Consider the following 288,358-nt stretch of genomic DNA (forward strand, 5'->3'; position numbering starts at 1 on the left):
CGCCCACCGCTGCTGGCTCGGGCACGCCAGCGCTCTCCGCTGCTGGCTCGGGCACGCTCACCGCTGCTGGCTCGGGCACGCCAGCGCTCTCCGCTGCTGGCTCGGGCACGCTCACCGCTGCTGGCTCGGGCATGCCAACGCTCACCGCTGCTGGCTCGGGCATGCCAGCGCTCACCGCTGCTGGCTCGGGCATGCCAGCGCTCACCGCTGCTGGCTCGGGCATGCCAGCGCTCACCGCTGCTGGCTCGGGCATGCCAGCGCTCACCGCTGCTGGCTCGGACACGCTCACCGCTGCTGGCTCGGGCACGCCAGCTCTCTCCGCTGCTGGCACAGGCACGCCAGCGCTCACCGCTGCTGGCACGGGAGGAGACAGGGTCACAGGACCGGCAGGCCCCTTCTTCCTCCTCTTCCTCCTCGGGCGCGGTGCAGAGGCTACAGCTGGGTCAGAGGCAGGTTGGGGGAGTTTGGTCTCGGGCAGGGCAGCCTCGGACGCCGAAGACTCTGAAGCTGACTCCCATGAAAGCCGTCTCCCTCGCTTGTTGGGGAGACTTAAGGTAGTGGGAGGTACCTCAGGATCTTGGGAGGGACCTAACTGATCCCCCAGGGTTGCCACGGCCAGGACACGACCCTCCGGGATCGCCGGCAGCTGGGTAGGTGGGGACCTCTGGGGCTCCTCCTCTCGCCCGCTCGCTCCGGAACGACCTCCCCTGGTCCCCCGGAACACCACAAGGCGAGAGCCCTCAAAACAATCTCGCTGGCTGGCTGATGCCATCCAGCATTGCCTCCTGTCTGCTGAGTTCCTTCGTGGTCGGTTCATTCTGTCAGGGTTTTGGCAGGGAGGAACTCAGGTGCAGACAGGATTTACAACACAAACAGGTTTATTTACAAAAAGGGGAAAATAAAAACCCACGAGGGGGAAAACGAGGACTAGGGCAGATACAAAAATAACTAAACAGGACTGATGAGGCAAGATAAACAAAGACTCAAAACTAGAGAACACTGACTACAAATAAACACTCACGGTATACAGGACACAGTATCTTAAAGGGGTTACCAGGGTATTATCAGGAATCACAATCCTTAGGGAACAAATCTCAATCACAGGTGAGGAACACAATGAACCGACGCAAGACAGAGCACACTAGGAGATCTAAATAGGGGGAACAATCAAGACACGACAGGTGGCACAGATGGGACAATCAAGACACGACTAGGTTAACAAGGGGGGCGGGGCAAGGGAACGAGACAACACAAACACGGGTCTGTCATGATCCTGCCTCAAGACTAGGAAAAATCAAGGACACGAGGGCAGAATCATGACAGCAATATTGTTTAATATGAGCAAATTAATTAAGCTCTGCATCTAACCCAAGAGGCAATTTTTTCTACTACATTTACTGTAATTTTATTTAGACAACAGAGAAAAAATGCAGCCTTTAGACTGATGAAAGTAATCTTTCATTTATTTCACCCGCTTGTATTCTTTCTCTTTCTCTGTCTCACACACTTAATCTAAATCAGACAGTTACTTAAAAGGATGACCTGTGTGTGGGTGGGCTGTTGTTAATTCTGATAGAGCTGTGCCCTGCTGGAGCACTTATGGAATTAATGAAACAAGATGTTCGCGTTTGTGTGTGTGTGTGTGTGTGTGTGTGTGTTTTGGGGCACTCAAAATGATTTTCTGTTATACCTTCATATTATCCGGTGATATGGTAACAAAGGCGAACAATAAGTATGTTGAAGCTACCTGTATTACCTTGCATGCTCTTTGATGAAATGTGTTTATGTGGTTTAAAGGGGGGGTGAAATGCTATTTCATGCATACTGAGTTTTTTACACTGTTAAAGAGTTGGATTCCCATGCTAAACATGGACAAAGTTTCAAAAATTAAGTTGTACGTTTGAAGGAGTATTTCTGTTCCAAAAATACCTCTTCCGGTTTGTCAAAAGTTTCGGAAAGTTTTTTTCGAGTATGGCTCTGTGTGACGTTAGATGGAGCGGAATTTCCTTATATGGGTCTTAAGGGCACTTCTGCCGGAAGAGCGCGCGCTCCCGTATAGCAGAGCAGAGAGAGGCTGTGCACAGACAATCACTGATCAGAGCGAGAGCATCACGAAATGTTACAAATGGAGTGTTTTTGGTTGCCAGGGCAAGACAACCCTGCACAGATTACCAAAGAAAAAACAGCATTAAGGGACCAGTGGATGGAGTTTATTTTTACAGAGCATCAACGGAGTTGTGCAATTATTTGTGTTTGTTCCCTGCATTTCGAAGATGCTTGTTTTACAAACAAGGCCCAGTTTGACGACGGATTTGCGTATCGTTTATTTCTTAAGGATGATGCAATCCCAACGAAAAAGGGTCACGATCGTGTGTTGGAACCGCAGGCGGTGAGTAAAACTGCTTCAAATATCTCTGCCTCCTTGTTAGAGCGTCCGCCTCCCATCGGAGACCCGGGTTCGAGCCCCGCTCGGAGCGAGTCGTTGCTGCTGCTGCTCTCATTCAGTTTCAGCCTCGGGATCTGATTCTGGATCATAAATAAACGGCTGAATCTGACTGTTAGCCATGGTTTATTTTGGATGATGGTTCAAACAAAGTAGTTCCACTTTCACAGTGAAACACACAGCGTCTATATGACATTGCGGCGACGGCAACAACAATATTTCGAGAGAAAAAGGTACGCCTTCTTTCTTTGCGTCTGGGCGGCGTTATGCAAATCTTCCCACATAGTAACGTAGAGATGTGGGGTCATGTTGGAACAAGCCATTTTAGGGGGGTGTGGACGAGTCTTAAATTAATATAGAATATCTCTTTGGATTTGAGACTTTAGTCTTTGCAACTTCACAGATCTTCATTATGCACCAAGAGCTTGTAACATTCCAAAGAGAAAGGAAAAATTAAAAATCGCATCATATGACCCCTTTAAATGTAAAAATTTAAGTGTGCTTTTTTTGAACCCCTTGTCAGCAAACAGGCCAGAGACATAGAGGTAAGTTCTCACAACAACAGGTTTATTGACAAACAGGCAGCGGGATGAGAAGCCACAGTCTGAAGGTGAATATTTAGAGGAAGTAAAGGTATGCAAGTTCCTTAGCTGTGAGTAATTGAAGATTGTCTCTTGCAGGCGATCAGATGGAGTGGTGGAGAACAGGTACGATGGAGCGAAGGAGCATCTATGGGTAAGTAAACACAGGTAAGTAGTCAGTTTAGTTGCAATGCAAACTGTAGACCAGACAATGAGGCAGTGAGGTTAGTGCAGTGATATAGGGCTGCTTAATCGTGTACTTTATATGCATATTACCTGCAAGATCACAACTTTTTCACAAGGGTTGTGAGAACATCAGATAGTGTTTTAAAAAATCACCTTGAACTCAACATCAGGAAGAAGATATTCCATCACTAGATACGAAGAGAAGAATGCCATTGTGCAGATAAATACTGGCAAACAGACAAAAAGGTTGACAGGATATTGTCAATCACACTGAATTTCATCTCATACGGTTAAGGTTTCTTCATTAGTGGTGCAAGCATCACTGTTAGTCTACTATTGCACATAGTTAAGGTTAGTGATTTAAACACAACTTTAGCCTTGAGCTTTAAACATTGCCACATAAATCGTTTGTGCTGTGGACATGAATGAGACTGAATACTATGGCTTGTTGAGGAGAGGTGTGCTACTAAGTTGCTGGACTTAGAATTCTTAGCTGGGATAAAAGCAGAGGGGAAAAAATAGCAAAATATATGAATAAATGACAATAATTGAAGGAGGGACATGAGCCTGATCTTTTTTTTTATCCAACAAACACACATTTAGGCTCTAGGCTGAAAGCAGATCAAAGCGTTTCAGATTTTTTAAAGTAATTAAAGTAGAGCATATTTCTCATCATTCAAATTCAATCATCTCACACAAAAAGGAAACACAATACAGATATTATTATAATACCTTAGTCTGATTCAGTGATGGCAGCCTTGACACGATGACCTGAGTATAGAGTAAACAGCATAGTAAAGCAGTGTCTATACTGCTGAAATGTTCCATGTTCAGTACTATGGCATCATGATATCAGTCACCATAGATAATTATTTCAATTACTTTGTGTGTGTGTGTGTGTGTGTGTGTGTGCTCTTGTTTTTGTAACATATCAGGACACAACTCTGTATAATGACATGGGTATGACACAGGTATTACAAGGAGAGGGTGACTTATGAGGACATCACCCATGTCCCCATTTTCCAAAATGCTTATAAATCATACAGAATGAGTTTTTTTGAGAAAGTACAAATGCACAAAGCTTCCTGTGAGGGTTAGGGTTAGGTGTAGGGTTGGTGAAGGGAGATAGAATACAGTTTGTGCAGTAACCATTACGCCTATGGGATGTCCCCACTTTCCACAAAAACAAATGTGTGTGTGTGTGTGTGTGTGTGTGTGTGTGTAAAAACAAATAAAAAAATGTATTCACATGATCAGAAAAATAAAGTAAAATTAAAAAAATAAATAAAATTTTGTAGTTGCCAGCTAGTGTCTGCCTTACTATTTGGTGTCAAATTAAAACTGTGAGAGGTAAGGAGTGTTTAAAAAGATGAGACGAGACATAGAATAACAGACAGAATAAGAATATTCACAAGGAACCTAAAAAAACACAATAAAACTAGAAAATAATCCAAAGTACTGGAACATTAACTATGATTTTCTAAAATGCTGGTGATCGCTATATGGTCGCAGTGTGAGCAACAACCTCCATTGATTGTCATTCTGCCTCCTTTATACTGTATATTTTGTTTAAAGACATACACCCATTTAAAGCCGATAAGAGGAATAAAATGCATCCATAAAACTCAAATATGTATGAAACCATCATAATACACATTGAGTGGATTAAAACATGTCCTGTTAACTTTTAAACAAACAAAGCATTCACAAAAAGAAACATCACTTTTAACTTCTTTTATTTATGGCATGTAGTATAAAGGCACCTAGCCATGCAGACTGGATTTACAAACATCTGATGGGGAAAAAAGTTTCAGTGAATTCGAGTGTGGTACTGTGATAGAATACCACCTCTGCAATAACCTCTCAGTTTTTGTAATTTCATCCCTGCTACATTTTCCACATTAAAGGTGCAATAGGTGATTGTCTTCAGAAACATTTTTTGTTATGCTGGTTGAAGCCTCTTCACATCCCGATAGCAATTATTAAGTTAAGTGGTTTAAATCTATTTATCTGTATTTATATATTCTGTGGAAGGCGTAGGGCCAAGGAATGTACATCCAATCAAAATGCTTGGAGCATTTTAAATGGCTTTCTTACCTGCCTGTCAACGTATGTATCTGGATACCTCTGCGCACCCTGTTCACGCAGAGAGTATATGTCATCAGCGCGTTCACACATGCTGTGCAGCCACAGAAAGAATGGCAGACATACATCAACAATCATGAATGACACATGATGTAGCCCGGCGTTTCCCAATTCCAGTCCTCGTGCACATATTTTGCATGTCTCGCTTAGATAACACACCTGATTCAGATGAACAACTCGTCAGAAGTGAGCTATGTGAATGAATGGTGTTCTTTTAGGTCAAATGATTGGCAAATGCAATCAGTATCAACAAAATTGATCTTTGCAATGCAGAGAAAACAGAAGCTGCATCTGAAGTGCCAATTTAGATATTTTTACTCACTGTTTAATGCAGCTCTGCCTCTGTGGAACATGGAATACTTTAACCTGCAGTTACAAATGGATAAATTATGTTTTGATATTTATAGATAAAATATTGAAAACTGATGTTTGAAATTATTTTAAAAATGAAAAGGTACCTAAAATGTGAAATTTAAACCACCAATAGGTGGCAGCGAGTCACTGTTATTAAGTGAGTCATTGCGATTGAACCGAATCATTTAAACGGTTGATTCATTCAGGAGCGAAACACTTTAATGTTGCTCAGAGATGCAAAACTATGCTGAGCGTTTTGTTCACTTCTTAAACTATTGTGAATTTACATTCTGTATTTAAATTAATAGTACTCACTGCAAATCATCCTAGGTGTGGCCAGAGTTTGGCGCCCCTGCCTACAACAATATATATATATATATATATATATATATATATATATATATATATATATATATATATATATATATATATATATAAGAGATTCGATTTTTAGAAACTTTATTTTACCAAACAAATCACTGATTCACATTTACAAACAACTTCAAATTATTAACTTATAAAAAATAATTCTAACCAATGTATTTGTAGTAAAACAGTGATTATTCAAATGTTATATTAAAATGTTGCTACACTTTTACTACAGTAAAATCATGGTTAATGCTTAAAGGAAATTAGAGATTCCACATAACTGTGAAAGGGTCATATAACGTTGCTAAAAATAACAACATTTGGTGTAATGAAATGTGTTTGTGTGGTATATGGTAAAAAAAAAAAAAAGAAACATTATTTTCCACATAGCTACTGTACATTATAGTTTCTCCTCTATGCTCCACCTTTCTGAAACACATAGATTTTTACGAAACTCATCCTTCTGAAAAGCGAAATGTGCTCTGATTGGCCAGTGCATTGTGATTGACCGAATACCTCAAGTTTGTGATGGAAATGTTACGCCCCTAACCATACTGTGATGCCGTGTCCCGGTGTGACAAGACAAAAACAATAAAACACATTAAAAATGAGGCATTTGTGGCATTTGTGGCATTTGTGACATAAACTGACTATAATGACTTTTACTGTCTTTTTGTGTATCACACCGCGTAAACATAAAACATGAAATTGCATCACATGACCCCTTTAACTTCAGTGAACTACAGATCATTTGTTCATTGTTCATTCACAGTGTTGCCATGACACTTTATTCTGATATTTTCCATGTGACAAACTGTAAATGTAATTCTGTCATAATTTGTACAAATCCCAGGAGGACTGTAATTATTAATTAATTAATACAAGTAATTATTAAATTAGAATCCAAGAATCAAATAAGGTCCTGAACTGAAAATCAAACAAGTGGATGCACTGAAAATCTCATTAAACAACAGAATAACTGGTTGCAAATTATTATAATTCTATAAGCTTGAATTTGTAACATTATTATCTGTCCAGTTTAAAGGTAAATCTATGAAAAACCTAATATCTCCCCCATGCTAAAACAAAACTTGTTGCGTAAATAATAGCTGCCACGTGCTGGCTTGACAGGCATATTGCAATATTGTTTAATATGAGCAAATTAATTAAGCTCTGCATCTAACCCAAGAGGCAATTTTTTCTACTACATTTACTGTAATTTTATTTAGACAACAGAGAAAAAATGCAGCCTTTAGACTGATGAAAGTAATCTTTCATTTATTTCACCCGCTTGTATTCTTTCTCTTTCTCTGTCTCACACACTTAATCTAAATCAGACAGTTACTTAAAAGGATGACCTGTGTGTGGGTGGGCTGTTGTTAATTCTGATAGAGCTGTGCCCTGCTGGAGCACTTATGGAATTAATGAAACAGGATGTTCGTGTTTGTGTGTGTGTGTGTGTGTGTGTTTTGGGGCACTCAAAATGATTTTCTGTTATACCTTCATATTATCCGGTGATATGGTAACAAAGATGAACAATAAGTATGTTGAAGCTACCTGTATTACCTTGCATGCTCTTTGATGAAATGTGTTTATGTGGTTTAAAGGGGGGGTGAAATGCTATTTCATGCATACTGAGTTTTTTACACTGTTAAAGAGTTGGATTCCCATGCTAAACATGGACAAAGTTTCAAAAATTAAGTTGTACGTTTGAAGGAGTATTTCTGTTCCAAAAATACCTCTTCCGGTTTGTCACAAGTTTCGGAAAGTTTTTTTCGAGTATGGCTCTGTCTGACGTTAGATGGAGCGGAATTTCCTTATATGGGTGCTAAGGGCACGTCTGCCGGAAGAGCGCGCGCTCCCGTATAGCAGAGCAGAGAGAGGCTGTGCACAGACAATCACTGATCAGAGCGAGAGCATCACGAAATGTTACAAATGGAGTGTTTTTGGTTGCCAGGGCAAGACAACCCTGCACAGATTACCAAAGAAAAAACAGCATTAAGGGACCAGTGGATGGAGTTTACTTTTACAGAGCATCAACGGAGTTGTGCAAGTGTTTGTGTTTGTTCCCTGCATTTCGAAGATGCTTGTTTTACAAACAAGGCCCAGTTTGACGACGGATTTGCGTATCGTTTATTTCTTAAGGATGATGCAATCCCAACGAAAAAGGGTCACGATCGTGTGTTGGAACCGCGGGCGGTGAGTAAAACTGCTTCAAATATCTCTGCCTCCTTGTTAGTGCGTCCGCCTCCCATCGGAGACCCGGGTTCGAGCCCCGCTCGGAGCGAGTCGTTGCTGCTGCTGCTTTCGTTCAGTTTCAGCCTCGGGATCTGATTCTGGATCATAAATAAACGGCTGAATCTGACTGTTAGCCATGGTTTATTTTGGATGATGGTTCAAACAAAGTAGTTCCACTTTCACAGTGAAACACACAGCGTCTATATGACATTGCGGCGACGGCAACAACAATATTCCGAGAGAAAAAGGTACGCCTTCTTTCTTTGCGTCTGGGCGGCGTTATGCAAATCTTCCCACATAGTAACGTAGAGATGTGGGGGCATGTTGGAACAAGCCATTTTAGGGGGGTGTGGACAAGTCTTAAATTAATATAGAATATCTCTTTGGATTTGAGACTTTAGTCTTTGCAACTTCACAGATCTTCATTATGCACCAAGAGCTTGTAACACTCCAAAAAGAAAGGAAAAATTTAAAATCACATCATATGACCCCTTTAAATGGTCATATGATAAATTTTATGAAGATATGATCTTTTTTTTTATCCAACAAACACACATTTAGGCTCTAGGCTGAAAGCAGATCAAAGCGTTTCAGATTTTTTAAAGTAATTAAAGTAGAGCATATTTCTCATCATTCAAATTCAATCATCTCACACAAAAAGGAAACACAATACAGATATTATTATAATACCTTAGTCTGATTCAGTGATGGCAGCCTTGACACGATGACCTGAGTATAGAGTAAACAGCATAGTAAAGCAGTGTCTATACTGCTGAAATGTTCCATGTTCAGTACTATGGCATCATGATATCAGTCACCATAGATAATTATTTCAATTACTTTGTGTGTGTGTGTGTGTGTGTGTGTGTGCTCTTGTTTTTGTAACATATCAGGACACAACTCTGTATAATGACATGGGTATGACACAGGTATTACAAGGAGAGGGTGACTTATGAGGACATCACCCATGTCCCCATTTTCCAAAATGCTTATAAATCATACAGAATTAGTTTTTTTGAGAAAGTAAAAATGCACAAAGTTTCCTGTGAGGGTTAGTCAAGTTTTTTTGAGAAAGTACAAATGCACAAAGCTTCCTGTGAGGGTTAGGGTTAGGTGTAGGGTTGGTGAAGGGAGATAGAATACAGTTTGTGCAGTAACCATTACGCCTATGGGATGTCCCCACTTTCCACAAAAACAAATGTGTGTGTGTGTGTGTGTGTGTGTGTGTGTGTGTGTGTGTGTGTGTGTGTGTGTGTGTGTGTGTGTGTAAAAACAAATAAAAAAATGTATTCACATGATCAGAAAAATAAAGTAAAATTAAAAAAATAAATAAAATTTTGTAGTTGCCAGCTAGTGTCTGCCTTACTATTTGGTGTCAAATTAAAACTGTGAGAGGTAAGGAGTGTTTAAAAAGATGAGACGAGACATAGAATAACAGACAGAATAAGAATATTCACAAGGAACCTAAAAAAACACAATAAAACTAGAAAATAATCCAAAGTACTGGAACATTAACTATGATTTTCTAAAATGCTGGTGATCGCTATATGGTCGCAGTGTGAGCAACAACCTCCATTGATTGTCATTCTGCCTCCTTTATACTGTATATTTTGTTTAAAGACATACACCCATTTAAAGCCGATAAGAGGAATAAAATGCATCCATAAAACTCAAATATGTATGAAACCATCATAATACATATTGAGTGGATTAAAACATGTCCTGTTAACTTTTAAACAAACAAAGCATTCACAAAAAGAAACATCACTTTTAACTTCTTTTATTTATGGCATGTAGTATAAAGGCACCTAGCCATGCAGACTGGATTTACAAACATCTGATGGGGAAAAAAGTTTCAGTGAATTCGAGTGTGGTACTGTGATAGAATACCACCTCTGCAATAACCTCTCAGTTTTTGTAATTTCATCCCTGCTACATTTTCCACATTAAAGGTGCAATAGGTGATTGTCTTCAGAAACATTTTTTGTTATGCTGGTTGAAGCCTCTTCACATCCCGATAGCAATTATTAAGTTAAGTGGTTTAAATCTATTTATCTGTATTTATATATTCTGTGGAAGGCGTAGGGCCAAGGAATGTACATCCAATCAAAATGCTTGGAGCATTTTAAATGGCTTTCTTACCTGCCTGTCAACGTATGTATCTGGATACCTCTGCGCACCCTGTTCACGCAGAGAGTATATGTCATCAGCGCGTTCACACATGCTGTGCAGCCACAGAAAGAATGGCAGACATACATCAACAATCATGAATGACACATGATGTAGCCCGGCGTTTCCCAATTCCAGTCCTCGTGCACATATTTTGCATGTCTCGCTTAGATAACACACCTGATTCAGATGAACAACTCGTCAGAAGTGAGCTATGTGAATGAATGGTGTTCCGATCAATATGATCCCTACATCTGTAATGGTCAAAACCACTTCATTATTGATTTTCTGGAGGTCAGCTATATTACACTATATTGTCAAAACACTATCAGTAGGTTATTTTTTTTTTTAAAGTCTATAAATTAAAAAATTTGAACTTTAATAAAATGTATTTGTTTTTGTACATAAAATTACCAAGTCACAACAAAAACATTTTATCACATTTTTCTTTTAAGACTCTGAATGGCTTACATACTGTCAATTTTTGCTAGTTTTACCCTACATAAACAATTGTTTTTACATTAACAACTGGAAGAGACCTGTCGTAACTCTAAATTCAGTTGCACAGCCTCATCAACTGCAGAGAGAAACAACCATTCAATTACACCAAAATATACACATATATTAATGGACTTTAATGGACATCATAGAGGATTGTGAGGATATTTCACTGAAACTGGGTTATAATTACATCTACATCTTACTTTTTTATGTATTCTTTCATCATCAATGTCAATTGGTATTTATTAATGCGTTCTAATAACTGTTCTTAAAGCACTTAAATTTTTTGACAATTTCACAAAATAAAAGGGCAATAAAAAAAAAAAAATAGAGGCTACAATATATTATAAGACCGTGCAGATAGAGGGGTTTAAACATATTAATAAATAGTAAATACCTTTTATTGGCTAGCTTGCTAAGACAAAAAGTCTAAAAAGCGGATGATCATTATTTATCAGTTTGTTATTATTATTATTAATTATGTGAATCTGTGTGAGTATATGCAGGATCTTGACACTGCAGATCCACTTCATGAGTCCTACTGCACAGTTTATATGTCAAAACAGTTTAACTACAGCAGTGCCAGGCCAGCAGTGTTAGACCCAAAGTCAGTTTTTCCTTTGCTGAAGGATGGATCTGTTAAATGAAAGACAGATAATTGCAGATCATAATATAAGATAATCACTTGTTAACATGTGATCCTTAAAGCAATGTGTCATCTGTTTTATGCGTGCTTTATTCAAAAATCATTGTGCAAAGGCAGTATGAAGTCTAATTTAATATATGCTAAAGAGAAATAAACATGCGCATTGCTGGTAGACAGTTCATATTATAATACATAGATAGTATTGGTTACATTTTGTAAAACAGTAGTCTATATAATCCTTCTTTCTGCTCCTGGTTTTCAAAAATAATATAAATCCTTTTAAAATGCAGAAATGAACAGACATTGAGTACATTAAAGTTTTGCCTTTTAAAATGATTATTATCTAAAAGGACTCATGACTCAAAAGGTCATATCAATTTTATTGCTGGAAACTATACACTTAAATTCCAGAACATAATAAGGCCTTCAAATGAAGTTTTTCACATACAATGTTATGTTTAAAACATTTGGGTAAAACATTTATATCTCACTTTTACAATCATACTTCCACTGTACATTTAATCTGCTAGAATGTAAAAAGTAAGTAGCTAAACAATGTTTTATCCTGTTGCCCTTTCAGCATGAGGGTAACACTTTCCCATGATAGTTTCAGAAAGGCAAACAAAGAACTGGGCAGGGTGGCACACAGGTTCCTAAAGGTTACTGAGACGCCCCATGCATGCTTTAAAAATACTTAGGTGATTAGCAATTTAAAAATACATTTATGAACATGTACTAGGCTGTAATGGAAATGAGTGTGTGTGTGTGTGTGTGTGGGGGCATGTTTTTGTGACATATCAGGACACAACTCTGTATAATGACATGGGTATGACACAGGTATTACAAGGAGAGGGTGACTTATGAGGACATAAGCCATGTCCCCATTTTTCAAAACGCTTATAAATCATACAGAATTAGTTTTTTTGAGAAAGTAAAAATGCACAAAGTTTCCTGTGAGGGTTAGGTTTAGGGGTGGGGTTGGTGAATGGCGATAGAATATACAGTTTCTACAGTATAAAAACCGTTACGGATGTCCCCACTTTTCACAAAAACAAACATGTGTGTGTGTGTGTGTGTGTGTGTGGGCTGTGCACGGGGGGTGGCCCGTCTTTGCCCTCATCGGCTCAGTTGCCCCTCTCACCAGCTCAAAGCGGTCTGTTACCGCCATAGACAGTAAAAGAAATGGACACAGCGACCCCATTGGAACTCAATTGAGACAAGTGAAGCCCATTTTTAGCATTTTTTAGCACTTCCGTTTCTGACGCGCAGACTCAAACGAAGCTTGACGACGTCAGCAACCTGTCTGCCAGATGTAAATCTTCTAGTGGCTGTGCGTGCAAACTGCCATCGTTAATCTTGCAGACACGGCGAGCTTGAGCGGGGAGTTCTTTGGCGTGAGTGAGCAGGAGTAAGTATTCTGATTAATTATTTTGTATAGTATTTTAAAATGTAACGCCAGTACGCCATATTAAGTTAATTGCCTGCGAGCTTCTCCTCCTGTCTGTACGGTAATGCGACAGAGAGCCGAGTGGTTATGACGCAATCGTTAGCCTATTTTTTACAAAAACTGTTTATACGGGGCCATAATGTAACATAGAAGGTAATGGAGCCCTTTATACATTGTCGTGTATCTTTAGAAATAAATAATGGACAAACGGAGTCTTTAAACGCCTCAGATGTAAAGTTATTCGCTGTCAAAGTGACGCCAAAATGAATGGGAGTCAATGGGAATGCTAACGCAAGTGAAGTTCTGCTAAAAGATGGCAGCCCCCACCCGACTTCAACTTCCGGTCGAGTTCCTTGCCCCCTGGTTACCGCTCCACTAAAGTTCCACGGATTCCGCTAATCCGCTTCGTGCTTTCCTGCCCGCTCAAGACTGCAGCATCATTCACGATCTGTTTGCTGCTTTCTGGAGAGTGGAGACCACAGTTCCCAATGTCGTTCCATTAACAGGTTTACAATCCACATTACAGTCACTGGATGATTCACTCAATTAGTAATTTGGTAGTTTGTTTTTGTATTTCTGTCGGTAATTATTTACAACAGACAAAAGAGACAAAGAGAAGGCAGTTGAACATTGCAAAACATGATGTAGAATATTTAGCAGTTAAAAACTTATGTTGAACACCAAATTTGTAGCCTTTCTAAAAACAGACTTAATTTCTTGGCCATTAGGGACTACAAAGATATGTCTGATTATAATATGATGAAAAGCATTTTCTTATCAGAGAAAGATTTTGTGCACTACACTGTCCCTATCAAATAAACTACAAATAATATGTATATATGATAAACTAAACAAGTAATATCACATTAAAATACCAGTTTATAGTTCAGATATTTAACTTAACTACAGTGCCTTATGATGTGACAAGTTAAAAAACTGACTCAATTTACCCCACAACATATGGCTCACTTTGCCCTATAGCTTCCATTTTGGATAAAAATAGCTACTGTTGCTTACCAGTTCAGGCTAATATTTAGCTTAATGATTTGCATGGTTTTATATGTTACTAAATCACCTATATGTATCATAAATATTTTTAAATCTGGATAAATCTGCTTAGATGTAACCAAATCATCAGTTTCCAAAATAAATGGGTGCCTTCCACTCCTCTCATTTGTTTCTCTTTTCACATTCTGGCAGAAATTATTGGTGGTTCCAAAATACATGGTCACATTACAGTTAAAATGTACAGTTTCTAAGATACAGGGGGTGGGTCAACTTACCCACTGGCTCAACTTACCCCACTCTCCCCTACTTCCATTGAATATAAGGCAGAAGGAGGCTCAGAGACCCCACTCTTATCCAAACATCTACAATAATGTCTGAAATTATTACAGGGTGTGCTGTCGGCTCTGTATGCAAGCACACACGAAAATCTGGAGACTTTGCAAACAAATGTTCTGTTGTTATTTCTGTTTTTGAGGTTTACACACTGCACATTGTAATCTATCATTATTGAATGGTCATCCACTTGTTTAGAATAACATGCAGCATAAATTCATAAATCTCGGCATGTTCAAGAACATGCACACAACTATATATCCACATATGCAACAAGCTTGGGGCTCCCTCTCTTGGTCATGAATAATATTTACAGTAACACACAGTGTTCAAAACGGTTTGCCTAAAAACCCCAAAGATTATGGCAAATGCAGATATGCTATAATATCATCAAATTACAAATAATAATAAAAATTATAATAATAATATTAAAATAACTGACAGAAGCTTAATTGGATCTTTTGTTGATCGAAGGAAAATATCTTACTTTGACATAACACTGAATGAAAAAAGAATGGAAAAGACCCCTCGGCAATGCTACCCTGACGGCCGTCCTTTCGTTGGCCCTTTTCTGCCCTATTTCTCATTTTCTTTTTTAGGACGTTTAGTTGTGCACTATATGGTTTTTGCGCTTCAAGCTACCATGCATTAGTTTGCCCTCAATGCTGTTGCATTGAGATGAAAAAAATAAGTGGAAGAGCTCACATGTTTCGGAGTATTTCTTATAGGAAGCTATAACAGTGAGCAGGCATTTTTTACCCTCTCTCTCATTACCTTCTGTGGTGTACTAATGCAGACATGTTCATTTAATTTAGCCCTTATGCTTCCAACTGTTGATCGTGTACTGTTTTTGGTGCAGACTCTGAGGAGTCCTGCAGCAGATGTTTATTATGCACAATGATTTGGCGCTCCATGCTACCAATCATTAGTTGTCCAACTACACCCTCGGCTCTGCTGCTGCGTCGAGCTGAAACAAGTGGAAAAGCTCATGTGTTTTAGAGTATTCTTATAGCAAGTTATAACAGTGAGCTGGTGGATTTTCCCCTCTCTCTCTAACATTACCTGCCGCACTGCACTGATGCAGACATGTTCAGTTGATTTGGGGGTTATGCTTCCTACTCGTTCATGTACTGTTTTTAGACACAGACTCTTAGAAGTCCGGCAGCAGATATTTTGTCGTGCACCATGGTGGACTTCAGTAGAAATTCTGTTGAAAAGCCCCAGGATCGCTCCTTCTCCACCAGACACCGCCGCCGAGCTCCAAGCTTCATCCCATCCGCTTTTCTCTGCTTGACCACGACGCCGAGGCTTAACCTCAACTCTATTGGCATCGTTTCCAATTTTGCCTGGGATCCTCTTATCAATCGGCTGTGCCCACAATTCCTCCAATCATAAAGTTAACCGTATTTAAGCCTGAGGCTAACGCTTATTAATTCCGATGCTCTGTCCTCGTGAAGGGTAAACAAGCAGATCTGTATGATCAAAGTTATTCTCCCAGCAATCAGCCAAACCTCAGTCCTAAATCCACTCCAGCAGGGCGGCCAATATTTTGTGCAAAGCTCGCAAGGCCCAGAACTTGCCTCACTCAACACCACCATTGCCCCGATGCCCGGAGTATTGAGCTCCTGTTGGACGTCAGTGAGACAACCTTTCTTTTTCCATTTCTACAGTCAGTGAGGCTTACCTGTTCGATGCTGTGTGCTCCTGTCGGACATCAGCGAGAGCCTCCTGGCCAAACAATCTTTACTGTTTCCATGCTACGGTCGGCGAGGCTTACCTGTTCGATGCTGTGTGCTCCCATCAGATGTCAGTGAGAGTCTCCCGGCCACACAACTTAACCTTTCTGTTCAACGGTTAGCGAGGCTTAGCCATCTGACGCCATGAGTCTCGACCTCCCGCCGAACGCTGTCCAAGCTCTCTCAGCTATCCTCATGTCTTTTCCCCCCACCTGGTGAGGCTTACCCATTCGATGTTCTGAGTATGATACCCCATCGGATGCCGCGAGAGCCCTCCCAGTCAGGTTTTCCTCTTCTCTTTCCCCACCCAGCGAGGGTTACCCGTCTGATGCATGTTCTCCCGTCAGACGTCAGAGAGATTTCTCCTGGTTGAGCTTCTATACTTGCCACCATACAATCACGCTGCTCCTCCCCATCGGCCGGTAGGGCTCACATATAATTCAGCTAATTATTTGTAAGCGTGAACTCCTGAAATGATGTTTTATTAACAAGGTTCGGGAGGAGCCCGTAAGATACTTAGCCTAATCAAACACCGGTGAATCACAATCAAGTTAATCAACACCATAGTATAAATACAGCTGACTTACCTCTATCCACTGACGATTTATCAGCATACTTCAGCTAATTATTTGTAAGCGGGAACTCGTGAAATGATGTTTTATTAACAAGGTTCGGGAGGAGCCCGTAAGATACTTAGCCTAATCAAACACAGGTGAATCACAATCAAGTTAATCAACACCATAGTATAAACACAGCTGACTTACCTCTATCCACTGACGATTTATCAGCATACTTCAGCTAATTATATGTAAGCGTGAACTCGTGAAGTTCGAGTGCACATAACCTGGACCACCGACACTACATTACTCTCAAGAAGGCACAACAGCGGCTAGGCGTGTAAGAAAATATAAATACACGTGAGTATTGCGATATTTTGTTTGGCTATACTGTATCGATTATCAAAAACGGAATATCGATATTAAAAATAAATAATTCATACAAGATTGATGGCAGTTGTTTCATTTTGAGTTTGCATCCCGACCGCTAGATGACAGTCTTCATCGCTGAATGACAGTGAGAGTAACAGGAAATACTAGCGTTAGGGTTTGCCGCTAATAGTGTGAAAAAAATTTCCCTGTTCCTGATTCGGTGTGCAAAGCTGAAGTGTGCCATCATTTGGGCTTTTGTGGTAATGTGCACCACTGGACCTTGTGAAGAAGAGCTTGCATGGGGCGGGGCAGGTCGAGGTGTGCGGTAGGGTCGCAGATCGTTGCGCCTGCAGCTTTCTCTCATTTTGGGACCATTTTGTGCAGTTGGGGTGGTGCTTGCGTTGCGGTTTTGGAGATTCCACGGAGAACATTTTAAATACAAAATAAAAACCTGTGAAATCCAAGTGGAAAGGCTCGACATCAGTATTTATTTAATTGTTTTGTATTTGTTTTGTTTTCTTTAGGAATCCTGTAAGCACTTTTTTATTGATATTAAGCAGATATATATATATATATATGTGTGTGTATATATATGTGTGTATATATATATATGTGTGTGTGTGTATATGTGTATGTATATATATGTATTAAATTCAAGTGTGAATTTTATAAACCAGTGTAATTGAATGTAACTAAAAATATGAATTAATTCAAATATAACTAAATATTGTCACTACAGCGTATAAACAAGTATTAAAAGTGAAATTATTGGATACAATTATGTTGACATAAAAGACCAGAATTCAGCCCTCAATCCAATAATCTCAACCCCCACTGAAACCTCATCCACAACCCTGGCTCCTGAAACCAGGACCCTTTCCAGCAATCCCAACCCACAACACCACATGCACCACATGAACACACATGAACTTCATGAAAACCTCAAGAACATTGTGCAATTCGAAGTGTGCTACATATGGGTGAGTAAGCTGGAAAAACCACCTGCAGAAAAAAAAAACAATGTTGTCACCTGATCTGGATTTTAGGGAACCAGGTAAGTGTTAACAGAATTTTGGAGGAGCTGGAGACCCAGCGCCAGAATAGCCAACATGACTGCACAACAGCAGTGTACTGTAGAGAGCGCTATACATTTAGACTGTTATGCGCCAAAAAAAAAAAAAACTAAAGAAGAAGAAGATGGCGTCACAGACAGAGGACATATTACAACTTCCTGTTTCGGGAAGCGCTGAGTTGGGTTGTTGTTCGCTAGCTAACGTTAACTAGTAAGCTTGAACGTCCAAAAGGACTGCGTATTAACCTTCGTGTCCGAATGTGCGTACATTTTTAAGGACCAAAAGGTGCGACTTACTGCATTCAGTGAAACAATGTCGGACAGTCCCGGTGGGTGTTGTCGTATATTCAGTCGAAGTAACTGTTAGTTAGCCAACTATTTACAGACCTACCATGTTAGCGGCTCAAATCGACATATACACATTAATTGCATACATTTTGTTTATTTGTCTTAGTTGTGTTATATGTGTGTTTTGAAAAAAGAATGGTTAAAGGTTTTAGTGAATATGTATGCCATTATGTTACTGCTGTTTTAACATTTAAAACAAGGTCACCAGAATCTGTCACGACAGCAAATTTTACTTTGTATTTTGCCAATGCCAGGAGGAATGCAATGTTATTTTGCTGTTTTACTGAAACTTTAATCTTGAATCTTAATTTAGCTGTATTCTTTTCTTTTTCTTAGCGAGGTTTAGGTCTAACAAAATGTATATAACACCATAACTTGTCTTCATTTTTGCTTCGTAGTGTTGGCACTTTAATATGTTAATAAAACAACAACATCGTGTGCATCTACTCTATTTTTAACTGTTTTTGACAGATTTTCCACCAAGCGTTGAGCAGAATTTAGAGATAGAAGGCTCTGTTGTGATGATGGAGGGACAGGAGGATAGCATGTTTAATGACCAACATTTCTGTGAGTAATTAACATGTACAAACCTAAATATGCAGATCGTTACTCATAATTTTAACGTCTTGTATCTTTTACACTTTCTCTGTCTGCAATATCCTCTCTTTGTCTTACTCTTCGCTTTTTTTGGCAGATTGTGAGATGTGTCACCATCACTTCATTGACCAGTGTAAGGTTCATGGTCCACCATTATTCACATGTGACTCGCCAGCAGCTATGGGCGTTCCTCAGAGAGCTCTGCTGACGCTGCCACAAGGCTTGGTTATCGGTCGATCGGGCATCTCTAATGCAGGACTTGGAGTTTTCAACCAAGGCAAGACTGTGCCTTTGGGGATGCATTTTGGACCTTTTGATGGAGAGGTGACCTCTCAGGAAAAGGCAATGGATAGTGCCTTCTCTTGGGTAGTGAGTGTCAATCTTACCGTTTTATTATTTGTTAAGAGTTGTAACAGCAATATCAATATAAGCATTTGGCTAAACAAATATTAATGCCATTTTCTCTCTAGGTTTACAGAGGCAGTAATCAGTATACCTACATAGATGCAGAAAGGGACACTCACTCTAACTGGATGAAGTAAGCACTTCGGTTTGCTTTTGTTGTGGATTGTAGTTTACCCATTTGTTTATTTTTCTTAATCTTTTGTCTTTTCAGGTTTGTGGTGTGCTCAAGGAGTGAGACGGAGCAGAATCTTGTTGCATTCCAGCAAAATGGACGTATTCTGTTCCGTTGTTGTCGCCCTATTGGCCCAGGGCAGGAATTTAGAGTTTGGTATGCAGAGGAATATGCTCAAGGACTTGGCATCATCTGGGATAAGATCTGGGATAAAAAATGCATTTCTCTAGGTAACTACATCTTGGATTTTTTTTTTACCTCTGTTACATTTCTGTTTCTTTTATATGAATGCTTCTTTAAATAATGTCACATAATGTGCAGATAATCCAGATATTATTTAATAATTCCTGATGTAATCCAATTGCTTTCCACTGTCTGATAGTAGCTAAAATGACACTACTAGGAAAACATGAGAGTGTTTAAAACAGTAACTGAGGAAGGCAGGTTTAGGGACAGGCAGTAGCTTTCTTTCCCCATCTCAGTTCAGATTTTTGTTGCGTGTCAGCTTTTCCAGACTTGTATGCATTTCTTTCTTCTGTGGAAAACCAAAGAAGGTATTTTTAAAAAAAATGCTTAGGATCCGATGGTTTAACACATCTGTATTTATTTTTTTTGGCGTTGTGATTTGCGATTTAAAATGCCATTAAAAAAAAAAAAAATGCTAGCTGGAAATGCTGACATCATCAGCACAATTCAGTTTTATTTTGTTGGGATAGCGTCTGTACATGCAGAGAATGTTATGCATTTTCTGTTTATCAGTCATGTCCTATTGGCTTTACAGTAAATTGATTTCTTTTTTCAGGAACAACTGAAGAACAGGCAAGTCAGGACTGTCTGTGTCCTTATTGCCATTACTCCTTCCCAGCCATTTTTTATCTGCATGCTCATGTGAAGCGCTCTCATCCCGATGAGTATGCACACTTCATGCAGACACAGCCGCTTGAGTCTGTGGACATCGACCAGTGCCTTCCGCCATCTGATGAGGCTCCTTCAACCCATACGGAGCCAATAATAGAAAGCTGTCAGGATCAAATTTCAACCCTAAATGGACAACCCATCCATCACTCAGAAAAGTCAGATTGCGCTGATTTGTCTGACACGTGCAGTAATGGTGTGAGTGGTCAGACAGGTCTCGATGAAATGAATAAATGTGGTGAATGTGGCCGTAACTTTTTGAGATCTTGTCATCTGAAGAGACATCAGCGTACTATTCACTCCAAAGAGAAGCCTTATTGCTGCAGCCATTGTAGGAAGTGCTTTAGTCAGGCAACAGGGCTGAAAAGACACCAACAAATCCACCAGGGGGAGGAAAAGAGAGAGAAAGATGCTGACAGACCTTCTGATATATACCCTTGCACAAAGTGCTCCTTCTCTTTTGTGGCCAAAGTCAATTTGTATCAGCATCTGAAACGGCATCACCATGGAGAGTATCTTCGTTTAGTTGAGAGTGGCTCAATAGCAGTAGGGACTGGAGGTGATGCTGAGAAAAATACTGACAAGCATGACCCAACCTATGAACCTCCTGCTCGAGGGAGGAGGCCTGTGAAGAACACTTTAAGAGGCAGGAGTCACACTAAAAAAGTACCTCTTGGCCGACCGAGGGGGCGACCACCTAAACCCAAGAATGCAGCTGTGGATGAAGTGCAGAAGACTTTATCTATCTGCACCGAGTGTGAACAAGCGTTCTCTGATGTGGAGACACTGGAAACTCACCAATGTGGAGTACAAGATCATAATAAGCCAAAGGAACCACATGAAGCACCAGCTTCTCAGCATGTCTGTGGTGAGTGCCTGAGAGCTTTCAATAATTTAGATCTTCTTGAAGCCCATGAGTGCATTCAGCAGGGAGACGGATCTTACTGTTGCTCCCACTGCAACCTTTACTTCAACCGTATGTGTAACCTTCGTCGCCATGAGCGCACCATCCACTCCAAGGAGAAGCCCTACTGCTGCACGCTGTGCCTCAAGTCCTTCACCCAGTCTTCTGGCTTGAAGCGCCACCAGCAGAGCCACTCACGTTGCAAGGCCCACCGCCAGAGCTCAGCCCTTGTTGATGCCACCATCTTTCCCTGTACATACTGCCCCTTCTCTTTCACCGATGAACGCTATCTTTACAAACACATCCGCCGTCACCATCCAGAAATGAGCGTCAAGTATCTGAGTTTCCAAGAAGGGGGTGTTTTGTCTGTTGAAAAGCCTCACAGCTGCAGCCAATGCTGCAAGAGCTTTAGCACAATCAAGGGCTTCAAGAACCACAGCTGCTTCAAGCAAGGAGAGAGGGTGTATCTGTGCCCAGATTGCGGAAAGGCATTCATTTGGTTTAATAGCCTCAAGCAACACCAGCGCATCCACACCGGAGAAAAGCCTTACACGTGTCAGCAGTGTGGCAAAAGTTTTGTCCACGCCGGACAACTGAATGTGCACCTCCGCACACACACGGGTGAAAAACCTTTCCTGTGTTCACAGTGTGGCGAAAGCTTCAGGCAGTCGGGAGATTTGAGGAGGCATGAGCAGAAGCATTCAGGCATTCGCCCCTGCACGTGTCCCGATTGTGGGAAAAGCTTTAGTCGGCCACAAAGTCTCAAAGCTCACCAACAGATCCATAATGGCACCAAACTCTTCCCCTGCACTCAGTGTGGAAAAAGCTTTACTCGTAGATACCATCTCACCCGGCATCATCAGAAAATGCACTCCTGACTAAAGTAGTAATAAGACAATGAGGAATTTATTAAAATCTTTAATGCAGATTTAAGTTCCTTTAAGACCAAGTTACCTTGCTATTGAAAAGATCCTGTTCTTGTCTAGTCCGTTAGACAGGTCTGAACTAGGCATTTTTGAGTATGTAACGTAATGGGGCACAAAATGTCTGAATGTAGTTGTTCCCCAAAACACGGAGTCATTAGGCTGGTTGTAATCAATTTAATGAGACAACTTGGCTGAAGACAACTTTATTTTATTAATGACAAAATGTGTTATTGTTCAACAATGTTCTTACGATCGTAGTAAAATCATTTTGTAAATGTATGTGTGGCAAGATGTTTTCTTTTAGTCAAGAACTTCAGAGATGGGGAAACTTGGGGTTTGAGGATGAGAACTCCTGGGTTTGCATAGATGCATAAATGTTCAGTTTTTTTTTTTTAAAGGTGTCATGTCCCTCTGCAGCATAAAATGCTTACAATCATCTTTTGTTGTGCTTGTTTTGTTTTTTGACCATACAACTGATCTTAGGTCCATTTAGTAAAGTTTATCTCCCATTAAATAGTGGGTATCAAGTAATACCCTTGCACAGATAACTACTTTTCACCATGATTTACTGTGATTATATGATGTTGCAAAACTTGCAACCTGAGAGTTATCATCACTCTGCTTTGTCACTATTACTCTTTTAATTTTGCTTTGGTTAAAAATGGGCCTCTTAAAAGAAAAATATTCTGATGCTCATTGGTTTCTGTCATGTTTGTCTTCGTGTTTTTGTTCTTGTGTAGATAATGTAAAATCACACAAATGAGGTGATTACTATCTTAATGTACTGTATGTAAGATTTATACATAATGAAATCTGTGTCACTGCTGCAAAATCTCTCCAAAAACCCTTGGAACTTCGAGATAAGTAACCATTTCAGAGAACTAGAAGATGCTCATACATTGGTGCTATGCAAATTTCTTGTCTTGGAAAATTTAATCTTCAAGCACATTAAAATAAAAAAAGTAATTGAACAAGCTTTTTCTTTCTCTCTGCTCATTGCACATTGTTTGACTAACAAAGAGTTCTCTAATGCAGAGTATGTATTGCAAATATGTTTTTTCCTTCTGTATTTGTACCTCAGATGCATTCATATTAAACGCTATGATGAATCGTTTGGGTTATTTGCTCCGTTTAATACTCAAGATTTTACTGAAAAACTGAGCAAAGAAAAACGCTACATAAGATTGAGGTTGAAGAAGAGGAAAAATCCTCTGGGATCTGATCTTTGAGGGCTACGGTTTTTCATTTACTTTATTTGAGATAAATAATTATATCCTTGATAATTTTGAATGGTCTGACATCTTTTTCAGCAGAAAGAATCATTTAATTAGTCACTTCAGAGTTTAAAGCTGTCCCATACTTTTTAATGTAGGTTATTGTAAGCTACGTATGTATCAGTTCACTCTCTGTAGTGTTAGGTAATGTGAATGTTCCCAGTTTTGGTTACCTTTGAACTGAAAAGCAGTCTCAGATAGATCTGAGTTTATATAGTCATATCAGCTGCTCCCTTGACACATTTAAATACAAAGTGTTGGACTACCAATATATGTCCATATAAGTTATTTTGAGCATAACAGAGCATATTCCACTTGAAGAAAACAAAGCCACTTCGGTTACAAATCCACAGCTGACTGTTTATTTCATAAAAGCACATTAACGAACCACGAGTGTGTTTTCCATACAAGCCTTGCACTAAAATAAAGTTGTTTACATGCCTCATTGATTTAATGTAGTCCTGTGTAAAGACTAATGAAGACGTACTAAATACTACAATCACAATCATTTATAATTCTTGGTTCCTTCATATATTTCACATGATTATGTTAGCAGATGTAAATTTCACTGCTGTCGTATCTAAGACATCCTCCTTCGACATCTAGTTTAAGAAATGTGTGCTGTATTAAGTCAAATCATACTGAGCAATTCATGACGCAGATTCTTTCCAGGCAGTAAAATCAAGATTGTGTCCTCTTTTATAAATGTATCCAGATTTCATTAAACTATTGTGGCTCCATACAGATCAATCTCTTAACTGCATTTAAATGTAAACCACATTCATTAAAAACACACGCAAAACTATACACATGTGGAGGCCAGTCCCATAATCATACATAATCATTCCCATCTTTTTTGCCTCTTTAAAGAAGTTTAAAATGAACACTGGAGAGTGACTGTGAACAGGAGTAATACTGAGAAAAAGGCAACAGTTGGTTTTCACGGTTCAAGTCACCAAAACCTTGCACAAGAGGTAAAGTGTGGACTGCTTTAGGTAGGACAGAGGTGTTTAAATTAACCCCTTACAAATCTGGCTGTATAGTAAGGCTAAGCTAAGTATATCGTTTGATGTTTTTTAAGGTAACAAAATATGAGCTGAAATACTGCATCCTTCATTGGTTCTTAAAAAGACAGTTTTTATACTTTATATTAACTTTCCCCTCCATTCCACCATGAATGATGTGCTTCCCATTTTAAATTAATATGCACTTTTAAAGAATCTAGACCAATCATACGTAACGTTTTATCACATAGAACAGTGCCTAAGGAATGTCCTAGGAAGGACATTAGGACAAACATGAAATAAAAGAGTAACAAGCTTTTTAAAGTGGCAGTTCATTAGTTTAAAAAACATCTTCAAATACAAGATATTGTTTTGGAACACTTCTGGTGGAATAATTGTTTCTGTTTCATTCGTTTCAGGACTGAAACCCAGAAAAATGTTCCACTGTAGTATTTTGATCATGAAATGCATACTGTATGCCAATTGTTAACGTAACTTAAAAAAGAACATTAGAATATTACAAGAACAACTTTGGCGAAACTATCAGTGACAGCCGAATCATTACCTAGAGTTAAATATGAGGAAAATACAAAGGGGTTTAAAGAGCAAACACTGCTGGGTAAAACAATTATTCACAATACTAAGAACGAGATTAATTCATCTCCAAAAGCATAAAAAGCCTGAAATCAAGGGATGGAGGAATGAAACTCTTGGGCTTACTGGGAATAACAATATTGACAAAAGTACAGATTCTCTGTTTCCCCAGTTGTAATACATTTATATTGAAGTAGTTAAAATTTTTTACGATGGATCCAGTGACTTCAACTCCTCGACCTGTGGCTCAAGACTTGTTACCTGTATCAGAAGATATTTTATATGACTTGAATTGTTTAATTGCCATATTTATAAACTATACAATAGGTTTTAAAATGTATATGTTAGTGGGAACTAAAAGGACTTGATTACATTACTAAATATTACAGGAATACTCTACCTCGTCTTGAAGTTGTTCTGTTTCGTCCTTATGTGAAGCTTCACTCTCCTCTAGAGTTTTCTGCTGAGCTGTTTTCTTCTTCAGTAACTCGATCTCCCTGTATGAAAAACAGAAGGCAAAAGACATTCATATATTTCTGAAATCATACTGAATACTTTAATTAGTCTCTTGGCTGTGTATAGTGCGATCTTGGCCCAGTGACTAAAAGAAAAACATCTTTGACAAAAAAAAAATCCTAGTTTAAAATACATGTGCCTAGTCCTTAGAAATGTGATATTTCTATTCATGTTTGTTTAGTTTATAGGATTTCAAAAAAACATTTTTTTTTAATTATTATTAAAAAAAAAAGAAAAAAAAAAAAAAAAAAAAAAAAAAAATATATATATATATATATATATATATATATATATATATATATATATATATATATATTTATATATATATATATATCAAACTTGTCTGTATGAATTGCTTTTTATTTAATTTGGAATTTCTATCTTTATATAAATTTGAAATATTTGTGTGTGTGTGTGTGTGTGTGTGTGTGTCTAGTATTTAGTTTGCATGTCTTTTAGAATGTTGTAATGTTATTCTAATTGAATTTATTTACTTTCTAAGTATATTAATTAGCCTTGGACACAATAAACACAACATTATAATAAAAAAATAACAAAGGTGTATAAATGTGCATATCTTCATCTTTAAATTAAGGGTTAAAGCTAAACAGGACCTTCAGTAAGAATGTGGATGTGGATCTGTATCTGTGTGTTTTCTCTCACTTTTGCTGATATTCCTTTATAAGGCGTTTGGCCTTGCTGTATTTGCGTTCTAGAGCCTGGTACTGAGCCTGCGTTTCTTTCAGGTGCTCATCCACAGCCTGGCAAAGACTCTGTGCCTCCATCCAATATCCCTCCAGCTTCTCCATGCGCTCCCGGTTCTCCTGCATGTTCCGCTCCATCTGGGCCTTTTCAGCACGCCAGCGCTGCTTCTCCTGATCTGCATGATTTAGCTTCACACATGAATGCAAACAGGTGATTCCGTTTTTTAGTCTTGTCGTGCAAATAGTAACATAGGTTTACAACTGTGGAAAACCAGAACTCTTTGTCAGAGGAAAAACTCCCATATGTGTTCTTTTGAAAAATGTAAAGGCCTATAAATGGCAATTCTGCCATCATTTACTCACACTAATAGCATTATAAATCTTTATGACTATTACCAAAATGAAGAATGTAATTAATAATTAATAAGCAATTAACAAACTCCAATTTCCAGTCAAATGGTCTACTATTATGGTGCTTTTTTGGAGTTTGACCGTTTGAATCACTGTTCACATTTGTTGTAAAAGAGCAGCATGAACAATTTGAAGTTAATATAATCTCATGTAAATGGTGACCATTTTTATTTTCATTCTCTTAATCCTAAGAAATTCCAACATTCTATCAGTGATCCGATGACCAGTTAGCATGATTGAAGTTATCATACCTTCCTCTTGAGCTGTTGGATTTCAGCCTGAGTCACAGCATGTTTGATCTGCAACTGTGCCACAGTAGAAAACAGGTTAAAGAATGTAAGTAAATCTACATCCCCCCCCCCCCAATTAATTAGCATTTTAATGGAAAATAAACCAAGCACAACTGATTCGTCAGAATGCATTTTTCAAAGACAATCTAAAGTAACAGTTTGAAAATACTTTTGTATGACTTTCATTGAGTGGCTTCTTATAAAATGTAACTACTGCAGCTCCAGAAAAAAAGAGGTCTTTACAGAAAGCCATAAATATTAATGAATCTTTGCCATTAGCCATGAATCTCAGCCATCTTTGCCATTTGCCATGAATCTCAGCACTTTCATTAATGTTTTAGTTTGTTATTGTAGTAAACTGGCTTTTTGAGATGGAACTATGACTTTTTAGGTTAAGGTATTCTAGTTATATAATTCATGTGGGTGGAGTTTTGTTGCATGTAATATTTTATGAATAGTTACACCCTATCCTGACCTGGCCCTTCTGTGCATCTTCGCTGAGAGAAAAAGCAAAAGCATTTGAAATTAATATACTTAAAATACTGGATGCACCCTAATTTGAATCCTACTAAGGGTCTTTGATATTGTCACAGTTATGGACAGTTATGTGTTCTTTCTGAGTTTCCTTATTTGGTCATGTTCCTTTTCTTGTTTAGTTAATTAATTAGCCCCACACCTGTTTCTGTTTCCCACTGATTTCATTCCCAGGATTTAAAAAGCTGTGTTCTCCATTTTTTACTTTGTCCACTATTGATGTTAGATTATTTGGATTTGTGTTTGGATGTGCCCTTTTTTTTGTCCCGTGGATCTTTAAAAACTATTTTTTGATATCTCCTTTGTCGTGTGATTGCTTACACACCAACACGTGTGACAGATATCAGCAGAGACCTCCGCAATTTACTGTTGTTGAGTTTGTCTGTTCAAACTGTCTGTCTACATACATAAATGTATGCACTTTTCCATCAAGCGCCATAGTATAGTAGTTAAAACATTTCAGGTATAAGATTTGGTTTCAGTTCAGTTATGCCCTACATAATTTAAGCACTAAACTGAAAATTCAGACTGAACAGGTTGCTTTAAAATTTTACTTTTACAGTTTAATGAAAAAAAATGTCCTGTCACTTGACATTATCCATCTACTTCAAAAGAGAAAAAAATCATTTTTTGCTTGCAAGTACAATTAAATGTGGATACTTTCATCTTTTAAGCAAGTAATTTTTTGTTAGATACTCGTCAGTATCATTTTTTTAAATCCTTACTGTCCAGCATAATTTGTGTCTTACTTCTTTATATTTGTGGGCAAGCTTCTCAGGGTCCACTTCTACTGGTGACAGCATGTCCTCATTCTCGGCCAAGTCAAACACCTCTATGGCACTAGGGTACGTAGGGCTCATCTCGTCTTCATCTTCATCAGTGCCGTAATCACCCGGCTAGAAGGAAAAGACAAGGGAACAGCCTTCTGTCACAAGTTTTAAACACATAAACACACACACACGCACACACACACACATACATACATATATAGTATATATATTTATATGTATGTATGTGTGTCTGTTTTAATGTCCTTATATACTAGAGAAGTATACAGACTTTCACATCTGTTAACTAAATACACTTCCTTTCTAAAATCAGGGTACGGATATGATGTCATGGCATTTATTATGTATGTAAGTTTTATACTTAATGTTATTGTTCGTTAACACATAGCATGTTCTGCGTTTTAAAAACACAGGATGAAGCCATCGGAAAAGGATCACAGTATTTTAGGGTGATTTTTAATTAAATGCAATCTTTAAATGTACTTTAATACAATGTCTAGTGTCAATCAAAAATATTTATTGACGTGATATTGCATTAACCTGTCAATGCCAAGTGTGGCTCACGTGCCTTTTGTTATAATCACACTGACCTCTAGGAAGAACAAATGTAATGTATGCAGATTTGATATATTTATATATATATATATATATATATATATATATATATATATATATATATATATATATGTATATACCACAACAGTCTTAAGTTGCTGGGGTATATTTGTAGCAATAGCCAAAATGCACTGTATGGGTAAAAATGTATGCCAAAAATCATTACGATATTAAGTAAATGATCATGTTCCATGAAGATATTTTGTAAATTTCCTACCATAAATATATATAAAAACATAATTCTTGATTTGTAATATGCATTGCTAAGGACTTCATTTTGATAACTTTAGGCTATTTTCTCATTATTTAAAATGTATTTGCACCCTCAGATTCCAGGTGTTCAAATAGTTGTATCACTACCAAATATTGTCCTTTCCTAACAAACATCAATGCAAAGCTAAAGCTTTATTCAGCTTTCAGATGATTGACAAAAATTGACACTTAAGACAAAAGGTTTTGTGGTCCAGGGTCACATGTATGATATATGAATGTGTGGGGGGGGGGACTTTTATGAATAGTTTAACTTATCTCTTTTCCCCACCCTACACATAAATTAATTATTATGAATTTTACCCCAAAGTATGGTTAAGTAAGTACACACACAGGAAAGCACCACAGACCTCTTCTTCATCTCCCGTGTAGTTGCCATATCGTTGTTCCATCATCTCTCGTTGCCAGCGCTCCTGTTCAAGGGTCTGCTGGATGAGCTGGGCCACTTCACTTTGCTCTCCTGGCTTCTCTCGACCAATAATAAACCTAGAAACAGAGGTGTTTATTACACTGTGGTAATCTGAAGTCTTTTTCCTATTCATGCTGGAGTATACACTACGCTATAATAAAAAATGGTTCTATTTTTCTTTATACTGTAAAATTTTTCCTTTAAAGGAGTCATTTTCATACTTTTTTAATCATTTTACTTTTTCCTTATCATTTTAGTTTTTCCTGAGGTCCACGTATTATGACCTTTAGAACTAAAAGGGCTGTGTTTTGCTGTTTGACTTTAGTGAAAATGCCTATTTGGATCATGCATGATCAGTAACTGTCTATAATTCAACAATCATTGCAATACAATAAGACAGTCTGCATTGAAATGTGTTGCTCAGCTGGTTAACAACCAAAATGATCAGGGATATTTTTTAATATAAACCACAGAAGATTTGACTTTAGAAATTACATAAATAATAATGTACTGATACATACATTAATACTTAATTCATCATATCGAAAGCATAAACTAATCATGAAGTAATGAAGTTACCATGACTAGAGTCTTATGGATTCATGCATGAATAACGGCAGCTTTAATGTTAATAAATGTTTGATAATTAATGCATTAATTAACTTTTATGGGTCTTTTAAAAAAAAAACACAAGAAGTACTTTGACTTTAATAATAATAATCATTAGTATATGAAAAATGAAGTAGTGGTCAAACAAAATGTGTTTTTTGACAGCCGATGCCGATATCTTGAAAAGCAGGGGGGGGCCGATAGCTGATATAAAGCCGATATTATTTTTACAAATGATTATTATTAATATTTAAGAAATGTGAAATTATTTGACAATGGATTAAAAAAAATAAATGTGTAAAAGAAACATACTTATACTTTAGATGACAGTATTTTTCACAAATAAATACATATTTAAGAAAATTAATTATAAAGGAAGTAAACACTGTAACCAACTGGCACTCAGTATTCTGAGAAGCTTGTGTGCATTGGAAATCATATTTTTCAAATAAAGCCAATGTAACCCTTATTTTACATACAGCACACTGAGAAAATGACATATGACTGTGGGCAAATGCATAAAGTGCAGTATAATTTGAAATCACGAATTTAAAGTTTAAAACATTCAATTCACACGGACAGACAGTCACACAGAGAACACGTGATCATGCTGGATAAAAATGCATACTTCACAAGATGTGAGATCTTGTTGATTTCATGTTCATTGGTCATTCAAAGATTTGTTTAAATTATATAAATGCGTATTTGCTTAATGCTGACGCCAAACGAGAAAGTATTATAATGTTTGCCTTTCTATTTCTAATAGGCCTAATATAAAATAAATCATTATAATACTTTATGTATACATTAATTCCTTTGTTTAACCGTTCTATCTGATTATTAGACAGACTTCTATCCGTATTAGACACAGCTGTTAACAACGACGACAAATGAGCACTGTGTGCGCTTAGGCTCTGTCGCTCTCAGCGCTGTCAAAATAAAAGTCCCGGCTCGAACACATCGGCTAAGCAGAAAAACATATCGGCCAATGCCGATATTTTAAAAAACAATGCCAAATATCGGCAGATATATCAGCGATATCGGTTGACCACCAAAATTAAGTATTAATTTAGGTATTAGAACATGATTATTAATTTTCCTTCATTGTAAAATGTTACCAATTATTGTATATAAATGCTCTTTTAGAATCTGCACCATTTTAAAGAGATCTTATAAACATCTTCTTGTAAGGCCAGTCATAAATTATGAAATTTACAATGATGTATAACAGGTGTGCTCCTGGAAGGCCACTGTCCTGTTTAACACCAAACCCAATTAAACACACCTGAACCAGCTAATCAAGGTCTTACTAGCATATAAAAAACTTCCAAGCAGGTGTGCTGAGGCAAGCTGGAGCTAAATTTGGACAATTTGGACACCCATGATGTACGATGACAACAAGATTTATCCTGTTGTTTACTTTTGATAAAGCTCTTACAGATCCTTCTTTGCTTGTCTTTCTCCCTTCTATATTTATCCATCCTCAATTTTCTCCCTTTTCTTTGCTCCTACACAGTGCGTGTCTCCTCCACCCAGTGTCTGGTTTCATATAACCCTCTCCTTGTTCTGGCCTCCCCCTGTTAACGCTCATCTATCATAATGAAATATTATTCTCTTCTAAATGCAGTCTTTGTAACACATCATAATTACAACTGCCACAATGACCCCCTCATTGGCTGAATGCTGAATAAACTGAATGCTGGAAAAAAAAAAAGACTAGGGAAAGATAATGTCAGTGATGATGTCAATGAACCTAAATCATTCTTTAAACATTTAAAAAGCATATTTTTGAGCAAGTTTTAAATGATTAAAAAATTTCATTTCACAATGCTATTGAGATAGAACTGGCTACAGTGCTCCTTTAACAAAGAGAGCATGCAAACATTACAAACAATACAGCTGCACGCAATTGTAATATATTACACGACTGTAATGTCTGTTTATATCCTGCCATGAATTTATACAATATGTGTATACAAAGTAAGAGAGCTTGAAACAAATAAGCAAAATGTTATAAAATTCAAACTGTCATGTAGTCAAAAGTACAGTCTCTAATTACTTTGTATTTATTGCTGGATTCAGTTCCTTCTGGGAAGTTCCTACTTATGACTTCAGAAGGTGTAATTATGATCTAATATCTTTGATAATTCTTGAGCTGCTATCTGAATCAAGGGAAATTAAGTTTTGGCAAACAAATCTGCTGTCTGATGAACACATTTTGAGGCTATTCTCAGTATTCTCATACTATTTACACAGTAAACTTTCATAATCAGAACTTAATTGTGACCAATACCCAATTAGTTTACACCCCAAATTTTCCGCACTGATGTTTACAACATTGTGGTGGTGTTCATGTGTGCTCCATTCATAAATGGATAAATTTCTGACATTAATCGAAGGTAGCATATAATTAATTCATCATTACGTGTGCCAACAGCAATAGGTGCATTTCAGTTTCACATATCTGTAGACAGATATATAAGATAAGAAAAATGGGAAAGATGGGACTTCAAAGAAATTAGATCAGCAGGGACATTGTGTGAGTTGTGTACCACAGTGTTCTGCATCCTGCTGGTCTTACCGAACTGTGCCAGATGTGTTTCTCAGAACAGAGGCAGCAAAACTTTGAGTTACACCAACCAGGCTTGTTCCATCCACCTCCACTATCAAATCATTCACCTGGATCCTGAAAGAGAAAAAAGTGGGCAGTGTTAAAGGTGTGAAATGAGTTTCAGTAATTAAAGGGACAGTTCACTCAAAAATGAAAACTCTGTCTTTAATTACTCACCATCATGTTGTTCCAAACCCGTAATACTTACGTTCATCTTTGGAACACAAATTAAGTTATTTTTGATGAAATACAAGAACTTTCTGACCCTGCATAGACAGCCACAGAACTACATTGTTAAAGTTGCATTGGTGGTTCAAGCGGTCGTTCTGATGTAGAAACCAGATGCACTGTGCCTTGTTTGCAAGCAGAGGAATGCATGTGTCGTGGTACTGTCATAAACGTGCGCCAAAGACTGACACGGTTAGTTTCTTAGCTTAGTAAGATTAAGGTTGAACCACTGATGCCACGTGGACTGTTTTAACAATGTCCTTGCTATCTTTCTGGGCCTTAAACATGGTAGTTCTGTTGCTGTTTATGCAGGATCAGGAAGCTCACGGATTTCATCAAAAATATGATAATTTGTGTTCTGAAGATGAACAAAGGTCTTCTAGGTTTGGAACAACATAAGAATGAGTAATAATGATAGAATTTTCATTTTTGGGTGAACCATCCCTTTAAGTTGAGATATTAACTATGATGCTGTGGAATATGCATAACGTCTACCTGCCATCCCGATGGGCCGCCCCTCCCTCGGTGACCGTCTTTACGAAAATGCCAAGCTTTTCCAGACCCATGTCAGCACCAGCACCCATCCCAATAATGCTGATACCCAAACCCTCATTGTCTGTTGATGGACAACAAAAACCGAGAATTCAATACTATTTTAGCATTTTCTATTCAATCTATAGGTTCCTTTTACCTGGGGATTAGAATAACCCAGGGTTAACTATTTCAAGTGTGAGAAAGAGTACTTTGAAGCACACCTTCATTTCCTCACTGACATTCCCTCTGTTGAGTATTACTCTTTGAATACAATAGTTGTTCATTAATAAACAGTTTTATTTGCAGTGGATATAGTTGTAGCTAAAGGGTGTTATTAATCTCAAAATGTCAAACTGTTTTTATATAACTTTTTTATTTCTACTACATTGCTTAAAATATTGAGATTGCATTTTGATTAAAGCACATTGAAGACACTGTCTCTATTATGTAAAGTTTAACATTAACAGTGGCCTCTATGTGTGTTCTGCGGTATATAATCATTTAGTTCTTTTATACACTCATTACTTCTGTCCACTGGAGTCCTTCCAGCTACATAATCACCTTCATCAATTTAACAGTCTTTAAATAAATAAATAAGCTACCAAGCAGTGAATATGTCCATCTGGTGAGTTCAATAGAAGTGAGCTTCACTATGGCATATTCGCAAAGCACTTGAAATTAGTAGTCAGAAGGGTGCAGGTTGGCGGTTGGGTATGTCTTCAACCATTTATATACGGTATCCATCAATACATCAACCCACTTATTGACTCTTCAGTGCATCAATCATTTCAAGCGTCTTTTCCCAAATACCTTTCTCCAGTTCAACGGGGAACAGGTCCAGCCTTTCCACACGTTTCTCCAGCTCGTACTCAGCAGAAGCAGCCATGGGGTCCACATCATCATTCCTCCTGTCATAGTCCTCATTAGAATAGGTTGTGAACACCTGAAGATTTGATCATATATAAATAACCACGTTTGCTTCAAAGAGACAAGCTTTCCAATCAGGTAGTTACATTAAAAACAATAATAATATCAATAATTCATTCACTTTTCAGGACAAGTAAATTCTCCCCTGCTTATTAGATTAACTCCCACTTTCAACAAGTATAGTCTAACTTTGTTTCAGCATCAGACCTTGAACCAAACCTGGAATTAGGATGGCATTGCTTGTGATTATACACTGATTTCTATTGTCTCGTTCAATAATATTAAGCAATAAATATCAATAGTATTAACCAGTTTGCCACCTCTAAATTATTGAAGTTGATTGATGCTGTTCACCTACTATATTAAGCATTGAGCAACTGATGAAGATTCAAGTAAGTGCTTACATTTTCTTCACAGTGATTTGGACCAGACACAAGACATCTGTACACTACCCTCTATGATGTTTTACTATTTTGTGTTGTAGTGTCATCACTTTTGAAAAGTAATAGCACACTTCTACTGTAGAATTGCATTGACTGTTGAATTAAAGTGTCTCTTTATTGAAAGCAAAGTTGTGTGGGCAGAGTAGGTGTGACTGTGCAAACTTCACAGCAGCTCTTGAGGCTTTACTTCTAGTTTTATATAATCTTTTTAATGTGGGTGCAGGTGCCAACTTTACCTGGCCTGAACACAAATGCATGTTTTAAATTTATACTGTTAATGTGAAATCCTCTAGGTGACATTCACAGCATGTAAATGTTCGTTTTACATTTGTCTTGCAGCCTTCTCAGGTATCTTCTTTTGGCCAGACACGTACTGTAATTGTCCTTCATAGAGAAGGTAACACCAGAATGCATTGCAAGAAGCTCAGTGAAAACAATCTCAGCAAGATGTTAGACAAACCCAAATAGATTTTCTAGCCATTATAAATATACTAGTTAATTAAAAAACGGAATGTATTAGAGCTGTACTAGAGTTTGTACCATACCAACTGTCCTAGAGATTGCGCCATATTTGTGTGTGCTATGCATTTTTATGAAGAGTTTTCTGTTTGGTTGACATCACCAAGCCCAGTTTTTTTAGCCACCTGTCAAATTGAGATTACCTTTACAATCCAATCAATTCCCAATGGATAAACTAAAGTCCTGGCCTGCTTTTGCCTGTTTCATTTAGAAATAAGTTACATTACCGAAATAAAATTAAGGTAACACTTTAGAATAAGGTTCCATTAGTTAATGTTAGTTAACTATTTTCGTTAACATGAACTAAGCAAGAACAATCCTTCTACAGCATTTATAAGTCTTAATTCATGTTAATTTCAACATTTACTAATGCATTATTTAAATCAAAAGTTGTGCTTGTTAACATTAGTTAATGCACTGTGAATTACCATGAACTAACAATGAATAACTGTATTTTCATTAACTAACATTAACGAAGGTGAATAAATACAGTAATAAATGTATTATTCATTGTTTGTTCATGTTAATTAATACATTAAATAACATTAACTAATGGAACCTTATTCTAAAGTGTTACCAAAATTAACTGTGAATGCTGTTTCCTGTTATGTAATAAAAAATAATAATACCAGACCATCTTTATTCCCCAATGCCAGACAACCACCAGCATCCTAAATCCTCATGCCTCAATTCTACCTACTTGTGTCCTTCCACAAGCATCCCACATTAAACACAACCCCAGAGAGAAAAATTGTGCTTTACTACCATCTGTGCTTTAATTCCACCTGCACATACTCCCCAATAGCAAAATACACAAGAAAAGCATCACACACACCAGCTGAGACCAACTGTTATGGACACATAGATTGTGTGGCTGGGATTTTTGGTGGTGCCCGGAGGACACAAACATTGGATTAAAGAGGGTGAAGACAGAATGAGAGAGAGAGAGAGAGAGAGAGAGTGACAGACAGTGGTGTTCTGGTTGTGTAAGAGTGCCAGTGAGTCACATCTCTTAACAGATGGCCAGGAATACCCCTCCTCTACTACACAAACAATCCCATCTAGGCTCTGCTACCCTACAAAATGTATGAATGACAATAAATAATAAGTGCGTGCGTGCGTGTGTGTGTGTGTGCACTTAAATGCAGAGCACCAATTCCGGGTATGAGCTACAAATTTCACATTTCACTTTCACTAATATTTCTATTGAAATTGCTGTTTTCTTGCTCAGGTGTTGGATGAATCTCATGAAACCTGTCAACATGCCTTGGTCGAATAAAAAAGAAGCCTATTTTAGGACCATTAAGTTTATTTTCTTAATTACTGCAATTTTAAAGTCTCAATCTCATTACAGTTAAGTGTAGAAGTTTAATTCAGTTTTGTATCACAATAATAAAAATTTTAAGGGGAATAGTGCTTATGACAACAATAATGCAACAAAAAAAAATGTCTGCTGAAGCGCTCCAAGACTTGAGAACACACGACACTTGTAACATTGAACAAAACAAAATATGAGGAGACGTTCTGACAGGAAACCCCATTTAAGGAATACTGTTAATAGGCTGTTGGAATGGAATAAATCCAAATAACATGGTTATTGCCCACAACCACTAACATTTTCTGCTCTGCTTGAGGTCGGGAGCAAGAGAGAGTTGCAGTAAGATTGGTTCTGTTCCAGGTGACAGAAATAGATTTCTGAACGCCTGAAGGCTTTCTGTGACTCTAACACATGAGGCAGAGGTTTTCCAGTCTTTTCCCCTCTTTTCTTCAAACAATATATTTATGTATTTATAAAAAATGTAATTTTGTTGCAGGTAATATAGCTCACATGCACATTTGTATGTTTGTATTTTTGTTTCCTGAAATTATTTCCTGTAGCTTAATCAGTAGAGCATGGTGCTAATAACGCCAAGGTCATGGATTCAAACATCTATGTAAATATGTACCTTGAATGCGTATAAGTTGCTTTGGATGAAACTGTCTGTCAAATGTGTAAATGTAAATAAAAACTTGGGATAACTCAGTCTTTGATGAAATGCAATATTTTGCACCACACTTCTCTCTGGGTAATGCTGGTTTTGAGGTTTGTGTTTATTCAGTGTTTTGCAAAAGTAAACTCATCAAGTCTATGCAGTGGGTCAGATCCACTTCTATTAGGAACACACTGTACAGTGACAAACAACAGAAACAGGAGAGAGATGTAACAATGAGACAGTAGTAGGATCATTAGCCTAGGTTGATTGCGATTTCACTTTTTTAACATTAGAGTGTAATGTTGCTGTTTGAGCATAAACAATACCTGCAAAGTTGCAGTGCTGAAAGATCAATGCAAACTTTTACAATTCTGGCAGTTTAATACCCACAAAAATGGCTGGTAAGGGACTACAACGAGTTACTTCCTGTATAAACCCCGGCCCCAGGAACATGCAACTATAGCCCCTTTGACACTGCGATTTCGGCAATTGTTCCCGGGTTGCTAGATTTTTGCACTTTCACACTGCCAGTGATTATCCGGAATATGTGCACGCATTCACACACAACCCGTAAAGGTCCCGTAAAGACACGTGACATCAGGACGTGATGTGTAATGTACAAGCTGAAAACGCTGGGCCTGTTGTTAACTTTCACTTAAACTAGCGAATGATCTCAGCTTCAGCACTGGATAGTGAGGAACTGATCTCTGCTTCATTACAGTTTGAACTTATTTGTTTCGTCACGAACGTTGATCTGTCTTCAAAACAGCCGGTAAAAGAGTCACGCAAAAACGTGTGTCATCACTACGACACCTTTTATGGCATTAGATCTGGCTTTTGTTCACACATCGCTCGTTCCGGGACAGAACCCGGCAATGTTAGTGTCAGTGACTATGTTTACATGCTGTTAAAATTCGGGTTATGGTCGGGTTAAGGTCACTATTTGGGTTTCTGAAACAGTCGGGATAACCCGTTTACATGCGTGAGCAGAGAGAGTTACTCCTGTATACATGGAATGTGTAATCAGTCGCCAATATCCCGATGTAAACAGCGACGCACGGTTAGCGTCTGGACGTAAAACGCAATATGCGTCATTTCCGATTCTTCTTCCTGTATCCAAAGACTCAAAAGACGAAGATTTCTTGCAAATAGAACATGCGCAGAACACACATTTTGATGGGGATATGCCGAAACGCGTTTACAGGACCAAATATTCGGGTTAGAAAAGGGGTACCCCAGGTATAATATCCCGGTTTTTAAAAACCGGAATATGAGCATATCCGGGTTTTTGCCGGTGTTTACATGGCCGTGCGCGACCGGGTTATTGCTAATATCCCGGTTTTGAACGGGTTATTGGCTGCATGTAAACATAGTCAGTGTGAAAGGGGCTTAAGGGGTCAAGGCTGCATTGCTTTAAAGAAGACAAATAAAATGGGGAGCATGTAAAAAATTATATTCATTTATGAATCGCACTTATGTCTTCTAATGATTCTAATAAATTCACAAGATTTAAAATCAATGTTATAAAGCAGTGGTTCTCAATCCTGTTCCTCGTGTCACCCTGCTCTGCATCTCTCTCTCTCTCGATCTCTCTTTCAGATCACCAGCTCAGCTCAAACTATGAACTGTTCCATTTATACCCTTATTTTCACATAGCTATGGGAAGCGTTATACATTATCGCACGTGCGGTTGCAGTACTTTATTGAAGTTTTAATCAGCATAAAACCGTATATTAAAAGCTAACAGAAGAAGTAGCATTTACAAATAACAGCATATCTAAAAGTATGAGACTGACAACAACAAACATAAAACAGACCATTAAGAGCCTTGCTTGATTCTGCTCGATCTTCTTCAATAATATACTCTGCGTCTCAATCAGGCTTAAATTGATAAGCAATATATACGTCACCATTGTTTACAATACAACCGCAGTATATGTCATTTAGGTGAGGGGCGGGACTTTTAGACACGCACTAGAGGCAGTTTAGCCAATCGCAACAGACTGGACTAGCTAACCAATCAGAACCTATCGCGTATTTCTGAGGGAGGGCTTCATAAAACCAGGAAATTATCTGCACGTTTATGGGAGAAGGGACAGAGTGGTGTGGAATAAAGGTTAATTGTGTGAAAAATAATGTGTGTCTGTGTGTGTGTGTGTTTTTTTTTTTTTTTTTATAAAGCATAAAACACAATCAAGCCTAGAAAAAAACAGTCTACCACCCCAAAATTGTAAATATAGGTTAACATCAGATATGATCTAAAATGTAAATTGGACATACAAACAAAGAATTCCCAGTACAAGTATGTTAAATACATGCCAGGCAGGCAAAAATAACATATTGTAGAATTTAGGCAGTCATTCCTGAACATCATCTATATCTTGCTGTTCTGAGGCTTTGTTCAATAATGTAGCATATGGTGAGATACTCTGAAGTGAGCTGTATTTTATCCTAATGATGTGCTGGGACTGAGTAAAGAATGAAGGATGGATGAATGAACCCCTCCTGCTGTTAAAATGCGATTTATTTGTGTGCCCTTCATATAAATACACTCTCTGTTCTAATTATATAGGAATACAATTTTTCTACCATAATGCATTAATAAACAGCCTTTTTTCTTAAACAAGCATCTTTTATTTAGCATTATTTAGGCTTAAATGTGCATGAGGCGGGAATGTGAATTGATGTGAGTACAGTCAAACTTTCTGTAATGTCCCTCGGGCGCAGAGGTGTGAAAATTCACTCACAGACAGTTCTGGGCTGTCTGTATGATCCTGATATATTTGTCAGTTGTCTACAGATGTGGCTCAAAATTTCAAGCTAAATCCAATGCTACACATTAATTCCTCTCGTACCCAAACCAACAAAAATCAAAGCAAATATGCACTTCCACTGCTTTATCCCTTGTATTATACACAAAAGAAAATTCTAAAGAGTACTCTTTTCCATGCATTAACAATAAATGGCTTCAAAAAGCTTTAAAAGCATGCAATTACAGAAAAATTATTAGCAGTCCATAGGACAGACATGCACAGATTAATAGAGTATAACGACTTAAATTTTGGTCTGATCGTGTCAGAAAGCTTTTTAATTTCATAGTCTTGATTCTAAAAGTACACTGTAAAAAAATAAAATTATTGACATTTACAGTAAAATACCAGCAACTGTGGTTGCCAGAACTTCACCGTTAAAAATATGGTAATAACATTTTAGGTTTTACAGACTTAACTTTAATTCACAATAAAATGCAGTATTTCATTAACTGATATAATGTTCTAATGTTAATAAACCAACATACTGAAGTACTAATATCTGTTTTGAACCATTGTAATGCACTAATAGCTACCAAAAACTGGTGGTGATGAGAAAGTAGCATGATGAATCAAAGCTCATCACTAACACAGTCACTAAAAACCATCATGGTAACACACGATACTGAAATGATGCAATAAACATTAATTTAACAACTTTAGATGAAAGATAAAACCCTAATGTACACAAATGATAAAAAAAAACTAAGCATAGTTAACAGTTATTTCAATAAAAATAAAAAAAATAAATATGAAGTGTCATGCAGGGAATTCTGGGAGTGTCAATTTACAGTTTTTCACTGTAAATGCAACAATGACTTTTTCTTTTTAAATTCCCAAAACTGTAATTTTAATGTTATTTTAATGTAAAATCACATTAAATGTAATTACAGTTATTCACCGTATATATAGAAACTTACTGATACCAATTAACAGGTTTTTACTGTAGCATTTTTACAGTCTTTTTACTGTTAAGATCACTAACATATTTTACACTTTCATGTTTAATTTTTCTTCTGATTTTGGGAACAAACCAACTTAGAGCTAATAAAAATGCTGAATAACTGCATTCTGTGTGTAAAACAGTGTGTGAAACATAAAGCAATATTCCATATTGTTTTTTCACAAGTGTTCACGGACTGTGACTATGGACTATAAACACAGACAATGGGAGATTTTTATTTTCCTGGCAGAAAATTACAAATACCTTTAAAAAAAATGTCTCCGTTTATTTATTTTTCTTACAGTGTAGAGATACATAACTGTACAAATCATTTCACAAATTTTAATGACAATTCTCCAGATACATATTAAATGACTGATATTCAGGTCTATATGTGAGCTATATAGATAAAGAGAGAGAAACAGAGAGAGGCTAATGAAAAGATGTAGTAAGTTTGAGTGTTTGGTGTGCACAACGCCTTCAAGGGAGGACTGACAGCGACAATACTGCTATTTATAAGCACTACCAAGCCAGGGAAAGAAAGAGAGACATGAGTGAAAGAAAAAAAAGACAGGAAGAAAAATGGATTCAAATGGGAATGAGTAAAAAATTAAAGGAAGATGAAAATAAAAAAGAATACTAGTAGGACTTGAATGAATATGTTCATCTCAAATGAATCTGGGTTGAAGAAGGACACATAGAGGAGAAGAAGTGAGCAACTGAAAAAGGGGCAGAGAGAGAGAGAGTGAAAAAATGAGAACAAAGCGGTTAGTGTGAGATCTGCCTCTTAGGTCAGCCTCAACTCTCCAGCCTAAAGAGAGAAGGAGAGAGAGAGGTTTAATAAAGACCCAACACCCTAGCCAGCACAACCGGCCTTGTGTTTAATGGAGAGCTGTTCAATTCATTTAGGGAGAAAACTTTGTCCCAAATTCTGTCCACAGAGAGAGAGAGAGAGACAGAGAGAGTGACACGGCCACTTACTGACCAACACAAAGGCAGCCACAGCTTGGCAGCAACTGAATGCTGTCTCCTCGGCCTGCGGATCTACATGATCTCACACACCAGTGAAAAACACAGTACGAAGACTCCAGATTGAGAACAGGGATGGCTTAAAAACTGTTTTTACTCAATTTAAAGGTAGCACAGAAATGCTGGTGCAATGTATATGCTAAATTTAACTTTTTTGTGACAGAGCCATAGACAGTGACATATCCACAAAAGGCCCTATAAAAAAAAAAATCTCCATTGCAAATGTTTTTTTAAACAGCCTTGTGAGTGAAAAAAACTGAACAAAAAAAAAAAAAAGTTATATTGTGCTGCTTGCATCATGTTTCATGGCAGTTTCAAAGTCAAATGTCTAGTGACCGGCACAAAAAAACACCTACAATTTTCTCAGAAACAGTTAAACATGACTGTGGCGATATTTTATTTACAAGTGTTTTGAGGTCATAATATATTACTGTGCAAGGAACACTGTTAATTGATAATCTTCTTCTGTAATCATAATTTGTGTGAAAAGGAACAAAATGTTGGTGTTTCTTGACTCGAGAACAAGTCAATCTTTTGTTCATTATCTTGCTCGGCTCTGTGTTCATATTCAGTTATGAATATGACTGATCTTCACAGCAGTTCAGTCAGTGTACTGTTTGAGTAGGGGAGAACCGGGGCGAAAGTAACACGGGACGAAAGTAACAAAGCGATTTTCTCCGAGCCTCTTTCTGCATTTGCATTCATGTTCATGTTCAGCATGCAATCCTTGACGGAGCTGAGAAATATCATGTGATTTCCTCATCGTTTCCCGAAGTTAGGTCCATAAAACTGTTTTCGAGTACAAAAAGTAAATTATTGAAGCGGTAATTTTTTTTTTATTAGTCGTGTTGTTTTTCTTGTTTCATGTGTCAAAGTAATGATCAATCTACAGGTTATTTAGTGCTTTAACACATCCCAAAGTTTGCATTTTCAATTTTTTTTTATATAAAATTAAATCGAGTTTAAATGTCAGGAGTTCCTGTCGGGACAAAAGTAACAGTTGTTCCTTTTGTCCCGCTAAAGTCACAGAAAGTATTTATTTTGTTCCAGTGCAAGCTTTATTGTGAATTTCTGTGTCTTGCATCATTTCTTACAAATGTTAATGTCATATTATACCAAAAGAATATGTCTTAGTGAGGGTCAGAAAGACAGACAGAGGTCTGGTTTTATCCAGATGTTTTTGAGAGGGTGTTTCTGGACATAGAGGAACATCTCTCTCTGGGCAGCTGCTACGTCACATTTATATTTAGATTTTAGCCGTATCTTTGCCTTTACACCTCCACCTGTGAATTTGCAGTGTTTCCAGATGTTTTAATGCACATTTTCAATTCATGCATAAAAACAACTGGATGGAAACATAAATAGGCCTACTGTTACATTATGTTTAGAGTTTTTTTATTATGCTAATGTGATTACATTTTATATTGTGCATTCTGTATAATTTTTTTATTATTATTATATAAAAATACATTGAAATTTCCACAAAACAAAAATACAGTCAGGTTTTAAGACATCTGATGAAACTTTAACTTAAATTTAAAATGAAAATATGAAAATGTAATTTAATAATTGTTTTGAAAAGATAAAGGACAAAATATGTTTGCAGTTATCAGGTATACTTAAGAAAAATAAGACTAACAGAAAAAAATCTAGCTTATATTGTTGTGTTACTTTTGACCCACCTGTGTGTTACTTTCGTCCCAACCGATGGGGTCGAAAGTAACAATTTGCAACTTATCTTCAAAGTGAAATTATACTGAAGTCTTTCTACATTTCTACAAAATACCACCTGGTATTGTTAGACAACACTTCTGAGTTACTGGCCACAGCAGAAATATATCTCTGTATACAACATTATCTTTTAAAATGAAGTTTTTCTGAAAAATGGTACTTTCGCCCCTGCTCTCCCCTACATGAATTACTCCGGAATATTGGTTTGTTTTAACTCCGAGGGAGTGTCAGCCACATTAAAAAAGTTGAGCTGAGCCAGATAACGAACAAAAGACTGACTCGTTCTCGAGTCAAGAACCGGTTCTGTCAGAAGCGTCCGTTTCAAGAAGCCGAAGAGCTGATGATACTGCGTGTGTGTTGTGTGATTCAGCGTGAAGCAGACTGACACACAGAGCGTCTGAACCGAACTGTTTCTTTTGGTGATTGATTCTGAACTGATTCTGTGCTAATGTTATGAGCCCAGGTAAACCAAAGGCTTGAGTGAAGGGAAATCTTCGCCAATGATGCCATTACGTCAAGGGCAAAAGAACCGGTGAACCGTTTTCTTCAACCAGTTTATTGAATCGAACTGTCCGAAAGAACTACTGGTGATCCGAACACCGATGCGACCGATTCTTGACTCGTGAAAGAGTCAATCTTTAGTTCATTACCTGGCTCGGCTCTGTGTTCATCTTCAGTTCTCTCTTCAAAGCAGTTCAGTCAGTGTACTGTTTGAGTAAATGAATTACTCTGGGATGTTGGTTTGTTTTAAGCCACATTAAAAAAGTTAACAGCTTAAGTCATTTGTGGATTCATGCGTATTGGAGACGCGAACCATTTCAAACGATTCAGTTTGATTTGGTGAACTGGTTCAAGAAGATCCAGTTACATCGAGTGATTAGTTCGCGAACTGGATATCACAAACTCCTTTGTTTTGAACTCTCTCTCACAACAGACACAGAAGAGAAGACAATGCTGAATAAAGTTGTAGTTTTTGCTATTTTTGAACCAAAATGTATTTTCGATGCTTCAAAAAATTCTAACTGAACCTCTGATGTCACATGAACTACTTTGATGATGTTTTTATTACCTTTCTGAACATGGTTAGTATACAGTACACACAGCTTCAATGGAGGGACTGAGAGCTCTCCGACTAAATCTAAAATATCTTAAACTGTGTTCCAAAGATGAACGGAGGTCTCACGGGTTTGGAACGACATGAGGGTGAGTTATTAATGACATCATTTTTCGGTGAACTAACCCCTTTAATGCTAATACATTAATAATTACATATAATTAAAAAAGATTTCTGAAGTGGGTATTTGCATGATTTTTCTGAAATGCAGCTTTACATTTACGTTAAAACCTTTTTTGACTTTTAACCCGTTTTATCTAAATGGTGATTGATGGGTGAGTTGGTATGTATCAGGACAGATACAGTGTTTTTAAAATTCCTTATGCAATGTGATCACATTGGTTTCTGTCTACCTCCAAATGTAATCCGAAATATTAAATCGCAAAATATCCTGGACCACATTTTTACATTTGTAATAAGCACTCGCCACTTGTGATCAGATCGCCTCTCTGAAATAGATGTTAATGCCAGATGTGAACATGGTAATATATGTAAATCTTGAAAATGTAAATCTTGAATGTGCTTTTGAACTGTACTTCAAATCTTAAATGTATATTTAAAAAACTCTTAATTTGATGACAATATAATAATAAAGTAATAAAATGCCACTTAAAGAGAGTCCACTTTCATGACCGTTTCTCAACACACTTAAGTACACTTTTAAAAAGTGTAGTCTTTTAATAAAGTCCAATTAAAAGTTTTACTTCAAATTAGTATTCATTGTAAATCATTGTTTTAATAATCTTTTGTCATGATTTAAAGAAAAACATTTGTGTTTGTGTTGTTAGTGTTAGTATGTGTCAATGTTTCCGATTGTATTTCCAGTTTAAAGGGAGGGACATTTTATTTCTAGAGACAATTTTATTGGATATGGTGTCCAAATGTTGGTTCGGTTCATGTCTACACAGATCTACAGAGCAGAAATAGCTACATCCTGATCGCAAGCAGGCCAGCTGAGCTTATCAGACACATTGTCTGAGGTATGTTTGTTACCTCATCCACTGATGTCAGGTCAGCATTTGTCCTGGATAAATGTCACACCCAATCAAAGAGAGGAAGAGCTTGGGAGGGAAAAGATGCCAAAACAAACCAACTGACAGTCTGGATTTTGTTATATTCTATTCAGCTCTTTCATTCTGTGCCAGACTGCAGCCTCCAATGGTAACTGTGACTGAGGCTTTTACAGGAACCAATAAATAAGGAACCAATAAATGAATGATATGATGCATGAAGTTAATTCATTCACTCCTCCCAATATGCCAGTCCCCGGGCGACCATTTTAAGTGGACGGACCCCTCTCATTCATTTGAATGAACATTAAAATAAAACAAAAGCCAAACATACAAGGAATAAAAATAAGAACACAAAGCACAGTAATTCTTACGGAGCCCCGCACATGACATGCAAGAAAAAGTAAATAAATTGTGCGCACAATTTACTAATTCGTTCCCTAAATGTACTAAAACGTGCACACGATTAGTATTGTGTTCCCTCGATTTGCTAAATTGTGCGCACGATTTAGCAAATCGAGGGAACGAGTAAGTAAAGCGTGTGCACTATTTATAAATCGAGTGAACAAAATAGTAAATCATCATGAGCACTGTTTATAAATTGAATGAATGAAATAGTAAATTGAAAGAACGCGATAGTAATCATGGGCACGTTTTAGTACATTGAGGGAACGAATTAGTAAATCGTACACACGATTTAGCCTACTATTATTTTCATGCATGTCATATGCGGTGCTCCATAAAATCTAAATACAGAGTAATCAAATTCTTTTAATGCGAATAAATATCCTCCTACCTGAAAAACATGGTTAGTGTCCTTATTTTGTTTAATATTCCTAATTTCTAATACATGACACATTCACACATTGAAAATCATACCCTCCATCATAACTCTCAAATCTCGTTCATCATAATTTCATGTTTGATTGTGAGACTTGTGAGATCCAGTGGTGTTTGGTGTCAATGATGCAAAACTACAGCAGAAGATCTTCAGTATATCATTTCAGTTTTAGTCTTTTATTCATATAAAGCTATCATATTACTCCATAAGACTTTATATATAGCGCACAATCATACCTTTATGAAACTGATATGTATCATTAAAGTATTTTTTGTCCTTTCTGTAGCTTGATAAAGCTTAGATTGGTGGTTCTCAACATTTTTGACTTGAAAGGCCCCAGGTTGTCCAACACTACATTTTGGATTATTATAGATATGCTGTAATGACAAAGTTGTTTTTTATTGACAGAAACTGGAAGTATTAAAACCATAATTCATTGTATGATTTCAGAATTTCATGAACTGATGTTCTTCAATACAAACAACAGTAACTGAGAGATAAGAATGAAACATGATTTCAGTTCAAAGCTTGACTTATGATTACAGTTAAATTATTGTACCTATAAATAGTCATTTATTAATTTAAATCATTTAACAATCAAGTTATCCTGAGGCCCCCCTGGAGGTTTGCAGATGCACACTGGTTGAGAAACACTGCCCTAGATGGACAAGTCAGGTGAAATGTACAGAAAAATAACTTATTTTGTGTTACGAGGAAGAAAGCACATCATACAGGTTTTGAGTGAGTGAATGATGACAGAATTCTAATTTGTGGTGAAACATCCCTTTGAGGTATAAACTCACCTTAATGGGTGCAGTGCTGAATTTAATTTTCCGGCTTGGGGGCAGATCCTCCTCCACAGGTAATCCAACAATCTCAGAGCAGCTCGACTGTGGCTCATATACATCATCTTCATCATCCTCATCCTCAAGCTGACTACCACCAGAGTCTTCTCCTACTGCACTGTAGGCACTGATATCCACCAAATCAGCCTTAGAGTAATCCTCCTTCAGAGTACCATCATCATCCTCCTTCTTACTGACCCCCACTGATGGACGAGCATGTCCATCCTCGCCCTTCCTTCCAGTGCTGGTGATGCCAGACTCCGTAGTGTCTCTCTCTAGGGCCTCTCCATTGGAAGTCACTCCCCCATTTTCCAAATGACGGACATCATCAGAAATAAGAGTACCTTTTGCCTCTGTGGCATTGGCCTGTCCTGGCTTACACTTATCTCGAGTCTTAGATTCATTGGCACTACAGTCATCCTTTTCCCCTGTCTCTTTCTCATCCAAAGACTGTGTATCCTCAGCAGTGATAATGTCCTGGAGCTCAGACGCTCCATTGAGACTGCTACACCTTCCATCTTGCTCATCCAGGTGCTGGTTTACTCCATCCTCCTTGTTTGCCCCTAAAGGAAAAGCGCGTGCCCGTTTGGTGATGATTTTTGAGTTGAGCGCACCGACCCGGCCGGTGACCCCGCGCAGGGGCAGCGGGGGCGTGTTGGATAGCCGGTGCAGGTTGTTCCGCAGCTCGGCGGCCCGCTCGAAAACGGCACTGAGCTGGCTGACGGTGGGCGACACGGCCTCGACGGTCCCACCGATCGCGTCCAGGCTATCCAACGACTCCGTGCTGCCGTTAAAACGCGCGACCACATCCAAACGCGACGCATCCTGAAAGCCCGCGGCGCGCTCTTTCTTCAGCAGCACGCGATTAGAAGCCGCCTGCTTCTCCTGCTGCTGCTGCTCGAAGATCTTCCTCGTCTCCTGCAGCTTCGAGTACCTGGGCGACGCGTCCGTTTTGCCATCGAAGCGGTTGACGCGCTCGGAGACGCTAGACCCCAGTTTGAGCAGCGCGCTGTGATCCACGTTCTCGTTCAGGCTGCCAGCCCGCGGGAGCGTGAGACGCACCGCTTTGCCGTCGCCGTTTGCCTTTTGCGCGTCTTCAGCCTCGGTGGGTGAGGATGCGCCCATCTGCATGAACATGTTTTTGATGCGGTGCACGTTCGAGCCGTACGCGCGACCGCGGCTGGTGGGCTTCGGCTTGCCATCCTGAGCGTCGCCGTTATTTAAGACATCTTTCACCGGCTTCAGCGCCTGGATCCCCGCCGCCTCGTACGCGTTGCGGTGAGGAGAGGGGCTGCGGAGCGCGGTGGTGCTCGCTGGCTTGGAGGAGGATGAGGATTCGGTCTTCATCATGGTCTGTTAGGCTTCTCCGAGGCGATGCGATAACAGCATCTCTAAGTCGTTGTCCCAGACGTTTCTGTCAGGACAAATCTGTCGCTGGTGAACAATAATGTGCCCTGGATTATGATAACGTTGAATTGATGCCCATGAATTCATGTAGAGTGTCTGTCAGCGGCATGGCACAAGCAACGCACCATCTTCCCGTGTGTGAGAAGAAGAAAAAACACGCTGATTAATGTGAAAATCACCCATGCATTGATGGAAGACTAAACAAAAAAACTAGAACAGCGACGCGCCCTGGATTTTCACGACAGATTGTGCGTTTATAATCCGGATCGTTTTGATCTCTTGATTTAGTCCGCTGCAGATTTGTGCCTTTTCCCTCTGATGCGGCAGCAGAGATACAGGGTCATAGAGAGCGTCTCATTTCACACCCTCTCAGCACATTGATTTTTATGGGGTCACACATTTGATCCCTCATACCAGCGCAGAGCTCCATAAAATATTCCACCAATAAATGAGTTTTTAACATTTTTACGTCAGTAGTAGCGCTTAGTGCACTATATATATATATAAGTGCACTTTTTATTTAATATGATCAAATCAGTCCTGGTTTCTGATTGATTACAGCATTCTACAGCTGTGGAAATATGATCTGAAAAACGTTCATCAAATGACTGCACAGCACTCATAGCTGATCTTATTGATATTATTTTTCTTATAAAATATTTTCTTCTTCTGTTATGTCAAGGACTATAGGGGAGTCCGGGGATGGTTGTAAAATTTTTTTTAATTTCTGTCTGTACGGTATCTTTCTTTTATGCCAGTGCATTCAAAGTTTAATACAAACAAGTTTCTGCTATTACATTATATTTGCAACACAAACTGAAAATTTATAGTTTCGTTTCATACCCTGGGGCAAGATGTGACATTGTGAAAAAGGATTATGAGTGGAGAGAATAGCGACTCACGTCCAGATGGCAGTAAATAATTGTTTTCATTGTGTATTTGGCTTAAAAGCACAAGTGTTTTATAATGAATGTCGGCTGAAGGTGTTTTAGATTATGCGCTGGTCAGTGGTTTAGTTATTCTGAATGGATCCATATAGCATGTACAGTCAGGTTAAGGCAGCAGATTTAGTGGACTTTTGGCATCTCTCTGCAGTCCTGTTTGGTATTGCAGCTTAAAGGGGGGGTGAAATGCTATGCATACTGAGTTTTTTACACTGTTGAAGAGTTGGATTCCCATGCTAAACATGGACAAAGTTTCAAAAATTAAGTTGTACGTTTGAAGGGGTATTTTTGTTCCTAAAATACTCCTTCCGGTTTGTCACAAGTTTCGGAAAGTTTTTTTCGAGTATGGCTCTGTGTGACGTAAGATGCCGTGTTGATGGCGGAGACCCGGGTTCGAGCCCCGCTCGGAGCGAGTCGTTGCTGCTGCTGCTCTCGTTCAGTTTCAGCCTCTGGATCATAAATAAACGGCTGAATCTGACTGTAAGCCATGGTTTGTTTTGGATAATGGGTTTTCCCTCATGGTAATGTCACAGCTTCCACATGCTCTCAACGCAAAAGCCTATTCGCGCTCGTGATTCTTTAGCTCCGCCCACACGTCACGCCTCCAGCCGGTCGTGTTTTTCCGGGAAAAATCGGTACAGACTATCTTTCTCTTATGAATATAATAAAGACTTTTTGGATTTATGAAGGATGCAGTACTACTCTATATGTACTCAAGATTAACAGGATATTGAGTGAAAACGAGCATTTCACTCCCCCCCCCTTTAAGTGCTTTATATATCTAAATATAGATATATATATATATTATATATATATATATATACATATATATATATATATATATATATATATATATATATATATACATATATATATATATATATATATATATATATATACATATATATATATATATATATATATATATATATATATAACACACACAACCTTGAGGCGGATGGGCTACAACAGCAGAAGACCCCACCGGGTACCACTCATCTCCACTACAAATAGGAAAAAGAGGCTACCATTTGCACAAGCTCACCAAAATTGGACAGTTGAAAACTGGAAAAATGTTGCCTGTTCTGATGAGTCTCGATTGTTGTTGAGACATTCAGATGGTAGAGTCAGAATTTGGCGTAAACAGAATGAGAACATGGATCCATCATGACTTGTTACCACTGTGCAGTCTGGTGGTGGTGGTGTAATGGTGTGGGGGATGTTTTTTGGCACACTTTAGGCCTCTTAGTGCCAATTGGGCATCGTTTACGTCTACCTGAGCATTGTTTCTGACCATGTCCATCCCTTTATGACCACCATGTACCCATCCTCTGATGGCTACTTCCAGCAGGATAATGCACCATGTCACAAAGCTCGAATCATTTCAAATTGGTTTCTTGAACATGACAATGAGTTCACTGTAATAAAATGGCCCCCACAGTCACCAGATCTCAACCCAATAGACCATCTTTGGGATGTGGTGGAACGGGAACTTCATGCCCTGGATGTGCATCCCACAAATCTCCATCAACTGCAAGATGCTATCATATCAATATGGGCCAACATTACTAAAGAATGCTTTCAGCACCTTGTTGAATCAATGCCACGTAGAATTAAGGCAGTTCTGAAGGCGAAAGGGGGTCAAACACAGTATTACGGTGTTCCTGATAATCCTTTAGGTGAGTGTACATTTGGAATTATCAAACGCTGGTTACAACTAAACCAGAGTCTTGTAGCCATGAACTAGCTCACAATATAGCTACCAATATAGCTAACAACCAAAACATTAGCACTAACAACTTGCATTAAAAAAAATCTCCATACACAGAAAATACAATTTAACTTTAATGAGTTTAACTAAGCATGAATTGCCATCACAAAAGTAAATAAAGTCAAGTGTTTTTTTTTTTTTTTTTTTTGAAGTTACATCGAAATGAGTTTTCCCCCTCTATAGTCTGCTGTGTCTGCCTCAGGGATCTTCTTTTTCACATGTGGAATAACGACTAAAGTGAAGGGAATCAGGTTATTTGAAACGTTTCCCTTATTGGAGAAATTGGAAGTGTTATTACTGACCCATTTTACAACCATTTCCCCCATGAATAAAATAAATAATTATTTATAAATAAGGAAATAATGAAAACAATGACTACAAAATAAATGAACTGTAAATGAACTGATTGCCTGGTGTACTGAATCCTCACCTCTCTCTCAGCACTACATGAATGTATTTTTAGGATCAGGTTAGGTATTGACTGCATGAGAAGATGGGCCAACAACATTTACCACATTTTATGAAACACTGATGAGATGGGCTACTGGTGTTATTTTAAAGATGACAGTTTAAACTTCTGGTCGATTATCTTGGGCAGGTATAGGTTAGATTGTCACAGCTCCAAAATAATAGCAAAATAAATGTAACATAGCCTATGACAATCTATATTTTTTTTGGGCTCTTTATATTTAAACACTATTCAGTATAATGAAGCTCTTTGTTTGTAAGTGCAATTCAAAGATGAACGACAATTCTGTACAAAGAAAATATTATGTGGTTTGCTTGCATGACACGCTCTGAAACTGTTTGTGGGTGTCTGTTCGCGTACTATTTAGCACAAACCATCCGGTGCACTAGGTGGCAGTATACCATCAATTGAATTCTCTGTTACCGAAAGCAAAACAGAGAAGAAAATCACGCTAGCAGACTCACACACGTGGAAACTGGTGCGATAACTTCAATCAAAGGTATGGGAATATATTTACTCTTTTACGGATGATAGACGTATAGACGAAATCAAAACTTGAATCCATTATGCGAAGAACTTTAGTCTTTGGTGCCTGTGACATGGTATAAAGTTACATATAAGGTGTTTTGGCAATCCAAGAGAATTCCGATAACATAGCTTAACAGTATAGGCATAATTTTAACCAAATTTGTCTTTTTTGCTGTACTAAGGCAGCATAAATATTCTAGTATCAACATAATGTGGTCCACCACGTATAGACCGTGTGCATCTCCTCAAGTCTGTCAAGTCATGTTTCACTTAAAAGAAGTCAAATATATTCAGACAAGTTGGTTGTTACTCATTGTTGTATTAGTAATGAAATCGAATGAGAATCACATTGGCAATAAAGAAAGTTTCTAAAAAACAAAAACTTATTAATTATTTTCAGTAATCATTTTCGAAGAAGTGAAATATGGTTGATGATTGTCTTGAAAATATTATCATAATGCAACAATTACAACAAAAAATCTTTTAAGCTAGTCTTCTTTATGTAAAATGTAACTTATTTTGTGTTCAAATCTGACCTTTGACGAAAACTGAAATTCTCATATTATCCTCATATGTCTGTAGATGACATCATTAGCACATCAGTTGAAGCGGCTGGCTCTGCCACAGAATGACTCCAATCTGCTCAGCCGGAGAGTGGTGGCCTCTGTGCTCTTTGACCCTAAAGATGCTGCCAGCATGGACCGCAGCACCTTCTATGCCCTGGGTAAGTCACATGTCCTGCTAGAGCTTTTGCTTCTTTTTCCTCCAGTGTACACTGCTCCTTTGAGCTTGTATACTATGCTCATTGATGTGATTTTACAAAATATGAGACATTTATATACTTCTGCAGAGCATCTACTCCTCTGTTATCTAGATGGAAGAGGAGATCAGTACATTGAAAATGCCAAACAAGTCCAGTCCATAAATGACTTATTTTGTGCAATTGTATTTGCTTTCTAATAACCAAATATGCTACCAGTGAAGTGGGTGAACTATGATTAAATACATTTTTATACAAGAACCATCAGTTTGCATACTATCATTTCTGCAGTGTGGAGTATTTTTTATTTGTCGTGTGACTACTTGCTTGAATATACAAATATTTAAATAGTTTTAGGATCTAGGCAGAGTGGCTCATTTATGTTATTCACAATACTTTATGGAAGCGGATGGTTGCTTTGTTTTGAGCACTTTTGTCTCAATTTTTATTCCCGTGGTAACAGAGACGTCTCTGGTGGAGTGACGAGTTGGGGAGAAAAAGTCCATTCATTCTCTGATTTATGATTTATAACAATAAATATGATTTAAAAAAATAACACAAATACTTTTAAAGACAGACCTACTGTGAGTTCGGAGGTTGATGGTATTTGCTTTTGATGAAGTCATCTGTTTGCATTAATTCAACTTATTTTTACTTAGTTTGTTGTTGAAAGAAGAAAAAAAAAACATTACCCATAATGCTGTACAGGAAAAACTACCAGTTAGGGATTGGCAGCAAGCAAATCACTAAATGAGCTTGCAGGGACTGCTCAGTACCATGAAACAATATATGAAGAAACAATCTTGTGCCTTTTTCTGATTTTCAAATAATATTTTGCTTTGAATAAAAGTTTGTAGTTTTGTGATTCACCTTGTAGCTGGTTGGTTTGTTTTATTGTTTAAAATGCTTTAACAAAGACTTTTTTTTAATGGATGAATAGATATATAAATACATGAAATAAATCTTTTTGATGATATTCTAATTATATGACCAGCACCTGTATATAGACGCATATATAGATATATAGAGAAAGATAGATAGGTAGATTATATATATAATGTTGAGCTGCTCATGGTTTAGGGTCATCTAATTGTTTACTGTAATCAATTACCTGTAAATAATCATTTATTGCAAGGAGTAGTAATATTCATCTCATCTAAATGTCTGCTGTTATTGATCGTTCTGAACAGGCTGCACAGGACTTGAAGAGCTGATGGGTATTGATCCAGCATTCAATGAGTTTCAGGAGACTCTGTTTAGTCAAGCCTCTTTGACTTTAGAGCGCAGCGTTCAGAGCAAAGAGGTGAACAAGAAACTGGACAAGAGCATCTCACTCTTTCTCACTCGACTGTCACCTTACTTTCTGCTCAAGCCCGCTCTGAAATGCATTGAATGGCTAATACACAGGTAACTTTAGTAGATTTGCTGTTGTCTCACATTGTCTGTGTGAGTCTCACTGTGTCCGTTTTCAGACAGAAAATTGTGCTGTATGTTCTTAATTTAAAGCTGATGTGTTTAAATTATTTGATGTTGATATGTGCAGAGACAGCTGTAAGTAATCCATTTGTATGTAGAACTCCAGAAAAACACTGATTTGGTCATAATTTTTGCAATTCAATTTGGAAATCATACACCCTTTCTATATTGTAGCATTAAAAAAAGTCTTCACGGATGCAAATTGCACTTGATTTCAGATTCCACATTCAGCTGTACAACCAGGACAGCCTGATTGCTTGTGTTTTACCGTATCATGAGACTAAAGTGTTTGTACGAGTGATCCAGCTTTTAAATATTGAAGATCCAACCCACAAATGGCACTGGCTGCATGGATTACAGGTAAACCAAATCATTTCTGATTCTGTCATACAGTATATGCAGTCGATGGAAAGAAAGCTTTAGCTTAATTTTTTACCCTTCTAATTGCCCTGTGCTTTATCTGTAGAAACCTGGTGTTCCCCTGGCTCGAGGAACTCTGCTCACACACTGCTATAAGGATTTAGGCTTCATGGATTTCATTTGTTCTATGGTCACAGATTCAGTAAAGGTAAAACACCCAGGCTGGGTTCTGTGCAGGTTGAAGTCTTCCAGTCCAGTAATGCTGCATTCTTTAAAGCTTTATTGAATCATGTTGTAGGCATACTCTGGATTCGTCAGGGATGGGAACTGTCCGCAGCTGCGTGTGGTTTTCTCTTTCTATGCGTCCACCATTGTTTCTGCACTTGATGCAGTGGAGAAGATAACAAACTCTATTATTGCCAAACTGCTTCCATTTGTACAACTGGTAAGACTATAATTTATTTAGTTTATAAATATATATGTATACGGGTGTGTTTCAGAAGATTATATTAATAATTATTTTTCGTTACTCATCAAAGTTTAATTTTAATCAATATTAAATTACTACATTTACATTTAAGATCTATCAGTTTCAGTTCAGTTTGCAGCCATATTCCTTATATGATGTTTAAGGGCATCAAAATATTCTTGTATTTATTATTGTTGTAAGAATGCCAATCTATAAATGCGTGTTTCTTTTCTCACTGTTATTTCTCAGCAGATTGAAGATGCTGATTTACAGTATTCTTATTTATTAGTTTTATTATTACTTTTTTCGTGATAATTTAAAGTTTGATTACACTTATTAAATTTAAAAAATGCCAGACTCCAAATAGCAAGGGTTGGCATTTGTAAATGTTAATAATAATAACTTTGTAATATTAATATCTTTTAATAATCCTGTTCAAAAGAATAGTTTTACTCTATTTCTAATGTAACAAATTTACAGTTAAAACAGAGATATTCCAGGGTGAATACTGGAATTTGGGGAATCAGAATATTGTATGCTGTATTTACATTTTTAAATAAATATTCCCGATATCAAACTAATCGAATATTGACAAATTTAATTTAATTTTGGGATGTGCATGTAAACCTAGTCAGTGAGTGATTCCAGCATCTATATCTAGCAGTGATGTATTGCAGATATGTGGATATATATATATATGTAATTAACTTAATTATAATTTGCTGAAATATTTGTCTACCACATTTTACAACTGAATATTGGCACCAAGTGGAAGTGCATAAAACAATTATTTGATATGAATGATTTTCCAGGGCCAATAAAGGATGTATGCAACAGAACCTAAATACATTTTTGTTTTTTTTCTCTCTCCCATAACCAGGGACTGAAATCTAACCTTTTAGACTACGTGGCTGCCACTTACATGATTGTGTGTCAGATGGCAGTGAAGGTAGTGATGGAGGCTCAGCTGGTTGACTCTCTGACCGTGCAGTTGTGCAAGTCTCTACGCCGAATGCCTCAGTTATCCAGAGAGGCTTTGAGCTGCATTATCATCCTCCTGCAGAACCAGAAAGAAGGAATTGTTGGTCCAAAGTAAGTTTTAGTGATTTACCTACTCCATGTCACACTAAATTTATAGTTGTATAAGATGTGTTCAAGTCTAGTATAGTACTTTTTGTCACACTGCATCTAAAATACTTCATCTTTTTTGTCTTTTCCCCATAAGGGCATTTGGATACCTGTGTGCTATCCCCTCCCTGGTGTCCACTCTCCAGAGTATAGCAACAGTTCATGACATCAGTCCCCTGCTGCGTTATCTGCTGCCTCATCTCATACACTCTGTGATGACCCAGGATGGTTGGTTTCTATCTGTGCTCTGTAGAAACTTGCAATGCCACCTTTTCTCTGAACATGTATGCACTAGTTAGCAAATGACAACATTCAGATCAGTTACCCATGGACAAATTCAAGTCCCGGCTTCCGCCCAACATTTGTTTCTCAGTCAAGAGTTTATTTCAATAGCGAAGAAAAGCCAGTTGTTATTTCCTTTTCATGTTGACTTTATAACGTTAACCACTTATAAACTCGTCATTGTGTACTGTAAATGTTGGTGGATCTTATGATATATTGCTCCTGATGTTCCTTATTTGCACATTTCTTTGGATAAGGAATTTACAGGTTTGGATATATGTAACCCTAGTAAGAGCTGTGTAATATCAGACAACTAGTATAAAAGAGTACATTGTTAACAGTTTCCAGGCAACTTTCATAACGCTCAAATGAATCCATGTCACTCCATCGATTCTGCTGTGTAACAAAAACTATTTCTAAAGGCTGGAAAACACCACATGACTGATCTGAACAGATTTTTAAATGCTAAACATTATACTTTTGCATGTTTAGTAATGGATAATGATTATTGTAATGGTGAAACACTGAGCATCATACACTAAACGGCTGAAGACCACACGCTACCAGACTTTCAGTTTGTTCAGACCGCTACAAGCTCGTACAGAAACATGCGGCTCGATGATTGACAAATGAAAACAATGTGCTCTAATATCTGCTCGCAGTACACGGTTTTCTGAATTGGTGTTATCAAATGGATGATTTGCTTTATTTATTGTGTCCCTGCAGATGAGCAGCAGAATGAAAGTTTGTCAGACCGTACTGGACTATTACAGGCAGTGTTTCAGGATCTTCCACTGTCTGGCAACCTGGAGAGCACTGCAGCCAAGTAAGTGTGGTTTATGAGTGAATCTCTCTCTGTCCATGCATATAACAGTCTGAATTATTAGATATTTACGCTGCTACAATTGGCGTTTTGTGCAGGCTGCTTCTTGAGGAGTATGTTTCCTGCAGCACCGAGCTTCCCTCAGATAGGATTTCAGCTCTTAATCAAAGAATTCAATCTACTGTTCGCCAGTTTGAATCCAGGTATGCTTATAGACACTTCTGAACTTAATGGTATCGTACAGCTCATAAAATGTTATTTTCTAGAGTGTTTTGTTTCTGGTGTTTATCTTGGAGTGTTTTTTTTTTTTACTCGCAGGTATCCATGTGCACTGGATGTGGCACTGGAAAATCATGTCAAAAAAATTTCATCCGACCGTGAAAAAACTCTGCTTCATCAGTTCATCTCCTTAACAATGAGCTGTGGAAAATATCAAGTAGGTCTATCAGTTCTTTTATTGCTTTAACAGCTGATCCACGATATTGTAGTCTCAGCTGACCTTTATCGCATAATAAATTCTGACAGAATCATCCAAATATGATGTAAAACTATCAAGCGCAAGGTTGGGGGTTCGATTCCCCAGGAACACATGATAGGTAAAAACTGATAGCCTGAATGCACTGTAAGTCGCTTTGGATAAAAGCATCTACTAAATGCATACATTTTATTTAATTTTTATTTAAAACTGGAATGAAGGAACATATTAGACACATGAAGAATGTGCTATTAAAAAAAAAAAGATTTTGACAGCCCATGTGCAATGTAATTTAAGTCTTTGTTTTAGTTGTACTGCCATATTTTTCGGACTATAAGTCGCACCTGAGTATAAGTCGCATCAGTCCAAAAATACGTCATGATGAGGAAAAAAATTTATATAAGTTGCACTGGAATAGAAGTCGCATTTATTTAGCAGGACCATCCAAACTCTGAAAAAAAAAGTGCGACTTATAGTCCGGAAAATACGGTTATTGCCATTCACATTGTTCTGACCCCAAAAAAAGACTTGAAAATGTTGTTCTTCTATGCAGATCCTGCCAGATTCAGACACCTCTCTGATGCTCAGTCTCAATCATCCACTACCTTCTGTGAGAAATATGGCTGTAGACTACCTGAAGGAGATCCTCACCTCAGAACACGTGTGTATCTTTTGTATTCCCTTCAGTGTTAGCTTACTATTTTCCAGTTTTTTGTCATAACATCCCATTGGATATCCATGAGACCCACATTAAGGAAGTAATGATATTTCTGTTGTCCATTTGTGATCTGTTTTTATGGAGCAGAATGGCTTTGATGAGGCGTTTCTGAAGGATGCATTGCTGGAGAGAATAAAGGACGATATGCCAGAGATTGTGCTCTCTGCCCTTAAAGCATTGCAGGTAAAATGACAACATCATTAATTTGATGGTGTAAACTTTAGCCTAGTCTTATTTTTGATACAATCTAAATGTTATTTTCTGGATATCTGACAGCTTCACATGGATCTTATGGATGCAGAGGAGACTGTTTCCCGTTTGATTTCACTTCTTCATCGCATCAAACCGTCAGCGGAATGGTTAGTTAACCGATGTTATACCTTCTTTCACTCTAGAATGATACAAATGTATGTCTTCTTAAATGGGATGACATTTTCATTATGCATTTCATTATGAGTGAGTGCTACACGATTCAAAGTCAAAACTAGGTACATTTTTATTAACCCACAAATGCTGCCAAAATACAACATGAACTTTTAATTTAAATCACATGTCCCAAATGGGACATCCACAACAGCAACAAAAAACACTTAAAAAAAAAAACAATAATAATATTGTAGGAAGTAACATAAATAATTATTATTTTCTCTGCACTAAGGATACAGTAGCTTAGCTCTATCTGGGTTTTTTTCCTGCAGGTGTTCGGTGCTAAAAGAGGCTGTGGGGGTTCTTGATGACCCGCGTATTATTGAGGGTAACCCAGATCTTAAGGCTCAGATTATTTGGGAGATTCTGCCCTTCCTGGTGTTGACGAGCGCTGCGCCAAAGTGTGTGGAGTTGCAAATGGCATCTTATGTGGCTGAAACGACTTTGCTTTCCCAGCATCCCCTAACTCATGGTTGGGCGAAAGGTAAACACTCATGCGGTTTTACAGTTACGGTAAATCTATTTTACAGCGAGAAGAAAAAATATCTGTTCTTTTTAATATTAAAGCCTAATTTAAAATGTTTATAAGTTTATAAGGCCTCTAAATTATCAGCATGTCAAAAGATGAAATGAAAAACCTTTACACAATTCTTCAGGCCTTCTGTTATTTGAGAAGCATAATTTGATAATAATGTTTCAAGATTAACACTTTTGGACTCAAGCAACTTAGGTTTATTTGATTATCCATAATCTGTTTTTTTAATCATGTTTATGTATCAAATATGATACATCATGTTTATTTGTGCATCTCTTAATCATCCTTATATTGCATGGCATTATATGTGATGCGATATTGAACTTGTTTTTTTCTCTCTCTTGAGCTCCATATTCACCTATATCTTGCTATATGAGCCATAATATCCATAATATTTTGTCTAAAGTTTTGTCTAGATCTCTATAATGGTATTTTCTCAGTAGCAAATTCCTTACATGCACAGCATAATTACCCTGAATTATTTCTGAGTAAAAAAACCTCTCTCGCTATATATATATATTAGGGGTGTAACGATACACGTATTCGTATTGAACCGTTCGGTACGACGCTTTCGGTTCGGTACGCGGTACGCATTATGTATACCGAACGGTTCGTTGGAGTAATTAATTATATTTAAAAAAAAAAAAAAAAGAGAGAGATAGAAATATAATGATATGCGTTCAGCAAGGTAGCCCAATAACCCAAACAACGTAACAGGCAACGCCCCTGACACTCCCGAAGAAGAAAAAAACACCATCTTATATGTTTATGTTAGGCTACTCAGCAGGCGCTCGCTCACTCAGTACGCGATGAAGGCTCGTTGCAAAATAGCCAATGCGTTTAACAGACTAGAAATGAGAAGATCCTCCAATAACCAACAGGTCTGGTGTTTGGGTGCACTTTGGATTCCCTTTAAGCTATAATGGTGATGGCAAGAGAGTGGTGGATAAAAAAACAACGGTATGTCGCATCTGCAACATGACAGGGTACACCAGCGGGATTACAAAAAAAAAAAAAAAAAAAACACCAGCGGGAATATCTGGGATATATGCGTCAGTACTATCTGGGAAAAGACGAAAAAAAGGAGAAACATGCACGCAGCAAACTATCCCTGCAGCATTTAGACACTATAGCTTACAGGGAATCCAACCCAAACACCAGACCTGTTGGTTATTTTAGGATCTTATATTTCTGGTCTGTTAAAGGCATTCAACATTTTGCAACGAGCCTTCAGCGCGTGCTGAGTGAGCGAGCGCCTTAGGGGCCGTTCACATATCGCTCCTAAAAACGCGTGGAACACGCTAAGCACGTCTTTCTCCTCCTTTCCAAAGCGCTCGGGCAGAAGCGCTCATGAGGCGTCTGTCTTTGCTAAGCAACAATGACGTGCTCTCTCCATGAGACGCGGAAATTTCAGCGAAGGATAAATGGATTTGCAGCTCTAAAAATCGCTTGCAGTAGCTCTGCTACTAAATTTATTTCAAAATTGCAATCCATATACAACTATGATCAGCTGATCCTTCATCTTGGCTGAGCTCTCAACCTTGTTACGGGAAAGGATGAAGCTGATTGGTTGGTTCTTGTCACATGACCCGCGGTGCGCTTGCGGCATTCTGAAAAGTTGAGATGTTTTTACATTTTGCTGTATCTAAAACGTATCGAACTGAACCGAACCGAACCGTGACATCAGTGTATCGTATCGAACCGAACCGTGAATTTTGTGAACCGTTACACCCCTAATATATATATATATATATATATATATATATATATATATATATATATATATATATATATATATATATATGATGCAGGACTTGATTTAATCCATTGGTATATGATCGGATGGTAAACGCAGTCAGAGGTAGAGAAAGATGAATGATAATTTGATGAAATCAGTACTGATGGGTTTTCTTTATTTATAGTGCTGAAGGATGTTCTGGTCAAAACCTCTCCATCAGATGTGCTGGGTGTAGTCAACCAAATGCTTACAACGACTCTGATCAAGAACTTGGCCAATATGGATCATGCAACCAAACTCGACACTGTAAGTGTTCAACTTCCCGTCCAAGCTTAAAAGAATGGTTTACCCAAAAATGTGAACATTTTCTCATTTACTCACCCACATGTCATTCCAACCCTGTATGCATTTGTTACTTTGAATTTTTATTTTGTCCATACAATGAACTATTTAATGTAGGCTGTTTAATGAAACTATTGAATTAATCCAATTAAAAATGGCATCTCAATAACAAACCAGCATTATCGTTGCTTAGTTGAAGCTGTGTTTTCTCATGCGTGTCTCTTGCAGCTGCAGAATGTGTGTGATATCGTGAGCCGTCAGGGCAGCAGCGTGCGGGAGAGAGCAGCGTTTGTGGTGTTCAGTAATGCACTGCTGCAGAGTCTTCCGTCCATGACGGAGAGTCAACACCTCCACACTGCACAGAGTGTGTACAAACTGCTGGAGCCTTTACTGCTACAGGTCTACACGATTCAACCCGAACAGGTCAGAGCACCGATTCAGAAACCAATGGCTTCAAATCACTTTTTTAAATGCACTGACGCAGCAATTCTGGCCAAAACCAATTTCAAGAGAATTTTGGCATGATGTTCATATTGGTGTTGACCATAGTTTAAAAAAAATGATTGGAAGTGGATATTATACAGAATATTTACTCTAAAACACTTTTATGTTTAAACTGAATGTGTTTTAAAAAAAAAAGGCATTGCCAGAAACTTCTGTCAGCCAATATTTCCAAATCAGTGCTGTCTCTGTGCATCACAAAAAAAAAATATACAATTTCCAATAATACACATTTGTTGTATATTAATTAAAAATAAAAAATAAACTCTAAATCCCTAATTCAGAATGTTATATGCTGTGAATTTCGTTACTAGTATATTGTTCATTATATTATCTACACTGTTTAGTTAAAATCACACAATTGTATTTAGGTCTAATGTAAATTTTGACTTCTTTTAATGTATCTTAGGCTTCTTGTGAGGAGGTGAATGAGTGTCTGCCAGTCTGTGTGATATTGGGTGAGTTTCTGCAGAAGATGAGCGCTGGTCTCAGTGCAGAGAGAGAACAAGGCCTCCTCCTGCTGTCACTCCTGCGGCTTTTCATCACGGCACTCAAGTGTCCAGATTCCACATTTAAAGGTACAGGACTGCTTATTTAGAGGTGAACTGTGATGTAATTGTAATAAATATTACTCACATTTATTACTTAGTTTGTGGCATCTTAATTTTATGTAAGCTGATAGAATTACCTTGTAAATATTCACACTGTTTAAATATTTTTATATGTACCACCATTCAGAAGTTTTGGGTCGGTAAGAGATAGATATATATATATATATATATATATATATATATATATATATATATATATATATATATATATATATATATATATATATATATATATTTTTTTTTTTTTTTTTTAAGAAGTTTCTTATTCTGCCCCAAGACTGCATTTATTTAAACAGAAATACAGTAAAATTACTGTAATAGTGTGAAATACTATTACAATTTTAAATAACTGTTATAATATTAAGAATATTAATTATTATAAATATTTTTTTAAAAAAATTATTCCTGTGATTGCAAAGATGAATTTTCAGCAGCCATCTGGTGCTCATGGGACATTTCTTACTATTATCAATGATAAAAACCACTGCTTAATGATTTTGTGTCATTGTATTTATTTATTTATTTATTTTGGACGAATAGAAAGTTTTAAAAAACTGCATCTGTTTTAAATATTATTCTTTTTTTCTTTTTTTGTAACTATGTAAAAAATTTTACTGTCAATTTAATGCCTTCATGATGAAGAAAAGTATTAATATATTTTATAAAAAAATTATTGACCCCGAAACTATTGAACGGTAGTATTCATCTGCATAAATCTCCATGTTAAATGTAAAAGAAAGAAAAGTGTTTTTCAAACACTAAGACAGCAAAGCATTTCTTAGAATAGAGGCATTTACATAATTCACTACTAATATTTGATGTTCTCTAAATCCAAATAGCTTTACTGTGTATAATGTTGTGTTTTTCAGATGAGCCATGGTGGAACCCAGAGAAAATGGACGCCAATACCTGCGTTTATGTGCGTCTCCTGTGTCGTCTGTTTGACGTAGTGATATCAGGGGCCAGCCAAGGGCCTTTGGCCCCCTGCTTCAAGAGCCTAATGCAGCCTCTGTTACAGGTACTGTATTCTCTTCATGCCTCTCTAGGTGGAATAACATGCCGTTAATTTAGAATTTTAATTTTGAAGTAGCTGAGGCACATTAATAGTTTGTATAAATACTCTTGCCATGCTATAATTACGCCAGATTACTGCCATTGTGATTTAACATTACTCTTTATTTTCATTCAAATCAATGGCATTGGCTAGAAAGCTCATTTCTTTCTGGCTTTGTCATTTTGCAGGTTCACCTGAATGAGCCAACGACCCTCTTTAAGTTCCTCTCTCTTTTATGGGGCTACAACAGTAATTTGGGTGATCAGTTGGACTGTCAAGTTAGTGCCATACTGCAAACGCAGGCTCTTTATGTGGGAAAGGCTTTGCTTTGCAATCAGCCAATAAAAACCCGCAACGTGCTGGCATCAGGTTCCTCACCAGGTATGTCAATATGGTCTCTCCCGCATTTGGGTTAGTTACATACTATTGTTTTTGCTTGTTTTATTTTTGGAAGGGTCTTTACAGGATGTTCTGAGTAAGTATATGAAAGTGAGAGTGACGTGACATTCAGCCAAGTTTGGTGACCCAGTTGTGGGTTCGATGCCTTGCTCAAGGGCACCTAAGTCGTGGTATTGAAGGTGGAGATAGAACTGTACATGCATTCCCCCCACCCACAATTCCTGCCGGCCCGGGACTCGAACTCACAACCTTTCAATTGGGAGTCCAACTCTCTAACCATTAGGCCACGATTTCCCCTACACACACACACTGTGAACACACACCCGGAGCAGTGGCAGCCATTTATGCTGCAGCGCCCGGGGAGCAGTTGTGGGTTCGATGCCTTGCTCAAGGGCACCTAAATTGTGTTATTGCCGGCCCGAGATTCGAACCCACAACCCTAGGGTTAGGAGTCAAACTCTCTAACCACTAGGCCACTACTTCCCCATATTTGGAACAACTGTCAGTTTTCTAATAATATATATTCAATTTAGAATTTAATCATGAATAATCCTAACAACAAAATATATCTAAGCCCACTGAGATCCTTTTATTGCCTTAATCTGATTCTTGTTTTCATTTAGTAAAAATAAATTTAAATGTTTATTGTTTTAGAATAAAAAACATTTTTTTTAGAGAGAGAGCTTGTTGTTGGCCATGGCTAATGTGCAACTCGCTGTGTTCTTGTTTCTGCAGTGGTGCCGTCCTTGCTGGTGTGTTTGTGTTCAGGCGTGGGTGAAGTTCGGAGAGCTGCCATTGCTGTGCTCCATTCTCTTTCAGGGGTTGTTTCTTCCCCTTATTCTCTACTAGTGGAGAACCTTCTCAAATCATCAGAGGAGATCATCGCTGACCCCTCTTACCTCAGCCAGGTCAGTCAACACATAATACATGCTGTATTAACTTTGTATAGCTTTGGGAAACTGGATTTGTCATCTTGCTTGTGTTGCATAAGTTTTAGAACTCTTTAAGAAATAACGCTTCTGATTTTACCAAAGGCGCTGTCCAAGATATATGAGGAGGCACTGTTATTGAAAGATAAAAAGAAAAAGCTGGCATCGATTGAGCAGCTTCTGCAGTGTGTGCGGTTACCTTGCTGCCCTGCCTACACCTGTAAAACACTGCTGCGAGCGCTTCAGGATGTTCATGGAGAGGTACTGTCACCAAACTGATCATAGTGTGTGTCTTCTCGAGTAGTGTGTTTAGCATTTAAATCAGGTATCCTAGTTGTCACAAAAACAGCTCCACATTAACTGTGAAACATAGTAAAACAGTAGTTCTCAACAGACTACATTAAATATGGTTGCTGACCATAATGTCTTTGCGTATGAACTCAATGACAGTCAAAAGTCATAAAATTGTCTTGTCATTGTGTAAAAAAAAACAAAAAAAAAAAAAAAAAAACTGAAAATTGTCTTCATTTACTCACACTCATGTCATTCCAAACTTAAATGGCTTTCTTCTGTGAAGCACAAAATATTTTTTAAAGAATGTTTTTTTTAATTAATCACGAACTTTCAAACTTCTTTTAAGCTGAAGTGAAGCTTTTCCAGTTTTATTGGATTCATGATGACAGGATTCTTAAAAAAAATATATATATATTTTTAGACCAAACATTTGAACCTGTCAACCTGAGACATTGTTTTTGCTCAATTTTGAGTTGTGGGCTTTTTTGTTGGAGGACTTGCAATCCTAATTAGAAACATGTTGAAACACAGGCAATAATGTAGATGTTCCTTCTGATCAGCGATTGCCATTAACTTTCCCATTTGCCTTATAGATTGATTTTCACAGGCATTTTTTCATGTCAAGTTCTTAAATTATTATGTTTTTAAAAACAATTCAGTCAGAATAACATAGGCTGTTACCAATTATATGAAGTATCAGCAAAATCCATCTGCACTGCAAAGGTGACACTGTATCTGAAGTTCCATTTAAGAGTATTGAAAAAAACTGTTTAATGCTGCTCAGGTGACGACATGAATGCGTTTACACTGCAATAACGATTACATACATTAGATTTAGGTGTTCTTCAATATTTCTTCACAGTCCAACATAGTAATTTAAAGTCAGTTTTGTTAATTTGGTGTTTGATGCTAGTTTGTCCTGCTTTTCTTATAATAATGCCCTTTGTGCAGCCTATTTTGGCCATTCTTCTACCTGCTGTGGAGCGACTTCTCGAGCAATGTGCTTCAGACTCCTGCACCTTCCTGCCAGATGAAGCCCACCTCCTGCAGCTCCTGCTGAGCAAGTTCAGTGAGGCTTCTGCACCTCTTCTGGTCAAAGACCCTCGATGCCTGGAGGTCTTTATTAGGGCATTGGGCACCTCAGCCAAGCCGTACCCTTCTATGCCTGGTTTCCAGATTATTGCCCTGGAGCAGGTTGGTGGACGTTTAGAAAAAGCATTTTTCAATTGGTTTCAATCCTCATATTAGTTTTATCATCAAATACTGCATCGTTAATAAATCTGTAAACGTTTATCGTAGAATTGTGACTGTAATGTTGAGGTAAAATTTCAAAATTGTTCTATGATGATGCATGATGCGTGTTTGTCATTTGATTGCATGTTTCCTCAGATCACCAAGCCATTCTTCACTGCTCTTGGAGATGAAAAGATTCAACAGAAAATTCTTTCTGTTTTATTTGACTTGCTGGTGGGGAACAAAAACCCTGCCTGCGCCCAAGCTATCAACAGTGTCTTTAAAGCGGTATTGGAAATATACATTTTCTCATAATTTTAAAGGATATTATTTAGAAGTAACAGTTTTTTTTTTTTTTTTTGGAAATAACCGTTACATATGTTTTGCTGTGTCCGTGTTTCTAGATTGCGGTGGATGCGGAGCTAGTGGCCAATGAGCTGATGCCTGTAGATAAACAAAAAGTTACTGTAACAGTTCAACAAGCACGCAGGAGTAAAATGCAAACTAGGTGAGTAGCTGTCTTTTAGTTAATCAACTCCTAATTCCAGTTCTGGAAGATTTGAAGATCTAAAATGCAATCTTATTTTCTCAGAAAAACACAAGAATCCTCCCGGGCAGTGCCCGAGGAGAATGTTGTCTCTTGGCCAAGAGTTACCCTGATTTTAGAACTTCTCCAACACAAGAAAAAGCTAAGGAGAGCCCAGTGTCTTGTGCCCGCTCTGTTTAATCTGCTGTCAAGGTATTTTAAGTTTGCATCTACTGCTATGATTTGACACATCTTCATTTTTTCAACTTGAGTTTCCCATATCAAATTCTTTTCTGACTTCTGTGGCTGAATGCTCTGATGCAGTAGAATCCAGATGAATACATCAGATCTCGCTGATTGATTGAATATGCTCTGAAATGTCACGCAAAAATATAATGGATTGACAGTGCCATGTTATTTGGGTGCTGTAGATGTCTGGAGCCCGCCGCAGCTGAACAGGAGAATCTGGAGTACACAAAACAGCTCATCCTCAGCTGCCTGCTGAACGTGTGTCAGAAACTGTCTCCCGAAGGAGGGCCTATAAGCAAAGGTACTAGTAATCTGGCATGAAATGGCTAAAAATAATAATTAGGTCAAATGCTATCCAGGATTTATTGTCACTTTGCAGAGGATAAAAGCACAAGCTTTTTTAGTTACTTTTTTGAATCAGGAAACGTTGTTAGGAAATATTGCATTTGTGTGTGTGTGTGTGTAGATGTGCTGGAGGAGGATAAATTAAATGTGGAGCTGGTAGTGCAGTGTGTCAGGATGTCAGACACACCCCAGACTCACCATCATGCTCTCCTTTTGCTCGGTGCTTTGGCGGGTATCTTTCCTGTAAGTACAGTCATGAAACACTCACTCGCATACGTATTCAAACACATTGGGAAACGTCTTTCTCTCTGATTTTAGGAGAAGGTTCTTCACAACATCATGCCCATCTTCACATTCATGGGTTCTAACATCATGCGACTGGATGACACTTACAGCTTCCAGGTCATCAACAAGACTGTTCAGGCAGTCATCCCTGCTCTTATAAAGGTGCGTAAAAAATATGTTGCTCTGTATACAGTGAGATATATTTGAAGCATTTGAATGTCTGATTTCCATGAGAGCTTTAAAGATTTGAACATGATTTGATATCAGCACTATTGCAAATGTGATTGATTTTATGCAACAGTTAAAACTAAAGTTTGAATGAATTGGCTGAAGGACTCACTCATTCTGACACTGATTTGCTGTTACGTATTGGCAGTGCCTTTTTGTTTTTTTCCAATTGTCCATTTATCATTATCGAAAAAAAGAATGATACTTCTTTGTATAGGGCTTGTAAGTAGAGGTGTGCTATTACTGTTATAAGCAGGAGGACTTCTTTAGATTATTTTGCCTGGTGGATGATCAAATGGGTGACTTATAGTAAAGGAGAGATCCAAGCCATATTCAAAGCCATAACGGCAGCCATATCACCCTGGAGCCCAAGACTGGTTTCCCACTGAATCTAAGCAAGGCTGAGCCTGGTCAGTACCTGGATGGGAGTCCTCCTGAGCAAACAAGGTTACTGCTGGAAGAGGTGCTAGTGAAGCCAGCAGGGGGCGCTCACCCTGTGGTCTGTGTGGGTCCTAGCGCCCCAGTGTAGTGATGGGGACACTATACTGTCAACAAGCACCGTCCTTCGGATGAGACGTTAAACCGAGGTTCTGACTCTCTGTGGTCATTAAAAATCCTGTGATGTCTTTCGAAAAGAGTAGAGGTGTGACCTCGGCATCCTGGCTCAATTCACCCATTGGCCTCTGACCATCATGGCCTCCTAACAATCCCCATATCTGCTGATTGGCTTCATCACTCCGTCTCCTCTCCACCAGTAAGCTGGTGTGTGGTGGGCGTTCTGGCACAATATGGCTGCCGTTGCATCATCCAGGTGGATGCTGCACACTGGTGGTGGATGAGGAGATACCCCCTGACTATGTAAACCGCTTTATAAAATATAAGGAATTATTATTATTATTATTATTAAAGACTAGAAAATCATAAACACCTTAAGGTGGGCTCTTGTGACCTGGGCCATTAAGCAGTGCCTTGGCAAACCCCCAGATTATGCTAGAATTTACATCAGAAGACCTTTGCAACTACTTGGCAATGCCCTTGTAACTAAATACAACCTCCTGTCATAGTGGTGGGGAGTTTTACACAATGTTATACTCTTGTTTTTCTTCATAAAATATGAACGTTTTATTTTGCTGTTATTTAACAGAAAAAAGTAGCCCGTTATTTTCAATTCTTGTTTCTCCGCAGGCCAATGAGGGTGGAAGTGCCCAGTCTGAGGGGAATATGGAGACTGTGGTCTCACATATCGTGCATGTGTTTGTTGATGCCCTGCCTCATGTGCCCGAGCACAGACGCTTACCCATCCTCAGCCAGCTGATGAACACGCTGGGGCCGTCTCGCTTCCTCTGGGTCCTGATGCTGCTCCTGTTCAAGCAGCATGTCACACAAACATCTGTCAGTGCAACTGGGGCTGAAAAGGTAAAGAAAGTTTCATGTGTGTTTTTCTTTACATTTCCAACTGTATTGATATTTTAGGGGGTTTTTTTGCCAGAGAATAAGACATTTCATAAAAAAGCTATGGTACACTGGAAATTAATTTGTGTTTAGGGTTTGTAGAGACAGTTGTGTTATTTGTTGTGTAGGAGGCTGTTGTGGAGAGAGATCAGGACTTCTGGATCTCGGTGTGCTGTGAGTTTGAGGTAAAGGAGCAGCTGACCTCCATCATCAGGATCCTGCAGTATCTCATGACTCTACCACAGGACAAAGAAGAAGGTAAGAACCGCCCTCTTCAATGAATCGCCTGTGACTTACTTTCTTTAAGTTGACAATATTGTTTTCTTGATTGTAATTGATTTTCATTTTGATGGACCATTATTGATTCTTAAATCAAAAGACAAATCTGAGGACCCCCTTGTAAACAAGATGATTCATCTCAAGGAGCTTATCCTCTTAATAAAAAATTCTCAAATTAGTCTATGCTGTTTTCAGCTGATATTTGAACAAAACATTATTTGTAGTGTGCCTGAGATCCAGTAATAGCAATAAGCTTTGTTCTTTTTTTTGCTCTTGATACGGAACAAAGTGAAACAAAGCTTTGAAATTCTCTCACTTTTATTGTGAAATACAATCAATAAATGCCGTTAGGCAGCAGCACGGACTGCAAGTTAAACGATCATCTCTTCCTATTCACTACTAGTTAGAAAGTGACAAAAAAGTGAAAGTGACGTGACATTCAGCCAAGTATGGTGACCCATACTCAGAATTTGTGCTCTGCATTTAACCCATCCGAAGTGCACACACACAGAGCAGTGAACACACACACACTGTGAACACACACCCGGAGCAGGTGTGTATGAAATAAAGCATGAAATAAACATTTAGAGCATTGTAAATGTAAACATTTATAGCATGAAATAAACATTTATTAGCATAAAATGATTTGTTGAGAGAAACAGTACAGCCAACACAAATGCATCATCATCTCTTAGGTAATCATTTAATTTCAGCTGTGGGAAGACATCAATAAAAAAAGCCTGTAAACAATGACACATTATTTTATGTGTACCTCGGCAAACCATGCTGTGTCCTTAAAAGGGTTAGTTCACCCAGATAGCAAATTTATGTAATTATAATAACCCGTAAAACCTCTGTTTATCTTTGGAACACAGTTCAATATATTTTAGATTTAGTCCGAGAGCTCTTAGTTCCTCCATTGAAGCTGTGTGTGCAGTATACTGTCCATGTCCAGAAAGGTAAGAAAAACTTAATCAAAGTAGTCCATGTGACATCAGAGAGTCAGTTAGAATTTGTTGAAGCATCGAAAATACATTTTGGTTCATTTTGGTTCTCTTCCGTGTCTGTTGTGAGAGAGAGTTCAAATCAAAGCAGTCTGGATATCCGGTTCGCGAACGAATCATTCAGTTCACCAAATCGAACTGAATCGTTTTAAACGGTTTGCATCTCTAATACGCATTAATCCACAAATGACTTAAGCTGTTAACTTTTTTAATGTGTCTGACAAAGTTCAAACAAACCAATATCCCGGAGTAATACATGCACTCAAACAGTACACTGACTGAACTGCTGTGAAGAGAGAACTGAAGATGAATAGTGCAATTTGTTTTACAACATGTACATTTAAATAAATTAGAATGTCATGGAAAAGTTCATTTATTTTAGCAATTCAATTCAAATATTGAAACTCACACACATATATGTGTGTGTGTGTGTATATGTGTGTGTGTGTGTGTGTATATATATATATATGTATATATGTATATATGTATATGTATATATATGTATATATGTGTGTGTGTGTGTGTGTGTGAAAATGTATTTTATACAGGTGTTTCACAATTTGAGTTGAATTACTGAAATGAACTTTTCCACAACATTCTAATTTATTGAGAAACACCTGTATAATAATTTACCTACAGACAGGGTTCACTGAATGATTTACAGATTTATTGACACTTAGTTAAGAATTGCTTTCTGGATCGACATCAAAAACGAATCAAGAGCTTGTGAACTGGGATGGGAATTGAATCTAGAAATTAAAGGACAGGGAAGAAAATTGTTTATGTTCTCTGGGCAGCTCCGGAGAAAAAGAAGACACGTGGAAGAAGTGCAGTGAAGAAGGAAGAAACAGTCTCAGATGTGATCTTCAACGTGGAGACTACTAGTGGCAAGGACCTCCGCCATTTTAAATTCCTCTCCATCTCTTTTATGGCTCAGCTTTTGGCCTCTGACAGATTTGTTGGGAAGGTAGGTTTAGAATAGGAAGCATTTGATTTAATGTTGATATTAAAATGCCCTAGGAATTTTCAGTAAACTTCCAAAATGTGTAATTGTTTAACCGACAGGTGGCTGACTGTGAGGACATAACAGAAAGCACCTTACAGACTCTTCAGCAGAAGTGAGTTGAAGCTTGACTATAGTACTTGACTTGATTTTGATTAGGTGTGGGTTGACACTGGCAGGTTGTAATGTTTGTGTTTACTTGTTAGTCTGCTGGAGGAGGTTCTGCGCTACATCCATACGGTTGCTCGCTGTGTAGAGGATAATGCAGACAAACCCACGGCTAAGTTCTGGAGAGCTCTGCTCAGCAAGTCCTATGACATCCTGGACAAGGTAGGAAGCAATGGATTGATCAGATATTATTGAGCATGTGTACATGCACACCAATACACTGATGGCTAGTAAAAATCAGTTTATTGAAATAACTCCTGTTTACATGCGAAATCAATAACCTGGCAAAGCAAGTAAAGAGTTTGCTCAAGTTGGATGCACCTAAATCTGCAGTATACACTGGATCACAGATGCCCATTTCATTAAGCCACCAGAATGCTGGTTAACGTATTTACATGCCAGTCACGCGGTAATGGATACAAATCTAGCTGTGGTGCTCGGTGAATTTACATCGTAAAGGTGTTAAAAGGAAAATGGAAATATAATAGCATGATACTTTTCTATTAACTGAACCGCAGTCAGTTTTCTTGAACTGGAGACTTCATTGAGCAGTTATTTTTATTTGTACACTTTAATTTGTGCACGCACATGAATAAAACCTGATCTGACCTTTTAGGTCAATGCCTTGCTGCCCATGGATTCCTTCATCATGGTAATGAGAGGCCTGATGGGTAATCAGTTAGCTTCAGTTAGAAGGAAGGCCATGGAGTTACTCAATAACAAACTACAGCAACGGACGCAGTGGGTGGAAGAACAGGTTAGTATGCCATGCAAACCAGTTTTAATGAAGCAATTTTAGAAAATGTTAAATTTTAAACCTTGACTACCCATTCTTCTGAGCATTAGCTGATCACTTAGTTTCCTCTATTTCTCTGACAGATTACTGTGCTTCTGGAGCTCATTGGCGTCCTCCTAAAAATTGTGGGTCGGAGCCACGGACAGGTCACGGCGCAGGAAGAAGAGGAGCTGGCTATCAATCGACAGACGGCCCTTTACAGCCTTAAACTTCTGTGCCGAAATTTTGGCGCAGGCCACCAGGAGCCATTTGTACCAGTGCTGAAAAAAGCGGTGGAGCTGGTTGCTGATAAAGACGAGGAAAAGAACGTGATGGGAAGTGCTCTGCTGTGTGTGGCTGAAGTGACCAGCACACTGAAAGCCCTCGCTATACCACAGTTACACAGGTACTGTTAAGCCCAAAGCAAGATCATATGCTAGCATTTAGTGTACAGTGCACATGGCATACATTTCATCATCGATATAGTACACATGCAGCCGGAATTTTCTAACCTACTCTGTACTTTTATCATATGCTTTGAAAGTCTGTGTGTTCAGCTGCATACTCTGAACGTTCGTGTCAAAACTGAAGAATACTTTTGACTTTTCTTAGTTGGATTTTACAGTATGAAGTGTAAAGCTGACAAACTGTGTAAATCACTACGGTTGGGTTCTAATTTTTAAAGCATACTGGAAGTGAAAGATCCTCATTACTTGTATATGAATGTGTTCTGTCTTCAGCCTGATGCCTGCAGTGCTGGACACTCTGAAGGAGAGAAAGGACCTGCTGAACAATGAAATCTACTTGCTGAGTGCGGTCACAGCTCTACAGCGCGTTTCAGAGACGTTACCGCACTTCATCAGCCCTTACCTGGAGGACACCATCTCACAGGTCAGTATCAGTGCCACCTTGTTACTTTAAGTTAAACGTTAGAGCAGCATATGTTATTCAAATCAATTTTGTCCACAAGGTTACAGTTCTCATTTGAATCTTCTCATTCTTTTCTGGTGATTTAGGTCGCCCGCTTAACTCTGTTAGCCAAGCGACTGACATCCTGCCCTCAGCTGTCTGTACGTCTCTCCTCGCTCAGCACCACTCTTGCCACAAAGGTGCCTCCCAGGGTCCTCATTCCCACCATTACAAAATGCTATTGCGCCATGGTGGATGTTCAGCAGGTAGGGTTTGGGACACATGATCTTTTGATGTCTTAATGCAATTAATGGACACTCTATTGCTATTCTTTGTATTATTTATCCCATATTCTCTACCCCTGTCGCAGAACCGTCTTGGTCCTCTGATGATCATCCTGAAGGAACACATAACTCACATGGAAAAGGACCAACTCAACAACCACCAATCAGAGCTCACTTCCTTCTTCCTGTCTGCTCTTGATTTCCGTTCCCAGCATTGCCAGGTACTATATACACATTTCAATTTGTTCTTTTTTTTTTATGAGTGCATTAACTGATGATTGCCAAAATAACTTTATTGTTTAATAGGGAGATCTGAAGAAGACTGGTGAGATCGAGGGCTATGTGATTGACTGTCTGTTAGTGATGATTATGAAACTTTCAGAAGTCACTTTCAGACCTCTCTTCTTCAAGGTAAGCTTCTTTATCTTTCAGGTGAGAAAAAAAGAACTTCCTCCAATTAGACAACATCTTACGGAAGTTCTAAGCGGCCATGCATTATAATATTTTTTCTTCTTGTTTTCTCGTTATAACGACTTAATTTTCTCGTTTTCTCGACATAACGAAGTTCGTTTTCTCGTTATAACGAATTCATTTTCCTCGTTTTCTCGACATAACGAAGTTCGTTTTCTCGTTATAACGACTTAATTTTCTCTAAGAAGTTACAAAACTGCGCCAGCAGATGGCACTATAGACCTGAATATAACTGATGGGGCGTTGTACACTATCCACTTTACTGTACGCGGACCTTCCTCGTGATCGCTATAATTTGTGCAGTCTTCATTACTGACATTTAATTAATTCATAAATGTTAAATGCTTGAATCAATATGAATATTTTGTGTATTAAGTTCCTGTTAGATGCATGAGTTTCACCAACGCGTTCTGTGTCATAAAATAACTGCTTATCAAAACCAAGGTTGACGTCACTGTATTCTGTTTATCTACAGTAGGACTGGATTTAACGATGCAGGCTGATGTGCTTCTTTTCCTTATTACTAATCTTTATTGTTAACCATATTGATGAGAAATGTGATGTATATGTAAAATCCATAGGCCAATTTAATTCAGTTTTGTTCTGTAATGTTGTAATGGTTTTTTTCTACACACACATACACTACACGTACACATGGACGCTCTTTTCAAACAGAAGCTTGTAACACACATGATATCTGCCACATCATATAATGAGTACCACAAATTACAAATTATAAATAATTTTATTTCAAATAAAGGGAAAATGAAAAGTGAGTTTAATCCAAGCAGCTCTAATTTCGCGGTGTTGCCATTTAAACATGTTAATTACAAAAAAAAAATGTTTGTTGTACTGTCTCTGGAAAAATCAACAGTGATTGATCAGCCTTTATTTATATACAGTATTGTAGACGTTATTACCTAGACAAAGCTAAATTTGCTGAAATATAGGCTACAGTAAGAGCGCCTGCATGGTTGTCCATCAGATGCCTGTCAAAGTTGAGTTCGTTACTATAGCAACAGTAAAACTGTCATGTCGTTATAACGAGAAAACAAACTTTCGTTATGTCGAGATAACGAGAAAAATAAGTCATTATAACGAGAAAACGAAATTCATTATGTCGAGATAACGAGAAAAATAAGTCGTTATAACGAGAAAACGACTTTCGTTATGTTGAGATAACGAGAAAATTAAGTCGTTATAACGAGAAAACAAAAAGGAAAAAAATATATAATGCATGGCCGCTTAGAACTTCCGTAACATCTTGTTTTTAGATGCATAAATAATAACAGAGATGGGCTCTTTTTAACAACTGATTTGTGAGGCATCAAATCTTTGTGAATCTTATTTTATTTTTTTAACCAAAACTAAAATTTTTAGTCAGATATTTTATAAATCGCAAAACAAACCCTACAAATGAATGCAACAACATATATAATACAGACACTAAATGTTTAATTGTGTTTTGTTCATTTCTAGATTTGTATACCTTAGAAAAATTTAGCAAAGTGATTGGTTCAGTTGATTCCGTTTCGAAAGCTAAATTTATCCTATTACTGAATAATATTTCAAATATTACACACAAAATTGTAAAAAAAAAAATTCATCTGTTTGATTAATTGAAAACAAATTCTTTGTTGCCAGAATGCTTATTATATACTTGACTTTTATACGTTACTTTGGCTATGAATTCTCTATTAGTATTAAAATGCGTGCTGATTGAATCTTTTTTTTTTTCACTCTGCAGTTATTTGACTGGTCAAAGATGGATGGTGCTTCTAGAAACCGCCTGCTGACGTTCTATAGACTTGCAGACAACATCGCCAACAAACTGAAAGGACTGTTTGTGTTGTTTGCTGGGCAGCTGGTCAAACCCATCTCTGAACTGCTGCGACAGCTCAACATTTCCCACACAGGTAGTCTGCACTTATCAACATGTTTGTATAAAGTTCTGAATACACCTGTAATGTTAAACTGTGCCAACAATGACATGACCAGCTCATGCTAAGAATTGTGGAGTAGAATGTTTTGCATTTTAGAGATAAAACACTAGAACATTCCAGAACTTTTTCCTTAAATTTCTTTCACTGATGTAATGGCTTCAACTTCCACCCCTTTGGCCCATAGACAAACCCTTCTTCGATTCAGATGATGATGATGAGGAGGAGGAGGATTCAGATGATGATGATGAAGATAATGTGTCAAAGAGCAGCCTTCTGCTGCAGCATGTGTTGGACTGCCTCCATAAAATCTTCCTCTATGATACTCAGCGCTTCCTCAGTAAGGAGAGGGCTGACGCTCTCCTGGGCCCCCTGGTGGATCAGGTCAGTATGGCGCACAAACCAAATGCATCAAGAACTACAATCTATTCCCCAATCATGTTATTCCTTTGCAATAAGCCTGTTCCTGGAGGCAAAACAAAATACATGTTTTGGATGTCTCCCTGATCAAACACACACAATTAAGCAGATTGGTAATAGGGGAAGGGGAAAATGTGTGTAACCAACATGTGAGAACTAGGGGTGGAACAAGTCTATCTATTTGCACAATTTAAAACACAGTATTGCGTTAAACAGTCAGTTGTCAATATTGCCATTAAAAACGAAGTTAAAATTTAAAACACTGCAGGCTTCACTGTTTTAATAAAAATAAAAAAATAATAATAATAATTAGCATAAGTCACATGAGTTATTTAATCAAGAGCAGCGAGTCATTTTCTCTGTCTTTTGTTGTTGGATTAACATTAATGAGCTGTAGGTATTTGCATTAGGCTTTAAGACCAAATGTGCGGATCTAATTGTGATGTGCATCCGCTTTCCTTCCCAACTAACTGTTTACTAAAGACACATCGTACTTTCTTTATGTAAATACAAGAAAGCCATGGAGAGTTAATGTTGTCTAATGGAATAACCCCCAGAAAAATTAACACTTTCATGATTCATGATAAATATTGTTAAAATAATTTAAACTAAAAAATGTTTGGAAACTTTTGCATGTTTACACCAATTGAATTTTTTTATAGTTGTTCAATCAAAACTGTGTATTATATTAATGGTATAAGGGTTTTCCTGTCAGTGTGGTGTCTAATAAATGTGTTTTTATGTGTGTGAAGTTGGAGAACATGCTGGGAGGTGACGAAATCTACAAGAGCCACATCACCAAGCATTTGGTGCCCTGTGTTGCCCAGTTTGCTGTGGCCATGGGAGATGACTCCCAGTGGAAAGTTCTCAATTATCAGATTCTGCTCAAGACACGGCACAGTTCTCCTAAGGTACGAAAATGCTAAATTAGAGGTATAAACATAACGAGATAGAGCTGAAGTGATGTTCCAGTGTTTGTGGTATGATGTGTTAAAATGAGTGCCCATAATCTCTTAATTCTAGGCCTCGCTCTAATATGTGGATTGATTTCTCTTTGAAAAGAAATGACCATGTTTGCCTTTTTGTCCAGGTGCGTTTCTCTGCACTTGTCATGCTGCTGGAGTTGGCTAGCAAGCTGAGGGAGAACTACATGGTTCTTCTGCCAGAGACTATCCCATTTCTGGCTGAGCTTATGGAGGGTAAGAATATTACGGCAATATTTAATCAAATGTGAACACATGATTCTGTAACTAAAGTGCACTGTGCTACCTAATGTTATCTTTGTTGTTGCTAGTGTTGCATTTTAAAAAGTCTTAAATCTGTTTCTTTAACAGTCAGAAATATTCCAGATTTCAGAATTTCTTCCTCCTTGTTTTACAGATGAATGTGAGGAAGTGGAGCAGCAGGTGCAGAAGGTCATTCATGAAATGGAGACTATCCTCGGTGAACCGCTGCAAAGCTACTTTTAATACCACCCGGGACTGATTTCACTCAAGTGTTCATTCATTATCCGTGTATAATATTTAGTGATGAACATGCGTCAGTCTGACACAGTTCCACCTGTACTCATCTCATCACTGACTGAAAGCTTGGCCACTACCTTTGTGTCCATCTATATGTAAATGTACAAATCACTGGAGGCCACATGCTTTGGACAGTAGGGTAATATAAAAACCAAACACATGATGTTTAAATGTCTGTTGTTTTTTAAAAAATGAAATGGTTTTATATTGAATTTTCTAATGCATAATGGTGTACCTCTCTTGAATCTGAACAACATAAAAAGATGAGTCTGAAAAATGTGAATGTGTTTGGTTGCACTTTGCTTGCATTAACAATACAATTTTAATATGCTACTACTCTTTGGACAATTTTGCTGCATACATGCGATATCTGACACTCACACTCACGCGCTAAAGAGAACAGGCCAGAAAATATTAAGTATTTTGAATATTGTGTAGAAGGCCTTAAGAACTATTAGATTGGCTTGCTTTTTGACTCCTTTCAAGGAAAACAAACACAACCACAGGTGCTTATTTGATACACTGGCAAAATTAATGTGAGATACAGCATTTCAGACATTTGACAACAGCAAGATTAATATAGTAATACAGAGAGGAAACTGTAACTATGCAGCCATCTTCTACAGTGTCACATCAGACAGTAACATTACAGTCCCCCCGAGGAACAAGTGAATAAATTATTTGCTGTTCATTCTTTAATCAACAACATATATGTTAGAAGCTATACCTGATAAACTACTGAAAGAGATTTTTCCTGAATTCATAGATCTTCTTCTTAACATTATTAATTAATCACTGTCATCAGCATATGTCCCAAAAGAAATTGAAGCTTCAAATTTCTTACACTCGATGGTGGACCTGCTCCTAGTGACGTCCACAACAGCCCTGAAGGTCAGCGGAAGGCATGACAACTAGACGATCCCAAGAAACTGATCCCCTGTAAAGACCTCATCGCCACGACAGCCATCTTTACAGGTCCTCAGGAAACACCACATGAACCAGACAAGTCCTCTGCACAGACAGCTTCATCTTCACCATGTGATCTATTGCAATTTTCAAGCAGAAGGACAAGGATGGATATTCTAAAAGATACCAATTCAAAACATGACTTGTCACCTTTGGCTTGCTTAGTTGGGGGCACTTCATATTCAGTAGTATAATTAAATTGACTGTACTATTGGATGAGAACTGAACTGAGCTGGATTATGACATTGTCTGCAACAGGGCTGCTTTACAGCTGATTTGATCTCCTTTCATAATTGATTTTCTGAATGAAAATGAATCAACACTGAATTTCCCTCAGTGGAACAATGACACTTTTTTTTTTTTTTAAGGGCTGCTTAACATCTCCATTTGCATTACTGAATCAATATTTTCCACTTAGTCCTTGTAAATCTACTTTGAAACAATCTGTATTGTATAAAGCACTATATAAAGGTGACTTGACTTCACACGCAAGTATTGAGTAAAGAGTAATGAACAAATAACATGAACATGGACTTTTTAAATTTACAGATTTTTATAAGCACATTAAAAAGCTAAAGAATCGGGGGAAAACGTAAATATATAAAAACAACTCAATAATTGTTACACATTAATAATAACATACCGGTATATAGGCTGCAGTAAACTAAAACTGAAACCATAAAAGAACTGTTTGTACTTGAATTAAAAACCTTAACTGATTATATATAATTTCATTATGCTTAACTTGATGTACTAAAATCTCTATTACTAAAATAATAAAAACTAATTCAAAATATTAATAAAAACCTATAATAAAATCTAGTGAGAACTCTGAGTAACATGCATATTGAGCCAAGATAACTCCAAACGCCTTAATTTAATATCACTTAGTAACAAGAATAAAAAATAAAACAGTCTAATAATAAATAATTGCAAAAGTGTAATTTTATCCTCGACAGACGGTTATATTTTCATATGCACTTTTTTTATGTTAATGAGTTTAAATTCATTCAAATTCATGAATTGAGTTTAAATTAATTCCACTTCGTATGCAAATTAGGCGATGGCGTCATTTAAAATCAGCTCTTCCCCATGTACATTTCTTGCACAAAACAGAAAAGAAAACCAAAGTTAAGACACAGGAGCGCGAGCAGCCGCCGTGTCGTCACTCGTCCTGTACTCCGCGGTGATGAAGAGCTTCAGCGGATCACGAGCCGCTCTTCACTTACTCAGAAGAGACCTGCATCATCATCATCATCATCACTGTGTGGGGATAATAGGTGCACCTTTCTCTAAAGGACAGGTGAGATATAAATCCTCCAAACACGTCCTCTTCTCTTTTAAATGAATGATTATTCACGTATTAAAAAGAATCCATGCGGGGATGTTATTGACCGGATGTTGATGTTATTGACTGTGGCTGCAGCAGAGAGATGGTGTGCAGAGAGGAGCGGACCTCATTCGAGCTGCTGGATTGGTGCAGAAACTTATAGGGGAAGGTACCACTACTACACCCCGTTATTTACACTGCTTTTATTTACACTTTTTTTTATCTCACTGTTACCGATATCTACACTCTGTGTCACATAATTATACATTGTACTGAATAAAATTAATTAAGAACATGTACTTTCTATAGAGTCAGGGTTAGGACTTGGTTTAGGGTTGCATATAATTAAAGGGGTGGCTGATTGCAATTGCACCTTTCTAACGTTAGTTAGTGTGTAATGTAACTGTTTGAGCATAAACAATATCTGCAAAGTTGCAGAAGATCAGTGCAAATGGAGATATTGTCTTTTAAAATTCTGTCAGTTGAACCCCAGATAGCAAGCACATTTGGGACTCAAGTGGAAAAAAGCACTTCTCATATTTATGAACTTTTTTTTCCTAAACAAAACGTCTGCGATACTGAGAATTATATATATATATATATATATATATATATATATATATATATATAATTCATATATATCTCAATATTTTCTGGGATGACGATAATTAGACAACATTTTGCCGTGTTATTGTTCTGGTACCTTGAGGACTACCGTGGGCAGCTGTCTCCTAAAGTTTTTGATATTCTGCATATTCTGTATGGTGACCAGTACACAGCAAAGAAAGAAATTCAAAATAGGTTTTAAATGGATTTTTACCTTGTATGCGTATTTTTACCTTTATTAGCTGCGTCTGAAGTGACATTTAGATGCATTAACACAAATTTTTTACTTTAATGCAATACATGAATGTATTTAACCTGCAGTTACAAGTGCATTCATAATGTTTTGATATTTTAATCATAAAACGTTGAAAACTGATATTTGACATTATTTGTAAAAAATTAACAGAAACTCTAAATGTGAAATTAAAACCGCCAGTAGGTGGCAGCAAGCCTCACTCGCTTTGGTACATTTCTCGAATCATTCTTGAGATTTGCAAAACAGTAAGTGCATTTCTCAAAACAACTCGTACACAAAACACAATCGATTACGTGCAAAAGCCAATTTCTTGTTCAAAATCCTTAATTCATCTCTCAATTATAAATATCTCTGTCAATGAACATGTCAGTGCCATCAGAATGACAAGTCCTTGTGTCATAGTTTACAGATAAGACAGTCAAATTGTTTAGTCATGTTGTCAATATAACTGATGTATGTTCTGATGGAAACTACTGTATTGAACAGTATTTCATATGCGTATATATGCCATATATCCATTTCAAAAGTGCAAATTTACAAATTACTGTATGTGGGATATTGATGGAAAGAGACTGAATAGAATTCCCAGTTACACTTTTACTAGTGGTCTGACCCCAAAAAACATAAAAATACCTTTACAATGCATTGTGATATAGAAAAGGAAAAAGAAATATGGGCACAATGATAAAAATAAGTCATTTTTCAGAATGTGTAACTCTTGTGTTGTCCTCTGTCTATACAGTATACGTTTTCCAACTGAAGATTCATCAGATGAACCTTTGAGCTATTTCAGAGAAATGGTTTATCATTGGTTTATCATCTACATTAGTAAATATTCACTTGCACAATTCATGCCAAATTGACAAAAAGTCTAATAATAATTAGTAAAAATAAAAATAAAAAGTGTGCTTGGCAGTTTATGACAACTAGATTAACCATTTTGCATTGAATGATTTATACGATGAACTAAAGACTAGATGTTTTGAGGGGTAAGACAAGACTATTGCAAAGAAAACGATATAATACGTTTTGAGCAACATGACATTAGCAACTGATAATGTAGGAAACCACAGATAAATGTGCATAATCAATTGCATGAATGTACAAAAGCAATCGCAACTGAGAATCTGGTTTTATGGTGTGAAAATAATGACTAGATGATCTGGAGGTTGTACAATTAGTTTTGAGAATTTCATTTCTGATTTGAGAAATGCACCAAACTGACTGAGAAAAACTGTATTACAGTTTTTTTTACAGATGCTGACACATTTCTCAATACTTAGGTCACTTTTGCAAAACTCAGACAGCCAAAAAACACACTTTGTCACCCACAATACAATGACCTAAAAAACACTAACAACATGTAGCATTATACAATGTTTTCTTGTGTAAAACAAGTCACTGCAATATATGTTAGTGGAATGAATCAGACATAATGCAGAATTCGTCAGTATTTTATGTAGTTTATTTATTTTTTAATAAAGAGTCATTCCAAAATACAAGAATTTACTTATAGAATAGAATCTACTTATTGTCCAGTTGTTTTTATAGCATTTAATTTTAAGATTTAAAATATATTTCATTCAAATATTACTGTAGAAATGTAGCAAATTGCTGATTCAGTTTTGTATTATGTTATTGTTTTGAACATAAGTTTAACAGTTTTGAAAACAGTATGTAAGCATGTGCAAATTGGCCATACAAAGAGTGAGAAAAGAATTCATGAAATTTGAGAGATGTAGTCGTTGAATGCATTTTGTGCCAAAGCAATGCTAATTGATCCTCAGTTTAGCCCAGGTAGACTTCTGTTGTGCTCACTGTGTGAAGAGTTTTGCAAAAGTGACCTAAGTATTGAGAAATGTGACCTAGCGTCTGTAAAAAAAAAACTGTAACAAAACCAAAAAAAAATTGCAAGACAAGTCTACACCAAGTTCAGTTTCATTTTTGTGACCGCACCACAAGTTCAAAGGAAACCAAGAAGGAAAGATATTTGTTTTCTTTATTTTTCAAAAGCACAATGTTTTGTATTTATTTAACAAATAATTAAATACAAATTAGGCCTAAATGGCTGACCTGATCTCATGAAAGTGTGTAGTATAGCATGATTTTCTGAAAAGCATGCTGCTGATACGCATTTTTATAGGCTACTAAAGGAGAAACGAGAGAGAGAGAGAGAGAGAGAGAGAGAGAGAGAGAGAGATTTGAATGTAAATTTATAATCAATGGCATGGCTGGTTTAGTCGACAGAAATATTATTATTTCTGATAATAACGTATAAAAACTGCTGGAATGCTTGGGAGGCAAATCAGAAGAGAAGAGACACTTTCGTTTTTTTTTTTTCATCACTACAAAAAAACTGTAAAATTAAAAATAGGGAACTCCTTTGATCCTCAATGCAGTGGATGCACACAACAGTCAGCAAATTGACCCCTCTTGAACGTTTAAGGTAATTTTGGAGCCCAACAGCCAACACATAAAAAAAAAAAAAGATTAAGATTTTTTAGATATTTAAGCCAATCTTTTGTGTTTGTCTTTTTTTATGATTTTCAAATATACATCACATTAAAACTGTGTAATCCAAATGGATGAAAATGTTAGGTCGTTGGATTGTATGCATGGAAAAGGCTGGTCAGTACACTTTTCTTTTGTGTTCCATGTTTAAACTACTAAATCCCATTGTTAAGTGTAAATCATGACAGAAAGCCCTTCGTCCCTCTCCAGGTTGTGTAGTGAAGGATTATGGGAATCTGACTTTTGAGGAGTTTCCCAATGACGAGCCAGTTGGCAGGCTGAAGACTCCGAGAGCAGTCGGCCGTGCCAATGAGCTGCTCGCAGGAGCTGTGCAGAAGGTCAAGAGCCACGGAAACACTTGTGTGATGCTGGGAGGAGATCACAGGTCATTGAGTGCTTTCGGTTCTGGTCAGTGAAACATTTGGAAGCAGGAAATGATTATTGAACCTATTGTCAGAAATGTGTTTGCTGTTTTTTACAGCTTGGCGATTGGCTCGATCTTTGGTCATGCCGCCTCAAGACATGATTTGAGTGTTTTATGGGTGGATGCACATGCAGACATCAACACACCTTCATCCACGTCAACGGGAAACATTCACGGCCAGCCACTGTCGTTCCTCATCCATGAACTGCACTCAAAGGTGACTGGTGCTCTTTAATCATTTCAGCACCTATATTAAAGTTTGCATGATATGTATCACAGTTATTACATTACTGTCATTCTCATCAAAAAAAAAAAAAAACTTCTAAAGAACTGTTCAAGTATAACTCCCTGACCAGTCATGCAGTTGTCAGTATCTGTGCCTTAAACACACTTATAACTAATAAACATCAACAACTTATATCATAAACATTGATAGAAAATGTCAAAAATTGTCTTTAATATTTTTTATTTTATTTTTTTGGGCTTTGTGAGATTACTTTTGCACCAATTAAAACATGTAACCTTAAATTCCATTAACATAATATTACATTTTATTTTATTTTATTTATTTTTTGGAATTCATTCATAATTCTCATTACTTATTCTCGTTATTTCAATTCTAATAGTCAATATTTATTAATCACCATAAATGAAAAACAATAAAACACATATAAAAATATGATTTCCTGTTAATATATGTGACCCTGGATCACAAAAACGAGTCTTAAGTGTAAATTCCAAATTGAAATACACAAATACATCATATGAAATCTGAATAAATAAGCTTTCCTTTGATGTATGGTTTATTAGGATCAGTGTTGGGCAAGTTACTTTTAAAAAGTAATTAGTTACAGTTACTAGTTACTTCTTCCAAAAAGTAACTAAATTAGTAACTCAGTTACAAATTTTTAAAGTAACTAGTTACTTAAGAAAGTAACTATTGCGTTACTTTCAAGTAAAATTAAATTTTAAATGCTCAAACGTGACCCCACCTCTACCCCTCTTTAAAGGAACTTAAAATACATGTGCATGTTCAATTATTTATGATAAATCTGAATATTATAATGAAATGGACACTTAATACAATACATTATTAACAGAAACATGAAACATTGTACACACATCTAAAAAAAAAAGTTGCTGTGGGACAAAGTGAGACTAGCCTCCAATCAAATGGCATGTATGTAGATATTATGTTTATATAGTGGATCAATGCAAATAACACGATAGATTTTTGGGAACTTTTGATATTTCCTTTTATTGTTTCTTTAATTTCTTGAAGGAAAAAGTAATGTATATACTTCTATTTAGAGAAGGCTACTTTTGGATTATTTGGGCTCGTCGCCATACCTGTCTCTCGTTGACTGACTGGCTTGTGTTGTTCGTTGTGTGTCCTGTCCGATGATGGGTCGTTCGCGAATGAGTGTTAGTGATGATGGATCGACTCGTTCGCGAATGAGCTTTTGATGAGTCGTTCGCGATTCGCGAATTTTTTAGTTGAACTTCGGGAGCTGGCTCGCATATCTGAAGAGCCAACTCTATTTTTTCAAATTTAGCCTATAGAAATTAAATAATTATGTAATAAAAATTGAAATATTATAGTCAAAGTCATTTAAAGAGCCGTTTGTGAGCCAAAGAGCCGGCTCTTTTCAGTGAGCTGAGTCAAAAGAGCCGAATTCCCATCGCTACTATGCGTGCTTTCGAACACCCGCCCAACTCTACCTGTGATTGGCTTACAATGAAATTTTACTCTACCTCAGCCAATCGTCAGCATTTATGCGCTTGTCTCGTGCTCTGCCCACTAACCAAGGAAGAACGGTAAAAAAAAGTATTTGCCTCTCGCTCAGAGATCTAGTTGGTCTGATGAAAAAAAAAAAACAGCTTCATCATCAGTTATAGTAACGCGCCGCATTTTTTGGCAGTAACGGTAACGGCGTTATTAAGATGAGAAGAGTAATCAATTAGATTACTCGTTACTGGAAAAAGTAATGCCGTTAGTAACGCCGTTATTTATAACGCCGTTATTCCCATCACTGATTAGGATAGGACAATATTTGGCCGAGATACAATTTGACCATCTGGAATCTGAGGGTGCAAAAAAAATTTAAACACTGAAAAATAAATCGCCTTTAAAGTTGTTAAGATTTAAGATTTTAGCAATGCGTATTACTAATCAAAAATTACGTTTTGATATATTTACGGTAGGAAATTTACAAAATATCTTTATGGAACATGATCTTTACTTAATCATAAATAAATTGGCATAAAATTAAAATTTATAATTTTGACACATACAGTGTATTTTTGGCTATTGCTACAAATATGCCCCAAATTTATGCTCCAGGGTCACATATGCTATTCATGTTTGATTTTTAGATCTATATATAAATATATATAAATATTACTGTAATACATTAAACTTCCTAATTACGGGAAGAAGGAGGCAGGAACCGGCATACAATCAAACAAAGACTTTAATAATCAAATAAACACAAAACAGCGCGGCAGCCCCTCACGGATGACTGTCGCGCATAAACAAAACCAAAACACAAAATAAAACCCAGACCTGGTCCTCTCTCATCCTTCACTGTCGGCGCTCCTTTTTTGTGTCCTTCCGATCTCCTCTGTGGGACTCGCTCCGTTCCTATGGCTCTCGGCCCCGTCCCACTCGTCACAATTACTATAAATAGGTTCCTGTCTTTTAGTTTACTTGAGACAACAATTTATGATTAGAAACATTTAAAATATTTTGTCATTTTGTTTTCCTAATGTTTCTTAGATTCCCATAATTCCAAATTTTTCATGGTTAAAACCTTGTGTAGCAGCGAAGGACGTCGTCTACATTGGGCTCAGAGATGTGGACCCGGGAGAACAGTAAGTTTGTAGATTCTACGCAATCATACCAGCATCATATCACTATTTCAAGATTCTTTTTGACGTTCAAATCATACTTTACGTCACAGTTATATCCTGAAGGACCTTGGAATCAAAGCCTTCTCCATGACAGAAGTTGATCGGCTTGGAATTGCAAAAGTCATGGAGCAGACATGCGATCACATGTTTTCAAAGTAAGTGTGTGACTTATTTTCTATTGATCATGAGGACCTAATATTTTATTGAGGAAACAATCTTTCCGGATCAGGGTGAAAAAACCCATCCACCTCAGTTTTGACATTGATGCGCTGGACCCATCAGTGTCACCTGCAACAGGCACACCTAGAGCGGGAGGACTGACCTACAGAGAGGGCATTTACATCACTGAACACATCTGTCAGACAGGTGACAACATCAGGAAATGCACATCTGAGATTTATAAAACTTCCAGGCTAATAAGCCGGCAGTTGTTTGGCCTTTCTGAAATTATTTACCAAAAATTTGAGTCGAGTGTTTAACTAATTTTGTGTGCATCTCAGTAAAGTGAATTTAATAAATCTGATTCTCTCTAGACTGCAGACAGCCATATTAACATTTATCTGGTTGACTATTGCTAAATGAACTAATTTCATTAGCATAATCCCTCATGGTGTTTGGCTGGCATGTTGATATGAATGTATGTTCTTGACTTCGCTCCAGGACTTCTCTCTGCTGTAGACATGGTGGAAGTGAACCCAAAACAGGGCAAAACAGAAGGCGAAATTAAATCAACAGTAAATGCTGCTGTGGATCTGTTATTGGGCTGCTTCGGAAGGGTCCGTGGGGGGTCTCATGATCCAGATTACAAAATGCCAAATCCATAAATCACAGGCTTTATTTTTTTATATATGTATTTACTGTCATCATTAAAAAGAATTTAAAACTAGAATTCCCATTTATTTTATTCCTGTATATAAATGAATTCCAAATATGATGATACCACAGTATACTGTATATGCAGAAAATACAAAGCTTACTGTTTGAGTATTTTTTTTCCAGAGGCAACATAATTGTAATTAAAAGTAAAAAATATTTTAAAATAATATAAATGTTTTCCAAAATGTTATTTTTTATTCAAGTGGCATATTTTATTGTTTATCTATTATATTAATATTACTGTCTGACAATATAAAAGAAATGTAACCACTTTAGTAAAACGCTTTATTTTAAATCTCGCTAGTTAAGTATGGCTTTATAAGAAAAACACGCACAAAATTCTTAAAATTATTATAAGACTAGCACAGAACATCTTCAGTTTGCCTCGTATAAAGACAGTAAAGATGTTCACAGACTGAATCACAGGCTTTATTTTTGTTATTTTGGCTTTTTGTTATATAATTTTTACTTGATGTAATCAAATAGGCGCTCATGTCATGCTGAGTTTAAAAACTGAATTCTAATTCAGCTGTACATAAAGTACGTTTGTTTTTCCAGAGGCACATCATTACAAAAAAAAAAAAAAAAACTGTTGTAGGTTAACAATAAACAACTAAAACTAGAACAATACAGTATAAATATATTTTAAAACAATCACAATGTTTCCCACTAAATTCATACAAGATGCAAATTTGAATCATTTTTGTAGAAAAATATATTATTTTGTAATTTTTCTATTATATTAGTTATTGTGTCTCTGACACTCTCCGAGTCACCAGTCATCTGCTCAGGTGTCAATCAACCACTGCAATAAAACATCAGCAGTTTAGAACAAGAGTGTTTAAACTACTTGCACTTTCTTATTTACTTTTAAATGTGAATTTAAATTGTCAAAATTAAACCATAAATTTTTTACCTTTGGAATGCATGATGTAGGGTGTAAAAATCACTAGTACGTTTTGGGAACTTGCCACAATTTTTGTGATCATTTCCAAAGAGATGGTGAAACGAATGACACAGGCACTCATCTAAATTACAACTATGTAATAATTAATTCTAACAATTATTTATAGTTACATAAAGTGAAGCAAAAAGATTCATTTTGGAAAAATCTTTTTTATTAGACTGTCCCCTATCATTCTGTGAATGCTGCGAACAAGTTTTGTGTTCTTTCTGGCATTTATCACTTCAGTCTGGCTGTCAGTCAGAATAAGTGTTTGAGATTTGCTGATATGATGCCATTATACAATAGCTAATAGCTAAAGGCCTGTTTGTAAAGGAGTGTTGTCAGGAATAGCTCCATCCTTTGAAGCCCTGGTGTGCAACCACTAAAGGCACTAACAGAGGTAATGTACTGTAGGCTGGCTCACACACACATACTCTTCAGTTAAAAATAAATGTGACAGGTCACATGTTGGCGCTGCGGACATAGTGGACATGATTTCAGAGTCCAGTGGGAGGAGTGCGTGAGGAAGACGGTGGAGGTGTTTGATCAATCTGTCTCTTTCAGGCCGCATGGTCTCCTGAATTCCTGACCTCTTTCATGGATCCATTTATTTGACACTAACGGACAGCCAACGAGAGAAAGAACAAACGAAAAAGACATTAGACAAGATTATTCTATAACATTTCTGTAAAAAACTCATTGAGCCATCTCAAGCTATATAAATGACGGGTAACAGGGTTGACAGTTTATAATGTTTAGGAAGCTTAAGAGTGTTGATATTTCAATCTGACATTAGTAACTATTATACCTTTTAAATGATGATAAAACATTTTTAACAAGGAATAATTATGATGGTAACAGGGTTGACACAACATGACTTTTACATGATAGATTATGCAAGCAGGAAATGCTCATGAAAAAAGAGGTGAGTTTTATTTTGCCTAAATATTTGCTTAAGTTCATAAATTAAGAGAGGAAAGATGCTAATGGTAACATAGTTGACATTTTAAGATAAAGCTTAAGATGAAGACTTGTTTGTTTTCACGTCCTGAAAAGAGAACGAAGTCATTAAGATTTGTATTTTTTTTAATGGGATAAAACATTATTTTGTTATGATGATAACAGGGTTGACATATAACACAATTACAAGATTTTTAAATGATGGATTAATAGCCAATACAGCAGGAAATACACATGAAGAAAGTAAATGGTTTATAATTTAATCTGACATTTTTTTAAAGGGGGGGTGAAATGCTATTTCATGCATACTGAGTTTTTTACACTGTTAAAGAGTTGGATTCCCATGCTAAACATGGACAAAGTTTCAAAAATCAAGTTGTACGTTTGAAGGAGTATTTTTGTTCCAAAAAAACCTCTTCCGGTTTGTCACAAGTTTCGGAAAGTTTTTTTCTAATATGGCTCTGTGTGACGTTAGATGGAGCGGAATTTCCTTATATGGGTCCTAAGTGGTATTGCAGTATAGTATCCAGTATAGCAGAGCACTGAGAGAGGCTGAGCACAGCCTGATCAGAGCGAGAGCGTCGCGAAAAGTCACAAAAGAAGTGTGTTTTTGGTTGCCAGGGCAAGACAACCCTGCACAGATTACCAAAAGAGAAACAGCATTAAGGGACCAGTGGATGGAGTTTATTTTTACAGAGCGGAGTTGTGCAAGTGTTTTTGATTGTTCCCTGCATTTCGGATTGCACATCGTTTATTTCTTAAGGATAATGCAGTCCCAACGGAAAAGGCTCACGATTGTGTGTTGGAACCACATGCGGTGAGTAAAACTGCTTCAAATATCTTTGTGTTGTTAACTTAGCTATCAGTGCATGAGCACATCAAGTAAACAACATGCGATGTTGTCATCAAACTGCACTTTCCACATGTACAGCTTAAAAAAAAAAAAAAAAAAAAAGACGACATAAAGTGGAACTTAGTCATTTTCCAAAACCGCTAAGCAAATATATACAGTTTCAGTACATACCACATAGCATACCGCCTTTGCTGATGCTGCTCTTGTTAAATTTCAGCCTCTGGATCTGTCACAGCTTCCACATGCTCTCAACTCAAAAGCCTACTGGTGCTCGTGATTCTTTAGCTCCGCCCACACGTCACGCCTCTAGGCGCTCGTGTTTTTCCGGGAAAAATCGGTACAGACTATCTTTCTCTTATGAATATAATAAAAATAAAGACTTTTTGGAGTTATGAAGGATGCAGTACTACTCTATAGGTACTCAAGATTAACAGGATATTGAGTGAAAACGAGCATTTCACCCCCCCTTTAAGTGTAATAATTATTAGAAAAAAGAAATGTAATGATGGTAACTGCTGATGATTTAAGATGTAATGTTATTTAAGAAATGACAATAAATTCAGTACGTTTTTTATTTTATTTATGAAATAATTATTTTAATGAGCGATAACTATGATGGTAACAGGGTTGACACGTAACAGGTTTTCAAGACTTATCAACTAAAATGTGCTTGTTTGTTAATCGCATTAAATACTCATGAGGATATAAAAGTAAAAGGGTTGATAGTTGAATCTGACTATTTGCTCAAGTGCATGAATTATTAGAAAACAATTTATTTAATGCATAGTTTATGATTTTAGATGACAAATCTAACACAATATAGTGGCAAAAAAAGATTATGCCATCTAAAATGTGGTTACGTGCAAGGAAATGTTAAGTAAATGCCTATTATAGAAAAACTGGTGTCATTTTATTACTGTTAAAATCTGTATCTACACATTAGGAGGACATTTTTTTATATAAAAATACCTAAATTATTAAAATAAGTATGATACATTCAGAGCATGAAGAAAATCTCCTGTTAATACACTCACCCCACTTGTTACCCAGCAGTACTGGACAAGCTGCGTGTCTCGTGCTGTAATCTCCCTCTCCACTGGAAAACAGATTATACCAGAATACTGCTGTACCCTGAACACAGACACCAAAGAATGAAGTGACTCATAGAACGATATAACATTTTGATAAAACCTTATTCCATCAAACGTAAAAACAAACAGCACCTTCATTGGCTTTACCGCAGCTCCGACTTCTGGAAAGACTGTGGCACCCCCTGCAGCTACATCACTCATCTGTAACAGAGCCAGTGTTTAACAGGACATTTTACACCAAGTGATGATGACAGTTGAAGAGCCAATCCTGATAGGACAGATCAAATCCTACTTACATAGAAGAGCCAGGTTGCTATTCGATTCCCAGTGCCCAGCGCTTTAAAGGCATCTGGTTCATCTTTCTGGTGGAGAAACGTTTAAATGATCCATGATGAATAACTTGCATGTGTCACCAAACTGCATACTCAGTTTAACAGGGTATCGATTAAAAAGCTTTGTATTTACCCGTCCAAAATCAAAATGGGGCTCATATTGTCCACCAACACCGTAATTTGCCACCTACGAAGAAAGTATAAATTGTAAACCAAACTATTTTTTGACTAATTCATTAAATGCCTCATGCACCTTACCTGTAGTTCTTCTGCTGTTTTGACATCGAGGCCTGTGATGTCTTCTATGCGCTGGTTTATGCGATCCACAACCGGATGCTCATGGGCCACCAACCATGCACTGAGAGAAGAGACAATAACATAAACTTCATATTCCTACTGAGAACTATTTGAATCAGTATATCATTTGATCATCTTTCAAAACGGAACAAATCCAGCTGCAGAATTAGTGTTCAGCAATAAAGTAAAGGAATGTTTAGTATGTGATTGAACTTTGAGTTCTGTTAGTAAGCAGAATTCAGATAATAATGACTTAGATTTAGATAGAAAGTGCCCCGTGTAAAACTCACCACCGCCAAGCATTTCAAAATCACCCATCCTTTAAATTAGGTTTATGAGGCACTGTATATTCATAAATCTTGTGAAACAATATGTGAGTTTACAAAGGCAGAATGACCTTAGTTGAATTTTCTATGAGAGGCACCCATGCAGTCCACAGTATCATTTCAGAGGTTAAGCAAATGTTGAGTTTTCTAAAATTTTACAACAGCATGTGAAAGCATCCTCATGAGATCCTCACAAAGCAACAGAGGTGTTTGTTAAGTGATTATAATAACACAAAACATAGGCAAAATTATAATTATGTTAAGGACAGAATAGCATGATTTTGTGCAACAACTCTTGTCTGTATGTCTTTACATTGTTTAAAGCACATTTTATTCATAAATTATGCTATGTCCTCGGTAGAGGACATTGGGACTCAATTTCTTAAAAAAAATAAAAAGACATGAATGAACATGCATAGGTAAAAACAATAGATTTTTAAAATCACCAATACATTTTTAGTTTTTTAAAAGATGATTCTGCGCTAACTTATAACAGAATGATTCAATATACCATTTTTCTTTCTGCAAAATGTGTGTAAAATGACCACATACGGGTTTTCACATTATATACAATGTATCTATAAACTAAATCTAATTTGCATATTAATGTGTTTTTGGAGCAACATGTAATGAAAAAAGAAGTGTAATAATGGGAGTAATAATTGACAAGATTTAATTGGTAGAGCACTGCGCTATCATGCGCAAGGTTGGGGGTTTGATTCCCCCGGGAACACATGATAGGCAAAAATGTATAACCTGAATGCATTGGCTAAAAGCGTCTGCTAAATGCATTAATATATTAATATATTTCATAGAATATTGAAATATAATTTCTTTGCCTATTCATTTGTTATGTCTCCCAAAATGCATAATAAACATGCTTTTAGTCCTGGTGTCCTCATGTAAGGACATGTATGAAATCAACGTCTTGCTTCGTAACAGAAAGTCATATTTTGATTTGAAACCACATAACATTTTCCTGAGATGCTGATTTATGATTTAAATGATAATTACAAAATATGATCATATTTCCATAAGAGTGTCACTAAATTAATTTCAGACATTTTTGATGACCAAGCAGAGGGAGTGGTCATGTTGAAACATCCATCATTTGGTATCTCTGAAACTTGTATATTATATTCATTCATTACACACAAACTGATATATTCAAATGTTTATTTTTAATTTTGATTATTATAACTGACAACTAAGGAAAATCCCATTTGAAAATCCCAAAGAAATAAACATTTGAAATATATCAGTCTGTGTGTAATGAATTAATATAATATACACGTTTCGGTAATTGACGGTTTCATCGGGCGCACACGCCTGGCCCTAAGTTAACTTCCGGTCTGTGTCGTGTATATCGGTCTGGCTGCGGTGCCTTCTACAAACACAGTTAAAGTTAAGGTGATGAGTAGACTGAAGCTGGGCTCAGGTGGTTGTGCTGTGGGATGTGTTTCCCATACATTTATTTATTTTTGGAGACTCGGCACGATTTTAAAACTGATCGATTTTCAAAAAGGCTTCATTGAATAAACATGAGTAACGTTACGTACTGCACTTTTAATAATAATAATTCCTTATATTTATATGTTTAAATATCAAAACGGGGTAAAGGTGTTTTTATATCACTATTTCTGAAGGAAGACTTGCATGTTATATGCCTGATAACGCAGCGTTTGTGAGCGTAGCTCTGCTTTGTTCACAGCTGTTACTGGGGAAACCTCTATTTCTCGCGCTTTATGCATCTCCTGCTCGGAAATAATTAATTTGCATTTTCATTAAGTCCACCTGATTTACGCAGCAAACATATTTTGTTTGTTATCCCTCTAGAGGGACTTGGCTGTTGTTATTGATTCTATTTGGAAGTCTACCGGAAGTTAAGTTAGGTCCACAAAAGCGCGCATGCGCAGTTACGTTTGTTTATGTTGATGCCTTTAGTACTTTATACTTAAGTATAGGGTCCAATTCTCACTAATAAGTAGTCGCTTATTAGCATGCCTTTTATTAACATATTCACTGTTTATTAGTGCTTATAAAGTACATATAAAGCATGACATCCATAATCCTACTCAATACCCTAAACTTAACAACTACCTTATAAACTAATAATAAGCAGCAAATTAGGAGTTAATTGAGGCAAAAGTCATAGTTAATGGTTAATAAATAATGAGAATTGAACCTTAAAATAAAGTGTGACCCAAATTTAACTTTTTGAATGGAATTAGTCAAGATTTTTTTTTTTTGATGATGATATTCTAATTATATAACCCAGCACCTGTATGTATGAATTTATGTAAAGACATCTCCTGACCCCTGAAGTGTGATTTAATAGTTTCTAAGCAAAATATAATTGTCTCAGTAACTCATTTACTTACTCTTATGTTGTTTCAAACCAGTATGCATTTTATTTTTTTTGTCTGAAGAATAACAAACCGATATCTGAATATCTGTCTCATAGACTGAGGTCAAAAAAGAGGATTCTGGGTAAAGAAGGTGAGGGGGAGCAGACAGATGACCCCTTACCTCTTAGAGACTCTGTACTGGGCGGTGGTGAGTTTGCCAGTTTGAGGGTCATGCACGGTGGCACGCATGAGCTATAGAACCAGCACAGAGAAAAAGAGAAGAAATAGAAAGAGAGAGGTGAAAGGTGCTGTCACTATATGCTGTTGATACACATCTTGGACTACATGGGTGGAGTAAATGTAACATGGCACATTGCTTCTGCCTGGGAGGAACTGTTGCAGTTAAATCTATAGAACCATGGCATTCACTGATTATGTACCTCCTGTGTGTAAAGAAGCAGTAGAAAAGCAACATTCCCATCTATTTATTATGCATGGTATGAACGGGTATATATGGGCTGGTATGTACTGCGCTATACAGTAGAATTATGTCAAATTATAAATGTATTAAAAAATAAATTCACACACACACACACACACACACACACACACACACACACATATATATATATATATATATATATATAGACAGACAGACAGAGAGAGAGAGAGAGAGAGAGATGTCTTTCAAAAACATCAAAAAAGGATTATTCCAAAATGTTTGACTTTTTTCATAATATGCATGTGATATAAATCCCCTTTGTCTGGGCTCTTGTTGCTTTTCCAGCATGCAGCAGAGGGAAATGGTGGGTTGGCAATGCTGCAGGCCAACAGGAGCCTTACCTTTTACTGATGCGATACTGGGCAGTCTCTAGAACACCAGTAACGGGGTTGGAGATGGTGGCTCGGTGCAGCTGTTGAGCCAACCGGCCAAAAGTACACAAGTTACACAGCAGCTGTAGTCTCAATAACCGACTACAGACCAACACGCTCTGTCTGTTTCCCTTGAGCACCAGCCTTCTAACTCTACTGTATATGAACCTTTGAATACAATCTGGACTAATAATTTTAAATGGGGCCTTAATAATGATAGGTCAGAGGATGTGATGCTTTGGGGAGAGTTATAAGAGAAATTCACCAAATACAGGAGGTTTTATCTGCTTATTTTAACACTAAAATTATCTGCTGGACTACCTCAGCTTAAATCTGAAAATGTTTACACAGGTGCACATTTACCTTACAGACCAAACGAATTTCAAGGTACATTAAGTAAATCGTGGTTTATACCTCAAAACTGTCTCTACTAACATGGATGAAGCATTACTCAAAAACAAAGGCTTTTGCTTACCAGTGTTTGCTTACTCTAAACAATTGTGATTGTTACTGAATGTGTCTGCTAACGAGGGGTCATCATCTCATGTGAGCAGACATCATTTTAAATTTATCTGTCAAAATTATTATTAGAGATATTTATTATTACAGTTATTTTATGCAGATGCAACACTGCAGTGATGCTGCTGACGTGTTATCTTTGTTATTGGGCGCACCAGAAAACACGTCCGTAGCATAGTGAATGCACTCACAACAGACCCGGAAGAGAAGACAATGCTGAATAAAGTCGTAATTTTTGTTATTTCTTTTATTTTCGATGCTTCAAAAAATTCTAACTGACCCTCTGATGTCACATGGACTACTTTGATGATGTTTTCATTACCTTTCTGGACATGGACAGTATACCGTTCACACAGTTTCAATGGAGGGACTAAATCTAAAATATATTAAACTGTGTTCTGAAGATGAACGGAGGTCTCACAGGTTTGGAACGACAGGAGGGTGAGTCATTAATGACATAATTTTAATATTTGGGTGAACCAACCCTTTAAATAGTCATTATAATACATTAAACATGACGTGTTCTCTCAATTGAGTGATCAAAACCCTGAAATTACACCGAGCACAAAAAGACTTTATAAAAAAGTATGTCATACATGTATATGTGTCCTCTTATGTCAGATTCTTAAACATAATCAATAAATTCAATCTGAATAAAAAGACATGTTGGCTATTAACAATTAAATGAAATCACTATCAACAAAATCCATAGATAGATTCAGCATTATGTTCAATTTAAACATAACATTTTAATGTAGAAATATTGAATAATTGCAAAAATTAAATAATAAGCTACTTTTTTAAATATGAAAGCACAACCGCCAGTAGGTGGCAGCAAGTAACTTAATCAGTGAGATGCTCAGGCACGCAGCAGCTCTGCTGTTTGCTCTATTTTCTTTTTGACAGAGCAAAATAGAATTTTGTGTACGAAAGTTACTCAGTAACTTGTTTATTTTATTTGCAATTGTGCAGATATTTGGAAAAACAGGACTCTTGTTTGTGCGATAGACTAAGCCCCTTTCACACTGCGATTCCAGCAAATACACGGGTAAGTGTTCCGGCAATTGTTCCCGGGTCACTAGATTTTGCACTTTCACACTGCCAGTGATAACCTGGGATATGTGCGTGCTTTCACACACAACCCGTAAAGATCCCGTAACGACACGTGACATCAGGGCGTGATGTGTAATGTACGAGTTGAAAACGCTTGGCACGTTATACTTTAACTGAAGCAAGCGAACGATCTCTGCATCAGCGCGGAAAGTGAGGAACTAACTGATCTCTGCTTCATTACAGTTTGCACATATTTTTTTTTCGCGAATGTTGATCTTCCTTCAAAACAGCCGGTAAAAGAGTCGCGCGATAACGCGCGTCATCACTATGACACGGAATTAGATCTGGCTTTTGTTCACACAGCGCTCGTCCCGGGTCGAACCCGGCAATGTTACTAAGTCCCCGACCCGGGTTCAATGCCAGAATCAATCCCGGGATGTGTTTGCTTTCACACAGAAGGCGACCCGGCAATGTTCCGGCAATTTGCCGGGTCCGACGTGCCGTGTGAAAGGGGCACTAGTCTCAGCCTCAGACATCACGCTCAATGACCGTTGGCTAAACGTCTGATGCGTTTGGGACACAAAAGTGGAAGAACTTCAGGAGTGTTGAAGTCAGTATAATGTTGAACTCACCCTCGGTTTGGCCAACTCCTTGACCTTCTCCATTTCTTTTTCTGTTATAATATCATGATAACGGATAATACGTGGACGGTCCCATTCATCCTCTTGTTTCACCGGGCCAATCATGTAAAAAGGATGTCTGTTACTGTCATAGTAACGGCAGAACAAACGGCTCTGTCTGCGAGGAGTCTGTAAAGGTGAGATTATATATATAAGTTATTTAATTTATATCATGTGCATGACAAATAAATGGTTGGTATTTCAAGTTCTTCCACAGCATTACTAGTTAGTTTCAATGTGATAAACCTGCTAGGCACTGTCATGAAAATACTGATTCACTGACTCCCTAATAATGTGTGTTATCCTCTATGATTGAAGCATTTGAGTTTGTTTAATGACTTTTGAGTGCGGTATGCATTTAGCTTTGGTGGACTGATCAGATAAAAATAGTGCTTTGAGTTATGGCCACATTACCACTGTGGGTGTGCATAAATAATTCAAAGTATTTTTTTTAAATAATTAATTACCTCAGATACAGAAATCACTCATTTAAAAATAAGTCAAGTTACATCAATGCAAAGTATATATTACTGTGCTGATATATTAAAAATGACTCACATCATCTAATGCATCCGCATTTGGTGCTTAATATGACATGCCAGTAAATATTTATGTTAATGCAGTATTTAAGAGTATTTTATTATTCACCATTCTGACTCCTTGTCCTCTACATAACTGTTCGTAATTCCCCTTTTCAGGGAATTCCCCTTTCCCAACCGTCTTTTCCTGTTCTTTCTTGCTCTCTTCCTTGGCACTCTGCTCCTTCTCAGCCTTCTTCTGTTTGGCTAGCTGATAGTCAAAATACTTTAGGTTCCCAAGAGCTCGCTGGTGCTCAGGATCTGTACAGCAAAGATAAATGTGTTATTTTGCAATTGGAGAACTGCTGAATGTCTCAAATAGACCATATTTAAGCAAAAGCCAGGACTCTGTCAATTTCACAGGTCATGACACAATATTCTGGACTCAATGGCTTGTGAAAAGTCTATGTAAATTAGGGCTTCATGACATAAAAAACCCCCCTGATATTGCATTAATTCGTTTTTCTGTGGGATATATTGCAATATGAAAAAATACAGGAATGTTCACCAGATTATTTGAATAGATATATTTAGAATGAAACATTCTAGAAATAGTCTGATGATTTTTAGGAGTGTGTATAGAATAATACAGAAACTTACATCCTGACTGAAGATGTTATGTATATGTGTGTATGTGTGTGTGTGTGTGTGTGTGCTCGTTTTTGTGATATATCAGGACACAACTCTGTATAATGACATGGGTATGACACAGGTTTTACAAGGAGAGAGTGACTTATGAGGACATCACCCATGTCCCCATTTTTCATAACGCTTATGAATCATACCGAATGAGTTTTTTTGATAAAGTAAAAATGCACAAAGTTTCCTGTGAGGGTTAGGGTTAGGTGTAGGGTTGGTCTAGGGTGATAGAATATACAGTTTGTACAGTATAAAAACCATTACAGCCTATGGGATGTTCACATATTGTAATAATAAGGTAAAGTGATAAGTAACAAAAATAATTGTACCTTACTGTAAAATGACAATGCTAATATTTATCAGTTAATTTTTTTTAAATTTTCAAATGGTAAACCAATTGAGCTTTTTAGGGGAAGTCATGGCTTAATGGTTAGAGAGTCGGACTCCCAATCAAAAGGTTGTGAGTTCGAGTCTCGGGCCGGCAGGAATTGTGGGTGGGGGGAATGCATGTACAGTTCTCTCTCCACCTTCAATACCACGACTTAGGTGCCCTTGAGCAAGGCATCGAACCCCCAACTGCTCCCCGGGCACCGCAGCATAAATGGCCCACTGCTCCAGGTGTATGTTCACAGTGTGTGTGTGTGTGTGTGTGTGTTCACTGCTCTGTGTGTGTGCACTTCAGATGGGTTAAATGCAGAGCACAAATTCTGAGTATGGGTCACCATACTTGGCTGAATGTCACGTTACTTTTCACTTTCATAAAAGTATGCACTGCCGGTGTGTAAATGCCACACTTGAAACCAATAAAGCATATATTTACTTAATTAAATATATGACATATCGCAATATATGGAGTTGAGCTTTAGTGTAAATATCATATTATAGTTTTGTAGAGCATTCAGACTAACCCACACTCAGCAGTCTCTTGGTATGTTCCAGAGCTCTCTCCAGCTCCCCCTGCTGGTAGACTGAGTAGCTGAGGTAGTCCAGCACACTCACAACATCAACACTGGTGTCTTCTCCTTCATCCAGTTGCTTGAGTGCCTGGGCCATCCATAATTCTGTGTGGTAGTAGTCTGCTTCAGAGTAAGCGATTTTTCCCAGCTCAAAACAATCCTCTACCGTCAGGGTGCTTTGAAACAGCGAGCTTGTAGTAACACCTATAAGAAAGCATGTAATGAGATGTCATACAAATGCAGAAAAGGTATATCTGAAGTATGTTTGGAAAGGGGAAAGGTCACACTCACCGGGCAGGTCTCCAGAGGAGATGGTCTGTGTGTCCAGTTGATAGGTGTCCTGCAGTCGGAGGAGAGCTTTGGCTGCACCGGTCTGGTCTTCATCATTGGGGAAATACTGACGCTGAATGGTCAGGTTTGAGATAAAGCCTAGAAGAAAATGTGGTTATCTTTTCATGAGAATAATAATAATAAAATAAAACAAAAATTCACACATTTTTCAATTCTTCCATAACACTACCAAAGGTTTTCACACAACAAACACACTTTGTCACTATTCATGACAAGTTTTGGAATTGAAAGACCAACATTTGTAGGTGACGTCATAATTTTGACAGCATCTCATTTTGTACAATTTGTAATACATGTTAATGTGGAGTTATGGAAACTTTAATGGATGAATTGATTAATTGAAAATTCTGTGTTGTTAAGTTTTGAACCTGAAAAGTGTTACATTTTTGAATATTTTTTTTTTTAAAGTGACCTAATTTGTCACAATGTTTGTCTTGTATTGGATTTTTGGACCTTTTGGACTTCTCCATACAACAAAAATGCACAGTAACTTGAATTGTCAAGCATAGAAAAATATACAAAGCAATGACTTTAACTGTAATGTTGGCTAGACAAAGCCTTGTCTGAAAGGTTAAAGTAGTTTATAAGCTTTGAAAAAAATGTTTGGGGGGGGGGGGCTGGGGAGTCAAATAAAGCCCAATAAAAACACAAAACAGGCCATATTAAACACTTCAGAGCACATTAACCCTCAGTAGACCACATCAACTACTTCAGAGTCCATTATCAGAACCACCGCCACATCACTCCACCCAGAAATCAGAAAATGTTTGCTTGAATATTTTTAACATGTTGCTTGATGTTGTTAGCAAGTTATAATATTTTCATTTAATATATCTGAGTCTTCCAGTTGTGTCACCTAATATTGATATTTTAAATAAATATTTTATAAGCTGTCAGTCATAAATGCTGAATTAAAATATATTAATGAGTTGTATTACAGTGATACTAACCGTCAGACATGTCCTTGAGCACAAGGTCTTCCACTTCACCCCACTCCGTGTTTAGTCTCTTCATGAGTTTAAAGGCATTGACAGGGTGACCCAAAAACCCCTCTGGGTCTTGCGTGGCTGTGGCTGTTACAGCATCCAGCTTCTTAGCCCACCTGACAACACACACACACACACACACAATGTCAGAGTGGCTTAGTTGTCATTTAAATCCCATACAGCATGTACAGAGTAAAACCAAATGTTGCTCCAGGATCATGATGCTACATGAAGCAATGCCATACTACAAGACAATAAAGGGGGGAAATAAATAAATAAAATGGCTCATTAATTGTCTGATGACAGTTTATAACTGGTTTGTGTTATGAAATCTGTGCTCTCTAAAATGTTCACATCTAGTATCCCAATTAGACCATAAACAGCAAAATTATGTACTTAAAAAAAAGTATATAAGATCTAATAGAGATTGAGATTTGTTTATTCATTTTATTAATACATCATATTGTTAGTCTTTTGTCTGACGTGATTTGATTGAACGATATATATGTATCATTCCAGGTTATTAAAGTTAACTAAAACTTAAAGATCTCACAACGTTAGAAATCCAAATTCTCTTGACCTTTTGACATATAAGAGGTCATTGTACTATAAAAACATCCTGTAAGTTTCAGAACTCAACACTTTCTTTTTAGTCTAAAAACAGCTTCTTTTGAAGCCAATCTGCCAAAACGACAGGTTGTGGAATGTGTCACTTTATGACATAATAGTGTGGCTAAACACCGTCTCTGCAGAAGAAGGTCACTGCCTGTTTAGCCCCGCCCACCAATTCGCCAACGCAGTGAAAATAAAGAGAGATGCAAACACAGATCTAAGCAGAAATCTAATTATAAAGGTGGCTCTGAAGACAACAAGACACTGTACAGTGTCTCCGCGTTGCCTTCCTTCTGATCACAACATCAGGAAAGAATGGATGAACTTTATTTTTAATGAAAATAGCCTATTACTTCTAAATTATGATTATGATGGACTTCAGAGAACAGTACAAAATAATAAAGGCAGTTTATGAACCCTTTAAACCATAAACACACACACATCTGGTTTACTATATTTGTGGGGACTCTCCAAATCTTGAGAAATTAATCTGAAAAGATCATTGAAAGTCATTTTTGTGTAAAGCATCAAACAGAGATGACAAAAAGTAGGTTCAGCAAGAAATATTTTGTTTGATCAAATTTATTACATATACTCTTTTGGACCATTTTTTGGTTGGATGAACTATAATTTATTTTCATTATTATTACTATGAAAATATTAAATTATTTCTTTAATGAAATGATACTCTAAATAATAAACTAAAACTGCCAGTAGGTGGTGGTAAATGTCTTAATGATTTAGTCATCGAGTTATTTATTCATTCATTTGATTTGTTCAAATGACTGATTCATTCAGGAGTGAAGTAAGTGGTTCTTTATGAATGGTTCATTGAATCATTAGGCTCGTTAGACTTGAAGCGGGTCATCACCATCACCATAATTAAAATCCAACTAATGCTAAATATAAAAAATATATATAATAGTATCCCAATGATAATATAATAACATAAAATTATATTATTATACCCTTAGTTATCACTAAAGTTACTATAGATATATTTTATCAACATATATAATTGGAAAGTAATCTTATCATTGAACTGGAACAAAACCAGTCATTGCCAATTCAATCAGGAATGAGTTCTGCCTGTTATATGGTTCCTGTATCAGTACTCACTGTTTCACTTGCTCCAGTTTGCTCTCCTCTGCTCTGATGTACTCTTTCAATGACGTCACAAGGTCTTTTTCTGTGAACAGCAAATCTGTCATGTGACCTGCCAACACAGAGCATCGGGGATTCATGAATGACCGGTCGAGTTCTCCACAACACCTGTCAGCTGCATCTTCTGATCTTCTATTAATATTGTAACTTGCATAAACAGTGGTAAACATTCATGAACACAGGGGTTTAGAAGCGCATGCAGCCAGGAACATTTCAAAGATAAATGTATAAAAAGGTTGCATACCAATGGATGTGAAGACGTCACTGTGAGCAGAGGAAGACTTTATCAGAGAGACGAGTAAAATACAGCACACACTCCTAACTCCCATCTTCACCCTTTTCAACATACAATGTCAAAGAGAAAATATTAGACATAGATTATAGATTTAGACCGATTCTCACTGAGAGGGCAAGTTGAAGCACTTAAATTGGTAACTAGAAATAAATAAATACTAAAACTGCAATAAAAATAAAAAGAACAGAATTATTATATATTATTATATATAATAATAGAACATTATTATTTTGTGCTGGAGCCAGTGAAAATGTTAGCAGGGCACATAATGTCAGTTACACATAAGCAGAAGATATTTCACCTACATCAGAGGAACCATCACTGAAAGCTCATCATTTTTTATACATTTTTTATACAAAAGTCAAATAAAAAATTCCTATGGAAAACATTTTGGAAGTAAAAGTGGTTAATAGTTTATGCAAAAGATGGGCACATTACATCTAAATGAAGAATCAAAATCATTACACCTGCATGAAAAGATTGTTAAGTCAAATGTACACTACACTACAAACATCCAGACAGAAACAGAGTAAATCGGGAACTGACAAAGAAAATCTATCGAGTTCAACAAATCATTTTCACACAAAAAAAAGAAAGTTTATAACCCCAGTTGCTCAAGGGACAGTCACCCCGAAAATTAAAGTCTGTCATTTCAAACCTGTATTTCTCTCTTCTGTAGAAATAAGATATTATCAGTTAGCATCAACTTCAGTTGTGTTGAAGAAACAACACTGAGACGTTTCTCATAATATCCTTTTTTATATTCCACAGAAGAAAAAAGGTCATACAAGTTTAGAAAGGTTTTAATTTGGGGGTAAAATATTCCTGTAATATTGTAACAGAGTAATAGACTTTTCACAGCTGCTCTATGTATTTCAGCAGTTATTACTCAGCAGTGAAGCATACAAGAACATGCGGCATGACGAGTTGCTCTGAGCCAGACAGATTGTGAAAACATGAAAATTGTTTGTCATTCTTGCCATTAAAAAAAAAAAACTTCATTGCATTTCATTACCATTTGCAGTTAATTTGCACTGTTAGATACATGCAGTGCAAAATACTTTTTTTCACGAAGTGAAAGTGCATACTTTCAGTATGTAACCTGGATTAAAGCCACTTCTTGTGATTTGAGAGCATGTTGAATTATTCTGCACAAGAAATCTTAAACTGAATATTTCAAAACCATTTTGGATGGATAATTATTAGTGGTGTTTGCTAAGGCATTTGAACAAAACCCAACCCAGCCTAGCATCATTGCTAAGAACATCTATATCAGTTCAGTTTAGCGCGCCAATTTAATATGACCTCTGTGTGCTTTTGTTTATAAGTGGTTTAAACCACAACAGCAGTGTATTTAGGAACAATTCATTGTGTTTTAGTAGGTTACTCATACAATGTTTGTTTGTTTGGGTTGAGCAACTCACTTTATTCAAATCACAAATTTTATCGGTTAAAAAAGCTTCATCTGTCAGGTGGTGGGTCTGTAAGAATATGGGCTTCTTTTAACTGTACAAACCAAAACCATTAACAGAAACAAGACAAGACAGCTGTTCCTCAATCTTTTATGTCTGGAAAAACTTCATTCTGACCGTCGCTTGACTGAGACTTCACCTTAGCTTTGGTGTTAGAAAAACTCAGAAAAGCAAACAAAAAATAAAACCAGTTTCCGAAAACTCGACCATCTGTTGTGGGCAAAAACAGCTGCTAAATATAACGCTACAGGAATTTACCCAAGCACAAATAAATTTCGCCTAAATAGCAGAACACAAACCATTTCAGATTCCTCCTGTGGAAACAGGTGCCTCTTAAAAAAATCTTGTGCTTTATTCCGAACTCACAAAAAACAAGAATGTGATCAGAACATGTGACTTGACTAGACATTCAAGAAACTAGTATTAACTTGTAGAGAGGACTTGCCTAAAATCCTGCAGTGAATACACTAAAAAACCAATAGCCCGAAGGGTGAAGTCAAGGAAGGATACTAGATGTGGTCACTATAATAGAGAAGGACTGTAACAAAATGTAAATTTGGTAAAACCATAATCAGTTACAGTAAATGTATAGCAAGTTAGAAATAACTAACTATTTCTGGAAAATCATCACTGTGGTAAAATATTGTAAGAAAATATAATGTTTTACGTTTGGATTAATATACCGGATGGATTTGATAACTGTTCATGGGTAACTGTGTGTGTGTGGGGGGGGCCAACAATTATTTGAATAAAGTGATATATATATATAGAGAGAGAGAGAGAGAGAGAGAGAGAGAGAGCATGTTTTATATGTGCCATGGTACAACAAGGGTGCATTTTCTAAGTACAAGTAAGTGTACTTTTGCAAACATAATAGTCTGCTCTGATGTTAACCCAAATGACAAAATGAGTTACATTATTATAACAGATGAATAACTGTTATTATTACAATGATTTACAGTAAAGGGAGTACTGAGTGCCACGTCCCCTCCCCTCCCCCAGTACATCACCAAATACTGGACGCTCTTCGTTGTTATAACTCGTGGATTTGTAAACGTGTTCTTCTGTGGCTCTTCACCGATGCAAATGATCTCAAACCCGTTTATTTTCTGAACAGACTAAATAGACTCAACTCTTCTCATTTGAAAATGAACTGATTCTAATTACTAAACATCATGGTACTGTGGTTTAATAAAGAAGCACACTTGACTTTATTATCACCATATTACATCCTATGAATGTTACTTTATATATCAGTTATTCGATTTTATGATCAAAACGCAAGATGGTTTTCCATCAACTGATCTACGCCCCCAATTCCACGAGAAAAAAAATAATAATAATTATATATATATATATATGGAAATATGTTGACAAATGGCATTTTACAAGGAAAGCGAGCAATGGTAGCACACGGAACGGAAAACTATGGATATGTTTGGGAAATTTCTAGCGTGTCTTGAGAACGCGTTTGTGAGAGTAAGCGATAATCTCTAGATATGTTTACTGGAGCGTAATAAACAGGCCTACTTACTGTTGCTTCCTCCTTGGAATGAGTGGATATAGCAAAATTGGAAATGTTGTTTGGTTAGCTCCTCTGCGGCTCGTTTGCTTCAGAGCTGTGAAGAACAGCGCAGCTGAATTCGGGAGAGAGCTGCAGGTATGGAAAGCCTTTGTAACATTTAATCTATAAACTGTACTAGTATCTTTTTCAGGTTACTAGTACTTATTTTTTAGATACTAGTATCTTTTCCATTAAGTACTAGTACTTATTCATTAACTACTAGTGCTTATTTTTTAGGTACTAGTGTTTATTCTTTAGGTACTAGTGTCTTTTGTAAAGTTACTAGTATTTATTCATTAGATACTAGTACTTATTTATTAGGTACTAGTATTTATTAATTAGATACTAGTACTTATTGATTAAAACAAGGGGCAGGCAAAGAGGGAGTAAGGAGCTTGGAACCAGGGCGAAGTGGATGGAGGGAGGAGCCAGGGAGGAGCCCGGAGCAGAAGGAGCCAGATGGTGCTCCAGAGACCAGCTAGGATGAAGATCCATGGTGGAGTCGACAGCGTGAGGAGCCATGGTGGAGGAGGAGCCAATGAAACCAGGGGGCGGACAGATGGAGACTGCGCTGGTGGGTGAGGAGCCCATGATGGAGCAGAGCAGCAGCAAAGCCAGGGTGAAGCCGAGGATCCGGAGGGCCAAGGCGGAGCAGAAGGCTCAGGCGACCAAGGTGGAGGCGGGGCCCTGGAAGACCACTGCAGGGCCGGAGTGACTGCGGATGGAGGCGGAACCAGAGGGAAGGAGGAGCCTGACAGAGCCGGAGGGATGGAGTGATGAGGCGAAGCCAGAGGAATGGGTTCCCGAGGCGGCGGATGGTTGACGCCTGACCAAGGTGGAGCCGGAGGGACGAGGAACAGAGGAGGAGTCCAGGGCTCAGGAGAAACAGGAGATAAGGGGCTGGACTGAACCAGCGGAAGTGGAGCAGAGGAACTGGCAGGTCTAGGAGGAGGCGGGAGAGGGAGGCTGGGAGGGAATACAGGAGATTCATGGCTGAACGGAACCAGCAGTGAAAATGGAGATTCAAGGCTGGGCGGAACCAGCGGAGACACATGAAATTATGTGCTGGACGGAACCAGCGGAGACACAGGAGATTCAGGGCCGGACGGAACCAGCAAAGACACAGGAGATTCAGGGCCGGACGGAACCAGCGGAGACACAGGAGATTCAGGGCCGGACGGAACCAGCGGAGACACAGGAGATTCAGGGCCGGACGGAACCAGCAAAGACACAGGAGATTCAGGGCCGGACGGAACCAGCGGAGACACAGGAGATTCAGGGCCGGACGGAACCAGTGGAGACACAGGAGATTCAGGGCCGGACGGAACCAGCAAAGACACAGGAGATTCAGGGCCGGACGGAACCAGCGGAGACACAGGAGATTCAGGGCTGGACTGAACCAGCGGAGACACAGGAGATTCAGGGCTGGACGGAACCAGCGGAGACACAGGAGATTCAGGGCCGGACGGAACCAGCAAAGACACAGGAGATTCAGGGCTGGACGGAACCAGCGGAGACACAGGAGATTCAGGGCTGGACGGAACCAGCGGAGAAACAGAAAATTCAGGGCTGGACAGAACCAGCGGAGAAACTGAAAATTCAGGGCTGGACGGAACCAGCAGAGAAACTGAAAATTCAGGGCCGGACGGAACAAGCGGAGAAACTGAAAATTCATGGCTGGAAGGAACAAGCAGAGAAACAGAAAATTCAGGGCTGGGCAGAACAAGCGGAGACACATGGGATTCAGGAATTACCTCCACAAACCAGTCTATAAGGTCCATTACTTCCTCCATATACTTCCCAGAAACCGAATGCAGCTCACCTTCAGTCGCAGGAGTGTGGGCAGGGTTTTCCTCCATGCCCTCAATCTCCACCAGTAGTCCCACGATGCACGGTGTTGCCGGCTCACACACCTGGTCAGTCGCGCTCTCGAGTCCTTGTTGTCCGACCGTGAAAGGCTCAGCTCTGTTACTGCAGTGGGCTCTAGCTCCATGCGGCGGGATGGCGGCTGGCTGGTCTCTGGGCCGGGAGTGGGGCTGGAGATATCCTCTTCAATGGGACCGATCCATTTTTCTCCAGAACCCACTCCACAAAGGCGGCGAAATCCTCTCTGGGACCGTTCGCTGGTAGGCATGCCAGGGAAGTGGGTAAGGCTTGCCAGATCCAGAAAGTCCCTGGTATGGTCCTCCAGTGAACAGTCCAGTTGCTCCAGACACAGGAGTTGGACAGCTGGGATTGCCATTCTGAGAGGGTGGGAAAAAAAAAATGTTTTCTATGTGTTTGTGTACAAATAATGGTTTGTTTTCTATTTGGTTTTCTAAAAAAAGTACACCTATCTTCTTTCCTGTTTAATCTCTCTCCTACATGTTGCTGGCTCATTAATATTCAACATACAATTACCATACTGGGCAGAAATGCAAATTTAAAAAGTACTAGTATCTATTAAGTTCAGGATATCTCTGGCCGAAAAAGTTACTAGTAACTAAAAAATAAGTATTAGTTCTATTTTTTATTAACACGAATAGTTTAATTAAATACTAGTCACTATTGGAATAAGTACTAGTATCTCAGAATCAGAGAATCAGAATGAGCTTTATTGATTGCTTTATTGTTCACACATACGAGGAATTTGTTTTTGTGACAGAAGCTCCGCAGTGCAACATAACAGCGACAGAACAAAAAACACAATAGGAATAATAATAAAAAAAAAAAAAATACAAATAGGTGGGTAAGGAATGACAATATACAAATTGACAATGTATGGCAGGTATATTACAATGAGCATTTATGTATGTACATGTATATTATTTGCAAAAATCTTAATCTAATGATTAAGTTCTAGTATCTAATGAATAAGTACTAGTAACTTTACAAAAGACACTAGTACCTAAAAAATAAACACCTAAAGAATAAGCACTAGTATTTAATGAATAAGCACTAGTGCCTAATGAATAAGTAGTACTTAATGGAAAAGATATTAGTGTCTAAAAAAATAAGTACTAGTAACATGAAAAAAGATACTAGTACAGCTTATAGATTAAATGTTACAATGGCTTGCCATATTGCAGAGGACAAACTATTGAACTGCAGCGCCATCTGCTGTTCATAAAGAGCAACTGTAATACAGTCTCCTGCTGTCACATAAAAGCACACTCTTGGTCTAGTTACTACTGTATGTAAAAAATGTCTAATATAGTAATTTACACATTAATGGCAGTTAAAATTAATGTAAAAAAAGGCTATGACAATATTAGCAATTTAAAACTAGATACAAAAGTTTTGAGAACTTTGAGAAAGCTTAGCCATAAAGCTTTGAAAAGATTGAAGTTTTAAGGTTTTAAGCTTTAAGTTTAAAGCAGTTTTAAAAGGTCTCATTTTAAAGCAGTTTCAAAAAAATTGTGAAAGTTTTAAGGCAATGCAGCATCCCAGACAAAAGATTTTATAAACCGGTCTGAATCACTGATCTATATATATAACTATATTATAGATCAGTGGTCCGAATCCATGTAGCCTTTGAAATGCCTATAGAAACAGAGAGGGGGGAAATGATATATATATACTGTTCAGTTTTTTTTTTTTTTTTTTTTTGCATAGAACCAATAGTTTTGTGTCTTTACACATCAATGTATCATCATGAGCCACAGGGTTTAATTTGGTTCAGTTTTTTTTTTTTTTTATTGTATGATTGCCATCTTCTTCCATTATAGGACTGACCGACTGCAAAGGTTTGTGTTAAAAATCTTCGTTTGTGTTCTACTGAAGATCTTGGATGCCCTGGGGGTAAGCAGATAATATTTTTTTTCATATTTGGGTAAACTATCGCTTTAATAAAATGTACATTATGTAATTAATATTTATATTTACATTCATAGTACTTTGTGCACGATAAATGTTTCGTTGTTGTTGTTTCGTTGACTGAGAGGAAAAGCCCACCGACCAATCAGATTCAAGCCTTTTCTTACGTATCTGATCCTGGTTTGATCCATAGGTTTGAGCCGATCCCGCCTCTCCTCAACACTTGGTGGCGCTGAAGCGCTAAATCCCACACTAGATCGTTAGAAGAAGAATGGTAGTCAAGATGGACGCGGAGCTGTTGTTATTTTTGGTGTCTGAGAACAAGGAATTATTTGATAAAAACCACAGTGAGTACAAAAACACGAAGCGGAAAGAAGTTCTCTGGCAGGGAATAGCAGACAAAATGGGAGTCGACGGTGAGTTTTGTTGGTGTCGCTTCTTATGCAGTGTTACTGTCAGCGCGCCTAACCTCCATCAACGTGTGTGTGTATGTGTTTGTGTAGTGGAAGAGGTGAAAGCTAAATGGAAAAATCTAAGAGACACATACACCAGGAAAAAGCGTCTGGAGCAGGACGGGAGTCGGGCTGGAAGGGCATCTAAGAAAAAGAAGCAATGGAAATATATGCGAGTGATGGACTTTCTCGACCCCTCCACAGAACACAGAAGGTATTCGAGTGTTTCATGTAAGACTTCAGAGTTAAAATAAAAAAGTCCCATTCATTTGTTTGCCAAATTGTGTTTTTCACTGCCTTTGATATATTTAAGTTATGCTTGAAATGGCATATTACCATACTTTTACCATAAACTTTTTATGAAATTTCTCAATGCAGAGCACACTGAAATCAAGTGGACTTGGCCTCAAATTTCCAGTGTGATGTCTTTTTCTTGTTTATTATTAGATTGGGCTGGCAAGCATGCAGACATTTTCGTATAAAATTGGATTCAGTGTTTATAAATAAATATCATTTTTATTTTGAAGATGACAACTGGTGCTGCAGATAGAATGAAACACAATTTGGCATAGTAAATTGATATTTGAAATGTTTAGCAAAGCATAATGCATACTTCCACATTCCTGTTTTCTTTTAATAATACACTTTTACACTGTATACTGCAAAGTATGCTGGTATTCCTCTCATTTACTAAATTTTTTTACTAAATTTCAGGCCACCAAGATGTAGATGAGTTTGTTTTGTCATTGAAACAGATTTGGAAAAACTTAGAATCACATAATTTGCTTATCAATGGATCCTCTGCAGTGAATGGGTGCTGGTAGAAAGAAAGTCCAAACAGCTGCTAAAAACATCACAATAATTTACAGCTAATCAACACGACTCCAGTCCATCAATTGAAGTCATGTGAATTATAAGTCTGTGTATTTGAAGTAAACCCATTAAGTCAGTTTGGTATTTAAACTCCCGCTTCTGTTCAAAATACCAGTCCATAATCCATAATAATAATTGATCTAGTGAAAATGTCCACCCCCTGTTGTCCTCTCGCATCAAAATTCACTAGCATATTTTTTTTTTTTTGGGGGGCGGTTTTCACTTGAAAAACTCTGCTTGATTTGTGATTTCTCACCTGATTCAGATGGTGACTGATTGAGACAAGAAAGCAAAATAATGTATAAAGAACTCATTTTAGCAGGAAGCACTGGTTTAAATTTCAAAACCTTTTGAAGGATTTCTTTCTTACAAACAACCAGCTTTTTGCTAATTTATGTACTGGAATTGTGTGGATTGTGATGTTTTTATCAGCTGTTTGGACACTCATTCTGACGGCACCCATTCACTGCAGAAGATCCATTGATTAGCAAGTAATGTAAAGCTTAATATCTCCAAATTTGTTCTGATGAAGAAACTTATCTACATCTTGGATTGTATGAAGGCGAGTACATTTCCATTTTTGGATGAAGTATTCCTTTAACACATTTTTTTTTCTAGATTAGAACAACTTGATGTATCCAACAATCAAAATCAATCACTAGGTGTTTATGTGACCAGATTTTCATCTAAAAAAAAAATGTCAGTTTAATTACACGGACACCAGTTCCTTCACAGCTGCCACCATGTGCACGGTTTTTTTTTTTTTTTTCTCGGTATACCAATAAATATGTACAAATGGTCTGATTAAGCTTCCATTTACTTAATCAGGTAAAATTTTAGTCTTTTTGTAGCATAGTAGGAAACTATCATTTAATTGTGTTTACATTCTAGCAGTAGTTTGCATTCTTTATCTGTACTGTAAGCATTCAAAAGCTCATGGTTATTCACAGTGGTTTTTATCTATGTACAGTGTTATACTGGACAGTTTTCCCAGCAAAATAGAGGATGATGAGCCAGATGAAGACAGCGGGGCTGAACCAGCCAGCACCAGTTCAGGAACATCAGTGACAAGTCCAGGAGCGATCCGGTCTGACATTACGAAGAGAAGGCGATCAGAGACACTAGAGCTGTTGGAAGGATACCTGGCATCTAAAGATGCAAAAGACAGAGAGAAAGATGAACAGCAAGATGAAGTCGATTTATTTCTTCGGAGCTTAGCACCTGCGTTAAGACGCTTACCTGCTTCAAAGCAGTCCTTGGTGAAGCTTCAGATCCAAAAAATCCTTCATGACGCAGAGTTCGGACAGCCCAGCTTTTCTCAGATATCCTCAGTGTCACCAAGTAATCAGTTGTTACTACAGTGTAGTGTTGTAAAACCCAGTTGAAATGCTTTTTTTATTGAAAATAAATGTAACTTTAAAAGAAGAGACATTGTGCTGGTTGTACTATATCTCCAGTGTTCTATTCTGAATGTCTAAAAAGAAGTATATGAATACAAACCACAGCTTTCATTTTTATTATATTCAGATAATCATGAACAACAACACATCCAACACTTACAAAACAAGAAAAGTGTACAAAAAACTGCTAAAGTAACACTTAACATTTCTTATTTGATCCACACGCTAGTCTGGACAAGAGCACATGAAGCAGATTCACACTAATCCACTCTAATAAATGCTTCAGAATGTGTCGCATGTTATTAGTCTCGATATGCTTCCTTAAACCAGGTCAGTATCCATTATAAAGCATCTTTTGATTTTTATTTACAAGATGCATTCTATAACATTTGGTAGAAACAGCCCAGTATGGTGAATCTGTCTACTTTTTCTTGCCCTTCTTTCCTGCTGCTGGTTTCTTGCAATATTTGGCCTCCAGGTCTGAGATGAGGGAGTTGAATCCGTTTTCTTTGGACTTTTGTCTTTGCTAAATAATACACAGAAGCCAAAGTCAATTGTAATACTTTTAAAGACATTGTAACTTGAACATATCAGATACCAGCAGAAATAAGAACCCAAATACAACTTATATAATAGCATATATGCTAAACTTTAGATGGGATGAGCCTGGCCCCTTTCATTTCAGAAAATCTACTACTTTTCAGCATGCAGTTTATGGTTATATAATAATTTGTAGGATATGTCATTTCACCACTGTACATTAAATGAAAGATGAACTACACACAACTCAAATGTCATTTCGAAGACTAATCATCCAAATGGTCCCTTGTTTATCTTTGTACAGATTTGCACCTACACTAACTTTCCAAAGACTGGAAATTCAGCTTTGCCATCACAGGAATGAATTACATTTTAAAATCTATTAATATAGAGTACACATTTGGCAGATTAATACAGTTTGTGACATCTTAATGTTTTTTTTTTACCTTGATCATAGCTACCAGGCTGTCCTCGCTGTTCAAGCCCATCTCCTTCTGCATTTCCTCTGCCTCCTTGCTCTCTTTTTTTGCCTAGAATGTCAGGATAATTCATCAAAGACTCAAACCTTATTAAAAACACACACATATATATATATATATATATATAATTTCATAGCAAAACTATAGAAAGTGAATCAGCACCTTTCTTTTGCGGTTGTTCTTCTTTTTGGCACTTTCATGAGTAAAGGCTTTGTAGGCTGGCACCTCTTCATCGTCAATGGCTTTCTGAAGTATGTCTTTGACACGCGGCTCATCTTCATAAGTACAGCACAGCGCAGACTCCATGATCAGATCCATGTCACCTTCATGTTGAAGGTAAAGTCTCTTCAAGTCTTCTACCTCTTCGTCAGAGCCTTTATACTGCTTCTCAAAGTCCAAGATATCTTGCAATGTGATCTATAGCAGAGAATCATGTCATTTTAGCAACTGCCTTTGGAAAAACCAACATAAAATGCATGGTACAGAAAAAAAATACCTTGGGAAACAATCTTCTCCAGTGCTCCTCCCAATTGCGATCTTGATCAAGGGTGTCTGAGTCTTCGTCCACTATTCCCTGTTCATCATAGACTGCCCTTTGGTCCTTGTCAGCCAGCACTGCATAAGCCTTTCCCAGCACCTGTGGAAATGTTGAAAATGTTAAGTTTTAGTATGCATTTATGTAATGGTCTCAAAATGTCACCTGTGGTGAAAACATAACATGGTAAATCCATAAACCCTGCCGTAAGAATTTATAGTCTGCCCCGACCCAGATTCCACTCCATAATATGTTTGATCATGCTCATTTCCCAAAACAACTTAATTATTATAGAGAAGAAGAAAGTGAACAGTTATGTTGCTTGTAGACCATGTGGGATGATCACATCCTGAGCAAATGGTGACCATTTGTAGAAAGGGAGCAGGTGTGGGACACTGAGAACCACCTCAGACAAAGGGCTTTCAGAACTTAACTAACATACAGACCACAACTGTAATGACTGGAGCAACTTCATTTACATTAATGGTAGTAAATAAGTGTATAAAATGATTGAGCTTAGGATGTTCGTAGTTCATTTCTGACTCCGTTGAACCTAAGGTATTACATGTACTTTGTCACTGCTATGCTGCAATAAACATCTTCAAGGTCTTCAACATCCTCATCACTTGGTTTTCCTAAATTGGCGAGCCACCTACTGAGGGATTTCCAAAAAAAAAAAGTTATTTTGTCAGGGAATCCCCTTGTTTAAAAAAAAAATTAAGGACAAGAGAATTTGGTTTACTCAGTATTAGCAGGATTTCTTAAGCCTATCCTTTACAAATTCTGTTTAAGATTCTAACAAACCCGATTCGAATTAGCCCCAAGATAGAGTGGTTGCAGAGTTGTATTGGAACAGTTGTTTCTAAAGTAACTGAAGCAAAGTGCTTAAGTCAAAGTTTCTAAAGTAGTTGGTCTGTTAGAATGCTGTTTATGATTCTAAAGTAATTGAATCAGCCCGACGCAGAGTGGTAGCAGAATTGTATTAGACCTTTTGTTTCTAAAGTAACTGAAACAGAGTTGCAAGTTTCTAATGTAATTGAAACTCACTGTGAAGTTGTTATAATTCTGATAAAATTCTAAAGTAAATGAATTGACCTAAAGCAGTGTTGTCAGAGAATCATTTCATAACTGTTGTGTGTTATAGTGTAGTAAGTTGGACACCCCGTGACTTTGTGAAGTTTAAAATCTAAACGCAGTGTTGATTTGCCCTACGAAGTGTGGCTATGTAAACCGTTTTAAAAATATTACATAAAACCCCAAGTAGTGTGGTTTTGTCCAACCTACTGATGACACCGTTACATGTTTAACAGTTTAGTGTAGTGAAGTGTAAGGCCCGATGGAGTGTGTCTGGTGAAGTGCAAAATTTGGTTTAGAAGCCAGGCGTAGTGCTGGATGTTTTATTCATTTGTGTCCAAAGCACAGGAGCTGTAAATAATTGGACTACCAGGTATCTTAAAAGTAACTAGATAATGTTCAGTCAGTGAAGGAATGGAAGCTGAAGACAATTCAATAAGATTGTGAAAATGGATCAGCTGACAGTTAAATACAATCACTCAGCATGGCTCAGTAGGACTGTCTGATGGGATAGAGAAGGCAGATGACCCCTACGAGTGGGCTGTCTCAAATAAAATAAAAATAAAAAAGTGTACCAAAATTGCTAATGCACTTCAAGCTATTTTTTTGCGTGATAAAAAGGTAACAAAAAAAAAAAACAAAAAAAACAAGATAAGAAATGAAAACAGAAAACAAGTCTTGTTACAGCAGGGGGTACTTTTGACCCTGATAACATCCTGTAGAGATTTTGTCAAAACTGGAGATGGTTGTGGATGTTTATAGTGTGTCAGATGAAGATGCTTGTAGACTTATGATCTGCATAGCACACTCATTAACTAGTGCTCACACAGGAAGTCTGTGACAAAAGAGCAGACAAAGGTGCAAGGAGAGTCTCTCTTCTTATAATCGCTGGGACTAATTTGGTTAACAACTGAAATTGGAAAGCATCCTCTAGCATTTGCATCCAGTTTGTGGAGAATGTTCAGCTGTTACAGTGGTTTGCCAAATGCAACTAAACAAAACCTCATGTTTAAGTCTGCATTAATTGCACAGAGTAGTTAGCACATGCGAGAACCCATTGCTATGCATGAAGATGTAAATCCACCATATGAGCAAATCACTTCCAAAACGACAGTTTTCCAATGCAAGAAGTTAAATGAAAGCTTCAGAATCTAGGTACTTTCAGTTGCTGGAAACAGTAAATTCACAAGGTGTTTCTCTCTGTTATACATGAGTATTCCAGTTTGCATATCATACCAACCGGTCGACAGATGACGCCATCGCCACTGCCATCCAAAAAAATATATTTTTATCTGCACTGTTTGTGAAAATGTATGATACATTTTTAATTGCATTCTGTGATTAAATGTCTATAGCTTTGTTGTTTTGAATGTGTAAAGATTTTTGTGGGGAAAAGGATGGGAAAACATCTTTTTGATCTCATTTTTGAACATCGTGATGTTTGTTTAAAATGTATACCCTTCTGGAGAAAGATGATCTGGTCATCTAAAGGAAAGGAAAACCGGTGGAGCCAGGGGACTTCCACAAGAGAAAGGACTTCTTAAAGAACGGAATGATCATCAGAACCAGAAAATCCAGAGATATCCAGAACTCCAAGCCTAAAAGATCTAGAAACCCTGAGACCCACAATGGCATGGATGGACCTGATGGAACTTCACAAACTGCAAAAACTAGAAAAGGCTAGAAGGACTTTTCCAAACTGAAACGAATAGACAATGGAAAAGAGAAACAGCGAGATCAAACCATTTTCAGAGACTATGAACAGCAATCTCATCTCCGAAATGGAAAACAAGAAATGAGAAATGCACAAAGACAGACTCTCTGCACGTGACACCAGAAAGAGACGAAAATATGCATACTCGAATGCAGAACATTGTCTACTGAATGCACACGTGGACAAAGGACGTCCACACTGAGAGAATGGACACAATGCAAGTGACAAAATGAAAACACACAGACAGACACACACTATGGTTTTTGCCCCTTTGGCTAGGAGCTTTTTGCTCTTCTTTGGCTTCCTTTATCAACATTTTAGGCTCATAGAAGACTTTTAATTAACAAAACAGGATCTGGTAAAGGGACTAGATCTAATATTCCTGGAGTGGAGATCTGATCTAACAAGGTGTTTGGTGAGATTTATTTGTAGTACAAGTGTGACCCATAAGTTAGATGCACTAGAGGGTTAATGTTGATTTTGTGGACTACTTTAGACAACACCAGACCATTCAAGAAGGTTCTAATAGGATTCTGGGCAGAAGTGCTGCATTTGAAGTACAATGGTTCACGAACCTGGAACTTGGTGGTGGCCAACTCATCATTAGGAGCTCTATCTGGATGAACCTGCAGAGAGACTTTATAATACCCGCGTCTGATCTCGGAGTCAGGGGCTTCTTTACAAACACCCAGAACTTCATACAGGTTCGAGGTCTTAAAGAGCTCCTCACACTGCTCCAGTAAACCCATGACTGCGTGAGGGAGAAAAAAAAAACACTAAATCATCCATCAATATATATTAACTGCACAACATGCAAAAATAACGTTTTTTTTTTTTTACGTGTTTGTATATGAAGTCTAAACATTTATGGTTTTATGGTCATTGAAAAAAATAAATGAAGTCTGACATTTATTGTCATTTAAAAAAAAATTAAGTTTAAGGTTAGCTTAAATGTTTCGAATATGAATACAGAAACACTCATACATCTGACTTACTTTGCAATAATAACAAGGTTAGTTCAAAGCAATTCAACTTAATGTTCTATGAAACATCTTACCAGAGAGATGACGGTCACGTTGAAAATGTTCAAATATGCCAGACAGAAAACAACAACTCAACGCTATCCGCACACAGAATAGCGTTTCCTGTAGCAGGTCGCGCCAAATTTTGACGCTTTGTGTTAACGTCACAAAACGTCATGACGTATGTCCTGTTTTTATACAGTCTATGGCGCGTAGGACAGCTGTTAGTGAAACGTAATATTCATAACTACAAATTATTTAACAAAAAGCCAATTTTTTTCTTTTTCAGTTGTTTTCGGAATAATTTGAAACTACATGTTTATTTAATTTTAAAAACATTGTACAAAAAAAATCACTTTTATTATGCATTATAGGACCCGGATTATAATTGTCGCTCGCTGTTGTACTTCCGTTGATTACAGCCCACTGTTTCCTAAAGTATGTTTACCGTCATTTGCTCACTTTAATGAGCCCTCAATGCAGACTTTAGTTTAACACAGGACAACAGCGCGACTTCCAGGTTCGTGAGTTTTAGTTGCAGGGACAATGTCTCGCTGCGTCGCGTTACAGACGCATCTGGCGTCCGTGGTGGAGGCGTTAGTTCACGCCGCGATCGCTGAGATGTGCAAACTGATGGAAGAGGAAACGCTGTCATTTTTGAGCGGTGATGTTTCTGGAGATCACTGTGAAAACGACAATGTTGAGTCAAGAAAGAAGATGGAAAAGGAGAAGAGAATGGTGAGAATGTAAGATTATGTTGTTTAGAGATCTGCGGCCTGTTACCTCAAACATGCGACGCGTTCGCAGCTCTATAAACGCGTTTGTGCATATAGTATAAAGATCAGCGCGCGATTTGCGCAGGTCTCAACGCATGTCAACGCTGCCGCTGTCAACATGTCAAATACGGAGTTTTTAAAAGGCAACAGAGATCACGCAATGTAATAACAGGAAATAATAATAATGTTGGAATTCAGTGTAAACGTTTTCCACAACAAGGCTGGTGAAAGATTTTGAAACTGACAATAGATGGAATGCATATTATATATTGATCCATATCAAGTAGGCTAATTTGTAATCATAAATTCTTTCAGAAGCAGTTTGCATCTGTCATGGAGGTACTGGGTAACGAGGCTCTGGGGAAGATAATCAAACTTGTTGACGAAACCAAATTTCTGTTGGATCTAGAGTGTAAAACATTTTCAGGGAAGAGGGCAAAGCGGCCTGGCAGCATCCTGAATATTCTGTCTGTTGGAGGACTTGGTAAGAAATGTATTTCAGTGGTTATTATAAGCATACAGTGTGTAATTTTAAATCAAAGTTTTGTTTTTTAAAATTATTGTCATATGTACATTTTAGAAGAGGAACATTCTTACGATGGAAGTGCGAGAAGCCTGGAAACAAGAACAAGAAATGAGGTAAACTGAACAACTTGTACATCAATGCTGTTTATATTCGAGGCTATTATGTTGAATGTTATTTATTACTGTGATGCAAAGCTGAATTTTCAACAGACAGCTATTACTCACATGAACCTTCAGAAATCATTCTATTATGCTTCTTTGATGTTTAAAAAGCATTTACTATAATCATCAATATTTTTGTGGAAATTGTGGTATACTGCCTTTTAAAATGTAAAGGAAGGACAACTTTATTTGATCAAAAGTGATAGTAAAGACATCAGAAATATTTCTATTTCAAATAAATGCTGTTCTTTTTACATTTCTATTCAGCAAAGAATGTATCCGTGTTTCCACAAAAATATTAAACATCAGAACCATTATTAATATTTGAGCACCAATAATAATTATAAATTTGTAATCACAATATGTCAAGTCAAGTCTGCTTTATTGTCAATCCTTCCACATGTACAGTACATACATACAGAGAATTGAAATTGCGTTACTCTCAGACCCTTGGTGCATACAGATAACACTTGTCTTGGTGAGCATACGATATAATAAAAAAAATAAAAAAAATCTTAATTATTCCTAACTTTTGACTGGTAGCGTAAGTCTATAAGACAATAAAGTCAGTAGTACATTGCTTGGCTATTTTATGATTAATTACCGGTACATAACTACTTTATGCTCGCAGTCTGATGAGGCTGTAGAAGAGCGTCCAGAATCCCCACTGACTTTGGCTGTGACGATCAAAAATGAATTTGGAAAAATCGACTTGAAGTCCATCACTACAGGTATGTGAATGATATATTCAATTACAAATGAATGAAATGAGTATGCTCTATTTAATGAATCGATCCAAAAGACAAGTTGCCAGTGTATAGAACTGCATGCTGAATCCGTTAGAATTTAACTGAATTAACACTGTGTTCGATCAGATATTTCTATGCTCTCCTGACAGGTCACTTTAACGCTACTCCAGAAGACAGCGTAGCTTCTGTTTTGCCAGAAGACAGCAGTGAAGATCCTCAAGATTCTGTTACACTCTTTGGAAAGAGATCCTTTATTTGTTCAGAGTGCGGCAAGAGTTTCTCTTCTCAGAGCAACCTCAAATCCCATCAGCGTATTCACACTGGAGAAAAGCCTTTCGGCTGTGTTCTTTGCGGCAAGGCTTTCGCCCACAAACAAAGTTTGTCTGACCACCACCGCGTCCACTCAGGAGAAAAGCCGTTTGTTTGTAAAGTCTGCGGCAAACGCTTCGGGAAAGCCGCACACCTCAAAACCCACGAAATAATCCACACCGGCGAAAAACCGTTCGGCTGCAACGTTTGCGGAAAAAGATTCAACATTGCTCAGAATCTTGCCAGGCACCAGCTCACCCACACCGGCGAAAAGGAGTTTCGATGTTCAGTGTGTCAGAAAAGTTTCACACGGGCCATAACGCTAAAGACGCATCAACTTATCCACACAGGCCAGAAACCGTACTCCTGCGTGTCCTGCGGGAAGGCCTTCCGGCACGCCGTCAATCTTAAAAACCATGAGCGCATCCACACGGACCAGCGGCCTTTCAGTTGTGACCTATGTGGAAAGACCTTCAGGCAGGCTGTGAATCTGAAAATTCACAAACGAATTCACACGGGTGAAAAACCCTTCAGCTGCAAGGAGTGTGGGAAGAGCTTTAGTCAGCAGAGTAGCCTCATTTCACACGGCCGCACTCACTCTGGAGAAAAACCATTTGGCTGCAATTACTGCGATAAGTGGTTTAACAATACGAACAGTCTAAAGTTGCACCAGAGGGTCCATACTGGGGAGAGGCCGTACAATTGTGAGTACTGTGGCAAGTGTTTCAGTCAAGGAAGTCACCTGCGTACTCACAAACGCCACGTTCATGGAGGGGGGAAGCAGTACATCTGCGATAAATGCGGAAAGAGGTATGCAGATCCCCGCAATCTGAAATTGCATAAATGCGTTTATGCATAAATGTAGTGTTGTAGATGATCACAAATGAAAATCATTTCATACATCCAAGATGTAGATGAGTTTGTTTCTTCGTCAGAACAGATTTGGAGAAATTAGATCACTCACTAATGGATCCTCTGCAGTGAATGGGTGCCGTCAGAATCACAAGACCTCGCAATTAACCACACGACTTCAGTCCATCAGTTAACGTTTTTGTGAAAAAAACAAACTCATCTGCGTCTTGGATGGCCAGAGGGTGAGTTAATTAGCATTTTTGGGTGAACTGTTCCTTTAATTATTTTGAGTTGTGGAATTTACATATTTATTGGCGATAATGTGGATTGTCTCAATTTGTGTGACAGTTGCATTTAACATCACAAAATATCATAAATTAGATCATCAGTTATCATAGAACAATTTTTAATTTGATTTTAGGACTGATTTGTAAAAGTTACTTGTAATCACAGATAGCGATTTATTTTGAATGATGATATTATATTTTGTACATTTCTTTATTAGCGTGGATCCTAAATGAAAAAAGCACTTGTACCCCTTCATATTTATGTTTGATATGTTTAATTTAAACAAAATATTAACAAAAAATAATATTCTCATTGTCTTTGAGACTGATATTGAAGACAAAATATGTCAAAATATCCTAATGTTAATATTTATTTTATAATTATAATATTATTTACAGCCCCAGAGGAACAAGATGTATAAACATAAATATTAAAGAATAAATGGCATTGCTATGGTCAAATATTAATGTTAATATTTTTCTTGCCCTGTTTTCTGTCAGAACACTTATATTTAATTTATGAAATTTTGCCAAATACAGTTTTCAATAAAGCCTTGTTCATCTTGTGTGAGTATCTTTGTCTGCTTTTAATTATAAATTATAGTACATTGTTAGTGAAGACTGCAAAAACAGGATATGGTCGAAATTTGTGTATTGCCACTATATAACTGCATAGTCTGCAACGTTTTTGGTATGCATGGAATACATACATGTTCTAGAACATTTGCACATATTTTGAATTTGGGCTTATTCTGTGTGCTCCTACAGTGTGTCAAATGACTGTTTAAAATATTAATATACCATGTAGTCTCAGTTCATTTGAGATCATAAAGTGCAATCAACCAGCAGTATTGGGTATGATACATTGATAAGTAATTAATGTAATTGAATTACTGTTCCTTGAACAAGTAAGGGATTGTTCTTAATTTAGCTGTAATTTAATTACAATTACTTCTATAGTATAATAATAATGCATTAAATACTGTTTAGATTGCAGAACAATTCTATATAAAACCATAGTGGATTTTAACATTTAATGTTAAAATGTATGTTAAATGCAACCTCCCATTAAATACTTTTGTCAGTTCAAGAATAATTTCTGAAATCTTATATATAGCAGTTTCATGTCGATCAATGTTTTTCTTCAACTGAGGTTCATATGTGATTTAGAAAGTAATTAAATAATGAGAGCAGTAATTAGAACAGTAATCGAATTACACTGTAGACGACGTAATTAGTAGCTTGTAATTAATTATAGCTTCTTTTTTTTTTTTGGAGTAACTTACTCAACACTGCCAAACAATAGGTAGTTGAAGTTGTTGAACCTCATGCATAAAATATGTAATGTAAGTTTGTATATTTTTTTTCAACAAAGCTACACAATCATTATTGTATTCAATATTCAATATATAAACAGTCATGCTTTGCATTAAAAAAGTTACCAAAAAAACGAAACTAGACCCTTTAAATTAAATTTATGTAATAATTATCTTTTGGTTTATTCATTCATTGATTTGTCAGATGAATGTGTGTATGTGTGCGTGGAGAATGAAAGTGAGAGACATGCGCGTGCGCGCTACATTGACACTTCCGGGTTTGTCTTTAAGTGAAATGTAACATTTCGCTTGTGATGTATCGATGAAACTTGTTGGCAGAGCAGCGAATACACGGTGCTTCGATAGAATTAAAGCGGCACGTCGTCATGCTCGGCGACTGAGACTCGCTCTGATGTCCTGATGTTGTGCCTTATGAGCGGACGGTCTCACAGCAGCATGACGCGCCTGATGTTTCTAGCGGCCGCGGTGTTTCTTCTGTCCGCTGCTGCGAGCGCCTCTCAGGGGGACAAAGAGCCCGTCTACCGCGACTGCGTCAAACAATGCGTCCGGACGAACTGCACGGGGGCCCGCCTGCGCGGATTCCAGTCCTCTCAGCCTCCATATATGGCACTCACAGGTACTGTTCTATCTGTGTCAGTAACCCAGTAGACTGTTATGCAAACTGAATTTATTTCACAGCTGACTAGAGAAAATATGTTATTTTATTCTTTAAATTATATTATTATCAGTACTAAATGAGTTAATGACAAATTTAAATGAAAAGGAATTGATGTACATCTTAATATGAATGTTTATTAAAATATGTACTGTAGATCCACAGACGGGTTTAAGAACATTTTTATTTATAGACTGACAGACTTTCTCGAATAAAAAAGCAAATAAAGTAAATGATGTCATATATAAATTGGCGTTATAACAGTATTGTTTCTTTAAAGCAGAATGTTCTTAAAATAACTTGCATCAATATCTTGCCTGGACCTTTTGGACATGTACATTAGTAATATTTTCCATGGTTTTGTTGGAAGCAGGTTGGAGTATAATGTTTTATAAATACAGCAATCACTTGATAGGCTATAATATATCATTTTATTACATCACTGTACCATGGTACCACAACTGTACTTTTTGTTAAAATAATTAAAACAACACTAATCAAAACCCAACAAATGCAACAAAACAAACAAAAAAGGTCTTCTCTGACTTGGCTTGTCCGGTTAGATGGTTCTAGAGGGGTTTTGGTCACTTTTCAGCTTTTGAGAAAAGCTGGCCAACAAGCTAAACCAGCTAAACACCAGGGACAGGCTGAACTAGCTGGGACTAGCCAACCACCATAGGATTGTGCTATCCATCCATTTAATTTATGTTTAAATATTTTTTAATCAAATAGTTCTGTCCCTTCTGAAAATAATGTTGAGGTAAATCCAATGATTTTGTAACAGTCCCAGTCACCTGATCACTGTGTCACTGCACAACTCCAATAGTGGCATCACGTTGCATATCCGTTCTCTTATGTCAGCGACTATAAGTTTTAATATAGCTATTTTAGACCAATAACCCATTGCTGGAACAGGGACCCCCAATACATATTGCTAATTATTTATTTTTTTAAGCCTGCCCTGTAATATTATGTACAGGTGTGTACATACTTTGTTATAATGACTGTGTTGCAAAACCATACAATAGCAATTGCTGAACACTGTTAGCTTGGATGAAGTTTATTTAATATTGTATCTTTTTTGTTTTGTTTCACTTAATACTGTGTATTTTAATGCTTTGTTTCATGTCTCGATCATTGTTCTAGTGGAAGGGTGCCACATTATGGATGTTCTGGCTTCAATATCAGTAAAGCTAAATTGACAGCATTTGTGGCAAAATGGTTATTGACAAAAATAAATTTGGATTCGCCCCTTTGTTTTCGAAACATATATGTAAAGATAAGGCATTTTTACTGGAGATTCTCTAAAACCAGCTTTACAAGAAAAACTATTTCTATAGTATTCTAGGATGTGTGCTGGACTCCTGTTGGCGGCTTTTCCTTCACTGTCCTATCTTACAAGGAAAAATTCAATTTGTAAATAAATTACTATGTAGACACAACTTCTATTTATGCATAAACCTTTAGATCAAAAGATTTTATAAGAGCATGAATTCAGTCAATTATGTTCTGACTAATTCGGTGTTCGATTTGGTTAGTGTTGTAGATCTACGAAATGCCAAATTAATTTAATCGTGTCCTGCAGCCTTTCATTTTGAAGTCTGTGATCTTTCAGGCTGGACGTGTCGTGATGACTGCAGGTATCAGTGCATGTGGACCACCGTGGGTCTTTACCAGGCAGAGGGCTACAGCGTACCACAGTTTCACGGGAAGGTTAGTGACACAATTGTAAACAAGTGTAAAAGGAGAGAATGTTTTCAAATGTATTTTCAACCCTGATTCTATGTCTTTTTCTATTTGAACTTTGTCTAGTGGCCCTTTGCTCGTTTTCTGTGTTTTGAGGAGCCTGCATCAGCGCTGGCGTCTCTGCTCAACGGTCTGGCATGTCTGCTGATGCTACTGAGATACCGCAGCACCGTTCCTCGACAGAGCCCCATGTACCACACCATCACCGCCTTCTCACTGGTGAGACAGTGTCTGTGTCTGTCTGCTAATATTAATTCCAAAAATTCCTAATGGTTCAAAATTGCCACAAAAAAAAAAAACCACGCACAATGAAAAGACTTTTGAAAAGATTGTAGTTCAAACTTGCATGAGTGCATTTATTCAACAACCACAAATGCAATCAATATAGATTAAGATCTATGTTTAAATTTATAAATGTTCGTCATGAAGAAAGCCTGCTTTAGATTTAGTTGTAGCAAATATCACAAGTGGTTTCATGAAAGAACATTAACCGGCCGTATTACATTTAACATGAGCAGATTAACGCATTAACTCCACATTTGTTCGGTGTTTTGAGATCATCAGCGCTTTTTTTTTTTCGTAGTGCAGAGGGAGCATGTATTGCCAGGTTGAGATTGATTAAGAGAACATTTTCTGGGCTGGTTCAGTGAATCCGTCAAAACGACTCAAAAATCATTCTCAGAGATATCGGTTTGATTTAGTCTAATGACTCCTTGAATTAGATGAAGCTGACACCGAAGCATAAGAATGAAACCTCACTTGTTTTTTTAAACTTGTTGCAACAGGCTCCAAAACAGTTGAATCCAGTATTTTTAAATTTCTTACCATTCTGATTCCTATTCTGCATCTCTGCGAATAAAAAAAGGAAACCTAAATTCAAAAAAATTATACACTTATTTTATTGCATTACTTTAAATAAACAAGAAAAGATTATTAGTATTTTCACTATTTCTATGTTACTTATTAAACGATTGACATTGATAATGTCGTTTAGACGGTCACATACTCTTTGGAACATTCTGAAATCACACTGGATCACATGACCATCAGTTTTGTTTATGGCAAATATATTCATGATACTCATTTCACAGTTAATTTCCTTATTTACAATTTGTAAGTGGAATTGGACCTCACTATAAACGTATGTTCGTGTTTCTGTGCAGATTTCCCTGAATGCGTGGTTCTGGTCTACAGTGTTCCACACGAGAGACACTTATCTAACAGAGGTAACCCTTCAAGAGATGATTCAAAGACAAATTCAGAATGTTTTCTTAGGTTCTTTGATAAAGAGTGATGACTGTCAGGGAAAAAATGTTTTGTTTTACAGAAGATGGACTACTTCTGTGCATCAGCTGTCATTCTTTACTCTATCTACTTGTGCTGTGTCAGGTGAGTGAACAGGAAATAAATGGCTGATTAACAGTATATATTGCTAGCTAATATTTTGTTTATGATGGTGTTTTGAGGATTGATATTTGTGTTTCAGGACATTGGGCTTGCGTAGACCTGCGATTTCCAGTATGGTGGGAGCTCTGCTCATTCTGGCCTTCACATCTCATGTGTCTTATCTGACCTTCGTCAGTTTTGACTACGGGTACAACATGGCTGCCAATGCCACCATAGGTAAGTGTTGTGAATACAGCAGTGTGTTTACGTACATGATTTTACAGTGCCTATGATAAGTGGATAACGTGTAAGTTCATGTTAAATATGGCCTAAATGTTGTTGTTGTTTTGGTAAAAGGCTATGAATGGATTGTATTTACCGTATTTTAAGTTTCATCTAAGTCGCATCAGTCCAAAAATATGTCTTGATGAGGAAAAAAACATATGTAAGTCGCACTGGACTTATAAGTCGCATTTATTTAGAACCAAGAAGCAGTAGAAAACATTACCGTCTCCAGCCGCGAGAGGGCGCTCTTATGTGTTCAGTGTAGACTACAGGAGCACTGAGCAGCATAGTGCGCCCTCTCGTGGCTGGAGACGGTACTGTTTTCTACTGGTTCATTTCTCTTGGTTCATTTCTCTCAGTTCATGTCAAATTAATTTTGATAAATAAGTCGCACCTGACTATAGTCCGGAAAATACGGTACTTAATATTTGTAATACTTGTATTTATCTTAATAAATGTTTCTGGGTTTCTTATTGTGTAAATGATTCATCAGTGTACATTATTCCAAATAAAAACAGGACATCGGTATTACAACAGGATACAAAATATTGAGGTCTGACTTGAAGAGCTGCTTTTCACGATCCAGTCAATTCAAACTGAATTAAATAATTGTGAATAAATTCAAGTCATGACCTATGTTTTTAATATCCTGTTTCATTCAGCAAAAATATCACGTTACTGGATTAAAGCGAGTTTAATCTCTATTGATTCACTGTATATATAAAATGTTTGTTGTGTTAATATATTTTAAACTATAATTTAGCTGCATTTTCATCAACTGAATCAATGCAAGGCCAGCTTCACATTATGGAACACCACAGGATTTATGCACTGATTTCCCGCCAATTTACAGTTTGGAGAAGTTGACGCTAGCTGCTGAAAGTCAGAGGCATTCCGCAGATTTGAGTTGACAAATTTAATAGAAAATCGCGTAGTGTAAATACAAGTGTTACAAATATTAAGCAAATACAATCCATTCATAGCCTTTTCCAAAAAAAAAAAAAAAAAAAAAAACAGCTTCAGACTATGATTCCATCCAGTCGGAGGAAGGGTATCAAACATATTTGATATTTTGAGCTGATTTTTAGAACACATGTAGTTTTCGATTTTCACACATATCTCTTTTTTTTTTTTTGCATGAGTTTGTTGTGATCAGAAGGACTTTAAAGCCTGGTAGTCAGTGTATGATCCTCAGTTGTTTAGTGTATAATGGCCAGTTTTTCATCGGCGACTATTAAAAGTCAGTAAGTGTATGATTTCCAGTATTTTTAGATCTTTTCAGTTTTTAAAAGTCACGTAAGGGTATTCCAGCCTTAAAGGTTTAAAAACAAAACTGAGACAGTAATAGGCAACAAAAGGTATTTGTTTCTCACCCGTCTGTCATTCCCCCTGGTCACAGGTATGATAAACCTGTTATGGTGGCTGTGCTGGTGTTGGCTGAACCGCAGGATTTTGCCGTACTGGTGGAAGTGTGGGATGGTGGTGCTCTTACTGCATGGTCTAGCCCTGCTGGAGCTACTGGATTTCCCTCCACTCTTCTGGGTTCTTGACGCTCATGCCGTCTGGCACCTCAGCACTGTGCCCGTACACTTCCTCTTCTACAGGTACACATGCACTAAATTGGGTGTCTACAGCATGCAAATTGCACATATTCATTTTGGTGCCCATATTATAGTTTCTACACATTTCTCAATACCATAGGTAATGTTTTCAAAACCCTTCACACAGTTCTCCTTACCAACTTTCATCTTGGCACAGCAGAAAATTTCACATCTAGGCTACGCTAACTTGTTTCAAATCAGTTACTTCTTCTATAACACATAGCAAGGATAGTCCACCAACAAACACTATGTCAATCATAAAACTATGACCTAACAGGTAGCATTATACAGTGTTTTCTTTTGTAAAATTCCTTTAGAAAACTATAATGGCAGCTCTCTACTGTTTAGAATTCACTGCAGTTTGTTCGATGTTCCGTTTTTACATCGCAGTACAAAACTATTATGAAGTTGTCTCCTTTTGTATAGATGGTAATGAAATTGTAAGATCAGCTATCGAATCATTTTCATAGTATTTTTTTAATAAAAAAAAAGATATCTATTTAATTACTGTAGAAATGTGAGATTCACGTTATTTGAAAGATAGTCATTGAATGCATTTTCTAACAAAGCAACAGAAACTGATCCAGTTTACCCTTCATATTCTGCTAATGAAGAGTTTTGAAAAAAGTGCAGAGCCCTGCAAAAAAAGGAAAATGATATAATTTATTATACAATATAATATATAATAATAATTATAATATATTATTTATTATTTATTAATATATTATTATGTGCGTATATATATATATATATATATATATAGATAATTTTTTTTGTTTTTGTTTTATCATAGCCACAATTAATTATTTAATTCCCCAAACTAGAGAGAGAATGAATATATTCCATGGTCACAATTTAAATAAAATTAGGGAACTAATTAGAATAAGTAAGTTGCTTGTGGGAACGAGTTCTTAATTTGTGACCATGATATTCAATGTTTTTTCCCTACATGCTATGTGCAGGGTTCTGTAGAAACAGGTCCTGATGCTTGTATTAAAAAAACAACAACAAAAACTACTGTAAACTACAAAATTGGTGTAGGATTTACTTTGAATCTGTTTTCATTGAGAAATTGATGCTGAATTTCACAAATAATTACAAACACAGCAAGTCACCTGTGAAATAAACATGATATTTCTCAAGTAGAAATGTTCTTGTAAAACATACAAAATAATTTTTACAGTGAATGTTTTCTTGTTTTTTTGATTCTTGTAGCTTTCTCATAGATGACAGCCTTCACCTCCTCAACACAGAGAAGCCTGGAGTGAAACTGGACTAGGAGGAAACCGTCTCAGAACCCCAACCCCTCCTCTCATATCCTTCCCATCAGGGCAAGTGCGAGCCGGACTGAGCCAGGCCTCAGCCGCAGTGGCTTCCGGCACGTGTCCCTGGGGCTGACGTTCTGAATTCCATCGATTTCTTTGTGTTTGCGGATTCTTTTTTTTATCATAACTTTTTAATTTTGCTTTGTACAGAAAGAGTTGTCGTTTGATCTAGTTTAAAGATCTGCTTCTATACTGAAACCTGAATGACGTTTGCATTCACTTGAGCTTTGCCTTCAGTTAAGAAGTAAATGGGCCTTTATCAACAAAGCACTCTTCTGAAAAGGTGCACAGAATAATAACCATCTCTGCAGATCAGTATCTCCACATAAGTTTTTCTTATCTCCCATTCATATCCGTCTGTATTTGAGGTGCTTGTTTCAATGGCCCTGAAGTGAATATATTTCAGAGGTAGTAGTAGACTGAGCTTCAGTTTTAACTAGAAGCGTGCTGTCCATCAGGAGGGGTTATGAGTGAGCAGTGTGCTCTGTTTCTGAGACGTGTGACCAGGGTGCAATAGCACCAGCAAAGAGTGCAGTGCTGATTAGTTTCCACATTGTGGTAAGTCACTGATCACTGTTCTGTGACTTTCCGGCAAAGACTTGTGATGGATTGGACGTTTTGTTGTGATAGCAGTGCATATCAAGTTACCCATTTTTTCTGTAATCATCCCTCACTTTAATCACTGTAGATTTAAAAGGAATAGTCCACCCACAAATGAAAATTGTTCATGTTTACTCATGATGATTTTTAGTGAAACGCATAAGGAAAAGTTTAGCAGAACTATAACCATAGCGATATCTGTGAAGTTTTAAAAATCATTCTATTTCTTTGAGAATAAGAAAATCCACATCACTATAACAACAACAACACAGAGGGATGATATCACTGGAGTCACTTTCAGAACTATTTTTCCTAGCTCATGAATGATAAACAGATTGACAGACAATCAGAAGCGTTTTAAGACCCCATGTGATGAAAATCAAGTTTTTAATGTTGTTTCCCTGTCTATCAGGCGTTTTTAATATGTTTAAAGACAAACCATGTGCAAATTGATCAGTCAATGCCATTTCGGAGCATTTTCTCCTTGAAACTGCAGTGTGCCAAAGAAAGTAGGAAATGGGCTTTTTCAAACCACATTTTTAATACCATCATGAAAAAAATCGATTCTCCGATGCATCGCGATTATCTCTTCAACGATTCTGAATCGATTCTGTTGTAAGCTTGTTAATTTTTTTCCGCATATGTTACGTGTGTGCGCTAGAAACACAACGGGCTTCATTGCACAGAATTTAACAGTCTGTGCTTTCACCCGCAGTGTTTTACTTGCTTTCATTTCTGTCATTTGGAATGCAGTATTATGAGATGCACGAAACTCGCGCAATGAAAGACTTTCACGTGCGCTTTGTGTTTGCTGTCCTGAAGCTCAGTTGCGGCTGCGATTAAATGCACTTGCATTTTCGAATACTTTTATACGAAATTGATGTACTCACAGTCAGTTATGTTTTCAGAGCAGGACAAAACATCTGATATTGAAATAGATCTGTGTGTGAATGCAGCCTGTTATAGCCGTCATTTACTATGATCTCATCAGTAATAATCAAACAACAATAATGCAGAGGAAAAAAAAGAAAAATCCTCAATTATTGTCTGTAAACTTTCGGACACTTAAATTATTATAAATAAGTAATTAAAAAATAGCCTGCTGTGTAATGTATAATAAAAAAAGAAAAAAAAGTAAATTTTGCACAAAATAAATTTGATATAAAATGTATATGAACCCAATGTAGCCATGTGCAGTAATATTGAAAACTGACAATGTGATGCATCTTGATAATGAGTTGATCATGATAATGAATCGTAATTGAATTGAATTGTAAAACCAGTGAAGATTTACACCCCTATTTTTAAGATTGCAGTACTTGCATACAGAGATTCCAACTATAAACAAAAAGCATATGACTGCAATTTTGTTTAAGATGTAAATTTGTAAAGATGTATTTGCACAACAATTGTAAAAAATGTAGATCAAGAATCGTTTTGGTATCGGATCGTGACTCCCAGAATCGGAATCGGATCGGATCATGAAGTGCCTGAAGATGCCCACCCCTAATAGATGTCCATGATGTATGACAACATTGTGATGCATCAATAATCGTAATCGAATCGAATTGTGGGCCTCTGAATCCTAATCGAATCGAATCTTGATATACCCGTAGATTCTCATTCCTAGTTTCAACTGTTTGGTAATGTTGTCAAACCAAAGTCTAATGATCTTTTACTGTTAAGTGTCTGATGTTGTAGAGCATGATACATTCTGATACATCAAATTCTATACGACCCTGTAGAATTCGTTCTTCCTCCTCTTCTTTGGGATCAGTTTCTGGTTCAAACATATTATGGCTGAATTAATCCAATATAGCCACTTGCCATTGTGTACCATTTACTACTTCAGTTAACCAAGAAAGCGGAGCAGGTGGTCAAAAACTGCTGTTATTGAGTGGAGGTGGGGTCTAATTAGCATATTCTTGGATACGCATATACTAAATGAGGTAAAGGTAGAGTTCTATTTAAGGCATGAAGAAATTATTTTATATTATCGCTAAGTTATTTTTCTTTGTGTGAACCGGCATTATTTCAAATCTCTGTGTGAACCAAAATGACTATCAAATAATATTTTGCTGAAACTCATGAGATATATAGTATCATGATAAATGGTGCTTTATTGCAATTTTTTTAGGTTGATACAATAGGTTTTGGTCACTGTGTTCGGTTTTATGGAAAAGAAGAGCGTGAACACTCTGCTAAACATCTCCTGTTGTGTTCCATGAAGGAAAATCATGAGTAAATGACCGATTTGTCATATTTGGGATTTGACATTATTTCTTGAATCACTCCGTGGGATGTCTAGTATCAGCAGCACCACAGAGCTACTTGTTGCCTGAATATCAAATACTGGCTTGATCCTTATGACAGAAGGAGTGGCATGATATGTGATTGCAAAGAAATTACTTTTATTTTTGATTGGGATTTCATAGCATGGTTTTTCTCTGTGTTCCTGGCTGCTTTATCTTTATCTTTGTTTTTCATTTCCTTACATTTTTACATATCCTATCACTTTGTGCTTTATTTTAAAACATTGTCATATAAGTGTGTTCTTTTTATTTTCACCAAGAGTGCCTTTGCAATGAAGGTAATGGAAAAGGGATAAAGAAAGATTTATTTATGTGTGTGTGTGTGTGTGTAGTTGCTGTGAAATTCGAGCTTGTAGTGCATCACATTTACAAACACTTATAACTATAGCAACCTGACAGCTACCACAGCTTATATCCTTAGCAATGTTATTAAACTCCTTCTCTTCAGAATGCTTGTCACACTATGCCTTACGTTTTTAATCTTTTAATTGTTCATACAAGGCAGCACTCGTCTATGTGTAAGTATCCACAAATCTCCCATCATCCACAACCTTTTACTCACTTGTGCCATGTGACCATTTCTCGTATCATTTTCAAGTGGATTCATACTTTTACAGATTCTAGAGTTATTGTGACTGGAGCCAAAACCACATTTGATTGCCTATATGTCTTTGTTCCTATATCGTCACTTGTGCACTTTATGTGTGTGTGTGTGTGTGTGTGCCAGTGCAAGAGTGCAAGCATGATCAGCCTGGAGGTTAAATATAGCCATTTAGAAAGGCTAAAAGCGGTATAGAGGGGAGGGGTCAACAAGTGTATCCAGAACAGTGATGGCGTGGGGCACTGATCATTGACTCTTTTTTTATGAGAGTCTTAATATCAGAAAGTTTATGCTGCAGTATTTATACAACTATGGGGGAGTTTAACCACTAGCTACAACTTTTTAAGCTTGTTTATTTAAAATCGCGATCAATTGGAAGTAGTGACAGATCTTCTCTTCAGTATTGTGGTGTACATCCAAGTTTAGTGGATTTTCTTTCACATCTCTGAACACATTTTTTTTTCTTTTTGTTTTGTGGGCTATTCCTTTAATTGGGATAAAGTTAAAGCAAGATAATTGTTCATGGACACAACTGTACTAACAAATATATAATGCTTTTCATCCTCCCTTAATACATTTTTCATTTTTTGTTCATGTTTTCAAAGCAGAGTGGAGGTCATGTATTATACTGTTTTCAAATCCATCAAATTAAAACTGTAAAATAACCTGCATGCTGAATGTAAACTTGAGCTTTTTCATGTTTAAGAAACTAAAACGAGAGGGGATCAGATTTACTGTATGCCTTGACTGGTAATAAGTTGTTTTCTGAAGAGCATTACTAACAACGTTTTTGACATTGTTGTCTATGTAATGTAACATAAGGCCAAACACCTGAGGTGGCTTCTGGGTATTTGAATTGTTAATGTCCAGCAGGACTTCCAAATTCTCCTCTTGATTGGCCAGTTTGATTGTGGCCAACCACCGGCTCAACATAGACTTGCCCTGTATATCTTTCTTACCTTCATTTTCTCTTCTCAATCTCTCTGTCCCTTTCTCTTGCTCTCTTTCTTTGTCTTGGTATTGTATTTCACCTTTCTCCACCGGTTGTACACAGATCCAAATGTGTATAGAGAAACCTTGAAGAAATCAATAAAACATTCATTCTTTTAATGGTAAGCCTATGTGTTTATTTCAGTAACACGATGAGAGGCTGTGGTGCTTCATGAAAAAAATCATGACAGCTAAATCACAAGTGCATTATTGCTTTTATGAAATGATTACTACATAATTAAAATGTTAAGGACATGTTTTCATTTTACTTAGCATATTCATATAGCACTTGGCATGTAACTGATGGACTGGAGTCGTTTGGGTTATTGTGAAGCAAAAATCTGTAATTCAGAATTAATTAGCATTAGCATTCAATTTTATTATTTCCCCTTAGAAATTTGTCTTAGAGAGAGATCAGATCAAACATACACAAAAAACTGACAAAAAAAAAAATCCACAGAAAAATCACTTATTACACAACAATAGATATTACCTGTTACCCATAACCTTTCCCTCACCTACACACAATTTATCTCTTATTGTTCAATAATTTTATTCAATTAATATTTGCAACTTCAAAACATTGCTTCTGTTATGTGAATTACTTGTGGATTATTTGGGTGTTTTTTTTCTCAGATGTTCAGACTCATTGGTGAGCAAACAATTGATGTAATGCTAAACTTCTCCAACTCTGTTCATATAATGGAACAACTCATCCAAATCTACATCTATCCATATATATATATATATATATATTTTTTTAGGTGAACTACTAAACAGTTACACTTATTGATGATATATTGATTATTTATTATTAAAGACTTTAATGTTATGAATACTTTTTTTTTTTTTTTGCCTAGAATTTATCTTCACTATAAACTGGTTAAAAAAGTTTTCCTCATTCACTAAATGTTATGCAGTGATTCAGATATCATGCAACTAAATTAATTAGTAAAAGTTCCCATTACAGTTCATATTTATTAGATATGCTCATTCAGTCATACTAATGATTACAACTCAAAAATGTTCTTTCTTACTAATAATTGCTAAATATATATATATATATATATATATATATATATATATATATATATATATATATATATATAATCTTTTATAATTACCATCCAAATTCACTGAAAAGTCTTACTAATAAAATTGCAGTAGGCACTATTCTTAAGCAAATACTTTTTTTGATATCTGAATAATTGTGGCAAATAAAATGTTGTAGGCTAAACTGTAGAGGGAAAAGTTGCTAGTAATAACTGGGATGCTTTAACTTCATGGTAGGTATTGTGACAACATACCCCATATAGAAAACATGTCCTGCATGCCTGTTCAGTGAGATCTTTATTCCTGGGCACTATGTTGAAAAATGTTCAGTAGGTTTTTTTTATTATTATTATTATTTTTTTAAAGACATTTTATGAGACATATTCACTGAAGTCAAAAATATGACAACTAGCCTTGGTCTTGTTAAATCTGCTCACGACTCCATAATTGGCCTGCGTGAATGTTGCTGTAATACTGGAGTCAATCTGTACTGCCACTCCTCCGCGGGAGCGCGCACACACACACACACACACACACACTCAGGCTGGAGAGTCGGGCGCACACGCTCCTGCCAGGAAGTTGTTGTTATTCGGGAATTAACAAAGACACGAAAAAAGGTATAATTAACGCAACGAAACTACACGAGAGGGATCCGTGTAACGTGTACGGGATCCGGGTATGAGCTGGAGGAGTATTAACTAACTAATGGAGGACTAATCGATGGAGGCAGACAGAAGTTTTGGGCTCGTCTGGGTCCTGCTGCTGCTGTTGGGTATTACAGCCGCTTCAGGGAGAGAAGGTGGGTCATCTCCACGCATTCCCAAACTACCCCAAAATTCCCATAATATACTATTACTTACTACGTTAATGTAAAGTTACGAAGCACATAGAGTGTTCAACGTGAACATACAGCGGCGGGACACATTCTTTCGGAGAAACTGAAGCAGTTGACACCCCGTTTACATACACTGCTGAAGTCGCTCGGGGCCCGCTGCATTTTTACGCGGCTGTTCGAGTCAAGGTTTGGAGCGATCGGTTTTGCCGCGTCGCTTCCTTGAAATGCACACGCAGTGTGGAATTCGAGATTTTGTAACAAGTTGTTTTAGTGGAGGAAACAATTTTACCACTTAACCCTGTGTTTATGTTACTAAATTAGACTAATAAGCCTATATAAAGTGGATAAGGTCAGAAAATCCTGTCGGGTGTTTTGTCTTTCTTTTCTCACACTGTTGGCGCATTAGTCGTAGGTGAGGTATGTCACACAAACTTGATTTGCAACTTTTGCTTGACAATAGCGCTGAAACCTGACAGCCAGAGTTCAGGAGTTTAATGGGCACAACTCCTGATATCATATCAGTACACACAACGGCAGAGTTTTTATTTTATATGAAATATGAATATTCACATGGTTACACAAGTGAAAGAATAACATGGTACTATCATAGTACATGCTCAAAGCATGGTATTGCCATGGTACATATACATTTGATATAAACCAGAAGTTCTCAGAAGTTATTTTTTAAGATTGCAAAACAGTGAACTCCGTAATCTCACAGAGATTTATAAAAACTGTACAAAATAAAATTGTGGTTAAGCTTTGTAGTTCTCATTCACTGCTAAACAAAAATGTCTCTGTGTCATAATCTATGATTTGTTGTATGGTTCAGGTTTAAACTGTTTTTTTTTTCTTCTTTTTTTTTCATTCTTCTGTGTACAATATGTGCACTTAGTTGGAGGAAGAATTCATGTTGTTAGAGAATCATACACTCTGTCCTTCCTGCTCACTGAATGAGTTATTCCAAAGGTCGTTTGTTTTAAAGTTCTGTGTAACTGTGTCAGATTCTGATTACACATGGAACAAAACAAATGTGTGTCTGCATAAGTGTTTGATATTTTCATATTCCGTAAATATTTTCAGCAAACGGTCTGTTGGCATTCTTTAAGCCCTCAGATTGTCAACAGCCTGGAGAAGCATTCGGTCTTGTTGACAAGCAGAATTCATAAACAATGCAATTGGGATATTGTTGGCATGGACCATTATATAATATGACTGCATCTCTCATTCTCAAAACTAAGCAAGATCAGTCCCTGTCAAAGTTTGTCCATCTGATTCTGCATATGCATAAGACATAAACATGTTGTGCATCCAGTCTGAACCCATTTGATATTTTGTCTTCAGTAGAGCAGAAAGATGTTTCGCAGAATGTTCACACTGCTCTTTTAAATACAATGCAAGTGAACGGTGAATACAAGCTATAAAAGCACCATTAAGTGTCCTATAATTATTGCTTTAGATTTGTGTCTGAAAATCAAAATCTGGAGATGCAGTCATTTTAGTCTTTTTCCAATACATTTGAATCAGTTAATTGAAGAAAACTAAATTGGTTGTTACTTATAAATACAGATCAAATACAAAAAAAGCTGGAAATGAAGTACAAAAGCTCCATCTGTAAATTTTTTATAGGTTTACATTCAGCTTGTGTAGCCTTACACACAAATATAAATATTCAATGTTACAGAATTTTCACAGTTTAAAGAGCTTTAACATTAAAACAGCAGATAGCATAATTGCAGCAAACAGTAATAGAGTAAACATAAATCTATCATCCGCTGATGTGGACACTAGCTAGCATAGTTATCATTATGGTGTGAACGGGCCTTAACAGCGGGGCTTGAAAACATAAAAAAAATTCAATCAGTTCACTCCGAGCAGAATCAGTATTTTAATGTTTCTGTTCTGCGTCCCTCTGATATTATTACCGTTCCGAAACCGGTTCGGCTGGAATAAATACCGGTTAATAACGTTATTTAAAAAAAAAACATATTATTTGCCTATAACTTGCCTAATAATAATAATAATAATAATAATAATAATAATAATAATAATAATATAATAATGATAATAACAAAGTATAGCGTTTTATTTACTCAAAAAGAAAAGGAAAAAATAATAAATAATAAATAATGCTTAGTCACAGCTAATACAGCATCATCTTCTCTAGATTTTTGCCAAATGTAAGCTACTTAAAAAAAAAAAAAAAAAAAATTCTATCTCTCTCATTCTGCACAAATCCAAATGTTTCCATGTTCCAGACGTATCTGGATGCTAAAATGTTATTTAATATAAAGAATATAGAATGACAGTAAATGTAGAATAAGTAACGCTGTATATGCATCCGAAAGTCAGACTCCAAATTTCATTCTAAGAATTATTTTGAGGTTAATATAGCAGATGAAAACTGCTCAGCTTCCGGGAAATTTGAGAAGCTCCGCTAGGCTATTTTAGTTCCCCTCACTCCACAACAAAATAATTTCAATTAACAGTATTTAGTAAAGAACAAGATTTAAAAATATAAGAAGCTATAGCCATATTAAAGGTCCCATTTTTCGTGATTTTTCGTTGATTGTGTTTACAGTGTGCAATATAACGTGTGTTCATGTTTCGCATGTAAAAAAACAGTATTTTTTACATAATTCACCTATCAGTATACCGCTGTTTTCACTGTCATAAAAACGGGCTGATGACTTCCTTGTTCTATAAAGTCCCTCCTTCAGAAATACGTGACGAGTTCTGATTGGGCCAGCGGTTCCTGTGTTGTGATTCGACACCAGCTTAGCGCACACTGCCCTCCTGGAAATGCGATTGGGATAGTTTTGAGAAGCAAGTGGGCAGGAGCATGTGCTGGAGACGTACTTCTAATCACAGGAGCGTTTTTACTGACGAGATACGCATGAAAATCACATTAGATTTTTTTTGCATAGCCCTAACATCTAGTTAACAAAGCTAAACAGCGTTGCCCTTTGTGTAATAAGTTACAGAAACTGTTAAACGCACCAACTTACCGGTTGTGGTCCATAAACAACGCCTTCTCCAGACAAAGAGGGAACTGCTCCAACTGAGAAGATGCGCAAATCCACTTCATTTTCAGCGTTTTTTGGCGCATCTTCTCAGTTAACAACGGCTCTGTGTAGTAACAGCTGCTCTATGTGAAATCAGGCACCTGATGGAATTAACCGCTGATTAGAGAACCGGCTTTACTGACGAGATGCGCATTAACGGTTGGCCGATCGTGATCGGAGCACCCCTAAACACAAACGCAACTCTTCCTCAACAAGGCCACGCCCCCCTGTTTGTTTATTCCTGTGGGCGGAGGTTAGACAAAAAACAGTTTTAGTGCCATCATTACTGCAGGAACTAGAGGGATGTAGTCCAAACGGGTCGTGTTTTGTAGGCGAATTCTGTTAAATAAAATATCTCGCTTGGCATTGACCTTTGAGCTTTAGAATTTTACAGATATTATTTATACTCTGACAACAACATTACACACTAACTAAAGTTTAAAACATGGGATCACGAAGAATGGATCGTTTAACGACAAACTAAAACTAATTAATTTAGGCTAAAACGAAACTGAAACCAACGTTGGGTCGAATGCACATGCACTCACGCCTTCTTGCACTGCGTCATCAGGCCAATTTGATATTAATCCGACCCTGAAGGCGGTGCATTGCCATTGAGACTTACCTAAGATGAGTTCACAGCTGAGCAGACATTTCACTCGTTGGCTTCACCGTCACATTTGCATATGACATACTGCTGGAATTTGTGATTGGTTGACAGCAAATTTCAAATATTAAATGGAACAATAAAATAACGTTATTAACAGGTTAATGGGTATTTCAAATTTTCGATTCTGTTCGGAACTATACAATTTTATTTCGTTTCTGTTTCTGGTTTTGTTCCTGTCAAAATTTCGTTCTTTTCCGGGTTTTGTTTTCGTTCCTTGAACCGGTTCAGAGCCCTGCTTAACAGTAAGGTTAATTTTTAGGGGTGTGCTCAAATAGTCAAATATTCAATTTGTAATTATTATTTGAAAAATAAAAACACTATTCTAATTTTACAATGTGTGGCTTTGCTGGTTGTAAATGTAGGGAATCCGTGATCAATCCTAAGCACGCAAATTAAAAGTCAGTTATAACTTAATGCACTGTGTGGCGCTGTGGAGAATGTTAACAACTTGATTCGATTTGATTAAAAAATGTTGTCATCTGCCTTGTGAAATCTGGAATTACTTTGATCAAAACTACCTTATCCCAAATACAATTATGTATGCCACAGTAACGTAATTGTTCAAAGAGGCAATTAATTGTTCAAATTCCACTTATGTTATTCTGTGTGCTTTAGATGCATTTTTTTTCTTTCTACATGTTATTTTAAGGGTTTTTCTTGTTATTTAAATTTTAGTTTTAGTATAACATTATAATACCATTCATATTTTTACTTTTATTATTTAAAGAAGAAACTAATCCAAATTACAGTTGACATCTGAGGCTTAAAACTAAAAAAATTAAGTTAGAGTGTTTAGAGTGTTAGCTTGTTTATTTTCATATAAACCTATGGCATGCAGTTGCATCAAACAATGGTATAAACATCATTAATGCAAATATTGATAATCGTAATAAAAAATCGCAATTACAAATTCAAGGGAATAATCGACAATCATGATTTTTGTCAGAACCGTGCAGCCCTACTTTAAACATTTGTTTTTTTATGAGCCCAAATATTCTAATACAATATTTTTTAAAAATGCCCATCTCTAGTACTTTTAAGGGGACACAAACAGTGTCGCACAGTAACCAACTAAACAAATTAACAAAATATAAAAAGCATGTCATTTATTGGTGTCAAATTCTCAAACAATTACAGCTGTTACCTATAAATACTGATCAAATACAAAATATACTGTAAATAAATATTGCGCAAAAACTCCATTATAATATAATGTTATATCTCCCATTAAAATGGGCCCTGTAGAAGCGCTTAACCCATAACTAGATAAAAACGAACGTAACAAAAATCCCTTTTCAAGGAGAGTTTTATTGTGCAAACTGAACAGCTAAAGAAAATATCAAACACATATGAGAAAAAAATCTAGATAATCAAAATCTAACTCCGTGCACTTGTCGACTATCATGCAAGCAATAAATAGTGGTGTAACTATGGCTGTTGTTGTGTCTGGTTACCTGCAGAAAGGTTTCTATATGATAAGTATGTGCAAGGTCTTTCTCTTGTTAGGAATACCTGCATGCATTAAACCAGCATATGCAAATGTACATCCCATCAGTATTTTGGTATGCATATAGCAGTGTGTCAGAACACACGTAATACACGCTTCACAAACACAGAGACACAAGGTCTGGTCCAAATCCTGTTCTTCCTGTCGGTTGAGTAATTCTTGTTTGTTGTGTGACTATGTGCAAGAGAGAAAGAATAGAATATGCACTGATATGTTTTGTAAAAAGCTGAGAACGAAGACGACAGTTATGAAATTAAGTATATTTCCATGCAATATTTTGCACTATATTTGTGACTAACAATGTTTTGTTTATGCCCTTGATTCACAAATTGAATTCAGAATCATTGTGTGCACTTAAACGTTCCTTTGAGTGTTTTTGTCACTGCTGTGTTAGTTTTATTGATCTTGATGCATTGGCTAGTCCATTCAGCAGCATTTAAGGTCAATGACCAAAGGACGCAAACAAAGTTATAAAACCCCTAGTAGACCCTGTTCCTGTGCCCACTGATAAAGGATGATAAGGGACATCTTTGGGACAAGCTTTGGTGTTTCTCTTCTCATAGCCGAGGTCAGGAGCTTGTAAGCAGCAGTTGATCTTTGGTTGCTGGAAATGTTCAGCTTGTACTCTGTAAGATCAATATCCGTGGCAGCAGCGGTTAACAGAAGTTGGCAGCTGAAAACCTATTGAAAGTACACGCTACTAGTGGAGTACACACTCTACTTCCTGTTTGGCTGCACACCAAGAGTAGGTGTGGTGAATTTGCTCACTGCACAGGTAAAGAGCACTGATTTATATTCAATCTGTCTCTCTTGTGCTGTTGTTCTAGAGGCCGTGAAGAGAACATATGCCTTGTGACACAACAAGTTTCCAGTGACACAAGGAATGTGTCTACACCAGTGTGTAGGCGATGGTCACTTGTTTTGCTACTACAAACATAGGGCTCTTAGAAATCCTTCTTCTTTTTTCCGATGTTGTGTTTTATTTTTTCCTCAAACCTTGACCTGAAGTCAACAAAAGAGGGGCCCCTATAGTATTCCACCAAAATAAAAGCTTGATGGTTTATCGTTTGAAAATAATTGAAATCAGCCATAAATATTAGTATTATTATTTTACAGTTATTATTATTATTTATCACATATACCTTGTTTTTTCTGTTTTCATTTCTCTGAATTCAGTTTTAATGTTGAATTAACTTTTAGTAAACAAAAACCATGTCCAATTAATTGAAATAATGAAAACCATACAATTTAACAACAATTTATATATATATATATATATATATATATATATATATATATATATATATATATATATATATATATATATATATATATATATATAAACGTTTCTAGGGCTTAATGACATGCATTCTGGCTTGTTTTTACAAAAATTCTGTTTACCGTTTTAATATTTTTGGATTCGACGCATGCTTGGATATCTGTAGTGGATGAAACTGCCACTCAGAAGAAACACAGAGACACACAAAAATACTAGTACATATTGCGGTTTTATTTTGTGTATTTTAGAAGTATAAAATTTTTTTTTTCAAATTTTGCACTACAAACACAACATTTTAAATGGAATTTGCCTGATATGTTATTGGAGTACTTGTAGGGATGTAACGATTCACTCCACTCACAATTCGATTCGATTCACAATTCTGATTTCACGATTCAAAAAAAAAAAGAGAGATTTAAGGAAAATTATAAATAAAAAGGTGTCCTTTTACTATTGCTAGGACAAGATGCTGCACATTTCTTAGTGAAAAGTAAATTGAAATGTAAAAAAAAACCTAAATCTAATCAAATAAGACAAAAAAATCTCTTCATATAAACAAAGGCTTACTGTGTTCTTTCTAGGGATGTAGAAATTAATCGTTGCAGTAATAGACCATAATCGATTATTATAGCCTATGACATCATTTGCATACGCGCTTGTCACATGAGTATTAAAAATGCACTCATTGTTTTTAAATCGAAGCTTTGCTTTTTCCCTGCATATGGGACGTTTGTGATAGATATGCTTTCATTTCTGGTCTTCTGGTCATCTTACAATATGGTATTAGATGCATTTGCATCCTTTTTTATGATACAAAATTGATGTAAACACAGCCAGTTATGTTTTCAGAACAGGACAAAACATCTGATATGTGGAAATGGATCTGTGCGTTAGTGTGAATGTAGTCTATTAAAGCTGCCAGTGTCTATGATCTCATCTGTAATAATCAAATGGCAATAATGCTGAGAAAAGCCCATAACTATGATTATCTGTAAACTTTCGATACTTAAAGCACTCCCAAATACTGAATGTGCTTTTTGTTTATCACTTGTAATCGTCTTTCCCCCCTTTATTACTTTATATTTGCTTATATGTTTTGTACATTGTCTTTAGAAACATAGATGTTTGAGGACAGTTGTGATTCCAACGTGGAAATATTTTTATTGTAATATCTCACTCTTTCACCTTTTTTTTTTCAAAGTTTTTTTTGCCAATGAAAAATTAATAATTTTAGTTTTTGGGGGGTGGGAGGGGCTATTTCATAGCGGCCTAAAAATGCAACTTTTGTTTAATAAATGTTTAATAAACCATTGTTAAGTTGAAGTTAAGGTTCAATAATCTCAAGCTTTCAATAAATGTTTGAATGTTTTCAGTATTTCAGGAAGACATGCTTTTTGATTACTAAAATGTAACCCTTAAAATGGAATTCAGAGAAATGAAAATAGAATAAAAACATAAGGTGGTCAATGCATGTTATAAGTCAGTCAAAGTCACACAATCGAGTGTGTGTGTGTGTAAACATGTTTGTTTGGATGTCATTGGTGATACATTGTGGTGTAAAACACCTGCACTTCAGGTTTGAATCAGGTTTGAATTGGAGTAAAAAAAAAAAAAAAGGATTATTTCGAAACAGAAGTACAATGAGAGGGAAAGAGAAAGAGGCCACATAGGCATGGACTAATAGAGTTGTTTTCTATTCAAGACAACCACCCTCCCCTCACTTGCTCAAGCACAGAGACGAGGGAATGTTAGGGGATGAAAGAGGAGCAACGGAACTTGGAAAGGAAGTGTGAACTGGAGAAAACAATGACTTTATTATTCAGTCCCATCAGCATGCATACATATCTCAATTCTGTTTGTACACAAAAACAGCTCTTTCGATAAAATGTGTACTGATTTATGAATTATGTACAGGAAAAACTGGAATTAACTTTTAAATATTATCGAAAAATAGACTATTGAACCTGCAAAGAGAGTTAAATCATCTAGGTTTACAGTTTAGCACTGAAGCTAAAGTGAAGTCAAGTCCACTTTTATTTATATAGTGCTTTTATACAGATTGTGTCAAAACACTTTACAGTATTAAATAGGAAAATAGTGTGCCAATAATGCAAAATGACAATAGTAAACACTCAAGCTGCAGAGGACTCATCTGGTTCCTGTGGTTTTGTCCCGGTGGCCATCTAGAAGGAAAAGGTCTTCACTGGAGCACGACTGATAATAATACTGTTATTAATGAGTAAAAATGTGGATATCAAAATATCAGCCAATATTCTTTGTGTATATTAGGACACTTTCCAGTTTGTGTGTCCAAACATTTGACTGGTACTATATATATAATACAGTATACATAAATAGAAAAAAAAAAAAAAAAAAAAAAAAAAAAAAAATATATATATATATATATATATATATATATATATATTATATATATCACACACACACACACACACACACATACATAATTGCTTTGAGAAGAACCCTGTTCAACATAATCTCATGACAATTTGTAACTTATTTTATGGTTTTGCAAATTATTTTTCAGGAACAAATTCATTTGTACAAATGAATCTCTTCACACAGGGTTGAGTTTAGCATTGCAGCTTCTTGCTTACTTCTTTCAGATTTTTTTAAAATACAAATTGTACGTCTCCATAGAAATCACATTGTACAAATGTATATGAAATGGCAGTTATGTTTTCTTGTAAGAGCAGGTTGGTTTATTTGTCATTAAGACTTTCAGTTTCCAAGGTTTCCCTCACACTGCTAGATGTCAGTATGTCCAAGACGCATTTTATATTGGCCCGTGTGATGTAAACAAAAATCACTGTGTGAAGGACTAATCTAGGGAGGGGGGAAAAAACATATCATTTTATACAGGCCTTCTGATGTGGGCATCTTTATTTTATTTTTCAGTATGTCTTGGGACTGATATGAAGTTGGCTTTACCCTCCAGTCTTGAGAATCATTATGAAATGCTCAGGCTGCTGTACACGGGCTGCCAGGTGGTTCATGGGAACCTGGAGATCACACACCTGCAGGGAAATCCAGATCTCTCCTTCCTGCAGGTATGGGACTGTTGTGTGTTTGTGTGTGTCTCTATAACGCTCTTTATTACACAGCAGATGCATATAGGTGCTTAACCATTTCTACATTCCTGTTCATTTTCTTGCTATTGTGTAAATTATAACAGTATAATTCATCATGTGTATATGCCTGAGTTTGACTATAGCATATTTCTGAAAGTCTACGACAGTGTTTTATAGATAGGCTTATGCTTTAAATTGCAAAGGCATAATTATTTTTTTAAAAGCTCAACAGGTAGGCCTAGTGTATTACATGCATGACCCATCTTAGCGTACTACTTCAAGTAAAAGTTATTTCAGCTGATAAAAATAATATTATTGCTATTTATTTAAGCTTATCACTTATAATGAGTCTCAATGTCAATCGAATTATGAAAAGATGTGCTCGTGTTCTGTTTGTCTGTAGGGGATTGTGGAGGTTCAGGGGTATGTGCTGATAGCTCACGTCTCCGTGCGTTCGGTTCCTCTGGACAATCTGCGTATCATACGAGGCAGTCAGCTTTATAACTCCAGCTATGCTCTCGCTGTACATAACAACATCCACCACAGTCAGACGGGACTCGGCTTGAGAGAAATACGCCTCAGGAGTCTTACAGGTAAGGAGTGTGGGACATGGTGAATTAAAGGGGTTTTAAAAAACTCAAAAGTTTGAAATGGTATTACTGACTACTCTCATTCCTTCAGTAACTTGAAGTTAAATGGATGGTGAGCAGTCTAGTTAGGGGATGCCGCAAATAAGTTTATATTCTCACTGTAAATTAATTTAATTTTATAAGGACATTTCGTGAAAATGTGAATGCAGATATTTATGCTCAGCTCTAAAACATTTCGTGCACTTTGTGAGTACTTAATCCAGCTCAAATGATAAAATCAGACTTTCATTTGAGAGTAATTGCTAGTGTGACTCACTGGGTAGCAAATGTTACTAGTTAGTAACTATTTCCTATAGAACACAAAGTGGTCTTGTCTGATTAGAAATTTTTTTTCACTATAAGTATAATCGAACAAATTAATGAAATTAATAAATGCATTGCACCGATAGTCATTTAAGATTCACAGGGTCATGGAAATATCAGGGAATTTTTAAATTGTGATATCTAGGCCCGGAAGGTCATAGAAATTAATATAATTTTGAAAATTTGCTATAGAAATGATTTCTATAGCAAATTTTCTGTAAGACCTTGTGGGCAAAATGGTCCATTGTTAATGGTGTAGCAATACAAAGTGGTCACTTCAAATCAAGTTGCTTTCTTTTGGTCAAAAGAGTGAATTTGCATGAACAAGTTGACCCTGATTTGAAATCTACGATGGGATCCTCCTCACTCTAAAGTCCCTATTGCATATCTTCCAGTTGAAATGACTGGATTTCAAATGTGAAATTTGCTCAGCTCCAAAATATTTCAGTTTTTAATAGTGAGTGGAACCATGTGAGTAAAACTATTGCTTACGTTTCACAGAGATCTTGCTTGGCGGGGTTTATATTTGGGGAAATCCTCAACTTTGCTTTCCTCAGAATATTAACTGGGAAGACACGGTTACTAAAGTTGAAAGCAAACCGCTGCACCTGCAAGACATCCCGAAGAACTGTGAGTTAACTTCAAGAGAACTAGGTCATCAGACATCAGACGGTGCGTCACTGTTATTTCTCAATAATATTTCTCTTTTTTCAGGTCCCAAATGTTCTCCAGATTGTCCTTCAAACAGTGGATGCTGGGGAGAAACAAATCAGGACTGCCAAACATGTGAGTTTCACAGGCATATTGGACTGTTTTTTTGGGTTTGATAACAAGAAATGTTGGGCTTAGAATTGATTAAGTTTAAATTAATTAAGATTGCCTTTTAAATTCCAGTCCATCTCATTTTACTTGACAAAATAAACATTCATGTCCCAGAATGCTATGATTTGTGCAGTATATTAAGTAATCCTAATATTTTGTAATAAAAATAAATTATATATATATATATATATATATATATATATATATATATATATATATATATATATATATATATATATATGTAATAGAGCACCAAAAAAATGTCCATAACTCGTTTAAAAAAACAAAAAAACCAAAAAATTATATACATATATATATATATATATATATATATATAATTTTTTTTTTTTATGAGTTATGGAAATTTTTTTGGTGCTCTGTGGCAAAATGAGTCTCATTTTAACAGTATTAAATCTAGTTTAAATGAGAGAAGATTTCTGATCTGTTCAGTGCTACATCTTCTATCAGGGATTAAAAAGATTATTTGTGTTTTTCCGTGAGATGTAATGAAATTTACATGTAGCGCTTTCTCTACAGTGACCTCTGTGCATTGCTCATCTGGCTGTTTGCGCTGTAAGGGCACAAAACCCAATGACTGCTGTCATGTACAGTGTGCTGCTGGGTGCACGGGGCCAAAAGACACGGACTGTCTGGTAAAAACATCAGAAATATCACATTTATATCATTCATATCTAATTGAAATATGAAAATAATATCTGTTTTGCCCCATTTTGTGTTTGCATCTTTAGGCCTGTCGTCACTTCAATGACAGTGGGACATGTAAAGACAACTGCCCCCCACCCACCATCTATGACCCGAACACTTTCCAGTCCAAACCCAACAAGGACAAAAAGTTCAGCTTTGGAGCCACATGTGTTAAACAGTGTCCCCGTATGTCCAACTTGTTTTATGTCCAAATTCCTTGCTTTTTCTTTCTCTGTGAGAACATTATATATGCTGTTCTTTCTACACCTTTAGATAACTATTTGGCAATGGAAGTGGCATGTACAATGGTCTGTCCCAAAGCTAACAAGGAAGTTATCACTGTTGAGCCAGATGGCCAAGAAACACAGAAATGTGAAAAGTGTGAAGGAGAGTGTCCGAAAGGTGTGTATGTAGAAGTGTACATATTTTGGCTGAAATGTACATATGTTTCTAATGGTTCAGGCAATTTAAAGTGACATTTAGTTCCAAATGTGTGAAAAAGCACTTCATAACAGTTGTATCTATATATCTATATATATCTATATATCTTTGCATATACTATATATGTCAGTATCATTTCTCCTATTGTTATACTATTAATTTACATATGTGCTGTCTGTTAGTGTGTTATGGACTAGGAATGGGAAACCTTCAAGGGGTGTCAGTGGTGGATGCCACCAACATTGGCATGTTCGTTGGCTGTGAGAAAATCTACGGCAGTTTGGCTTTTCTTTCAGACTCCTTCAAAGTGTAAGCAAGGACAGCTGTTCAGCTAAAAATTCCAAGGCTGGTTCTCATGTTGCTTGTCTTTTGGTTCTGTGCCACACACACACACACACACACAAAGATATTAAGAAAATTTCTCTACAAAAAGTATCATAAAAGTGATCATGCACTATTAGTATGGTAGCTTTATGTTATGAAATGTAGACTGAAATGTAAGAGTTTTCATTAATAATTTTCTCCTTTGCTGCAGCTCTCAAACTGTCATTTGCTATGTTTGCATCCATATATTTTTATGCAAGATTTTAATACATTTTTTATTCGGCAAGGAAACATGCATAAACTATGATGGGAGCATTTACAGAATAAATTCTCAACAAAAAACTCTCATGAATATGCCTCAAGAGATCATGTGATTGAGCAACTGGACTAACCGGCAGATCAATCCCATTGCACACATCTAAAATATTGTTGTCATTTTGAAATGCCTGAGCAAGAATCATCAAAATGATTTGGTTAACTTACGTCCAAGAACTGTTGCTCATGATTGTGCCACAAAATCAGACATTTGCCTCTGAAGGCAAGATGACATAAAAGCATTTGTTATTGCATTTCATCTGCTGTGGTTGCGAGATCTTTTTTTATTCTTTTATTTCTCATGATTTATGCCAGTTTCCCAGGAAGTGAAGATTTTGTTCTCTTAAACACATGGGATGGAAACATTGCTTTGTTTGCAAATGTTTGATGCAATAATCTGTTTTTTCAAGTTTAATTCTCAAATTTTGATGGAGAGATGGCTATTGACCGTAAACGTGGCATGAAGTTTCTTGACATGTCAAGGTTGAATATGTATAATACCTTTTAAAGCTTGAAAGCTCCTGCTTCCTGAAAAGCTTTCATTATACAGAAAAAAAGTTCACTTATTGGGTTTCACAGAAGAAATAAAGACATATGGGTTTGCAATGACATGAGTGTGAATAACTAGCTGACTTAAAATAATTTATTCTAATTAAAATTATTTTATACATGATTGGTTTGTTAAACCTATTGCTACACTTATTGTATTAAAATCTCCTGTGTATTTCATACAGAAATGCAGCTACCAATTCATCTGGACTGCAGCGGAGTGACCTGGAGAAGTTAAAGACAATAGAAGAAATCACAGGTGAAGATCACCGTTCAGATAGACTCGGATCATAAAGATTTTAAAGGAAATATACAGTATCTATACAGTAGATGTCTGTATTTTGAGAGCTAAAAACTACATAACAGCGGTACTAGCTATTCCAGCCAATCATTAAATGCAATTTGCAATAACATTATATTTGTATTTTAGGATACCTGTACATAGATGCATGGCCAGACAATTTGCTTGATTTGAGTGTTTTTGAGAACTTGAAGGTCATCAGAGGAAGAATGCTTTACAAGTAAGTATATGTATTTGGTTTGTATTTGAAATGTAGTTTGTTTTTTGTTCCCCATATCCTGTTATCTATTTCCATCTTTAAACATGTGATTTGCTGGACTATTTACCCACTTTTCTTGTTTGTCTGACGCAGTTAGACTTATCAAACCTGCAGTTTCCTGTTAGCTCTAAAGGTTAATGATTATCTTGTACACCTGCTGCATGATGTATCAGTTTTCTTTTCAATTCTAGTCTATTGTAACCACACAGACCGAGAAAAGAATGTTCTTAGTTAATTTATGAAAGTGTTGGTCACACTTTAGAAGTCAAAATAATGATTGACACACACAAATGGGGCTATGGTAGATTAGTAACTTTATCACCTGAAACACACCAAGAACGATTCAGCATTATAACAAGTACATTTGTTCATTCAAGTTGGTCAGTTTTCTGCATTAATGTATAAATCTAGTAATCTACGTCATTGTCTGGTTAATGTATTTAAATCATGGCTCTCTATCTCTGCAGGGGTGTTTTCTCTTTGGGAGTTCAGTCTTTGCAGATCGAGTCTCTCGGGTTGCGTTCCTTGCGCAGTGTCAGTGGAGGCATAGTACTGATTCATAATAACTCCAGACTGTGCTACACCTCCTCTCTGCCCTGGAGCTCGCTGCTCCACCCCACACAGGGACCCAACCTCATCAGCAACAACAACCAAGACCAGCAAACATGTGGTAAAAGCCCATTCTGATGTTTTTCTGAACACAAACGGAAATGTTTAACACAAACCGTTGCGGTCTTTCAGTCATAAAATGGAAGTGAATGGGAATCACGGCTTTGAGAGTCAAAAGAGTTTTGTTTCTGTATGTTTATTTGACTCTCAAAGCCATGATTCCCATTCACTTCCATTATATGACTGACAGACCACAACGGTTTGAGTTAAAAATCTCTGTTTGTGTTCTACTAAAGAAACAAAGTCACCTACATCTTGGATGCCCTGTGTGTAAGCAGATAAACATAAAAATTTCATTTATGGGTGAACTTTCCCTTTAAGCATGACACATAGCACTCCCAGAGTACCAGCTAATAAAAGTCTTACTAGGCATAGTAGAAATTTCCAGGCAGGTGTGTTGAGGCAAGTTGGAGCTAAAGTCTGCAGGACACTGGCTGTCCAGGACCAAGCTTGGAGACCCTTGAACTAAATGCACAGCATGGAGTTTTTAAGTAACATAATTATAATATAATGTAGGCAAATGTCTATTAAGTACTAGCATTATACATTTGCCCATCTCTCAGTCATCAGTTTTGAATTGCATTATATACTTTTCCCCACAATAAAAAATAGGCTTACAGAGCTTTGATCATAAGTCTAATCATGTAAATATCATCTTACTAAGATATACTATTGGGAAATGTAGAGTTATAAAGATTATGAAGATATTAAATGTTATAAAGATCTCATCAATTTACATTATAAACAGTTAATTTAATATTATTTTGGCCATATAAATATCAGCAACTAAACCAAATTGTTAGTTTAGGATTTGATAGATTTTTTTAAGAGTTTCCCATAATGAGTAATATTCCATTACATACTTGACTATAGAATCAAACGCAGGAAATTTTTTTCTTTTTGTGTAGTTTCAGAGGGGAGAGTTTGTGACCCCCTGTGTGCGGATGCAGGCTGCTGGGGGCCAGGACCTAGTCAGTGTGTGTCGTGTTTGAATTACAAACGTGGGACGGAGTGTGTGGAGCAGTGTAATGTAGTACAGGGGTGAGTACTGTATGGATGAGCAGATTTGAGTTTTTTGTGCTTTATGTTTACTAACAAAAATAAACATTATTAGAATGTTGAATATTGGGGGCTTGTTGAATTTTTCCATTGTTTCAGTTTCAGATTTGTATATATCAATAACTGCTAATGTCATACAATAGAATGCAGATTCATATGCTGTTGTGGTTTTTAAACTCTTACTGTTTAACTGTAAATCAAATGCATTTCCCACAGGTCTGTGCGGGAGTTTGTGGATGGACTGAACTGTGTCCCTTGCCATCCAGAGTGTAAACCAGTCAATGACTCTGCCTCATGTACAGGCCCAGTAAGATATTCATGTGAAAAACAAATATATAATTTACATAATATTTAATAAATATATGCACAAACACACACACACAAACACTGGTTTCCATGTTTTATGGGATGTTTCATAGGTGTCATAGTTTTTATACTGTACAAACTTTTACCCTAAACCTATTTTTTTTACAGGTAGACACACACACACACACACATATATATATATATATAATTAAAAAAACAAAAAAGTTATTGATTACAAATAAAAATATATTCATTAACTTTGTGTTCCATGGGAAAAATTCATACAGGTAGAACGACATGTTGAGAAAATTATACATTTAAATTTTTCTTTAGGATTTCCTTTGCCATTTACAGTCTCAGCATTTTATAAGGTTTAAATTCTGTTTCTTGTGCAGGGTCCAGAACATTGTAAGGAGTGTCTGCAGTATCAAGACGGAGATGTGTGTGTCGATCGCTGCCCCAGTGGGGTAAAGGAGGACCAGCACACTGTGTGGAAGTACCCCAACGAAACACACCACTGTCTGCCCTGCGAAACCAACTGCACTGTCTCGTGAGTCCCTCGTTAGGCCCATGGACCGGGATCCCACCGTTTTATATCAGCTCATGTGCAACTATTTAAGATTTGGAATTAATTTTCTGTTCTGTGTATACCATCAGGTGTCCACTGGATGATAGAGGGTGTCCCATCCAAAAGAAAACTGGGTAAGACTTTATTACATGCATTAGTAGTGTCTACATCACTTTTATTTCTGCTCATGGTTTGAACAAACCTCCAGTCTGAAGTATGAGAGTTAACTGCGTAAAGAGTTAACGGAGAACCTCTAATCATGTGACTTTTTTAGGAATGTTGGACTACTTTTCTTATGACTGAAATCACACTTTTCTTCTGGTGGACAATAAAACAAGGCAGAAAAAATGTATCGTCTTTGAAGGAGGGACCTGAAAAATATTTAGAGACCTGAATAGAATAGGATGAATTTAGGGTTTCATGACATCTGGGGTGGTTTTTTTAGACTTGGCAACCACCCACAGCCCTAGAAACAATCTACTGTAGAAATCCAACCACCCAAAACATTTTAGACTTGTTGTGAGGAGTTTTGTTCAGGCTAACACCATTCAAATTTAGAATATGTAAAATTCTAGTAAGTAATCATATCAAATCACTGTCTTGCTTAAATATGATTGTTTGTTGCACAACCCTGCAGGGCTGGGACAACAGTCGCAGTCACAGTTGGCGGAGTGCTTCTTTTCTTCATTTTGCTGGCACTGCTGGTGTTTTACCTGCGACGACAGAAACACCACAAAATGAAAGAAAACATAAGGAGAATGCAACAGGAGCATGAGGTCAGATATCTGCATCCTCTGATCTCTCAATCCTCTAATAAGTGTAAACATTTTGTGTGCAAAAGTGAAAAGTGTTCAGTTTTAAATAATTTGTCATTTACACTTTACGAAATATTTACTTGAGATTTACTTGTTCACTGAGATTGTCAGAGTGCATTATGGGAAAAGATGGAAATGGCCAAATAAGGCATCTTTGAAGGCAACATAATAATGCTGCTTACCTTTTACCTTTTGCAAAATCCCTATGAATTGATAAAAGCCTGGAGTCTAATAACTAACAATGAGAGTAAAATGTGGAATGGTCTGCCAAACTTTGTGTTCCTGCCCCTATTAAATGTAGTGAATATCGGTTGGTTATTTCTTCTGTTTGACTTGGCCGTTTTAGTTTAGTACCGTAGACTTAAGGTATCTTAATTTTTTTCCTAAAGCTGGTGGAGCCCCTGACCCCGAGTGGAGCGGTGCCGAACCAAGCTCAGATGCGTATTCTCAAGGAGACAGAGCTGAAGAAAGTCCGAGTGCTGGGTTCTGGAGCCTTCGGCACGGTCTATAAGGTCAGCTATGTCACCATTCCTCATCACCTTAATATTAGTTGTTCAGCTGGCACAAATAGCACGGGAAATATGTGGCCAGTATACTGCCATCTTTGCTTTTAGACACATTTTTTGTCCAATCACCCAAGCAAAGAATGCAATATATATTTATAGGGCTGTCACGATTCCTCAATTAAATTAGAGTAATCAACATTATTATTAGGATTAATAATAAAACTAATTCTAAAAAATGTACACAAGAAAGATATTACTGTTTAAAATTACTACTTTAAAGTACTTCAAAATAAAAACAGGAATATTTAGTAATTATTATTTACTGTGAACCGAGCATTTCTGAGAGGCAAAAAACACTGGATTCTAAGCTTCTCGCTTCTCACTTTTTATTATCGTGCTTTACTTTGAAATATGCAGTACATTAAACTGTACATTTCTAAGTTATTAATTATATTCATTCAATTGTTTCCTTTGGTTTGATAATAATAATACTAAGCTATATCAGATTTTTTATTTTATAAAAAAAAATTTTGTTAAAAATTGGTATAATGAATTATTAGTTTCTCATCAACTTAACAAACCTTCTGCAGCTCTCTTTGTGCTGTTTTGGAAACCTTGCTCTAAATGATCATTCTTAATGTAGTTGAACCCCATTCATGCAGAGTTTCTCTCATCTTACCAGGGTATCTGGGCTCCAGATGGGGAGAACATCAAGATCCCAGTGGCCATCAAAGTTTTGCGTGAGAACACCTCGCCCAAAGCCAACAAAGAAATCCTGGATGTGAGTGTGTTTCTTACATTCACATATTTTACTGTAATATTAATTTTCCTTTTAACAATTTTTGCATCTGTTTTATAAAGATTAAGGGTCAGATTTTCTAACAGCTTGCGGCCATCACAAACCGTCTTTTGGCGTTACTAAAGACGTGCGGTGAAGAATAATGTGTGGACAGTTATTTTTGCGCCTGACCTTACTGAATATGCATTTGCAGGAGTTTCAATTTCAGATGCAATTATTGGATGAGAGTATTAAAATGAATAATTCAATGCTATTTACTAATGTTTGCGCTTGTCAAATTACTGGTATTCGTGCCATTATTTAACGGTCCATAAAAGTCTTAAAGCAGACGCTAATTTGCACTGCGTCTGTGTTTTTAATTTGCACATTGTCAGTAAATCACCCACAGAAATTTCCACTCTCATTACCATTTTTTTGGGATTGCGCTCTCACAGTAATTTGCCCCTGTTTAGTAAATCTGGCCCTAAGAAGACTCTTCTTCCTAATAATAATATTTTTATTTGATTTTATTTGACTTTTTCTGTAAATGTGCGTCCATACACAGGAGGCATATGTGATGGCGGGTGTATCAAGCCCATATGTTTGCCGTTTGCTGGGTATCTGTCTGACATCCACAGTTCAGCTGGTTACTCAGCTCATGCCGTATGGGTGCTTGTTGGACTACGTCAGGGAGAACCAGGATCGTATCGGCTCTCAGTACCTTCTCAACTGGTGTGTACAGATTGCTAAGGTAAGACATCTGCCGAATGTCACCTGCGCTGAATGCGACAGTCTTGTGGTATGTTGTTTCCAGTATATTCATTGTTTCCCACAGGATTTAGTAAGACTATGGTGAACCTAAGTTCATCTAGGGGTGCCTGGGAAATGTCCCCAGAAGATAATGTTGTACATGTAAAAGTTAAATGCAGCAATCTGGTGCGCTCTGAGAGCTTCAGTTTGGTTTCAGTGATCAAATTGAATGGAGTAAAAAGTGATTGCATTGATTTGTACTTACACTTTTATTTGGGGTCAACATTTGGGTCCACATTACAATCACAGTGGTGTTTTTAGGAAGCAAAATAATTTAAATAATAATAATTATTGTAATAATTTATTGTTATTTTATTACTTCGCAAAGACAGCAATATATTACTTTTGTAATATGACTGCAATGCAACCCAAATAGTGCTGTCACTTTTAGTTCGAAAATCGATTGCACAATCGATCGGACCAAACAAAAAAAGTTTTGAAAATGAAAATAGGGAATCGATTTTGACCAAATATGTACAACATATTAAAAAATATAGATGTAACAAAACTCACAAACAAGCTAAAAAAGAAAATAAGTGCAGTATGCCCTGAGAAAGCTAGAAAGAAAATACCAGCAATTTTACATCCCTATAAGACCCAGTGACATCAAATAGAGCATCTGGCGCAAATGATTTCAATGTTAAGTCAATGTAAAGATGCGTTTACGCGCATCTGGAGGTCTCGCCGCGCGGTAGACGCGAATTCGCCTCATTCATAACTCAGAAGATTCTGAGTTATGAAAAGGACCATTGCAAGCTGACAGCGACCGGCTTTGGTGGTAGAGCTGTAATCTGGCCATAAAATTTAGGCTGGACAGGACCCGAGCCCGACGAGTACATTTTGATTGACAGCTTTTTAAAAGCCTGAACCCATTTACAGCCCAACATTATTCAAATGTGCACACACAGCTCTTTTTTCCTTTTGTCAAGAATGAGTCATTTATACGAGTTTTAACATAATTTATTCATAACTAGCGTAGACTATAGGCCACTTGGAATAATTTGAAAAACCTTTACTCACAGCAATTAGGCTAAGCCTGCATGTTTTTGTGGAGGAAAATGAATGAATCCACTGTAGATGGCTTCAGTGCGTTGCTGCGCTCACTGATGGTGCGTGATTATTCACTCATTATTCTCTTTATAAACATGGTCAAAACTTTTCCACACCCCAGACTTTGCTTCGCTTATCAATACATACATAAAACACGTGCATATTCACCTTTAAATTACTCACATATACATGCATGCTACTGTATGTTCAAAAATACATACATAAAATACACTTGAAAACTAATATGAAATCGATTTCCAATACATATAATGTTTGCAATGTATGCATACACACTTGTGAATAACTTGCGTATACATATAAACTTGACGCGTGCATAAACCTACAGACCCTCGCATATAGGCTACATACTGTATAAACTTGATCCGTGCATACACACCTATTAAACACTCGCACATACATATAAACTCGCTGCATACAAACACACCTGCACATACTCGCACACATATAAACTTGGTCCATGCATACACACCTATTAAACACTCGCACATACATATAAACTCGATGCGCGCATACACATCCATAAAACTCGCACGTACATAAAAAATAACATTTACTAACGTATACAGTTCAGATGAGAAAAACATATGCATTATTTGTGTATACACACACACACACACACACACACACATATATATATATATATGCAAGTGATTTCATATGTGGATGTGCGTGAATTTTCAGTTGTAAACGGAAGGCATTTCAGTGTAAAAGGAAGTCGTTTGAGCGTGAACAGAAGTAACCGCATTTGCAATCATGGACAGAGATCTGTGTTATTCATCCTAATCGTTTGCTCAATCATTTAAAAAAAAAAAGTTTTAATAACAAAGCCAAAGCTGAATGTTTTTAAATACACACATGAACTGGAATATAAAGATTCTTAATCTCTCTGTTTTTTGTATTTAATTTTTTATGATACATTTAGTAGATAAAATGTACTATATAGTTATAAAAAGGTTGTAAAATGTCTTTATTCACTTTGTTTTTGTCTTTAATCATATACTGCATTGTGGTGCACTTTGAGATGAATTATCCACGGACCATATCACCAGAATATCCACCAACATAATCTTTTTTTACTAAAGCCTTTATCCACGAAACATGATTTATAAGGTTGTGCTTGATTTTATTACCTTTTTGTTTTTAAATTTGCATATGATGTTTAACTATTACACTGATAAAGATCCACCATCCACCATTCCCTGCAGCAGATAAAAAACCAAAAGTTAATTCTGAGAATGTTTACCCATGTATGTGTGCAATAGTGGCTCATTGCACACATACATGGGTAAACATTCTCAGAATTAACTTTTGGTTTTTTATCTGATGGTGGATGGAATGGTGGATGGTGGATCTTTATCAGTGTAATAGTTAAAAATCATATGCAAAAAAACAAAAAACAAAACTTGTATACTATTTGATACAAATATTGTATTATTAACCAGTTTTGAAGTTTTACTACATTCTGTTCCTGAAATCCACACTTTTGAAATCAAGATGATCAAAGGTAATCAAATCAAGCACAACCTTATAAATAATGTTTTGTGGATAACGGGTTTAACCTTTTTATTACTATATAGTACATTTTATCTATTAAATGTATCATTTTGGGGCAAAAAATGTTTAAATTAAAAATATAGAGAGATTAAGAATCTTTAAATTCCAGTTCATGTGTGTACTAAAAAACATTCAGCTTTCGCTTTATTAAAATTGTTTTTTTGTTTTTTTTAATGATTGAGCAAACGATTAGGAATGATACAGATCTCTGTCCATGATTGCAAATACGGTTACTTACGTTCACGCTTAAACAACTTCCTTTTACACTGAAATGCTTTACGTTTACACTGAAAATTCACGCACATCCACAAATGAAATCACTTGCATATATATATTTTTGCGCATTTCCTTATGCCTGCCTAGTGCCGCCTAAGTGTCGGTTACGTTCAATAAAAAAAACATACACTGCCTGTTCTCAAGTCTATTTAAAGTTTCATTTTTTGAACAGTTGTTTGAAATGGATTGAATCATTATTTAAAATAATCTTGGATATTTTTAAATGTCTAAATCATAAATGCAGCCGGGTTGAAGCCTGCAGTGATGTTTTTCTTTTGTTATGGCAGCCGCCCCCTCTGCATATATAATTTTATCGAGAATGTTGCACTCCTGTTGCTGTTTGTTATTCTGCACAAAACTTCATGCCAATAAAAATAAATATTGCTGACTTGTGCGTTTCCAGCGCTCTCTTTACGTTTGTCCGTTATTTGATGTTGAAAAAGGAAACGTCTTTTTTTTAGTCATGGAAAATCGATTTTATGATCCATTCAAGGAACACTTATGTCTTAAAAATCGAAAATTATTTTTTCACAAAAGTGACAGCCCTAATCCCAAAGAAGAACAAAGTCACTTTTTACAGAGTCCTTAGCCATCTTCAAGAATCGGCTTAAAACCCATCTCTTCTATCTTTATTTGACTATCTATCTTTAGCACTCACTATTCTAATTATATTCTTAAAAAAAAGAATAGCTTACCTTTCTAATCTTTTTGTTTTCTATTTTATTTTCATTTATTATGCAATTGTGTGTGTGTGTGTGTATATACAGTATATGTGTGTGTGTGTATATATATATATATATATATATATATATATATATATATATATATATATATATATGTATAACCTCTAACACTAGATTGCTCTATTCTTTTCTATTCTATCTGTTTTCTTTTTATTTATTATATTATTTAAAAGCCCTTGCTAAGTGTACTGTGTTAAGCTATATATCATTACTCTCTTTGTTGTTTTTGATTGCTTCCACTGTCCTCATTTGTAAAAGTCAATTTGTTCAACCTCTGATTCATTCAGGAACGAAGCAAGTGACTGTTCAAAAAGTTTAATTAAAAAAATATTATTATATATTGCACTACATTTATGTGCATAGGCTATTGAATAAATAAAACATAGTAATGCCCTTAATTTCCAAAAAAATCAAACCAGTTCGAGCAGGAACATTGTCCCCCCTCAAAATTCACTCTCCAGACTTAAGTTTTACATTTATCTTGTATTTAAACTTAAATTTTCCGGTTCAATATTACCATAGATACTGCCCTTCCCTACAGTAGATTAAATTCTTTGTTCACTTCTGTTTCATTGTCATCCGCTTCAAATGTATCATGATCTTGTTTGTCCATCATCAATTTTTTTGGGTTTTCTTCACATTGAGCATGAGTCCTCACATAACTGGCACAGTGGGCCGATGTTGTATTCTCAAATGCATGTTAAACTCACACATGCAGACATTAAGTTTGCTTTACTGTGAAGACGCTGAAAATGCTTATTTAATATATACTTAAAGTTAAATCACAGCCTTTTGTACTTTAATAAACACATTAAGCCATATCACAGTTTAGTTGGATTAACAGATGCTTTGCCAAAGCAATGGCACAAAATACTGTGTTAGAGATTTTTCAGAGATACATGACCATTGTAACCCATCCGTATTCTGTTCCTTGTGCTCATGTTTTCATATTTGTTTCTTTGTGGACCCAGGGAATGAGTTACCTTGAAGATGTCAGGCTGGTTCACAGAGACCTTGCAGCTAGGAATGTTCTGGTCAAAAACCCAAACCATGTAAAGATCACAGACTTTGGGCTTGCCAGGCTGCTGGACATAGATGAGAAGGAGTACCATGCTGATGGGGGAAAGGTGTGTGTTTTACATGTTGCTTTGGTTTAGCTGCTGAAGTGAATTTGGAAACGGTGTTGGTAAATCTGCTATGCCCTATTTATTGAGAATATGATTATTCAATTAAATTCAAGTTTATTTGTATATCGCTTTTTCCGATACAAATCGTTGCAAAGCAACTTTACAGAAAATTAAGTTTCTACAAAATTTATCAGTGGTGACTGTCAGTTTATGTACATATTAATAGGAGAAAATTATTCGTCATTCTGTTGGCTTAGATAATTTAGAAGTTTAATCTGGTCTCTTTGAGATTTATAGTTGAGTATGATCAGCATAACAATGGAAACTTATCCAGTATTTTCTAATAATATTACCAAGGTGCAACATGTATATTGAAAATAGCATAGGACCTAGGACAGATCCTTGTGGCTCTCCATATTTTACTGGTGATAATTGAGATGACTCATTTAAATAAATAATTATGTAATTATGTTTTGAATAGGTGCCGATCAAATGGATGGCACTCGAATCCATATTACACCGGAAGTTTACTCACCAAAGTGACGTATGGAGCTACGGTCTGTATCCGCTTGGGTCTACAGTTGCTCTGCTGTAATTGATAAGCTCCTGGTTTAAAATAACCTTTCAGGCTTGGCTCTTTCCATCTCAGGGGTGACTGTGTGGGAGTTGATGACCTTTGGCATGAAGCCATATGACCAGATACCAGCGCGGGAAATTCCAGACCTACTGGAGAGAGGAGATAGACTCCCGCAGCCGTTGAACTGTACCTCAGATGTATACATGATCATGGTCAAATGTTAGTGTTAATTTATAATGATAATAAGGGTTATAGATAAACAGATATTTGTGGGTATTTTTGTTAAAAAATTGTGTTTCAAATGTTCGTGTACTGTTAAATGCAAGTTTTTCTTTTACTTCTCTATGTCAAACTTTCGATTGCCACAAAAAAAACTTTCAGTTTACACTTTCCCCAACAAGTGTGAATACTGTGGCACTTTCAGTACATTGCTGTTGATTGTCTCGATATCATAACTTCTGCATAGTGACTTTTGCTTGTTTTTTACAAACTGTCAAGTCAAAATTAGTTCCTGTGTTAATCGACACACAGATGCTGTACATAGGGTTTAATTTGTATTGATTATGACCATATGACCCTATGACAGGTTGGATGATTGATCCTGAAAGTCGACCACGATTTAAGAAGCTGGTGGAGGAGTTCAGCATCATGGCACGTGATCCCCCACATTATGTAGTCATTGTGGTACGTGCATATTTTATATTTTGCCTTTATGAACAATAGGAATAATAGAAGTCTACAACTGACAATAACATTTTAAAGTAATTATGTATTATTTGTATGTAATTATAAATAATTTATTGATATTTATTATTTCTTAGAAAAATTGGATATTCCTCATCTTGCCCAATGATCTCCTTCAAATAATGAAATAGCAATATATATATATATATATATATATATATATATATATATATATATATATTAGTGGTGGGCCGTTATCGCCGTTAACGTGCTGCGTTAACGCGAGACTCTTATCGGGCGATAAAAAAAATATCACCATTAATCTATTCTCAAAGTTGGGTTGGGAGCTGGGTCTGATGACTTTCACCTTGATATTTTATATAACTGACTCGCTGAGGACAGCCTAAAAAGATGCTCAGGACAGTTGACTGGCCACTGCTGCGCAACGTCACGAAAGCTTATCTTTCTCACGTGTTGTTAAGCCGTACCGCTTGTCGATTTAAACATTAAAGCATCCAAAAACTAGACGCGGAAAAGCTGGACAGAGTAGCGCGTACTGTCAGGTGCGCACGAGAGAGAGAGCCGCGTATCACGGACAGCAACACTGAACCGAGCTCTCTTCTGCGAAGTTCACCTCGAAGTTCCTCCTGCACCCGAACGATCGCAGTTTGAACAAAAAAAAAGATGTGAAAGAGCCCAATTCAGCACCGCGGTGTTCTGGTGTTCAGGGCTCACGCAGAGAAAGGTGTCTCAAAACACTAGAACATTTGCTTATTTTTGCTCTTGTGCCGACAAATACATACAAAATATGTCAAAATATCCACCTCGGAAATTATGCTAGAAAAAACTCAGTTATTTCTTAAGTGAAAGTAAACAGTTGAGGAAAAAAATGGGATGTGTATTATATTGGATGCGTTCATGGTCTCTTAAAGGGACCGCGCCTAATTTATCTACTGGCTGCTGTAATGTTAATCCAAGAAAATGAAAATCACTCACTTCTCTTGACTGAATTTCTTTGTAGTTTTAACAGTCAAACCAAAAATTATTCAGAAACCAGATATAATTTTTGATATAGCAAAACTGTAATAATGTGAGAAATGTTGAAGGTGTCTGAATAAATGTAGGTTTGATTGTATATTTCATTTTTACATTGAAGACTATCCAGTGCTATTATTTGGTTTCTGTACCTTGACTGTACCTAAACTTGAAAAAGAAAACTTAAACATTGGTGTGAAACAGGAGTAATGTTGTTTGCACCTTGTGCAATGTGGAATTAGTTTACAGCTTTTTTAAGCACTTTGTGATACATTTTGGAAACAGGAAATGAGCCCCTTTTCTAATGCACCACCTAGCTTGATAAACCCCTTCTCAAAGACTTATCAATTTTATTTGGGTAACACACATTTTCTGAATGCCTTCGGAAGAATTCGAATTAGCCATTTTAATCTAGATTAATCTAGATTAATTTCAAGATCACAGTGAGATTAATCTAGATTAAAAAAATTAATCTATGCCCATCTCTATTATATATATATATATATATATATATATATATATATATATATATAATATGCTTTTTTCTGCTTTTTTTCAGAATGATGATCAGAAAAGTCTTTCGAGTCCTGTTGACAGTGAGTTCTTCCGCACGCTGCTGGCAGAAGAGGGAGTGAATGTGAAGGAGTTCCTGGATGCAGAAGAATACCTGGTGCCCCAGCCTGGTGGCATCTTCAATACACAAGGAGAAATGAGAGCCAATGGACCTAGCAGACACCACTCTCACCGGGTCAGAGATGATTCAAACAATAATAATAGATCATAATTATTTCTTTGAGTGAAACACTGCCAAAGCTTATCCTGTTTTCTAAGTTTCTAATTTCTGAAGTTGACCTGAAAAAATAATAAACCTGACAGTAGAAAATAAAATTTGAAATAACGAATTTTAACGTGCAAAAGATGCAACATCTAACCCTTAACGCTTGTCCTATTTTTTGTTTTGCTTCTCCAGAGTACAGATCAAGGATTAGAGGTGGATGGTATGCCGAGCGGGATGGATTTGTACTCTTCCCTCAGCACCCCAAGGGAAAGTCCATACCAAACTCTTCCTGTGAGGGAATCAGTCAATGGCATGTGGCCTGGTACACAATACCCACCTTTGGTACGGAGCATATCACACCATTCAGCCGGCAGCCAATCAGACTCTGTGTTTGTGGATGGTTACATAGAGGATAACGGCCCTCCATCCAGTCCTTGTCGCTATTCTAAAGACCCCACCATCCCCAACGGCATAGATGGAGAACTGGTGACTGATGGTCCTATCAGTTTCCTTTCACACACACTGCCACGTGGAGCACACACACATCCTGGTGAGTGAAATACATCATTTGCAGTAAAGGCAATCCTTTTTACTTCCATAATATTTCTGGTTCAAAAAGTATTTAGCAAAATTACAGGGACTGATGACGATTTTAAAATGGATCAGGTTTTGATGAAATAATATAAACACAAATATACCTGATAGTATTTAGATTCTCTGGAATTCATGAAAATTCCATCTAAATGGCCAGTAACCAATGATGTCAAATGCCAGAACTCTATATCATATTATATTATATTCAAATGTTTATTTTATTCTGTTTTAATGTATTTATGTTTCGAAATAAAGTAAAAATTAAACACTTATCGACACTTTACCAATATATTGTGCATTCCAACAATTTTAGCTAACAATGATTTCAGTCTTACTCCACAGTGTTTTTGATGAATGTCCTAGTAAATACATTACATTACAGAAGAAAATTGCTATTTAAGACTTTCTTTAACACTTTTAATGCCATCATTTCAACACAGTGTCTTTGATTGCAGAGTATGTGAACCAGCACGTGTCATCAGACCGTCCCAGCACACTTCCACGCAAAGCGAGAGAGAGGAGATTCGTTAACGGTCTTCATACAGGGAACAGTGTGGAGAACCCAGAGTACCTGGTGCCAGTGCACAGCATCTCACCCGCCTTCGACAACCCCTACTATCATGATATTGCAGCTAAAGCTCAGGCAGTCGCCAGAGCGTCCATAAACGGAGGTACTACTCACAGGCAGCCCAATGGCTACATGACCCCCACGGCAGAAAACCCAGAGTACCTGGGCTTAGCAGAGACATGGAGTGGTCAGTTGGAGTATACTTGAGAGCAGTGTGAGCGTGAGCGGTGAAGTGAGGTGCATGAGCGAGCGAGTGAGTAAAAGACATATTTTGTGAAGGACATTCTCAATGGGAATGGTTTCTAATGGCTTTCTACTAAAGTACCACACAGACGTATGTAGCATTCTGTACTGGAGTTGGAACTTGAAGATGGATGCATTTCCAGTCCTTGACAAAAAAAAAAAATCTGCGTTTTTGCATATATCAAATATATGGTACGTTTTTAAGACTGCTTGAATGTTGTTAACACTGGATAATGTCTTCGTAGAACATTAAGGATTTTTATTCGAATTTTTGCTTTTGGTCATCTCATAAAAACGTTACTTACCTTTTCTGGAGATTCAATTCAATTCCAAACCAGGACCGTACACACTGCTTTCCAGAGTGCTGCATGAGATCCGGACACACTCAAAGCTGCTCTGTTCTGTGTGTAACGGCCCTGGGTGAGCAGCTACAGGGCCAGTGAATAAAAGACTGACATTATTGCCGCACGAAGCGGGTGTTGTGTGTCCGGCGATGAAACTGGCTCTGAAAATTCATCATCATTTCTCATCTGTGACATATCCAGGTTTTTACATTTGTTTGGGTATTTTTAGTTTTTGAAATCCTTGTTTGAGCAATGACTATCTTCATTATGGGCTGGGTAACAGTTGTACAGATGTATGTAGAGCAAAGGGTGTCCAGGTCATATTGCACCCTGATTTTAAATATTGTGCATAATACTAATGCTTGTGTTGAGATGTTTGCTTAAGATTATTTTTATTATAATTAACCACACTCCCTCCCGAGTTTGGATAAATACGGCATTTAGCAAAGTTGCATTTTATTAATCAAAACAAGTGACTGTAATGGCAGTTTAGTCGATTCCTAATAAAGCTTTTTTATTCATCAAATAATTTAGTTTACGACATGGATAATTATTAAAAAAAGTTTTCATTGAGAAGCAAATCAGCACGGTGAGCTTGAGAGTTTCAGAAACTTTTAAAATCTTGATTATTCCAAATTTTTGTAAAGTTGTGTGTGTATAATATATAATATATATATATATATATAATATATTACATTTAAATTATATTAAATTATAATTAAGAAACATGTCACGATGCAAAACATCTTACTGCTATTGGTAGAATAAATTTTCTTTAGACCAAATTGTTTTATTTTTAGTCTTTTTGGATTTTGGGTTGAAATATGACCTGGATATATCTTTAGGGTAAATATGTTTAAATATCTCCCTGTATTTTTCTTATTGTACATTTTAGTTACCTAACAGACTTTCTTTGCAGTGATGAATACAGTGTGGTATTAATTGATGTGAATGGGCCATTACTACCAGACCAACTAGTTTATTTGTAATAAGAGGTTGAAATCAATGTTTAACCCCAGATGCGATCGTTCATGTTTGTAATGTCTATTGTTGTTATTTTATAAGAACTTCTTTTAGGCACTACCCCTTCTACTCATTTAAATTAGCCTCACATGTACACAGAAAGACCGCTAACACTAAACACAGTGTTGTGGAGTAAATACTTCATGTTTAAGAATGTGGTCTGATTTCCATAAATTAGCAGCTGTGGCCTCCAGCTGGATGAACACCCCTTCAATGCTTCCATTGTTCCAAATTACAACGTGCGCCTTTTGTTAACTACCCAACTCCAGCGTCCAGTTAATATGTCACTTCTTTGAGGAAAGACATGAATGTTTTGTCCTGGCCATGTCGATATGCATTCTTTACTGCCAGTTCATACATTATGCAGTTATTTTTACTAAACCACATTTTAAATTCCAGATGTTTGAAAATTTGTCAAGGTTTAGCTGTTACTTATTGATTTTTCTTTGACAGTATGTGAAGCAGTAGTCACAGATGATGAACTGTCGCTGGAGTGAGAGAGTGATACTCCAATGTGTTTCGACATCAGCTCAAACAATGACGTGATTGTTATTCATAAGGGATGGGGAAAAAACTATTTGTTGAATTTCTTCCTTGTCTCTGCATAGATTTTTTTTTTTTTTTTGGTACAGGTTATTGGTTCGGTTTGGAAAAAAAAAATCATACAGTAGCGGTTGACAATGGAATTAAGCACCAACAATTGCTTTTTATAAGTTTTAGTTTCAACTCCATTTGTAATGCCATAAATCAGCATTGATGCCAACTTTCAGCAATTTCATAATTTCAGGATCCAAGGTCTATGCAAGCACATTGAAGGAACTTTATAATCTATTAATGCCATGATTTTAACAAAATATACAGATTGAATGTTTAATATTGAATGTTGTACTTTTTATATTCATGTTATCCAGATCTCAGCTAATGGTTGAATGGTTATTGTAGACTTTATATGTAATAATGCTATTTTTCTTGTGAGCCAACAAATTGTAAATATACTGTACACAGTGATCTCGATGCACGGTGAGTTTGAGAACTCTAATGGTACCAGTGTGCAAAAGTCTTTTGAGAGATATTTTAAACAGTACTTCTTAGTAACCAGACTTTGCCAACTGGCTTATTTTATCGGTTTCTGATAAGAGGTACATTTTGATGCCTAAAATTGGGGTGAACAATCTCCTCACCTGCTTATGTTATTCTACAAAACAAAAGTCTGTTATGAGATAATAAAAAGAAATGAAATCGGAGACAAACTTGTGATTTCATGGAGACAGTGTCACACAGAGGTCAGTGTCCACACTTTAGTGAAATCATTCATGTAAACATGTTTCTTTTAATATAAAAGTGTAACCTTAAAAAAAAATTGTTCTGCAGATAGAATTAGAGGTATTATTTTCAAATGCATGCAACTGCATAGAAACACCTTAGCAACCACCCAGAACCCTCTAACAAGTATAATCTGCATAGAAACACCTTAGCAACCACCCAGAACACTCTAACAAGTAGCATCTACATAGCAACACCTTAGCATCAATCCATAACTTAAAACCTTCAAGCCTATTAAGACTAGACTTTTTCAAGCCAACGTCAAAGTTTGACAATGTTTTATCAGATTTTTATTCATTTTATTATTGTTATTTTTAACGTTATCTGTTGAACTACTAAATCTGAGAGATCTTTAAAGAACAGCATCCAAAATTGTCTCATTTCTCTCTTTATTTTAACAGTAGCTTTTTCAGTAATTCAAAGCAGTAATTCCTTTTGAGATCCTTAAATATTAAAACCCCTATTATAAATGCATTTTTTTTCCTGTGCAAATTTATCTTAAATCACGTTATGTAACGACACAAGTTTTGACTACACAAAACAGTTTAGGCCTGTCCTAACTTATGGACTGCAACAGTTGGTTTACCAAGATGGTCAAATTGCTTGGTATTCTTAGCATCAGTATGGTATTTATTTATCGATTGTGTTTTAATCATGTGTTCTCATTGTTCTGTTATGATAAGCTGGTTGATGGTGTGTTGTGATTTTAGTTGACTGGTAAGGCAGGGTCAGATGTGTGTTTTGGAATTCCTTCCAGGTGTGATGAAGAGTCCAGGTTGCCGGGCAATGAGGGAAAGCGGAGGGATGCACAGAGGCGTGGTGGATCTATTATTATGGGCTGATGCACTGGGGTTGAAACCGTATTCGTTTCCAGTTGATCAGGTACACAGTCATCTGATGCAGCTCCCATGTGAACACCACTGGACAGAGAACCCTGGGAATTTGACTTGAATATGGAATCTGGCTGGGCTGGACTCTGGAAACACAGAGTTAAAGATAGTCAGTTTGGTTTATTAATCATTCTAGTAATAAAAGAAGCTCCACACAGACATTTTGTATTGTCATAAGTTTAGTGTGGATACTGCTCAGCTAGAGTTTAGTATTTAGTATCAGGATGGTTTTGGAATGACTGAGGTTCTGGTAGTAATCAAACCTTGTTTAAAAGAAGCACACTTGAACATACTTTTATATAAACGTATGTAAATGTAATCTACAGTAATAATCTGTCACTTAATTTTCATGCCATTTACAATTAAATTAAAATGCATTATAGTTTAAATTTACATTAAATACAATTGGTTGAACTTAGTGCATACTTGACCAACTTACATAGGTAAACTATTAAAAAATTACTAATATGTACCTTTAGAATTATTCAGTCCTTTAAATCTATATATATATATATTATCTTTAAATGTAATATCAAATAAACACTTTACAGTAAAATTATATATAACTTAGTGCTTTAGTATGTTATTGTACAAAAAAAAAGTGTTGGTTTTTATTAAGCATGATAAACAATTATTAAAACAATTTATTAAAACAATTATTTTAATGTATTCAAAAGTAAACGTTATTACTATACTACTTTATAAATGTGATAATTAACTTTAATGACATTACAAAGTGAACAGTTTAAAAGTGTACTTAAGTGATTTAGGAAACAATAAGTGGCCTTTTATTTCATTAAAATTATCTGCAAATAGATTGTGCACATATATATATATATATATATATATATATATATATATATATATATATATATATATATAAGATATGAAGTGCACTAAAAGTACACATTCAATATAATTAAACACTACTTTTTGTCTGTCATTGAAAACCAATTTTAATGGACAGCATTTTTACCTGAATGGCGGTGTTTCTACTGTCCAGCTGAATGTTTGGGATCGGGTACATGATGTGAAGTACTGGTGCACTGCTTCCGTACATTACAGCAGGGTCAGGAGTGTGGCTGTCCGGTAATACGGTGCTATATGCTGGGGGCACCGGAGCGATCTGTCGCTGGAGAAGCTGAAGGATCAAATTAAAGTCTGCTGTCATTCTGGTCTCCAGTCTGGGAGAAAGGGAGCAGAAAATTGCAGCATGTAAGTAGTGATTTACTAGACACCTTCATCTATTATCATCCCTTCACCCAATATAATCAAGTGACAGTACTTGGAGACTGTAAGTTTCAATGTAACAAAGAGAGCACCATGAACAAACTGTTCATTCTTATTCTTCGTGCTGGGCAATAAATGGGATCAGAACTGTTTCTCTAAGATGCACCACCTACCTGCTGAGTTGATTCTGCAGGAGCTCCAGTCTGGACTCAAGTTCACTGGGTTGATGCTCAAAGAGCAGTGGTGAGAATGAGGTCTGGACAGATAAGGGGCGCTGTTCAGTCTGTTCAGCGTAAAGAGCTGCCTGGTGGTCAGGCCAGTAATGGTACAATCCAGATGGAGGGGGAGCTTATGTTAGGAGGAGACATTGAATAATAATAATCCAATAATTCAAGTGAAAATGTTATCACTGAAACAGTGGTTGCAAACAATCTAAAATTACCAAGTTCTCCAATATAGTGCTGCAGTAATGATGTATTTCTGTCGGTCAACCTAGATGTTAGCATCAGCCTGGTTCTCTCAAAAACCCAATAGGATTTCCCATTGGATTTTGGAATATTGAATAATATTGAAAATAAGCTCTGTGATCAACAAAGTTTAGTGATTGTTCTTTGTGGATGTTTTTGAAGTTTGAAGACTAAATACAATCACCAGAGGTAAAAAGCTAAAGCAGAGACTACAGTATAAACTAACTACACAATGGTCACATCAACACTAACGCTTCCGATGATACTCTTTCAGATGTTTTTTTTTTGTTTTTAAAGCTTTTTTGATTAAAGTTAGTTGGAATAGCTCACAATAACACTGTTAACACATAAGTCCTATTTAGCCATATGCTAACAACCACATTTTTTAAGAAAAGTAAAAGTTTTAAAAATCGCATGGTATGATGTATTTTATGTGAAGGAATAAAACATAAATATTTCTTGAGCTTGTGTTGACTGCTGACCTTATTTCAGGCATTTAACCAAAAACTAATAAAAAATAAATAAACCGATGCAACTAGTAGTGCTAAAATGCTAACTCATTTCTGGGGTTTGGCCTACAGCAATACATCATGCAGTACACTATGGTTTGGCTTCGGGACTGAAATTTAAAAATGTTTGTATCGCTGCAACCAACATATGTCAAGATGAAGTCCCAGACAAAAATGAAACCAATGAACTACATTGTGCACCTTACCACCTAAGTGCCCTATATCCGTAATGGGCTCGCTGCTGACCCCAGAGGCACCACGAGCTGGTATTAGTCTCACAATAGGAGAGGGGTAATCCAGATGATCTGCATCCAAACTGTACAGCTCACAGCGGCTGATGGGAGACTTGCTGAGATTTTCACTGGACTGTAATGTAGAGCTTCCACAGCTACACAGATCCTCCCAGTGCATGTAAGCGGTTGGAGAATGATTGCGACCCAGGGTCGAACACATCCGAGATGGGTATGAGTTATTCTGGTCCATTCCGTCTTGAATAGCAAGACAAGAGCAATTTTGTCTTGGTAAGGTGATAAACATATGTCTTTGACTTGTTCTCTGTGAATTTAGTCAAACGTCTGGCTCAAGAAAAACAAGGGTATATGTGATTCATGGCTAACTGTGAATTTAATTATTCTGAAATATGGTTTAGTTTTATTCATCTTTTTACTTTAAAATTTGTAAAAATTTGAACTTCTGGACTCAACTAAGTTTCAGTAGATCTCAGTTGTGTTTATATTTGTGAGTGTTCCACTCACCTGGCCTGTTGCGCCTGTCTAGTGAGTTTTGGCGGTGTCGTATGTCATTCACATGATATCCACAGTCCAAATTTTCACTGGGCATCATCTGTTCAGCCTGAATACATATCAGTTAAAACATGGATTACTGTAGCATTTGATGAACAGACCATTTGTCTCAATCTTTCAGGGTTATGCCTTATTGCTGTTAACTACACAAGCTGACATTTGTTATGGTGAGAAGAATGCATGCTATACGACAAAACATGTGGAATCCGTTTTTACATTTTTGTAATGATTTATCCACACCAATAGATGTCAGTATAAAATCCAAGAAAAGAATAGCATATAAACAACAAACTACAGCGTGCACCTTTAAATATCTCTAAGGCCCTGTCCCAAATCGCACCCTAAACCCTTGCAGTCTTCCTCTTAGTTCACACTTTCATGATGTAATGCCGCTTTGAATGTTGGGTAGAAGTCTGCTGCAGAGCTCGCTTCAGTGCACTCGTGAGCACCCTTCTGAAGGCTAAAATGATGAATGGGACGCCCTATGGTCTCATGGACTTAACAGGCACGCACACTCTGTGGCCATTGTAAGTCCACAAGACCACAAGTGTGCCATTTGTGCCACAGGGCCTAAAAGCCACTAATGGTAATATTCTCATAAATACTGTATAAGTAACCAAGTGATCTTACATGAACACTTGAATGGTCTTCATTTAAATGCACCATTGTATTTAATTAAACTGTTTATTTTATAAAAAAATGAAAATTTGACTCACTACCCCTGAACCCACCTATCAGTTCGACACTCAATATTTTACATAAATTCAAATGTTCATTAATATGACCAATTCTGTGATACCTAAAGGCTTATTTCTTCAATCATATACCCCTTTTCCACCAACACAGCTTGGGTGCCGGTTCGGAGCTAGAGCCTAGTTTCAAATCGGTTCTTTGTCCTTTGACACCCAAAGCACCAGCTCCAGCACCAGCTTTGTAAGTAGCACCAAAACATTGCTGGGCTAGAAGTAAGAACTGCTTGTGTCAGGGGCTGGGGGCGGGGTTACTGTGACCAACAAAATACTTTTAACCTCCATATTTGAAATATGTTAGCTAAACAATAACAGGTTGGATTTTCTGTGTTTGGATGCCGATATAGGTTCTTAAAGCCATGGACATCAATAGCAATGCTACGTCCACCATTGTTGATGGTGTTTAGGCTAGTTCAGGATGCATGGCATTGGTGCACCACAGGAGCGACTGGAGGGTAGATGGCTCTTTATGCTTTTGAATCATTCCAGCGGCGCTTCAGTATCTTGTGCCGATCGGTCCACCCGGCGCCAATGCATCCTAAACAAACCCATTGTGTTTGGCACTGCTGTGCTACCATTACTAGGGGAAATGAGACGTAGTCAGATGACGTAAGACCTGGCTCTGTGGTGGCTCTCTAGCCAGTGGAGAGGCAAACCGGTTCTTAGAAGTCTCGCCAGTCAAAAAAAATCCAAACCAGCAATAGTGGTAATAGCCTATTTTATCTCAGTATTCAAGAATCAGTGAGGGATATGTAGAAATGTGTTTAGATGTGAGGTTCACACACGTCTCGTAGGTTAAAGGTGATTTCTAATTTCCTCCAAAAGCTCTCGCCGAATACAGGATACATGTCCAGCACCTCCAGAAGGTCGTCTCTTTGGATACGGTGAAGGTCACAGTAGGTAAGTGCAGTAACATCAGCGTTACTGTGACCATGATCAGCATACAGATTTATAGGCTCGCCAAAGACATCATTCTTACCTGTTCGTGAAACAGGAAGTAGTTTTTATTAGACCTTATAAAAGACGATCAGTTTAAAAAAACACTCAAAACATCAGTGGATCAGGCAGCTGTTTGCTCAGGTTTGATTTGACTCTCACCCAGGATGGCCAGCACAATGTTATTTTGCGACACTTGAATGGAACCTCGGGAGATGAAGTGGAGGGCTTTGATCACGTCGCCATGGTGATAGAGGGTGTCTCCAGGTGGGGAGTGGGTGGTTTTAAAGCGCACGGCGAGAGCTCTCAGGCACGCTTTACTTGCCCCATGGAACACCTTACAATTCTGCAGCAGACTACGATTGAGATGCAGGCAAATATCAGCTTGCAAACACTCAGGAAAACCTCTCAGGACCTATAATAGAAAATAAGAGGCATGACTGTGTTTTTATATACCGATTAATCTATAGTATAGACAGGAATGATATCTGAGTAACTCATTCTGGCTCATTATGTGACTCACTGCATTCATATTAATGCCATTGGTGTAGGACCAGGCATGTTGGAAATATTCCTCCAGTCTCTGCCTCAGTTCTCCAGGTATCTGATGGAAGCGGATGAACTCTTTAACCCGCAACAGCTGGGTGTGATAGCGTGTTGTTCCCGAATAAAGCCTCTGAATTATTGCAGAGACATTCCCAAAAATGCTGGCATACATGAGAGCTAAGACAAAGTCAACAGGAGAATATTTAATCAACAGCACCGTTTTTTGACAAGGAGGTAAGAGGAGGGTTATTATAATTCATTTAAACTACAACTGAAACTAAAACTATAATTATAACAAAGTAATATACTTAAACATCTTTTATGCAACATATCTTACTCAGGACAGTACTAAATAAAAAATAACATGCATTTAGTATGATCTCTCTTAGCTTGTTAAAATTATTCACATTTTCACAGATTCTGCAAGGGGTTCCCAAACTTTTGCATGCCACTGTGTGTATGTAAACATTTCATATTTTGTTAACGCTTTATTTTGACTATTAACCAGTTGGTTATTTGCATGTATATTATTAGCATATTGGCTATTTATTAGTACTTTACCGCTTATAAATGTCTTATTCTGCATGACCATTTTTTAGATCCATAAACCTACCCCATACCTAAACTTAACAACTACTTTACTAATTATTAATAGGCAGCAAATTAGGGGTTTATTGAGGCAAAAGTCATAGTTAATTGTTAATAGTGAGAATTGGTAACTAAACTAAAGTGTTTAATTTAGTTTAACTTGATGTACTATAAAATACAAAGAGGGATACTACAAATAAAAGTGAAAATAAATAAACAAATAAAACTATACAGAGATATTTGTAAAATAATAATAATAATAATAATAATAATAATAATAATAATAACACCTACTACAAATTACACACCACAAAATTTCAACTGGGAAAGAAAATGGAAAGAAAATATAAAAACTATAATAGGGTTAGTGGATATATATATAATTTTTTTTTAAGAATAAAAGAGACGTTACTCGTAGGTCACATGATAATGTTGACATGTTGGATGTAGCATGTCTGGATTGTGTTCCTGCATAGAACATACTTTGGTTCTTCATCAGCATATATATATATATACATATATATATATATATATATATATATATATATATATATATATATATATCCCACTTTGCTATAAACAAATTACTACAGAAAGAAAAATAAAAAGAATAAAAAAAAAAGTAGAGACCACTAGGCTAAGATTTTAAGACTCTGAGTAGGTCACCAACTACATCTTTTTAGGTATAAATGTGAGTAAATGTAATTAGTAGGAATGTTCAGGACAGTAGCACAGAAATGACATATTTGAGCCTTAAACTTAAGAAAACAAGCTTTATGCAGTTACTTACAGCCAATGAGCATGACACAGATGGAGAACATCTTCTCCGAGTTGGTGTTTGGAGAGACATTCCCAAAGCCCACGCTGGTCAGACTACTGAAGGTGAAATAGAGCGCAGTGATGTATTTATCCTGAATGGAGGGTCCTGAGCTGGCATCACTGTCATTGTAATGTTTCCCCAGTTGATCGGCCAGGTTATCCAGCCAACCTGTCTTCATGTAGGGCCTCTCCACATGACCAATGGCATACCAGATGCATGCCAACCAATGAGCAATCAGCATGAAGGTGCACATGAGCAAGAAGAGGACTGCAGCTCCATACTCGGAGTAGCGATCTAATTTTCTGGCCACCCGGACCAAGCGCAACAGACGGGCTGTCTTCAGCAGACCAATGAGAGTGGCCGTCGTCTGCAGATTGGATGATGGGAGGACAAAGAAAGAATAGCAAACAAGTTTCAGTCTGATATTGTCAATTTTTAAATGGATAAACACTGTATTAGACAAATAATGTGTTTAATTGTAAACTGCAAAATTAATACATTTTAATAAATGCTGGAATTTGGATATAATTTCATTTGTAAGGCACTTTTCACATTACGCATTGCTTTAGAGAAGCTTTACAGAAAATCATAATGTTAATATTTATAAAATCTTTATACCTTAAAGTTGCTTTTAGCAGATTTTGCAACAATACAAGCAATTGAGATATACTATATAGTACATTGCCACAAGTATACTGCATGTATGCGGATAAAGTTGAACGTACTTATATATGATGATAATTAAAAAAAGATTATGACGACATTTAAGATTATGAAGAATTTGTCCTTGATGATGTCATTATGATTTGAAAGTTTCTTTTCATCACAGGGTTAAAAAATAGAGATATTTGCGACTTCTCTCACAGCTGACTTTTTTCTTGCAATTCAGAATTTCTCACAATCCAGACTTTTTTTCTAGAAATTCACGATATAAAATCGCAATTCTAAGAAAAAGCCAGAACTGTGACATGTTAACTCACAACTGAGGAAAAATTCTGAATTGTGAGATAGAAAAATGCAATTACATTTAAAATTTTTATTCTGGGGCAGACGAAAAAATTTAATTGCGAGATGTAAATTCTCAATTCTAAAAAAAGTCTAAATTGCAAGTTAAAAAACTCAAAGTTGCGAGATGCTAAATCTAAGTTGCAAGAAAAAAAAGATTTATGAGATAAAAAGTAACAATTACTATGTTGATAAAATAAAATTTAAGAAAAGGATTATTATTAATGTTTAATCCTTTTTATGCTGAACAGGCTTTAATATTATGAAGTTAATTTATTATTAATGCAATAGTTCCTTAATTTAAAAGGAGTAACAACAAAAATTTGCCTAAATAAATCACACTGCAAATTTAGTTGCATTATATACAGTATGAATATATATAGAGAGATAAAATTAAGACAAATAATAACTATTATTTCCAGAAATTTCACCGAAAAGTTAAATTAAAAAGTTAATTCCTTTAGAATAAAATAATAAAAAAATGTAACTTGTTTTGTATAATGATGTTTATATATATATATATATATATATATATATATATATATATATATATATATATATATATATATATATAGATATATATATATATATATCTATATATATAAAGAATTGTGGTATTTTAGATAAATACTACAAAATGCTTCTTAAAAAGACCAAAACACATCCCTGTACCCTATTATGTGTATCACGAATGGAATGAACATTCATTAAAAGTTCTTTGTAGGCTGCCCTATATAAATATTTTTTTAAGAACATTATTAAAGACCATTCCATTAATTCTACTGGAAAAATATAATCACTTTGAGAGTACCATGCATATAACTTTCTGAGTGCATTCCCTGTTAGCAGGGACTAGCTTTTTAGGTCTAAATATCACTAGCTGGTGTAAAGAAGGGGCAGGTTGTTTCTTTATACCTCATTTAATCCAGACATGAAGATGAGCAGATCAAAGGGAATTGCGGCCACCATGTCGACGAGAAACCAGCCCTTGATATAGTGGATAGCGATGAGCTTGGGATGGGTCACCACCTCATCATTATGATTCACGTATGTTGTCCTGAAGGTAATAACGATGTCTATTATAAACAGAACGTCCACTATCACGTCTACGACATTTAAAGGGTTACAGGTGTAACCACAGGTGTGTTTCTTCTCCTCCTCCAGCTCATTGAGGAAGAAAGCAGCCGAGTACGGCGTGAAGACGGCTGTGTAGAGCACTAGCAGAAGAATGATCCAGTCCCACATGGCTTTGAACGGACTGTAGTGCAACATGATCCACTTGTGGACATCCAGAGCCTGGATCTTGTACTCAGGCAAAACATCGGCACCTAGAGACAGTACCTTTGCATGGAAAGAGAAGATGACTGCTTTTAGCAAGAATTTCTCACTAATTTAACTCACAGGCAATAAGTCAGATGCTTTTGTTTCAAGCTAACCCCCAACCCCCAAAAAAAATCCAATGGGATTTATGGTGTCCAAGCTGGTTTGTGTTTTTTTAAAGGAGTATTTTGGGTTCAATATAAGTTTGGGCCCAAATTATATATTTATAATTGTATAAAATTTGGGTTTTAGCACTTAAAAAAGATAAGTGAATTAGAGTGAATGGGGCCAGTTTTTTTTTTTTTTTTTTTTAGAAGCATCAGTCTTAGAAAAACGAATGTTTTTAGCAACCATTTCAGCCAGCCATTTATGAACTTTTCTTTTTAATTCGTTTTTATAAAAACCTAAAACAAAACAAAAGAGTCTAAGCAAATTTCAACTTTTAAAGAGAAATGTAGGGGCCCTAGATGTTATACATTTTTTTAGAAGCATCAGTCTTAGAAAAACGAATATTTTTAAGCAACCATTTCAGCCAGCCATTTATGAAAACTAGGTGCTAAAGCAGACTTTCGATCCATCAAGATCACCCTTTTAGCCACCTTTTAGTCAACATAACAGACAATTGCTGAGAATGTGTCAATGCTAATATAGGGTCAGAACATCCAAAGCTAATTCAAGATCTGGACTGATATTTAGTCCAAATCCGAAAATTTTTCTTCCGAAACTCCGAAATCTCAAAACCAGAAAATATGAGCATGTGTCTTATCTGAGCTCTTGCACCTTCTTTCGTAGCATTCTTTGAGTTTAGTTTGGGTATAATGTGAACTATGCACCAGTTTAAACTGTATAAATTGTAATCTTGCATTAATAGAGCAAGTATGAATTCCAGTCCTTCTTCCCAAATCTGATTTGGGATATTAATCCCAGTAACATTTTCCCATGCTACTTTGAGGTTTTGGTGTTACAGCTGCTGCCAGTTAAGCTTAAATTTACCAAACCAAAATATTCCTCTTTAGTCTGTGTAAGATGGTTTGTCAAGGGCAGTTTTCTTAACTGAAATAGCCAGTAGCAGTTCATTTACATCTCTGCCATTGGTCATTTGGTAGGCTCTATGCTTTGTAAAGCTGCTTTGGAACAATGTTTTGTGAAATGTGATATACAAATAAAACACATTGACCTGAATAGACACAGGATAAACTTTCACAGAATTCAACATTAACTTCATGAGATGTTTCCTATCTAACAGATGTGTGTGACCAGGTAAAGTGCAAACTTACTACGATCTATGCATGTGCATTGACTTCATATTACTACCAGATACAGTTCCCCAAACTATAATAGCAGCTTAACCTCAAAAAGAGGGGCTAATAGTCAACCGACCACTTGGGATTGTGATGAGATGCGTTCTTTTTGGAAACAGAGAGATGAGAACAAGCGATGGTTAGGGGAAGGTGCTCAGATTTGGGTAGACTAACACATTAAAGTTTCCCTAAATTACCATTAAAACAATATGTGGAGTGTAGACCGTTTACCTTCAACTACACAATAGTACTCCACAGTTTTGGACCAGAGGCCACAGGGGTTATAGATTTTGCATTTGTATGAGGGTTCATGTCTCTGTTCTAACGATCTTTCCATGAATGGTTTCTGGTCACATTGTTTTTTTCCATGTGACAAATGCCATGATTATTCAGATATCAACTTGAATGTTTTCAGTATGTTTACAACTTTCTGGATATGAGAGGACCTGAATGTTTTGTATAGCAGAACAATAGTTTGAAGTGCACACACACACACACTAAATAAATAAATAGAAAAATAGTAAAAATAAGTAAACATTTGCAATTATTTGTGGTAATACTGATATTTTATACCATTTGTGGTTCCATTAATCACAATGTAAACTCTTGAGTGTAATCTGCCAGCAGATCTACATTCAAGATGTTAAAGCAAGACCAACAATGTATCATACCTGCGTGACCTTCTCTGTCACGTTCTGTGTGCGCTCCTTCACCTTTGGAGCAACAAGCTCGATGTTGCAGGCTGCTGTGGAGTGACTGGATCGTCTGGGCCGACGCAGGTTTAAATTGAATGATGGGAATCGGTTTAAAGCTTTCATCCGCTCAGAGTTGGTGGTAGAGTTCCACAAACTGGATTTCAGGTCTTTATGATAAATGAAAAATTCAACTGATTAGAATTCAGAGTAGTGTTTTAATGGATGACAATTTATGAATTTATATAAATACCAATTTACAGTAATAATATTTCAAATAATGTTTATTTTTTATATAAATTATATTCAATTTAATAGCGTAATAAAAATTTGGCATTTTCAAATGTGCATAAAAGAAGAATCGACAATGCCACCAATATTACCGTTTGTTTTACTACATCAGTCTTATATAAAACAAAATGTAAGATCAAAGCAGGGTTAAAATGGTTAAAATGGTTAAAAAGTCGTTTCAGTTAAATCTCAAATTTGTCTCAGATATTTATCCAGTACTAGTAACATACAGTAGACACACAGGTCAATTGCTGTAGAACAGAAAAACATTAATGTAGATAGTCTGGCTCAGATTATATGATGAAACATCCATTCCCCGACTCTAGTTCTCAGACTTTGCTATCTTTTCAAATCTGAGCACATTTTGGTACATTATTATGAACTTTTCATGGGATTACTGGGGTCTTTTTCTTACATCAGGAAAATATTTAAGAAACAGGAGACATGTTTGCTCTCCTTTAGATCTCATTGCTGTCTAGGAGAAAACAAAAATGACCTGTAGACACATAAATACAGACTGTTCCTCTTTATGAAAGAATATCTAAACTGCTTTGTAATCTGAGTAGTCGCTGTTTGTCCCATATGGTGTAATTTAACAGGTTACCTTCACGTCGAACAATATCAGAACAATAAAATCATCCACTCATGAAAGCAAATCCTGTAACGCAAGTTCCTGGTCTCCAAAATATGAAGAAGCTTCATAGAAACATTCATCCATCCAAAAAAAAAACACACATATTAAATCTTTAAAAAAACTAAAACTGGTTAAAAGGCTCTGTGAGTTCAGGCAATTTTTTTTTTTGTAAATGTCCCATCCTGATGCAAATCCTTGTGTAGTCTTGCTCTTATTCAGTATAATCCTGCTGTTCTGCTGGAAATCTTTCCCAAAAATGAATGTTTCTGTTGCTTTCATTCACCAATTTTGATGTCCATTTATTGGAATGACTAGCAGCTGATGCATTTTTGGTCATTGTATCAAGGTTTCTACAGTTTTCTTGCTGTAAATTTTCCAAACATGTTTAAAGAAGCATTGTCATCACGTGTGGAAGCTCCTCCTACGTCACTGTTGGGGTCTCCATATCTGACCTGAACTGAGAGACACTGCACTGTACGGTATGTTATATAATAAACTCTCTCTTACCATGTAAGTGCTGCATTTTGTCCGTTCACGCGAAGTTACCCACCAGGGCAATCTGTTACAGGCCGAGCTTCTTATAGTACATTATCCACATGCCCTTCCTGTATAAACACAATGAAATCTATCTCTGATGGGGCCGTCCTCTTTTGACTCGACCCTGAACATTGACAAATGAACCCTCACGTGGAAAAAACACCCTGTCAGTGTGAACCAGACAGATGCAGCAGTGGTCACGCTTAAAGAAAATCAATTGCATCACAACAAATGTGTTCATCATGAAGGCACAATTATTTCGTATTGACGTTTTCAGACTGTTGAATATACAGAGTGTTTTTGTCCTAAGGACCATCCTCTTTTCAGAAAAAAAAATTTAATGAATATGCCAATGGGGAAGAGTTAGAGGTGGATGCATTTTCACACCACATGCCGACTGAACTTGAAGCCTGTACAGAGAATTATGATGAATTAACCATAGGTCAATGACTAAAGACAGGAAGTGGGCTTGATCTATAAAACAGGCTTTTATGAGAAGTGACTGCCCTAAAGCCATGACACTGGCTATGTACAGGACTCTAAGACTGTATTATTATACACACATGTATTACTTTATGCAAGGTTATGTCTGATAATGACGTCTGTCGAATAATCAGCCCAAACTAAGGCATTAACTTTGAAACAAAGTCTGATAATCTAAATAGATGGAGGAATTAATTTACTGCATGACCATATTTAAGTTCGCTTAATCATACCACATACAGTACCTAAATGTAACTAACTTATTAACCATTAATTGGTTAAAACCACAAAATAAGAGTTTAATGAGATAAAAGTCATGGTTAATAGTTATTAATACTGAGAACTGATCCTCAAACTAAAGTGTGAACAGTATATTCTATTGTAATTATGCAATACTGTTGTAACTTAGTTACTTTTATTATCAATAAAAATAATAATCATTTCCTTCATTTAAACATATTTGACATCGATACAGATGCTCCCTGTATTATCCCAACTCTGGACTTTTCTGAGTTTCCCAGTAAAACAACATTGTGCTGTTCATGTGCATTCAGTTTGTAAATACGATCTTTACAGCATGATCTGAATGCAGTATAATTAAAATACAGCTGGTTTGTAATATTCTTCTGTTTTATATATTTCTAGATAGGGAGCACTGGATTTAGTTTTTCTAACCTCATCAAATACACAAAACTTTAATATGGCAGTTGAATTATGTGAAATAATTCTTACTGAACATTTTGCCCCCACAGTTTTTTTTTTTTTCTGTCATTTTTACACCGTGCGACACACACACACACACACACACACTTCGGATGGGTTAAATGCAGAGCACAAATTCTGAGTATGGGTCACCATACTTGGCTGAATGTCACGTCACTTTCACTTTCTAATATAATATTATTAAAAAGATCACAATATTCAGAATATATAACACAATTCAATAATATCCACATCTGACTTACATATCTTTTTTATTGCCATGCTAAGATATATCAACAAGGTCAATCAAGCATTTACCATCCCACAAAAAAATCCAAATAAAGTCTAATAAAATTTGGCCAAACAGGTCCATTTCTTCCAGTTAAGGCATGTAGATCATTGAGTAGTTCTTCTATCTTGTTCCACTTGTCAGCTTGACATGAATTGTGAGCTCTAGGTCTGAGCATGGATGTTATCCCACACCTGGACCACATCAGGGCAGTCATTGAGAGCATCCAGCAGGGTGGACGCGGTCTCTAGCTGAGTCTGAGTCAAGAGAGAGGGGGTATGAGAAACAATCTCCAGACCGGCTGACAGCGTATGAACCCCCAGACCTTCTAGACTCGAGCATAGCCTTCATGGACGCAATGTCACAGATAAACTGAAGGGGAAAGAAGGGTTAACAACTGAGACAATTTCTTAAAGAAAAATTTTACACAAATAGATTTAACAAGTAAATTTCTACACAGTCCTTTAAAAATTGGTGAAAAGAACACAGTAATTCTAATTCATAGGAACTAGGGATGTGACAGTGTGGAAATTTTCATACCCGTATATAAACCTGTGACAAAAACCACTGCATCTATAATTCATTACAGAAAGTTTAGCAAACACTGTGGAATTATGTCATTAAATAAAAAATAAATAAAGCCTCTGTAGCTTAACTTCAAGTAAAACGCAAATACAACCTTTCAAAATGAAAACAGAAATCATCAGCAATCATTGCCCCTTCATCATGTTTGAAGTTTATGGCCCACCCAACTTGGAAACACATGTATCAGAATTATGCTGTATTCACATTATATCGTAATTATTGTTTTTTTGAGATGACAATAAGTGATGTTCTACTTGGTGCTGTTCACACCCTTGGACTTGGAACTATTTCACTGTCAAAATAGCGCCTAATCATATTTGTAGCAGCTCTCAGAAAATTAAATCATTACCCCAGCTTAATTTAATAATTCGGGTATTTTGGATTTTTGGAAAACCTACAATTGCAAACTAGTCCTAGGTTTTCTCTAGAGAGTAAACGTCAATGATTGAAAGGGGCAGGGCCACTTTTATTAAAATGGCAGAACAGAATGGAATGCTATATCTTTTGCCAAACTCAGAACACTTACCATACGTAAGAAAAAATGGCAGAGCTTGGCCACTTGGTAGCACTTAAAAAGTAGAAAAAAAACTGTAACTATAACTAAGCAAATATTTGTCCAATCAACATGAAAATTGGTATGCTGTGTCTCTCTCCAAAGTGCTGCAAGTGACTGTAAGGCCATTTGTATACCTCAAAAAACTAAAAGCCGATATTGGCCAATGAAATTTGAGCACTTATTAGACAAGGTTAACGTAGATGGCACTCGGAATGAAATTCAGTGGGCCTGTTTGACCCTAAAGGTCTTTGAGAAATTTGGAGGAAATAAAGATTTTCCAGCCATTGAATTAGCTGGTTATAGGCTTGTTGAATAATACACAATGTCTTCCTTATGTGCTTAAATGTTTTAAAGTGCTTGAAGCCTGGTAATCGTTGCTTGCAGCTATACTTACAAGTTGGTATTTCGTAATCACGGTAATTACAATATGTTGTAAACGCACTTTTATCTCCAAGTTTCCCAGAAGTAAATACGACTTGAGAGACCATTCAAATCCAATTTCAGATTAGAAAACTGGTATTTACAATTAATCCAATATAGCGCGTTAAGACAGCATGACTCCTGCTGTGCTGCCGCTCTGCAGCACGCGCTGTATGGAGCAGAGCAGGCACTTTCAGTTCACAACTGAAGCATCCAGCCGAACCAAATGGAAAACTACAGTACCGCGGTGGGCAAGTAATGCATTCGGTGTATGGCAGAACTCTGGGTAACAAAATAACACAGACTACTGCAGCAAGCCTAATAGGAACAGCGTGCCTCATTCAGATCACTTATTTAAAGCTGAATAAAATTAAATGGACAGAAAAATATAGAATTGTAGAATAAAGTATATTAAGATGTTTTCATGGTTTTGAAAAGACTCAAAAAAAAAACATAATAAAAAAACATAATAAAAAAACATAATAATCTTGTCTGTTGATCACCAAATCTGCATATTACAATGATTTCTGAAAGATCATGTGACAATGATGTAATGATGCTGAAATTCAACTTTTCCGTTACAGGAGTAAATTACATTTTCAAATATATTAAAATACAAAACAATTATTTTAAATTGTAATAATTTTCACAGCAGCCTTGATGAGCATAAGACACGTCTTTCAAAAACATTCAAAAAACTTACTCCAAACCTTGACTGCCAGTGCTTTTTTAAATAATAACAGTTTATCAGTTATATTGTACAAATTTGAAAATATTTTAATCAATCAGTATGGTTATGGCTTAATATAATCAAAATATGTATTTTTATAAAGTCATCTGAAATGATTGTGATGGATATTTTGTGACACTTTACATTAAATATAAAATCTTGATTTGTTGGCTGTTAATTATTTAGACAGTATTGAACTTGTTTTTCACCTGACCAGGCAGATATACCTTATTAAACCATCCTATATTTCAGCCAAATCATCTTCCATTTAAATTACATTCTTTCGGAGCATGTTTGCCAAGTCGATTGAAATTCACACTTATAAACTGAAAGGCAGAATTAAATACTTCAATTCTAAATATTAGTCACTCCTGCTATGAAAGAGTGCTCAGACCTGTAGTATGGGTCGCTCCTCCTCATCCTCCATCTCCTGCCTCAATGGCCAGCTCGAGAGCTTTCTCAGAGGAGAGCCCATCTCTTGATGCGGTCACAACACCTCTCTTGTCAAAGTTCTGCGGTGCTCCTTCACACAGCGCTCCACTGTGGACAAACAGAGAAAAGCAGTACAAGCAGTTGTGCCTAACTACTAACATCTCGATTTTGATCTTGAGAACAAATCAGTACTAATGTTTCATTAAGATATGCTTGATGTCTTGATGGGACCTTGTGTTGTTGTCAGTCAAAACCTCAATGAGGAATGTGCATCCACCCGGTCCTGTTAACTCCTAGATAACGGACTCCTGGCTTTGACTTCTATTACACATTGAAAAAAAAAAGTGCTATTATTAATACTAATATCTCATCAAAGCACAATTAGCAGAATATTGAAGCATTTTGTACTGGGTTTTACTGGGTTACTGGGTTTTGATCACACCTTGTCAAGCTTCGAAAATAAAATGAAAATATAAATCCCTCAAAAAATATTTAAGGAATTAAAAGAACTAATATGCCTTTAAAAGTCTTCTGAAGTTACATGATGTGTGTGTGTGTTAAAAAGACACACTCGATATCTCAGTGTGTGGACTACATTTACGATATTCTTATAGAATCTTATGTGAGCATAAGTCATTTATGGAGCTGACAGACATGAAGGACACAGCAAATAATTGTTGCATGGAAAATAAATACGTATGCAGGTGAGTGAATGATGACATTTCATTTAAATTTAAAAACATATATATTCAGTGCCTTTTGAAAGTATTCTTCTTTTATTTTTATGTTGCTGCAATGAAGTTAAACTTCTTTAAAATACTTTTTTTTAAATCTATACACTCCATAGATCATAATGACAAAGCTTTTTTGTAAATGTATTAAAAAGAAAAAAAAACAACTAATATTGCATTACTAGTCTACTTAAACTCAGTTGAAGTTGAAAGTTACTTAGTTGAAGCACCTTTACAGCCTCCAGTCTTTTTGTATATGATGTGACAATCTTTGCACATCTGCATTTGCCAATTATCTGACATTCTTCTCATAACCTCTTCACCTCTCATGCTCCGTCATGTTGAATGGTGTACGACAGACATTTTCAAGTTTCTCTATAAATGTTTGGGTTCAAGCCCATGGGCATTCACAGACTAGTCCATAAGCCACTCTTACATTGTCTAGTCCTGTTGGAAGGTGAGCCTTGGGCACAGTTTCTATATAATCTGTCTACATTTTCATTAAGGCTATTTCTGTGTTGAGCTTTCCTTCTACTCTGACGAGGGGATATGAATAATTTCGCAAGGCACCCTATATATATATATATATATATATATATATATACACAAATATATATATATATATATATATATATATATATATATATATATATATATATATATATACAGTATATACAAATATATATATATATATATATATATATATATATATATATATATATATATATATATATATATATATATATATCTGTACACATACTCACGTCTAATACATTTCAATCTGCTCTCACTGATGGAATGTGAAATCAGTAAAGATTTGTCCCAAGACTGCGGAGTTATAGTTGTAAAACCTCCGACACTATATTAGCATTTGAGTTTCATTTTCTAACCCCTGTATGTATTTGTATGTGCGTCTGTGTGTCTGTGCATATAGGCTTTACAATTTTTATGTGTAAAAAAAAAAGCAGCAGATAGACTATTTAGCACTGTAAAATCTGTCTTACGGCTCCTTTTAGAACTCCTTCTATGATGGCTTTTGGCAGATTTTTGCTTCGACACTGCTCAAGAAGTTGTGCCAAAGCAACATTCAATTCTGGATTGGGTCCTCCCTTTAAAAAAAAAGCTCAGGGTGAATGATGAGTACAATGATGGTATCAGATGCATCACATGTAAATACTTTGTTCTTTTAATTGGTAACAGTTACCCCAAGGTAATTTGAAGAATACCATGATTTGACCATGGTACATAGGTTGCTTGTTGTTTAGTGCCTGCCAAATCTCATGCATTCACATCTCACTGCAATCCTGATCATCATGGTGTACTTTGGCAATCATCCGGGATCGAGCAGCATCTTTGGGTATTTTAATGTCCTTGACTTTGGACCATTTGTTGTGTCCTGCCCAGAGTTCAGGGCTGCAGCGCAGTGCTGCTTGTGAAGCGCGGTAAAGTCAGTTTTGAGTTTGAGATTCGCTAGATATTTGGCTAGGCTGCTTTAGGGACCGTCTGCAAATTTACCTCTCAGTACAAAACGAAGTCAAATAATGAATACAAATTATGTTTACAATGCCGTAGTAAATGCCTTTTATGGGCAAACTGACTGAAAATATTTAAAAAATATGTCGCTAAAGAAAATATTCCCTTTACTGTATGTGCAGTAAACACACATTTTTATGTTCCAAAGGTTGTAGGACATTTGTAGTTACTCGACTGACTTACTACAGGTGAAATTTTGCCAATATCTCCCTTACTGTACATATAGTACATAATTATTGTTAGAAAACAATTACTGTATTTCATCAAAGAGTTTTTTTATGTTCCATAGGTTGTAGTACATTCCTAGTTGCCAGACTGACTTACTACAGGTGAAAGTTTGACAATATCACCCTACTGTACATAAAGTACATAATTAATCTTTGAAAACAATTACTGTAATTGACCAAAATGTTTTTTTTTTACTGTACATACAGTACATAATTATTGTTAGAAAACAATTACTGTATTTAATCAAAAAGTTTTTTTTAATGTTCCATATTTGTAGAAAATTTCTAGTGGCCAGACTGACTTACTACAGGTGAAAGTTTGATAATATCACCCTTACTGTACATAATTATTCTTAAAATATTTTTTTCATGTTCCAAAGACTCTAGTACGTTTGTATTTATAATGCTGACTTACTACAGGTGAAATTTAGCAAATTCCTCTTTTACTGTACATCCAGTACATAATTATTCTTAAATAACAATTAACGTTACTGTTAATCACCAAAAGGGTTTTTTCTTGGTTCAAAGGTTGTAGTACATTTGTAGTTACACGACTGACTTACTACAGGTGAAATTCCTTTCTTACTGTATTTACAGTACATAGTTTGTGTGTACTGTACATACAGTAAGGGGGATATTGTCTCTAGCGACATATTCGTTAAATATTTTCTGTCAGTTTGCCCACAAGGCATTTACTATGGCACTATTTACTAACTTTACCGCGCTGCTGTAGCAAATGGACCGCTGCAGACACTCTCACTGTCAGTCTGAAAGCCCTCAGAACCATGTCTCCTAACAATGTTCTTCCCTCACCAAACAAATGCGTATGGAAGCAGATTAGTCTCAAATATAATTCACGCAAAAAAACACGATTCACACATGCATAGACAATTTCACATGCATGACACCTAATTCACGTACACACAAAAAAAAATTCACGTACGTGAAAAAAAAATATATTCACAAAAAGCAATTTACATGCGCAAAACAAAATTATATATTTATAAAATACATTTCACAAATGCAAAACACCAATTTGTAGATTTACAACTGTGCATAAAAACCTTTGAATGTTTAAAATGTACGAGTGTCTGAATGTACAAATCGTCATTTACTACGAATCCGCACATTTTATCTTTTACACATTCAATAAAGACAGTTACAGTAATTATAAATTAAACTACAATCAGGATAGTAAAAAGAAAGACCTGTAAAGACAAAAGTAACATTTTGAGAGTTGTGAAATTATAATTCTAAATTATCTTGTTTTATAAATTGATGTCTGTTAGGTCAGTGTGTACTTTCTTAAAGTAATACATTTTAAAACATGTAGCCTAGTCATCCACTACGTTGAAGCAATGTAGTTCGATCATGATAAACAACATCAGATAATTAGAAACGTTGTTTAATTTGTAAATATATAGTCTGTACATTGAAATGCATCTTTCTCTTCTTATAATTTAGGAATATCTAAAGCAGTATATTCTTCAGCGACTTCATGATCGTTTAGTTCAGGGATTCCCAAAGTGTGGTGCGCGCACAAATGTAATGGAGGTCTGTTTCTTTTTAAAATGGGATTTTTCCATACAATAAAAAAACATGAACAGTAAACATTTCCTTTGTAATCGCTTTTATTTTAAATATAAAATAATTATAATAAATAATTATATAATTTATTAGTTTTCGATGGAAACGTAGAAGACAGAAGCTGTCTTCAACGCACTGTTCTTCTTTTATGTACTACAGGCTAATATGCGTGTCAACTCGTTTCATTCATTCCATTGACTGGCTGAAATCAGAGAAACTGTCAAGTCGGACATCTTATGATAAAGTTGTTAGTCGGGAGGAGAGGGGCCAAGAGAGAGTGAGGATTTGGAGGCAACAGAGATGAAGAGAATAGAGAAAGAAAATGAGCAAATAAAAAATCTTGAGGAAATCTCTCTCTCGCTGCAGGCTGAGCGACTTTTGCTCAAAATCAGTTGCACTGGCAATGAACCCATGAATACACTGCTTAACAATGGCAGTTTGTCCCCCCTCCTCGTCAGTTCCCTGCCTTCTTCATCACAGTTATGTTATACATTGCATGCCACATAACGTTACATAACCGAATTTAACTTGCTGCTGGACAATATCCCAATAATAGCAATTAGCATTAGTCTAAAAAACGAAATATAATACCGAAAACACTCGACATGTCAACAAAATGATAACAGAACATCTTCCCAAACACATATCAAGCTTATTTAAAAACCTCGAAAGCATAAACACTCATTCAAAGTACTGGAAAAGGGAGATGTAAATAACCATAATCATAAGTTCACGCCTCCTCAGCACAAGCTGACCGATAACACCCCAAGAGAGGCAGGACTTAAGGCAGAACAGCCAATCATCAGCCGGTCACACTCAAAGCCGGTATCATGTTTGAGAGGGAGGGGGGCGGAGGCAGCCGCAGCTAGCGCAGACACAGAGCGGCCAGAGAAATGGAGGAGCGACTGTAGTAAGGCGTTTGTGCGAAACTACGGAAAAACTGCAGAAAACGTGCGGGTGTTGAACCCTCTCACCTGGAAAAGTGTGGGTGTTAAAACACCCACATCCCCCACGGGTGCGACGCCCCTGTGCCGACCTGACTGCTGTCCAGAAGGCCATCACTGACACCCTCAAACGAGAGGGTAAGACACAGAAAGAAATTTCTGAATGAATAGGCTGTTCCCAGAGTGCTGTATCAAGGCACCTCAGTGGGAAGTCTGTGGGAAGGAAAAAGTGTGGCAAAAAACGCTGCACAACGAGAAGAGGTGACCGGCCCCTCAGGAATATTGTTGAGAAGGACCGATTCCAGACCTTGGGGGACCTGCGGAAGCAGTGGACTGAGTCTGGAGTAGAAACATCCAGAGCCACCGTGCACAGGTGTGTGCAGGAAATGGGCTACAGAGAAGCAGCACTGGACTGTTGCTCAGTGGTCCAAAGTACTTTTTTCGGATGAAAGCAAATTTTGCATGTCATTCGGAAATCAAGTTGCCAGAGTCTGGAGGAAGACTGGGGAGAAGGAAATGCCAAAATGCCTGAAGTCCAGTGTCAAGTACCCACAGTCAGTGATGGTCTGGGGTGCCATGTCAGCTGCTGGTGTTGGTCCACTGTGTTTTATCAAGGGCAGGGTCAATGCAGCTAGCTATCAGGAGATTTTGGAGCACTTCATGCTTCCATCTGCTGAAAAGCTTTATGGAGATGAAGATTTCGTTTTTCAGCACGACCTGGCACCTGCTCACAGTGCCAAAACCACTGGTAAATGGTTTACTGACCATGGTACTGTGCTCAATTGGCCTGCCAACTCTCCTGACCTGAACCCCATAGAGAATCTGTGGGATATTGTGAAAAGAAAGTTGAGTAACGCAAGACCTAACACTCTGGATGAGCTTAAGGCCGCTATCGAAGCATCCTGGGCCTCCATAATACCTCAGCAGTGCCACAGGCTGATTGCCTCCATGCCACGCCGCATTGAAGCAGTCATTTCTGCAAAAGGATTCCCGACCAAGTATTGAGTGCATAACTGAACATAATCATTTGAAGGTTGACTTTTTTGTATTAAAAACACTTTTCTTTTATTGGTCGGAGGTAATATGATAATTTTTGGAGATAGGAATTTTGGGTTTTCATGAGCTGTATGCCAAAATCATCAGTATTAAAACAATAAAAGACCTGAAATATTTCAGTTGTTGTGCAAAGAATCTAAAATATATGAAAGTTTAATTTTTATCATTACATTATGGAAAATAATGAACTTTTATCACAATATGCAATTTTTTTGAGAAGGACCTGTACATTATATTAGCACAACATATATTAGCACAGTTGTATAATTTTATTATATTTTATATTTGTAATTTACTACTTAATTACAAATTGTGAATTCTGTAAAAATTGTAAATTAAGAATATATATATATATATATATATATTAGTGGTGGGCCGTTATCGGCATTAACGTGCTGCGTTAACTTGAGACTCTTATCGGGCGATAAAAAGAAATATCGCCGTTAATCTATTCTCAAAGCTGGGTTGGGAGCTCCTGCACCTGAACCTGCCAGTTATTTCTTAAGTGAAAGTAAACAGTTGGGGAAAAAATGAGATGTGTATTATATTGGATGCGTACATCGTCTCTTAAAGTGACCGCGCCTAATTTAGCTACTGGCTGCTGTAATGTTAATCCAAGAAAATGAAAATGAAAATCACTCACTGCTCTTGAATGAATTACTTTGTAGTTTTAACAGTCAAACCAAAAATTATTCAGACACCAGATATAATTGTTGATATATATAGCAAAACTGTAATAATGTAAGAAATGTTGAAGGTGTCTGAATAAATGTAGGTTTGATTGTATATTTCATTTTTACATTGAAGAATATCCAGTGCTATTTTACATTTAATTATTTGGTTTATGTACCTTGACACCTACAAACTTGACAAAAACTTAAACAGTGTGTAAATAGCACAAATAAATAAAAATAAACGAACATACAAATGAAACAATTTCAAACAGGAATACACTGACAGACCGCAAACGTGTGAATGCTGGAATCCGTTAACATGGGTGAGTAAAAAAATATGCAACGCATACGCACTGCAGACGGAGTATGTGTGAAGCAGGCGTAAGGTTGTTTGCACCTTGTGCAATGTGGAATTAGTTTACAGCTTTTTCAAGCACTTTGTGATGCATTTTGGAAACAAGAGATGAGCCCCTTTTCTAATGCACCACCTAGCTTGATAACCCCTTCTCAAAGATTTACTGTTTGTAAATTTTATTTGGCTAACACACACATTCTGAAAGCCTTCGGAAGAATTCGAATGAGCTATTTTAATCTAGATTAATTTCTAGATCACAGTGAGATTAATCTAGATTCAAAAAATTGTATTAATGCCCAATATATATATATATATATTAAAATGTATAAAGAACATGAAAAACTATAAACAAAATATAATATAATATAATATAATATAATATAATATAATATAATATAATATAATATAATATAATATAATATAATATAATATAATATAATATAATATAATCAAACTATAATAGCATCTCTGTTAAAAAAAGACCTCTAATACTAGCTTGCTTTCTTTTTATTTATTATATAATTTAAAAGCCCTTGCTATGTGTACTACGTTTAAGCTAACTGAGACTTGTTATATCACTTGTATATTATTGCTCTTTTGTTGTGTTCGATTCCTTCCATTGTCCTTATTTGTAAGTCGCTTTGGATAAAATGTCCGCTAAATGACTAAATGTAAATGTAAATGTAAATCTCAGTGATAAAAGTTAATAATGTTTGTAATGTGTGCATGAATGGGCTTAGAAAGTCAGGGCTTTGTCTTCTCATGACAATGAAGGGTTAACATTCTTCATGCCCATCCCACATAATAAACAGTGGTGGAGCCCAAAAGCCAAGGGGCCAGCGATGACCACCAGACTGCTTACCTCTGAACACTCTCACAACACGCATGCTCACATACAGATCACATCTCTACAATGACAGACTCTCTTTAACAGATCTCCAAATTCATCTTCAATCAAGGATAAGAGACCAAGAATCTGAGCAATGAAAGAGTGTCGTCTATGATGGGTAAAGAATACTCAACTGTCATCTTTCAGTATTTATTATTATTATTATTATTATTATTATTATTATTATTATTTTACTTTAAAAAAGATTATAAGGAAGTGAATTTTACTTTTTTTATTATTTGTCTACAAATGTAAATATAAGTGTATCCAGGTATTCCATAAATTAACCTCAACTAAAACAAACTATCGATCATTCTCAAACAGATGAATCATTGATGGACACAACAGCATCCGAATAACATCAGCTTTAACACAACAAAGCATTAATGGCCACAAACTTCATTTCTCTGGACTTCAGTTAAACCGCCATGTCCTGAAGAGAAACAGGAGCTCTCCGGTGAGCTGAAGTTCTGGAAAAGGTCAGAGATCTTGGGTTAAGCATGGTGTCAGTGGAGGTCTCTGTGGTCTTTGTGTTGAGCTGTGTGCTGATGAACGCCAGAGCTCTGGTGAGTATTTCACTGCTGACATTCCAGTTTGCACAAATTTGTCTAGACTTTACCTTGTGAAAAAGAATGCACTCAAGTGTATGTGCATGTGTACTTCACTTATCTGATGTGCCAGTTAATACATTTCCATTGTACTAAATTGCAATTTCAAGATTAAAAATGTGCTAATAGAAATGACATTAAAACACATTTGGGTTTAATGTGTGCAAGTACATTTGGCAGTACACTTTAACTATTGCATCTACAATTTTACTTAAGTGGGTCAAAAACTCTCTGACACACAGTTCGCACTTAAGTCCATTCTTATGAAATAGAGAATTTATGTTATAATTATTTATAATTACTTTTTAAATCTATGCAAAAGTCTACTTCTTTTTCACAAGTTTTGTATACCGTTGTCTTCTGCTATCCCTCCTCGCCAGAATTATAGATCAGTACCTGAATATATGAACTACTTGTTTGGTTTAGACAATCTGTTATTTTTAATTCTTTCTTTTTATTCTTTCTTGTCTCTATCAATAGTTACAAATTTTGATTCAGAGAATTGCCTAAAAACTACTTTAAGTACATCAGTATGTGAAACTAATAAAATTGGTTTGGATAAAGAATGAGACCAAATTAAGTGCAAATATACTATATGTGAATATGCAAACACTTAACTAAACTATTAGATCAAACTAAATGAATACAAAAAATATATATAGACAAATGTTATGAATGACTGTGCATGATCTTTTGGAGATATCTGTAGTGTTCTTAATCTTCTCTAATGTGACTAAAATGTAAATGGATTTTACTTTAAATCCAGCTTTAAATCCAATTCAAAATGCAGGGTCATTGATGACCACATGTGGTCATCTTCTGTTGATCAGCTTTCCCAATTGTCTAGTTGAATCAATGTCTCATCGGCTACACAAGTAGATTTGTTTGGTTTGATTGGTCCATGAGAAGTGTGATTCCCCAAACAAGAAATCACTTGAAACGGAAATTGAAAAGAGAAATCACTAGGAAGGGAAAATTACCCTTTATTACACACAAAAAAAGTATATTAGTCTTTTGCTTAAAGTGGTATCAGCAAGCTACAAATGTGGGAGCTCACTTCTTTTAAGTTTTTTTTTTTTCAGGGCTGTGCATGTCCTATATTTCTTGCTATTGAGGAAATGAAAGTGTATCTCTTTGTTTGTCCTGTCAGTCTCAGAAAGAATTACTGGCTAATGCATGCACATGTTCAATGAAGCAGAAAATGAGGCTGTCAGTGAGAGATGAACACTCGATCAACAGACAATTTAGAAAGGGAATTAACATGACCCAAAGAAGCACTATTGATCAAGAGCACTGCCATGCCACTAATTGCACTTTGACTGGAGAAAACAGGTGTTTGAACATCTTGAAATGAAATTATCTTTAGACTTATTCAGGTGTTTTTAGATTATTGTGCAAGTTCAAAAGTTTACTTCTCGACCACTGAAATAGAATAACCCTCTCCAAACATGAATTAAATGTCTAATGAAATAAACCTTCACTTATGTCTATCAGATGACATCCGTACAAATGTTTTAACACTGGGCAGTCACACAAACCAATTATTACAAATCAATGGAGATATAGATTGTGTGAGAGTGTGGTTCATTAATGTCTATGTTTTTCTGGGGTAAAAAAACACTAATCAAATGTAACAGTTGGTTAATTGACTTTTTGCAGTTTTAGTGAAATGATTTCACATGTAATTTCACTTGCTCTCTTAAGGACTAATGTGAACTGTAATGATGATGCTGTGATTAATGTTGTGTTTGTCTATGCATGAAATTGTAAAGCATTTTAGCATTGCATTTGTAATTAGAAATTTTGAGTGTAGTACAGTTTAAGAGAAAGGGCAATATACATTTTGTAGTGCTTTTACACACACACACACACACACACACACACACACACACACACACACACACACACACACACACACACACACACACACACACACACACACACACACGTTTACTTAGCTATCGAAATGGGGAAATTCCATAGGCGTAATGGTTTTTATACTATACAGACTGTATATTATATTTCCCTACACCAACCCTATACCTAACCCTTACAGAAAACTTTCTGCAGTTTTACAAATGAGGACATGGGGTTTTTGGACATTTTGTCAGGTTTAACTCACTTTTGGATACAAATTTGTCCCCAAAGTATGGATAAGTAGGCACACACACACACACACAAGCACACACAAATAAATAAATACATACTGTATATACATGCATACATAAAATGATGATACACTCTAAAAAACATTTGATTTCTCACCAAACAACCACCCTGAACACCCAAACATGTAGCTCTATGATAAATTGCTTTTATCATAATATATCATGCTGGGTTGTTTCAACTCAACTTTGGGTCAAATATGGACTAACCCAACTTTTGGGGTAAAAATTGAATTACAAAATGTAACCCTACAGCTGGGTTAGTCCATATTTTACCCAAAGTTGGGTTGAAACAACCCAGCATTTTTTAGAGTGTAAGTTCATTATTAGTAACATGAAACAACAACGAAAAAGATGATATATTATGATATAAGTAATTTATCATAGAGCTACATGTTTGGGTGTTCAGGGTGGTTGTTAGGAGGTCGTTCATAAATTCAGATCAAAAGTGCTAATTGTCAAGTCTCTGTGGTATTCTGGTCTCAAGATTCAGTTAAGGTCTTATATTTTAATATGAAATCATAGGTTTAATCACTTTGACATTTGTTCTCAACAAGCTAAATTATTTAAAGTTTGTTACAATTACACAGGAGTTTGTTAAGATCACAATTTTTTTATATGTTCATTCTGTTCTTATCTTGTTTGGAACACCTTTCTTTCTTTCTTTCTTTCTTTCTATTTCTAATTGCCAGTGAATGTATTTAGGGCACAAATGCTTCTGTGTTTAGTCGAGATCAGGGCTCATATGGGACGGCGGTGAGGGATGCCCATGGGTGTGGGGTGTGTGAGGTTGGATATGCTCTCTCATCCTGGAGGTTGAAGAGAGCTCGCCACATACCACAGGACTGTGCAAATATTTCACAACACTGAGAGACAGCACATCAGCCTAAAAGAAGCTGTGCTAGATGTGGTGATAGATGGATGATATGTCAATGATTTCAGCTGAGATTGTAGAAAATGATAAATCAACACTTATATACATAGAAACTAAGGGGGCTTGTTGTTATTCTTTTGCATTCCCACATGTGCAGATGAAATGGCCAAGCTACTTTTTTTCAACATGTTTATGTACTATTTGCTCTTTTTTTTTATTTATACTTACTTTAGTGTGTTATTTTTCATATCAAAATAAGTGTGCTTCTTTAAAGCTTTACAAATTATTTTTTAAAACCTATTTAAAATGTGTTTTAAAGCAAAACTTTTAATATCCACATTAAAGTGAATTTTGTAAAAATGCATTAAAGTGTGTTAAGTCATTAAAACACTTAAGTGGCCTTTTATTTCATAATTTTTTATTAAATCCACAAAGGCACATTCAATAGTTAAATGTGCTTTTTTAAATGCATATACAGTTATTTTTAGAAATATCATTTTGTCTACCACGTAGAATGTACAATGAAACCCCACAACAAATCTCTCAGACTCAAAATATGTTGATGATATTCTGCGATTGGTATTCATCATGATTTGGTTTGGAATTATGTAAAGTGAAAAATGTGAAAGGGAGAGAGTAATGTTTTCTCTTTCTGTGCTGCTCTTACTACAGATTGATTCTGATGATGTCATCACCAGAGATGAACAGATCTTTCTTCTGATTGATGCACGGGCGAGGTGTGAGAGAAGCATCCGTGCACAGTTAGATGTGGTCAGAGGTATTAGAATGTATTTCTGCTTGATATGTGCACTTACTCACAAGTTTGCTTTGGTGAGAGACCTATCAAAAGATTGTATCTTCCTAACCCCACAGATCCAATTTCCTGAAGAAAGCAGGATTGCAAATTAGACTGTAGCCCTGTTTATATGAAGATTTTAAGATAAGGAACATTGATCTAAGCTCAGTTCCCATTGTTACTTGTAGTGGTGAGTCACTTTATAGTGGGATACAGTATTGTCTAACTGTGTGATGAATATGAATCCACTGCTGTTGGGTTTTGAGAATATATACAGGACTATATATATTGGGTTACAATATGAGGAGATTAATTTGACTTGTCACCATTTTGTTGACTGCAGAGATGTATTCCATGTTATACTTTTGGTAAAACATGATATGTGTGTGTATTTTCAGAGGATCACTGTGTTCCTGAATGGGATGGGATCATTTGCTGGCCCATGGGAAAGCCTGATCAGATGGTTGCAGTTCTGTGTCCTGAGTACATCTATGACTTCAACCACAAAGGTAGCCTAAACCCCCCTGAACTAAATACAATTAAATCTGAAGTATATTTAATTAACATAATTAACCTATAAATGCCTTACAGTACTTACTCTACCCTGGATATTAATCTGGGAAGGCAAAAAGTCTTTTTAACCCTGAAAAACTACACTCCCTTACAGAAAAGAAGTATTTCAAATCCATTTCACGTTAGTAAAGCACAATTTATGAAGTAAGGACACTAAAATCAATGTTCTAGTAGTATACAGTTTCATTACTTCTTGGCCCTGCATTTTAGTTTATTTTAGTTCATACTTTTAAGTAAACAAAACATGACATTTACACATTCTTGAAAAAAATTGAGGGACTGGCAGAGGAAGAGACCCTTGAGGAGCCAGTGGAGGAAGAGCCCACAGTGGAGTCGATGGGGGGAGGCCAGGGTGAAATCCTTGGCTGTGAATCAAGGGGGAACAGAGAATTGATCGACCAAGGTGGAGCCGGGGTCAGGTGGAGCCAAGGAGACAAAGACCCAGGATGAAACTGCTGGTCTGAAGGCCCATGGTGGTCGGTGGAACATGATCATGAGACTGGAATGGAGCTGAAGTTAAAGACCAAGGTGGAGTCGGTGGGAGAGAGGGAGCCAGATGAAGAGGAACCCTGTAGAGCCAATGGAGTGGAGAGCTTAGGCTTGGAGGGCCGAGGTGGAGCCAGGGAATCCAAGCATCTAGGCTGAGCTGAGAGAGTGTTGAGGGTGTGAGTCTGTGGGTGACGAATTGCAATCAAAGTCTTCCTATACTTCATCCACGGTGAAAGAGTAATCACTCGTTATGAGCACTGCCTTGACAAAAAACAAACAAAACAACAACAACAACAACAACTTAATTTCCCTTGGGGACCGTCAAGAGGAAAAGGGATATTGGTATTCAACTGTTCGAGTCTTGTATAATAAAATTAAACACTACTAGGCACATCTCTTTTCTAGATGTGTTTTTCTGTCACAGTGAGAGCACAGCAAGCATAGTTTTTTTCTCTCTCCATACTATGGAAGTCAATAGGATAGGCAACAGAAGGTGAACTGTCCCTTTAAGTATATATTTGTTAAGTATAAATGTGACCCTGGACCACAGAAACAGTCTTAAGTCACAGGGGTATATTTATAGCAATCGCCAATCTACAGTATGTATCAACCTGTATCGCCAAATACATTTATGTCGCAACATTTTTTTTTTAATGCCAACAATCATTATGTAAAGATCATGTTCCATGAAGATATTTTGTAAATTTCCTACTGTACAGATATCAAAACGTCATTTTTGATTAGTAATATACTTTGCTAAGAACTTCATATGGAAAACTTTAAAGGCGATTTTCTCTGTATTTTGATTTTTTTGCACCCTCAAATTCCAGATTTCAAACAAACTAGACTGAAAGTTTACTCACTTTTTTTTATTAAAACACTAGAAGCACACTTCTTTTTTGTGAAGGTAATTCATCTTTAAACAGTGCACAAAATAGCTGTAGAAATGTCCTCAGAAGCAGGTACTTTTTTGGGGGGTATCTATCTATTTACTTAAGTATTAAGCATTTCGGTTTTGCATTGTACTGTAGGTTACGCATATCGCCACTGTGACACATCAGGCGACTGGGAGCAGGTGTCCACTATAAACCGGACATGGGCCAACTACACAGAATGCACCACCTACCTGCACACTAACCACAGCAATCAGGAGGTGTGTACAAATTTCATAACTCGTAGGCAGCTATAATCTAATGTATGGCATGTATTGTTGTTGCTATTGCTCATATTTAGTGATTTAAACTTAGTTTATTGATTTAAACAACTCTCTAATTGAAAGTAATACATTTCAGAATGTAACTCATTGGCAGAGTCAAGTCATCACTTGGTAGATGGTTTGAACAAAATGGTAAAAAAAAAATCAATATTCAAAATTCTGATTAAATTGAACCATTTCTTTAGACAAATATATCATAGAAGATTTGATATGGACTCTTTTTACATGGGTCAGTAAGCAGCCACCAATAGCAACCAAACATCTACATACTGTAGCAACACAGAAAAAGTTTTTAATTTGGAGATGAAGAGTATTTTTATGGAAACCCGTTTCCACCACTGAATAAGAAAGAAAACAAGGTAATTGTGACTTTTTATCTCACAATTCAGACTTTTTCCTCGCAATTGCGACCTAATATCACACAATTCTGACTTTATAACTCGCAATTCAGAATTTATAACTTGCAATTTAATTGCATTAAAATAATTAAATTAATTAATGTCACAATTATCTTGTTTTATTTTTTATTTAGTGGCGGAAACGGGCATCCATAGTATTTTTTGCCATGGACTAAAATGTACATTAACAAGTGCGTAATTCTATAAAAATAAGTGTACTATTTTGCTGTTTTTTAGGAGGTCTTTGAGCGACTTTACCTCATGTACACTATTGGATACTCTATATCACTGGCTTCATTACTGGTGGCTGTCTTTATCCTATGCTATTTCAAGTAAGTACAAAATTAGCATTTCGACAAGACAAATATAATTTTTAAAAGTATAAGAGTGGCACTGATTATATACAGGACAGTAAACAATAAAAAAAATCAAATCTAATACAGCAAGATGCTGTATGTTTCCATGTCCACTCAATCTGTAGCTGATTCATGTTGATGAGTGTCTCTTAATGCATACCTTATTTTCCGGACTATAAGTCGCACTTTTTTTCAAAGTTTGGCTGATCCTGCGACTTATAGTCTGGTGCGACTTATTTATCAAAATTAATTTGACATGAACCGAGAGAAATGAACCAAGAGAAATGAACCAATATAAAACATTACCGTCTCCAGCCACGAGAGGGCGCTCTATGCTGCTCAGTGCTCCTGTAGTCTACACTGAACACATAGAGCGCCCTCTCACGGCAGTAGACTGTAATATTTTCTCTTGGTTCTAAATAACTGCGACTTATAGTCCAGTGCGACTTATATATGTTTTTTTCCTCATCATGATGTATATTTGGACTAATGCGATTTATACTCAGGTGCGACTTATAGTCTGAAAAATAGTATCTACATACATTACCATGTGTATAGACACAAACTTACACTGATTGAGATATCTTTTCTATGATCTGATGATAAGACACGCTGAGGAATAGAGTAGGGAATAGTTTTGCCAGGCTTTTTATAATTTACCCATGCAAAGCCAGAATATCACATTTAGTTCACACTAGTAATTAATAATAATACTACTTAACTAGTAACAAGTAATTGTAAAATTACATATAAATATTTACTTAAATTTCTCATAAAGCATTGTATTCAGTTCGCACTTAGTTATATTCTTTTAAAGCATATCATTTTCATTGTAAGTGCTTTTTTTAAAGTATGTACTAAAAAGTATGCTATCTTCTTTTTCACAAGTGATAGTTGTGTCCGAAATCTCACATTTGACTTCACAACATATAAAAAAGTATGTTTAATATATGTGTGTGGTACATGAATTCAGTCCAGATGAACTACATCTGCGTTGTCTTGTGACCTATGAGACAATGAAATTAATCATTTTCCACAACTACTTTGAAGTCAATGTTATTATTTTGTCTGTATTTCTTTTTTTTCTAGACGTCTCCATTGCACCCGTAACTACATCCACATCCACCTCTTCACATCATTCATATGCCGAGCAATAAGTATATTTGTGAAAGACGCCGTTCTTTATACTGTCACAGAAGAGGGCAAACTAGAAGATGGGACCATTGGACAGAGACCCTACATGGTTCTCACAAAAACACATTTGCACATGAATACATAAATACTGTACATAAATAACACAACTTGTCTGCAGAGTCCAACATTAGTTTTATTGCTCGGTGTGCTATCAGGTGGGCTGCAAGGTTGCTGTGACCCTCTTCCTGTATCTCTTGGCAACCAATCATTATTGGATCCTGGTGGAGGGTCTGTATTTGCATAGTCTGATCTTCATGGCCTTCCTGTCTGACAAAAACTGTCTGTGGGCTTTAACAATCATAGGCTGGGGTGAGTTGTCACTTTTAATTTGAAGTTAGCATTTGAAAGTAATATGTGTTAAGCAATCCATTATATCCTTGAGGGTGAAATAAATGTAAATATTTTCCTTTAACGTCGTGTTTCAGACTCTCTTGCTTCCTCTTTCATAGGAATACCCGCAGTGTTTGTATCCATATGGGTCAGTGCCCGGGTGTCTCTGGCAGACACACAGTAGGTTTACACACATCTACAAACATGTGGCACAGATGCATTCAGCGCCTACATTCAAAGGTTTCTGTTAAACCTCAAAAAGTTAACACCTCCCATCAGACCACAAATTTTTCTTCCAAAAGGTTTAGGTTTTGACACATAGCTTTAAAGCAAATTCCAGGCAAAACTTATTGTCGGCCTTCCTAAAAATAGTCACTGGCTGAACCTGTCACAAAACTGTTACAAGTTTATTAGAGGAATAATCCACAATCGTAGTCAAAACAGGCATGAGGACAAACAAATCATAGTCTGTGATGCTGTCTACACTGGTGTACCGTGACACGACAAATCCCCTTACAGTAAACTGCTGCCTCATTTTATTTATGATGTACTGACACAAAATTCAAATGATTTGCAGCAGTCGCTTTGTGGCGTCCAGTGTAGACAGAATTTAGCTGTTGTATCCGTTGTAGACACGTGGTATAGCTGCAGCTATGACACATGCAAGACTAATGAGCAACAGGTGAAAACAATCAGACATGATGAGTCCAGGCAATGGATTATGGGAAATGTAGTCCAGGATAGCATGGCAAAGGTATGGGATGGATGATACGCAGCTTTATATTCCACTACATAGTGTTTCTCCATTATTTTGTTTGTTAGTAGGGCCTACATTGTTTAAGCAAGATTAAATGATGGTTGTCCAGTAATTTTCACCATCTAAACCCAAATAAGCCTGAGTGTTTTTTTTATTTAATTTTTTATTACAATTTTACCATACACTTGTGATCGAGTTATGAATTTTGGTAACCCTTTACTATAAGGTTTCATTTGTTAAAATAGTTAACTACATGAACAACACTTATACAACATTTATTAATCTTAGTTGATGTTTAATACGTTATTAAAATTACAAATTGTATCTGTTAACATTAGTTAATGCACTGTGAACTAATATGAACATGTTTATAAACTAACATCGACAAAGGTTAATAAATGCTACCAGAATATTATTATATTATTACAAATTTGTTGGATACAGAAGAAAATGGAAGATTAATGTACAGACGGTAGCTAAGTTTGGTCAAAAAACACATAAGGAGAAACACTGTCATACTAAAATATCCACTATCACAGACGCTAACATTTGGTCAGGATTAGATTTTCCAAAAGACCACTGAGTTTGCTGAAAAACAGTTGGTGATTTGCTCTGGTTTTTTAGTTTTATACTGTGTCACTTTAGAGGAGTAAAATAATTTACCATTGCCAAAAAGAGGTGTGAATAATACAGGGGTGATTTTTTTTTATTTAGTGAAAACTATAACTGATTGTGAATACTTCCTAAAGCACTGAAGTTTGGATTTCTTCATATCTAGGTGCTGGGATATAAGTGCAGGCAATCTGAAATGGATCTATCAAGTACCAATCCTGGCTGCCATTGTTGTAAGATTATTTTCTCTCAAATAAATGATAATAATAATTAAAATATTTAAATTCAGTATGCCATATGCAGTAACAAAAATCTGTACTTTATAAAATGCTAAATACATTATCCATATTTTACCAATACTAAACATTTCCTGTCAGTAATTACCCACCTGAAAAATTACTTACTTTTGGTGTGTTTTACTTATATAGGTAAACTTTTTCCTCTTCCTTAATATCATCCGGGTTTTGGCCTCTAAATTGTGGGAAACAAACACAGGAAAACTGGACCCTAGACAGCAGTACAGGTTATAAATTACCACACACACACAGGGAGACACAAACATAAACACACATGTGATTTGCAGTGGTTTGTTTGCTGTGGCCTGTATAGGAAGCTGCTGAAGTCAACCCTGGTGCTGATGCCGCTGTTTGGAGTTCATTACATGCTGTTTATGGCTCTTCCATACACGGATATAACAGGTCTGCTGTGGCAGATTCAGATGCATTATGAGATGTTCTTCAACTCTTCACAGGTATATTCCATTTAGAAAAATAAATAAAAGTTATAAAATCAGATCCAGCCAGCAGGGGTAATTTTAAAGGTCGTTTTAAATCTATAATCTGCAATAAATTGCATATGAAGGAAACTACCCTGGGATTCAATTGCTTAAAATAGAACAGTTTTTGTTCACAGTGACAATGATTTACACTTACAGTGACAAGACAAACAGAATTATGAGAATTTTCAATGAGAATTTATGATTTGAGATGACAGGGTAGCCTAACACTTTAAGGTCCCATAAGTTAAAGGTGCTGTAGAAAACTTTTGAAAAAAAAAATATATTTTTTACATATTTGTTAAACCTGTCATTATGTCCTGACAGTAGAATATGAGACAGAAAATCTGTGTAAAAATCAAGCTCCTCTGGCTCCTCCCAGTGGTCCTATTACCATTTGCAGAAAGTCATGCGCTCCCGGTAAAAAATAACCAATCAGAGCTGCGGTCCGTAACTTTGTTTGTGTTCAAAATGTAGAAAAATTTATATAATAAGCGAGTACACCATGAATCCATTTTCCAAACCGTGTTTTTGGCTTGTCCTGAATCACTAGGGTGCACCTATAATAAGTGTTTATATTCTGACTATTTTAGATTGCTTCGAGGGTACCGCGGCGGAGTAACCCAGTACCTTTGTGATTCTTCATAGACATAAACAGAGAGAAGTAGTTCCGGCTACGATGTTCTTCCGCAAGACGCAAGCAGTTCTGTTTATTAACCGCTAGAGCGTCAAAAGTTCCCTACCGCAGCTTTAACATCAGTAAACAACACATTTGTTACAGTATTTATTATGTTACTGTTTTTTGTTTTTTTAGATTAGTTAAATATTAAGTACATAGTATAATATTTTTTTAGATTAAGATTAGTTTGAGATTAAATACTAATATTATTTGTTACTATAGTTCATGCTAACTCAGGTCAGTTAAATAATATTAACAGATACAGCTTTCACCATACAAAGAACTTGTCTCTGGAAATGTTCATGCAACCTTGATTAGGAAGCATCATACATAGTTGTTGCCCTGAAAAGTGTGTGCTTTTCCTTGATGACAAATTTTCATTTTTACAGGGTTTCTTTGTGGCGTTTATTTACTGCTTTTGCAATGGGGAGGTGAGTGTTTGACACTTTAGATTAATATATGTGTTTGTGCTTACTGTATTTACCTAGTGTTGCTCTAATCGGTGTGAACTTGAACAATTCGACAAGCTTTCGTGTCTACTGAAAAGTGCATGTTAAAAGTGCAGAGTGCAGTTTTTTAAAGTGATTTCATTGTAAGAATAATGGCTTTAGCTACTGTTGCTATTTTGACTCAAGCCAACAGTACAATGTTTTAAAAGCTCCAAAGTATTTTGCTAAAATCCACCTACACAATGTTTAAATTTGTCTTATTTGTCTCTGCATATTCAAATGCACGGCTCACTTAAAATGTAAAGGCATAGTTTGCCAAAAAAATGAATATTTCATCAATCACTCACCCTAATGTCGTTCCAAACCCGTAAGATCTTCAGAACACAAATTAAGATATTTTTGATGTAATCCGAGAGCTTTCTGACCCTCCATAGACAGCAAGGGAACTACCATGTTCAAGGCCCAGAAAGGTAGTAAGAACATGATAAAATATTCATGTGACATCAGTGGTTAAACCTTAATTTAATGAAGCTACGAGAATACTTTTTGTGTGCAAAGAAAAAAATAATAATTTATTCAACAGTTCCATTGTTGTCTTTATCTTAATTTGTGTTCTGAAGATAAACAAAGGTCTTACATGTTTGGAATGACATTGAGTATGAGTATTTAATGACAGAATTTTACATTTTATGTGAACTGTCCCTTTAAATTCTGTCATCTTTTACTCAAACCTTCATTCTGAGTTTTTGTCCTTCTGACTATGGTTGAAAAATTCTTTCACACAGTTTGGACTGACATTTCTGGTTGAACTACCCACCTTATTACTTATACCGAAAGAAGCTATTTTAATTTAGTGTGCAAGGCTTCTGATTCATTAGCCACCACAATAGATAAAATGACAAGGAGAATAAAAAGCGCTGAAAACAGTATACAATTTGTGCTACAATTCAGTGTGTTTATAATTACAGTAATGCATGTACCACATTTAAACAATAAAAAAAAAAATACCAGTTTCCAATATCAAGCAGCATTACAAGCTGTTTTGGACAGATGGAAGCTGACAACACCTCGCACATTCAAGTTACAAATAGCCACATCCGTTCTTAAATAAAATGGAGGTTGATAGGTGGATCTCAGTTTATGTACATGCACTATGCAATTTTGTAGCAAAAATAGTGCGAGTAGTGAGTTCACACTGAAGATCTCCAAAAAAGGATGCACTTCAAATACACAGTTGATACACTGATGTGCACTCAGTCTACATTTAGCCTAAATGTAGGCTATACTGTAAGACTGGAAATTAATTTTCTTGCCCCTGAAATAAATATATTGTATACATTGAAATATATTTTGGGAAACGAAGGTTACAACAAATGTATTTTCAATTTCAATAATATATTCCATTGAGCTTTAAGCATATTTTAAAATATATATTTTTGCTGTATTGGTAATCACATAAGGGAGGGGGAGGGGCTACGAGACGCCAATGCTGCATGACGGAATCACCTTCATACACTAGATAGTACATAATATAAGTGCTTTTCATTTGGGACACAAGCTGCAATAGGAGATTGTATTTTTACACAGAAGAAACCATTTACATCACCTTTAAATTTGTGTTTGTTTCTCTGTCTCTCTTTTTCTTTTTATATCTCTCCACGATGAACAGGTGCAGGCAGAGGTTAAGAAGGCATGGCTGAGACGCAGTCTTGCATTGGACCTGAAGCAGAAGGCGCGTGTCAACAGCAGTGCGGGATGTGGAAGTGGCTATTATGGAGGCATGATGTCACACACCACCACACAGAGTGTGTGCCTCAGTGTCAGCGGCACTAAAGGCCTGCATCTGGGGACCATGGGGGCCAAAGGACAATCACGACTCCACCATTCAGGAAACTTACCTGGGTATGCACCTCATGACACAGAGACTGTGTTTTTTACAGTGCGGCAGCATGAACCGGCTCTGAGGATGAATGATGGGAAAAAGTCTCCATGCAAGCAGACCAGCAGGAATGCAGAGGAAAGTGAGCACGATTTTGAGCCATGTTTTGTAGCAGATGATGAACAATCTGGTTCCATGTCTTTGAAAGAACTGGAAACAATACTTTGACGGTCTTCTGGCTGAACATTAGCAGTGCAGAAGCCGTCAGTATTAGATAGTCTATATTAATACAAGTTAAGCTCAGTCGACAGCACTTGTGGCATAGTGGTTTTCACAGGTATGAATTTCAACTCAATTCTCATTTCTTAAAAGTCAAGTCACATGATGTAAACAATGTTAACATGAATCTAGTGTGAAAAATCACTTACTAACCTGTTTTTGTGTAAAAATTGTATTCGGTTTGACAACGTTGTTGCCATGACAATGGAACACCATAAAACTCAAAGACCCTGAAAAAAATTAAAAATAAAAAGACTGTAAACATTTTGTAAACAAATTTGCAGCTCAAATAATAGAGTTGAACAGAAGAATTAATGTATAATTATAAAATAAAATAGCTATACATACAATTAAATCATCCAAAAACTGGTGTCATTCCATGGCCATACACTCACTGTAACTTTGATATTGCTTTAATCTATTTATTAATTTTTAAAAAAGAAAATGAGAAATTAATCTAAATTAATTTATGGTACATTATGCAACAAAAATGCAACCAAAAAAGCAACCATCCAGTGTTCCTATGGCTCAGTGGTAGAGCATTGTGTTAGCAGTGCAAAAGGTTGTGGGTTTGATTCCCAGGGAACACAATGTTAGCCTGAATTGCCTCCTAAGTTGCTTTGGATAAAAGCGTCTACTAAAGTCATAAATAAATATATATAAAATAAAATCTAACAACATTCTAGAAACCACCTTGCACACCATAGAAACATTTTAGAAAACCCTGCAGCAACCAACCCCAGCACACTAACATTATGGCGGTGAGTTTCTAAAAGCACAAGCACCACTCATTTTTCTTGAGGAAATGTTGAATTTTTAATATTGTGATTATGATGTCTGAAGCTAAAAAGTCAAGCAAATATATTTGTCTGTCATGCATACTGTGCATACAATATGAAGATGTAAATGTCACTGGTTTTTACTGGATTTTTCTCCTCCTGATAATGAATTACTTAGATTAGTTGAAATGTTTGTACATAACTTAAAGGGGCACAATGGATCATTTAAGCATTTCTTTTAAGATCCTGTGTTATTATGTGGGTCTGAACATGCAACCTTTAGTAAGTCAGGTAATTAGGTCACTAGATAGAAAACTGCATGATAAACTGATAAACTTGCACAAATGAACTGTAAAAATGAATGCTTAGTTGCCTCTTTTATTGTTTTAAATATTTTAATGTTCATTAATAATTTCAAAATAATATACAGCATTAAAAACCTGTAATAGGTGTAATACTTATTTTAATTATTTATTAAATGTTTATGTCACTGGAATATGTACTTCATTAATGGCATTCATTATAATCTTAATGATAAACACAGTAAACGGTTTCACCAGGACACAAGGAAACCAGCACTTACATTCAAATCAGTGACAAAATAATGTCCACGGTGGATATAATAGTTTTACTAAAATGTTTTAAAATCTGTTTTTTAATAATGGATGTGAAAGAACGCATGTGTTTTGTGTTTGATTGGCAGACATTTTTTACTTCTATCCCAGTTCAAAACAAACATTTTGTCTTTCCATTATGGATCCGTTCTTTCCCTCATAGTCTTTCTTCTGCTCTAAAACTATATATTTCACATTCTTTCAGCGCTCTGCCCTAGATGCCCTCTCACTGCAGTCAGGCATTTCACAGCAGAGCTTCAGGTCTAAACCTAGCCCAGGACGCAGACAGTCTCGGCCTGCTTCACATACAAATGTGCTAGCAACAAACTTGTCTTCCCTGCATTGTTTGTTATATTTTTTTCTTTTATGATTCTGCAATACAGATCCAGTGAACAATTACTGACATCTTTTCATTTTTACATTTCACAGTGCAACAAAATAAAAGTATTCTGTGTTGCATGTCTCAGCAATTTGAATGATGCTGACAAGAGGACCTCTAGTGGATATATGGGTAATTGCATCTCGATCAAGTTTTTGGTATGGTAAACATGGGCATTAGTATTAAAAAATGAAAATTAGCTGGAAATGTACTCACTCTTAGGCCAACCAAGATATAAATGAGTTTGTTTCCTCATTGGAACATATTTTGAAAAATGTATTATCACGTGCTCACCATTGGATCTCCTGCAGTGAATGGGTGCCATGAGAACAGCTAATAAAAACATCCCAGTAATCCACATTCACAGTCCAAATTATTTCTTGTGAAGCAAAAAGCTGTTTGTTTGTAATAAAGAAATCTATTATTAAAGCATTTCAACCTTTTTTAACCATTGCTTCTGGCCAAAATAATAATACATAATAAATCTTCCCTGTTTGTCATGTAAATTACTTGTGGATTCGTGTTTCTATCAGCTTTTTGGACTCTCATTCTGACGTCACCCATTCATTGCAAACAAAATTTAAAAAATATATAATTTATAATAATAATAATAATTGATGAGAAAATAAGGTAATGCTAAATTTCTCCAAATCTGTTCTGATGAAGAAAGAAACTCCTCTACATCTTGGATGGCCCAAGGGTCAGTAAATGTTCATTTTTGGGGGGTAAACTATTCCTGTAAAGATGCATAAAAATAGTCAGACAATCGCTGTAGTCCAGTTTGGCCACTTGCTAGTGCCTCACAAGTAAAAGCCTAAAAAACACAAGGGATATTACTAAACACTTACTTTAAACACTGAAATTCCACTGTTATTAAAAATCTGTGACATTCCAGTCAAGTCTGAAGTTAAAAATGTAGGTATAAATTATATGTAAAGATCAGAAAAAAGGATCAAAGCTTAATTTCGAGTCTCTTATTCTTTCTAGTCATTCTAGTCACACAAATTCTTGGATACAAAGGGATCTGTCTGTAACAGGTAGAGTGTTGCTTTCCAAAGCAGATGGGTTATCTGGGGTTATCTACCCTGCAGTGGCGCTGGACATTTCTTAGGAGATTTGTAGATCACTGGACAAAATTCACTTAATTCACTAAAAATCACTTCATTAAAAAAGTGTTATGATAGCTGATTGGGCAAGTGGTGGATTTGAGCTATGAATTTTAGACAATATCATTTTTAAACAACCGTATATCCTTTTGGAATATTACACCAAAGAATATTTTCAGTTCTGTTGGAGGTTTATAATTTTTATTGCACTGCAATTATGACATCTAAAATACCCTTAACTCTTTCTTATTTTCTTAAACAGGCTTTAATATGCCGGTCCCTTATTTCCAACTATGATTTTCTCCACATAGCTATTTTTTGCAGCAACCAAAATAATAATTGTTTTGAACTTTTCAGCCCCCCCCCCCCCCCCTACAGAATATACCATTGTTTTAGGTACGATAGGCCTTCCTGATTGTGGCCCTAGAGGTCCTTTGTGCTCTCCTGCAATTTCTGATAGCACTAATCTATTTGTTAATCAATGGCTTGTCAGCAACTTGACAAACAAAAAAATTGTTCAGTAATTAACAGAATTCCTTTGCCTGCTTGTGTAAGCTTTTGGAATAACAAATTTATGGGAAGATTTCTGGATTCTTCTGTGAATTTGTTTTTATATCTAATAAAGATGTTGAAGTTTCTATCAAAATTATTCACATTTGTTACCCAGTTAATTATTAAGTTGCTCAATTTAATAACAGTACACTGTAAAAAAAACGATGTCCTTGTAAATTAACGTTAATATACTGTCAGCAGGGTTTCCTGCAGTGTACCGTAATATTACAGTTTTATTACTGTATTCTGAATTACGGCTTCTTCTGTAAATTAACGGTAATATATTGGAAGCAAGGTTTCCAGCAGTGTACCGTAATATTACAGTTTCATTACTGTATTCTGATTTACGTCTGTTTCGTAAATTAATGGTAATATACTGGCAGCAGAGTTTCCAGCAGTGTACCGTAATATTACAGTTTTATATTACTATATTCTGATTTACATCTGTTTTGTAAATTAATGTTAATATACTGACAGCAGAGTTTTCAGCAGTGTACCGTAATATTACAGTTTTATTACTGTATTCTGAATTGCGGCTTTTTAGTAAATTAACGGTAATATACTGGCAGCAGGGTCATGAGCATCCTATGAGCTCTTTTTGTCATCTGTTTGTAGAGAGGTTATAAATTATTTTGGGACTGTGTGTATTGTAAAATATTTTGAGTTGAGATATCTACAAACTTCTGTATGAACCCCAAAAAAAAATTCTTATTTATTTATTCTCTTTGGATCTAGATCCTTCACATTCTAAATTTGGACGTAAGTTTAATACTTTTTCTTGCTAAATGTTATATTCACAAGTGCAGATTTTCCAAGAAAAATGCGACTTTTTTATTTTTAAGAAAGATCTTGATATACATTTCATTTCTTTGAAAAACTCAAGAAATTGCATGCAAGACTTTCATGGTGTATATAATTTTCAAGATGATGTAAGATTATTTTTTTTTAATGTCCGTGCATTGTAACCCTTATTATTGTTTATTTTTGCTCATTAATGTTTGTTATGTCTTTGTATTTGTTATTGTTGCATAATAAAACAAATGAATACAAAACAAGCATGGCAGTCGCTAACACCTCTCAGTCTTGACTGAAGCCCTCTAGCGGCTGCTTGGGTTCGTTGGAAAGGTCTGCGCGTACGTCCTTCACGCGCATCCCAGCTTTGTAGGACCCACCTGCAATAACATTTCCAGTTAATTCATCTTATGAATTCGATCTCATCGTCGTTTCATATGAAGCGCTTCTCCTGCGAGTTTAAATGAGTGTGAATCATCCTAAAATGCTGTTGCTGATCCGGGAATGCTGAGATCATGATGAGGTCAGTATAGAGGAGGGGTGCAGACGTTCGCCATCAGTGTCTCTCTGTTCGTCTGCACTTTAACAGTGGAGGAGAAGGCGATTTTAAATCGACTGTCTTCGCCTGCCATGCCTCGTCTCTGAATGCGGTTGTGTGTGTATTTGTGGCGTAAGGGAGGGGTCCAGTGGGATGGAGCAGAGTTTCATGCAGTCCGCGATGGCTATGGGTGCACAGTCCAAGAAAGGCTTCTCCAGGAGCATCGCCGTGGAGAGAAAAAACCTCATCACAGTTTGTAGGTGGGTGAGATGCTTTCAGAAGCCATATAGCATATGCAACGTTAGGCCATGTATGTTGCGATATTTATGGCCTTCTTCAGTCTGTCATAAACAGGGATGAGTCCGAACATATGTATTTTTCTGCTTCATTTGTTAATGTAATCCATTTAGAAATCACGAAGAGGCTTGCTGAAAACAAACGTGACGTTTTCACCGAAATCTGCGGCTTTGGAGTTACGTATTATGAGGGCTATACATCGTAAACACTGAATACGAAGGTTTGGATTGCTCAAGGTCTTCGGCTAACTTTTGTTTACTTCGCAATGTGAGTCTATAAGCTAATTATTAAGGCTGCTTTATCAAATGTGTATACATAGATTATTTTTGAAACCGGACATTGCACGCAATGTGATTTAGCTCAGTGTTCCCCGGATGATGTCGTTGCTATGACGACAACCTTCCTCCCGCAAGGGCAGCAGGGCCGCTGGGAATCCGCTGTGCTGAACAGAGAATAGGGGTCACAATGATACAAAAATAAAATCAATATTTAATAAATAAAAAAAAAATAATGGTTTTCCATTCCTTAATATTTAATCATTAAAAAAAAATGATAAAACATTTATTGTACACATACACGTTTTTACATATGTTTTATAATATAATATTTACATATACGTTTTATAAAAAAAATACTTGCATGTAATTAAAATTTGTTAGGAGTCAGGACACCTAATATTCAGTAAAGTGGGAGCTTTTGGCTGTCATGTCGTACTTTGCATATTGTACTGCTGTGTACTGAAAGAGTCATTGTTGTGAACAGGACAATTGTGACGGTGAAGTCATTGCGGGTTTTGGCATTGGCAGGAGTAACATTGCTTCATGTATGACTATGCCTTATTATGCATTAAATTATATTTTGTGTAGTTATGGGTGGGGACACTGTAAATGATACAGAATATGAAGGTCCAAATTGCAGATTCAGTGCAGCTGCAAATGGCTCTACATGATCCCAGATGAGGAATAAGGCTCTTATCTAGTGAAACGATCTGTCATTCTCTAAGAATAATAAAGCGTATACTTTTTAACTACAAATGGACGTCTTGCACTAGTTCGACTTTATGCAGTATGCAGTCACATTGGAAAGGTCACAAGTGACATAGGCAGAAGTACTGACCTAGTGATTACAAAACAAACAAGTCAAATGGCCTTTACAAACAAAAAAAGGTAAAACAACAATGTTAGACGATTTTTAAGTTGTAGGAAAAAAATTAGATGTAGTTTTTCAGGTAAGTTATCACATAACCCAGATTTGATTCTAAAAAGCCCCATTTAATATACTGTATTTAGCCTAAAAATATTCAAAGCAAGAAAGCAGGTGACATTCAGTATTACGTTAACAACATGACAAAATATGCATATTGTACATACAGTAGAACTCATACATAAGAAATGTACTGTATGTACTTTAATGTATGTCACTCAGTTGGAAGCAGTTGTATTCATGGCCTTTTTTTAGATAAGTAGTTAAGTAGAAAATGGTTTAGTCATTTATCAGAAAGAATAATTTAGTGCATTGATCCACACAGTTCAACGGAACACATGCATCAGACCATCACTGGCTATTACCTCACCATTGCTTCTCGCTACTGGCTTTTAACTTAGCGCAGACATAGTGTTTTAAAAAAATCAAAGATTTCGTGTCTTGTTGAATTTTATTTTTTATATTAATAAACAATGTATTAGTATGGACAAATATAAACACATTCTCTTTGATATAGATTGTGTTAATGCTTTACCTATACATAACCTTATCTTTTTATAATTATCCCTTGTGAAAAGAAATTGCTCTTGATTGACTCTGCACTTGTAGTGTACTTGCAGATCATAATAAATTAAGCACTTAAATGTACTTTAAAAGAGTATGTTTTTAAAGATACTTACTGTAAGTACACTTTTTAATAGTTCACTTTCACTGTAAAAAATTTATAATCTTCCCAACTCAAAATTTTCTAGTGACTGGTCACATCTAAAATTTTCAATTGGCCCAAGTGAAATTCTGTAAATGTAATTTTATCAATTGTAGCAATAGTCTGTTAACATTGGCTAAATTAGAAATAATTCGTTAAAACAATTGAAACGAAATTAGGTTACCAACCCATGTTATTGGCCCAATTATACATTTTAAATTGTAGTAGCATTCCTTTTTAGTTTTACCTAAACTAAAAATATATTTTGGTAAATTTATATTAGTAAAGCAACTTCACTGTATTGTTTATTCCCCGTTGCCCCAAAAGAAAAAAAATATATACATTAAACACTCAATCCATACTGCCACATTTTATTTAATACATTTGATCAAATCTACAACAGTATTGTGAAAATACCTTAAATGGTAAATACATTGAACATTTCTGCACAGTAGACCTTAGTAGATAAAAATCATGAATTTCAATTCAGGATTCCAAGATACACAAAACTCATTAGACCTTAGATCTTACATTAACAAAACCACTTTATTTTTTACACAATTATTTTAAAAACATGTATTATCAGTGTTTAGAGAAATTTCACTGACATTTTGGTATTTAGGTACTACATTTATGAAACTGCACTAACAATATAAAATATTTTATTTATGCACATCCTAAGGAAGAAGATGGACTCGCATCATTGCACCTGTTCTCAGGACAAACTGATGTCCAGAATTTAATCCATTTAATTTTTAATTCATTTAATCCATGGGATTTGTATTTTCCTGTTCTTATGAGCTGTGAATGTACGGTAACTGTTGCTACAAAATTATAATTTAAAAATGGACAATGAACCCTCTCGTGGTTTTTAAGATGTCCTCTTAAATGGTAAAGAGATGTTGATTGAGAGCAGATTTCCCTAAAATCACAAGAAAATGTGGTATTCCCCTTGTTGCCAGTCTTTGGATGTACCCTCCACAAATGTGTTTTTAAAGCTCCAATTGTCTTGAAAATGCAAACACATTCTAGGTGTAAACATGGAAAGGAAGTTGCATTAACTGACCAATTGCAAGTTGAAAATTAGGTCTTGGTGAGGTGATGAAAACTTGCAGAAGCAGCACTGCATGGACTTCTTCTAAACCTGCAAAATAAATAAATGAAAAAGCTGAAAGATGATACTTTTGCAAAAAAAAAAAAAAAAAAGGCTTTCTAAAGATAGAGCTAAATGGGGAAAAGTTGTCAGAAAGTCTGTACAGCAACTGGAAAATATAGCCAACTGTGGACTGTGTGACCAGCATGCTGGTGATAGTCAAGTCCACACTGCTGAAAGGGCAAAAGACCCAGAGTAATATTGAGCAATTTCTGTTACATATATATATATATATATAAAAAGAGTTAGAAATCTTTAGAAAAAATTAATTAGATGTACAATTATATAAAATAACATTTGTTCAAGTTTGTAGAGATTTTCTGAGGGAGGGGTTCCCAGATTAATGCCCATTTCACACTTACTCCATTTGCAGTGAGTATGTTAACCGGTTAGAGCTTTCACACTGCAAGCGGATGCGGTCCAGCAGTGTGTTCCAGGTGCGGTATGTCTGCAGCAGTGCGGCATTTCCGCATTAAGTCTATTTTTTGCTGTGCTGGACCCACTAAATTAAAGTGACAGCACATTGTTCGCATTAAAATAAACATGTATTGACATGAAAATCTAGTAATTTCACCACAGATGCACATAATTTAAAGTCTACTCTGTTTCAAAGTCAACACATGGCTTTTTTTCTTGGATAAAGCAAGGAAAACGACACTATACCTGAAATTTTGGTAAAAAAAAGTGACATAATGGTTAGCACTCATCCTTTCTTGGAGGATTTCTTGTAAAAAAGATTTTAAAACAAAAGAAAAGATGAGAATCGGCTGTTTTTGTCAAGCCTGTTGTAAGTTTTAATTTAAAATATATCTCATTTCTAATAAATCTAGTAATTTCACCACATATGCATTTAATTTGAATATAATTTACAACTCTACTCTGTTCCAAAGTCATGTACACAATATGGCGTATCTCAATGGGATGCAAGCGGCGCAAGTGATCTTTCGTGCATATCTCTATGCCATATTGTGTAATTTGACCTCACTTACCAGAAGTGATGGTGTGGGGACGGCTGATTTGAGGTCAAATGTGATATAAATACTGTCACTGACACATTGATGTCTGACACGAAATGATCGGTTTGTGTGAGAAACCCAACAGTATTTAATTATTAATTAACAGATTGCTATTAATAAATAGTGATTTAATTAACATTACTAATTCTGAGCTTTATAGCTTGCCATACATGTACTGCAACATGCACATAAGCACTGCAGACTATGTGTCAAACGGGTGTAACACAAATTGGCCAACCACTTTGTAAATTATGTAGCCTGAATTACAGTGTCACAAATTTTAGAAGCGTCTCATGGCAGCTCTCAATAAAGCAATTTAACACAATTTAAATATCACAAGAGCTAAGGGTATTTGACACGAATATGATATGAACAAATATGCAATAAAAACTTTTAAATACTCACTATGAAAGTCGTAACGTTAGTCGTTCCGTTGAGTCAGACCTAGGATGTTTGGCTACATTGAGAGAAAAAAAAAAAGTTATAACAGAAACATATAACTAATAGCTAGTGTCTCATACATTTATCATAATCACAATATAGTTTGATAAAAATTATTCAGTTCAATAAATAGTAAATGAGATATTAGTATTGGACTAAATTAGTTTATAAAAGGCTATCATGAAACCAAGGCGTGAATTCAATGTTATTTTGCAAAATACAATGTTATGTAGGCTAAGGAAAATATTGTAGCGCACAGACTCTTCATAGTTGCGAAATTGCTGTTTGTTTTGCACCGGCAGTGATGGGGTTAACAAAGTAAGTTCGGAGCATAAATTAGATCGGAGGGCCGGGACAGTGTTCATCTCACAGACTGTCTTCGTTCTGATTAAAACTTCGGAAATAGAGCTTCCCTTGTCTGTCATTTTTCAGACATTACAATATACTATGTCCTCAAGTAAAACATTCGGAGAGTCGTTAATGCGTTTAACCTTACCCAATGTTAGTGTAATGGCCGCGGTAGTGTAACATTAATGCCCATGTTTTACGGTTTTATGCTGAAACATTGAGACCTGCACTCGGTTTGACGTAAACAAGACTTAATAAATTCATATTTCAGTACTCACCATAACTTAAATGAAGAAAAATCTGTTTTGAAATGATGTCTGAACTTCTGTCGTCGTACTTCAGCATCGACTCCTCAAGTCTCCTCACTCTCCCGCGCAGATATATTTGAATCCACTATACCATTACCAACGGTTTCTCTCAGGTGCGTTTTTTTCTCCGCAAGGCTTGTTCAGCAAACACAGATATTTCACTTTTACTTGATTAATTGGCTGAACACAATTTAATATGTTCAGAGAATATATATTTTTAATTTTACCTTTGGACCATAAGCTAAAATTACCCCAATGCATCTTTTTGTTTGGGGATAATTATTTGAAAGCAATTTGTTGGGTCAATATTTAATTGTCAGTTTCCAAAATGTTTCAAAAAAAATTTTTTTTACAGTGTTGTAATAATGTCAAATTAAAAGGTTTAATTTAAAAGTACATTTTAAATGATGTTTTAATAATCTTTTAAGCCTTTAAAGATGTTCATTTATTTTCATGTGTTGACTAACATACTAAAGCACGTGCATGATTATCATGAATCTGGCCTCTGTGGTTCTCCCTGATCGGCACCAGAGTGCACCATCACATGACTACTAACTCTTCCCCCGTAATTCATTTCCCATAACCCTGTACCTTGTGCTGATTGAACGTGCACCTGTTGCTCATTCCTGGGACTATGTAAGCCACACAGAAAGACGGACTCACACACTGTTTCACGATTATTTGCTGCCTGCCTCGACCCTCTGCCTGTTCTCAGACTCTGCTTTGGCCTCATCTCTGATAACCCTGGGTATTGGTGATTTACCCTGCCTGTATTACTACTCTTCCTTTTTAATAAAGTTACACATGGATCCTCACTCCGTTGGCCCCTCATTACAATGATGTTATTATGTTATAATGTTATTTGACAGTACATTTAAAATTAATATATTTTAAAGGTAATAAACAAATGTTTATAAACTAAAATACAAATGTGTATTTACAAATATATTTAAATACATGACCGACCGTCAAGTTTCCATAAAAATGACATTAAACACAACAGTACACTTTAATTAACTATATTTCAAAGACAGTAGAAGTAATTGTGAAGTTATATGTGAAAATATGCTTACGTTCTACTTAATTGAGTTAAAAATCACACTTAAGTTTAACCAATATGATGTGATATATATTTACTATAAAACATCTAAGTTTAATTGTAAGTAATTAAGTGCCTGAAAACATTAAACTCAGTTCACACTTAAGTATAAAGTCTTTCTGAAAGTATGGGGATTTCAATTGTGGTCCACAATGCAGATTGTTACAATCCAGATGGGGATTGAACTCAGGTATGTGGCGTGTATAACCTTGGCACTAACCACTGCTCCACTGAAGCAGGTCAAACCCAGATGCAGAGGACATAACAAAGAGGCTCAGAGTCTGATTCCTAAAGTTCTTTACTCAAAAAAAAAGAAAAGAAAAACTCTGTCCTTAAATGTCAGGCAAGAGAGAAATCCAAAGCAACGCTCAACAGAAGACAGCTAAATTCTCTAACCAAAAATCCTTGGCAGCATCATACTCAAAAAGACTTTAGGACTGAACAAGAACAATAGTCAGTGAGGCATTTAAATAGGGTGGGCAATTAGGAAAGATTCAATACAGGTGTGCTACAAGTCTCTAATACAGAGGTGATCTGGGGTTGAAAGTACGCCATCCAGTGGTGAAACCAGGGAAACTCAGGCAGAACATTACAGCAGATAACACAGTGTTAAACTTAAAGAAATAAGAAAGACAATATCTTGGATACAGATGAAATCAACAAGAAAAACAAACCCACATGGTATCAGTGGTGTATTTTAGGTCTTAAAACAAAACGAAACCAGGTCTTTTATTTTCCATATTGAAGAACATTGTATTGTTTGTGTTCGAATGGCAGGTTTTCAGTGAAGACACTGCTAGAGAAGTACACAGCTGAGCCCATCGATGACTCATCTGAGGAGTTCATTAACTTCGCTGCTATTCTGGAACACATCCTCAGCCATCGCTTTAAAGGTCAGAACGCATATCACTGGTATACTTACACTAGCAGTAGACTTTACCTCTATAAGAACATTAAGGACATACAGAATTTAAGTCAGTGATTCAAACGAAGGTGATCTCTCGCATCGTGTCTTTTGCAGGCTCCGGCAGCTGGTTTGATGGTCAGCGTAGTTTTTGGGACTTCATCCGTCTGGCCTGCAGTAAAGTGCCCAATAACTGCATAAGCAGCATTGAGAACATGGAGAACATCAACTCCTCACGAGCAAAGGTGGGAACACAAGTCTCTACTTAAAATATTTATAGTAGAATGAGTAATTACCATAATCATTAATGCTTGAATTTAATACACAAACAAAAAAATCCACTGTACTTCTTTTGTGCCACAGTTATGGTAAGATAGAAGTACAATGGAGTACATTAAGTAAGAAGCAGAATTAAATGGATAGTTCACTCAAAAATAAAAACTCTTTCTTCATTTACATGTTCTTCCAAATCTTTATAACTTTCTTTTTTTCTGTGCAACATAAAATTAGATTTTTTGAGAAATGTCCCAGTGTTTTTTTTTAGCCCATATATTTGAAGGCAGCATTACAAAAACATGGGTTACCAACTTTCTTAAAATTATACTCATAATTATTATTATTATTATTATTTTCATATATGTTTTGTTTCACAGAAGAAAGAAAGTCATATAGGTTTAGAATGAAATGAAGGTGAATAAAACTATTTTTTTGATGAAATAATCTTTTAGGAATCGTTTTTTTAATGTATTGAGATAAAAAAAGCATGGTGTACATATAAAAACATAATGTAACTTGCAGAACTAAAACTATTTTCTTATTTATAAAAATAAATAAATTAGAGAAAAACGGGTAGTCATGAAATACTAAAATATGATTCTTTTTGGAACCAACATTATAAGTGGACCTTGTAAGTAAATAAATACCATGGTATGTGAAAATGATTAAATCCTTCTGTACTATGACAAAGTACAGTCATTTTTTGTTGGGGTACTATTTTACACATCACTGTATTTCATGTTGCTGTGTAAAGAATGTCTGTTTATGAAACAAAAGATGTTTGCATAAATGTTACAGAACACTGTACTGTATTTTAGTGAATTGTAAAATTTAAGGTTTTCTCCAGAAAAGCATGATTTTATTCTCATTGACAATTAATCAACTCATTTTTTTTTTAAAGGTGTTCATTGATGTGCCTGCAGTATATGCATGCATATATTTGATATGGTTTGTATGATGAAGCTTGGCTTGGCTTTGTCTTTAGGGCAGAGCATGGATACGAGTTGCACTGATGGAGAAACGGCTGTCTGAATACATCGCCACAGCTTTGCGAGATAGCCGCACCACCAGGTCAGGCTGAAAGGGAAAACTCAGTATTAATCAACCCACAAATATGATTCTTTCACACAGTCACACCCAGGAATCATTACACAAATCCAGTTTAAACATAACAATGTAGACAGGCATTATGAATGTTACACTGTCGAATACATAATGTGGTGCATCTATAATGTGATTGTGTTTGTTCATATATTGCATGTGTATCTACAGAAGGTTCTATGATGAAGGTGCCATAATGCTCCGAGAAGAAGCATCTGTTTTGACCGGAATGCTCATCGGACTTGGAGCCATTGACTTTAGGTAAGAGGGTGGGTGATGGAAGAGGTAATAAACTGAGGAATAAAGCTGTGTTTCAAAATCAGCTGAAATGGAACCTGGTAAGTGATTGATTTGGAATGTTCTACATAGGAAGAAACTCTGCACAGCACACTCATGTAAAGCATATGATACTTTAATGCAGGTTTTGGAACCGAATTATAATGTTATGCAATGTAATCAGTGTTGTGTAATCCTTGCTGTTCTGTGTTTGTTGTCAGCTTCTGTTTGAAAGGGGAGGCTCTGGATGGGAAGTCTGAGGCTGTTATTGACTACACTCCATATCTGAAATTCACACAAAGGTGAAGAACATTCATACAACACAGTTTCATACAGGGAATGGTGTGGGTTTCAATGTTTAGATTTTATTTATATCCCTCTATTCTAGGGGTGCACGATTAATCATATTTTAATAGCATTTTAATTGTTCTCTCAATTAATTATGCATAATTTTTGGAAATATTGTCCCTCTGGTTATTTTTTCTGAAAATGTTGTTTTTATTTGACATTTCTATTAACTTGCATGGTTGCACGCTCCACATGCATGAGTTGCAAGATTTTGAGAATTGCTTATGAGAAAGTGCAATAATTCTGATGTCAAAGAAATATCGCCAATAAAACCATTGTGGTTAATAATTGCAATTATATTCTTGGAGCTAAATTATCATTATTATCAGTTGTAAACATTATTGTGCAGCCCTACTTTATACTAATGGAATGCTTGATGTTCATATGGTTTTCTGAAAGAATATAAGTTAGTTACAGTTATTGGTTGGTGGTGATATTTTCACTTTAGTCAAGTATTGGCCAGTTAATCAGTTATCACTAATTATAACAATGTTATCATAAAATAAACTCTGGATGAATGGGAGGATGATGACATGTGGCGCCTTGTTTACTATGAAAAGAAAGACCATGGAGTAAAACGAGACATTTGAAATAAGTGCTTAGGGTCAGATTCATTAATATGGAAAAATATTTGACCGCCCAATGTTGCTCAAATTGACTAGAATCAAATATTCGGCTCTGTTGGCTATGAGACATTGTGTTGTGTTTGGTTCAGTTATGATTATCTTAGTGACGATGAGGACGGTCAGAGTGTGGACAGCAGTAACAGTGATGACAGTGTCGAGCATCCTTACATCCCTCTGGTCACCGATGAGGAGAGCTGGAGGAACAAGTGCCGCAAGATGGAGCAGAGGTTCAAGATCGTCAATGCACAAAAGGTTAAACACACATTCAAAACAAGAGTTCCTATAGTGGGTGAGTAACGCTCAAATGAATATAGTATGTTGTGCTAAAGTGTGTATGGTTTTATTTGTGTTCAGGGGTACCTTGAGGAGCTGGTAAGGCTGCGGGAATCTCAGCTGAAGAATGTGGAGATGGAGAATAAAAAACTAACAGCTGGACTGGAAGAACTGAAGCTGCAGAGCCAGAAAGAGAAGAGAGAACTGGAGAACATCATACTGGAGCTGCAGGAACAACTGTGAGAGAAACACACACACACACACACACACACCACTGATTCTTGAGACCTTAAAGTTTAAGGAATTATTTTGGATTAATCAGTTCAGACATATTCACCTACATTCTGCTTCTTCTATTTTTCTTATCACGCAATATATTTCAAATCTGTCTGATTCAAAAACATGTACTGTAAAAATAAATACCATATTCTTCTGACTATAAGTCGCACCTGAGTATAAGTTGCATCAGTCCAAAAATACGTCATGATGAGGAAAAAAACATATAAGTCGCTATGGACTATAAGTGGCATTCATTTAGAGCCAAGAGAAAACATTACCGTCTCCAGCCGCGAGAGGGCGCTCTATGTCTCGCGGCTGGAGATGTTTTCTCTTGGTTCATGTCTCTTAGTTCATTTCTCGTTGTTCATGTCAAATTAATTTTGATAAATAAGTCGCAGGACCAGCCAAACAATGAAAAAAAGTGTGACTTATAGTCCGGAAAATACAGTATGTAAAAAATAACACGTCCAGCATTAATTTTAATGAATGAATAAAACAATTGGTAATACTTTATTTTAAGGACTCATTCAAACTATTAATTAGTTGCTTTTTAGCATGCATATTACTAGCATATCAGCTGTTTATTAGTACTTACAGTATAAAGCACATATTAATAACATTTTGCATGACAATATTTTAGATCCTTTGATCCTACCCCATACCTAAACTTAACAACTACCTTATTAACTATTAATAAGCAGCAAATTAGGAGTTAACTGAGACAAAAGTCGTAGTTAATAGTTAGTTTATAGAAAGAATTGGTCCCTAAATTGAAGTAAGACCAAAATTTCTTTACTATTTATGTGACTGTATATATGATTATGGTTATGTCAGAAAATATTACTACTACAATAAATCTCACCAGTGCCTCGCTGAATTCAGAATAGGTGTGCTATAGAAAGAGCACAGAAGGACAGAAGACTAATAGCTGTCATGATTTCTTTTAAGGATTTCTTATAATATTATATATAATGTATTATAATATTATGTTGAATGCATATGTTTATGTATATGACGTATTGATTTATGGTCTGAGGACACGTGGTTTTAAGGGTTGTGGAGGATGATGTAATGCCATAATAGTAATAAAGTAAGAGTAAATGCACTGAAAAAATGGTAACATAATGGTAAAATCCAAATAAACTATCTTAAGTCCACCAAAACTACTTCATGCTGGTTAAATCATGTAGAAGTAGCTCTTTCATTTAACAATTGCAGGTTGGCGCTGCAAAGGCAGTGTAAAATGAAATGTCACATTTTGCATTTAGAACATTCTACTGATCATCTCTGATTCATTTCGAAGTGATGGCTGCTAAAACCAGTAGAATCTGTGACACACGTATGCAATAAGTCCATAAACTTTATTTGTCTTTAACTGTATCGCAGGACGAGTCTGATTCCAGGCGAATCACATCCGCTCTCTAAGGATTTCTCAATCCCTCTTGTTAACCAATGGCCATCTCTCCAAAACTACAACAACCAAGAGGACAGGAAACTGTACCACAGGTGATTAGTTGCTCCTTTTCATGTGGCCTTTACAACTTAATCCCAGACTTGAAATTCAACAGCAAATATACTTATGGTGTTGCTGTGGGTCTGTTGTTGTCTTTTAGGGGTAGTTTTCCAAGCCCGGAACCACATATAAGCTTAACCACAGGTTCTCAGAGGGCAGAAAGGAAACTGAATGGAAAAGCCTGGTGCACAGCAGGTACACCTTAAAATCCACCTACAACAAGCTGAATTTGGTACTGTAGCTTGGTTTTGACTAAGCTAAACCTGCTTAGCTTAGCAGGTTTAGGTGGATGATCAACTGAGCTACAGTAATAGGTGGTCAAGCAGGTTTGTGAAGCATGGTAGCTAGTTTGTTGCTGTACCAAGATGGTGTACCAGCACTGTGTGCCCAAAAGTAAGAATCAGTATGAGGTGTGGTCCTCTTTACAGCTTATTCTAGCAGGAACTACCCACTTACACAGGAAGAGACTGACTTACCATACTGTGTTTACATACTGTTGTGTGCCACATTTACATGGAATGGTTGTTAATACAGTAGACTGGCATGGAAAAAACAGACTAGTTACCCATCATGGTAATCCAGCTGAACAACCATCTAAACCTGCTTTGACAAGCCATTGACCTTCTAAAAAACAGCTACTATGTACAGCTACCACTTCAAACCATAAACTGACAACTATTTCTTATAGATCACTGAAGTGTTTTATTTTTGTATTTTTTATCTAAATGAATTATCCATGCACATCATTATTTTTTCATGTGCCCTCGTAATCTTTCATCCAAATCATCATTCTTCATGATTCTATATCATTCTCTCCCCCTCCAAAAATATGTTTGCTGCATCTAAAATCACATAGTTTCTTCTTTTCAATAAATTCTTAAATAATGTTCTGTAGTATGATTGTATGTAGTGTAAATGTAAGCCTGACATACTACATTTACCATGTTGTTACGGTCACATGACCTACCAGCATCAGTTATCTCACTTCACTACCAATCCTCTCCTAGTAGCCTCAGGGGATAGTATATTTTGTGTTCTGCAAAAGAAAGAAATGCATAGAGGTTTGGTATGACGTGAAGTAGAGTAAATGATGTCAGAATTTTTTATTTTTTGGGTAAACTATGTTTGTAGTCCTAATGTTATTGTTGCCGTTTAATAATAATTCCCATTTCTTCCATTTTCATTTCAGAAAAAGAATACACTCCCTCTATGTTAGGCCTATGTGGTTCTCTGTCCTCTTTACCCAGCTGTAAGTCCCTGCCAAGCCTGAGGTCGACTGAGTGCCTGGTAAACATCAGCGCAGAGCCCAGTCCTGCTCTAACCCCTAGCTAGGGACCACCAAATGAGACCAGTACAAGCAGAGAGAAACTGCACTGTCAGCTAAGACATCCAAGGATAATGCGGCTCAGCTGCAGCCAGTTACACTAATTCTCACGAAAGTATCATTGATCAAATATAGCTAGAACTCTTTAGTTATGATGGGAGATATTTTCCACACAGACTTATCCTGTTAGAGCTTTTCAGATGAGTGTGTCTCTGAATGTGTTTGCTGTTCAAACCTTTCTCCTGGCTTGTTGTGGTAACCAGTGAAGGCAAACTGTGGACTATGCACTGACTGACTTTCATGTCTCAAAGCCCACATTCTGTTGCCCTTTAAAATCTTTTATGGGAACATACATACAAAACACATACAAACAAAACCATACAGACACTTACAGTCAGAAATTTACCATGAAAAATGTGTGAAAGAAAGCATATTATAGTTACTAGTTAGTATTTTAACATTATCATCACTTTATTTTTTAAATTCTCACATTTCAACCATCTCTCTTCTGCCAAACAACATGCAAGAACTAAGAAGATAAACAAGAAGATGTGTATGTCTTTACATTCTGCTGTACAATTACAGAGGTAATAAAATGAAAGACATTTTCTGAATAGCTGCCTTATCCTTCTTTTCTTGCCTCTTGACGTAACTTTGAAGATGGGATCACTCTGCACATGATGGTAGTATACTATTACAAAATGACAAAAAAAATGGACCAGTATATATCTGCATACTGTTGTATTGTTCTGTATGTTTGACATCTATTTGTCTTCTGTTGTTGCATCATTGCAATATGTCTGCAAGTGTGTGGACCACTGTCATTTCAGTATATTAGCAGAAGTTTTGAAACCTTGCATTCATTTTTATTGCACTGGTACCATATAAAACTGATAAGCTAGATTTCCCCCTCCATTGTCAGTGTAATTGAAAGTCTATTTGTTTGAGAATGTGTGTCTGTGTTGTCTTAGACAGATGTTTACCCTCAATTAGCATTAAATAACTAAAATAGCTTTTTTTTTTTATTCCTTGCCCATTATTTTTATCATTTAAAAAGCCATGGGAAACTATGCTGTTCATCACTTAAATCGCAATAAAACTGCCTTTTTGTCCTAATGTGAGTCATAGTTGTTTACTCTGTGTTCATCTCTTCTGTTCCACTGGACAGCCACTTTCTAAATGTATTTTCTTGTTTTTCTTGACAAGTGATTGATTCAAATGCCATTTTTAGAGTGTTTTTGGGTGTACTGTATATACATTGTACTGTTGTTTATGGGTATAGAAACTGATGGTAAGATAAGAGATAGCTCAGCAGGATTTTGAAAGAAAATGAATGCATGAATTACTAATTCACAAATTATTATCATTATTTTTTACTTCAAAACGTATAATTATCTTTTGACAAGGATCCACAAAAATGACTTATAACGCTGTATTTTACATGCCAGACCAGTAGTTGGCAATGTCACTTTGTAAAAATACACTATGCAAACATGTAACTCATGCGCATGATGACACCATTTCCACAAACATCGCATTTTTGTAGTTAACACAGATGATAATGGTATCATTTTCAAATACTTGCACTTTGAAAACTTATTTTCAAAATGTGCATTTTCAAGCTCCCAAAACACAAATGTCATGTAAAACACTAACAGTTTCTGCAGAAATACAGACAAAGATGATGAATAAAGTTCTAAACTAAATGTTTCATTTTACATTCCCTGTTCACCTGCCTAACAGGCAATAGCAAAACATAATGGTGACCAGACAATGAGTGACTGCTTAAACCGGAACTCAAGGTAATTAATGATACATACAGCTGATACAGACATGACAACCAAAAAAAAAGTTGCGGGAAAATGAACAAAGACACAGAAACTAGTGAATGCAAACTAAAAGTCCATGCCAAGTAAAACTGAGCATAAGTGTGACAGAACCCCCTCCTCTGGCAAGGCATGACCTCGCACCGTTACAAAAGATGAGCAGAGTGAAGGATGTTTGGGGCTCTGGAGGGGGGCAAGGAGATGGCAAAGGGTTGGCAGTGAGTGGATGTGGATGAAATTGTTACTCACATTTTGTTTTCTGTCATCCATTCCCTGACAGAACGATCTGACCAATAAGATGGAAGCAGGGAGGGAGGTCGAATTGAAGGTCAAGATGGCCTTAGAAGGGGTAACACATCCGCCCGGTTGCCCACCAAATTGGTTTATTTGTGCCAGAGGGATTACGGTACGATGTCATTCAGTGGGGGCATTGTTCCAATGTGGCTTGTCATCCAAGTTTTTGGTCAAGCCAACGATTCTGGTGGCCACCTTTGGCTCGCGACGTTCACAGTTTTGTTTTTGTTTGCTCGGTTTGTGCCACTGGTAAGACTTCCAATCGACCCCCAAATGGGTTACTTCAACCGCTGCAGGTCCCTTCGAGACCCTGGTCCCATATTGCACTATATTTTATTACTGCCCTCCCGCCATCCCAGGGCAACATGGTTGTTTTGACTGTGGTGGAACGGTTCTCGAAAGAGGTCCACTTTATTCCCTTGCCCAAATGACCCTCAGCCAAGGAGACAGCACTGACCGTCGTAGATGTCTTTCACTTACATGGTCTCCGGACAGACGTGGTTTCCGACAGGGGACCCCAGTTTGTGTCCAAATTTTGGCGAGAATTTTGTAGATTGCTGGGAGCTACTGTCAGTCTGTCCTCAGGGTTTCATCCCCTGAGCAATGGTCAAACCAAGAGAGCCAACCAATATTTGGAGAGGGTGTTGCGATGTTTGGTCTCCAAGAACCCTTCCTCCTGGAACCATCAAATGTCAATTTGTCAATGGTGGAGTAGGCCCACAATACGTTACCAGTGTCATCGACAGGCCTATCTCCGTTCAAGTGTAGTTTAGGATACCAGCCACCAATTTTTACTAGTCTGGAATCCGAAGTCGCGGTCCCCTCTGTTCACGCCTTTGTCCAGAGGTGTCACCACTCATGGACTAGAGCCCACGAGACTCTACTCCAAGTGGGTGCGCGCACCAAGGCTAAAGCCGATTGCCACCAGTCTAAGCCTCCCGTATACATTGTTGGTCAAAAAGTGTGGCTTTTACCAAGAACATTCCTCTCCGCTCCGTTTCCAATAAGCTTGCTCCCAAATTCATTGGCCCGTTCACTGTCACCAAAATCATTAGTCCAGTGGTAGTCCACCTTAATCTTCCTCCAGCATACAGGAGAATTAATCCCGCCTTTCATGTATCAAAGATAAAGCCTGTGTTTCGTTCTCTTATTAATCCGCCTGCCCCGGACCTACATATTCGGTTAATCGTATTCTGGACTCAAGAGATGGAGGGGACGCGGATTTCAGTACTTGGACTGGGAAGGTAATGGTCCGGAGGAGAGAAGTTGGGTGCCTGCTAGTGACATCCTGGATCACTCCCTTATCGATGATTACAATCGACAGGTAAGGAAGTCTGGGGACACCAGGAGGCGTCTCTAGGAGGTGGGGTACTGTCACGATTCATTAATGCATTGTTTCCTACTCGTCTCATGTTGATGTCGTTACGCTGATTGTTTCATGTGGCGTTACCGCTGATCATCAGTGACCAGCGGCAGCTGCATGTCGTTGTTTGCACTCCTCCGTGCTGCATGTCTGTCTCCCTCCTGTTCAGCATTCCATCTCATGGGTTTGTTCCGGTTCTGTGTTTCGCTATGGATTACATCATCATCTGGATCTTTCATTATCTTTCACCAGCGAACTCTACTCACCATCTCACCCATCCTGTGCTGTCCATCGAGGTCTCTGCACCACCCGCCGTCAGCTGAAGCCTTACATTATATTCTGTCAATAAATTGTTACTTGCATTTTGCTTCCTGTCATCCATTCCCTGACAGTTGTGTGTCTCAGCGTGACGAGGAAAAACATTAAAACCCATTACAAACGTGTCATTTGTTGCATCCATTGGGCACATAATTACGGATTATAATGACGATTATACTGTCTTTTTATGTGTTGCCTTGCATTGCGCCGTTTAAACATAAAACCATGTCTGCATTTGTGATCATAGAAATGACAAACAACAACCCCTACTGTGGTAACTTCAGTAATATAAGGAGTGAGTCAAGCACTATAACTGTACTTAGTATTTTATTGATTACTAGCGTAACAGGTTATCACTTCCTCTATAATGCTTACATCCCCCGCGCCTAGACCCATATGATCCAGGAGATCAACTGCACCTCTTGTGGTGTGGAGTGGAACTGCCGTTAACTATAGCATAAATATATCAGGATACCACACCTACTCTAGACTGCTCAAAACTCGCATTTGAATCATCAGTTGCAAATCTTTTAAATATTTAAACGTACTTACAGACTGTGAGTCAGAACAGCCAGCATTGTAGTCTAGTCTCCCAGAATCAGGAAACAGTCCTCCATTAAATGAGCTGCAAACATCAGAATATTTGGTAGGTACTGTACTGGAACAGTATTGTAAATACAATTTAACCACTGACTTCTAGTTGTGCCCTTTTATTGGAAGACCGAACAAAATGACAAAAACCATCACAAACAAGGAGAGGTGGGAAAAGAGAGACAGAAACTCCAGGAAGTCCATGTTAACTGAACAAACTTAGCATGAGTGTGACAAACACATAAAAGTTTTCCTTTTTCAGTTGTAAAGTGGTGTTGTGTCAACCCTCAATGTAAACCATGTTCAGTGTTCTTCATCTAACCATTTGATGTATGCATTTATTGAACTGGAAGCGCAAATCTGGCCTTCTCTGAAGAAAATTCTAGTATTAGCTAGGTTGTTCTGGGTGGTTGCCAGGGCATTGCTATGCTGTTGCTATTGATGTTCTGAGTTTTTTTGTGTGTTGCTGTGTGGTTGCTAGGTGGGACCAAGTAAAAAAGCCTATGGTATAAAGTCTCACATAAGTTCATAATGTTCATATTCTCATATTCTTAAAGTTTATATGCTCATATGGACGGAACACATTATTTAAGCATACTCCAGATGTCACTTTGGAATTCATTACAAATGGACTTAAATTTAGGGTCACCACGGCCCAGGGGTCAAACAAAGAACAAATGTCAATTATGGGTCAAAGGTCAGCACCATTTTTTTCACTTTGGACTGCTGCAGTAAAAAAAATAATAATAAGTGTCTAAATGCAAAATGGGGTCTGCTAGTTCAAAATATGCTTGCCAAAAAGATGTGACCTTTGACTGATTTGAGTGAAGCTGAAAAATGACTTTTGATTTTCAAAATGACTTTATCCTAAAAGATAGATTTACAAAACACAAAGGGCAAAAGAACAGCTCTTCCTGTTGGATGTGGATGGGGTCAGAGAAAGCATGTTTTCTTCAAGTGAAACTCAAAATGAAATACGCCAAAAAGCATTATTGAATCACTTTATATCAATCTATATCAAAGTCTTAAATAATTATTTAAATGGGTCTAAAATGTCTCTCATTATTTCTGTAAATACAATTCTGCAACCTCTGCAACCAATTTATTTTAAAGAAAGATAATACGCATGGACTTTTCAAACAAATGTGACAAATGTGTCAGTACACTGACCACAAAACAGCTCTTCTGCTGAAGGAATATAAGACAACAATTAATGTAAATATTCAGAAGGTGTTATCTCACACAAACTCCACCCTATGCAAACCACCACTGATGAAAAGTTATCTCCAACAATACATGGTGAAGACACCCACCCAACCGGGACTGTTACACCCTTGGAAGAAATACCACATTTATATAGATATGAAATATGTTTTTTCCCCCTAGTAAAGTATGAATTAGCTCCCAATTGACAATGGAATCAATCAGAATCAACAAGAGAGCAATGATATACAAGTGCTATAACAAGTCTCAGTTACTTTAATGCAGTACATGTAGTTTTATTATTATTATTACATAATAAATAAAAAGAAAACAGCTAGAATACAAAAAGATTAGACAAGCATTTTTTTTAAGAAAATAAAAAGTAAATTAATAGACAGTCTAAAGGGGGCAACTATTTTTTTTTAAAAGAATAGAATTAGAATAGAGAGTGCTAGAGTAGATGGAATAGATTTTTATTTATTTTTTTATTTATTTATTTTTTAGCCTTTTTAGCCTTGAAGATGAAGCTGCATTTGACAACTAGGAAAGAATATAAAGAAATAGTTCACCTAAAATGAACAATCTGTATGTATATAAGAATTCTGAATTCTTTCTATAGCTTTGGATGAGAAAGCAAAAACATTCCCACAGCCATACCTCAAATATATTATCTAATTTGCCACACGCAACTCATTTCATAAGTTTCTATATGAACAACAGACTGCACACTATTAAGTTGGTTGACCAAGTTTTAGCATACTTATACGTATTAGATTAGTTAGAATTTATTTTGTGTGTGTGTTTGTGTGTGTGTTTGAGAGAGAGAGAGAGAGAGAGACAGAGAGAGAGAGACTGCAAATGAGCAGTTCATAGAATTCTTTGAGATCAAGCCAAAAATGTTTATACCGTTTCTGGATTGATGTCTTATTACCCAATTACCATTGCCCAACTGTCTCTTTTAGCCAATCAAAAGGCGAATTCTAAAGGTATCCGCCCACTTCCTAAAATGAATGAAAGATCCGACACAGAGCTTTTTGAGATTCAGAAACCAGCTCGGTGTTGAGCAGCAAATAACTCTCTTAACTTTATAATCGTATAGTTGAATACGATCAACTATATTCTAGTTATCGGTCTAGTTAAGAAACTAGATGAGAAACATTTAGAATGAACAGATAGCTGGAAATAGATAGTTAAAGAAGGAAAAATGTGCTAATGACGCTAGAGTTTGTGAAGAGATGAAGATGTCCAGGAACGGATCAGGTCTCCAGCCTCTCAAAGCTACTGTTCCCTTCACGCTGCACAAAGCAGCTGGAGCTGCCGTCAAAAATATCAATCCAGGTGAAGTATTTAATACACATCAGCAACTATCACACATGATCTGAGCCACTGAACATCTTTCTTGAAGGTTAACAGGAAATGGAATGTGAATCATTGAGTTTGCAACTGCATTAGTACTTTAATTTGTGTCTTTGTATGCTTTAAATCAAAACACATTAAATATTTAATTAACCTTAGAATATATGTTCATTTAAGTGAATTTAATCTATCTACACTCTGCAGTTTTCTTCTGGAATTTACTGGTGCATAGCAAGCAACACATCATCATCATTATCACCTTCATCATCAGTATAATATTACTTATAAACATTGGCTGTATGCTTACTTCAAACGTTTGAGTTAACTTTTTTTCTAGATGCTCTTTGAAACATCTCAGGTCATGCTGGAGAACTGGTTTTGTTCATATCAGCTCCAGTGTTACTGGACAGACAATCCAAATACTAAGACATTATGGAAACCATGCTAATCTTTACAGGTCAAATTGTTATTTTAATAATAATATCATTTAGAATAAATCATTATTAGAAACATTTTTATGATCTAAACCAGTGATTTGTAAAGTTTAACACAAAATTTATATATAGGATGAATGCATGTATTTTACCCCTCATTGAAGAAATTAGTACTTGTTCTCTGTCCATGCAATTTGCTGTGCTCACTTTGGTTTCAGGTGTTTTTAAGCTTTCTTGTTTCCTCAGGTAATAGAACCCAAGCAGAGTGGCGATTGCAGACTCAGATTCGGCGCACAGTATCTTTGGATGCGATTGTGGGACCGTACTTGCAAGGCCAGTGGCCCAAAGAGGGCGACGGACATGACAGGGAAGACAAATCCACCCAGGTAAAGGGATTCAATCTTCTGACTTAATCATGTGGCCCTGAATCGAATTATAGTTTTAACATACATTCAATTCTAGTCCCATATTACTGTTCAGCCATTAGTTGAGTTGAGCTGACTCACCCATGCATTACAGTTAACTTGAGTTATGTAATCAGATAACTTTTCCCAAGTAACTAGTAAAGTAACGCATTGCTTTTAAATTTAGAGTTAATTTTCAAATAAGTCACGCAAGCTACTTTGTTTTCCCATTTATTTACTGACACCTTTCCTGTCTCCGTATTGAGATAAATTAGGAGTGAGGTGCAGAGACATTTTAACTTATTAACTTCTCTTTTGGTGTTTACAGTTCCAGTTAAATAATTTTTTTTAACAAAATTAGCAAGCCCAGCCCATGTGGCAAAAGTAACATAATGCATTACTTTCCATAAAGAGTAACTAGGTAATGCTATAAGTTATTTTTTTATGGAGTAATGCAATATCGTAATGCATTATTTTTAAAAGTAAATTTCCCTGACCCTGCTCACTCAGCACAGATGGTAATAGCAGTGTAAAAGGGTCCATGCAGTTCCATGGTATATACCAAAAGTCTGTGTTATCCTCTGACTTCATCACTGTACCACTGTTTGCTCAAACTAGGTTGCATCACTGCAGGGAAAATGTGTGTATCAGCTTTTCTTATTTTTTTAAATATCATCTGTTTTCTGTTCCTCATTTTTTATATCATCTTTATATCATCGACTTAAGACAGTTTTACCCACTTGCTGTACTTGTTAAATTGTCTTGTTTTGGTCTCTCTATGGTCTTATTTGCACATGGTGCTGGTTAATGGCAAAATGTCTAATTGTACTAGTTTCCAAAAAAAAAAAAAAAATGGTCAAAGGATTACTTTTACAAATTACTTTGAAAAAAACACAAAAATGCACCATGAAAGTAGATCATATGACTGTACAATAGGATTACATGAGGATCATATGACAGGAGTCATTAACTGTTTATTTATTTCTGTGCTTTAGATCGCAGTTGTTTTCATGTTGCACATATTCAGTCCTGGCACAATACGTTTTGAAAAAATGGTGACTAAATCAATAAACATAATTCAGTGAACCCTTAAAGCATCAGCCAGCCAAATATAACACAGTTGATGTATAAACTTCAAACTACGATTGTGAACGGTAGTTTTATGTGATTTATAATGGTTGTTATTTCTGTAAAAGACACCACACGCTTGGTTCGCTGGAGCTGAAAAAACAGCTGTTGGATTTCACAAACGTTCCGCATCATGGGGAAATTCAGAATGTCTTCAGGATGGTACTGACGTATGTGCAGATTCAGTAAGTCTCAATAAATATGGCACTTCACTCCTGAAAATAGCTTGAAACTTATAGATAGTTCATTTGTGGTTGCGTGAATTGTGAGTCATGTAAGATTTAATACTATATCTACATCATACTGCATGCATCTGTATAAGAACATGTCTGCTGGTTCCGTTCTCTTTTCTATCCTTACACTGTTTTTGCTTTTAAGTTTTTCAGACTGAAACGACTGCAACAGAAGAAAAGGTCAGGCGTTCTGGTTGGCAATCAAGAGAAACTGCACAACCAACATCAGGTACTAATATACGCACAAACACATACTATCATTCTCTCTTTGAAACTCTTCTATGCTCCCTGGTTCCTCATTCCCAATCCACGTTTCCCTTTTCAGCCTCAACATGAGATCAAACAGAGCTATTTGGAATCTGTCTCATTGTGGTAAAATTGAAATAAAAATGAAGTATGCCATTTCCTTGCTACTAGCATTACCTTGCAGTTTTTCTTGCACTCATCAAGCCCATATGATTGTTCTTGTCTTTACACTATCTTATGATTTTATCTAGGGCTTGACAGTCAAAATGTGTGGCAGACAAAGTTACGTTTAGCTTTCCTGTCAAAGAGGAACTCTGCAATTTCAGCATTCTGGTTGAAACCCAAACATTCCATCACATTCCTTCATGTTGTAAAAGCACCACCAGTGTTTAACCTTGTTTTACACCGTGGTCTGTCTGTATTTTGCAAGTCTTCCAATTTTGGCCTGCGCTTCTGTAACCAAATTTCCATGGTCCCACCCTGGCCAAACACCCTCTTGCTGAGCCTGCTACAGTAGCCACTCCCCAAATTCGCCCTATTGGTTGCGCTGGAAAGAAGTGCTGTCAAACGATTAATCACGATTAATCGCATCCAAAATAAAAGTTTTTGTTCACATAATATATGTATCTAATAATAATAATAATATATTTATACATGTGAATATTTTCTAAATATATACTGTATGTGTGTGTATTTATATATACATAATAAATATACATAGTAGACACACACATATTATATGAACAAAAACTTTTATTTTGGATATGATTAATCATGATTAATTGTTTGACAGCAGTACTGGAAAGAAATTGATGGATCTGAACATACCGCTCTTAATGTTTTGATGGTGCCCGGGAGGCTCAGTGTTTACACTTTTAGGGGAAATAAACCAATGAATTGCATACACTTACATTTAGTCATTTTGCAAACACTTTTATCCAAAGTGACTTACAATTGGGAGATACATAAAGCTGTTCTTCTTAAAGGGGCAAACAGACACAGGAAGTGCTTGTAATACCAGGTTTTAGACATTGTTGAAATAAGTACAAGCTAGAAAAAAATAAAGAAAAAAATAAGGAGAAAGGTTTTTTTTTTTTTTTTTGCGATGAAGCCAAATAGTTTAGAAAGAGATGAGTTTCCAGCTGTTGTTTGAAACTTGTCAGGGATTCAGCATTCCAGATAGGGGTGGGAAGATCATTCCACCAGCCACGAATGGAGAATGAGAATGTTCTGGAAAGTGATTTTGAGCCTCTCTGTGATGGTACCACGAGGCGTTGCTCACTAGCAGATCTCAGACTTCTGGAGAGGATATAGATTCGTAAAAGTGAGTTAAAAGAGGGTCTTGAACTTGATGTGAGCTGCAACCGGTAGCCAGTGCAAGGAGATAAAGAGAGGTGTAACATGGGCTCTTTTGGGTCCGCTGAAGACCAGTCTGAATCATTTGTAGAGGTTTAATTGTGCTTATAGTAGTCAATGAACAATAAACTTGGTTATGGGAATGTATTTTGATACTCAAAACACCTCAGTGTATTGTAGTACATTATAAAACAGCAAATCAGAAGTGGATGCTGCTTCATCGAGGCATTAATTGTCTTTCTCCCCAAAGCCCACCGTTATACCTAACCTTAACCAAATTAATCCCGCTGATCAGTAAAGATGTCTTTGGTCAGTAAAGGTAGTCATGGCTTAGAGTGCTGTAACAATATTAGCTGTCCGATCAAAGCGGGGACAACATATCCAATTTTTTCCAAAAGAAGGCGAAATTCAGGTATACACCTTATTAATAAAACATACTATGTGTAGGCATGTATGTAAAGATGAACCCAAAATACTTGCGTGGAAATCTATGCCACTGCATGTCATGTATCAGTATGTTGCAACGTATTATTATAGTAAAATTAGAATACAATTCTATTTGTATTATAGCCTAGGGAAGCACATTCTTCTGATTCTGATGAGCTTCTAGATGCTCATCAAGTTCAGTGGTCTGCGTGTGAAGACTTCAAGTGCACTAAAGTGCCATATTCTGACACATGTACACAACTGTTAGAGGAAGTGAGGAGGATTGCAAAAAGTAACAGGAAGAGTGGTTGTATCAAAAACTGTTCTGCTTCGTACACATGCTGGCCAGCTGCAAACAGATATCACACTTCTTAGGGTTATTACAGTTTCATGATTTTATAACAGTTTCATTATCTTATTTCATTAGGTATTATTGTTTTTAATTTCAGTTTAGTTTTACATAGTTATATGATATTTTTTATGGCTGTTGTTGTTAGTTTTTTTTATCCATTATATCTTACAGTTGCACCAAATTGTAGACAAGCAATCTGCAACATCACACACACAGCACTTTATCAGATATACTGTAAAGTAAACTCACTTCAAAGTTTGTCAGTCACATTAACAGGAATGCAGCATATTGCTGTACTTGCTTACAATGAAATGTGCTATAAATATCCCCCTGTGGCTACATTTACCAGTGTTTGTAACATCCTTCATTCTCCACATTGGAGAACAACAAGTTGCAGATCGGTTTATGGCATATCTATGTGCTCTTGTTTTTGTGACATATCAGGACACAACTTTGCATAATGACATGGGTATGACACAGGTATTACAAGGAGAGGGTGACTTAAGAGGACATAACCCATGTCCCCATTTTTCAAAGCACTTATAAATCATACAGAATGAGTTTTTTTTTTTTTGAGAAAGTAAAAATGCACTTGTTTCCTGTGAGGGTTAGGGTTAGGTGTAGGGTTGGTGTAGGGCGATAGAATATACAGTTTGTACAGTATAAAAACCAAAAACACAAAAACGTGTGTGTGTGTGTGACACCTATAAATGTCATGCACAAAAAGCAAACTGTGGTGGGCTGTTTTTTACAGTATGTTGATCTGGCTTTTCCTTTCTGTGTAAATATAAATAAATAATGTGTGTGTGTGTGTGTGTAAATTAATACCAGGCTTGGGAGATTGATTAAATCACACCATCTAGCATGAACTGAAAATATAAGATCCTTTCATTTTATGTATGTCTTTTTTTCATGCTAACTTTCCATAATTTTTTGAGTTTGAATATGCATTACATGCTTTTTAAGAGTGTTTAAATTAAATACATTATGGGGATGAAAATGTAGGAAACATGTCCTCGCTCCAGCTAAGTAAACATACAAAAAATGTATTAATATTAGTGAAATTGTTTACATTTTATTAATGTTAGAGCAGTGATCTCAACAAGGGGGCCGGGGCCCACTAAGGGGCTATGCAAACATCTAATATGAAAAAAATATATATATATTATTATACTATTTGTATTTCTTTTCATCACACTGAATAACGGTTAATTGAATATCAGCACGCACTCCCAGTTTCTGCTGGAGTCAGATGTAAACTCACTTGGTTAAGGACTTGTACTTGACTTAGACACAACAAAATTGTCTTTTAATAAAAAAAATAAAAAATAAAAGTTAACAACTTGATCAAATCCTGATAGTGGACTTCAGGAGAAACCCCCCTACTCACCCCCACCCCCCAATCCCCATCATGACCGCACTGTGACTGCAGTGGAGTCATTCAGGTTCCCTGGGCACCACCATCTCTCAGGACCTGAAGGACATTTCAAATTTGCACATAATATCCCTGTACATACAAAACTGCCTTTTGTTATATACCTGCACATACAATTGTCAATTTTTTTTCCTTTTTAATGTGTTTTATGTTCTGTCGCTGTCATTCTGTTGTACTGCGGAGCTTCTGTCACGAACACAAATTCCTTGAATGTGTAAACATACCTGGCAATAAAGCTCATTCTGATTCTGAAAAATGATTGACTAAAAGGTAACAATTATAATGCTAATGCAATCAAACTTATACCACTATGTGTTTTCTCTCATCTCAGTCCCCTGCTCTATTAATCCCACCTGCTTCATTGACTCGACTGTCGTCACGCTTGCGTCAAAGTGAAGAGAGACTAGATCAGGAGCTGGAGAAAGTCTTCACACATAATTCATCAGTTCACCACTGTGGAGTAGGTTTAGCACTTCATCATTTTAACTGATTGTGAAGACTGATATCATGGAAAATTGTAGACTCAAACTGGAAACCATCAAATAATTGTAATATTGTGGGGTTTTTTTTATTTTATTTAGCTGTATGAGGTTCCTGACGGCCACAGAGCTCCTGTTCCACACCTGAGCTCCAGGAGTGGATTTCAGATTGGATCTTCCCTTGTAGCTTCCCATTCTTCTTCTTCCTCATCCACATCTTGCTCTCCACAGCGCCCTCTAGAACTCGACACTGGTAGGTCTCTTTTTCTTTAGTCCAGTTCTTTTCCACAAACTGCTTCTTTTGTTTCAATGAACTAGTTAAAAAAAAAAAGTTCTTAGACGCCATAATGTGATGACGTAATGATGGCAAGCCTATCAATTCAGTCATCATGAATTCAGTCAGTTAAAACATCATCAACATGATCTTTTAAGTTTCTTATAGTTAAGTTTTGCAGCTAAAGCACCCAAATACAGGTACAGGCATTTGTTTTACAAGTCTTGAAGATATAAAGTCAATAAATTAGTCTTCATCAGTGCAGAAACCATGATCTACTTACGATGCATAATCCATTATGTTATTAAATACTTACATTTCGCCAGATTGGCCCCCTTCAGGCAGTCAGTCAGTCATGTATCGTTTGGAAGCTTTACTCTGAATCACATGTGCAGTATTATCAGCTCATCTGTTCTTAAATCAGACATGTCCGAAAGAAATGGTTTCCAGTTCAGTGTACTGGTACTACTCGCCCTCATAGTAGTTATACTATAGTTATATCACCTTGTTTAGAATTTAAACAAGCTGTTCCTGAAAATACCATGGATTATTTATGAAACAAATAAATGTTTAGTTTGATAGTTTTACTAACAATTAATTGTAAAAAATATTTAACGTGAAAACTCAATTAGACAACGTTTACTGTAATGCTATTTAAAAAAAACATTAAAATAGAAAAATGAATTAGTAAAAATATTTCTGAATTAGTTTGATCTGTGTACAAATATTCATGTTGCGTATGTAGTGTATATATTAATTTGGTGTGGTTTGTAATATGGTGTATTTGAAAAAAAAAAAACAGCCCCACTTTATATTAGATGGCCTTAACTACTATGTAGTTACATAAAAAAATAAGTACAATGCACTTATTGTGTTCATATTGTATTGCAAAACACTTTTGCAGCTATTGAGGTGGGATAGGGGTAAGGTTAGAGAGAGGGTTGGAGGTATGGGTAAGTTTAAGGGTGGGTTAAGGTGTATAGTATGGGTCAACAGTGTAATTATAAATGTTATTACAGAAATTAAATACAAATGTAATTACATGTAGTTTTTTTTTAAATATATGTACAATGTAAAAACATGTATGTACACAATAAGTACATTGTACTAAATTATTAATTAAAATGTAAGTACATAGTAGTTAAGGCCACTTAATATAAAGTGGGTCCAAAAAACCTTTTTGATTTTGACAATTCGGTTTTTCTTTACAGTATTACAGCAAATGCTAAAATACTTTCAAGGATAAAAGTTAAGAGGAATATAGAGCAAACTATTATCCGGCTTTACTGACGAGATGCGCATAACGATCGGCCGATCGTGATCGGAGCACCCCTATAATTGAGTGGATGTTTTCATCCACGAACAACTCGAAAGGGTAGTGAATTTGAACAATCCACAAGGGTTAACTCAAAACACCTGCAAAGGCCTTTAAATGGTTTCTCAGTCTAGTTCTGTAGACTACACAATCATGGGGAAGACTGCTGACTTGACAGTTGTCCAAAAGACGACCATTGACACCTTGCACAAGGAGGGCAAGACACAAAAGGTCATTGCAAAAGAGGCTGGCGGTTCACAGAGCTCTGTGTCCAAGCACATTAATAGAGAGGAGGGAAGGAAAAGATGTGGTAGAAAAATAAAGGTGTACAACCAATAGGGATAACCACACCCTGGAGAGGATTGTGAAACAAAACCCATTCAAAAATGTGGGGGAGATTCACAAAGAGTGGACTGCAGCCAGAGTCAGTGCTTCAAGAACCACTACACACAGATGTATGCAAGACATGGGTTTCAGCTGTCGCACTCCTTGGTGTCAAGCCACTCTTGAACAACAGACAGTGTCAGAAGCATCTAAAGACAAAAAGGACTGGACTGCTGCTGAGTGGTCCAAAGTTATGTTCTCTGATAAAAGTAAATTTTGCATTTCCTTTGGAAATCAGGGTCCCAGAGTCTGGGGGAAGAGAGGAGAGGCACACAATACACGTTGCTTGAGGTCCAGTGTAAAATTTCCACAGTCAGTGATGGTTTGGGGTGCCATGTCATCTGTTGGTGTTGGTCTATTGTGCTTTCTGAGATCCAAGGTCAACGCAGCCGTATAGCAGGAAGTTTTAGAGCACTTCATGCTTCCTGCTGCTGACCAACTTTATGGAGATTCAGATTTCATTTTCCAACAGGACTTGGCACCTGCACACAGTGGTGCAGTACCTGGTTTAAGGACCATGGAATCTTCTAAAAATCCTTTCTTTTATTGGTCTTAAGTAATATTCTAATTTTCTGAGATTTTCCTTAGTTGTCAGTTATAATCATCAAAATTAAAAGAAATAAACATTTGAAATATATCAGTCTGTGTGTAATGAATAGGGATGGGTACCGAAACCCGGTTTAAACTGGCCCCGGGGCTAAATTATGAAAGACCGTAGTATCAGTAAGATCTGATGGTACCGGTTCTGCTTTCGGTACTGGAGGGGAAAAAATTTATGTACTTTTTGCTTAATAATGTTATCGTGCACATTTTATCTCACCAAACATTTCTAATGTGCGAACATATTAAGACGTTTGTCTGTGAGATTTGCGAGATCGCTCATGCGTGCCGCGGAGGCTGTCTGTCAGTCACACACACACCACAACGAGCGCGGCACACGCACAGACATAACAGTATGAAAACTCCCGCTTAGTAATAAAGAGTGACGATGGCGAAGAGATTTGCTTTATGATCTAAGAGATTTCTCATGCGCGCCGTGGATGTGTGTCTGTCAGTCACACACACGTACACACACGCGAAGGGGCCGTTCACATATCGTGTCTTTTGCGCGCTACATGCAATATTTTTGCATGTAAGGGCGGAAACACAAGCAATCTGTCAAAGGATCTTTCAAAAGTGCATTTTGTGCAGACAGAGAAATGCAAAGTTTTCGACTGCCTAACACAACACAAAGTACCAATAAGAATACCGTTAAAGTACCGGACCGTTAAGTAGTATCGGTAAGAGTAGTAATACCGTTAAAACCTTAACGATACCCATCCCTAGTAATGAATGAATATAATATATTCACAAAAAAGTTTCACTTTTTGAGTGGAATTAGTGAAATAAATCAACTTTTTGATGATATTCTAATTATATGACCAGCACCTGTATTTATATGTGTGTGTGTGTGTGTGTGTGTGTGTATATATATATATATTAGGGGTGTAACGATACGCGTATTCGTATTGAACCGTTCGGTACGACGCTTTCGGTTCGGTACGCGGTACGCATTATGTATACCGAACGGTTCGTTGGAGTATTTAATTATATTTGAAAAAAAAAAAAAAAAAAGAGAGAGAGAAATATAATGATATGCGTTCAACAAGGTAGCCCAATAACCCAAACAACGTAACAGGCAACGCCCCTGACACTCCCGAAGAAGAAAAAAACACCATCTTATATGTTTATGTTAGGCTACTCAGCAGGCGCTCGCTCACTCAGTACGCGCTGAAGGCTCGTTGCAAAATAGCCAATGCGTTTAACAGACTAGAAATGAGAAGATCCTCCAATAACCAACAGGTCTGGTGTTTGGGTGCACTTTGGATTCCCTTTAAGCTATAATGGTGATGGCAAGAGAGTGGTGGATAAATAAACAACGGTATGTCGCATCTGCAACATGACAGGGTACACCAGCCTAAACACCAGCCGTTCGTGCCTAAAAACGCATGGAAAACGCTAAGCGCGTCTTTCTCCTCCTTTCCAAAGCGCTCGGGCAGAAGCGCTCATGAGGCGTCTGTCTTTGCTAAGCAACAATGACGTGCTCTCTCCATGAGACGCGGAAATTTCAGCGAAGGATAAATGGATTTGCAGCTCTAAAAATCGCTTGCAGTAGCTCTGCTACTAAATTTATTTCAAAATTGCAATCCATATACAACTATGATCAAGCTGATCCTTCATCTTGGCTGAGCTCTCAACGTTGTTACGGGAAAGGATGAAGCTGATTGGTTAGTTCTTGTCACATGACCCGCGGTGCGCTTGCAGCATTCTGAAAAGTTGAGATGTTTTTACATTTTGCTGTATCTAAAACGTATCGAACCGAACCGAACCGAACCGTGACATCAGTGTATCGTATCGAACCGAACCGTGAATTTTGTGAACCGTTACACCCCTAATATATATATATATATTATATATATATATATATATAAATTTTTCATTCTTAGTTAATTACAAATGAGATTTCAAGTATATTTTGACCACTCAACTAGGAAATGCCCCCAGTTTCCAATTCATAAATCTGGCCACCTTACTGTGTATCTTTGTTTAACGTGAACTGACTGTGATACCACTCTGTCTTCAGTTGAGGAGGTCAGCTCATGTATCTTAATGCTGTCCTCATCACCACGACCCAATAACAGCTACTGCTTTCAGAGAGATCCACCAGAGGGTTGTGAGAGAGTCCGAGTGTGTGAAGAGAACACGTAAGTAGGCATACAACGCTAGGGTTGCTGTTGGTGTTCTGAGTACTTAAAGGGATAGTTCACCCAAAAATGAAAATTCTGTCATCATTTACTCCCCCTCATGTCGTTCCAAACCTGTATGAGTTGCTTTCTTATGTTGAAGATAAGAAGATATTTTGAAGATTGCTGGTAATCAAACAGTTGGTGGTTGCCATTGACTTCCATAGGAAGGAAAATACTAAGGAAATCAATGGCAACCACCAACTGTAACCTTCAGAATATCTTCTTTTATGTTCAACATAAGAAAGAAATTCATACAGGTTTGGGTCACATTTTTGGGTGAACTATCCCTTTAACTCAGTCTTGACTATTGAGCATCCTGTGAAATTTTTTTTCCCACCCCATCCTCTAATTCAGCCTTCCATGTTTGGACCACGTGTACATGCTCTCCTGCCCCGACCCCAACAAAGTGAACTTCACCACACACACAGGCTCAGCCTTCTGCCCTGTCAATCTCCCGAAGCCCCTCCTACCTCCAGTGGACTTCCTGATCTGCAGCCTCTCAGTTTCTCCAGGGTCCTGCTGGGTGGGACAGTGAGGAGTTAATAACAAAAGCAAAACCTGTAAATTTGGCATCTGTTACTCTGCATGAGAGAGATAGGGAAAAAAATAAAACACTCAGTACTTCACTTTTTAATAATGCATTTGCCTAGTATCTGACCTTTTAAAAATGATATTTTTCATTGTTAACGGGTGGAAAAAGTACAAGTTTATTTTCTAATTTAAAAAGAAACTGTAATAAGAAATACCACATTTCTTTGAGTCAATGAGACTGGTGAAAATATCCTGTTGGAATGACAGACTTAATAGATTTATGGATTAATAATTTGGGCAGTTTTATAAGGAGAAGGCTTTTCTTATAGATACTGAATGCTGAATACGCCAATGGTACTGTTAAGGAAATGCTTGTATTTTAAATCAGCATTTTACCACCCACTTCAGTGTTACAAAGAAAAAAGACTTTGGCAAATGCATTTATATAAATATATTATCTTTAATTTTGATTATTGAAAAGTTTATTGCAGAAAGTATGTGGGTGGACTATTACAGTCATAGACCACGTTAGTAGGTATATTTATGTTCTTATTTGAGGTGAATGTTACAGTCATGCTCTAATTGTACATTTAAATTCACCCTTTATATATTTTCAAAAGTAGAGTGTTTTTTGTGTGTCTAAAGAATATTTGCATGGTATACCTTGAACAACTGAATGTTATTTTTATATTAGTTTAGATTAATCTGTTTGTGAATGTACGATTAGTTAGGAGCTCTGTACTGTTTGCACATATATTTTTGCTAAAGATAAGCTATAGAATGTAAATGGTGACGTTATCTGACTTCAAGAGTTTTTCTTTATCCAATATGCTCATTTGTGCACATCTTTTTTTTTTAAGCTTTTGTTGAAATGTTTTATATTCAGATAAGTTTAAACTTGCCTTCACATTGGAAAGTACGTGGGAAACTATGTGTGCATTGATGATACATTTACTCTTTTCTTTCTATCTCTTAAATTCTTGCATGTCTGTAGTGTGTTTAAGAACCGATAAAATAGAATTGAGCAACAATAGTCAGGTTAATGTCTGTTCTTTCTTACTAAATTCCAAGTGGGTGATGTTATGAGAAATAACATACAGTGATTTTTACTGTCAAGATTATCAAAAGAAAATTAAGTGCTAATCTGATTCCATCAACATTATTTATATGCACTAAACCAGATTTGTATGTTATTTTTTTAATCTGTTATTTCAAATGATTTAGTTTTATACCTGCTGCTTCTATCTACCTTGTCAGATTTCACTTATTTTCCTTACATGATATAACTTATATTAAGAAATATTGAGAAATATCAATTAAGAAATTTTAAAATATCATTTCAGATGACGGAAGATTCAGCTAAACTAAAGATATCCCAGAGCCTTTTGCTAAATAGTTTAGTTTTATGTTCTGGCAGATCACCAACATGTATGATTTATTTTGCTTGGCCACAACAGCATGTGATTACAAGGAAGAATATTTCCGGCACATTTGAATGAGACTCTCTTGAGGAATGTTACCCGCGGGCGACCCCTATCTCCAGTAAAAGCGCATTTATTAGGCATCCCTTCACACACCCCCTTCAGAAACACCAGCGTACGAACACCATCGGATCTCATTCATTCTGCTTCATAGATATATTTTGGGAGTTTGACATGCTGAGTACCGTACTGAAACAAGTTAAAAGTCACCCGGCTGTAAGTACTGTATTTCAGATCTGTTACTGCTGATGCTCCTGTCTGTTAATAATGATGATTCATTCATTCTCAAATGAAATGCCTTAGAATCGTTTTGACGTTGGTTGTGTCATATACATCCTCGTCCGCTGCTCTAGGGGTACATTTAATAAGAATATGTTTGATTTAAAAGGTAAACTTTTTTTCAGTCTATAGGCTACTTTATGTAGGCTACGTGAATTCCCCATATAACAACAGTGGCTGAGCACGTAAACCGGCAGTGTCTGTGTTGCAGTGTAATGTTCAGCAGCTGTCACGGACATTGAGGTGAAATCAATTGAGCCTCTTTTTAGTTGTTTAACATAACAGCTTTCTATCGAGACTTAATGTAATATAAAATAAATTAGCTTTCTGCTGGTAAATGATTGGAATCAATTTAAAAACAGTTCTAATTCCTTCAGAGAAGAATGGCAGCTTTTCAATACCTAGTGAGCTGCCTACATAGACAGCATTAAAGTGGTCAGTCTTTTCGGGTTTGATCATTTTATAGTTTTTAGATTCTCGTCCTATAAAAAGAAAGAAAGAAAAAAAAAAAAAACATGAAGCCTATGCATTTAAAGGCATGTAATATTTATTAAGTTAATTACGAAACATAAGTATTGATGTTTTACAGTCCCTATCAACACTTATGTTACAGTTAGCAGCAACTTTGAATTTGAATGCTGATGATAAAACATGGTTTTATTATGAATACTATTGCATTTAATGAACAAATATGATAACAGGTCTTTTCGTATAGGCTATATGAAGGACATTATAGGGAGATTATCAAGTTTATTTCTATTCTTTTTTTGTAATTGTTAAGCTATCTATTTACAATTCTTTCTCTTCTTGAAGTTGATTCCTCTCTTCATCTTCATCGGTGGTGGAGCGACCATGTCAATGCTTTACCTGGGCCGTATCGCACTAAAGAACCCCGACTGCTCGTGAGTACCCATTTCATTGAGTACTTCAACAAACTGGCAAAAATCTTTAGGTTCCAATATAATTTCTAATTTATGACTGACTGAAACCTGTCAACAGATGGGATCACAAGAACAACCCAGAGCCATGGAATAAACTGGGCCCAAATGACCAATACAAGGTGAAAATATTCATGTAAACTTTTTGCCATTTAGAAATAACAATTTTTTTAATTCTCTTATATATAGACTATATGGCAATATTGCTATTAAGCCTAATGAAAACCTTACAAAAATATATTTTTTTGTTATTATTTCATAATAAAATAATTGAATTGATTTCCACTTCCCACAGCTTTTTACAGTCAACATGGACTACTCTAAACTGAAGAAGGACAGGCCTGATTTCTGAGAAGAGCCCAGTGAATCAGCTGGGTGTGTTAAAAAGTGCACGTCCTACCCTGGAGGTCTATTCAACACGTCATCAAATAGCTTTTCAAATCTTATCTGTGAATGTGAATCCCCATTGTAAATAAAGAAACCGAAAGTGTTAGTTAATGTCTCTGTTAAATACATAGCCTATTAAGGATATAAACTCTTTACAAAAGGCTTAAACTAAGCTGATATAACAATCAGTGACGCCTGTGAAGTGTAATGGAGACTCGGGACTTTCGGGAACAAAATGTTTTTTGGAAGACTTATTTGATTTCATCAATGGTAAGAGGAAAAATAAAAATAATGACAAAAATGAAATATTTGTAATTTGAATGTAACAAAAATATGGCAAGGAAAAAATGACGCCGCAAGGTATTATTAATCCACTGGTAATGGTTTTAGAAGAGGACTAAAATGTAAAAAAGAATATAGTTGTCTTAAATTTAGTCATATTATGTCGAAGATTGCGGCTGTCATGAAGACAGTAGATCACTTCAGGACTCGAGCTCCATGTCATCATCAGGTGAGTTCAAGTGCAGCACTGGGCAGTTGTAACCACAGATCACCGATAACAACAAACAATGTTTCCAAATATATATATGTACTGTAACGACAACATACTGTTACAGCTTACATCTGCAAAAGCATTCAATAGAACACATACAAATGTGAACTTGTGAATAAAGTTAAGTGCTGGTAAGATGTGAATTCTAGTTGTGAATACATCGTAGCAACACGCTTTACGTAGCTAATTCAACCAGTCAAAAGATAATAACGGTTTCTAAATGAAGAATTCACCATGCTGCCATTTCTGAAAAGTAGATAATTAAATATACAGACTTATTATCAGTAGAAGGCTATTGAAGAGCTCAGTTTTTTATTGTAGGATTTATTTTGTGTCATTATGGACTGTGTATCTATTAAAGCAGTGTTAAAACATTTATATTTTAAAAATGTTTAATATTTAATTAATATACAGTTGAAATAATTAAAATAATTTAGTATGCATAATTAAGGATTCAAGTGTATTTATTGGCATAGTAAAACATGTATAATTAGGCATTCCTAAATTATGTTTTAATTTATTATTATTATTATTTTTTTTTTATTATTATTATGTTGGCCCTATATACATATAAAGGTGTGTGTGTACAGTGGAGATCAGAATTATTATTAAATTTCAAGGTCACGCTATATTTAGTCCCATTTACAGTATCATTCCACTGATTTTCAGTGGGGTTTAAGTCTGGGCTCTGAGTTGCCCATGCAAGGACATTCATTTCCTTTCTCCTTTACTAAGTTTTGCTGTGTGATTTGGGTCATTGTCATAATGGAAGGAAACCCTTCTTTACATTGACAACTTTCTGATAGAGGGCAGGAGATTTTCCTCAAGATTTTGATGGTATTTTGCCCCATCCCTTTTTCCTTCTGTCCTGGCAAGTGCTTCAGTCCCTGCATGACTGCATGTGGCTTTTCTTGAGAATTGCTTTTTTCTTGCAACCCTCCCATACAAGCCACATTTGTGGACAATATGCACACAATGCACAATGACCACTTTTTATCATAAATTACTGTAAAGTGTTTTTTTGCTGTTGTTGTTGAAAAGTTATTTTGTCAAACATGTTATGAGAGCAATGGTTTACCCACAGCTAATATTCCTTTTGCATTAAAAAAAAAAAAAAAAAAAAAAAAATATATATATATATATATATATATATATATATATATATATATATATATATATATATATTAGAGAATGTGTTAGAGGGTCTAGTGTTTTTTCTTTTCTTTTTTCCTTGAAATAAGAATGTAGATTGCTAGTGTTAGAAGGGGTCAAATGAAGAGAAGAGAAGATAGATTTTCTAGTCCCCATGAGGAAGCAAGCTATATGGGTTTGTTTGGTATAGGGCAGTTTGTACCGTAAAGGCCCTATAAAACATGGAAAAACCAACATGTGTTTGTTATAAGGTTTGTTCAAGCATCACTAATCAAAACAGTGTAAAAGTTACTCTGAAAGACAGTCCATAGTTTTACAATAGATGGCGCCATTTACTTACAAATAACTGTGGTGTGTCGTTCGGCCAAAAAGACAATTTACTCCAATTGATAGCTTTCATTAATGTGACCGGCTCGGTCACAGCTGCAAATATTTAGATCACCTCTCAACATAATAAAACAAAGGTAGGCCATATGAACAAAATGCTAGTTTTGGCCATTTGCAATCCATATTAAGACCGATATTTCAATCATTAAACAGTTCGACAAACATCGTGAAATGACTTAAAGTGCCTTAATATATTTAAAACAGTAATATTAAAATACCAAATTCAGTAATCACTATATTAATGATGGATAGTTTACATAGGCAAGCAGATGAAACAGGTGCTGTGCCCTAATTCTGACCCCCTGCCAAAACGTTACAGGCTTGTGGGATGAGGTCTGCAGCCACGTGCCAGAACGGTTTGTCAGAGAGGAAGCCATCACTGAGGCCTCATTTTCTGGAATGTTTTAGCATAGATAATTAGCATAGAAAATGAATCTAAGTATGGTAAGTAACTTAACAACACAATGATCTTTGAACTGGGATATTCTACTTAATTTAATTTGTCAGGCAATTATTGTAAATTATTATAATTATTGTAATTATTGGAATGTGGGTCATGCAATACCACCTACTTTTGGAAGGTGGCGATAATTTGCAAGCTAAGTGTCAATGTTGCATACATAAATATACAAAATTATAGCTGTGTAACCCTTTATAACACTGAAATAGGCCTATTACTGTTTCGTTATATCAGCGTTCAAATATACAGTAGAAAAAAATGTAGTAATGCACTTTTCAGGAAGACTTTTATAATGTGATGGATTTAAAAAAAGTTAAAATGGTCTCTTGAGTAAAATGTAATGTCTAGACATTTTTCTTTTTTGCTTCTATACAGTATTTTGGTTTACATCAAAACATGTAAACTATCAAACTGAAGGAATGACTAATGTTTACAATGCAAAGTTGAATTTTGCTTCAATACCCAGAGGTGTATCATTACATACAAGGGGGAGATTGCTTGAAAGAGTCTGGCGGTGTAAACTTACTCTGTTAAGTTTCTCTCCATTGTTAAAAACATAAAGAGGACATAAAAGAGCTCCCCAAACATTCTTCTCTTTGAGCGGAGCGATGTCCTGATCTTTCCTGTTAGAAGTTGCTAACGTGACAGAAATGGGTCTTAATCTTGGCCATGAAAACAGACATGACACTCTCGTAGCAGATCTTTTACCCAGAGTTCTGTAGAGTAGGTTTATAAGTGGGTGTGGGAACTATGAGGTTTCTGTGAGGTTTGAAAGTGTTACCAAAAGGTGATGAAAGGAAACGGTCATTCAGGCACTCAATATTATCTGCGATTCGATGAACAAATTGTTATTTTAAACTTAATCAAGATAGAAACAAAGCTAGCAGTAATAATTTCACTAAGCAATATGAATGTAAGTCACAAATTCTGGTAATACTGATCAGAGCTTTAATGTTTGGCTACATGTTTCCTAGTTCGTATTCTCTGCTAGCTGACCTGAGTGATATTTTTCAATGCTAGATTCTCATGTACTAGGCAGTCTCTCTTGTTTGGATAAAGAACCAGTTTTCATCTGTTGTAAAGCCGCTAAGATTTCACCACAGCCCCATTCTGCACCTGTAGGGAGCTGGTCAATGAGCTGATGATAAAAATGTGAAGCCAATATTGGCTGGGAAGGGGGTTTAAAGCTGGGATTATGTCCTGAGCTCTTTACTGAAGGAAAAACATGGGCAGGAATGATATATTTGTGTAGAGGGTTAATTGCAGATGGTGTGATCTTTCAATAGCAAACATTTGGTTGTAAATGTTGACCTTCAACCTTCACTTAGCATGAGGTAATGTGTTAAAAGGATATTTCCCAAAAGGATGGGCCCTAAACTTCATACAAACTAGCTGGTAAGATGTGCATGATTTTTGCTGCACACTTTAAGGTGAATAGGGTTAATAATAGTAATAATAAATACCATACTCCCCTTGTTTATTAATCACAGTACATTAAGGCAATTGTTTTGTATTACAGGTTTTCTGAAAAGTTGTTTCAATATGAAAACAAGGCATTATCTCATTACATATGCACTAATCTGCATACATTTCCAGAACAGAAATCTGAACACTTGGTAAAACTAGGTTCAAAAGGTTTGTTTTGTTGACATATCAGAGTCAAATTTATTTACATAGGGGTTTTTGGATTTCTCTTTTTATTCATTAACATCATAAAGCACCGTCAACTTAAATTTGTATTATAATTTTTGTTGTTGTTGATAAAATGGTTTTAAAAGATATTATAATAGAAATCTAAAGACGCAAAAAAGATAAAGTGTAATAAAATATGCACATAAATGTTTATTTTGGATCTTTTCCTTCCACTACTTAGTAGGTATGGTAAGGGAGTCAAATAATCCAAAATTGAATATTGACCAGTGTATGGGAGGTTGAATTTTTTTTTTTTCCTGTAGTATGTTGTCTCCAACTTGCTCAGAGAGTTTTTGTTTGTTATGAAATAGTGTCCCTATTATCTGAGAGATATCAATGTAATTCTTCTGAGAAAATGCATAACTAGCTTAAGCTATTTTAATAATGAATTAAAGGAATATTCTGGGCTCAATACAAGTTTGACTGCAATTTTAGTATTATAATAAGCCTACTGTAAAGAAATTATTTTTGCCCATGTGGATGCTTCTGTGCATAAGATGCAGCTATGTTCTTTCTATTATATTTTAAAATGAGTGCTAGTGACGTAAGTTTGGGAAGAGGCATAAATGCTGCTTGTGGCATGGAAATTACATACTGTACCTTTACTGTACCTTTTGTGTTTCATGCATTTAGGCTCTTAAGATGAATGCCTGTCATTTTCCATTGGTTGGAGACCGTTGCTCTTTCAGAGGTGGAAATCTGTGGTTTTTAAATTTTTTTGGAGACCTGAGCAGTGGAGACCTGTTCTGTGGAATGATGATTCACACGTCTCTGTTCAGCAGTCTGATTAATGAGTCTAGGTTTGGCAGATGGCAGGAGAACATTACCTCTGACTGCATTTTGCCATTCTGTCTGAAAAGTTTGGTGGAGGAGTTAGGCTGTTTTTTAGGGGTTGGGTTAATTTACTTCTAGTGAAGGGAAATTTTAATATTTCTGCATACTGTACCAATACATTGTGGAAAATGCTATGCTTCCAGCTTTATGGGAACAATTTGGGGAAGGCCCTTTTCTACTCCAGGTTCATAAAGAGATGGCTGGATGAGTTTGATGTGGAATAACTTGACAGAACTTGATTTCTTGTTCAATATCAGTGCCTGACCTCACAAATGTTCTACTGGCTGAATCGGCAAATGTTAATGTTCCCTCTTGTAAAAAGGTGGGGGGGGCAACTCCGTATTTCTAAATACATGTATTTACAATGTGATATCATTAAAGTTCTTCTTGTTGTAATTGTCATACAAAACCCAATAACTTTTGTCCATATATGGGCTAAAAATTGAATTTGCTAGAACACCTGTGAAAAATGAAAAATATATTAAGGTATAAATTTATGAAGATTTATATAGAACTGTTTAATGATAGTAGTGTAGTTTGCTACGTAAAACTGCTTTGAAACAATGTGCATTGTGTAAAACCGCTATAAACATAAAACTGACTTAAACTTAAACTTGATAGGACACCTGTGTGAAGAAGAGAAGTTTGTTCTAAGAAAAACACTAGTATCACTTGTTTAGATTTGTTTTTTATAAGATGCACACATTTACAAATCCTAAAATTTTAGTTTATAAATACATTATGTCCTTAGTTACTCACCTACATGTTGTTCCAAACGCATAAGACTTGTATTTATCTTTAAAACACGAATGTTCATATTTTAAAATTAAACCTAAAACATTCCTGTCTCTCCATTGAAAGCCATGCAACCAAAACTTTCATGCACAAAAAGCATCAATGTCTATACACAGAGCTCATTAAATATGGTAAACAGAAGCTCAAATGTGTTTCCTTGACATTCTTGTACATTTAGTAAGTCAGGTTCAGTTTCCGTTTACCATATTTGATGAGCTCTGTGTGTGGATTGATTCTTTTCATGCATAAAAGTTTTGGATGCATGGGACTTTCAATGGAAGGACATAAATCTCTCAGGTTTCAATAAATAAATAATAATAAAGAAAAAAATGTTTAATCTGTCCATCATAATGCCTTTTCAGCAGACTTGGTAAATACCTCCCAATTCAATCACCCATTTTCAGAGAAATGGCAGGAGACCAAAAGCTTCAAATTTTAACATCTGTTTTTGTACTTTTTGATACGTTAAAATTTTGGTTGCATGTACTTTTTTAAATGGATGAAATGATTAGAGAATTGTGTAAATATCTTCATTTGTGATCCAGAGATGAATGGCAATCTTATTGGTTTGGAATGACACGATTTTGAACCTTTTGGGTGGATTATTCATTTAAGTGTACAAATAGTTTTGGGGGTCACTGTATGTGTATCTCCAAAAGGAAATACTGTACAAGGTCTTTGTCCCATGGATTCACTCTGCCCCTTGCTGTTTGACTCTCTGTACAGTCAGAGTGAAAGTAAAATATTGGAAAAAGCAGGACATGAAAAGGTAACCTAATGAACAAGGAGACATGAAGAGACTAATGGACAGCACACATGCGCATCACGTGCACTTACTGTCTAACCCTTGATTTGTTCTGCCTTCCTGAAAGAAATACTATGTTAAATCACGCTGTGCACACACTCCTAGATTTACTGTCTTAACCACTTACACACACACAGACTCACACCATGCAAACAGGCAAATAATTACAGAATTATCACTCAACAGGTTCAAAAGAACCTGAGATTCCCAAGAGACCTCTCTTGGAGAAAGACTTTGTCCTCACATATACTTTCCATTTCTTAAAGAATGTCTTTAGACAACTACAAGGATATATATAAAATACACACACATATCTCTCTCTCTCTCTCTCTCTCTCTCTCTCTCTCTCTCTCTCTCTCTCTCTCTCTCTATATATATATATATATATACTCTATATATATATACAAGACTCAAAACTGCAACCTTTGGTTTACAAATCCAACTCTCTAACCATTAGGCCACAGCTACTCAATCAGCGGTGGCCTAAGCACAATCAGGCATTGTTTGTGGAAAACACATCTGAACACATCAGAGTTGTGACATTGGTAAAAAAAATTAAAAATAAAAATACCACTGTTGATTCGTTTGAGGGAGTTCAGAAACAGCACTTATTATTATGAAAAATATCTCTTAGAAAGCTAGAGGAAGCTGAAAATGTTAAAAAGCACAATAGGTCCCCTTTCAAATGAATTACTGAGGAAAATAGCATCCTCTTTTATTAAAAATGTCTCCTGTAATTAGATTCTAATGCACTGCAGTGAATGTTTGTGCTTCATTTGATAAGGGTACAGTAAAGAGAATATCAGTTCAGATCTCAGAGACAAATGGCTTCCGCATATATCTATCTCTAGGCTCTCTGCACACTGCAACAGTGACTTTTATGAGCCTGACTATGGCTTTTACAGCAAAAAGATAAATGCACGCATAGGCTATATTAAATATACTGTAATACAACGTGTCAAATCTTCTTCTTTTTTTTTTTTAAATAAAGACAATGCATATTATTTGGAGTATTACTTCTAAGTGTATTGAGTTCAAATAAAGTTCCCTCTTGTCCATGCCCTCCCTTCCTCTTTCTAAATAAGGACTGAAATTAGATCTGATTCACAGAGATTTATGTAGGAAAAGATCAGCTGTTCTTTACTAACCTGATTTTGTTTCTCAGTCAGAATTATGCTTGAAAGCATCGCTTTTATTTCTGAGACAGTCATAATGCTCTTTTGATATTCACTTTCAGTGCTAATAGAGTTCATCAGTGCCCACCCACTTGGGGGGGGGGGGGGGGCTTTGCTTCTGGAAGTATTTTTTCTACGCATTTTTCCAATGTAGTCCAGGTTATATGTTTACTTTTTTTTTTTTTTATAAAAGCATGAAACGTGGTACTGTTGTACAGTTTGGGGCCCTGAACATTTTCAGAAATGGATCCATGACAAAAACACCTCATGGTTGCCATGGCAGCCATTTTACCCTCCGCCATTAGCAAATTAAGTATTTCGTGTCATATCTTCTGAATCAAACATGATAACACAGAAAAGGTGATGTCTACCCTCATATTTTGGTGGTCAATGAATCCACTGATACCATATGCAACAACATAAACTGGTCAGGTGAATAGTTAATAATTAATGGTGAAATCAATAAAGTGAGAAGGAAATTACAGTATTTGAGTAGCACAGTATCGGTCGCCGTGATTTTGCCAAGTAAGACATGTTCCTGGATCAACATCTTCTGATGATCCTGGATCAACATTATTGTCCTAAAATATAGACTTAACCCAATCCCTACCCCTAAACCTAACCTTACCTTAATTTATTCCTAAAATCAGTGGGAAATAATAGCTGATTAACAAAGGTGTAGAAGCACCTAACTGATTGTAAGCCTAATACAGATATTTTCTGAAAAGTTATATCTCAGTTCGGATTGGTTGATTGGAATGTTTTTCCAGGTTCAATAAGGATGTTGATCCAGGAATATGTTGTATTTGTTGAAATCACGCTCGCCGCACAGTATCACAGCATCTACAATAGCCCATAGTATGGTTATTTATTTAGACAGTAATGCAATTTTACTAACCCTCATCCTATCTACACATCTTCTACTGCACCCATCTCTGTTTCCTGTGGGTCTCTGGAATAGTCAGTCAGCAGTCAACAATGACTTCATTCCAGCCATTGTTTTTCATTCTCAGGATTTAATGGGACCTGAATTCATCCATAAGTACTGTATATATCAGTCTTTGTTTTTATAGTCCGTGCTGCCAAATCTTCATATTTCCACAATAAGATCAACAGCACTTCAGACACATTTAATCAATTCAAAATATTCAATTCTCTCCTCTGTTCCTCTCCACCACCTCTTTACTGCTGATAAATGCATTCTTCACAGACAAAACTCAAACCATCAGCAGTCAGTTCTCAGCTCCACACACAGGAACCACATCCACTGCTAAAACTCACCTCTCCTCCTTCTGTCCCCTCACTGAGGCAAAAGTATTAAAAATTCTCCTTGCCAGCCATCCTACAAAAAGGACTCTAGACCCAATACCCTCACACCTTCTCCAAACTCTTCTACAATACTGCCAGCACTCACACATACAGTATCATTAACACATCTCTTTTCACAGGCATTTTTCTCACAGCATTCAAGCAGTCTCGGATAAACCTACTGCTTAAAAAAACATACATTAAACACTTTGCTTGTAGATTGCTACAGACCTATCTCTCTTCCTCCACTGATAACGAAAACACTTGAATGAGTTGTTTTCAACCAGGTATCATTATTTCTTTAACAGCATAACCAGCTGGATATTAACCAATCAGGTTTCAGAAGCAGCCTTTAAACTGAGACTGTGTTACCGTCTGTCACTGAAACCCTGCAGAATGCGAAAGCTGAATCCAGATCATGTGTTCTAATTCTGCTGGATCTATCTGCTGCTTTTGACACTATAAATCATCAGATCCTCCTGTCCACCCTATCATCACTGGGCATCACAAGAACTGCAATTCATTTATTTTTAATCCTATCTTACAGGTAGGTCTTTCAAGGGAGGAGAGGTATCTAAAGCAAATCATCTGGTCATAGGGGTTCCTCAGGGATCAGTTCTTGGACCCCTCCTCTTCTCTATATACACTACATCACTGAGATTCATCATACAAGTACTGTACATGGTTTCTCCTACCATTGCTATGCTGATGATACAAAGCTCTATCTTTCATTTCAACCAGACGATCCAACGGTAGCTGCATGGATCTCAGGCTGCCTGGCAAACATCTTCGCATGGATGAAGGGAAATACCTATAGCTCAACCTGGCAAAGACTGAGCTTCTTGTCTTCCCTACCACTCCAACTCTACAGCATGATTTCACAGTCCATATTGGTTTATCAACAATTACGTTCAGTCAATTAAGTTCTGTCAAAAATCTTGGTGTAATCTATGATGATCAACTGACCTTCAAGGGACCACATGGAAAAAACTGCTCGATATTGCAGGTTTGCATTGCACAACATCAGAAAGATCAAGCCCTTCCTAACAGAGCATGTTCCACAACTTCTTGTTCAGGTCCTTGTCAATTCTAGTCTGGACTACTGCAATGCTCTTTTGGCTGGACTTCTATCATGTACAATCAAACCTCTAAAAATGATTCAGATTGCAGCATGTCTGATCTGTAATAAGCCCAAAAGGGCCCATATCACACACATATTTTTCTCGCTGAACTGGCTACCGGTTGCGGCTCGCATCAAGTTAAATGCGGCTCGCATCAAGTATTGATGATTGCATAAAGAAAGAACAGCCACAGGCTCAGCACCCCTCCTCTTATGAATCTACATCCCCTCCAGAAGCCTGAGAAGTGAGCAACGCCTCATGGTACCATTAGAAAAAGGCACAACATCAGGTGACAGTAAAGTGACAATTCATCAAGAAGGAAGGCTGCGCTGTGAAGTATCAAAGACTGTAGAAATCCTTGAACGTGTCACTTGTATATTTTTGAATGGGGTAAAAAATGGAACACTCAGTATGGCTGCTCTATTGAAGGTAGCCCCTCCTTCTTAGTAAAAGAGCCAAATGCTATTCGGTAAGTCATTACGTAACTGTAGCTGCCGTTATAAGTCCCAGTTGCTATAGAAACTATCAGCTAGTTCTAAGATGCACGCTAAGGACTTTACATACATACTGGCTGTTCTAGCCTAAAAAAAATACTTTTTAACACTATTGACCAAAGGAAACAACATTTATGAGAAAGTTGTTGTCAGATTTCATTGGAGATTTCAAATATTAAATTTGCTTGGTGAACAGTTTTGGAGAATTTGATGTTTCTGCATTCAAAGAGATAGGAGATGCACTTGCATGCCTGAGAGGCATTTCAAAGATGGCCGCCGAGTGACAAGACTTACCTTAAAGGGACTTTGTAAGTATCAATTGAAATAAAGGCTTTCCCCTTGTGGACACTAACATAATAGGCAACTCTGGTCCCAGAGAGTGATTGTAAATTAAGTTTACAGGAAATATGCTTGAAATTTCATTCTGCACCTTCTCAGATACTGCAGTTTTATTGTAATTCTTATAACAACATCACTGAATTCACCATTAACTATTCACCTCAACAGTTTATGTTGTTATATATGAAATCATTGTAATCCTTGACCATAAAAACATACTGGTAGACATCAACTTTTCTGTGTTATCATGTTTGGTTCAGAAGATATGACACAAAATACTTAATTTGGTAATGACGGAAAGTAAAATGACTCCCATGCCAACGAAGAGGCATTTTTGCGATGGCTCCATTTCTGAAAATTTTCAGGGCTGCAAACTGTACAAGTGTACCAAGTTTCATGCTTTTATGAAAAGAGAAAAAAATTAATACAATTTACATATCACCTGGACTAATACACATCACTGGACTCAAATACCCACTCTATTTCAGCGGCGCTGGTTCTGGAAGTTTTTTTGTTTGTTTTGTTTTTCTTTTCTTTTTTTTCTTTGGCATAGGGATTTAAAAAAAAACAACTTTCACTAAAGAATTATAAGACATGAACCAAATAACACTTTGATCTGAAGCAAAAAAGGTTTTGAAAACCGGAAAAAGACAAATGTAGCCTACAAGACTGCGGTTTTAATGAGGAAAACAACTTTGCTCCCATTTGCCATGGCGAATGACATAATTGAATTAAAAACAATGGAGAATTATAATACTATCAAGTTAAAGTACTTGATTGTAGAAAAAATATATTTAAGTTTATTACAAATTAAATATATATATTCAAAAATTTAAGTGTTTTGAGTGTGTGGGGAGACCGACTTGATTATCATTTGTGGTGCTTCATGGGTTTTGCTCGCTATGACTCAGAATTTTCTTAACAGCATCATGGGTAATGTAGTTTTTCCTAAGGGATCCACTGTTAGACCCAATTATTTAAAATATAAGTTTAATAATGCTTCAATAAAAGCAAATTCCATTGATTAACAACATCAGAGGTCACAGCATATCTGTGATAAAAAATTAATTTTCCTATGGAAAAAATTAAGACCATTTTAGAAATATTGAGTGTTAAAGCAACCCTTAAGTATAATAATAAACTTTCACACATAACCTGTCCAACTTTGTTTGTTGTACAGATATGAATGACACATCAAATCATGCAGCCTATAAAAGTGAAGTGTGTTCTTTTCTAAGTGATCGTAGTAATGATTTTCACGTGATGGATAATTAATTGTCAAAAAATTGTATAAACTCACACTGAAGGCTTAATAGCGGCCAGAATATTATAGACACTTTTTGAAGTGAAATGTTTTGACCTTTGATGTTTTGACCTTTGACATGGGTCAAAAGAAAGAAACAAACAAAAAACAACTATTCAGGACATGGGGGCATGTTTCTCATAAGCAAAGTTTCTACTCACCAAGATTTCATAGACCTACTGCATTAAAAGCTGATGTAAACTTTCCAAAATAGCACATTAAAGTAAATAAGAAAAGCACATCATCTTCGGCTTCTGTTCTATGAATGCAAAGTCCTTGATTGCACTCTGGGATTGAGAATGGGAATGGATGAAGGCAGGTTCTTTGTCTTTTAACAGCACGGTTTTGATGTCGCTCCATCCCTGATAACCGATACCGCCGCTAAACCCGACACCATTGCAGCACTCCAGCGAGATTCAGCCACTGAACAGCAGAGGAGAGATATATAACGGATAATGGAGTACAGTAAGGGAAGACTGTAGCCTGTTGTTCTTGTTTTGGCGTGAAGATTTTTGTACTATGCTAATAATGTTAAAGGAGGGCGAGCAAGATCATTGTACTCAATCTAGATTTCTATGATCTCCCCTGTGAGTGGATGTGAGATACATGTTACTCTTCAATGTGTGTTGTAGTATCTTGTGAGACAAACTGTACCATATGTCATACAAATTTGGTGATCTTATTTAAGCAGTTTCAAAGGAAAGAAGTTAGAGAGGATTATTTTATTTATTTATTTTATTGTATTGTATTTTATTTGAATAAATGGCCTCTTTTTGACTGGGTGCTTATTAACTGTAACACCCAGATAGCAAGGCAGAGAAAAGTTTCTCATGGACAAGGAATGAGGAGGAGATTATTAGTTTTAAACGAGATATATTTTATTATTTAAATTCTCAACCTTAAAGTGGTATTTGCAAGCTGTATTGAAATTTGATTCAATCTCTTTTGAATGAAATGTTGATTTGAAAAATCGATAACAATTACAAGAATATTAGGAAGCAGCAAAAATCTAGATTACAGTAACTGAGGCATTGCAATGGAAGTGAATGAGGCACATGTCTTAAGCATTAAAAACAGAAATGTGGAATTTGATAAAAACATAAGTTGTCATAAGTTGTTAAAATTTGTATTTAAGCTGTAATTATGTTTAATTTTATTGAGTAATTTTAGGGTTTTAGGCATTCCGTTGTTTTCTAACAAATAAATGTCAAAATAAAAAAATAAAAAAGTGAAAGTGAAGTAAAATAAGAAGTGAAAATAACCTTTTGTGGTAATCAACATTATGCCATGAATGCTGTCGATCTTGTACTGAACTCTGAAGACTTATAAGCAATATCAATTTGCTTGTGCAATAATAGGTTTGCACATGATGTCATTGCTGTGGCGTGAAATGCAGCTGGAGGGCAGGAAGTGAATTTTCTATATGGAAATCGCTAGCAGAAACTCAATATGCCTATGTTTAGCATTGTTTATGGATGCTAAAATTGGTCAAGCCGAGAAACCACAAGAAGCTTTTATTGTGTACGACAAATTTGTTGTTCATAAGGGAAAACAAAGAAATTGACTGAAGAACAGGAAAAAGTGACTTGTAAACCTGTCTGTGGTCGGGAACTCGGGGCCGAGTCATTTAATGCTTGTGTGTGAAAATGGTTAATCTAAGACATAATAATATATTAAGATATTAATAAAGAAATATTTAACAAGATACAGTGCTGCCAACTCTCTTGCATTCAGCATGAGACACTCAATGCTAAACGCCACGCATGAGTGACATATAGACCCTTTCAGTGCTGACATCATAATTACAATTACATCACAGCATTTGCTGGAGGCAAAACAAAGGGATAACTGGAGGCGGTCAATACAAACCAGCAGAGTCGGCTACATAAGGAGCTAAAAAAATTATCTTTGAGTTTCAAAATCGATGGAGTACAGGCTGCAATTTGAAATTTTATTGCATATCCGCTGCCACTGCCAGACAAAAAATAATAATAAGATAAAATTTGACAGCCATGGTTAGAGGCAATAAAAAGAGTGATAGATAGACAGATAGAGTGGTTTGAGAGGAATTCACTAGTTATAATTGAAAAGAAGACAAAGGAAATTATCTTTGGACTTCCAGAGAACGTGCACCAAACACAAGTGACTATACATAATACACTGATTGAAATAGTGTCTGCATATACTTGGGTGTCTATGTGGACGCTGCTTTGTCATGGAGTGCACATATAGAGTATGTTTGTTGTAAATTACAAAGGCTTACTTATTTCCTCAAGAGACTGAGGTCTGTTGGAGCAAACAAACAGATTTAATTAAGGTTAGTTTAGGAAATAATTGCTTAGCCTATATCCACTTCCTCGATGGCAGGCAAGTATTTCAATTTCATTGAAAAATCGCAAAAACTAAAATCTTCTTCACAACATAAGGATCACCTCCAACGTATGTTGTGATTTTCTGTCTATACATTTTAGTGTAATAGTGTCTAAACCAGTACAGTACGGACTTTCTTCCATCACATCCATTCTGCTTTTCACTTGAAGGCAGCTTAACAATGTCTAAAACTACCAAATCATGTGATTATAGAGAGATGTCTGTGAGAACTTCTGTTCCTCCCAAGGATTTTTCTTCATTTCTGTCACTGATGGAGTTTTGGTTACTTGCCACTGTTGCCTCTGGCTTGTTAAGTCGGGAACACAGTTTCTGCCAACATTGTTGACTTGACTGTACAAACACCATTGGAAGGGCTGAGAACTGAGCTGCATGATGCACCATGTTTTTCCTGTTTAACACTGTAAAGCTGCTTTGACACACTGTGTATCGTATAAAGCACTACATAAATTTAGGGGACTTGACTTTCTACTCAAAGATCATGTATGAAAACATGACTGATGTATTTTGGCAATCAATTGTGTGTCAGATCATTGTCATTTTAGGCATGCACCTGTAACATACTGTTATTAAGTTGGACATGTTTTTATTGTTATGTCTCTTTTTACCTTTCGTCTTGCCTTTAATTGCATTAGTCATTCTCATCTTCAAGAAAGTCATTAGAAAATCACATTTGTGAGTTCATGGCCTCTTATATTCTTTGTGGTGGTCTGTCGGAAATGAAGGAGATGTTGTTTTAAAAGGGAAATGTATGAAATATGAGCCTATAGGAGATGTTTTAGCTGCAGGGAAACTACCGAGTCATTATCTTGAGTGTGATTGGTCTGACATCTATCTGTAGGTGGTAAACAGTCTTGTGTCCTGTGGTAGATTATAAGCTTTATAATGGATCCACTAGAAGCCTAAGGGGAGGCCAGGCCTCAAACGTGGGAGGTGTGCAGTTTGGATTGAATGGCTTATGAATGATATTTAACTGTATGGGGCTTTGCTTATCTTCAGGTGTCAATCTCACACTCCATGAACAAGTGTATATATATTCTTGCCACACAGAACAATTCATTCTGAGTAATGAAATAAATAAATAATGTAATTCTCCTTTCAAATGCTGATTTATTCACTTGTAACTCTGTATTCCATTTTACGAAACAGGGCTCGGTTCAATACAAAGACTCACATTACACTATTTCATATCAGACTCTTCTCACACACACATATAATATCCAGGAGTTCTATGATCATTTAGCAATAGAGGAATAAACAAACCACTGTAAGGTAACACAAGCTCTTTCTGGACAGTTCGTTTACATGGCCATGAAGATAATATTATATATCAGGCTGAAATGGAATAGAACAATATGACATCATGGTTTTTATTTTTAAAGAGATCAGAAATGTCTTCATGGATATTGTTCCAATAAAAGTTTTGTAACAATTTTGATTTAATTTTTTTTAGCTTAAACTTTAAAATAATACACTTTTTGAGACAGGGGTTCAATAGCAGGATGTTTATTCCTTGCACATTCTGATAATAGTGCACATTCAGCCCAATCTTGTTCATTCGTTCTCCTGTCTCTGTCTGTTCAGAGTTCATGTGAAGCAGAGGGCTGTCACAAAGATAAGTACATAAACAGATGTTAATTCAGTAATCTAATATAGTATGTAATTTGAAGTTTTATGTTGTATGTGTATGTGATTGTGTATGTTTTCAGTTGCTGTCAGGAGTGGCATGACAGGACAAGCAGACTGAATGTTTCTGCTAGTTGCTGACAGCTGCAGTGCCCCAGTACACTGAATGAAAAGAAAAACAGAGTAAATCAGAGCGAGCAAAAATATCAAGGTGCAGCAATACATCAACTTACACCTCAATATACTTATCCCATTACTGACAAATTCTTGGGAACATTAATTATATGTCTTTTATACAAACAGACTGGATCCATTTAAGCCCTGTCACACTTTTGTTGAAAGGTTTTGGGTGTCAGCTAGTTGAGTAAGTTTCTTGTGAGGGTGGAGTAAATACTGGAGGAAGGGGTTATGACAGATCTCACTAAATTATATTCATAGTGACTAGAAATAAATATACGGTGGGTATTTTTAATTTTATCACTGTTGTGTAAAATTCTTTGACTCAAATGTTATTTTCCTTTTGCTTTAATTACTGCCTCAATTTGGTGCGTGGCATGGAGGTGATCAGTTTGTGGCACTGCTGAGGTGGTATGGAAGCCCAGGTTTCTTTGTCAGTGGCCTTCAGCTCATCTGCATTGTTTGGTCTCTTGTTTCTCATTTTCCTCTTGACAATAGCCCATAGATTCTCTATGGGGTTCAGGTCTGGTGAGTTTAATGGCCAGTCAAACACATCAACACCATGGTCATTTAGCCAACTTTTGGTGCTTTTGGCAGTGTGGGACGGTGCTAAATCCTGCTGGAAAATGAAATCAGCATCTTCAGAAAGCTGGTCAGCAACGGAAGCATGTAGTGCTCCAAAATTTCTTGGTAAACAGGTGCAAGTGACTTTGGATGACATTGCAACACAAATCATCACAGACTGTGGAAACTTAACACTGGACTTCAATCAACTTGGGCTATGAGCTTCTCCACCCTTCCTCCATAGGACCTTGGTTTCAAAATGAAATAGATAACTTGCTATCATCTGAAAAGAGGTCTTTGAACCACTGGGCAACAGTCCAGTTCTTCTACTTTTTATCCCAGTTAAGACGCCTCAGGAGTGGCTTAACAAGAGGATCACGACAACTGTATCCAAATTCCTTGACACATCTGTGTGTGGTGGCTCTTGATGCCTTGATGCCAGCCTCAGTCCATTCCTTGTGATGTTCACTCAAATTCTTGAATCAATTTTTCCTGACAATCCTCATAAGGCTGTGGTTCTATCGGTTGGTTGTGCATCTTTTTCTTCCACACTTGTTCCTTCCATTCAACTTTCTGTTAACATGCTTGGATACAGCACTCTGTGAACAGCCAGCTTCTTGGCAACTGTCAGATCAACAGTCTTCCCCATGATTGTGTAGCCCAGTGAACCAAACTGAGAGACCATTTGAAGGCTCATGAAACCTTTGCAGATGTTTTGAGTTGATTATGGCATGTCACCATATTCTAATTTATTGAGATTGTGAATTGGTGAGTTTTTGTTAAATGTAAGCCAAATCATCACAATTAAAAGAACCAAAGACTTAAACTACTTCAGTCTGTGTGCAACTTTTCCACAAAATTCTAATTTATTGAGAAGCACCTATATAATATTGATTCAAGTAATTTGATTGATTTTGAAGACAGTTTCTCAAAAAAAAAATTTCCCAGAAATGTTCCCAAAAGTGTCCTTTTTTTTCAATCATTTGCTTTGATTGAAAATAAAATATCACATTTACACTTTGTGAAGTTTTTTTCTCAAATGCTTTAAGCTTTAGAAAAATTGCTGAATTCTAGAAATTTAGTGTTGCATCACTTGTTCACCAATGGATCCTCTGCAGTGAATGGGTGCCGTCAGAATGAGAGTCCAAACAGCTGATAAAAATATCACAATAATTCACAAATCAACATTATCAACATTACAAACCCATATTTTAGAACCTTTTGACTGTTTTTGCTTAAATACTGTGCTTTATCGATGCATATTTATCTCCTGATTCAGAATAAATTACATTAATAGTCTTCATATAAGTATTTCATTAAGTTTCTGCTTATAATTGACTTTTACAGGAAAATATCAATATATATATATATATATATATATATATATATATATATATATATATATATATATATATATATATATATATATATACAGTATATATATTTTAAGAACAAACATTCTTCTACACAAAAACTACAGGAATTATGTGGTATGGTACAGTTTTATTTATTACTTACATTTTGCATTGATCTTTAACCCAATAACATTTGGAATGATATAGAGAAATGTGTCTTTTTCATAAAAATTATCTATAACTAATTAACTTTATGGGGACTCTCCGTAGGCATATGGCATATTTTAAAAAAAACCGTCATCCTGCATGATTTATAATCTTGTTCCCTCATGGGGACCAAAAATATCCCCACAATGTCAAATTTACTGGTATTAGTATACTTGTGGAAAAATTTTGTACCTATAAAGCAGGGAATACCAGGAACACATACAACAACCCAAATGGCTTTTTAGTCTCCTATTATGTCATGACAATTCCAGATTGTGATTCTGTGGTTCTCTGAACCTCTCAGCGAAAAGATGACCATAAAATGAAAAAAAAAAAATGATTCTTGAAATCTGGAAGGCTATTAAAATAATTCTAAGTGCTTCCTGCATGCAGTTTCCACAAACTAAAATCTAATTTTGAAATGGAAGTTAAGGGTAACTTATAGTGAAAGGCTATAAAAAGATATTAAACACTTCCTGATTGCAGCTTCCATGGTCTGAAATGTCATTAAGAACTGGAAGTCAAGGAGAACTTAAAGATGAACAGAAATAAAAACCTCCAGCTGCCAGTAAACATGTCATAAATGCAATAAAAAGCTAAACAAATCCCTTCAGATGGAAGCTTCAGGCGGCACAAAAGGATAGGTCAACTGGTTTTGAGTGAGAAAATAAAGAGCTTTATCTGGCTACAGGTTGCCATTTTACCAAATGAAAATGGCAAAATACTGACCTTTCATACATTCCACTTGGTTCAAGTTCATCAAATAAATAGTAATCATTAATTTTTATTTTCACAAATACAGTAATTTTTTTTTTTTTTTTTTTTTTTTTTTTTTGTGAAAGTAGTATGTGATTATTTTGTAAAGCAAACTGGCAATTTCCCAAATCTTCCCCTATTATAGCTTTATTTAAAATGACATAGACAAGAAAACTTCAGTCATCATTAGAATATCCCTCCCTCTTCTTATTATTGAATTAAGGAACATTTTATGAGGCCAGAAATAGAGCAAACGCTGCTTGGGAGAGCAGGAAATTCAGAGGGTTAATGCACAATAAACCATTTTATTGTTTGGTCTGTAACCACATTCATTTAATTGCACTTCAGAAGCATATGACTGCACATGCACTGCAGCAGGAGCCAAGAGAGCTGGATTATTTTGCTCAATAGCAAAGAAAAGTATGTATGAGTAGAAACACACATAAACAAAGACTAACACACACATTCCTCTCCCATAAATGCCCTCCACAACACTTCATGGGCTGTAGGTACCGCATGTTTATTTGTCTGTTTTTGTCTACGAAGCAAAAGAAAAAAATTATATGGAAGTTGGTGGGAGAGTCAGTCGACTAAACATTAGAAATAGTCTCATTTATCCAGCCTGGTCTCATTGCTTCAGTTCCAGGATTTTTCTCTATGGGATTCAATAATAATTATCTTTGCGACAGAAGGATTAGTTCACTTCTAGAAAAAAAAAATCTGACTTTGGATGAAATGGGGTTGAGTCAATTATCAAGAGATTTTATTCTGGAAGTGAACTAATCCTTTAAACTTTATAGCGAATATGAAAAGATATAAAATGTAATAGACCGAAAATACCTTTTTTAGTAACAATATAGCATTAAAACAATATTTTGAGTAACTAATCCCTCTCCTACCTCTAAACCATAGTCCATAACCATTTCTAAAATATATATGTAGTAGGGGTGTGATGAGATCTCGTGTAACTGATCTGAATGGTCTCGCAAGAACCTGACGATATCCTCCCAGACCTTTCAAATATATTTGCATTACACTTGACCTTTCACAAGTGGCGGTATGTAAGATATTTTATATTCACACCAGGAAGTGGATGCATGATAAGCTGGAAAATTATGCAGTGTAGTCTTTTGAACAGTCATAAAAACCTAATTAAATTTAACGCGGAATGTCACAGAATTTGTCAAACATTTGAATTGATAAATCAATCAAAAGTAGGTCAATACACTTAAATCAAATCACAGTATCTTTAAATATAAAGCAACAGAATTCGATTTAAATATGAATCCTGCATGTTCTGCGTGTTTCTGTTAATGAATGGCGCAGACGCGTGGTAACACAACATTTTTTTCCATGTATTCATTTTAATAGTAAATCCCCTTTGTTTGCCAAAAACTAAAGTTTGCTTAATTTTCAATAATTAAAAGATAAATGATAAATGAAATGAATGTGCCTTCATTTGATAATCAGAAAAATATAAATACACAACACAGATATGAAAAAAAGGCTACTTTAAGAAAACATTCATATAATTAGACGTGCTAAAACAGAATTTGGTAATAATAAAATATTAATAAAAAATATTAATAATATAGTGAGAAAAAAAAACATTTAATAGGGCCCTAAACATGTAATTTTTGTTAAACTTTTAATAAATTAATGTGAAAATGTAAACGTTTCAATTAAATATACTTTTAAATTAGTACAATTAAATGAAAATATTAAAAAGGAGTTAAAACTGAAACAATAAAAAAACATTTTTTTTTTTTAAATAAAAAAAGAACCAAGAAGTTTAGGAGAAAATTAAATGTATTTCATAGGGCCCTATATCCCTCAGCCTTTCTGCGCCCCCCAGTAGAGAGGGTGTTCAAATGTAATTATTTTAGTATTTGATAGACATAGGCACACACACACACACACACACACACACACACATACATTGGTTTACATGTTTTATTGTAATATTCCATAGGTGTAATGTTTTTTTATACTTCACAAACTGTATTTTTATTATATTTTTATGTTATATGATAAATAATAAGCTTATAAATAATGAATAATGATTCATCAGATTTCATTTTAAATTGAGTGATTTATTTTCAAAATAAATCCCTGTGAGCCCACGGTGATCTGATATGTGTTAGCGTACAGCATGATCAAACCATGTGATTCATCCATATTTTAGACGATATATTTTAAACTAACGTTTATTTACATTAGCGTTTTCAGTCAAGTGTTTGGTATCAGTTCAAAATTCTCGAAACACCTTTTCAAACTCCACATCGTTGTGCAGATCATAAAAGCAGTTTTTCATGCTTTTGAACAAATTTAAATGCTTTGGTACACTACAATTATCTGCTGTTTCCTAAATAATATTTTCAACACATTTCTATTAGACTTATTTGGTCCGTAGAGTCTGAGGTGTAGGTCTTGGGTTCTCAGAGTATTCTCGGATCTGAATTTTCTTGGAAACTTCCTGGTTTTGTTAAATAAATAATGACAAGGTGTGACATGTTATGTTGTTGTTCATCGTGAGGTTTTATTTTCCAAGTTTGAAGACCTGCCAAAGACCAGGTGATTTTATTATTATTATTATGTCCTGATACGGAAAACCATGAAATTCAATAGGCTGTCCTTTCTTTTTCACATGACTGTACTGTTTTACAAAAGTTAAGGGTGATCTAATTGTACCAAAGCTGAGTACTGTACATGCAGAGAAATCCGTTTAATGCTAGGTTCTTCATATTAATTGCTGTATGTGTGTGTGTGTGTGTGTGTACACACATTCGGATGCTCCCACAATGAGAGTAATATCAGTCATTTTTGACCTCGTGGGGACATTTTTTTTTGTTCCTCATTAGACGGGGCGTAAATTGTGGCGGGGGGTTGGGGTCAGGACCTCGATGAGCGATTATAAGGTTACCTAGCTTGTTTGGTAGCTTGTTTAAAACAGCTTGTTGGATAGTAAGTTAAGTCACCCACTACAGCTGACACGGTGATAAGCCTGTGTGTGGACTGATATTAGGCTGATACTCTAGATCTACCGATGTGTTTGGTTTTGCTTGTTAAGTGGCAGATGTGGGCTTGCCCATAAGGAAACAAGCTTATAAATCATACACAATGATGTTTTTTGAAAATCTGAAAATGCTGAAATTTTGTGTGAGGGGTAGGTTTTGGGATAGACAATACAGATTGTACTGTATAAAATTACATCTATGGAAAACATGGAAACCAGTGTGTGTGTGTGTGTTTATGTATTTGTGAAAAACCATCAGACAAAAATCCAGTTGCAATTTTATTTCGTTTATTATATCTTTTTTGTAATAGTACCTGCATTAAACTATTTTAATTCTAGTAAATTCACATTTATATGATACAATGTACATAACAGTAAATACATGTAACATTCAGTATTGTTTCTTCCTGCAGTGTCCAAATAAACCCAACAAAACATCTGCTCGCCATCTCATGCTCCTCATACTCATCTCACAAAGCTCCTCTGCCAAGTGCAAGATTCAGTCTCTGGGTATAACGGGTTTCCGATCAACTTCATGTCCAAAATCTGAACAAGTGTGATTGTCAGAGGCAACCATCTCAGAGATACGGACTGTGATGTTGTGTAACACTACAAAAATATTCTACAGATAAATTGAAACCAAAATGGCACATTTGTCAAATAATCAAAAGGATTTTATTCAAGAACAAAACGGCAAAAGGGTATAAAGGCTGAAGTCTTTGGGTTTGTGGATACAGGATTGTCTGATATTGCCCTACAAGACCAATACAATAAGCCTTTCAGACTATGTATAAACACAAAACTAAAGCAGTTATCACAAACACAGCAAAATTATGTACATACTGAAAAAAAGACCTGATATTAATCTCTATATGATACTTTAAGTGCTACACTCTAATCTTATAAAATAAAATAAAAAAATCAGAGTAACACTTTATAATAACTTTCATTAATAAATCAGTAGCAAACATTATATAATGCTTAATGGATCATTAGTTAATATATGTTCAAAGAGTTGTTCACAGATGTTATGCAATGATTAAAAGCTTGTGTTAATGCCACTGATGTGTGATCTGGGTAAGGTTAGGGACAGGTTTGGTGGTTTGGGTATGTTTAAGGGTTGGCTGAAGGGTAAACAGTGTATGGGGTCACTTTGATTATTATAAGGGAACATGGTTCAGTCTATTTATATTATTTTGTTTTGATAAAAGTAAAAAAAATTGTTGTTTTCCCCTTTTTATTTACTATTCAAGGAATATACTGTTTAATGATATACTGAAGAGAAGTATACTAATGTGAGGTTTTGTTTTGTTTTTTTGCACAAAAATTTCAATGAGTTATGTCTTTAGCAAGCATTTAGTTTAGTTGAACTTAACCAGCCACCATTTACAGAAACCTTGCTACATTAACTATAATTCCAATGCCCATTAAGATACTAAATGATTATTAATTGTTCATAAACATTTACAAATTATGAATAGTTCCAACTAGATTGGCTACTACAAAAACACGAATAAATGATAAATAAATTATTAGTGAAGATGTGTCAATAGGGTCAATTCAGGTCTTTTGGTACACTTTTGGCCATTGAGATTACTGCTCATAAAGGCATTAATGATTATTAAACATTTATAAACATTTGCAAATGATGAAAAGTTTACACTTAGATTAAGTGGATTTCCACTAGATTAAGTACTGCAAAAAAAAAAAACTAAATAAATAAAATATTTAATAATAAACAAACAAAGACCAACTAATGAAGATGATATGAACTGAAAGATTACTGGCATTTCAATTTGGAATAAATAATCATATAGGTAATGTTTAGTAAGTTTCTTAGTATACATTAACAAGGGCGTTATTTTATATTTCTCGCTATTTGATATTTAAACTAATGAATTGTTAAGCATTATATAATGTTAGTTAATTTTTTTATAAATGTATTATAAAGTGTTACCAAAATCACATCCAGAAAGGGAGAATGCCTTCATTCAAAGATACAGATTACAGTGTGTTTGCATTTTTCCAAAAATGTATGGCCAAAAAGTTGAAAACAATCTTTCCTCATTATTTAGGCTCAGCTGCATCACTTTTTAAACTGAATGAACATCACAAGAATCTATGAATACTGACAATCATGCAGCTAGAGAATTTTAATGTTGTTCCATATCTTTTGCATAAGTACATCAAACATTTCTCCCATCTCTGACCATCTCCCATTCTTGCAAATGTCTGTGCTGAAGTTCAGAAGATCAGCTAGTGCTTCCTGCAACCTCAATTATAACACTCCATTATAAGGCCACGGATATAGACAACATAGAAATAATATGGAACAGTGACAGATGGCCATATCTTCACACAAACCCTGAGACATTATAAAGCCCTGGAGATTTATTTTGAATTGATTTCTGCCTTTCATCTAAAAACAACTCTATCCTATACCAAAGACAGTAATTGAACCAAATATATCAGTTGCACAAATTGTTATATTGGATCGCTTCAATTTTTTGTTACTATATCCATTAACATGCTGCTGAATCATAGAGTCTAACATAAGAGTAAGCAGAAAATTTATATATTTATATTCTTTGAGATGTTCTCCTAGTTCTTCTGTGTTCTCAAAATTGTTGACTGTTGAATGTTCTAGAATGCGAGATATTTGGGGTTTGGCTCTTTTAACTTGGGCCAATAAACAACTACCCATGGGCAAATAAACTGCAAAAATCTAGTTCACCTTAAGAATTATTATACACTTTATTTACTGAAGGAAATAAGTTGTAAAAAGGCATTAAGTAGCATTTTGGCCTATGTATAAATATTTATAAATATTTCAATTTGGCTGTAATTTAAGTCAACCCAAATTAAAATGCTTCAAATAAAAAAATGGCAGATATTTTAACCATATTTCAGCCACAGAAAATACTGAGTTTTACAAAAAAAAAAATTTTGTCCAATCCAATGCTCTCTAAAATGAGAATGTCCCTCTTCCTTATAAGTGACTAGCACTAGCAAGTAGTAAATCAGGGCTCATGGTTTAGTTTACAATCAAATTAAACAAATATCTGACAATAGTGGCAGCATAAATCTAGCTTCTTTAGCTCACATGACACTGAAAAACTGTCAATTTTCAAAATTTCTACAGTCTTCATATAGAGTGTAGTGATTCCTGTTATTCATTTTTCTATGACTGATTCTTCTCATACTGTCTCTGGTTGTATTGTATTGTATTTACTGTATACAAGTGAGGTCAGGGGTCAAACTCTGACGGCATATGGTTTGTGGTAATGGTACACTCAATGCATAGACAATGACTGAACTGGCCACATTTGACACATCAATAGCATATACATTATGGATGTTACATAGAGTTTCCTGTATAGATGCAGAAAAATGGAATTAAAGAATGCTAAAAAAAAATAATAAATAAAAACATTTAAACATACAAAGGAGGAATAATCTGTAGGCTAAAGCTAGCTGTGATGTGTAGTTTGTATAGTTGATGCTGAAATGTGTTAAACATAAAATGAATGATTTTGATTTGATTTTGAGTCTTTTATGGTGAATTCTCTTCAGGAAAGAAGTGAATATCCATGTTCAAGTCCATATGGCTTTTCTCAAATTAAAGGAACATGCAAACAATAATCAAAGGTGAAGGGAAACTGCTCTTTAGCCTACAGCCTAAAGTTAAGGATATAGTGATACATCAACTTCACAGGTGATACATCAACATTGAATTATGCTGAAGGCAATGTAAGATGTGTATTTCGGCATCTGCAACTTGGAAGCATGTGTGTGTTTGCAAGCTCTTGTTTTTTTTTCATACAGTAGATGTAGCAGTTGGTTTAACTGTGAGGCTCTGCGCGATATCCTCCCTATTGATCTTCTTCAGTGCTGTGCACAGTGCATCAATGTTAGCCGAATCCTGACTCGCCCAATGAGACAGAAGGGCCTGGATGGGCCTCTCTTCCTGCTTGAAATTAGCAATGTGTTCTTCTTTGTATCCAAGTAGCCCTGCCAGACTGCACCAATCAGTTTCCTCATTAGCTCCTGACTCCTCCCCTTCACAGGTACGATTTAGCAATTTCTCAACCTCCTCCCGTGTGTGTAAGGGCAACGACAGGGCCGAACCTCCATCTATCTTGACCACTAAAACAAAAATAATACATTTTTTGTTTGTAGTAGTGATAGTAGATATAGCAGTGATATAATCATAGAAATCATATAGACATAGCCACCAAGTAAACCAATCAAATGCATGCTAAATATATAATTATGTCATGTAACTTTCATGTAGACGGTGCAGATAGGTTTAACTTAAAATTTGATTTTAACAACTGTACAACTAAGATTGTTGCTTACAAGTTCTTATATATTAAATAATTTACAAACAAAAATTCAAAGTGTTGCACTGCATTAAACAAGCTTGCTTGCTCAATATTGAAATAGTCTGGTTCAGTATTTGCTGTAAGCTGGTCCCACAGAGTTCCTCTGAAACCCTCCACCTCCGCCAGCTCCACCTGTCTAGGAGCCAGATTTACTAAGCAGGGCAAAATGAGTGGAAAGTTTTTGTGGGCAATCTACTAACAATGAGAAAATAAAAGGACATAGACAACCCAGGCTAAATGCAAACTACCAAGAGCACAGCAATCTGTTGTAGCCTGATGAAGCTCAAAATTGGTAAAGACTTGCTCTCTGTAGGCACTAAATAATGCCACCAATATCAGTAAATTCAATTCGACAAACAGTGCTGTATCACATATGTATAATTTATAATTTGCTGATATTTGTGGCATTATTTAAAGTCTTTACCAATTTTGAGTTTCACATAGCTGCGATAGATGCTAATTTGCTCTGCTCTTGTTAGTTTGCATTGATCGTTGCATTGAACACTCATTTTGCCTTTTTTAGTAAATCTGGCTCCTAGACAGGTGGAGCTGGAGGAAGTGGAGGGGTTCAGAAGAACTCTGTGGGACCAGCTTACAGCAAATACTGAACCAGACTATTTCAATATATATGTATATTGATCCATCATGATCTTAGGGTTTGTACCTGTATGTAGAGGCCCTTGGCCCTCCTGTAAGCTCTGACTGTCCACTGAGATACCGCTGTCACTGTGGAGTTTCTCTCCCTCAGGAGAAGGGGTCTGACTGGGGTTTGTACTGCACGCTCTGTTATTGCCTCCTTGCTTGTTCTGCTTACAACTGTTCCACCTGAAAGTTACATCAGAAGCTTTTATTATCACAATTTGTATTCATTTGTAACCTAAAACTGAAGTGTGACATTTCTAAATCACTCATCTGCCCACTGCCATTGTTCAAACAAGCCCCACCCAAACACACCCCATTGGCTGAGACAGAAATGGAGATATTGGACCACTCAAACAAACAATGATTTCAAAGCACCAGGCTGTTCATACTCTGAAGGAACCAAAGCGAGTCTACACCCTCCAGCTGTGTGTTAATAGTTTATGACCGCTTTCCCCACAACCTCCATCTACGTCTGCTCAGAAAACTATCTTCCTTATTAAAATTTTTATCTACATTGTTCTCAGTCTGCAAAAACATGTAGTTATTATTTTTCATATTTGCATTTGCTGTCTTGATTATTATATTGCTAGATTTGCTTAAGGCCTTGAATGTGCTTCATCAAATCAGAAATAAAAGTAATGAATGTTTTTTTATCTGATCTGAGGTCAGTGTCTCTGTTTTACTCCACATAATAAACAATGTGCTCGTGATGGATCAGATGGAAGAACAGCCTAGAAGCATTTTTTCCTTTATAAAAATAGATGAACTAAAGCCTACCTAGCTGTACTGTGAGCAGAGATAAAAACAGTTTGGAGAGAGAATAATTCCAGTTCTCCTCACCATTTAAAGATGATGAAGGCCACCAGGCCCAACAGAACTGCAGCCAGTATGGAGGTATAGATGGGAATGAGGTTTTTACTCAGCCCAAGTTTCTTCAGCCCAGGGTCAGCCGTGGTCACGCTCTCCGTAGGACTGTCAGGAGGAGACTTGTCTGTATACGAGACAACTGACGGGGCAGGAGAAGAAGAATAAGAGGGAGAAAAAAAAGGAGGAAGAAAAGGTGTAACATATGGAAGAGGAGAAGAAGGAAAGCTTGACGTGTCAGGAGGATCTACATCTATTGGAGAAAAGAGACAAAGTCAAAGAAAAAGATGAAAAATCTGTTAGTTGATTAGAATCTATTATGTGAATTGGCATGAGAGATTTCTAAAGCAAGTAAAAATAACATAACAAATCATGCAGTTGTTATTTAAAAGGAGCCACATAGCCATTTATGAAACACAAGCAGAAAAAAATTATACAGGAATTTAAATTTAGATAAATTGAAACTGGTTTCAGAAATGATTTACAAAGACATTCTTATTGCAACTGCTGCATTATGAATTTTCATGCAAATCATTCATAAAACCACTTTTTTTTAACTGCGATATTGAATTGATAGTTGAAGTCCAGTACGATAAAAATTAACAGTTTGCACAAAAACTCTTTCTGCTTGAATAAGGTCAGTTGTGTTTAAGTTCATTATTTACTCATCCTCATATTGTTCCAAACATGTATGCAAAAAATAAGATTTTGTAAAAAAAAAAAAAAAAAAAAAAAAAAAAGTGTTGACCCCATTGACTTTTAGTGTATGGATGCAAACAGTTAAACTATTAGACAGAAAAAAACATACAGGTTTGGAAGGACATGAGGGCGATGACAGATAATTATTAATATATATATATATATATATATATATATATATATATTTTTTTTTTTTTTTTTTTTTTTTGACAAGTTAGTTACAACATTAGCAGACCTTGATATGGAATCTGTATGCACAAAAGCTACTGTAATTTCCACAGAATTGGCAACGCGTTTGATTACTAAATATTTTGGATAATTTAGATTTTCTGTTTTCTACTAAAAGAGTGTAAAAAAAAGTGATGAAAACATTATAAGATTCCATTTAGGTCTAGTCATAACATTAGTTTCTAAAACAATCCCAAAATGAAAGACAAAAGAATATTGTAAAATGGAGTAAAACACATTAGAACTCAGACTGCTTGGTTTTGACCCTGTGAACTCTGTTCGCTGGCAAGCAAAAAAAATTTGATTATTTGATTGGATTATCTTTGATTCAATTGGGGGTCGTAATAAACAGGCTTTGTCCTGAGTCAAACCTAATGGACACTCAGCTAGTGCAGGAGACTGTGATTAGATTGGAGAGGTAGAAACTCGGCCCAAGTAGGACAGGCATCGCCCCGGGCTACTGCATGTGTGTGTGTGTGTGTGTGTGTGTGAATGGGTGGTGTAAGTTATACCATAGACAGATGGACAGACACATTGAAGATCATCAGATATTATGGCTGTAGGGAAGGGGGTAGGGGGGAAGGGGGTAATTGGGTGGTTGGTTTGGGGAAGGGCCATGCTCCAGGGAATGTTGAGTATGGATTTATTGATCAAAGTACTGCAGCATGAAACATTTTGGAGGGAATTTTGGGCATGTGAGCTAGTTTTGTGGCACACTAAATAATTAATCATTCATTAAACAAAAGTAGAGCAAATTTCAGAAACAGTATTGTTGCATGAATGTGACAATTTACATAATGGATTTTTTACAATCGATTTAGACAGAAATTGTGATTAATGAATGTTAATTGTCACTATCACAGATTGATGGTGGTAACCAGGATATTGCAGTGATTATATTTAACGTGTTAATATTTAAAATGCAACAGTATGCAGTTGCCATAGTGTTCAGGGTGGTTGTTTAGGGATTGGTGTTTATAGGTTGTTTCCAACACACTTTGTGCCTTGGTTCAATAACTAGTTTCCCTTTCAATTTTTCCATAGGAATCTTTAACAGATCTTTATTAAGAACTAACCAACTAGCTACGAGGTGAATGACAATATTGCAAACTTTGATTCCCAAGTTCTCCCAGAACTAGATAAAAATGTCAATAAGAATGGTATAAATTACTTAAAATAATAATTTCTGATTATTCAAGTTCTCTCTCATCTATATTCACCTTTTTCTCATGGTTTCTCAACAGAATTCATAAAAGTTATATTAGAATATTGGCAAAACAGCTCTGTACAATGGCATTTTAATGGCATGTTAAAAAATTAAAGTCAAAATATTTCGAGAATAAAGTCTAAACATTTCGAGAATAAAGTCGAAATATTACAAGAATAAAGTTGAAGCTTTAAGTTTCCGAAAGTTTCCAGAATTTAAATTGTAGAAATGAAAGTTATAATATTTTGAGCGTATAGCCTTTATTGCGCATGCAAATGTCCTGGATTGAGAGAACGGAGAAGTTGCCAGGCCACCGGCAATGATTCAAATATTGTTGCGTCTAAGCGACTGTATCATCTTACTGGGATGAGGAAGAGTCAATTTTAATATCAAGTAATACCACTAATACCATGTTCTCACATTCAAGGCAACAGCCCAACATCTCATCACCAAATCTCCTTACAGGCAAAATGTTCCCTTCAAGAATTAAAATAATGAGATTGATGAGTATTGCTGTAAAAACAGCACAAACGGAAAGAGCAATCTATATTATTATCTCTCTATATGAAGCATATATATTATTCAGTCCACAGAAAGACAAATGTATTCTTGAAAATTGTCTATACACACTCTTTCAAGCTAGGGTGAAGGTATGCATTACACACACACACACACACACAAATACATGAGAGGTTATAAGAAGCCTAACCCGATTCTGTCATTCACTCGCAGTGCTTCACGGGAGCAGGTAGACTTGCTAAAATGTTCTTTCGTTCTTTTACGATTTTTTCTTGTTTAAATGATATGATTGGTTGAGATTTCTCTGCAGAATCATGGGTAATCTAGTTTCTCACCAGAATCTGCACTGTTAAACTAATACAACAAAATAATGCAGACTGATGGCTTTAGTAAAAGCGAATACCATCAGTAGCAACTTAACAGATCACAGTAAGTCTGTCTTTAACGGTTTATTAGTTATTGTTAAAAATCAATTTCCCTATGTAGAAAACTAATGTGATTTTTACAGTATCTTTGATATATTGGTCTCTAGTTTCATGTCCCCTATAAGCATTTGGGATTTTTACACACACATACTTGCATTTGTGGTTTATGGGGACTCTGGTAATGGTTTTTATACTGTTCAAACTGTATTTTCTATCACCCTACACCTAAGCCTACCCCTTACAGAAAACTACTGCCAATTTTTGAACTTTATAAAACACTGTTCTGTATGTTTTTAAAGCCTTTTGTTTTATAAACCATGTTTATGTTGCAGTACACATTTGTGTCCTCATAAACCATATATACCAGTACACACACACACACAGTGAATCATTGAAGAAGGGACACCAGACACCATCATGGACAGAGATCTTCTTTGTCATGAAACAGTCTCCCCCTCCCAAACACCCATGTCTCTGTAACTCCTCTGCCTCTTCGTATTGCTTTCTTTCTTTTCCATTATCTCTCCGTCACATCTCTCTCATGCATGTTTGACCTTTAGTTAGGCGGTTATTCAACCATTTCATAAAGACAGAACTCACTGCTCTACACATTTATATCTTTTCCTTTCTAATGCTCTGCCTCCTGCTCCTTTTTCTTCTCAGTTTTTTTATGTTCTTTTGTTGTTTCGGTGTATCATACTGTTCTTTTGCATGTATTGTTATTGCACATAAATACAGGGAAGTGCAATATGAAGTGTCACATGAGACTGTGATAGGCTGATTATCCATCAATGTGACAGGATATCATCTCAACGAGACCTGGCTTTCATGATTGTAAACGGTCCATAATCAACTGGTCTCTTGCATACAAAGACATAATTCGCTACTTATCATATCAGTTTGATGTATTGCTGGAGAAATTAACTAGCTAGTCACTGCTGTTGCCCGAAAGTCTAGTAATCTTCGGTGTTTGAGCAATGCTGGCTCAACAATATAGGACTGTTGTTAATGACAGCAGATGCAGATGGTGGAGTATTTCTGATTATTAAATGATTTAAGATTACCAATAATTTCAAGTCATTACAATTCATCTACACAAACAACAGAAAGCTGTTAATGTTCTTTAGCACCATGCATTCATTTACTTCTGTATGCTGTACTCCTGTTCGTTGTCATTTTGCTTTATTTGAATTTTAATTCATCATGGGTTCACACACACACACACACACACATATATATATATGTGCTTTCCTGCTGCTTTCATCTTCTAGGATATGTAGTTACACATTTTCTTTTCTTGCATTTCCACCTACGCATTAAACAGGAGATTCATTTCACTTTATAACCACATAATACCCCAATTCATAGAGCAATGGTCTTAACATTAGTAACCATCATAAAAAGAAATCTTGCAAAGCTTGCACTATATACCATATATTTGTCAATGTCATGAACAGCTAGTTAACAAATGTTGATCTAAAAAATCCAGTTAATATATGGGTGTCTCTCAGTTATAAAATGCAGAATTAATCTATCATAAATAAAATATAAAGAGATTGAGAATTGAACTTAACAAAAACTGTGACGATTGAACTACAATAACAAATGTAACACCATCCACAGCAATAAGTAATAACATTATGTTTATTTTAAGTCTGTTACTGCTGTTATATTTTCAAAGCAAAGTAAGGTGTACTTTATTTAAAAAAAGAAAGAAATAAAAAAGCTGCGGTTGCCACACATTTTACACATAAAAAGAGTTGTAGCATCATTACTGGATTTTAGAGACTTAAATTTACAGTAAAATTATAATGTCATGTCACATATACCAAAGTAAAAAAATAATCTGGTTTGTACCTTTATAATATACTGACAACCACAGTTAATAAAATGTAGATTTAGTAGCTAAATAATAATATACAACACCATAACTGTAGCACACAACACTAAAATAATGCCATGAACATTACTCCAATGATATAAGATGTACTACTGTATACAAAAAAAAAATGAAGAAGAAATAATTATTTAAATAAAAAACCAGCAAATGTGAAGTCCCACAGAGAATTATAGGAATGTAAAAAAAAATGCCTTCCTTTTATTAACTGTAAATTGCGTAACTTGTTATTGTTCACTTCCAAAAAGGTACATTTAACAGTATTTTACTGTAAAATGAAATTACATTAAATGTCCCATTATATCTTTTACAGCTTTCACCATATATAGAAAAGGTATTCATTGTCAACCAATAAACTGCTTTTTACCATGGCCTTTCCATAGTCTAGTACTCTTAGAATTACACTCCCTGGACTCCATGAACTATTTTTTATTTATTTTTTTAACTTCATGTTCATAGTTATTTAAGTTTTCATTCTTAGTGTGAGTGGGCCTTTACGCAATGCCCTAGTAACCACCAAGAACACCCTAGCGTTGGTGACCATAGCTATTGGTCACTTCCAACAAAGACACAGTTGTAATAGGAATAATGGCACTATGTTGTTTATTTACAGTGAAGCTGCATTCATAGTGTTACAGATCATCATACTGTACAACATAACACAGTATGAGCAACAAAAGCCGACAGGCCTGCACAACCACAGTCTGCTTTCTAACACATTTTATGGCATAATAGCATGTATTCATACTATAATAATCTATGCCTGTGATTAAAAAAAAAAATCCAACACAGACACAGGTTATTATTTCTCACAATCGGGACTGTTTAATTCTTCAATGAGAAGGTGAATAGCTGCCTCATAACAATCTAAGATGAGAAGATGATGGTTTGGAGAAAGTATTTACTGTAAGTGACTCTGTCATTATGTTTATTGAGAATATACACAGCATGCCTTGTCATTCTGGAGAAGAGAGTGGAATATGTTGCGTTTTGTCTGCATGCATTCATGTTCTCTGTGGCAAAATGTGATACCGTTCACAAAAGGTCAGTGTGAGTAACCTGAGATCACAGCGGAGAAACTCCATCTCTATTATCGACCACAAACGCTTCTCTACATATGCTTTCTCCCTCTCATCTCAAATCTGTCTCCTGATACACATCTGTCATTCCGTATGCATTTCTGTTTTCAGTTCTCTTTTGTTTTCTTCCTTTCTTTCAGATCTTTTGCTATGGTTCTCTCTTTTCTCATTCAAATCCTTTATTATTTATTGAGTCTTGATCCAATAGTGAGTTAGCAAATCTGTGTGATCTGTATTATGTCAACAGAGTCAAATTGAGCCCCTCAAATCATCAAGTTAACCTAGTCTAGGGTAACTCACTGGCAGGCAGGGAAATCTGATCTTCAATCAGTATTTCCTACTACCTGATTTAATTAAGTGCTAATGCATAAATGCTGTTCAGTGCTGCCCGTGATATTTAGGGCTTCCTGTCAGTTCTAAGAACAAAAATAGTCCTTATAACAATATGAAATAGTTTGCTGTTCATAAAAATAAATGTATTATGAAATATGTTTGGAAAATACAGATTATTGGTATTGCAAGATATGTTTTCTGCCTGAATGCTAACAAAGTACCACTTTAAGATGACGTAGTTAAACAGTAAATAGTAAATTATGCATAATTACATGCAACTAACCTTCAAAGGAATGAACCCTAACTCTAACCTTAACCCTATAGTAAGTACATGTAGTTAACTCTCTTTTACCGCAGTTTTTTTTGTAACAAAGTAGCTGCATCCCAAATGATGCACTATACATTATGCACTATGCACTTATGCACTCAACCGTGTAGTGTATGAATTTTATAAGATTATTTTGTCCCCCTCTGCTTATGCAATTAAACCTGCGACAGTTGAGTGCATGAAGGTATTCAAGTGCATCATATTTAAAAGTGCAAATTTTCTTTCTTAGATTTTCAGTGTGGACACACTACTTGCACTATTTATAACACGAAACACAATACGCGCATTGGGACACACCTAAATTCAAGAGTGTAACAGTTAATGCTTTAAATGATAAGTTAATGATGTACATATATAAAAAAAATACCTGTTATTGAAAAGCCAATAATTATTTATATGTTATGTTAATTTATTATCATGTTATGGTATAGCCGATAACCAATAAATGTCTGACAAATACATAAATAAATAAATACTCTACAATATTCATTTTGAGTATATAATAATCACTAATATGTATTGATGTATTTGTGATGTATTTTATGTATGATACTTGTTAAATTAATTTGTAGTCAAATTAATCTTTGATTATAAAAGTATAACATAATGCTACCATAAAAGATTAGAGCCTGCCCCACACCCCCAACCCTGGTTAACACGTTCCATAACCACTCGATGCTCAAATTCTCCAGCTAATGAACTTCCATGCTAGAATGTAGTGAATTCATCCGGACACACTCTTGCCACACAATTTAGTTGTTGAACCTTGACATTGGGGTTGTAACGGGAAAGATTGTGAGATAAAAGAATAGATATAAATTGTTCGCAACTGAAAGGATTCTCTTGGAAACTATGGCACAAAACAATTCTTCCTAAGAATCTTAAATTCCACACTGGGCATCTTGGAATTTGAATGATGTAATTCCAATCACAATCACAGCTATATCCCAGAGTGAGAACAGGATGAAACCAGGGGCCTAAAAGTTTTGCATAAAGAAATTTATGAGACATAAAACTGGCTCTATATAGGCTGACACAAGTTTGGCCACACGTCAGATCTTCACCCCAAATCCTCACATCAGGGCAAAACGTTAAGTTACCCCAGAAATCAGCTCATCACTCTATCCACTAAAGTCATAGGGCACATGCCAGACAAGTGCAGACAGCTGGAGAATGAGCAGTTGTCATGAATAGACACACTTCAATGTTGTAGGATGGGGAGTTTGGGGTTAACAGAGAGAGGGATTGATTATTTCTGTCCCCAGTACAGACAGGCGTCTCAGTTTCAAGGCATACATTGTACTCAGCAGAAAAAGAGGTCAAAGTTAAAGAGTCAATATGGGTAATGATAAATCTTTAGGTTTGGATGGGAGGCATACTGACCAGTAAAGCTATTTTATGTACTTAGTATTGAAAAAAGCCCTCCACTGTCTCACAGCCACTTATAAAAATTAATCACTAGAGAATAGATTTTTCATAATTAATAAAGTCATAATATCTCTAAATTCTAATTGTAAAAAAAAAATTATCTAAAATATTTTCAAATTATTATTTTTAATTGTTTAAGTTTTAAAAAAAATCATATTCTATTTTCAGTATGTTGTATTATTTACGGTATTGCCTTTATACTGATTTGAAAATGTTTTTAAATGTCCACTTCATGTTTTCCCGCAATCTGTGTGCCGCAGTTCCCGAAGCTCGTTCATTAACAGGTAGATGCCTTTCAATCCACATTACAGTCAGTGGATGATCTTATATGTTGCTTAAGTGCCTATATGTATCATAAATATTTTTAGACCTGGATAAATTTGCTTTGATGTAACAACCATTACATCTGTTATGCTAAAATTTTACTTTGGCAAGTAATGGGTGCCTTCCACTCCTCTCGTAAATGATGGGTGGTTCCAAAATACATGGTCACATGACAGTAAAAGTGTACAGCTGCCAAGATACAGGGTTTGTGTCAACTTACCCACTGGCTCAACTTATCCCACTCTCCCCTGCTTCCATTGAAGATGAGGCAGAAAGAGGCTCAGAGAGTGAGGGAGAAAATAAAGTCTGAAAATATTACAGAGTATGCTGTCTTTTAACTATATATTTTTAACAACTAGATAATTTGTTACAAACACCCACCCCCTTAGTGCCCCTTTTTTATTTGGGCCACTGCCCCTCAAAATATCTGTGCACGGCCCTGATCCTGATGTTATAAGATAGTAACAAGGCTCAGGTTTTTACAAAAAAACTTTTTTTTTCCCTTTTGATTTTAGGGTGAAATGTGACCTACGACATGAAATGTGATATGTTCTTTTAATATTCACCCTGGATAGGGTATGTTGCAATTGACGGGGCTTTTCGACACACACCACACAGCTTCATGCTTTTTAATGAAATGACACGCCACTTTCATGCTGCCTGTTCCCACACATAACTAATGTCCCATTAAACCAGAGAATGACAACAAATGTCTCAGAAGTGAATCTGTGTGTGTGTTCACTGCTGTGTGTGTGCACTTTGGATGGGAAAAATGCAGAGCACTAATTCCGAGTATGGGTCACCATACGTGGCCACACTTATCTGATCACTTTGTCCTTTTCAAGGGTCTCACTGCAGTTTCTTGGATTTTTGGACCAAATGTGAACACTCCAAATGATCTCAGACTTTTTTAAAAGTGAACAAATCACTCTTAAGTTCACTTGATTTTTCCATTTAATTTGGTCATCGGACCCCTGCGTACGAATTCATCACACTATTCATCATTCACCATTTAATTATATTATTAAACTACTGTATGTTACATTGCATTGAGCTGAATATTTGTTTGTCCTCATCTGATTTCACCTGATTTCACAACACACGCATCATCTGTAATCTGGTAAATTCCTGATACATAAGAACATTATTTTTCTGAAACAGATACCTCACTTC

The 288,358-nt window shown here is 36.3% G+C and overlaps 16 protein-coding genes, 1 long non-coding RNA gene and 1 pseudogene across 20 annotated transcripts in view; 11 read left to right on the plus strand and 7 right to left on the minus strand.

Annotated features, from left to right (window-relative positions):
* Positions 1-18,286: 18,286 nt before the first annotated feature.
* On the plus strand, positions 18,287-23,538 carry LOC113056290 (histone-lysine N-methyltransferase PRDM9-like). The gene is made up of 6 exons (XM_026222934.1): positions 18,287-18,486; positions 18,977-19,072; positions 19,200-19,471; positions 19,573-19,640; positions 19,719-19,909; positions 20,482-23,538. Exons 1-6 carry the CDS (start codon positions 18,471-18,473, stop codon positions 22,374-22,376), a joined length of 2,538 nt encoding a protein of 845 aa, XP_026078719.1. The 5' UTR covers positions 18,287-18,470; the 3' UTR covers positions 22,377-23,538.
* A 478-nt stretch (positions 23,539-24,016) lies between these two features.
* ppp1r9bb (protein phosphatase 1, regulatory subunit 9Bb) lies at positions 24,017-49,751 on the minus strand. The gene is made up of 10 exons (XM_026222935.1): positions 47,959-49,751; positions 34,626-34,758; positions 33,777-33,897; positions 33,024-33,128; positions 29,775-29,910; positions 28,501-28,647; positions 27,179-27,232; positions 26,476-26,705; positions 25,697-25,793; positions 24,017-25,557 (listed from the first exon to the last, which is right to left on the minus strand). The coding sequence occupies exons 1-10, from the start codon at positions 49,348-49,350 to the stop codon at positions 25,504-25,506; spliced, it is 2,469 nt and encodes an 822-aa protein (XP_026078720.1). The 5' UTR covers positions 49,351-49,751; the 3' UTR covers positions 24,017-25,503.
* Positions 49,752-52,992: 3,241 nt separating this feature from the next.
* heatr1 (HEAT repeat containing 1) lies at positions 52,993-79,816 on the plus strand. Its single transcript, XM_026222933.1, has 45 exons — positions 52,993-53,090; positions 53,702-53,843; positions 55,070-55,286; positions 55,574-55,715; positions 55,822-55,923; positions 56,014-56,160; positions 57,065-57,276; positions 57,410-57,540; positions 58,321-58,420; positions 58,516-58,620; positions 58,736-58,853; positions 59,446-59,553; positions 59,698-59,793; positions 59,887-59,969; positions 60,309-60,520; positions 62,494-62,615; positions 62,880-63,074; positions 63,562-63,730; positions 64,633-64,781; positions 65,006-65,198; positions 65,952-66,124; positions 66,251-66,406; positions 67,391-67,633; positions 67,829-67,960; positions 68,077-68,180; positions 68,265-68,411; positions 68,630-68,748; positions 68,914-69,035; positions 69,111-69,239; positions 70,491-70,721; positions 70,886-71,015; positions 72,838-73,007; positions 73,106-73,158; positions 73,250-73,373; positions 73,828-73,968; positions 74,091-74,392; positions 74,727-74,877; positions 75,003-75,161; positions 75,266-75,400; positions 75,486-75,590; positions 77,398-77,566; positions 77,778-77,974; positions 78,763-78,921; positions 79,101-79,209; positions 79,391-79,816. The coding sequence occupies exons 2-45, from the start codon at positions 53,702-53,704 to the stop codon at positions 79,477-79,479; spliced, it is 6,492 nt and encodes a 2,163-aa protein (XP_026078718.1). The 5' UTR covers positions 52,993-53,090; the 3' UTR covers positions 79,480-79,816.
* Positions 79,817-81,590: 1,774 nt separating this feature from the next.
* LOC113056295 (arginase-1-like) lies at positions 81,591-90,362 on the plus strand. Its single transcript, XM_026222939.1, has 8 exons — positions 81,591-81,802; positions 81,926-81,998; positions 85,413-85,587; positions 85,684-85,843; positions 88,406-88,500; positions 88,590-88,694; positions 88,769-88,905; positions 89,200-90,362. Exons 1-8 carry the CDS (start codon positions 81,689-81,691, stop codon positions 89,361-89,363), a joined length of 1,023 nt encoding a protein of 340 aa, XP_026078724.1. The 5' UTR covers positions 81,591-81,688; the 3' UTR covers positions 89,364-90,362.
* Positions 90,363-90,511: 149 nt separating this feature from the next.
* p4ha1a (prolyl 4-hydroxylase, alpha polypeptide I a) lies at positions 90,512-108,393 on the minus strand. The gene is made up of 15 exons (XM_026222936.1): positions 108,281-108,393; positions 105,224-105,315; positions 104,935-105,031; positions 103,168-103,319; positions 102,158-102,295; positions 101,819-102,070; positions 100,342-100,532; positions 99,646-99,822; positions 96,750-96,820; positions 93,856-93,955; positions 93,731-93,784; positions 93,562-93,627; positions 93,398-93,466; positions 93,209-93,305; positions 90,512-90,978 (listed from the first exon to the last, which is right to left on the minus strand). The coding sequence occupies exons 2-15, from the start codon at positions 105,306-105,308 to the stop codon at positions 90,908-90,910; spliced, it is 1,620 nt and encodes a 539-aa protein (XP_026078721.1). The 5' UTR covers positions 105,309-105,315; positions 108,281-108,393; the 3' UTR covers positions 90,512-90,907.
* Positions 108,394-112,321: 3,928 nt separating this feature from the next.
* Positions 112,322-114,855, plus strand: LOC113056297 (uncharacterized). Its single transcript, XM_026222942.1, has 3 exons — positions 112,322-112,521; positions 112,609-112,771; positions 114,401-114,855. Exons 1-3 carry the CDS (start codon positions 112,377-112,379, stop codon positions 114,813-114,815), a joined length of 723 nt encoding a protein of 240 aa, XP_026078727.1. The 5' UTR covers positions 112,322-112,376; the 3' UTR covers positions 114,816-114,855.
* A 75-nt stretch (positions 114,856-114,930) lies between these two features.
* dnajc9 (DnaJ (Hsp40) homolog, subfamily C, member 9) lies at positions 114,931-120,359 on the minus strand. The gene is made up of 6 exons (XM_026222940.1): positions 120,230-120,359; positions 119,748-119,923; positions 116,346-116,486; positions 116,012-116,266; positions 115,817-115,900; positions 114,931-115,356 (listed from the first exon to the last, which is right to left on the minus strand). Exons 2-6 carry the CDS (start codon positions 119,919-119,921, stop codon positions 115,252-115,254), a joined length of 759 nt encoding a protein of 252 aa, XP_026078725.1. The 5' UTR covers positions 119,922-119,923; positions 120,230-120,359; the 3' UTR covers positions 114,931-115,251.
* Positions 120,360-120,475: 116 nt separating this feature from the next.
* Positions 120,476-124,422, plus strand: LOC113056293 (zinc finger protein OZF). 2 transcript variants are annotated; one of them, XM_026222937.1, is made up of 5 exons: positions 120,476-120,932; positions 121,286-121,454; positions 121,551-121,609; positions 122,289-122,388; positions 122,556-124,422. In XM_026222937.1, exons 1-5 carry the CDS (start codon positions 120,741-120,743, stop codon positions 123,572-123,574), a joined length of 1,539 nt encoding a protein of 512 aa, XP_026078722.1. In that variant the 5' UTR covers positions 120,476-120,740; the 3' UTR covers positions 123,575-124,422. The 2 variants fall into 2 exon arrangements, with proteins under 2 accessions (XP_026078722.1, XP_026078723.1); XM_026222938.1 differs by having other exon boundaries at positions 121,289-121,454.
* A 998-nt stretch (positions 124,423-125,420) lies between these two features.
* On the plus strand, positions 125,421-136,818 carry LOC113056298 (post-GPI attachment to proteins factor 3-like). The gene is made up of 8 exons (XM_026222943.1): positions 125,421-125,807; positions 127,462-127,559; positions 127,659-127,811; positions 128,756-128,818; positions 128,920-128,981; positions 129,079-129,215; positions 130,663-130,867; positions 132,080-136,818. The coding sequence occupies exons 1-8, from the start codon at positions 125,591-125,593 to the stop codon at positions 132,141-132,143; spliced, it is 999 nt and encodes a 332-aa protein (XP_026078728.1). The 5' UTR covers positions 125,421-125,590; the 3' UTR covers positions 132,144-136,818.
* Positions 136,819-138,262: 1,444 nt separating this feature from the next.
* LOC113056299 (receptor tyrosine-protein kinase erbB-2-like) lies at positions 138,263-170,229 on the plus strand. The gene is made up of 27 exons (XM_026222944.1): positions 138,263-138,544; positions 148,018-148,169; positions 148,594-148,783; positions 149,645-149,773; positions 149,858-149,929; positions 150,503-150,618; positions 150,715-150,856; positions 150,944-151,072; positions 151,294-151,420; positions 152,485-152,558; positions 152,730-152,820; positions 153,327-153,529; positions 154,437-154,569; positions 154,804-154,894; positions 155,289-155,443; positions 155,551-155,595; positions 156,099-156,237; positions 156,666-156,788; positions 157,465-157,563; positions 158,126-158,311; positions 162,986-163,141; positions 163,623-163,698; positions 163,791-163,937; positions 164,305-164,402; positions 165,997-166,185; positions 166,408-166,765; positions 167,265-170,229. The coding sequence occupies exons 1-27, from the start codon at positions 138,466-138,468 to the stop codon at positions 167,582-167,584; spliced, it is 3,819 nt and encodes a 1,272-aa protein (XP_026078729.1). The 5' UTR covers positions 138,263-138,465; the 3' UTR covers positions 167,585-170,229.
* Positions 169,889-183,614, minus strand: LOC113056505 (potassium voltage-gated channel subfamily H member 6). The gene is made up of 12 exons (XM_026223290.1): positions 183,599-183,614; positions 182,146-182,336; positions 179,769-180,194; positions 177,819-178,215; positions 176,418-176,617; positions 176,057-176,309; positions 175,744-175,937; positions 174,162-174,258; positions 173,616-173,894; positions 172,604-172,778; positions 172,177-172,384; positions 169,889-171,286 (listed from the first exon to the last, which is right to left on the minus strand). The coding sequence occupies exons 1-12, from the start codon at positions 183,612-183,614 to the stop codon at positions 171,017-171,019; spliced, it is 2,706 nt and encodes a 901-aa protein (XP_026079075.1). The 3' UTR covers positions 169,889-171,016.
* A 1,526-nt stretch (positions 183,615-185,140) lies between these two features.
* On the minus strand, positions 185,141-191,446 carry LOC113056506 (translational activator of cytochrome c oxidase 1-like; annotated as a pseudogene).
* A 4,368-nt stretch (positions 191,447-195,814) lies between these two features.
* Positions 195,815-210,475, plus strand: LOC113056552 (parathyroid hormone/parathyroid hormone-related peptide receptor-like). Of its 2 annotated transcripts, XM_026223323.1 has the most exons (14): positions 195,815-195,939; positions 196,146-196,387; positions 200,141-200,246; positions 200,663-200,773; positions 202,358-202,479; positions 203,178-203,272; positions 204,386-204,539; positions 204,646-204,799; positions 204,940-205,000; positions 206,356-206,422; positions 206,618-206,712; positions 206,799-206,940; positions 208,033-208,074; positions 209,762-210,199. In XM_026223323.1, exons 2-14 carry the CDS (start codon positions 196,322-196,324, stop codon positions 210,197-210,199), a joined length of 1,653 nt encoding a protein of 550 aa, XP_026079108.1. In that variant the 5' UTR covers positions 195,815-195,939; positions 196,146-196,321. The 2 variants fall into 2 exon arrangements, with proteins under 2 accessions (XP_026079108.1, XP_026079109.1); XM_026223324.1 differs by lacking the exon at positions 195,815-195,939 and having other exon boundaries at positions 196,322-196,387; positions 209,762-210,475.
* A 4,244-nt stretch (positions 210,476-214,719) lies between these two features.
* LOC113056300 (RUN domain-containing protein 3A) lies at positions 214,720-229,617 on the plus strand. 2 transcript variants are annotated; one of them, XM_026222945.1, is made up of 12 exons: positions 214,720-214,995; positions 215,148-215,270; positions 222,359-222,474; positions 222,603-222,730; positions 223,747-223,832; positions 224,034-224,123; positions 224,360-224,440; positions 225,202-225,364; positions 225,467-225,624; positions 227,051-227,170; positions 227,278-227,372; positions 228,367-229,617. In XM_026222945.1, exons 1-12 carry the CDS (start codon positions 214,988-214,990, stop codon positions 228,507-228,509), a joined length of 1,311 nt encoding a protein of 436 aa, XP_026078730.1. In that variant the 5' UTR covers positions 214,720-214,987; the 3' UTR covers positions 228,510-229,617. The 2 variants fall into 2 exon arrangements, with proteins under 2 accessions (XP_026078730.1, XP_026078731.1); XM_026222946.1 differs by lacking the exon at positions 214,720-214,995 and adding an exon at positions 215,421-215,574.
* On the minus strand, positions 217,229-220,817 carry LOC113056301 (uncharacterized). Its single transcript, XR_003277680.1, has 3 exons — positions 220,453-220,817; positions 219,791-219,842; positions 217,229-218,360 (listed from the first exon to the last, which is right to left on the minus strand). It is a non-coding gene; the product is annotated as an uncharacterized LOC113056301 (long non-coding RNA).
* Positions 229,618-235,112: 5,495 nt separating the features above from the next.
* On the plus strand, positions 235,113-248,268 carry LOC113056302 (protein FAM117A). The gene is made up of 8 exons (XM_026222947.1): positions 235,113-235,434; positions 236,133-236,272; positions 237,487-237,603; positions 237,797-237,880; positions 241,798-241,926; positions 242,048-242,198; positions 246,542-246,662; positions 247,059-248,268. The coding sequence occupies exons 1-8, from the start codon at positions 235,332-235,334 to the stop codon at positions 247,237-247,239; spliced, it is 1,026 nt and encodes a 341-aa protein (XP_026078732.1). The 5' UTR covers positions 235,113-235,331; the 3' UTR covers positions 247,240-248,268.
* Positions 248,269-248,611: 343 nt separating this feature from the next.
* LOC113056303 (cytochrome c oxidase subunit NDUFA4-like) lies at positions 248,612-250,426 on the plus strand. The gene is made up of 4 exons (XM_026222948.1): positions 248,612-248,932; positions 249,809-249,897; positions 249,995-250,055; positions 250,229-250,426. Exons 1-4 carry the CDS (start codon positions 248,891-248,893, stop codon positions 250,283-250,285), a joined length of 249 nt encoding a protein of 82 aa, XP_026078733.1. The 5' UTR covers positions 248,612-248,890; the 3' UTR covers positions 250,286-250,426.
* Positions 250,427-273,093: 22,667 nt separating this feature from the next.
* The window catches only part of ngfrb (nerve growth factor receptor b), a 33,141-nt gene continuing 17,876 nt past the window's right edge, over positions 273,094-288,358 (minus strand). The window contains exons 4-6 of the mRNA XM_026222952.1: positions 278,695-278,971; positions 277,877-278,037; positions 273,094-276,973 (exon numbers count right to left, since the gene is read on the minus strand). Coding sequence (XP_026078737.1) covers positions 276,645-276,973; positions 277,877-278,037; positions 278,695-278,971 — 767 coding nt within the window. The 3' untranslated portion in view covers positions 273,094-276,644. The remainder of the gene's footprint in view (positions 276,974-277,876; positions 278,038-278,694; positions 278,972-288,358) is intronic.

The sequence above is a fragment of the Carassius auratus genome, chromosome 37 (assembly GCF_003368295.1).
Source record: "Carassius auratus strain Wakin chromosome 37, ASM336829v1, whole genome shotgun sequence".
NCBI lineage: Eukaryota > Metazoa > Chordata > Actinopteri > Cypriniformes > Cyprinidae > Carassius > Carassius auratus.

Excerpts from the sequence above, each read along its gene's own strand:
- LOC113056290 (XM_026222934.1), top strand. Across the intron at positions 19,472-19,572 it reads ATAGTGCCTTCTCTTGGGTA|GTTTACAGAGGCAGTAATCA; the intron begins GTGAGTGTCAAT and ends TTTTCTCTCTAG. Across the intron at positions 19,910-20,481 it reads TAAAAAATGCATTTCTCTAG|GAACAACTGAAGAACAGGCA; the intron begins GTAACTACATCT and ends TTCTTTTTTCAG.
- ppp1r9bb (XM_026222935.1), bottom strand. The coding sequence starts at position 49,350 with ATGATGAAGACCGAATCCTCATCCTCCTCCAAGCCAGCGAGCACCACC. Across the intron at positions 27,233-28,500 it reads TTGCCCACAAATATAAAGAA|TTGCAGATCAAACATGCTGT; the intron begins GTAAGACACAAA and ends ACTGTGGCACAG. Across the intron at positions 25,558-25,696 it reads CAGAACAACTTCAAGACGAG|GTAACAAGTCTTGAGCCACA; the intron begins GTAGAGTATTCC and ends CTTCTGATACAG.
- heatr1 (XM_026222933.1), top strand. The coding sequence starts at position 53,702 with ATGACATCATTAGCACATCAGTTGAAGCGGCTGGCTCTGCCACAGAAT. Across the intron at positions 67,961-68,076 it reads TCAACAGTGTCTTTAAAGCG|ATTGCGGTGGATGCGGAGCT; the intron begins GTATTGGAAATA and ends CCGTGTTTCTAG. Across the intron at positions 73,159-73,249 it reads TTACAGACTCTTCAGCAGAA|TCTGCTGGAGGAGGTTCTGC; the intron begins GTGAGTTGAAGC and ends TTTACTTGTTAG.
- LOC113056295 (XM_026222939.1), top strand. The coding sequence starts at position 81,689 with ATGAAGAGCTTCAGCGGATCACGAGCCGCTCTTCACTTACTCAGAAGA. Across the intron at positions 85,588-85,683 it reads ATGCTGGGAGGAGATCACAG|CTTGGCGATTGGCTCGATCT; the intron begins GTCATTGAGTGC and ends TGTTTTTTACAG. Across the intron at positions 88,501-88,589 it reads GATGTGGACCCGGGAGAACA|TTATATCCTGAAGGACCTTG; the intron begins GTAAGTTTGTAG and ends TTTACGTCACAG.
- p4ha1a (XM_026222936.1), bottom strand. The coding sequence starts at position 105,308 with ATGGGAGTTAGGAGTGTGTGCTGTATTTTACTCGTCTCTCTGATAAAG. Across the intron at positions 103,320-104,934 it reads AAACTGGAGCAAGTGAAACA|GTGGGCTAAGAAGCTGGATG; the intron begins GTGAGTACTGAT and ends GTGTGTTGTCAG. Across the intron at positions 93,785-93,855 it reads AAACAGCAGAAGAACTACAG|GTGGCAAATTACGGTGTTGG; the intron begins GTAAGGTGCATG and ends CTTTCTTCGTAG.
- LOC113056297 (XM_026222942.1), top strand. The coding sequence starts at position 112,377 with ATGGTAGTCAAGATGGACGCGGAGCTGTTGTTATTTTTGGTGTCTGAG. Across the intron at positions 112,522-112,608 it reads AGACAAAATGGGAGTCGACG|TGGAAGAGGTGAAAGCTAAA; the intron begins GTGAGTTTTGTT and ends GTGTTTGTGTAG. Across the intron at positions 112,772-114,400 it reads CCCTCCACAGAACACAGAAG|TGTTATACTGGACAGTTTTC; the intron begins GTATTCGAGTGT and ends ATCTATGTACAG.
- dnajc9 (XM_026222940.1), bottom strand. The coding sequence starts at position 119,921 with ATGGGTTTACTGGAGCAGTGTGAGGAGCTCTTTAAGACCTCGAACCTG. Across the intron at positions 116,267-116,345 it reads GGAGAAGATTGTTTCCCAAG|ATCACATTGCAAGATATCTT; the intron begins GTATTTTTTTTC and ends TCTCTGCTATAG. Across the intron at positions 115,357-115,816 it reads GCCTGGTAGCTATGATCAAG|CAAAGACAAAAGTCCAAAGA; the intron begins GTAAAAAAAAAA and ends TGTATTATTTAG.
- LOC113056293 (XM_026222937.1), top strand. The coding sequence starts at position 120,741 with ATGTCTCGCTGCGTCGCGTTACAGACGCATCTGGCGTCCGTGGTGGAG. Across the intron at positions 120,933-121,285 it reads TGGAAAAGGAGAAGAGAATG|AAGCAGTTTGCATCTGTCAT; the intron begins GTGAGAATGTAA and ends AAATTCTTTCAG. Across the intron at positions 121,610-122,288 it reads AAACAAGAACAAGAAATGAG|TCTGATGAGGCTGTAGAAGA; the intron begins GTAAACTGAACA and ends TTATGCTCGCAG.
- LOC113056298 (XM_026222943.1), top strand. The coding sequence starts at position 125,591 with ATGTTGTGCCTTATGAGCGGACGGTCTCACAGCAGCATGACGCGCCTG. Across the intron at positions 129,216-130,662 it reads GGCTGCCAATGCCACCATAG|GTATGATAAACCTGTTATGG; the intron begins GTAAGTGTTGTG and ends CCCTGGTCACAG. Across the intron at positions 130,868-132,079 it reads GTACACTTCCTCTTCTACAG|CTTTCTCATAGATGACAGCC; the intron begins GTACACATGCAC and ends TGATTCTTGTAG.
- LOC113056299 (XM_026222944.1), top strand. The coding sequence starts at position 138,466 with ATGGAGGCAGACAGAAGTTTTGGGCTCGTCTGGGTCCTGCTGCTGCTG. Across the intron at positions 151,073-151,293 it reads TGAAGGAGAGTGTCCGAAAG|TGTGTTATGGACTAGGAATG; the intron begins GTGTGTATGTAG and ends GCTGTCTGTTAG. Across the intron at positions 153,530-154,436 it reads CCAAGACCAGCAAACATGTG|TTTCAGAGGGGAGAGTTTGT; the intron begins GTAAAAGCCCAT and ends CTTTTTGTGTAG.
- LOC113056505 (XM_026223290.1), bottom strand. Across the intron at positions 176,310-176,417 it reads ATGGCATTAATATGAATGCA|GTCCTGAGAGGTTTTCCTGA; the intron begins GTGAGTCACATA and ends TTTCTATTATAG. Across the intron at positions 175,938-176,056 it reads CATTGTGCTGGCCATCCTGG|GTAAGAATGATGTCTTTGGC; the intron begins GTGAGAGTCAAA and ends TTTCACGAACAG.
- LOC113056552 (XM_026223323.1), top strand. The coding sequence starts at position 196,322 with ATGGTGTCAGTGGAGGTCTCTGTGGTCTTTGTGTTGAGCTGTGTGCTG. Across the intron at positions 200,247-200,662 it reads ACAGTTAGATGTGGTCAGAG|AGGATCACTGTGTTCCTGAA; the intron begins GTATTAGAATGT and ends GTGTATTTTCAG. Across the intron at positions 206,423-206,617 it reads CAATCCTGGCTGCCATTGTT|GTAAACTTTTTCCTCTTCCT; the intron begins GTAAGATTATTT and ends TTACTTATATAG.
- LOC113056300 (XM_026222945.1), top strand. Across the intron at positions 225,365-225,466 it reads AGATCGTCAATGCACAAAAG|GGGTACCTTGAGGAGCTGGT; the intron begins GTTAAACACACA and ends ATTTGTGTTCAG. Across the intron at positions 227,171-227,277 it reads GACAGGAAACTGTACCACAG|GGGTAGTTTTCCAAGCCCGG; the intron begins GTGATTAGTTGC and ends GTTGTCTTTTAG.
- LOC113056302 (XM_026222947.1), top strand. The coding sequence starts at position 235,332 with ATGAAGATGTCCAGGAACGGATCAGGTCTCCAGCCTCTCAAAGCTACT. Across the intron at positions 242,199-246,541 it reads CCCTCTAGAACTCGACACTG|TTGAGGAGGTCAGCTCATGT; the intron begins GTAGGTCTCTTT and ends CTCTGTCTTCAG. Across the intron at positions 246,663-247,058 it reads CGAGTGTGTGAAGAGAACAC|CCTTCCATGTTTGGACCACG; the intron begins GTAAGTAGGCAT and ends CCTCTAATTCAG.
- LOC113056303 (XM_026222948.1), top strand. The coding sequence starts at position 248,891 with ATGCTGAGTACCGTACTGAAACAAGTTAAAAGTCACCCGGCT. Across the intron at positions 248,933-249,808 it reads AAGTTAAAAGTCACCCGGCT|TTGATTCCTCTCTTCATCTT; the intron begins GTAAGTACTGTA and ends CTCTTCTTGAAG. Across the intron at positions 250,056-250,228 it reads GCCCAAATGACCAATACAAG|CTTTTTACAGTCAACATGGA; the intron begins GTGAAAATATTC and ends CACTTCCCACAG.